The following is a 285,654-nucleotide window of genomic DNA, read 5'->3' on the forward strand; positions in this document are numbered from 1 at the left end:
CATGGTGTCCACTGGGTCTGACCTCAGCTCCCTTTTTCGTCGGCAAGTTGGATGAACACCTAGGTGTGTCCTGTAAGTCTTCAGTGGCCGAGCCAGGGCAGCTCAGGCTTTCTTGGGTTGGAATAAAGAGCAAAAGCCAACCGAACACTGTTCATCAGACTCGATGTCAGTCTCTGCAGCGAAGGTTTAGGTTTAGTGTGTAGGTAAGTCCTAGCTGACTTCTGTGGACTGTGGATCCAATGACAGCTTAGTTTTCAGAATTTCTGTAATGCTGTTCTAAATTGCTTTGCTCATGTGCCACCCAAAGACCAAGCTAAAGATTTCAGCAGTGTTCCACACTGCGATTCAGTTCTCAGGCCTGGTGCTGTATTCATTTTGGTCAGTTTCACATGCCGGTTGCTAGGGCATCTGTCCAGAACTTCCTATTTATATGTAAAGAATCCCTTTCTCCAGCTCCCTCTCTTCTGAAAGTCTCAGCTCTCTGGTTGGAGTTGGGAGGAGAAGGGATAGTCTTGGAATGGGGTGAGGGGACTGGAGGGGCAGGGCTGAGTCCAGGTTCCCCACTCGGTTTCCCGTGTCTGCTGATAATCACATTGTTGGTGCAGATTCAGGCTCCCCCCTTTCATCTAGTTAGATTTAAAGCATCTTAATGTAATCAGACTGCTTAGAGGACCAACCTTTACAGTGTAAGGGGACAAAGACATGGTGGTGGTACTGAGGTGTTGTCAGTGCTCCTGGGCTCTCCAGTGTTATCCTAGGGATCAAAAGCAAGTGCGACAAGCAGTGGCACATCACTCCTCTGCCCAGTGAGGGATGGTTGCAGGAGCCAGAGGAGACTGGAAGTAGCCAGCATGGGAGCTGTTTTAAACGTTCTGAGGGAAGCTTTAGGGCCGGATCCTCAGAGCTTCAGTCATCCTCTGGCCCCACTGCCTGCTCCACCCAGTGGTGAAAACAGACTCAGGTTCGTTCCATCGGCTCAGAAATGAGCAGCCCTCCTCCTGAGTGTGAGAGCTTCACCTGGGGGCGTCCTTGCGGCTCTCAGGATGGGGCTCAGTCATGCCACCCTGAGGTCACAGAGCAGATGCACCTTCTCTTGGACAGTGCTGAGTCCTGTGTGTCTCAGTGGATTTTAGTCTGGAAACGAGACCCGTCACCCTGGCCAAGGTCCATGCCTGGCACTGGCTGCTGCACGCCCTCTGCCGTGTAGATGACTTTTGCACATCTGGGCCAGTGGCTCCACCTGGAGCTCCTCACTTCTTGGTGTCAACGTGAGCATCTTCAGCTTCTAGACAGAAAATCTCCACTCCACTTTGTACAGCCTTGTCCCAGAGTCAGATGGAGCCCCAGTGCTGTCACCTGCTTGCAAAGGGCAGACCTTGTGGGCTGTTCAGAAGAGATCTCAGCAAGTGGGCTTGAAGTTTCAACAACACAATTAAAATTGTGTGGTCATGAGTTCTTCAGGATGAAAGCATGAATAATGACCACATGGCTGTTTGTCCTGGAAACTGTAGATGAGATTATGGATTGAGTAAATCATTTAGAACTCGTCTTTGAGGCTTTCTTCAGAACTGGTTTCCAGGCTCCCGGGACAATAGACCAAGCCAGCTTTCTTAGATTTTTTTTTTTCCTTAAGCAATTTACAGAGAACTGGGTGGTAGCAGTAAGAAAAACCAAATGTAAGAAAAACCAGAGAGAAATGGACTGTTCCAGCATGGGCCAACCAGCCAGCTGTTGGGACTCCGTCCTGGGGTGGGGGTGGGGGTGGGGTACTGGGCAAGCTGTTGAATAGGGCCCTTTCCAACTGAGTGTCTGTAGTTCTTGTGAAACCAAAATGTTGACTACCTGCCTCTTTGCCCACGTGCATTGACATGCTCAATTCCAAAGATGATGGTGCAGGCAACCTTTTCCATCATGAGCCAGGAGAAGGTTGAGGCCTGAGGGCGGCCTTTGCCTCCCCCCTTTGCCTCCATAGCCCCAGAGATGGCGCTTCCCCTGCTCCCCATCTGGTCAGACCCACAACTGCCCAGTGTACACTCATTGATGCTTATACCAAATAGGGCATGTGCGGCTGGCGGCTGGCAGGGACAGCCCCGGGCCTGCGTTGGAGTTGGCAGAGAGAAACGGCAATAAGCATTAGGCGGATGGCTGAAAGTGCTGTTTGGCTCAGAGGCCTTCAGTCCACTTTCACAGCTTTCCAAGTTCCTGATGAGGCTACAAAAGCTCCATCCACAGAGAAAGCCAATAATGTAAATAAATTCAAAACTGAGCTTCCAAGCGTGGTTTTTTAAGGGGGATGATGAATGTGAAGCCACCCACAGGATGCGGTAGAGTTGATTTTTTTCTGTGCTTTGTCATTTTACTCTGATAGGAACTTTTGTTACTTAACTCTGTGCATAACTTATTTAATGTACTGTATAAATGAACCAAAACTGTTAAATATGTATTTAGTTTGTTCTACTTCAAGTAGTCAATAAAAAGGCTATATTCCTTTTCTGACTCAAGCTGGAATGGGACTAGGAGGGAAGGTGATGCGTAGACTTGTGTAAGACATCCTGCCGGCAGGCTTCTGCGTCGCCTCTGCCTTGTTCCTCGATCTGCTAGGAGGTGGTTACGGCTGCTGGAACTCTGGGAAGCAAGTGCCAACAACACCCTACAGATGCTCCCAGCTCCGTGTTAGCTCTTCACCAATAAGTGAACCTTTAACGAGGAAAATAACCACAGAAAGTTTAAAGAATAGGGTAGTGGCTCTATAGGTCCTTTTTCTTTTCCAGTAACTTATTTCCTTAAACATTTTTTAACATACCTGGATTTGGGAATATTCATTTCCTTTCTACACGGATGTTAAATCATAAGTTCACTGTTGCCTTCATGTCTATTTGCTTACTAGTTGTATGATCTCATCAAGGCCGTGTTTTTGCTTGTCTGATTTGGCCACACTATGTGGCTCGCGGAGGATCCGAGTTCTCCTCCCCAGGATTGAACCCTGGTGCTCATCAGTGAGCATGGAGTCCTAACCCCTAGACTGCCAGAGAGTTCCCTCAAGGCCATGATTTTCCTTAACTCCTCACCTCCTGTTGGGCAGCTGGATTGCTTCAGGTTTTCCCTCACGTACTAAAGTGAACATCTTCCTAAGCATGATTTCCTTCTTTGGGGTAATTTTCCAGTGGGATTTCTGGAACTGGACATTTCTTGGGTCCTTGACTCTGTGTCCAGACTGCCTCCCCTGAAAGCCCACCAGCTTGCTGTGCCTCCAACAGGACCCACGTAGTACTTCGTGTGGCTCTGAGGTGGCCTGGCCAGCTGAGCCGTGGTGGTTGCTACAGGCACACCTGTACATGTGAGGCCTTGGGCTGTCCGGTTTCCTGGCCAGAGACCATTTCCCATGGGCCCGACTGGCCCCAGCCTCACTCCTGTCACCTAGATACCCATTTCTGGAAAGTAAGTAGCCCTAGAACCACTGAGCAGCCTTGCCCTGGAGGCTTGTTGGCACCATCAGCTTCACGGGCCCCGGAACGCAAAGGGAGAAGTTGGTTACTAGGTCTCAGTGTTGGGAAAAGGATCGCCGTGGCCCTAGAAGGCAAGATGGGGGCTTAACCATATGATCTTCCGTGCAGATGGTGCCAGCTGCCAGTCTTTCTCAGCAGCTGCCCAGCACTGCCCTCCACCACCCAGCGGATCTCAAGCCTGTTACTGTAAGTTAAAACTGCACTAGTAATTGAGTACAGTAGAGGAAAACTTGAGGGCAAAAGAAATTCCAAGAAGTCAAAGGTTTAAGGGACTGTACAAAATGAAGCAACGACCAGGACCTCTCCGTGAAGCCAGGGCAGTGGCTTTGGCCTCAGAAGGCAAGCAGGGGAAACCGACCAGAGCCTCTAATGTCTGCTCTCTCCTGGGGCTAAGATCAGATTCTCCTTACTCCAGAGGTCGAAGAATACCTGGACTGAGGAATTAAGATGATTCCAGGTTTGTATTTCCTGGGATCTAGCAGAAGCAAAAATGCAAATCCTCTAGAGAAAAATATTAAAACAGCAATCATATTATTACATATCAACCAAGTGTAAGTTGTCCCTGAACTAAAGTTCGTATCCAAGCAAATGAGCCGTTATGAGCAACAGCAGCACGACCAATAAACTGATTTAGCACTCACCCCAGGTGGTGCTCGTGGTAAAGAAACCACCTGCCAATGTAGGAGATGGAGACGTGGGTTTCATCCCTGGATCGGGAAGACCCCCTGGAGGAGGGCATGGCAACCCACTCCAGTATTCCTGCCTGGAGAATACCATGGACAGAGGAGCCTGGTGGGCTACAGCCTATGGGGTTGCAAAGAGTCGGACATGACTAAAGTGACTTAGCACACACGCACACAACTTGGTTTGACCCAGAGGTGCCCAGGAAAGGACAGCCACCCCAGCAGTGTCTGGACTCTCCAGACACTGTCCAGAGGCGATGTTCCAGGACGTCTGTGCTGAGGTCATTCGTCAAGCTTGTGAGGCCACCTGTTGAGATATAGGGTATCGAAGGTCACTATGCCACTGCTCTTTATTCTGCTGCATCTAAACAGAATAAATTGGAGTGAGTAGCAAAAGAATTGTTGAGATTGTCACGAATCTTGAAGGAATCTGAAAAGGCTGCTTCTGTTATGAATCATGTAAAGCGTTACATTAACGTAAAAAGCCTAAGTGACGCTACAGCAAAAAAGGTTTTCTGCCCTCTCAACCAGTTGGATCAACTTGCTTGCAGTAGAGACTGGCTTGAACAATCTTCCCTGGAGCCATCGCTACTGTGATGAGTCTCCCTCCACTGCAGAGAAGGAAGGACCGTGGACAGTTTGCACCGCAGCTCCTTTAGATGAAGCTACTCTTATGGAAGTAAAACCTGTCCTAGGGACTTCCCTAGCAGTCCAGTGTCAAGGAATCTACCTGCCAATGCAAGGGACATGGGTTCCATCCCTGGTTTGGGAAGATTCCTCACGCTTCGGTGGAACTAGGCACCTGGACCACAACTACTGAGCTGCAACCCCTGAAGCCTGCACACCACCCTATGCAGCAAGAGAAGCCGCCGCAGCGAGGAGCCTGCACACCACTAGAGTAGCCCCTGCTCGCTGCGAGAGAAAGCCCACGCACAGCAATGAAGACCCAACATAGCCTAAATTTAAAAAAAAAAAGAAGGAAAGGTCCTGAAGAGCTAAGTAAAGGCCAAGTATTGAAACTGGAAGTTAAGACTGATCCATCAATCGTCGGTGGAATGATTGGAGAAAAATATATCTGCAAAAATCAGCATTCAGAAGTTGAGCAAAGCACTGCAGATTTTCAAAGTGTCGGTTTTTCTGTCAGTGGAAATTTTTTTTTTTTTAATTCTTAATCTTGGAGAAACAATAAAGTGCTTCCTGAACAGAAAAAAAATTTTTTTATTTAGACCCCTGGGACTTCAGATATTATCAGATACAGAATATAAAATAACTATGGAACCTGAAGATACTGCTACTGCTAAGTCACTTCAGTCGTGTCCGACTTTGTGCGACCCCATAGATGGCAACCCACCAGGCTCCCCCGTCCCTGGGATTCTCCAGGCAGGAACGCTGGAGTGGGTTGCCATTTCCTTCTCCAATGCATGAAAGTGAAAAGTGAAAGTGAAGTCACTCAGTCGTGTCCAACCCTCAGCCACCCCATGGACTGCAGCCTACCAGGCTTCTCCGCCCATGGGATTTTCCAGGCAAGAGTACTGGAGTGGGGTGCCACTGCCTTCTCCGAACCTCAAGATAGTGCTGGAAAAAAATAGCAGAAAGTAAGAGACTGACTAGGTAGATTTGAAGATAGGGGAATACAATCACTGAAATAAATACTCTGCACTATTGAACAGCAGATTAGATGAATCAAAATGAGTGATGTACGGGTCCTTGACAGAGAGAGACAAGGAGATGGAAAAAAGAGTTGTTCCCCTTTTGGAAGGTAGGTTTCAAGGAAAGAGCCCTTCCAAATTTTACCAAGAGTGCAGTCAAGAACCCTACTGACTCAGTATAAAGGGAAATAACTGGCCTGAAACGATCCAGTCTCAGAATGAGCAGACATGCATTAATCTAAACCAACCTGCCCGTCTGTGCTTGTTCCTGATGCCGGAATTTCATGGTAGTGAGTTGGGTGTATCCCCTCCACATCCTCCCTCCCAAGACCGTTAGGGAACCAGCAACAAACCACCCCCACCTTCTCAGGAGCGGCTTCATTGCCTGGTGCCAGGCGCCCCCTTGTGGCTAGAGTCAGATCTGCTGCCTCCCTCCACAAGCCGGCTTCCTGTCCAGGAAGCTGATCCCTACGCCCTTCCCCTTCCCGTTCGCATCAGCCTTTTCTGAGGCTGCCTATCTGCCCCATGAATTCAGCTGACTTTCTCCGGGCACCGCCTAGCGAGTTCCAGAAATGATCAGGACTCGGCACCTTCACCTTCCAAGGACTGAGCTCTGAAAAACCCACATCAGATCCCCCCTCCACCTTGCAATATGCTTCCATGGATCTTCTTGCCTTCTCCTCTGCTATCCTGCAGCCCCAGGGCTTGGCCTTGCTCCCTGGTCAAAGCTGCCACTGTCCTCCAGCCCCAGCCTGGTTTCCGTTACCAGAGAGAGTGGGAGATTTTGCTCAGCTCAGCGATGAACACATTTGACAGCAAGCAGCTCTCAGTGCCAGGGAGCAGACCCAGCTGTGTGACTCACAGCAGGCACTTGCTTGCTGAGCTGCTGGTTCTTCCCGTGTAAATCGAGGAAGCTAATGGTGCCTTCACCACCAGGCTGTTGTGGGGTGAAATGTGATCAAATGGGAGTCACCCCCAGCTCTCAAAGCTCAAGTCAGTAAAGAATCTGCGATGCAGGAGACCTGGGTTCTATTCCTGGGTTGGAAAGATCCCTTGGAGAAGGAAATGGCAACCCACTCCAGCATTCGTGCCTGGAGAATTCCATGGACAGAGGAGTCCACCAGGCTAGAGTCCAAGGAGTCACAAGTTAGACACAACTTAGCCACTACACCACCACCACCCCCACCCAGCACAAGGCCTACCACCCAGGAAGCCCAGGCTGCCATCACAATCTGCTCTCTCTGCCAATATGTGACATCCTTGAGGATCCTTTGTCCCAGTATCCCTCCTGAAGGCTGATGTCTTCCTCAAGTAGTATTCATTTCAAGGATAACCTTTTTTGGCCACACCTCGAGGCATGCGAAGAGATCTTAGTTCCTTGACCAGGGATGGAACCTATGGCCCCTGCAGTGGAGGCACAAGTCCTAACCACTGGACAGCCAGGGAATTCCTTCTTGAAGGCCTTTTATTGTGAGCCATCCGAGTCTGTGTTAAGGGGACTTGGTGTGCATGTTTCTCTCTGAAAGCTGGAGGGGAGTGGAAGCCACCTAGACTGCTGCTGTCTCGCCAGCACCTGGCCTGGCCCCGAGCCAGGCCCCAGGTTTTGATGTGTGCAGGTGAGTCCCCAGCACAGGTGGGAGGAAGGTGAGGAGGCACGTGCAGGGAGTGGGTGAAAGGTGGGTGTGGCAGCTGGCAGGAGGAGCTGGGATCTCCCAGCTTCACTGCTCTGCCGGCTCTTGACCCAGGTGCTGTCACCAGCCTCGGACATTTCACCATCCCCAAAGCAGGGGCCGAGTGGTTGTTGAAATGAGCTGAAGAGCCAACGAGAGTGGGGCACTGAGGGCCAGGAGTGGAAAAGCAGGTCAGACTTGATGGCTTTGACCTGCTGCTAGAAGGCTAAGGAGGCAGTGGACGGGTAGGGGAGGGGGAGGGAACAAAGGCCTCGAGGGGAGTGGCCGAGGTTGCAGACAGCCCAGCTCAGCTGAAGTGTTGTAGGCTGCACATAATGGGCGTGGGTATTGATTGCTAAGAGCCTTGAATGCCAAGTCAAGATATCAGACTTGATGCTGAAAGCATTGAAAGGTCTTAGCCAGAAGGGTGTGGTCACCATGGCAATGTCTGAAAATGCCACCCCCCCCTCCACCCCTGTCTGAGGGAAACCCAGGGAAAAGCCTGCCACAGTTATCTCAACCAGAGATGAAGGTGGTCGAGACCTGGGGGGCCTAGAGGGAGGGCAGGATGGAAGTGAATGTGGCGTTTTGAGAGTTCAGTAGACACACGAGAAGGCCTGGGGCCCTCCATGCCCCTACAGCCCCAGCTCAGAACTTCATTCTCCCTGTAGCTGGAATTCCCAGCTCCTATCCAGCTCCACGCTTGCGCACAGCACTCCCATCTAGTGACGCCCAGCTCCCTGTTCCCTGAGAGACTGATCATTCGGAGTCCCCCAACCTGGTCTCCCTGCCCCCCTCCCATCCCTGCTACCCTGGTCTCCCTGCCCCCCTCCCATCCCTGCTACCCTGGTCTCCCTGCCCCCCTCCTATCCCTTGCACTCCACTTTCTCCTCCTGCTCCCTTTGTCTGGAACATTCTCCCTGCTGTCTACCCCTCACCTCCGTCTGGAGACCCGCAGTCATCTTTCACAGCTCTAACCCAACATCACCATTTCCAAGCGGCCTTCTCAGACCCTGCAGGACGCTCCCTACTCCAAACGTTCAGCCAGGGAGGAAGGATGCAACCCATCTTTTTTTTTTTTTTTTTTTAAATAAAAAAGGTGTTAACTTCAGAACTCCATCACAGGGTGAAGCAGGCACCCACTTGAGAGTTGTCAGCCTGAGCTGAAGAATTTCAGCATCCTGGTCCAAAGGCAATGAGAAGATTTTTAGTGTTTAGGGTTTGCTGTTGGTGCTGTTTTCGTGGAGGAAACAGAAGGAATCAGAACCAGGCAGCCAGCCAAATTACTTCCTCCTAGGCGGGCTTCTCTAACAAGATAGACCCTGACCCTCCTCCAGCCACCCAGACCTGAGTGACTCAGGTGCTGGCAGCACTTTCTAGGAACTGCCAGGAGTCCAGGAAGTGTGGTAGCCTGCTGGCCAGGGGCCCACAGAGACCCCTGTGCTGGTTCCTGGCCTGGGCAGCTAGGCCAGTGGGAGCAGCTGTCTGTCCCTGCAAGTCTGAACTCCTACAGGGATCCCCAGAGAGAAACCTCCCACCCTAGGGCATCTATCCTGAGCTGGCACCATCTGAACTGCCTTCCTGGCTGTGCCCCAGTGCCCAGCCATGACTGGCACCAGCAGGGCAGCCAGGTCCCTTGGTGAAGTGGCACTCAGCCCACTGGCCAGCCACCCCTAAAGCCTACCATAGCTTCTGCAAGATGCAGTGCTTTCGAGGCCCAGCCGCCTCCCTGCCTTGGCCTTGACCTCAGCTCACCTCTGGGCTCCCTTCCGTTCAGTGAGGCAAGCTCTCCCCGCTCTCAGAGCCTCAACTTGTACATTTCTTCTGCCTAAATGCTCCTGACCCCACACCCTCCAGACGAGGTCGAGGCCAGCCTGTGCTCTGGTGCGGCCACGTGCCTCCCTGCTAGAGCCCCTGACCTCGGTAGCCCTCTCCCACCCACCTTCATGTCAGTCACCTCCCTCCATGCCCCAAGTCCCTTCCCTCAGGACTGCTCGAAGGAGGTCCACATAGCTGGAGGACTGACTCATCCAGTATTCTCCTGGAACTGCCCTCTGGCGCCGTGAGGCAGCAGGGCTGGAGACAAGTCCAGCCGGGAAGGGTGGGGGAGGTTCTATCTGGGGACAGGTCTTCTCACAGGGGTCAGCCATGCTCTTTGGGCCTTGAGAGGGCTCTGTGGTCTGCCCCCACCTTCATACCACACCTTGCTGGTAAAGGAAGGGGGTGAAGCTAGAACCCCCAGGATTTTAGGGGGGTTATGGCAGGGCCCATGTCCACTCTCCTTTCCCAGGAAAGATTTCAGAACTAGGCTTTGTGGAGTGAGAAGGTCCTGAATTGAGGGAACCTGGACTGGCCATGATTAAGTTCCCACTATCCACAGGCACAGGGACCAGAGAGAGAGAATGGAAGCAATGCCAGAGGTGACCACTGCCTTTATTGCCTCTGGGCTGGGGTTCAGAGGTATCTGGGGGCAGCAGGTGACTCTGGGCCCAAATTATTGCTACCTAGCAAGGTCACCCTGGGGCTTCCCATAGTGCCCTGAGTATGGGTGGGAATAAGCATGCAAATAATATGCAAATAACATGCAAACCAATCCAGGATCCTCTGGAGGGCTCTGGTGCAGCCACAGGTGCTGAAAGCGTCAGGAGCCCGCCGGCCCAGGAAGTGGGTGGGGACCCCCAGGTCCTTTGCCCATACGGCAGACTGATCCAGCCCAGTCTTGGGGATCGAGGATGGGGGCAGGGTGGAGGATAGTTCCTGAGCATCAGCCCTGGCTCTGCTGCTGGCTGGGAAGAGCAGAAGCCTAGTCCCAAGACAGCAAGAAGAAAGCAGGCACCCACTAGGTAGCCAGATAGCCTCAGGCCACCTCAGAGAGGGAAGGGACCTGCCCTGGTCACACAGCAAGGCAGAGGCAGAGGGGACCAGAATCCAGGCTTCCTGAGGCCAGGGTATCTCAGAGGCCGAAGCTATAAGCAATAAAACACACTGTTAAAGAAAGAGGAAGCAAGCAGCCCAGTCTCTGATCCCTGGGCTGTGAGACTCCACCAGCTGGCTCCGGGAGGCTGAGAGCCAGGCCCCAGGTGCGGAGGTGGCAGCGTTCTGGTCTTGAGCTGAGTGGAGCTGACCAGTCCAGAAGCTCCAGGAGGAGGCAGGCAGGGCTCAGGGGTCCTTAGCTTGTGCAGATCAGGCTCAGTTATTATTCATAATCCACCAGGAGGCTGCGGGTCAGAGATTGGGAGTCAGAGGCCATCAGGTGCCCACTGCCCTTCCTCAGGGGTTGGTGGCCACTGCCCACCTGGGAAGAACACAGTGGTGAGGGTGTCTGGAGCCCGTAGATGGTCAATGAGGATGCGCTGGAAGGCCTTACTGCAGGCGGACTGCTGGTGCCTGGGAAGGGCCGCAGAGGGGACCAAGGCCGGAGCTGGTCCCCAGTGACCAGGACCACATGGTTAAAAGCGCCCCACTCCCGCCCGGTCCTGCTGCCTGGTTTCAGATCTTGGTCCTTCCTCGTAGTGGCTCTGAGCCTCAGTTTTCTCCTCCGTGAAATGGGGATGCAGTGTGCACTTCACTGATACCATGAGGATTACATGCAGTCACAACAAGGCACGTGGCATGGGGTGTGGCATGGTGGGAGCTGTGTGTATTCACTGAGCACCTACCTGGCACCGGGCACTGCGTTCAGTTCTTTACATGCCAGCTCGTAAGGGTGACAAGAGGAGGGACTTAGCATCACTCCCATTTTCAAAAGGAGGCCACTGGGGCTCAGAGGGGTTAGGTAACTCTCCTGACGTCACAGAGCCAGCAAATAGGAGAGGATTTGAACCCAGGCTTGGTTCACTCGAGGTCCCACAACAAACGTCAGACCAGTGCTCCTACCTTCTCCAGGAAGCCTCGTCCTGCCAGAACTCGTACAGGGTGAAGGAAGCCTTGTCCAGCATCTTCTGGGCAGACACACTGCAGGGCCAAAGAGACGGCCAGGCCAGGCCAGGCCTGGGCTGCCACCACCCCTGCCCACCTCACCAGGGGTGTCTAATGAGAGCCCTGGCCCAGGACACCCAGCCCAGCATTCCTCCCTGCCCATCCACCCCACACCTTGGCTGGCCACCACCCAGCTGAGGACTCACTGCAGGCAGTGGCTCTGGGACCCCGTGAAGTCCACGTAGCAGCACAAGGCATGGTGGAAGTCCTGCAGGGCTTCCTCTGCCACCTGCACCTGCCTCTGGGCCACAAGGATGTGCTGGCAAGAGAAGCAGCCTGGTCAGCTGGGGTAGGGCAGGGCAGCGGGTGAGGGCCTGCTGTAGCCTTCAGGAGGACCCTGCCCTTCTTGGCTTGCACCAGACCCAGCCAGCCCTGAGGTCGGGCTCCTGCCCCAGGCAGCCCCCAGCATTCCTGGCTCCATCCTCCTCCTGTTGCCAAGGTTACTGCCTCGCTCCAGCCACTGGCCGGCTCTCCTGCAGCACCGCACCACTTCCGACCGCCCCTTTCAGTTTCTGTCCACACTGCTCCACACACCCAGCTTTCAGAACTGTAAGCAAGGAACGCTGATGCCCATGGAGGGACAGAGGGCTTCAGAGTCACGAAGCGACGACCAGAACCCCGCACCTGCCCGCCAGGCCCGGGGAACAAAGGCTGGGCCAAGCCTGGAGAAGGGGGTGTATGTACAAGACAGAGGCCAGGGGTGGCTAGCCCCGTGAACCTCCTCACTTCACGGCCTCCTCCCGGCCCCACACCAGCTGCCTGCCCCTCTCCCAGACTCACCGAGCTGGGCCCCTTGGTCAGCTCCTCTTCATGCAGGGGTTCCAGCCGGGGCGCCTGTGAGGGATGCAGAGCGTGGGCCGGGTCCCCCATGTGAGCCTGCCTTGCGTGGGTTCCAGACAGTTCTCCCGGCACAGGGCGGTGGCCACACAGCACTCACCTTGCACTCCAGCTGGTCGATGAGCTCCTGGAGGCGGTTGATCTGGAGCCGCCACTGCATCTCAGCCTCGGAGCTCTGCCCTGGGGGTTGGGCACGGGCCCCTCAGGCTGGGGGCTTCTCGGGATGAATTGAGGGCGAGTGGAGGAGCAAATGCTGGGGTCCCGGGGGATGCCGTGCCCTCCCACCCCGCCACAGACACACCTGTGTTGGCGGAGCCAGGAGACCAGGTGGATGACCGACTGACGCTCCGCAGGGCCCTGCGCCCTGCCCGCCGGCTGCCTCGGGGCCGGCTCGGCACCTCCACCCTCTCTTCATCGGACCTGAGGGGAGTGGAGGGTCAGTCCACTTGTCCCAGACCCATGGGGCCAAGCACTGGGGCCCCAGAACAGGCCTGGCCCCAAGCTTCAGGACACCGAGGTCCAGCTGCAAAGCCAGCCACGCCTTCTCGCCCTCTCCTGACCTCCCTCCCTAAGAACAAGAATTTGGGCTCCGGGATGCCAGCACTGTGGAATGTGATGGGAGCTGAGGGGCTGACAACAAGGAGATAACGGCCATTCATGAACTGGACCCACAGGTCCAGGCGCAGGTGGCCGAGCGCCTCACATACCGTGGGCCGTGGGCCTGGGCCTCCAAAGTGTCTGACGCCCCCTCCAGCGAGCTCTGCAGGGCCTGGAGCTGGCTCACCGTCTCCCGCAGTAGGAAGCGTGTCACAAACTGGTCCACCTTGGAGGCCCGCTCATACTCCTGGGGAAGAGGGGGGCATGGTTGGCATTTCCTGGCTCCAAGTATGTATTTCTGAATGGGGAGCTATCCCCCTGCGCCCCACCACCTACCCATCAGAGCACCCGTGGCAGTGTAAAGAGCAGAGGGCCTGCAGACTTGGCATCAACAGGAGGACACAGAGTCTCCAGGGGGCAAGCAAACCCCACACCCCGTCCTTGTCTGGGCCCGGCCTCTCACTGGGAGGGATGAGGCCAACACCCAGAGAAGCATGTCCCATTCTCTGGGCCTCAAGACCCCTTCCCTGTTGGGGCCGCCACTTTCAGCCAGTAAGGCCCCAGGCGTAGCTAGACTGGGTGTGGGTAGGGGCTGGGGAAGGCAATTTTGACACGTGAGGAAAAACGGTGTGATATGGCCCCAGACTCACCAGCTGGCCCCACACTCACAATCTTGGCATTCATCCATTCATTCAATCACTTATCCACACACCCCACATTTACTGAGCACTTCTTACTAGAAGCTGTAGATAAAAGACAGCGGGTCACATACCCCAGCGCTGATCCCTGTCTACACTGCCGTTTCCCCCTAGCCTTTGCCAAGGTAGGCAGAGACAAGGAGGCCGAGCATTGCCAGGCCCTGCGCTGCCCACTCGGAATGCCCAGACTCCCCAGCTACCTTCATCTCCTCGTGCCTCCTCGCCTATAAAACAGGGTGGGAACAGCCGTCTCACTGACCTGCTGAGAGGCTCCAATGAGTTATTTCCTACACAGGGCTCAGCCTACTATCTGGTACATGAGTTCTCAATAAAGAACTGCTGTCACGGGACTTCCCTGGTGCTCCCAGGGCAGGGGCCCTGGGTTCAACCCCTGGTCAGTTGGGGAACTAAGATCCCACATGCCACACTGCCATTGTTTTTAGTCAAACATAATACTAACAAGGAACCTGGCCACTTGTACATCGAACAGTCACAGATTTCCTGAGGGTCTCCTCACCAACACCTCCCTCAGCCCCATATACACACTTGGTCCAGGGTGGGAGTCCCAGGGAGCTGAGGTGACCCCTCCCCAAGGGGCCCCAGAGGCAGTTTGTCTCCAGCCTGTGACCTGCCTCAGTTCAGCCATCAGACGGGCAGACAGACTGGCGGCTGGGACCTCTCATTCTCACACGGGTCAGTGGTTTGTCCAAGCCACTGGACTTCCTGGCCATTTTTTGAGCTTCCTGAAATCCGTCCAATAAATTCCCTTTCTAGTGCTTAAGGTGACTGATCAGTCTCTGTTGCTTACAAAGAACCTGGCTGACACCATTGCTTGCCAGGCCCTGTTTCCAAGCAGTTTCATTTAATCCTCATAGGAATTTACAGGAACCATCACTGACCCCATTTTGCATGTGAGAAGACTGAGGCCTACAGAAGTAGATTACCTTGGCCAAGGTCACACAAGTGTCAGAGTCAGAATACAAACTCAGGTCACAGAAATTCCTCTCTCCTCACCACGAAGCCTTTTCACACTGTTCACAGGGTTCTCAAAGTGAGAACACTAGAGCAGTTTGCCCTTCTCTTTTCCAGTGGACCATGTGTTGTCAGTTTTATTGAGTTACGCAAGCCCCTTTCCTTTGTCACGGCAAGGCTGTGATCCATGTGATCATTTTAGTTAGCTTTCTGTGATTGTGGTGTTCGTCCTAGAGGATGTGGGACTGTAGCTCTTGCTTATTCTGTCTGCCAGACATCCTGGAGTGTGAAGTCAAGTGGGCCTTAGGAAGCATTAGTACAAACAAAGCTTGTGGAGGTGATGGAATTCCAGCTGAGCTATTTCAAATCCTAAAAGATGATACTGTTAAAGAGCTGCTGCACTCAACATGCCAGCAAATTTGTAAAACTCGGCAGCGGCCACAGGACTAGAAAAGGCCCAGTTTTCATTCTAATCCCAAAGAAAAGCAAAGCCAAAGAATGTTCAAACTACCATACAACTGCATTCATTTCACATGCTAGCAAGGTAATGCTCAAAACCCTTCAAGCTAGGCTTCAACAGTAGATGAGCCAAGAACTTCCAGATGCTGAATTTGGAAAAGGCAGAGGAATAAGAGATCTAATTGCCAACATCCGTTGGGTCATAGAAAAACCAAGAGAATTCCAGAAAAATTTCTGCTTCATTGATTACACTAAAGCCTTTGACTGTATGGACCACAACAAACTGTGGAAAATTCTTAAAGAGATGGGAATCCAGACCACCTTACCTGTCTCTTGAGAAACCTGTATACAGGTCAAGAAGCAACAGTTCTAGACATGGAACAACAGACTGGTTCCAAACTGGAAAAGGAGTATGACAAGGCTCTATATTATCATCCTGCTTATTTAACTTATATACAGAATACATCATGTGAAATGCTGGACTGGATGACTCACAAGCTGGAATCAAGATTGCTGGGAGAAATATCAATAACCTCAGATATGCAGATTATACCAATCTAATGGCATAAAGTGAAGAACTAAAGAGCCTCTTGATGAGGGTGAAAGAGGAGTGTGAAAAACCTGGCTTAAAACAATCAAAAAACTAAGATCATGGCATCCAGTCCCATCACTTTGTGGCAAATAGAAGGGGAAACAGTGACAGATTTTATTTTCTTGGATTCCAAAATCACTGTGGACAGTGACTGGAGCCATGAAATTAAAAGATGCTTGCCCCTTGGAAGAAAAGCTATGACCAACACAGAGAGCACATTAAAAATGAGAGACATCACTTTGCCGACATAGGTCTGTATGTCAAAGCGATGTTTTTTTCCAATAGTCATGTATAGATATGAGTTGGACTATAAAGAAGGCTGAGCACCAAAGAACTGATGCTTAAAATTGTGGTGCTGGAGAAGACTCTTGAGAGTCCCTTGGACAGCAAGGAGATCAAACCAGTCAATCCTAAAGGAAATCAACCCTGAATATTCATCAGAATAACAGATGCTGAAGCTCCAATACTTTGGCCACCTGATATGAAGAACTTACTCATTGGAAAAGACCCTGATGCTGGGAAAGATTGAAGGCAGGAGGAGAAGGGGGCGACAGGGGATGAGATGGTTGGATGGCATCACTGACTCAGTGGACATGAGTTTGAGCAGGCTCGGGGAGATAGTGATGGACAGGGAGGCCTGGTGTGCTGCAGTCCGTGGAGCCACAAAGAGTCAGACACCACTGAGTGACTGAACACCACCATCGCTAAGCACCTTACAAGCCATCACCTCACTAATCTTTAGCCCAGTTTTACACTGAGAAACCAAAGCCGGAAGTCACAGACAGAGTAAATGGAGTCAAGATTCATCTGTGGGTTCTGGCAGCAGCAGCTCAGAGCCTGGAGCTGATGAGGTCAACCCATGAGGTCACAATGTGGTCCCTGGGACAGAGCCAGGGCAGGGGGCCCCCAGCCAGAGGGCAGGGCAGAGGCAGCATGGGCTGGGGTCCCCAGTGGTGACCAGCCCTGCCATGGGAAACAACAGTTCCCACAAGAGAACCAAAGTGCCCAAGCAGGCCCGCAAGGAGAAGCCACCTGACATGGACAAGGCCCGGCGCAAACGGCAGTTCTTCAACCACTTCAAGGGGAAGAAGCCCAGTGTGAGTCCAGGGAAGAAGGGGCAGCTGGGGTTTGGCGGACCTGGACAGGTGGGCAGGAGCGGATGCTGGGGGTCTAGGCCACGTAGGGAATGGAAGGGGTTGCGTGTGTGTGCTAAGCAGCTTCTGTTGTGTCCGACTGGTTGCAACCCCATGGACTGTAGCGCACTAGGCTCTTCTGACCATGGGATTTCTTCCTAACCCAGGAATGGAACCCACATCTGTCTCCTGCATTGGCAGGCGGGTTCTTTACCACTAGCGCCACCTGGGAGGCCCCTATGGAAGGCATTAGAGAACCCCTGTTGAGGCAGAGGGACTCAGGAATCCACGTGGGTGTGGATGGTATCCCAGAAACCAGGTATCCCAGAAACCAGGAGGTGGATGAGACTTGGGAGCCTAGGAGGGTGTGCAGGAGACGGCTCTCCCAACCTGGAACAGATGGGTGGAAGTCCTGGCACGGCGAATCAGCCCTAGCAGCTGCCACTGGGGCTATGGGCACAGGGAGCTCCCTTATCCCCGCTTTTCCATTCCCCAGCTTCAAAACGTGTTACTTTCCCCTCTCTTCAACTAGGCATGAGGACCTGGGCCGGGACCGGGGTGGGTGAAGGGTACCAGCATCAAGGCTGGAAGGGCAGACAGGGAAATCTCATAAACCTGATCCGAGTCAGGTCTCAGGAAGTCAGCCTGGGCTGGGTGAGGGTTTCCAGGCGGGGAGGCAGGGGTCTTGGGAGATGGAGAAGGGTGCCTGCCTCCCCCACCTCCCCCTACCCAGGCTGGGAGGACGGCGGGTACCCCGGGAACGAGAGAGGGCGGGCTTCTGGGAGGCAGGACCCGGTGGGTGAGGGTCCTCGGGAGGCAGGCGGGCGGAGCTCGTTCCCCTCACGCCCCTGCCCTACCCCCAGACCAAGATCGTGCTGCTCTTCCCCGTGGACAAGCGGCAGCAACGAGCCGAGGCGACGGCGGGGCCCGGGGCGCGGCCCGAGCGGGTGAGCGAGGCTGCGGCGGACACCCCCGCGGGGGCCCCGGCGGCGGCACCCATGTTGCGAGGAGCTGGCGACGGCGCTGAGCGGCGCGAGAGCGCGCGCGCGCGCGAGATGAAGAAGATCCTCGTCCTGCTGCTGCTGCTGGACGCGCGGCTGCAGGAGGAGGGACGCCGCGCGGCGCGCGGCCCCGGGGGCGGGGCCAAGGAGGCGCAGGGCTGGCAGCGGCTCTACACGCGCCTGCTGACCGAGAGCGAGACCGACTGTGAGGCCGAGGCCGCCGAGGAGCAGCCGCGCAAGCGGCGCCGTTGTCCCCGCCCGCGGCCCTGAGTGCCTGGCCGGACCCCCTGTACCCTGGTCTGGCCCAATAAAGAGCGCATAGCAACGCTGGCGTCTGTAGCCCAGTCTGAGGCGTTGGGGCGTGGAGACAGGGTTGGGGAAACTAAGGCCCAGAGCAAGACAGGAAAGAACAGGCGAATGGCCGTGGCCTGGGGCCCAAGCTGGTTTTGCCTGCTTCTTTCTTCTGACCCAAGTGTCAGAAACCCTGTGCCGCAATGGAGAGGGGGCACCCTACCACAGTGGAACGAGGGTTCGCCTCTCCCTGCGACACCTGGCCGGGGTCAGATCCAGCCACCAGGTCTGCAGATCCGACGGAAGAGAGCTTGGGCAAAGTCAGGCTTGGCCACGCTAGGAGAAGGAGAGACCTGCTTCCAGCAGAGGCCAGGCAAGTCCAAAAGTCTTCAGCACTCAACAAGTCTTTCCTAACTGAGGGAAAGTCCCAGGCAAAAAGCCACCACCGTGGGGAAGAACTGGGAGGGTCCACAGTCAGCATAGTTTGAGCCTTAGACTCACATCCTGGCTGTGTGAGCACCCAGGAGGAGAGACTGAGGTCCCTGGTCCTCTGACCCCTCAATCCTACCCCACTGTGCTTGATGACCCCCAAGGCAACTCAATCACCATCTCCCCACCTACCCCACCCCATTCTCTTCCCCACACTGCACCCAAAGAGGCTTCTTCCAAACCACTTAATAGGGCAGTCCACACTTCTGCTCATAAGCTCACACTGGCTCTCCACTGCCCGCAGAGAAACACCCAAACTTATTATTGGAATGTGCAGGCCCAGATCCCCAGCCCCAGTCCTCCCCTCTGGGGCTCCTTAGTGACTTCCAGTCTCACTCCTGCTCTGGCCATACTGCCACTTGTGGCCTTCGATTCAAGGTTCACCTCCCTAGTTCATCCACAAGAGGCCTGGCATGCTTTCTGTGGGCAGGACCCAGCTGCTTCTCACGCTCCTGGGTCCCAAACCCAGCGCCAGACCCTAGTCATTCTTGTCCCCTCCAGCCATGCCAAACCTGCAGCCTGCTTTCCGCTGGCAACCAATCTCAAAATGCCCCTTTGGGGAGAGGGGGCGCGATGCGGAGGGGTGAAGGTCCCAGCTCGCTAAAACCACAGGTACAACTCTTCCTGAAGGTACACTTTCGTCAGTGTCAACACCACATTGCCTGCATCAGGCTGGAGGTAGCACTACCCGTCACATCTCCCCCGCTGCTTTGTGAGAACTGACCCTTTCCTACCATCCACATGATTGCAATCAAAATAACCACCTTCTTCAATGTGGCCACATCTCCTGGCATAAGCAATTGGCCCAAGCCCAGTCCTATCAGTTCCTTCCCTGGGTCTGTAATTCAGGAACTGTTGTTCAGTCGCTCAGTTGTGTCCGACTCTTTGCAACCCCATAGACTGCAGCACTCCAGGCATCCCTGTCCTTCACTATCTCCTGGAGTTTGCTCAGACTCACGTCCATTGAGCCAAGGATGCCATCCAACCATCTCACCCTCTGTTGTCCCCTTCTCCTCCTCAGGAACTGGAGGAGACAATTTTTTCTACGGGAACATGCACAGACTGAAGCCAGTCTTGAGAAGAATATAAACACAATGCAGACCCCAATGCACCTTTTGGGTCCCCCAAAGCCTGGCAGCCAGACCCTGCTTCCCATCTTTCCTGAAGACCTGTTTCACTCTTGCCCTTAGTAGATATAAAACATACAAGGCTCTTGTGATAAAATTCGTATTTTAGCTTAAGCTCACCTGAACAGGTCTTCAACTTGCAACCATAATGGTCCTAAAGAGAAAAAAAGAGACTCTGCAGAGACATGACATGGCCTGTTTCCTGTGTTGGGGGATGACCGCCTTTGGGAGAAGTAACTGAGCCCAGGGTGAGATTCGGACTCACTCAGTACACAGTGAAGGCAGCCTCAGAATTGAGTCACAAACTCAGGCCCACATTTGTAAGCCTCTGAAGGTAGGATCCCTTTGTGGGCTACCTGGGCCCTAGAAAGCTAAGCTCACAGAGATCTTCAGGGTGGCTGGAGATCCATGATTCAGAGTTTTCTCTAGAGGAGAGAGGCTGCACGTTTGTCCAGAGCTCATCGAAGTGGTTTGAGGAAGTATTTAAATTGGTTGTGCTGGCCCCAGGTGGCTCAGTGGTAAAGTATCTGCCTGAGAACACTGGAGACGCAAGAGATGCAGGTTCGATCGCTGGGTTGGGAAGATCCCCTGGAGTAGGAAATGGCAACCCACTCCAGTATTCTTCCATGGAAAATTCCATGGACACAAGGGCTTGGTAGGCTTCAGTCCATGAGGTCGCAAAGAGCCGGACACGACTGAGCGACTGAATATAAACACTGAGCACAGCTGGGTGGCTGAGACCACATCCCTGGATGTCCAAATCATTACCACTGGCCCTGTCCCGGGAGACAGGCTGGGTCTGGGCGTTTTCATCTGGGTAGAGGCTATGGAAGCACAGCAGATGCTGAGAACTGAGGTCACAATGAGTCCAATCCAAGTTCTTTTCCTTGCTTCTTTGACCACCCCCTCCCACATCCACTAGGAACCACAGTACTTCGGTCATGCCCAGTTGAGAAGTGCCAGGAGACCGCTGGAGGCTCAAGGGTCGGGCTGGACTCCTAGGTTCCCAAGCGGAACAGATGTCTGGATAGTATTGCCACAAAGGCCTTTTATTCCCAGAGCTGCTCCTGGAGGCTTCTCAATCTCTTCAAGGATTTGGCCCGCCCCTCTCATCATCCATCTAAGCAAGAGCTTAGGGGGGCGGAGCCGCACCGCTGAGGCGGGTCCTCAGAGAGAGGGGCCTTGAGCCGGAAGAGGGGGAAGACAGCCCGAGGCCCAGCGAGAGCGGAACCTGACTCTCGAACCAGAGGCCAGGCCTCAGGCCCAGGGGCGGAGCCAAGTCAAGACCTCTTCTCAGGCCAGAAGAGTGGGACCTCGGGACCAGAGGGCGTGGCCCAAGAGCTGCGAGCTGAAAGGCGGGCCTCCATCGAGGCCAGATGAGAAGCGGTTCTCAGGCCGAGGGCGGGTCCGAGCCTTCGGGGGCCGAGGTTTTGACTGCAGGGCTTGCCGGCCTGAAGATGGCTTCGCTGTCCAATAGTCGCCGGGTCCGCCGGCTGTCCTCGTTGGGCCACGTCGCGGTGGTCGTGGACCAGGGTTCCGGCTTCACCAAGGCGGGCTTCGCGGGAGAGGAGCAGCCACGCCTGGTACTCAAGAGCTCCAGCCTGGTCCCCAGCTGGGACCGGCCCGTACTGCCCGGGGCGCCTGGCTGCGAGCTGGCGGGCGGCGTGGCGCGGGCACACCCCATCAAGCACGGCGTGGTGGTGGACTGGGAGGCGCTGGAGGGGTTGTGGGAGCGCCTGCTGGTGGGCGGCCTGCGGGTGTGCCCGGACGAGTGGCCGGTGCTCGTGAGCGACTCCCCGTCGGCGCCACCAGCGGGCCGCGAGAGGGTGGCCGAGCTGCTGTTCGAGGCCCTGGCAGTGCCCGCGTGCCACCTGGCCAGCACCGCCTTGTTGGCGCTCTGCTCCGTCGGCGCGTTCAGCGGGCTGGCCCTGGAGGCGGGTGCGGGCGTGTGCCATGCCACGCCCGTCTATGCGGGCCACTCGTGGCACAAGGCCACCTTCCGGCTGGATGTGGCTGGCAGCACCCTGTCGCGCTACCTGCGGGAGCTGCTGGTGGCAGCAGGGCCTGACCACCGTCTGCAGGCCCTGCCACACAAGATCATCACGCAGCTCAAGAAGCGCTGCTGCTACGTGTCGCTAGACTTTGGCGGTGACCTCTGTAACCCCGCCCGCCACCACCCAGTCAGCTTCTACTTAGGCGATGGGTGCACTGTCTGCCTTGGCAGCGAGCGCTTCTGCTGCCCAGAACCCCTCTTCCAGCCGGGTCTGCTAGGCCAGGCTGAGCCGGGACTGCCCATCCTGGCCTTCCGGGCACTGCAGAGGGTGCCCGCAACACTACGGACACGGCTGGCCAACACCGTGGTGCTGGCCGGTGGCTCCACGCTTTTCCCTGGCTTCCCTGAGCGCCTGGAGCTGGAGCTGGAGGCCCAATGCCGGCGGCATGGCTGTGGGATGCTGCAGCCGTGCCTGGTGGCCAAGCCTGGGCGCGGGACAGCGGTGTGGACGGGCGGCTCCATGGTAGCCTCGCTGCGCACCTTCCAGTCCCGCTGGATGACCCGGGCCATGTACCAGGAATGTGGCTCCAGGCTGGTGCACGAAGTGTTCCACTGAGTGCTGCTGGACTGGAAGGGGTGGCGCCACAAGGGGGCGCTGCAGAGGCAGACGCTCGGCAGGCTGAGTGCAGCTGTCAGAGGCATTGAGTGCCAGATAAAAACCTCAGTGATTACAGCTGGCAGAGTCGTGTGGTGATGGGTCACCTTCTACGCCTTTCTGGGCCAGGAGGGGGTGGTCAGGAACCCTGGGGCTCTTACTTTGAGCTGCAGTGTGAATTCCCGCTAACCAGTGCCAGTTCAGAGAATGCCACTAGAGCTGCCCACCCCCAGGCCCTGTTTCCATGGCAACAAGGAAGGTACTGCCCCTACTGGTGTCCAGGCCACAGATATGGAAGTCATCACAGCACACCAACCCCTCATCATGTAGCATTCAGATTCCCAACCTGTGCCAGGCCCCAAAGGTAACCCTTGGAAAAGCTACTCGACCCTATGTGAAAGCAACCAGAAGGGGAAGCCCTGTCCTCAGCTGATCATTAATTCACAGAGAGCCTCAGTTTCTCCTTCTGTAAAAATGAGGTCAGGCACAATTCCAAGCCTCCTCACTGCTCCCTCCTTGCCCCCTCACTCAGAGTTATGGGACAAAGAAAGTGGAGACATCTCTTACAAGGAACACAGAAAGGGAAGGGTAGCTTTCGGTGTTTTTAAAAATACCATCCAAGGGCCTGGAGCCCTGGCTGTGAGCACTGTTTATTCTGTGTGCACATGTCCATACTATAGACAAACATGGGTGCACACATGCCTGTCTACTCACGCATGTCCTCAGGCTGTCCCCCACCCCCCGCCACCAAGCTCTACACACCAGCATGGGCCTGTGGATGTGTGTGAGCCTGCCCTACCCCCAACCCATCCCTGCTGGAGCTGGGCTTGATACCCCACAACAATCAAGTCCGGTCAGTAATAAACGCAGCAGCAGCTCCACATATGAAGTGGCTATTGTGAGCCAGGCAGAGAGAGCAAGACAGACAAAACTCTGCCTTCATTCTCCTTTAATTGTCACAACGAACGACTGGAGGTAGGTTCTATTAATATGCCCAGTTTACAGATGAGGAAACTGAGACCCAGAAAGGTAAAGATGCACAGCCAGAAAGTGGAAACCAGGCCTCTAGCCCCACAGCCCTGAGTCCAATGATGGAGGCTCCCACAACACAGCAGACACCCCCGGCCCTCATCCTGCCACCCCCCTGCAACCATCAGCCCCTCCACTCACCAGCTTGGTGGTGTCCATGGCAGTGAGCACAGCACAGTTGAGCGACTCCAGCGCCGCCAGCACAGGCCGGTAGACGCCCAGGTGTTCAGAGAAGTAGTCTGAGGGCAGAGGAGATACTCAAAGGTTCCTGGGGTACATCCCCCCATTTACAACCTAGAATTCCCCAGCAGCCAACCAGGCCGTATGCTCTGAGCCCAGCCCAGCCTGCTCCATCAGAACACCAGCAACACCCACCTGCTCGGGAGACAAACACACCCATGGGCCTACTCACCGCACAGTTTCTCCGTCTCCAAATTGCTGCAGGGAAAAGAGAAGGCATCCTTCAGACCCTGCTGGTAAACTAAGACTGACTTTGAAGCCAGTGGTCCTTTCCTCTCTGTGCCCAGCTCAGCCTGACACGGAGGCAACTTCTGACTCTACCCCACGTTACGCTGCTCAGTGGACAGAGGTGGGGTACTACCAGCCCACCAGTGTCTAAGGGGGAACATTCAGTCCTGCTCTCAACCTCCAAGGGGATTTCAGGCTGGGGAAGACAGATGTGGACACAGGCCAGAGAGGAGTGGTTAGAGCTGGGAAGGAGAAGTCAGGTCTGTGGAAGCGCAGAAAAGGCATGGAGTACCTGTAGGTCAGGGAGGGCTTCCTGGAAGAGAGGCTCCCTAAGCTAGGCTTTGAAGGACAAGGAATTTGACTGGTGTTATCTGGTGGTGGTAAGGCAGCAGCAGTGCAGACAAAGGTCCGGCCCCAGCCTCAGAAAATGGGAGAGCATGGGAGCCTAGAATTTCTTTTAAGAAGAGGGGAGTAGGGGGAAGTAAGAGGGAAGGATAGCTGCACACACGTGTGCACCCACGTGAGGAAGCAGGAGAGGGCAAGCAAATTCGCACAAAGGCCTGAAGATGTGGGAGCACCTGCATCCATGGGTGGGAGCAGGCAGGGCCCAGCTGTCCCCAGGCATCCGCTGGTCGCTCAGCAGGAAGCGGGAGTGCTGGGGGGGCACCTGTGGGCTGAACCATAGGTGGTGACTCAGGCCTGGCTATTTTGGGGTCCCAGCTGGAAGCAGTGTGATGGGCAGGACTGGAGCCAGGGAAGGGGTAGGTAGGCGGGTAAAGCTGGCACTTAGCCCTGGCACTCCTTTCCCCGTGCTCCACCAATCCTCCATAAAGAACCCAAGCAAGCAGGGGACACAGAAGGGTAGGGACAACCTGGGCTCACATCTACGCGTGGCGTGTGCACCCCAACCCCCATACTCACTCAGCGGGATGCCCATCAACACCACTGAACAGCTCTCGCAGCTCCCCGGGGCTGAGAACCCCATCGGCAAAGTAATTCTGGAATTCTTCAAATGAGAGCTTCCCGTCATCTGGGGGTGGGGGTGGGCACAGGGAGCAGAGTCAGTATCTCTGAGCCCTGGCTGCACCCCTGCCACCCAATGGAGGCCCCCTGAAGGCTTCGCAGTATCTCATAACCACCCAGCCAAGTGAAATGGGATTCTGGGCTGGAAAGAAGGCCCGGCCGTTGGGGACCAAAGGGTTGGGGCCCCCAGAGGTGCCCACTTCAAGCAACAGGGCCCACTCTGCCGGCACCCAAGGGACAAGGCAGTGCACATGTGGCACTCGGCAGCAACTCAACGTTTGCCAAATGGAGAAATAAATGAACAACTGCCTGGGGCACAGTTAGATCATGGCAGGGCCTAGATGTCACTTGGAGGAACCAGGGCTGGGTCTCTGCCCACATGGCTCCCGGGTGGAGAGGACCTCCGTGCTCTGGACCCAGGCCCTTCACAGAGAAGCTGCAGGGAGTCAGATGAGATCTTCCTAAGAGCAGGGCCCCAGTAAGAAGCAGCAGACTGGCTCGAGAGGGAAAGACCTCCCCATCACAGAGGCTGCCTCCCCATCACAGAGGCTGCCTCCCCATCACAGAGGCTGAGATCGTAAGAGCACTGGCCAGAGGCACTGGGGATTTGGCCTGCAGGGTCTCTAAGCAGATGGAGTGGGAGAATGGAGCTGGGGAGTGCCTGAGCCTCCCTCCCTAGACGGAATGCTATGAGCCAAATGAGACCACGTGCCCTGATCAACTGGCTGAAACAAATTTGAGGAGACCCAGGGAGAAGAGGCAAGGGGTGGGGACCCAGTCCTCTCTCAAGGAGGCCAGGTGAAGGTGAGGTCAAAGCTGACGGGTGGTCTCAGCTCAAACCCTCCACTGGCCCATCAGGGCACCGTGGGCTGCTCTGAGTCATCTGTGGGCAGCAACCTGCCTGCAAGGTCCCCTGATGGCTCTTGCTTTAAGCTTTCCAGATTTTGCCAGGCCAGCATCTGAGACTGCCCAGGACTCAGGGCATCGGGGGAGCTGACTCCCTGGACCTAGCTCTGTCCCGCCCACACCTTCCCTGCATCCAGGTGGTTGGTAATATGGAAAGTTACTGAGCTCTCTAAGAATCTACGATAGAATCTCCCACGGCCCTGGCTCCGTGACCACACCCTTCCAAGCCCCTCACAGAGGAAGCCTAGAACCAGGCATCGCATAGACCCGGGTTGAAGGCCCAGCACCTCCAGCTGTACCTCTCTGGGCCTCGGCTCCTTTGTCTGTGAAACGGGGTGAGGACTTCAGCAGTGGTGAGGAAAACAGGAGATCATCTATAGAAGTACCCCTCACTGGGCCAAGACACTGCGTGAAAGTCAGCCCCCACCTCCAGCCTCTGGCTCAACCACATTTCCTCCACTCTCCCTCCTGCCAAACTGGATTCAAAACAAAAATTTCCTCCGAGAAGGACACCTGGGTTGATTCTTCTGATTCGGGTCCTCTCAAGATTTCTCTCTCAACTGTGCCCCAAACCCTCCCCGGAGCCTCTCTGATGCCCCTCAACCCCCAGCATGGGACTCAGGGGAAGCCACACTCACCATTCTTGTCTGCTCGGCGGAAAACCTAGAGGACAAAAGGGCAGGGGTGGGAGCTGGGAGGACAGAACCACCCCACCCCTACTCCACAGAGCCCCAGCTGGCAGGCCTGCCCCCTGCATCTCCCTTCCTCCTGCCCAGCTTGGTCCCACCCCCTGCCCAGCTCAGCCCTCCAGGGCCTTTTCCAACAAGGGGAAGAGCACACAGCAGGCCCCACGGCTTGCTCCCTTCTCCCGCAGGGCCTGGACTTGTGGGGGGTGCTCCAAGCTGGCTCTCCGCTTCTTCACCTCCCACACCCGCGAGTCAATCCTGAGTTCTTTCTAATACATCAGCCCTTGGAATGGTCCCAGCTTGAGGCAGGTGGGGAAACGGGCCAAGATGCGGCCAGATCCCAGGCACCCATCCCAGACCTGAACCCCAACTCTGCTGTGTGGCCAGGGTTCGTCCCAGACTCTGCCCACTCCAGGCTGTTTCTCAGTCAGCTTCTTGAGACCCTGCCATGCAGGCGGTGGGTCCTGTTTACTCAGTAACATACCGGGGACCAGCCCAGGGTTAACCCTTCCAGGGCTGGGTCTTCCTATGAGGCCAACTCAGTACGAGGGTCTTGGGCAGGCCCGTGTGGGTATGTGTGCGTTGTACGTGCAAGGGGAGTAAGAGGCACAGAAAGCAAGGGTGGACAGATGGTATTTATGGAGAAACAGACAGGAAAGACAACAGAGGTAGCAAAAGTGGAGTCCAGATGTGGTCCCTGTCTCCCCTATAGGGACCAGAGACTCCCTGGTCACCCAACACAACCCAGCAAAGAGGGCACCAGCAGGTCTGGCAAGGAGGGGCAGGCCAAAGCCTGGACAGAGAGCCCTGGTCTGCTCCAGATTCGGAGTGCCCCTCCCCTCGGGCTGCTTTCTCAGGGATGAATGTACTCCCTGGCCTGAAGCCTGACTCACAGAAGGCTGCCACTGGCTCACTAGGGGTCACAGAGCCACCCAGGGTGGCCTGGCCAGGACAGACAGACATACTGGGGGTGGGGGTGGGGGCTGAGAGAGAGGGAGGGGTTCTAAGCTGTGAACACTGAGGACATCAAGGGCCACACCCTAGTGCAGCCCTGCCTCCGTGTGCGAGCTGGAACACATCCCTAACCCTCCAGGCCTTGGTTTTCCCATCTGGGAAATGGAAGGGTCAGGTCCCTTCCAGCTGAGAGGGCTCTGGCCAAGGTGCTGAGTCACTAGGGACAGTGGGGAGGGGGCAGAACAACCTTTCCCACCCGAAAGGGACCTCTGGGAGTGGGGATGCAAGAGGAACAGGACAGGCTGTGCAGAGGGGTGAAAGGTGGGGAAGGGGTGCAGGTGAGTGACCCAGGCCAGGCCAGGGAGCTCCAGGTAGGTGCTCATAGGGGCTGCAGGGCCACCTGCCAGGCAAGGGGCGAATGTACAGACCACAGAGGGCGTGTGTGGGCAGCGCCGACCAACTCTGGGATCCCACAGCCCTTGGGCGGGATCTGAGGGGGTCCGGGGTCAGCACTAGGTCAGGAGTCGGGGGCGGGGGGCTGCTTCCTCTCCCAGGCCCCCTTGCCTGGTCAGTCCAGCCTGGGGCTGCCAGAAAGGGACACCGTGGCCGCTCCCGGGACCAAGAGTTGACAGCCCCCACCCGGCCAGACACATACATGGGGTGGTTTGGGGTCGGGGGGGGGGGCCGCGGGGGGCAGTGACACTGAACAAGGAGAGATAAGCAGAGAAAGAGTGAGAGGCAGAAGACGGGACACAAAGGCAGCGAGATAGAGATAAGGGAAACACACGGAAACAGAGAGCAAGAGAGAAATCGTGAGACCCAGAGGCCGAGGCAGAGCCCCCAACAAACCTGGAGGGAGACACATGGACGTGGGGAACGGAAAACCAGAATGAGCGAGGGCAAGGAGACAGTGAGGCTGTCCACAGAGACCGGGAGCGACCCCGCGGGAGAATGACCAACCCCAGGGCCACAGCGCCGGCACCCCCGGCCCGCTCCCCACTCACGTCCTGGAAGAGCGCGTGTCCGGCGGGCCCGGCGGCGGGCGCGGGCGCGGGGGGTCGCGGGGGCTCGGGCGCGGGCGGCCGGATCAGGCACACGGTGAGCAACCCCGCGCACGCCATGGTGCCGCCACCCGCTTGGCTCCGGCTCGGCTGCGGCTCCGGGCTCTGGACGCCGCCGCCGCCGCCGCCGCCGCGGACTTGGGGGGACGCGCAGGGGGGGCGCCCGCCCATCGGCGCCGGCGCGGAGGCTGAGGGCCCCGCCCCCCGCAGCTCCGCCCCCGCCGGGCGGGCCGCCGAGGGCCCCCTCCCCGCCCAGCCCCGGCCAGCGCCCGAGCTCGGCCCTCCGCCTGCCCGCCTCCAGGGCCTCAGCTTCCCCGTCTGGAAAAGGGGAGGAAACTCCAGCCGTTAGGGGCGCGCGACGCAGAACCGCAACACAATGCACCTCTGCGACTCCCCATTCTCCGGGGGTGGCGGCCACTGGGGAGAAGTCACTCAAGGGGTCATTCCCTCTTGGGGACCGGCTGAGCGAATGACGGTCGGTGTGGAATATTACACAGCCAGGAACAGGACGGGAAGGGGCTGCGCGTGCCCGCTGAGGGCGGATCCCCACATCTTTACAGGGTCCAGTGAACTGCGGAAGCACAGGCGCGCCACCTGGTGGGCAAAACCCGCAAGCACCTTCCCCTGTGAGTGTATCTTCTGCAAAATGGGAGTGAAGGGAAGACATGATTGTTGTGGGGACTGACAGCGAAGACTTAAAATAGGGGTTGGCTCAGAGAAAGCCCACCTAAGGGTATGCTAAATAGATCCGTGTGGACAGTCTGCCAGTCAGTCACCCTCCACTCTCAAGCTCAACTCAGACTTCCCTCCCCCACCATGGGGCCCCCTCTTCAATCTATCATCCCCCGCTGCAGCCAGAGGAAGCTTTTTAAAATATAAAAAGGGAGCATCACTCCTCTGACTCACCAGTTCTTTCCCCCTGAATAAAGCCCAAGACTGAATGTCTCTCCACTCTAGCCCTCAGCTCAGGGCTCCAGCCACCCTGGTTTCTCTCGGGTCCTGGGCCCATATTGCCTTCTCCTGGTTGGTGTATTCTTCCTCTTCCTTCTCAGTTAATTTCTACTATCCCACAGCCTTAGGTCAGGCACCACCTTTTCCAGGAAGCTCTCCCTGATTTTCTCATTTATTTGAGTTTCCTCCAGCAGATTCTGAGAGCTCCACAAAGGGAGGAACACATGTCCCCAGAACCTGACACAGAATCAGCTGGTTGTAATTATCTGCTGCCTGTTTACAAATGTCCAGAAACATCTGGACGGAGCATAGCCAACTGATCAGGGTGGCCTCTCTGTGGCTGGAAAAAGGAATTCACTGCTTACTTTACTCGACCAGTTTTTTAATTAGATTTAAAAAAGGTGATGAAACCGATCATTCTTGGGGCTGTGGGGCTCAAATAAAATGAAGCCAGGCAGGGACAGGGAAACGTAAAGTAGGGAATGGTCATCACACCAGCAACCTTGACCTCTCCCACCCACAGACCTGCTCCCAGTACAGAGTCCCCAAACAGGGCCCAAACACCATCAATATATTTATTAAAACCAAAGCAGAGGGAACAGAGCTGTTAGGAAGGCAAATCAAAGTGCAGATTGGAGGGTGGGGCAGAGCAAGAAGTAGGGTGGAGGGGGCACTTCAAACGCCACAGGAAGGGCCCCTGTGGTCTGGGCTGGGGGGGGAGGCCCTTCACCCCACCCCTCCCGCCCACCCTGTCAGTGAAGGTCCCCCACTCACCTCTCCCATCTCACATCCATCCTGGGGGCAGCTGGGGCCCTGCAGGGACCCCGTGGGGAAGGACCACCCCCTCAATCCACCCATGGCTGTCAGTCAGTCAGTCTGTGTCTCCCTCCCTCACTTTCCGAATAAATAAACCACTCAGGCCTCAGCTCCTTCGGAGTAGGGCAAAGAACAGCTCAAGGACCCCTGCCCTCACTCAGGGGGTAAGGGAGTTGCGGCACCAGTCCCACATCCCTCCTACCCTTTGCTGATGCCCCAAGCTTGCCAAAAAGGCCTTGATAAATAAATAACGCTCCATTAAAGCTTCAATCAGAAAAACCTTTAAGACGATAGAAGTGCTCTCGCTGTCCTGCCAACAAGCAGGCCAAGGCCTCGCCACCTGGCCTGGTCAGCACACAGGATTCTGGGGGCAGGTGGCCACCCTGGGCCTCGTGGGGCCCCTGGAGCAAGAAGACCAAAAGTGCAGTTAAGAGCCCCCACCACGCGCACACATGGACTCATGCACACACACGTGGACACACTGGGGCGTGTTTTCAGTGCACGCACAGATGTGTTCACCTTCATTCCCCGGGACATGCACACACACATGCTCACACACCACTCACCCCGTGGACACACACGTCGGGGCTTGGGTGCATGCACAAACACCACAAACAGAATTCTTCCCTTCCTGGCTTGCTCAGCCTCCTGGCAGGAGCCAGGCTCCAGAGCTAGAAGCCTCTGGAGGTAGGAGAGAGGGGCATAAATTAAATGTTTCCAATTAGGCTAGGACGGCCAGGGGCGGGGGGCTCCAGGGCTGCAGAGACGGGGTGGGCATCTCAGGAGGCCCTGGTCCCCCTGAGCCCCGTCAGAAATCCAGGGGAGTGAGGTCCCCAAAGTCACAGTCGAAGAGGTCTCTGATGCCCTCACCCTCCTCGAGGCCAAAGTGGTAGTCGAGGGCCTCGTGGGGGGGCGACAGGCTGATGAACTCCTCGGGGAGGAGGCCGGAGAAGTCCTCCTTCACGTGCTCCAGGAGTGAGTCGGCCGCCACGAGTGGGGACAGGCGGTCCTCGTCCACAGGGGCCCGCAGGCCACCCATCCGGGAAAGCAGAGGCTCTGGGGAGATGCAGGAGCATCACAGCCGGGGACACCCCGGCAGGGAGGGGCTGACACACCTGCCCACCCACCTGGGGGAGGGGCCGGGCCCACCCTGCCCACCCGGCCTTCACCAACCTTGCTCCAGGCTGAGCAGGGACTGACTGGGATCCGTGGCAGGGGATGAGGGAGGTGACGACGGTGGTGGTGGCACCGCGGTGGCAAGGTCAGCTGCCCTGTCCTCCTCCCCCGAAGCTGCCCCCTGGGACGGGGTCTTTCCAGGGCTGGTTCCGCCCACACTCTCCTCAGGGCACAGGAAAACGTCGATGGGGCCTTGTTTGCTCTTAAGGGAGATCTGAAAGTTCTGGGTGGAGGTAGCAGGCAGGGTAAACTGAGGCTCAGCTGGACTACCAGCCCAGCCCAGTCCATCCTGGTCCCGTCTAGACTCCCAGGTCTCACCTCCGAGGAGTCCACGGCTTGGAGCTGGGTCTCGGGGGGGGCCTTGATCACCATGACCATCTGCTCTGCAGGGTCTGCAATGCTACGAAGGTCCTGGCAGGTCACATAGGCCAGGGTTGGTGGAGTCAAGGACCACATGATCTTTGGCCTTTGGGGGCCACCCACCCAGACAGCTCAGAAGGCAGAGCCCACCCCTGCCTAGTCACTCCTGTCCTCTGCATCACCCACTCCAAGGCCTGGCACATGGTTGGGGGTCAAGCAGATCTCATGCCCTTGAGCCTGCTTCTACATCTACACAATGAGATCACTCTACCTATTGAATCTCAAGGTAATGACAGCTGCCTATAATTATTTCATAAAAATTACTTAAATCCAGGCATAGTCCTAAGAATTTATTCTGACCCATGACCTTGATGTCAATTAGTGTGTGTGTGTATGTGTGTGTGTGTGTGTGTGTGTTAAATTGCTCAGTCATGTCTGACTCTATGACCTCATGGACTATAGCCCACCAGGCTCCTCTGTCCATGGAATTCTCCAGGCAAGAATACTGGAATGGGTTGCCATTCTCTTTTCCAGGGAATCCTCCTGACCCAGGGATCAAACCCGGGTCTCCCACACTGCAGGCAGATTCTTTACCGTCTGAGCCGTTATCTCCAAAATGTATAAACATAACTTCAAAATAAAGTCTATTTTTGCAAATAAAAGCAACTCTAACCTTGAAGCTACAACCAGGTATTAAATCCCTGTATTAAATAAATGTTATCCCTGTGTTAAATAAATCAGTTATTACTGATACTAGCTTTTCTGGTTTTAATCCGAAAAGCTTTGAGGTAGGATTGTTTTTCCCCTTTTCCAGAGGAAGCTGAGACTCAGAAAGGTTAAGTAACTTGTCCAGTGTCACACTGGGAGTGAATGCTGAGCCAGGACCGTTCTGGTATCCAAAGCCAGAACTCTCTCCTGAATCTAGGGCCCAAGGTAAGGCCCTCCACTCCCACTTAGATGGGGCCCTGGTGACCCTCCAGGCAGTTCAAGGATATCGCTGGCTCTCAGCATCCTCGGAGAGCAGACGCAGCTGGGTGCTGCAGATGTGGAGCAGGTGATCCAGCTGCTGCTCGCTTTCCTGCAGCTGCTGGAGGTCCTGGGTCAATCCTTCAAGCCGCCCGCCGATCCCCACCGTTGCATGGTTGCCTCTGCCGGGAGGCAACAGGAGGGGTCAGCAGCTCCCAGGCCCTCTTCCCTGGAGCTGTGACCCTCAGCAACCAGTCTGCTGCTGCCCCCTGCCCCTCACAGCCCGGCTCTTCAGCCAGGCTTCCAAGGCAGACTGGCTGGGTTCAGAGTTGGGCCTGAATGTCTGTGAACACTGGCCCTTGTAGGGGGCTGGATAAGTACACGAGGGCAGACATGCCGTGGAACACTCTGTAGTTGTATAAAAAGACATGGATGCATTAGATGCAAAAATGGAAGCATTTGTAAGACATATCAAGTGAAAAGAAAATAAATAAATAAATCGATGTAGAATGGAATATTTACCCAAAACTGAAAACACAAATGTGTCAGAGTGGAGTAAGATGACCGGGGAAAGAGGCGAAAACGGGGGGAAAAAAAACTAAGAATTAACCAGAATAAAACAGCTGTGTTAGCCAAGCTCATCAACGGCAACAGAAGCCAGAACAGTGGTCACCTGGGTGGTATGAGGAAGGGACAGTGTCTGGGAAGGGGCACAGGGGACGTTTCTGGGCTGCTGGGAATGTTCCTTATCCTTATCCAGATGGTGGTTACCCAGGTGAAGAAATGGAAAGTTGCACTGAGCTAGATATGTAAGATTTGTGTTCTTTCCTGCATCCATCACCTCACGGAAGCCAGCTCTTCTCTCTAAACCTCGGTTTGCCCAGCTGTTAAGATGGGGAAGCGGGCAGCCGCAGCAGGTATGGCTCTCAGCTCCTCTGGCCCAGCCCACCCCAGGCCTCCGCCTACCCTCCTGTCCGGCTGGTACCTACAGCCACTGGATGTGGTTCTTGGACTTCTTGGCGATGAGCTGGATGCCCTCCAGGACGTTGGTGATGTCGTAGATGCGCCGTTTCTGCACCTTCAGCACTTCAGCCGCCCAGTTCAGGTCAACCACCCCGTCGGCCGAGCGGCTCAGTAACTCCAAGAAGCGTTTCGTGGTCAGGTTCAACGATGTTTCATAGCGTGACTTCTCCCCTGGGGACTTCACACCTGGAGGCCAGGCAGGACAAGGTCCCTGAGCACCAACCCCAGCCACACTGGGCTCCCTGGCAACGGCAGGGCAGCAGGATGGCAGGGTGGGGTGGGAGGGGGCAGATGGTTCCTTCCCTTTGGTGAAGGCCAAGCAGGGAAGCCCCATGACTGCTGCCTGCCAACCACAGCATTCCTCTTCCGGCTGGGGGAACTTCCCACCCCCTAGGGCTTGGGGAAGCCATGCCAGGCGGCCACTCCAGCTGCCCCTTGGGGCCCCCCGAGGCCTGGATCAGACCCAGGCCTGACAGACCAGAGCTTACTCTGCAAGCATGCCTGTCTGTCCACATCCCCTCAATGCGGGTCTGGCCAGGGGGCCTGCCTGAGCCCAAGCCCTGGGGCTACCTTTTCCTGGGTGGCGGCCTCTGCCCCGAGCTGGCCCGCTGCTCTCGGCCAGGTATTGATGGTCAGTTTCCAGGTTCAGCCTCCGCTTCACCTATGGCAAAAACAATGGGAGGATGCCCAGTAACCAGGAGAGTGGGGCCACAAGAGACCTGGCTGAGGACCGGGTGCTCCTGGGCCGCCCCCTGCTCGACCAGGATGCCCAAGAGTGTGAGTGAGGGGGCGTCCCAGGCAGCATGATCCTACCCCACAGGACAGAACACTCAACTGGAAGGCAGAAGTTCAAGCCCCAGTTCCGCTACTACCTCCCTGGGGGACCTGTGGTAGTCTGCAAATTTTTTTGCTTCTCCTCTTTTCAACAGATGGAGCCTAATGTTCCCTTAAGTACGGGCCCGATCTGGTAACCCACTTCTAATGAACAGAATGTGGTGGAAGTGACAGTATGTCACGTCTGAGACAGGGTCACACAGGTACTGTAGCTTCCTCCTCGCCCTTTATTTGATCTCTCCCTCGTGGCTGGAGCTAGCGGCCATGTCATGTAGGCACTCAGGTAGCCCTAAGGAGGCCCAAGTGGCAAGAAACTAAAGCCCTGCCCCCAACAGCAACACGGGCAGGCTTAGAAACAATCCTCCTGGTCATGCCTTCTGATGACTGCAGCCGGGCCAACATTTTGGCACTAACCCCAGAAGAGGTCCTCAGCCAGAAGCACCCAGCCAAGTCACCACTAAATTTCCCACCCTCAGAAACCATATAACAAATGTCTGATGTCTTAAGCCGTTGGGATACTGATCCCCTAAGTGGGTAACTACCTCTCTCTGGTTTCTGATTTGTCTGTGAATACGGCAGCACAATCATGGCCCCATTTTACAGGTAGGACAACCGAAGCCCAGAAAGACTCAAGGTGATACAGGCAGGAAGTGCCAGAGCCAGGATTCCCGCATGAGGATGGAGACTGCCCTGGGGATTTCACAGGCATCTCCCTCATATTCTGACCCAAACCAGCTATACCTGCCCCTCCGCCACCCACAGGGTTTCCTGAGCTAGAACCTGGTTCAGGCCCACCCACTGCCCTCATCGCATCTAGCTGCCAAAAATCCCATCACCACAGCCACTGGCACCTCCTATCTGGACTACCCAGCTGTCTTCCCACTTGTCTCCCTGCCTCCGTCTGTCCCCTCCACCTTAGTACCCTCATCTGCAACCACTTTTCCCACAGGAACTTCTGCTGAGCTTCTGAGTTTCTTCACAGACCTGCACCTCCAAGCCTTAGCCCATGCTGGTCCCTCCCTGGCTGGCCCTCGCCTCCCTCCCTCCCAGTTCACACCAATGCTTCCCCCTCCAGAGAGGCACCTTACTCATCACCTCAGTCTTTTCAATCAATCGCGCAATAGAAACTGAGCTTCATCTCCCTCAGGACGGCTGCAAACCCAACCCTTTCCCACATGGTCTCTCGCCACAAACTTCTGCAAGTGTGTTTGTCTCACCCAGAGGCCAGGGAGCCCCTCAGAGGCGGGCACTGAGTCTGAATAATCCCTGCACATAAGGTCTGGGCATCAGCACGTTTGCTGAATGAATCGCCCCACATGCTGCCGGACTCAGATACTCTCACATAGGCACTCGTGGATTTCCTCAGGCGTCTGCCAGTATCAGAGCTAATGCATGCTGAGTGCTTCCTGTGTCCTGAGCACTGCTAGGTAACTGCTTCACCTGCGTGTGATCACCGACAACCTCCAGCCGCCTTGCAGCAGGGGTTCTGATGACTTCCACTTCCTGAGGAGTCTGCACCTCGCAGAGGTCACACAGTGAGGTGGAGTCAGGATTCGAACCTTAGTGGGCTGGGCAGAGGCTCATCCGGAAGCCAGGCTCCCGCAAGCCAAACCACAATGTACCCGCTCTCCAGCCTCGCCCCAGAGCTCTGAACTCTTGCATGTTCCAGCCAACCGTATCCTTTGCCTCCTTCCTGTCCTCTCAAAAGGGTGCCCAAGCTGAAGGTGGATCCATGCCACACTCAGAGATGCAGGCACAGGGACCCAAAAAGCAGGGATGAAAGAAATCCGGATGACTCAAATACCTATCCATGGGAGAGGCCACAAAAACTGGTTCATCCAGCCCTTGGAATACCACACTGCTGTCAAGAAGGATGGGGGCAGGTTGATACAAAACTCCCAAAGACATATTGACAAGAAAAACACGGTTAAGAAGCAATGCGTAAAGGGATCAAAAAGCTCATGAAACCATTTTCTCTGCTCCAGTTTGTATTATTATAGAATCCATTTCAAGAGTAACCTTGGTGTCAGGGCGAGGACCATGAGGAATTGCTGCCTTGGATCTAAAGTGGGGATGATGTGCTATTGGAACACAGGAGGAGAAAAAAGAAAAAATGGATGGGGCTGGGGATCTTGTCCCCCTCAACTTTCGCATCTCTTCTATAGTGAATATGCATTATATCCAGTTTGTTTTTTAAGAGCCATGACAACAGGGGAGATGTGGACCGGAAGAGCCAGGAGGAATGGTTGAATTGCACAGAGCCTTGTAGGCAAGAGGTACTCAATGAATACTCACTTGTGCAGAAGCTGAGCCTGTAGCTTGTTTCAAGGACTGCCCCCAAACAAATGCTAGTGCAGAGGGTGAGTGGAGGCCACAGCTCAGATAGCCAGTGGCTACTCACAGGTACAATGTTAGGGGGTGTTGCACAGCAAAAGCTGGGCCCATGTTTCTGAACTACAGCAGCAAGGTGGTACCGGGCCCTACTCCTGCTCACGGCAGAAAACACGTACTAGCCCTTAAGTACTGTGACGGCAGAGGCTCTTTACGTGCCTGTGCCTAGAACCTCAGAGGCACTCACTAACAACTGCTGAATGAATGGAATGCTCAGACCCAGTGAGGCTGCCCCTGACACCCCGGGTGTGGAGCAGAGGGCAAGCTTCCTGATCCCAGTCCCTGGCTGTCCCTCTAAGCCTGAAGCTCCATTGCCCAAGGGCAGGACCTAGGCCTAAGCACCTGTCCATCAGCTAAATGGAGGCTACTCGATCAGGCTCCAAGCTGGTACCTGCAGGGACAGGTTGCTGGGGTACAGGAGACCAATCAGGGGACCCACCCTGTGCAGCTTCCCTCCCTCTCACTCATTTGGAGGAAGGGACCCTGGGCTTCCTTCAATCTCTATTAGTATCTCCAGGAAGTAAGGCATGCCAGCAGTTAACCACTCAGGAAATCTGGTCTGGTCCCACCACTCATGAGCTGACTCACCAGGGAAGGTTCTAACATCTCTAAGCCTCAGCTTCCCTATCTGTAAAACGGGAAAGTTGTTGACAGGGTTAAATGAGTTAATTGGGTATGGGTAAAGTGCTTGGCACATGGCCTAACTCACAAAACAGTCTCAAAACAATGGTGCCTCCTATTGTTATTATTAGCATCTCAGTGATTCCGGAAGGAAGGATGTACTGGGCAGGGGGCCAAAGGGGTCGGGGGAACCTTGTTGGGATGTCTCAGGGACCAGCTGCTACCCAGGCCTCCGTCAGCAGTTGGGCTTCCACCTCCTTGCCCTGGGCCCTGCCTCCCTGCCTCAACTTGCTCAGAGACCCCATCCTGCCTGCCCATCCATGCCCTAACTTTACCCACAGGCTGCACCAGTCAAACTGGTCTCCACGCCCTGTCCTGCAGCCCACAGGACCAAGCTCTAGGCCTCTGCCCCCTCCTTCTCCCCACCTCCTAATTCAGACACCACCTCTCTGGGCCCCCTAGTCTCAACTGTCTTTAGCCTCTTGCTGTGCAGGGAGCACTTTATCAAGGGATCTCCCTGGGGCATTTACTCTCTCCTGGCACTGGGGGCCTCCTCTCCAGCTCCCAGAGGCCTAGCCCACCCAGGACTTCCACTGGGGCCTGGGGGTCTGCCTGCCTGATTAATGAGGTTCCATGGCAACCAGGGCCTGGGAGGGTGGAGGGTGGCAGATGGAAGGACAGGCAGAGGGAGGGGATCAGCAGCTGGCCCAGTTACCCCCGCCCCTGCAGAGAAGGCCTCCCAGCCAGGCAGCCTGTCCCCAGAGGCCCGGAGGGCCAGGCCTGCACCTGGCAGTCCCAGAGGCAGGAAGGAGGGTCTCCTCAATGGCTCTTCTACAGACTGGTCCCAGAACACCCCACTTTGACCTCCCCAAGCAGCCATGCCCACCACCCAGCCACAAGTTCTGGTCTGAAGCCAGCAGGCCTCAGTTTAAATCCCACTTGCAGCCTTGTGACCAGGGGGCAAGCCACTTCCCCTCTCTGGGCACAGTTCAGATGGGCACAGTGACAACACCGAGCTCACAGCATGGATGTGAGTTTTAGCTGCCTTGAAGTCAGCCAAAGGCCTGGCATGCAGTCAGCGACAGCTGAATACACGTGGACCATTATTATCATTGAGTCTGCTCCGGCGAGGAAGCTGAGGCCCACAGCACAGAGCAGCAAACAAGGACTGGCCCGAGGTCACCCCGCACCCCAGGGCGGAGCCCCGAGGCCCAACCCAGGCTCGGCACCGCCCAGCCTGGGCGCCTCAGCCCACCCTCCCCCGCCCCCGCTGCCGCCGGGCCAAACATTGCGCCCCGCCCGGGTCTGCGCAGGGGTCCAAGGCAGCGCACTCAGCCCAGTGTCCCTGATGTCCGTACCGGCGGGCGGCCGAGCGCGGGGCGCGGCGCGCTGGGTGTGGGCCGGGGCGCCTGCGGCGTGGCGAAGAGCAGCAGGTCAGGGTCCCGGGGGCCGGCGGCCGGTGCGGCGGGGCCGGCGGGGGCCGGCGGGGCGCTGGCGTCCTGCGCGGTGGAGATGATGACGATCTGCGAGGAGTCGAGCAGCCGCAGCGCGCCGGCCCCGAGCAAGGCCTCCAGCGCCGGCGCGCAAGGGCCGCCCGCGGGGGCCCCGGCCACGGCCATGGCGCTCACGGCCCGCGCGGCCCGGGTGGCAGTCGGCGGCGGCGGCGCGGGCCCATGGCGGCAGGCCGAGGCGAGGGCTAGATCCCGCTCCGGATCCCGCTCCGCCCCCGGCCGCCGCTGCCTGCAAAGTCCGGGCCACTTTTACGCGCCAAATCCTTTTTGCCGCGAAAGAGCCACGAGCCGCCGAGCGCTACCACCATTGGCTGCCCGGACTGTGACGGAGGCGACGGCGACGTCACCCATTGGCTGCAGCGCGCCGGTCCGGCGGCGGAGGGCGGGACGGGGCGGCGGCGCGAGGCAGCACGACCAATCGGGGGTCGGGGCGCGCGCAGGCTTTGTCGGGGCGGTGCCAGGCGCGTTCGCACTCCCCGCCCTCAGAGGGGACGGCCCCTGTCCGAGGAGTGGTGGCCCCACCCCCTCTCCGACGCACCCCCATCTGGCCGATGCCTGTAAGTTGAGGACAGAATGTCCATTAAGCATATCTCAACGTCAGCAGACCCCACGTGACCCCGATAACTCTCACCTGTGGCCCCGACACCCTCGGCCAGATCTCTAGAAACTGCCCCTCCTCTCTTCTCGGTTCTCAGGCCCACCTCCAAGCTCCGGCCACTTCTCCCTCAACTTCCGTCACCAAAGCCGTTCACTTTCAAATCGTGTGCCCACCCTATTCCTCTCACCCAGAGCCCAAGCAGAAGGGAGCTGTCAGAAAACGGGGAGGGATATCTGGCCCAATACAGCTCTGGGCTTTTCTACAAGCCCTCCTATAGCTGGAAACTCCAGTACCCTATGCACAACTTCTGCGTGAACTGATTCACTCGTTCAACAAACGTTTTGAGAGCCGGCTCTAAGCCCCATTCTTGACTCCTGGCGCTAAGGAACTCAGTTTAGTGAAAAAGGGAAGAGAGAAACAGGTACAAGCATTTACAACATGATGTGGAATTTTCACTATTAATTCCATGTTAGATCTCACAAAGGGAGGAGGTGAGTATGCTGAGCATGAAAATGCATTTAATCCGGAGGCCCTGGGACCTCTCCATCAGCCATTTCTCATTGCTCAGATCAGCTGATTTGAGCAGTACTGTCCTCTCCTCTATGCCAGGCTCTGTGCCAGCACTGAGGGCAGAGATGCAAAAGGCTTGATGATTTCTATGAACTTGCCTGCCATCTGGTGGGGACTGACCCATCAGGGGAAAAAAAAAAAAACACTAAGACGCAATCAAGAATGAGATCCCTAGGCCCCATATAAATATCACTTCTTCCAGGGAACACTCAGGTATTGAAGTTACTCGCTTCCTCCATTGTCCACCCCCACCTCTGTTCCAGCACTGAGCGGGCACACTGGATCTCTTTATCTGTGTTACTTATCAGACTGGGAGCTACAGTAGGGCCTCTTCCCAGCACTGGCCTGGTCCACAGTAGATGCTGAGAAGGACTGTAAAAAGAAACAGGCTCACACTGGAGGCTACCTGGAATGTCCCAGGTCTCAGAATCACCTGGGTGCTTGTTAACTATGGGCCCACCCCATCCCTGCCAATTTAGAATCTAAGCGCCCAGGAGTCATTTTCACAAGCAAAACCCTACTCTCATGCCAGGTGATTTTTATGTATGTTCACATTGGAGAACAAGTCAGTGTACTTGTATAACCAAAATGTGTGGGGCAGCCTCAAATTACAGCACCTTGCAGGCACTTAATAGCCTCAGTTTCCTCATCTGTAAAATGGGCTCACTGCCATTCCCCCACCTCACCTTCCAGGGTTGCCATGTGGATGAAAAGTATAAGGGATCTGAAAGTGTTTCAAAAACTATTAAGATGGGGTGGTTTAGGAACACAACAGGAGTTTCCTAAGCAGTTTGTGAAATTACTCATCACAAATCCCAGACTATATGAGCACTAGAAGGGACCAGAGAGACTAAATAAGCTTCTTACAGTACAGAAGGGAAAACTGAAGCCTATTCAGGAGTGAACCAGCCAGTGACACAATCTGGCAGGCAATGGATTTCCAGCCCCAGGGTTGGCCTGTCCCCCTCCTCCCTCTCCAGTTCGAGAAGCTCCCACTAGAATGGTAGGTCTCATTCTAAATAGCCAAGCCAGATCCTGACAAGAGGGTAAGAGAAGCCAGCAGCATTCCCACTTCAGAGGGAATTTCCTTCCTTCACACATTCCCAAAGGGGCTCAACAACAGTAGCATTCATTCTGTGAAGCCCTTTCATTCCCAACAGTCATTCAGCAAACATTTATCAGGCACCTATTATATACCAAGCACTGTACTGGTTCCTGGTGAAGGAAGACAGATACCATTATTATTGTCCCGTTTAGGATGAGGAAACTGAGACCTAAAGGGCATGAGCTTACCTAGCCAATGAAAAAGCTTATTATTCAGACTTGACAAGACCAAAGCCTGGGGATTTTCAACGCCCTGCCCTCCCTAAATTATTCCAGTACACAATCTCCTAGGTCAAAGCAGGTACCCTCCTTCCCACAAGCTCTCCTGTCCTGTAGCAAAAAGGAGTGAAGAGCAGAATTTCCAGCGTGAACTCAGAGATAAGGTCCTTCTGCATCTATTAATACCCACTTGAAAGCAGCAAAGGCTTTCTAAGATAGAGCCTCTTAGCCCCAAGCCTGAGGTATCCTGATAAGCCTGTTCTCTACAGTTCTCGGGCTTCAAAATAAAAATCCACAATTACTGGGTAGCCATTTCCACTGATGATCTCCTTTCGACCTGATAAATAAGTGAAGCTCATTTATCTACATGGCACAGGAAGGAGGCTCAGAGAGGGGCACTCGCTGCTCAAGGTCACACAGCAGAATAGAAGTCTTCTACTGTAAAATCCAGGGCCTGCCCTTCAAGTACAAACCCCTCTGTAAATACCCCAGGGTCAGCCTCAGGGCTGTTAAGAGTACAATGTGTGGTTTTCAAAAGGTATTATGTGGATAGTGGCTTAATTAACAGGGGCTCACTGTCCATCTCCACCTTCCTTAAGTCCTAACTCAAGAGGCGTCCAAAGGGGTGGCAGCTCCTGGAGCCACTATCCTTTGCCTGAAGATCTCTTTCCAAGAGGCAGGCTGGTGGAGGAGTGATAGCGTGGGCTTCTAAATCAGGTGGATGTAAACAAGAATCCGAGTCTGTGACCTTGGACAAGTCACTTCACTTCCCCTGAGCCTCACTCATTCAATCCACTCCCCATTCTCCATTCAATATTTACTGAGCCCCTGCTATGCATCCAACATTGTGCCAGGTGCTTGGGGGACAGCTGAAAACAAAACACTCATCTCTGACTCCTGGAGCTCACCCTCCAATGGGAGAGTCAGATTTCTATGTATCTGCACAATATGCTCATTAAGAAGTTTGACAGGCAACACAAATAGTTCAAAGCTATTTATTCCGCATACACCAACTCCCCTAAACGTACATTCATAGCTTAAAAAAAAATCTCCAAACATGAACATCCCATTATTATAAGGAATACATAATTGGGAGAAATGATCCTGTGGGGACTTCATTTTATTAAGAGGCACAGAGACATCCATTGTTGAGTTCTGGCAGAAGGAGGTGGGGAGTTTTATGTCTGCAACATTACATTCATCTTGAATGATCCCTTGTCACTACGCTGAATGGTTTGACTGACGGTTTTCTGTCTCTGGAGACGTTCTGTCACGGTGCCAGTCCTGGCTGTGTCTGAACACAGGCCTCTCACCCATTCGGGAGGCTGTCTCACATAGGAGTAAGCCCTGGGAGTCGAGCAGACCCCCACTGTGTGGCTTGGCCAGATGGGTAAGTGATTTACCCCCCTGAGGAGCTCTGATTGCCTCCTTCGTAGAACAAGGGGCAAGGGTTCCTCAACAGAATGGGTGTCAGGGTTCAGTGAGAAAACAAGACAAGCAGAGTTTGCAAACTGGCCCGCAGGCCGGATTTAATTTGCTCAGGGTATTCTTCCCCTGAATTATGAATTTGTTTTTAAAACAAATTTTAAATTGGGACATGCTATAGAAAAACTTAAATATTTGGATTTTTAAAAAATTTTGGCCATGTTGCATGGTTTGCAGGATCTTAATTCCCTGACACCTGGAATCCTAACCATTCGATTACAAGGGAACGCCTAAATGTTCGGCTTAAAAAAAAAAGTAATATTTGGCAATGCCAGGTAGGCCATCAGGGAACTGAGCAAGTGCTGTCCCCCATTTAGCCAGAGCCTTGGCCCTCCAGGCAACCAGTGTCCCTGCCTGGCTTGCCTCATGTGATGACCTTACTTGCCCTGCCACTCAGTTTGCAATCCCTAAGGCCTGTGCCCGGCACTGAGTAAGCATCCAATAAATGTTGACTACTCTTAGTAACTACTAGAGCACCAGCACGGTCCTCTTTGTGGAAGACGTGGATGTGGAAGGGAAGGGAAGTGGGTGTTCATGGGGCTTAGTGCCAGCCAGCAGTTGCCTGACTATGTGGCCTTGGCTAAGTCTTCGGTCATCAGCCAGTCCAAATGTCCAGCCAGAGGGTCCAAGGTCAGTGGAAGTGGACAGGCCGCCAGTCCATAAGTGAGCCTCCCTTCCCTTGTACCCCCATTATTCCATGAGCTCAAGCTCTGGGGACCCCCTCTCCTCTCCAAGGCTCACCCAGTGCCTCTTCCTTTCCCTGTATCACTCCAGCCTCCGCAGTGGGATTATGCTTTTCCAAGCGGAGGGTAGAAAACCTGACACAGTGGCCATGCCTGCCCTGACCAGGGCTACAGTGAGGGGCTGGGGAGTCCTCAAAGCAGAAGGGCTCTGTTTTCTCACCTGTAAAATGGGGATGGAAATAATAATGATCACAGTGTTCACCTTACAGGCCTGTTGGGACATTAACTGAGTTATGAAAGTGCTTAGGGCAGTAGTTAGTGCGCAGAGAGCCCTCAGTAAATGTCAGCAGTTACTAAGAATGAAGGCTGAATTACGGGAGCAGCTTGCCTACATCTCCTCCTAATTTTTCCAAATGAGAAAAGAAAAAAACTTCTTGTTAGGCTGCAGAGCGAGTTTTCAAGCAGCAATCCATGCACCGCTTCCCAAATTTTATTAGGCTCAGAGACAAGGAGAAAAACACACTTGGACGGCGATGAAGTGTGTAGACAAGACAATCATATATTCCACTGATTCTCAGACCATTTTCTAAAAATCAATTAATTTTTTTTTGGCTGCACCAGGGGGCAGGTGGGAATCTTAGTTCCCTGACCAGGGATTGAACCCATGCTTCCTGCAGTGGAAGCACAGAGTCTTAACCACTGGACCGCCAGGGAAGTCCTCTCTCCAACTTTCTTTCTTCGTATTTAACAGCTCTGAAAGTGAGGTGCATCATACAATCAATGGCATGCCCGTTTTTAGTCAGCAGCTCTTCTCTTTCCTAGGGGCTCAAGATAAAACGTTGTGCCTCATTTTGGAGGGTGTCTTGGAAGTCGGAGATAAGGTGGCTGAAAAGCACGGGGCCCCGGGGCCTGCCCCCCCCAGAGGCCTCGTTGTTCTCATCACCTCCAGCCTCACCAGCACATTTGAGGCTGGCCACGGTGGAGCGAGTCGCTTTTCTCTCATTTTGCTCGTTTTCTTTCTGACACCTGCTGACCTGCATTTGGTCCTGGGGTTGACAGCACATGGCAAATGCGGTCAGGGAGGGGAGTAGCAAGAGCTCACGAAGAGAAGAGAAAGGCTTTTCATAATATATTAAGATATTCAGAAAGGAGGAGCCTGAGATATTCTCCCTCCCTCCTTCTCCTTTTTTTTTTTTTTTTTTTAACAACAAAAAAATCCCTGCTGGAAGCCAGAGTTATATATATGCCAAACAGGCCAGGAAACCCAGCAGGCCTCCTGGAGCTGGCAATGAACCGAAACAGGGGCATTGTGTCCAGGCCACTGGCTGGCTGAGGGGCATTGTTAGGGCCTGGCCCTGTCTGGGAAGAGGGGGGCGCAGAGGGCAGGGGGAGTGTGTTCCCATGACTCCCTGGTGAGTGACAACAATCAAGGCCAGCTGCGAAGCTCGCATGCCAGGGGCCCGTGGGCGGGTGGCTGGCCCCAGAGGGGCCGGAGGGCTGCAGGGGGCTGAAGAGGCGAGGGGGGCAGCAAGGTCCAGGTCTGTTTCTCAGCTGGGCGAGGGGTGGGGGGGTCATTTGCTATACCCGTCTCTCTCATCCCCACCTCCAAAAAGTCCTGGGCCACTGAGCCACTTTGCAAATGATACCCCAGATCTGCCCACTTCTCTCCACCCCGAGGCCCCACCCCGGGTCCAGGCTGCCATGGTCTCTCACTGGGACCCCTGCCTGGCCTCCTCACTGGATCTTGCTGCCAGCCTGGCTCTCTATGTTCTGTTCCCCACACATAGCTAGAAGGATCTTTCCAAAATGTAAATCACATCACAGCCATATCACTCTCCTGCTTAAACCTGCCAAAGGCTGCCTATCAAACTGAGAAGAAAACCTAAACCCCTCACTCTGGCCCACAAAGCCTGCCTGATGGGCCCAGCCAGCCTCTGGGACTCCATCTCCAACACTCCAGGAAGCCCCCACCTGCCACTCTGTCCCAGTCTCTAGGACCTCCTGCAGGCCCTGGAATGCTGTCAGCTGTTCCCTGCTTAGGGCCTGTGCACTTTGCAGCTCCCATGCCGGGAACACCCTTCCTCTACCTCTCAGCATGGCTTGATCCCAGAGCGAAGAACACCTCCTCAGAGAGGCCTTCCCTGGAAAACAGACCTTGCTGTTCTCTTCTGCACTGCCTTCCTGGCACCTACCACTCTGAACTGTATATTCCTTAGTCTTCCCTCCCTGGGTGGTAAACCCCAGGTGAGCAGGAACTGTTTTTTTCATTGCTAAACCCTAGCCTCCCATATCACCAGGTAACTAGTACCTAGCAAGAACTCAGCCAATATTGATTGTTGTTGTTCAGTTGCTAGTTGTATCCAAGTCTTTGTGACCCCATGGACTGGAGCATGCCAGGCTTCCCTGTCCTTCACTATCTCCCAGAGTTTGCTCAGATTCATGTCCATTGAGTCGGTGATGCTATCCAACCATCTCATCCTCTGTCATCCCCTTCTCCTCCTGCTTTCGATCTTTCCCAGCATCAGGATCTTTTCTAATGAGTCAGCTCTTCCCATCAGCCAAAGTACTGGAGCTTCAGCTTCAGCATCAGTCCTTCCAATGAATATTCAGAGTTGATTCCCTTTAGGATTGACTGGTTTGATCTCCTTGCAGTCTAAGGGAGTCTCAAGAGTCTTCACCAGCACTACAGTTCGAAAGCATCAATTCTTCAGCGCTCAGCTTTCTTTATGGTCCAGTTCTCACACCTGTACATGACTACTGGAAAAACCATAGCTTTGCCTATACGGACCATCGTCGGCAAAGTGACGTCTCTGCTTTTTAATACATTGTCTAGGTTTGTCACAGCTTTTCAACCACCCTCAAGCAGTTCTGAAACTGTGATGCATGAACCCAAGTTCCATGCACTTGGACAGGAAAAAAAATTACACCTATATTTTCACTAGTCTCTAACTGAAATGTAACATTTCCTTCCCATTTTAAATGTAGGCAACAATCCAGAGGCCAATTAGCAGCAACTTGGGACTTTATCACCAAATCACAGCTACTTCCTTATCACAGCTGCCCCAGGGATCCTAAGATACTGTTCATGCTTATGACACCTGTGACATCCTGGTAGTTTCGGACCTGCCACTCGATCTTTTTATCTGATGTGTTTAAAAAAGAACACACAGGGCTTCCCTGGTGCCCTGGACTCTTTCAGTAGTAAACAGGCCATCTGCCAGTGCAGGAGACACAAGTTGGATCCCTGACCTGGGAAGAGCCCACAGGCCTCAGAGCAACTGAGCTCCTGTGCCACATATATTGAGCCTGTGCTCTAGAGTTTGGGACCCGCAACTACTGAGCCCACGTGCTGCAACTACTGAAGCCCATGCACCCAGGGCCCATGCTCCGCAACAGGAGAAGCCACCGCAATGAGAAGCCTGCACGCCGCAGCTAGAGTAGCCCCCGCTTGCTGCAGCCAGAGAGAAGCCCGAGCAGCAATGAAGACCCAGCACAGCCATAAAAAATATTACTAAGTCACAAATACAAAAAATATTATTATTATTTCAATATTCAATATAATTGTCTTTTATAATTCTATTTATGGTTTAAAAAATAGCATTCTTAAAAAAAAAAAAAGCAGAATTCTTGAGAAGGGTCTAGAGGCTTCACCAGATGCCAAAAAGGTTCATGACACACATAAAAAAGACATCCTAAAAAGGAGTGTCCTGAAAGAGCTGATGTAGGGAGTTCCCTGGCAGTCCAGTGGTTAGGACTCTAAGCTTCCACTGCAGGGGGCCCAGGTTCAACTCCTTGTTGGGCAACTAAGATCCCACAAGCTGGGGAGCGTGGGCAAAAACAAAAAAGAGCTGATGAGGTATGACTTTGATCTCTCTCAGCTGACATCCAGCCCATGAGAGGATGAAGGGAGAGCTCAGCAAAGCAGGAGAGCAAGGCTTCCAACAGGAACCTCATGACCTGCATTTCACTGCTGCCTGGTCCTGTCTTGTTCATGAAATCATGAGTACACAGGCCTGCAACAGAAAGCAGGGAGCCCTCTCGAAAATCAGTACTCAGAGGGGAGCCCTGCTTTCCCTCTGTCCTCTAGCTGGGCCCCTGTGGCCTCCAGTCCCAAGAGTGAGTCCTGCAGGAGGCCTCTGGTTAAACTTAACACGCTCTCATCCAAAATGTGGGCCTTCCCCGTGGCTCAGTGGTAAAAACCCACCTGCAACACGGGAGCCACAGGTTCAACCCCTGGGTCAGGAAGATCCCCTGGGGGAGGGCATGGCAAACCACTCCAGTTTTCTTGCCTAGAGAATCCCATGGAGAGGGAAGCCTGGCGGGCTACAGCCCATAAGGTCACACGGAGTTGGACATGACTCAGCACGCACACACCCAAAATGCTTTTCAAGACTGAAAGAAGACCCTCTCTATCCCTACGGATCTGCAACAAGATAAGGGAAGGAAAAAAATTTTCTTTTTATAAATACCCTCATAGAAAGCAACCCACCTGCAGTCACAGATTGGTTCCAAGAGGTGGACATAGCATGGCGTGCTGGTTTAAGAGGGTGTCAGGTTTAAAGCCTGATTCTCACAAACCCAACACACACTCATGGGAGTGGGAGAAGCTAACAGTGTGGACAGAAATACCATCTCCAGGATCCTTTCTGGAGCCTGCTGTGAGGAAGGCAGCAGTCGTGAGAAGCCGAGGAGGCAGCCTCTTCAAGCCTGGGTTTGTGAATCATCACTCTCACATGGGTTCCCCAAACAACCTCTAATTTGGGAGAGGAGCAGCAGAAAGGCCCCAAATTCACTTCAACTTTGTCCTTCCCCTTTCAGTTGGAGTTCCGTGGGCATTCATGTTGGGCGTCATCTACGGCAAGACTCAGGACATTGAGGATGATTCATCTCCATGCTGATCTGCCTGAGATATTTGGGGACTTGGGGGTGGGGTTGAGGGGGACAGGAACTGGCTCAAAGAAAGGACTCCCTTTTTAAAAAAAAAATAATACTGACTTTTTTTGGCCACACCCCACAGCTTGCAGGATCTTACGTTTCTGACTAGGGACTGAACCTGTGCCCTTGGCAATGAAAGTGCCAAGCCCTAACTACTGGACCGCCCAGGAATTCCAGGACTCACTTTTATATCAGATTATTGATCAAAGAGAAACCAAACATGCAGAGAACAAGGAAGGAGTGTCCAAGAGTTCTTGAGATGACAGTGCAATGTAAAAGCTTCTTAGAGGACAGAGATGGGTGGTTGTGCAGAGAATTTCTCAGGAAGGGTGCACTAGAATGTATGGATGGGGGCGCCCCTGGCTGGGGCAGTGGTGGGTAGGTGGAGCTGAGGTTCAGGGGGAACTTGACTCTTCCTTATTATACACTTTTTGTACCCATTTACGTTTTGTGCTATTGTGTATGCATTATTGCTTTAAAATTTTTGTTTACAGCTTTGCAAGTCAGAGACCTCATAGGAAAGTAGCAGGTGCTTAATTGACACATGTTAAAACACTGCTATTTCAGGAACTAGCATTTATGGAGCGCCTACTGTGGGCCAAGGGCCTCTGGCAATCCCGGTTTTCCAGGTCTTCCAGACACAGAGGCTGGGCCAGGAGGGAGCTGAGTGGGAACTCCTCCCAGGAGCCGGGGCTCTAGTCCTGCATGAGGACCACACCGCCTCCCTCCCTGGAGTGAGCAGTTGGAGACACCAGATGCTTTGGCAGGATCCAGAGAGATGCCATCTGTGAGGGGAACCTATTCTTAGAGAGCAGAGACAGTGGGTAGGGTAGCCGGCCAACCCCCAGCAGCAGTGGGGGGACATCGGGAGGAATGGGGGGCGGGCAGCCAAGGCTTTTACCTTCAGCTGAGGGTTGGGGCAGGCCAGGTTGAAAGCAGAGTGTCCGTAGTCCTTGGGGCCAAGCTTCCTTTTACATTTGGATGATACATTGGAAACAGCAGCAGGCATTCATCGAGTGCTTACTTTATATGCTGTCGTATCATTTAATCCTCCATACCACCCGCCAAGGCATGTGCCATGAGAATGGCTGTTTAACAGATGACAAGACGGAGGCCCTGAATGGTTAAGTCACTTACAAGAAACCAGCGGGGCCAGAACTGAGCCCATACATTCTGGGTTCCAAAGCTGATAGCCTTAACCACCAAGCTCTGCTGCCCCTCAACTCGCTGCACCAGGGGCCAGTTTTAGTTTGGGTTCCCCCAAGAGCAGACCCCGAGATGAGGATGTCGAGGGCAAGCAGTTTCTGTGAGAAGTGGTCCCGGGAAGCAGTGGTAGGGGCACGAGGAAAGGAGACAAGGGAGGAGGTGTTATCACACAAGTGACCGCTGTGGGCGGCTGGAGCTCATTCCTGCTGGGTGCTCCGGGAACCAGCGTGGAGCAGGCACCTGGGAGTTATCCCACCCAGTGGCAATCGGAGGGCAGGAGTGGGGGTCGCCACCAGTCCCTGGTTGACAGCTGCTCCCAGGATGTAGTCATCTCCAGCACTGCAGGTCTGCCGCAGGCTGACAGAGCAGGTGCCGAGAGCAAGGGAGGAGCCCTCAGGCACAAAGACTCAGGGTAGCAGTATGGTGGCTGGTGTGCACTGAAGTGGTAAGTTAGACAGGATGTGGGTGGGGCACTCCAGCATCTGCTTTAAAACCCACTTGCTGGTGGCTACCCTCTACCCTCCCCACAACCTCAGGACCTCATTCAGCCTCCACAGAGTGAACTAAGGGAACTTCAAGACTACCTTCTCTAAGCTGGCAGTACAACATTGTGCCTGAGAATACACCGTTTAGACTCAGACCCAGTCCCCCCTTCATGACCTAACAGCTCTGTGACATAGCTTCCTCATTCGTCACAAAGGGTACTGGCTGGCCCCTGTCATTCCCTACCACCTTGTTACTCAAGCTCAGAACAGCAGCAGCCATCACCCAGGGGCCGTGAGAAACCCAGGCCCCACCCCAAACCCACTGAATCAAAATCTACATTTTAATAAGATCTCCAGTGACTCATGTGGATATTTCTACTAGTAATTTTCAAAATATAAAAAGAGATTGAAGTATGCCTACTCCAATTGATGGCCCATGGACCAAATCTCCTGGAGATGTTTGATTTGTTCAGCTTGGTGGTTTAAAAAAAAAAATTAGTTCTGGCACACACACGTCTCTAGTTCACCAGGTCCCCGTCCCTTCCAACTGCATAGCACCCAGAACATCATCATTTATGCCACTTCCCAGGTTCCTATAGGCATTTGAGTGTGCACCCCAATAACTCGCTAATTTTGCATAGCATAGTTTAACTTTCTAAATTTAAGGCACTGAAAAAAAAGGAGCTTTGAATCACACAGATCTGGTTTGGCTGTCACACTTGTTGTATTGCCTTTGGCAAGTTACTTCTCTGAGCCTCAGTTTCCACATCTGTGAAATGGAGATCAAGATATGTACCTGCAAGCTCATTGTATGGGTCACAAATAATAATGTGCAAAGGACCCAGGAAGGAGGAAGGAGGAGTTCACTAGGTGGATGTCATTAGTAGTTAAAGCAGCCACGTAGTTACACAAGTCCAATGTAGACACCAGGTATTACTATGATTATCCTCACTTTAGTAGAAACTGAGCCTCTGAGAAGAACCTTCCCCAAGGTTACACAGCAGTCCAGTAGGGACTCAAGCCCAGGTCCTCCAGCTCTGTATCTGCACTGTCCACTAGAATTTTCTGCAAGGATAGAATGTTCTAATCTGTGCTGTCCAATACAGCAGCCACTAGCCACATGTGGCTGCTGAGCACTTGAAATGTGACTAGTCCAAACTGAAAAATGCTGAAAGTGAAAAACACACACCTAATTCTGATGACTTAGTACAAGAAAAATAGAATGTAAAATATCTTATTAATTTCTATATTTAACACATTAAAATGATAACATTTGAGAAATATTGGATTCAAAGATATAATTAAGGTTAATCTCCTCTGCTTCTTTCTCTCCCCACATTTTTTTTTTTTTTTTTTTTGGCCATACCTCGTGGCATGTGGGATCTTAGCTCCCCAACCAGAGAGAGAATCCACATACTTGGCAGTGACAGCAGAGTCCTAACCACTGGACCACCAGGAATTCCCTCCACTTTTTAAAAACTGTGGCTGCTAAAAAAAGCTCAGTCACATATGTCTCACACTGTGTTTCTTTTGGACAGTGGAAACGCTGGAGCTTCTACAATAGAACACCCAAGGCAAGAAACTGAGTATTGTCTAAAAATGCATTTTTGCAACCCACTGCCCAAGGCAATGGCACTCCACTCCAGTACTCTTGCCTGGAAAATCCCATGGACAGAGGAGCCTGGTGGGCTGCAGTTCATGGGGTCGCTAAGAGTCGGACACGACTGAGCGACTTCACTTTCATTTTTCACTTTCATGCATTGGAGAAGGAAATGGCAACCCACTCCAGTGTTCTTGCCTAGAGAATCCCAGGGACGGGGGAGCCTGGTGGGCTGCCGTCTATGGGGTCGCACAGAGTCAGACATGACTGAAGCAACTTAGCAGCAGCAGCCCACCACCCAGAAGCCCTCTGTTACAGAATGGTCAGAGAACATACCCACCAGAAAGAGACTTCAGTGCCCTCGTCTGGGCTCGATGATCCCTGAGGCCCAGGGTGGGGTGTGACCTTCCCTGGTCTCTCAAGAGTCAGCAGCTGTCACCGTGCCCAAGGCTCCTCAGCCTGATTTGGTGGCTCGTTCTGCTATTCAAGAGTACCTAATGAGAACTGATAATCAGTGCTTCCATTTCGCCAAATGGAGCCCTGGGCTAATAAAAGTTAGAGTCTGAGACCCCAGATCTTGAAGAGGTAGGGTCCTCTGGGATGGTTAGCAGGTGGAGCCATAATCTTAAACCGCAGCTGGACACCTCCGTCACCCGACTGGGGTGCAGGAGCCTTCCTGAGCACCTGAGGGCCCTGTTACTTGGAGGGCTGGCTCTTGTTGTAGATAAGGAAGTCCGAGAGGTCGTGCCACACGTTGCTGTCCTCGTACAGGTAGGTCATGGACGACTGCAGTGAGGGGTGCAGGGTTGGCCGGTGGTACTCGAAGAGCCACAGTACCAGCCCCCACACCAGCCCCGTGAACCATGGAAATGGGTCCGACCTGGGTTCAGGGATGAAGCCCTTCTCCACACCCAGGCGGCACAGGGCAAACAGGATGCGGGATAGCAGGTACATGTTGATCTGTGGGAGGGAAGGACGGGGTTAGAAGTGGGCCCAGCCACTGGGAACCTTCCACCCACCCCACCCCACCCCATCCCTCCCCCATTTCCCCCCATTCTCCTCCCCGACCCCGCCCCATCCTGGAGTGCTGCCTGTGTACTGGATCAGGGTTTTGCAGAGTATGAGCAAGGTGATTTGAAGTGGTTTGCAGCAGGCATTTGAATATTACTATTTATGTCTTTTTTTGTTAGCAGTATCGCATGGCAAAAGGGATCTTAGTTCTTCAACCAGGGATTCAAACCATATCCCCTGCAATGAAAGCACCAAGTTTAAACCTCTGGACCGCCAGGGAAGTCCCACTATTTATGTCTTTTATTATTCTTTTTAATTAAAAATTTTGAAAAATGAATGTATTTACACAGCTCAAAACTAAAAGGTAGCTTGCTGACAAAAAACACAGTCCACAAATGAAAAAAAAATTAATAAACTGGATTTCATCAAAATGCAAAATTCTTCAGTTGTGAAAGTCCATGTGAAGAGGTTGAAAAGAAAAGCTACAGACTGAGAGAAAATATTTACAAACATATCTGACAAAGACTTGTGTCTGGAAAATATTTTTAGAAACTCTCAAAACACAACAGTGAAACAAAGAGGCAAGCCAGTTAGAAAATAGGCAAAAGACACAAACAGGTATTTCACTGAAGAGGTTACACAAAGAGAAAATAGACAATTTACATTCCCACATGTAAAAAGGTTCAGCTTCATTAGCCATTAAGGAAATGCAAATTAAAACCACAATGAGAGGGACTTCGCTGGCAGCCAGTGGTTAAGACTCTAATCATCCAATGCAGGGGGCCCAGGTTCCATCCCTGGTTGGGAAACTAGATCCTGCATGGCACAGCTAAGACCTGGTACAGTCAAATAAATAACTAACTTTTTAAAGACCACAATAAGCACTACACACCTATCAAAATGTCAAAAACCTGAAATGTAATAAACCACATGCCAGCTTGAAGGTGAAGAAACTGGACCACACATGTATTCCTGACAGGAGGGTAACATAGGACAACCACCCTGGAAAATACTTTGTCAGTCTCCTCTAAAACTAACCATATATGTACCGTCTGTATGTGCTCAGACCCTGAGTTGTGTCTGACCCTTTACAACCCTCTGAACTGCAGCCCGCCAGGCTCCTCTGTCCATGAGATTCTCCAGGCAAGAATACTAGAGTGGGTAGCCATTTCCTCCTCCAGGGGACCTTCCCAACCCAGGGATCAAACCCATGTCCCCTACATTGCAGGCAGATTATTTATCTCTGAGATATCAGGAAAACCCTTTATGTATCATATGACTAGGAACTGCGCTCCAGGTATTTATCACAGAAGTGGAAACTTATGTTCACCAAATACATATACAAGAAGGTTCTGAGCAGCTGCATGCCTAATAGGCAAAAGCTAGAAACAACCCAGATGTACTTCCATAGGTACATCCATACCATGCAACACTACTCAGCAGTGAAAAGGAATGAACAGCTGATACAATAACTTGGAAGAATTGCCAGGAAATTATGCTAAGTGAAAAAAGCCAATCCTCAAAGATTACATACTATAATGACTCCATTTATATTTTTTTAAATTGAAGTATAGTTGATTTACAATGTTGTGCTTCAGGTGTATAGCAAAGTGATTAAGCTATACACACACATATATGTATGTATATTCTTTTTCAGATTATAAAAAATTTTATATTATAAAATATAAAATATTGAAGATACTTCCCTAATTGTTGTTTATATATTTTATATATAGTAGTATGTGTTAATTCCAAACTCCTACTAATTTATGCCCCGTGCTTTGATAACCATAAATTTGTTTTCTATGTCTGTGAGTCTGTTTCTGTTTCATAAATAAGTTCATTTGTATCATCTTTTCTCGGAGAAGGCAATGGCACCCCACTCCAGTACTCTTGCCTGGAAAATCCCATGGGTGGAGGAGCCTGGAAGGCTGCAGTCCATGGGGTTGCTGAAGGTCAGACACAACTAAGCGACGTCACTTTGACTTTTCACTTTCATGCACTGGAGAAGGAAATGGCAACCCACTCCAGTGTTCTTGCCTGGAGAATCCCAGGGATGGGGGAGCCTGGTGGGCTGCCGTCTATGGGGTCGCACAGAATTCCACATGTGATATATTTGCCTTTTTCTGTCTGGTTTTACTTAGTATGATAATTTCTAGGTCCGTCCATGTTGCTGCAAATGGCATTATTTCATTCTTTTTTATGGTTGAATAATATTCGTGTGTTTATGGTTGAATAATATTCCAGTGTGTGTGTGTGTGTGTGTGTGTGTGTGTGTATACACTATATCATCTTTATCTGTTCATCTGTCAATGGTTGCTTCCATGCTTGTAAATAGTGCTGCTATGAACACTGGGGTATATGTATCTTTTTGAATTAAGAGTTTTCATCTTTTCCATATATATGCCCAGGACTGGGATTGCTGGATTGTATGATGACTCTAGTTTTAGTTTTTAAAGGGACCTTGATACTGTTCTCCGCAGTGACTGCACCAATTTACATCCCCACCAACAGTACATGAGTGTTCCGTTTTCTCCACACCCTCTCCAGCATTTGTTATTTGTAGACTTTTTGATGATGGCATTCTGACTGGTGTGAGGTGATATTTCACTATAGTTTTGATTTGCATTTCTCTAACAATTAGTGAAATTGACCATCTTTTCGTGTTCCTTTTCCTGTGCCTGTTGGCCATCTGTATGTCCATCATGTAACATTTTGAATGGAGGTCAGAGCAGCTGTTGCCAGGGGTGAGGGAAAGGAGGGAAGGGGGAAGGAAATGGGTATATCCAGGATTCCTAGAATTTGGAAGTTCATAGAAAAGTGAAATTCCTATATAAAAAAAAATGGAGAAAATTCCCAAAATACAAAATGCTCATATCCATAGACTCTACAACTCCATGTCTAGGAATTTACAGACAGACTAACACAAGTGCAGGAAGATGTCTGAACAAAGATGATACACTGAACTACAGTGTATGTGTGAGGTCAAACGCTAAAGAGCCCCTAAATGTCCATCCAAAGGAGACTGTGAAATCAAGGCTGGTCTATCCCATCAGCAGAGAGCTCTGCTCATGTTATAAACGAGGGACTGACAAGAGAAGCCTCCAAGACACACTGTTACATGAAAAAAAAAACGTACTATGATCTCGTTGGTGGAAAACTCCTGCTATGAACACTGATACAAGCACAGACAAGTTCTGAAAGGCTACACAAGACACAGTTAAAATGACGGTCTATATACACGTATAACTGATTCACTTTGCTGAATAGCAGAAACACAACACTGTAAATCAACTATACTCCAGTTGTGTGTGTGTGTGTGCGCGCGTGCGCGTGCACTCAGTCATGTCCGACTCTTTTTGACCCTATGGACTGTAGCCCTCCAGGCTCCTCTGTCCACGGGATCTTCAGGCAAGAATACTGGAGTGGGTTGCCATGCCATCCTCCTCCAGGGAATCTTCCTGACCCAGGGATCAAACCCACATCTCCTGCATCTTCCTGAATTGGCAGGCAGATTCTTTACCACTGAGCCACCTGGGAAACCCAATACTCCAATAAAAATTATTAAAAAAAAAAAAAGTGTTTCTGGACAGTGGCTGGACAGTTAGAGGGGGAGAGAGACTTTCTTTTCAATTTATTTTCTAATTTCATCATGATGTATCCTAAGCATCCAGAAGTGTGCCAGGCACACAAGGGGTGCTTAGTTTGCATTACTTAAAATGTGAAAATAAAAAAATTATTTTTATAATTTAAGAATATTTAAGAAATTTGAGGGAGGCAAATTGGAAAGACTGCCAACTTTTCATATAGCGCAAGAAGGATGCTAGAACAGCAGTAGCAGCAACAGTTAGCATTTTGTTTTATGATTATCTCATTAAAAAATGGAATTTTTAATGAAAAAGGGCAAGTTGCAGAATAAGAGATAATTCTTCGACTGTAGTAAGTTTCATTTTATGAAAATCTTACTCATCTTTTTTTCTTACTTCACTGCAGAGTAGTGTTTGGGGGCGTGATTTGTTTTATTTTTTTAAATCTTTGCCCCAGAGAGCTGCATGGAACTCCAGCAAGGTACCTGGTTAACAGAGAGGGAAGTTCAGGGGGAAGTGACCTTCCCAAGGTCACACAGGGATTGGTGAACTACACACCCTCAGACATAGCAGGGAGCCAAGAGCTCGTCTTCTTTGACTCCCATTCCCAACTCTATACCTGAATCCTGCCCCACCCCCTAGCCCTCTCCCAGCCCCTATTCCGGGAGGACCTTTACCTGGCTGTTGATGTTATTGTTGTTTCCAAACACCAGCAAGCCCCCGATGAAGGCAGACACGAATGAGTGTGCCTGGTAGGTCTCACCCTGGATGTGGGACTGCAGGGTGCAGAGTCCCTTGTAGAAGAACACAAACCTCGCCAGGTTCCAGGAGTGGGTGTATGTGGCCTGCAGGATGGCGCGCAGCTTCTCCCGGAGGCTGCATAGACACAGGGAGCCACCGTGAGTGCAGGCCCCGCCGCTCCGGGGGCATCCACCCACCTGGCACGCAAAACCAGCCCAGGCAAGGAGCCCACAGGCCAGCGCTCATTCAACCCCAGGCCTCTGCCCTCCATGCCCCTGCCCTCCATGCCCTGAGGGCTGCTCCCTCCCTGGATACAGGCTTTGACTTCACGCCATCTCCTCGAAGAGGTCTTCCCTGACTACCCCACCACCTTCTTCAAGAGGTCTTCCCTGACTACCCCACATGTAAGAATGCCCATTGTATTCTGTTCCCTTATCCAACTTTTCTTTTCCTTCAGAGCTCTATCACCATCTGACATTTACATGCTTGTTTATTATCTCCCCCCACTCCCACCCCATCCCAGTGGAAGCTACCAGACAGTGGTATCTACACCTCACTCATTCATCCTCAGTGCCCAGAGCATGGCCTGGCACACAGCAGATGCTCAATACATTTGTTTCTGGAGTGAACATGTGAAGGAATGAGCAAATGAGCGAGTACATACTATGTGCTGGATCTGAGGGTATGATTCTGAGAAAAAATAGATCTGCCTGCTGCCCTCACAAGGTTTATGATCTAGTGGAAGAGGGAATTATGAAATGAATAATCACAAAACAAAGGTCAAACTTTGACCCTGACAAGCAATGATGCCAGGATGTGAAGGATGAGGAGTCCATGAGGTCAAGAGGGGAGAGGAGGTGTACTGGGATCAACACGAGCAGAGGCCCTGAGGAGGGACAGAGAGTGGGGAGTAAAGGAACAAAGAGAGGTCATTAAGGCCTGAGCAGAAAATGTGTGAGGCAAAGGCTGTGAGGGATAGGTGGGACTATGGTAAGATGCATCTTAAAAAAAAAAATTCATTTATTTTTGGCTGGACTGGGTCTTCGTTGCTGCTCGAGGGCTTTATCTAGTTGCAGAGCCAGGGCTGCTCTCTAGTTGCAGTGGGTTCTCTTGTTGGGGAGCACGCACTCTAGGTGTGTGGGCTCAGTAGTTCCTGCACACAGACTTAGTTGCTCCAAGGCATGCGGAGTCTTCCCAGAGCAGGGACTGAACCCATGTCCCCCACATTGGCAGGCAAATTCTTAAAACACCGGGCCGCCAAGCAAGTCCTAAGCTTTGTCTTTATCTTGAGAGAAGTGAACCTTTAAGTAAGGCACGTGGTTTGACTTATCTTTTCACAACCACCAGGGGGCAGTGAGGAGAGCCAAGGAGAGGAACTGCGTGTGCTCTGGGAGACCAATTCAGGCCCAGCAACCGCATGCAGCCTCGAGGCCGGAGGAGGGCCTTGAAGTGTGTCAGCTGGGGCCTGGGAAGTCTGCCAGGCGAGGGGGGGACAGCTAGGAGTCAGCGAGGTCTCACCCCACAGGAACACGGGCCCACCACTGCCAGTTCTAAGGCAAGCTACATTTCCCACTTTCCAAGCGTAGGCACTAATACTGCCTTAATATGTTTATGGAATCTGAACACTTGTCACCTCTATGCCACCATCAAGGTCTGGGCCACCAAAGCTGCTCAGCTGGATTATTGCCACTGCCTCCTACTTTACACCTATTTCTCCCCTTGACCCCTAGCAGCAAACACTTCACTTCCTCACTATTAAATTTAAGTCAAATAGTAGCATGTCCCTATACAGATTCTTACAACAATTTCCTGTTCCATTTAGAGGAAATGCCAGAGGGGTGGGAGGAAGGTTCAAGAGGGAGGAGAGATATACATGTGTATATAACACACATATACACACACACACACATATATATAGTATATGCTCAATAAATCTAAGTATATATACATACATATATATATATTTATGGCTAATTAGCATTGTTGTGTGTCAGAAACCACCACAACATTGTAAAGCAATTATTTTCCAATTAAAAATTTAGAAAATTAAACAAAAAGAAGAGGAAAAGCCAAACTCTTCTCTTTGACCTAATCCTGAATAGGATGGGCCCCAGTTACCCCCATAATATTCCTGTTTGTTCTCTCCCCTGCAATGCCTCTGCTCCAGCCTCCTCAAACTCACCAGGTATGATCACCCCTCAGGGCCTTTGCACAGGCTGCTCCCTTGGTATGAAACACTCCTTCCCTTGTTACCCACGTGGCCAACTCTTCCATCTCCTTCAAGTCTCTACTTAAATGTCACTTTCTCAATGAGCCCTTCCCTATTTAGCTCTGCACCCTGCCCTTCCCCCAGCACTCTGTATCCCCTTTCCCTGCTCTACATTTTCTTTCCTACAGCCCATATAATATTCTAACATCCCACATACTTTTTAAATTTATTATGTTTATTTTCTGCTACGCCTTGCTAAAATGTCAGCTGTACGAGGGAAGGGATTATTCACTGCTGTATCCCCAGCACCTAAAGACAGTGTCTGGCACATATTAGATGCTCAATAAATATTTACTGAAGGAATGAATGAGTTTAATTAAAAATAATAATAATTTGGAGGACAAAAACTAAAACAAAAATAAATTTTAAAAGGAAAAATACATAAAGAAATCTTCACGATCTGCATTTGAGCAGCAGGCAGTCCGTGTATGATTCTTATAAACTCCAGGTGAAGCTAGATACATTAAAAACTAAAACACAAGGTGATTTCTGAGAAGCGCCTTGAGGGAAGTTATGGAAGATCAGAGAAAGGCCAAGAAGTTTGAACAAGGAAACAAAGTAGGTCATGGAGAGTTTTCCTGAGAAAGTGATCCTCAGAGAACTGGTGTGGGTTGCTAGGAAGGAATAAAGATGGGGTAGAAGAGGAAAGGGGATTCCCGGTGTGTGTGTGTGGGTACTGCATGAGAAATGTAAAGAGGTGGAACCACCTGTTGCACATGAATGAATGGCAGCGAGTCTTGGTGCCAAGAGCTCCCCAGGGTGGGCGTTGGAGAGAAGAGGGAATGTCCCTGAGGTCAGACTGCAGGGGGCCTTGAATGCCACACCTGGAAGCTGGCTTCTCTGGAGAACAGCAAGGAGCCAGGAGCTGGTGAATTTTCAAGATGGGATAACAGAATCAGACTTGTACTCTAGGAGATGGTGGTGTGGGCAGGTTGGACCCAACCTGGAGGCTACTGCACCAGTAGTCCTGGCACAATCTTGCCCAGTTTGAGGGGTGTGCAGAGGGGACAGGTACCTGCCACTCCGGAAAAGAAAGGTCATGACCAGAGCGTGAGGGGCCCGGATTTTGGCTCCATAGCTGTAGAAACAAAAGAAAATGGTTATTAAGGCACCACTGCACCACTGTTTCTTTCTGAGCTCTCTCTTTGACTCCCTGTGCCCCCTCCTCCCCCTCCCTAATCCTAATATCATTTTGGGAGGGAAGCTCCCGAGTCCAAGTGGGTCATACAAAGTAAATAGTATCTGGTACCAAAGCCTTGCCCTGTTTTGCTCTATGCTGCTGCTGCTGCTGCTAAGTCACTTCAGTTGTGTCCGATTCTGTGTGACCCCATAGACGGCAGCCCACCAGGCTCCCCCGTCCCTGGGATTCTCCAGGCAAGAACACTGGAGTGGGTTGCCATTTCCTTCTCCAATGCAGGAAAGTGAAAAATCAAAGTGAAGTCACTCAGTCGTGTCCAACTCTCAGCGACCCCATGGACTGCAGCCTACGAGGCTCCTCCATCCATGGGATTTTCCAGGTAAGAGTACTGGAGTGGGGTGCCATTGCCTTCTCCAGTTTTGCTCTATAAACTTGGGTAAATCACTGAATGTCTCTGAGTCTCCCTTCTCCCTTCAGTAAAAAGTATTGCCTGTTTCAGAGTTGTTTCTGGCAGTTAAGGACCTAGCCACATGTAAAAGTTCCTCATTCAACCAGTACTAATGTCGCTACCTGTCTTTTTTTTCTTTATTGGACTTGCCCTCGCTCCACCAAGTTCTCCAGCTGTCTGGCCCTGACCTTTCCAGGCTACGAGGTCTAACAATCTTTGACAGTCTCCCTCAGACAATGGTCATGAGCCCCATATTGCTGTCATATGAGTATCTGTGAGGCTTGTTCCCCCCCCGCCCCCAAAGTATTTATTTATGTCTGTATTCATTTTGGCTGCACTGGGTTGTAGTTGCGGCATGTGGAGTCTAGTTCCCAGACCAGGGGTCAAACCCGGGCCCGCTGCATTGGGAGCATGCAGTCTTAGCCACTGGACTGCTAGGCAGGTCCTTGTGAGGCTTGTCTGAAGCAGCAAAAGACTGGGAGCAAACCTGTGTCCATCCACAGGGGGCTACTAGGTAAACACATAACAGACCCATGGCAACCAGTGGAATACACAGAGCTGTACATGAACCAGGAAGCTCTAGGTATGCTGTAGGCTTGGTTAAAGCAAGGTGTGTAAACTTCTAAAAGGGTCTAACTTTTTATGCCTTTTGTGCATATGCTATCTAACTTTTTAAAAAATCAAATAAAAAGTGTGATCAACTGACAGCAGTGTTACTGTATGTGGTGGCCAGGCTGAACGGCTTATTTGCTCGCTGCCTAGCAGTGGGTGGGCAGGACCCTCCTCTGGCCCCCAGCAAGTTCTCTGCCCCGCCTTCTCCAAAGGCATGTCTTCTTACTCTGAATAAAGACACCGTTGGCCTCCTCCAGCTGGCCAAGGTGAATAGGACCCTGCCTTATACCTCAGACAGGAATGGAACAATGCCCCCAACTGCCTACATGTGCCTGGCCCCCTTCCCAAACTACTCAGACTCTGGTGGGAGCCAGTTACTGCCACTCACAAGATCTCTCTGTGTCCTGAAACATGGAATGCTCTGGATTAAAAAGGACTGAAAGGACATGACAGGGACTTCCCCAGCGGTCCAGTGATTAAGACTCTGTGCATCCACTGCAGGAGGTGAAGTTTCGACTCCTGGGTGGAGAACTAAGATCACGTGCCATGTGGTGTGGCAAAAACAAAACAAAACAAAATCGTCATGACCGAGGAAACTTCAGAGCAGCTCTGAACACAGACCTTCAGTCCTCTTCCATATAAAAGAGGAATTAAATAAATAAAGGACCATGACAGATGCAGTATGATATCCTGGGAGATCCTTATCTAGACTATCTTGCTATAGAGGACATTTAGGGGACAACTGGGACAATCTGTCTATTGACTAGACAGCAGTCAACATTACAGGATTATGATTAATTTCTTCTTTAATTAAAAAAATTTTATACACCTACATTTTTGTTCTTTTAAAAAAATTTTTTTTTAATTTATTTTTGGCTGTCCTGGGTCTTTGTTGCTGCGTGGGCTTCTCATTGCAGCGGCTTCTCCTGTTGCAGAGCATGGGCTCTGGGGCATGTGGGCTCAGTAGTTACATTTCCTGGCTGTAGGGCACAGGCTCAATGGTTGCGGCTCATGGGCTTAGTTACACCGCAACATGTGGGATCTTCCCGGACCAGGAATCGAACCTGTGTCTGCTGCATTGGCAGGTAGATTCGTTACCACTGAGCTATGAATTTTCCTCTCTGAGCCACGGTCTTCTCATCCAGAAAATGTGTACGATGGCAATTCCTCCTTTATACACTTATTCATTCAGTTAATATTTAAAAGCCTACTTATACTAAGGAACAAAACAGATAAAAATTTCTGTCCCCATGAAGCTCGTTTGCTAGTGAGAGACAGTAGAAAATGCGTGTAAGTGATGCATAACGGATGCGTAAGTGAATACTTAAGTGTCAGGTGGTGATAAGGACTGCAGAGGAAGTCAGTAGGAAAGGAGGTGAAGTTCAGAGATAGCCTCATTGAGGTGACAATCAGAAGCCTGAAGGTGAAGGAGTGAGCCAGGCAGACATCCATGCCACTATAACAATGATTACAGCACCCAACAGTTACATACATATCAGGCGCTATGCTGAGCATTTCACACATATTGACTCAATCCTCTCGACAGTATGATGAAAGTCAAAGTGTTCGTTGTTCAGTCTGTCCTCTGTCCATGGTATTATCCAGGCAACAATAATGAAGTGGGTTGCCATTTCCTTCTCCAGGGGATATTCCCAACCCAGGGATTGCACCTGGGTCTCCTGCATTGCAGGCAGATTCTTTACCTTCTGGGCCACCAGGAAAGCCTGACAGTAAGATATTGAGAGGGTAACAGGCAGGAAGGCCAGGGGTCTCCAAATGGAGGAAACAGACTACAAGTGTCAGACATTTTTTATCTCTCTCTTAAGCGGCTGCTGCTGCTGCTGCTAAGTCGCTTCAGTGCTATCTGACTCTGTGTGACCCCACAGACGACAGCCCACCAGGCTCCGCTGTCCCTGGGATTCTCCAGGCAAGAACACTGGAGTGGGTTGCCATTGCCTTCTCCAATGCATGAAAGTGAAAAGTGAAAGTGAGGTCGCTCAGTCATGTCCGCAACTCTTCACGACCCCATGGATTGTAGCCTACCAGGCTTTTCCATCCATGGGATTTTCCAGGCAAGAGTACCGGAGTGGGGTGCCATGGCCTTCTCCCTCTTAAGCGGCAGGAGGAAACAACAAGTGTTAGATTTTTTTCCCCTTCTCTATACAAATTTAAAAAGAGGTTTCTTTTAAAATTTTGTGTTGCCATGACAACACCTGGTTCCACCAGAACTTAACTTTTCTCAAACCTTGATCTAACCAATCCGGTTTTTCTTATGAAAATGTTTGTCTTAAGCTATATTAATGAACTATGTATTTACCCTGGACTCTCTCGTAGAAAGAAATAGCAACCCACTCCAGTGTTCTTGCCTGGAGAATCCCAGGGACAGAGGAGCCTGGTAGGCTACAATCCATGGGATCTCTAAGAGTCGGAGATGACTGAGCGACTTCACTTTCACTTTTCACTTTCATGCCTTGGAGAAGGAAATGGCAACCCACTCCAGTGTTCTTGCCTGGAGAATCCCAGGAATGGGGGAGCTACTGAAGTGACTCAGCAGCAGCAGCAGCTCTCTTCCTAGGTTCTGAGTCTTAGATGGAACCGACTTGACAAACCAGTATGTTCTACTCAAGCAAATGTTCTCTTAAGCTATGTTAATGAGACTGTATTTGGTTAGAAACCTCCCTTTCAAGATTCATGTCAATCATTTTATGGCCCGGGACAACTCACCTTGTGCCAATGTTATCTCAAAATGCATGTTGTGGGTGAGGGGCCTGGTGCCAGTCTCTGAGTTTTGAGACATTTCCTTTCTCTAATTAGCAGACTGCTAGTAGCTACATAACATCGAACTAAAGACTAGCAGGCGGGCACTCTTTCTGCTGATGTCTATGTCAGAAGCTTTCTCTAATTCTTTTATACTTTAATAAAACTTTATTACACAAAAGCTTAAGTGATCAAGCCTGTCACTGGCCCGGGACTGAATTCCTCTCCTCCTGAGGCCAAGAATCCTGGCGTCTTTCATGGCTCAGCAACAATCTTTCAATATAAGTACTATTATCAGCCCCATTTTATAAAAATTGAGGCTTAGAGAGCCTAAATGAGTTGTACAAGATCATGCAGGTAAGGGGCACCAGTACTCAAACTGAGGTGATCACATCCACACCACCATGTCATGCTACCAGTAAAATGTCAACTCCAAGAACGCGCAGATTTTTGTTCCCTTTGTTTTTTGATGCTTCCCCAGTTCTGGCACTGTAGGCTCTCAATAAATGATAGCATTTATGCATAAAGTTTAAAGGAAACTGAGTTCCCCTCCTGATGCCAGCCAGAGGAAATGACCTCCTGTTCTGCAGGTTTGATGGCCAAATTGTAATCAGTTTGCTTGGCAAATACTTGCAGCTTCAGTTACAATGGTCACACCTGCGGCTTATCAGAACTTAGCAGTAGAATCTTACAAAAGAAAGAGAAGCGGGATGAAAGAAAGTCCAGGGCAGCTTAATGGGCGGAGCATAGAGAGGCAGAGCCGCAGGCTTGCTAGAGGGCAGAGTCCAGTTTCCCACTGTGCAGATGGAGCCGCGGAAGCCAGATAGGCCCAAGGGCACACAGCAGCGGGAGGGGGAAAACGGGACCCAAATGAAAGGATACAGGGTCTGGCATGGGAAATAGTCAAGGCAATAGGACCAGGCTGCAAAGCACGGAGTACCTAGAAACAGCGTAGTTAGAGCCCCGGCTCAGAAGGCGCACGGAACCCAAAACCCAGCGCCCACTGCGCCAACAGTGGACACCAAGACCTAGAGACACACTAGGGCTGCTCAAGGGCGCACAACGCAGCGGCGCCGGTAGCAGAGCCCGCTTCTCCAACCCCACCAGACCGATCCTTCAGCCCCTGCCCCGCCCGAAGACCCCACTCACACTGCCCCGTTCCGGAAGCCCTTAAGCATGGCCAGTGCTGCGTGGTAGCGGCGCTTGCGCAATAGTGCGTTGACCGCAAAGAGCAGAGCCCTCAGCTGCGGTGGGGCGGCCATAATGGAGGCGTCGCTGGGGGTGGTGGGCACGGAGCAGGGCTCATCAGTTCAGTCGGACATGACTGACCGACTGAACTGATCTGAACAAGTAGGGCTGGAGCTGCCGGATGGTGCCGGACATTGCAGCCGCGTTTTTGAGCCCATAGGACGTGTCTGCTGTCACTCATACGAGCAGGGCCGATCACAGAGCTCACTTAACTCACCAGCGGAATGGGACGCAAGCACTCTCCCGAAGAGCGGTCTGATTGGAAGAGAGGGAAAGCTCGTAGCCAATTACAATGGGCTCCGTCCAATTCGACCGCAAAAGGTTAGAAACGTATTCCTGGATTTGTCCAATCAGAAAGCAATTTCCCTGGGACTTAGAAGAGGTGTTGTCACCTGTGAGGTTGGAAGTTTTTTGAAAGAGGAGCCGCCCTCGGGAGAGTAGGAATGGTGACACAGGGAGGAGCCAGGCCTTAACTCTACACAGGACGATTCTGATTGGTAAACATGGACTACCGATCTTCTCAGACCAGAAACCACTTGGCACCTTTACCTTTTTGGTTTCCATATGTTCTTAAAAACCAAACATTTTCTCATGGTCCGCAGAAGACTGTATGATCTGGCCCCTGTTTTCCTCTCTAATCTTACACCTCCACTCTCCCTTTGTCCCTCTCAGTCACTTCTCTTCAGCGAAACTAGCCGCCTGGCTGTTCCTTGACCTTGACACTCCTGCCTGAGCGCTTTTGCCTTTCGTAATCTCCCTGTTTCCTATACATCACCCCAAGTTCTTCCCATAGCTAACTCCTTCTCAACGTTCAGGCTTCAGCTCAAATGCCATCTCTTCAGAGAGGTCTTCCTAGATATCTCAGAACATTGAGGGGTGACATTTATGTATGATGTCACTGTGTGGATAATCACGATGGTGTGATCACTCATCTAGAGCCAGACATCCTGGAATGTGAAGTCAAGAGGGCCTTAGAAAGCATCACTACAAACAAAGCTAGTGGAGGTGATGGAATTCCAGTTGAGCTGTTTCAAATCCTGAAAGATGATGCTGTGAAGGTGCTGCACTCAATTTGCCAGCAAATTTGGAAAACTCAGCAGTGGCCACAGGACTGGAAAAGGTCAGTTTTCATTCCAATCCCAAAGAAAGGCAATGCCAAAGAATGCTCAAACTACTGCACAATTGCACTCATCTCACATGCTAGTAAAGTAATGGTCAAAATTCTCCAAGCCAGGCTTCAGCAATACGTGAACCATGAACTTCCTGATGTTCAAGCTGGTTTTAGAAAAGGCAGAGGAACCAGAGATCAAGTTACCAACATCCGCTGGATCATGGAAAAAGCAAGAGAGTTCCAGAAAAACATCTATTTCTGCTTTATTGACTATGCCAAAGCCTTTGACTGTGTGGATCACAATAAGCTGTGGAAAATTCTGAAAGAGATGCGAATACCAGACCACCTGACCTGCCTCTTGAGAAATCTGTATGCAGGCCAGGAAGCAACAGTTAGAACTGGACATGGAACAACAGACTGGTTCCAAATAGGAAAAGGAGTACGTCAAGGCTGTAAATTGTCACCCTGCTTATTTAACTTCTATGCAGAGTACATCATGAGAAACGCTGGACTGGAAGAAACACAAGCTGGAATCAAGATTGCCGGGAGAAGTATCAATAACCTCAGATATGCAGATGACACCACCCTTATGGCAGAAAGTGAAGAGGAACTAAAAAGCCTCTTGATGAAAGTGAAGGAGGAGAGTGAAAAAGTTGGCTTAAAGCTCAACATTCAGGAAACGAAGATCATGGCATCTGGTCCCATCACTTCATGGGAAATAGATGGGGAAACAGTAGAAACAGTGTCAGACTTTATTTTTTTGGGCTCCAAAATCACTGCAGATGGTGACTGCAGCCATGAAATTAAAAGATGCTTACTCCTTGGAAGAAAAGTTATGACCAACCTAGATGGCATATTCAAAAGCAGAGACATTACTTTGCCGACTAAGGTCCGTCTAGTCAAGGCTATGGTTTTTCCAGTGGTCATGTATGGATGTGAGAGTTGGACTGTGAAGAAGGCTGAGCGCCGAAGAATTGATGCTTTTGAACTGTGGTGTTGGAGAAGACTCTTGAGAGTCCCTTGGACTGCAAGGAGATCCAACTAGTCCATTCTGAAGGAGATCAACCCTGGGATTTCTTTGGAAGGAATGATGCTAAAGCTGAAACTCCAGTACTTTGGACACCTCATGAGAAGAGTTGACTCATTGGAAAAGACTCTGATGCTGGAAGGGATTGGGGGCAGGAGGAGAAGGGGACGACAGAGGATGAGATGGCTGGATGGCATCACTGACTCGATGGGCATGAATCTGAGTGAACTCCGGGAGTGAGCTGGTGATGGACAGGGAGGCCTGGTGTGCTGCGATTCATGGGGTTGCAAAGAGTCGGACACGATTGAGCGACTGAACTGAACTGAACTCACTGTGTTGAGATGTCATTGGATAGCAGTTACACACGGAGTAGTAGCTGTGACTTGTGAGGGTTTCCCCTGGTATATGGACCATCTAGTATTTATCTGTGACGTTATTGCCTAGGTCAGTGTCAGAAGATGATGTCAGAGATCAGTGAGAAGGAACTATGCTGGCCCTATTTTACTATTGGGGTTTCTCCTGTGGGTCAGCAATAAAGAATCCGCCTGTAAAGCAGGAGACACAGGCAATGCAGTTTTGATCAGGGAATGGCAACCCATTCCAGTAATCTTGCTGGAAAAATCCCATGGACAGAGGAGCCTGGCAGGCTACAGTACACAGGGATGCAAAGAGTCAGACATGACTGAGCATGCATGTATGTATATTTTATCACTATGACTGGAGTTTCTTTTTGGATGAGGGGGGGATGATGGGCTAATTTATTCAATTAATTTTCCCTCTGAAAATAGCAACATTGGATAAAATATTAAAAAATATGCTCTGAGAAACACCAAATCTTAAAATCCTGGGGGAACTCCTAGGCCAATTATTACGTGAAAGCTGGTAACCAGATATTTAACAGGAAGATTGGAATATTGGAGCACCAAAGCTATTATGACTTGAGGGTTTTTGCCAGTGTTGAACCTGTGGATTTCAGTTCTCTAGCCACATAGGGCAAGAGGGACAAAAATAAAAGTCCAGGGCCTATCCAAAATGGGGAGCCTAACAGAAGAATCTCCTCACATTAGGCTTAAGGGTTTCACCCTTGTGTTTAATGTGATATGAACCTGCTGCACATCCTACACCACTGACCCAAAGGGAGTTAAGAAAAGTTTCCCTTGATAGTGAGCAGAACAGGTTTAATTTTTAATATTAATTATTTTCATTTATTTTGGCTGTGCCAGGCTTACTTGCAGCACACAGGATCGTCAGTCTTCATTGCAGCATGTGGAATCTTTTAGTGACTTGCAGGATCTTTAGCAATTGCAGCATGCAAACTCTTTAGTTGTGGCGTGTGGGAACTAGTTCCCCAAAGACTGGTCCCCCTACAAGAGGAGTGCAGAGTCTTAGCCACCAGAACACCAGAGAAGTCCCTGAGCAGAACAGTTGAAAGAAAAGGAGCAGGGAATATTTTAAAAACCCTTCTTTCGAGAGTTGAAAACATTGATGTGTACTTTTGTGTCCCAAGGAATAGAGTCTGGTAGCCCAAGAATTCTCAAGCCATGAACTGGGAACCCAGTTTGAAGTGATAACTGGATTGCCCCTAATTATCACTGGAAGTGATTGGTAATGCCCCCAAACCTTGGACGAAAGTAAATGGGAAGTCTTTCTGAAGAGGGCACATTTATCTTTCCCTTCAGGGAACCACCACAAATAATTTTTCAAGGTGACACCAGCCCACAGTCAGAGATAACCAGGAACCCAAGACTTCATGAAGAAAAAACAAATACAACATATGGGAGGAACAGATCAACACAGACTTCAGGTATTATAATTCACAGACAGGTTTTAAAAACTTTTCCACACAAGACTTAAAGTTAGATAATAGCTACAGGAAGCAGATAATTAATTTTTTTAAAAAACATAGAAAATTTGGAAAGGAACCAAACAGGACTTCTAGAAATATCACCTGCTACTCCCATGAAGAATCAGCCACTGATCTCTGACACATGGCCTGGCAACAGGAGATGCTATTTGATTGGCAAACTGGTCCAGCAAATAGACCTTTCTCGCAGAGACTAGTAAGTTTCTGCCATCAGGGAGCCTGGGGTAAAGAGTTGCCATATGAGGACACTTAATCATTGCCTGGTGACATTTTTTTGGTACATAACTCTGAGTTCATCAGGGTTTGATCTATTTCTTCACCTTTGCCCTGTGAAATTGAACTTATTTATTTAGTGAGCACCTACAGGTTATTTGCTGTATGTCAGGAGTTATTTCCTAAGAGCTTTATTAACCAATTCATTCTCATCTAATTATTGGAACTGAAACAGAGAAGCAAAGTAACTTGCTTAAAATGATTTAGCTAATAAATGATTGGAATCCAGCCCCTTATGCCATTTTTTTTATCTTACCTGCTGTATTAGTTTGCTAACAAAATACCAAGAACTGGGTGACTTCAACAAGAGACATTTATTTTCTCACAAATTTGGAGGCTGCAAGTCCAGGATCAAGGTGTCTTTAGATTTCCTTTCTTTTGAGGCCTCTTTCCTTGACTGAATTCAGTATGCCAGCAAATTTGGAAAACTCAGCAGTGGCCACAGGACTGGAAAAGGTCAGTTTTCATTCCAATCTCAAAGAAAGGCAATGCCAAAGAATGTTCAAACTACTGCACAATTGCACTCATCTCACACGATAGCAAAGTAACGCTCAAAATTCCTGTTGAAGCCAGGGTTCAACAGTATGTGAACCATGCACTTCCAGATGTTCAAGCTGGATTTAGAAAAGGCAGAGGAATCAGAAATCAAATTGCCAACATCCATTGGTTCATCAAAAAAGCAAGAGAATTCCAGAAAAATATCTACTTCTGCTTTATTGATTATGCCAAAGCTTTTAACTGTGTGGATCACAACAAACTGGAAAATTCTTCAAGAGATGGGAATACCAGACCACCTTACTCTTGAAAAATCTGTATGCAGGTCAAGAAGCAACAGTTAGAACCGGACACAGAACAACAGACTGGTTCCAAATTGGGAAAGGAGTACATCAAAGCTGTATATTGTCACCCTGCTTATTTAACTTCTATGCAGAGTACATCATGCGAAATGCTGGGCTGGATGAAGCACAAGCTGGAATCAAGATTGCCAGGAGAAATATCAATAACCTCAGATATGCAGATGACACCATCGTTATGGCAGAAAGCGAAGAAGAGCTAAAGAGCCTCTTGATGAAAGTGAAAGAGGAGAGTGAAAAACCTGGCTTAAAATGCAACATCCAAAAGACTAGGATCATGGCATCCAGTCCCATCATTTCATGGCAAACAGATGGGGAAACAATGGAAACAGTGAGAGACTTTATTTGGGGGCTCCCAAATGACTGCAGATGGTGACTGCCACCATGAAATTAAAAGACACTTGCTCCTTGGAAGAAAAGCTATGACAACCTAGACAGCATATTAAAAAGCATAGACATTACATTGCTGACAAAGGTCTGTCTAGTCAAAGCTATGGTTTTTCCAGTAGTCATGTATGCATGTGAGAGTTGGACTATAAAGAGAGCTGACTGAGCACAGAAGAATTGATGCTTTTGAAGTGTGGTGTTGGAGAAGACTCTTGAGAGTCCCTGGGACTTCAAGGAGATCAAAGCAGTCAATCCTAAAGGAAATCAGTCCTGAATATTCACTGGAAGGACTGATGCTGAAGCTGAAACTCCAATACTTAGGCCATCTTTTCCAACCGACTCATTGGAAAAGACCCTGATGCTGGGAAAGATTGAAGGCAGGAGAAGAAGGCAGTGACAGAGGATGAGATAGTTGGATGACATTGCCAACTTGATGGACATGAGCTTGAGCAAGCTTCAGGAGTTGGTGATGCACAGGGAAGCCTGGCGTGCTGCAGTCCATGAGATTGCAAAGAGTTGGACTGAGCGACTGAACTGAACTTACAGAGGGTTGCCTTCTTACTGTTGTCACTTAGTCTTTGTATGCTGAGACACACAAAACTCCTCTTCTTTTAAGGACATCAGTCATATTGGATTAGGGTTCACCTAAATGACCTGTGCATGCTTAGTCGCTAAGTTATGTTCTCACTTAACCTTAATTACCTCTTCAAAAGCCCTATTTTCAAACAGACTATGTAGTAGGGATGAAGATATCAACATTTGAATTGGGATGGGGAAACAGTTCATGCTGTAACAACCACTATGCTTAGCTGTCTCTTAGTTATACCAGGAAACCTAACATGATGTCAGTATCAAGCTTTGCTTTGTGTGTCCTTAGTTCCTTCCCCTTAAGTCTGGGAGTCTGGTTTAAGCTGCTCGTGATTTCTCCCCTCACTGTGGAGAAGTTATCTTTTCTGGGGTGGCTGGTGCACTTAATGTGGAAGGGAATACTGGACATTTCCCAGACTTTTCCTCCTCCCTGCTTGGCTCCCTCCCTGGAATAGCTATGTTACATAGCTCAGGAGTCTCTGAACTGTGACCGGATTCAGTTCAGTGGTAACCTGCTGGCCCTAAGGGAAGGTGACATAGGATTGATAGATTTCGGTGGAAGAAGAGATGGAGGTGAGTGAGAAGTTTGAAGCAGGGGGAAGCCTGACTGGAGAGCCTGCTGGAAGTAGGGTTCTATATCCATGAACACTCATTCAGTTGTTCCATCAGTCAAGTAGTCAGTCAACAAGCATTTCCCAGGTTGCCTCTGTCCCAAGCTTTGATGTTTGCCTCCATCCACCTGGAAGGATGAAGCATTCTGCTCAGAGGGCTCCCTGTTGAGGAGATACAGAAAAGGGGAACTTCCAGTGGCTGAAGAATATCACACGATGGGGTAGGGGTAGAGAACAGCACTTTAGTAAGAGAGAACTGCATGTGCAAAGGCCTGAAGAGCACATAAAAATGTGTATATGCACCTAGATGTATCAAAACAGTCCTTCCTTGACTTGCAGTGGGGTGGTTGTTGTTAAGTCACTCTGTCATGTCCAACTCTTTGCCACCTCATGGACTACAGCACACCAGGTTTTCCTGTCCTTCACCATCTCCCAGAGTTTGCTCAAACTCATGTCCGTTGTGTTGGTGATGCCATCCAACCGTCTCATCTTCTGTCATCCCCTCTCCTCCTGCCTTCAGTGTTTACAGCCTCGGGATCTTTTCCAGTGGGTTGGCTCTACAATGGGGTTATGTCCAGATAAACCCACTGATGGTGAAAAAATCATTAAGTTGAAAATACACCTAACGTAATGAATAGGTAGGCATAGCCTACCTTAAACATTCTCAGAACACTTATATGGAATGTTTGTAAGTATATTGACTGTTCAGCCTTTTGACTGCACAGTTGACTGGGACCTGTGGCTTGCTACTGCTGCCCAGCATCGTAACAGATTGCTAGCTTGGGAAAAGATCAAAATTCAAAGCTTTTCTACTGAAAACATATCACTTTCACACCATTATAAAGTTGAAAAATCATAAACTGAACCACTGCAGGTCAGGGACTGTCTGTACATGAGAAATATCTAAGGTCTATATTAGAGGAATCATTTAATCCATCACCATACCCTCTGAATTAAAACCCAAAACCTCTGAAACAGTGTCTGATTCAGAGTAAGGGATGAATAAAGATGTAATAATAGACATCATTACTGAAAAGGAGGGGGAAAATACTTAGAGAATTTCCTGGAGGACATTTGATGAAGAACAGCTCAGTATCCTATATGAAGACCAGAGCTCTTCATGGTTATATTTCTGCAAAACCAATGATGTACTATGTAAAGGAAAAGCAGTAACCAATGTAAAAAAAGTATCATAAATTATTTTCTCTTTCTACTCAAGAAACTTCAATCAAAGCCCACATCTCTATACTTAATGTGAATATATCTGGATGTTAGGCCTTTAGCAGTTGCAAAGTTTTCACAAGTAACCTAATATAATTCTAAGACACATCATTTTGACTTATAATTGAATTAGTGAGAGCATTACAGCCAGAGAAATAAATTATAGTGTGTCCCTTAAAAAAAAAAAAACCCACAACCTCACAGCGACCCTGTCCATCTCGTCAACCTCATCCTCCTGTATCCATGTATCATTTATCATCCTCATTTCCCCCTTTATAGTCCTTGCCTTCCTTTCATTTTGGCCTCACTGCCTTTGCACTTGCGCAAGATGCTAAAGTTACTAAGCTCTGCCTTTTTGTTCCCTTTTCTCCATCTGACTCCATCTCATTTCTCAGGTTCACCTCCCCAGGGAGGCCTTCCCTGACCACTCTGTCTAAAGTTGCTTCTCCTCATCCCAGGAAAAAAAATATTTTTTTTCTGGGAGACAGACAGACATGTCTCTGTCTCTCTGTTTTTTCCTTGCTTATAGCCCATCTCACCTGCTGGACTGGACTACGACTCCATGAAGGCAAGGATTTTGGTCTTTTCGTTTATGGTTGTGTCCCTAGCATCTAGAACAGTGTCTAGTCTACAATAGGTCCTCAATGCTATTTTTTTTTTTTTTTTTGGCCTTGTGGCATGTGGGATTCCTAGACCAGGAATCGAACCCAAGCCCCCTGCATTGGAAGCATGGAGTTTCAACCACTGGACCACCAGGGAAGTCCCTCAATACATATTTTTAAGCTAATTACATGAATGTGAATGTATTAACTCATTACTTGAATAATTTAAAAAAGAAAAAACAAACAGTTATATTGAGAAACTCGTTGAGGAGAGATGATAAGGATCTGTGGCCATTGGATCAAGGGGAATGTTAAAAGAAGATGGGGAGAAGGGAAGCCTGGCTTACTTTTGCCAGAGAGGCAATGAGAACAGGGGTTTAGGGTTTAAGGTGGCCCTGGGTCTCTAAGGTTCCCAGGAAAAGAGGAGGGGCAGGAAGTCTCTGTGGGGACAGTTGCTCAGAGCCAGTTGTGCAAGGAGGAAATAGGATGGGGAAGGGTGCTAGTGGTGGTGGGTGGGGAGCAGCGTTCAGAACGGGATGAGAAGTGCATGGTAGACATGGACCTTTAGACAGAGGGTCTTTGAGGTAATTTATCAGGAGCAGTGAAACAATGTCCTATGACAGTGGCGCTTTGAACAGATTGTATATTTTTAATTTTAGGAGTTATATATTTAGTGATGAAGGTGAGAGAGAAGCGTGAAAAAGCTGCCTTAAAACTCAACATTCATAAAACTAAGATCATGGCATCCAGTCCCATCACCGTGCATGGTGACAGCAGCCATGAAATTAAAAGACGCTTGCTCCTTGGAAGGAAAGCTATGACAAACCCAGACAGCATATTAAAAAGCAGAGACTACTTCGCTGACAAAGGTCCATCTGGTCAAAGCTTTGGTTTTTCCAGTAGTCATGTATAGATGTGAGAGTTGGAACATAAAGAAGGCTGAGCACTGAAGAACTAATGCTATCGAACTGTGGCCTTGGAGAAGACTCTTGAGAGTCCCTTGAACTGCAAGGAGATCAAACCAATCCTAAAGGAGATCAACCCTGAATATTCACTGGAAGGATTGATAGTGAAGCTGAAGCTTCTATACTTTGGCCACCCGACGTGAAGAGCTGACACATTGGAAAAGACCCTGAACCTGGGAAAGACTGAGGGCAGGAGAAGAAGGGGGTGACAGAGGATGAGATGGTTGGATGGCATCACTGACTTAATGGACATGAGTTGAGCAAACTCCAAGAGATGGTGAAGGACAGGGAAGTCTGGCATGCTGCAGTCCATGGGGTCACAAAGAATCAGACATGACTTAGCGACAACAACAATATTTAGTGAATATAAGAAAATGAAAACTGTGATTTTTGTGATGATTGCTTTGGATGAGGCTAACAGGTATTTAAGAAAAAAACAAGGAGAATGTTTAGAGTCAAATCTATGGTATTCCACTTGTAGGAACATATGACTATGTTCATGGGAGAGATCGTTTTTTAAATTAATTTTTGGCTACTCTGGGGCTTCGTTGCTTTGTGCGGGCTTTCTGCAGTTGCAGTGAACGGGGATTACTCTCTACTTGCCCCGCGAGGGCTTCTCATTGTGGTGTCTTGTTGCGCAGCACAGGCTCTAGAGGAGGGGGCTCAATAGCTGTGGCTCACAGGCTCCAGAGCACAGGCTCAGCAGTTGTGGCGTAGGGTCTTAGTTGCTCCTTGGTATGTAGAATCTTCCTAAACCAGGGACTGAACCTGTGTTCCCCTCATTGGCAGGTGGATTCTTAACCTCTAGACCACCAGGGAAATCCCATGGGAGAGAGATCATGATTCTTGGCCACCTCCATGGTTCCCCTCTCCCTCCCAAGCACACCCCATCTCTTCCTTGTGACCCAAGTGTACATCTTTGAAACATCACACCTTGTAATTAAATAATCTTTTAAAAGATTTAACGTCTGTTTGCACCCCCTCCACCAACTTCAAGGGAAAGAACCACTGTATTCCCAGAGCTATTATAGAACTTCAGTTCAGTTCAGTTCAGTTGCTCAGTCGTGTCTAACTCTTTGCCACCCCATGGACTGCAGCACGCCAGGCCTCCCTGTCCATCACCAACTCCTGGAGTTTACCCAAACTATGTCCATTGAGTTGGTGATGGCATCCAACCATCTCATCCTCTGTCGTCCCCTTCTTCTCCTGCCTTCAATCTTTCCCAGCATCAGTCTTTTCCAATGAGTCAGTTCTTTGCATCAGGTGGCCAAAGTATTCGAGAACTTGTTACATAGTAAGTCTCCAAGAAGGGGCTGATGGAACATAAAGGAAGATGAGAGAGAGGTCTGTGTGCGATGGGGGATCCAAAGGAGGCAGGAGGATCCTTGGGAGACCAGGATGGGTTTCCTGTGAGGTTGGGCTGGGAGGGTTGCTGAGGTGGGTATTGGGGGGTTTATATAACAAAAATGGAGTCCTCCAGAGGCAGGGATGGAGGCCCATGTGAAAAGGAAATGGAGGTTCCCAAAAAGTGGAAGCGGGGGGTTATTCATCAGCCAAGGGGAATCTCTGAGATGATGGGGGATTAAGACCAGGCAGAGAGGAGATTCATGTGGGGAGAGGCCAGTGGCTTCCAATACGTAGAGATGGTGGTTAGTGTGGGAGGGGGAATGAGAAGTCTACGACAAGGGAAGGGACTCCATGTTGCACAGCTGGGCAGTAGTCCTGTATTAGGTGGAGATGGGAGTCCTTGCAACCAAGTTGGGTGGTCCAGATGGGATAAGAATAGGGGTTGGTGTTGCAAAGGTGGGGATACCGTGTACTACGGAAGTGTTCGGTCCATGTTGCAGAGTTGTGAGGTGGCACGCGGTGGGACAGAGGTCTGTGTCACGAGAGCTGGGAGTCAGTCCGGTGGGGGGGACGACGGGGTGCAGAAAACAAGGTTTGGTGGTGCCTCTCTGCGCCAGAGATGGGATTGGGGGGATCAAGTGAGGCCGGGATAGGAGTCCATGTGCACCGCTGACAGGGTCATCAAGGCGGGGCTGGGAGAGTCCTGGAATCCTGGAGGTCCCATGGGTCATTCCCGGCTTTCGGGGGTGGTGAGGGGGCTCGGCGGCGGCTCCCGGGCGCCCCCTGGCGGATCCGATCCCGCCGCCGCCGCTCCCACAATGCTTGCGTAGCCCGGCTTCGGGCTTCAGCAGCAGCGGCAGCTCCAAAATGGCGCAGACGATCTTCGAGGCCCTGGAGGGTGAGCGGCGGCGGGGCCGGGGGAGGCGGCTGTTCCGCGTTGTGCCCCCTCCCGCCGCGAACCCGCCGCGCCGGGCTCAGGGCGCGTGGCGGCCGCGGGGCGGAGGGCATCGGGACCGGAACAGCCGCGGAGCGGGAGGGGCACGGACGGGAACAGCCGCGGGAGCCGAGGCCCGGCGGGGGTGGGGGACCGAGGGGCCTGAACAGCTGCGGAGTTGAGGCTCAGTGGTGGTGGGGGGCGTCTCGGGAATGGAACAGCCGCGGGAGCCGGGGCCCGGCGGAGTGGGGGGCCCACGGGACAAGAACAGCGGGAGAGGGAAGGCCCCGGCGGGGGCGAGCACCGAGACCGGAACAGCCGGGGAGGGCTGGCGCCGCGGGGAGGGGCGTCCCGGACCGGAACAGCCGCAGCCGCCAGGGCCCCGGGCGGGCGCGCGAGCTGGGCGCGGGGAGCAGTGTCCTGGAGGGAACAGCCGGGGGTGGGGTGCAGCCAGGCTTGGAACTGCGGGGTGAGCTAGGCTGCCCCGCGGATGCGAGGCTTGGGAAGAGCTGCACCCAGTGGGAAAATGGTGGGGATTTTCCAGGCAAGAATACTGGAGTGCGTTACTAATACCCTTCTCCAGGGGATCTACCCCACCCAGGGATCTAATCTGGGTTGTCCACATTGTGGGCAGATTCTTTACCCACTGAGCCATTAGGGAAGCCCCTGAAGAGCTTGCGTTGAGCACCAGCTGTGTGCTTTGTGCTTTGGCATAGTGTCTCTAATTAGGACAGGAAAGGATTGATGCCACCCAAAAGCAGCAAACAAACACTGGGTGCCTACTTTGTGTACTTTTTTGGGGTGCATGGTCTTAAAAACCCAGATCAAGAAAGGATGGATGCCAACGGTGTGGTTGACCGGGCTACCGAGTTCCCAGATCCAAACCAGCAAACACTGGGCACCTGCTGGTTATCCTGTGCTCTGTCAGATCCTAGCACGTGAATGGCCCTCAGGCTCTGGGAATTGTGAGCTTTGGAGCCAAGCAAAGGCAGAGGTCTCAGACCGTAAAGAATCCACTTGCAATGCGGGAGACCTGGGTTCCGACCCTAGGCTGGGAAGATCCCCTGGAGGAAAACATGGCAACGCACTCCGATATTCTTGCTTGGAGACTCCCCATGGACAGAGGAGCCTTGGCGGGCTACCGTCCATGGGGTCGCAAAGAATCAGACACGACTGGGCGACTCCACACAGCACCAAGGTAAAGGACCTCCATGTGCACTTGCTGGGAGCTGGAAAGGATGTCTTGGGGAACTCAGAGCCGGGCAGAGTTGATGCAGGAGCGATACAGATCCAAGAATGCTCTTAGAGGAATGAGATGAGCACACACATAATCAAGAGTGCAAACTGAAAGTAGGCTGGATTCGTGGTGTGTGGCTGAGGCTTTGAGTCCTACAATTCCTCAGGAAGTCTCGGTCGCGTGTCTTTTAACTTTCGGAGGATCAGAATTCTTTCCTAGAAACCTCCCTAAAGGTTCAGTTTTAGGAATACTCATTGGTGAGGGACCCAGAAATTATATAATTATAGAAAAGGTAATCAGTAAAAGAGGACAACCTCAGCTGGCCTTCAGTGCTGTGATGGGAGGGCCAAGTCAGTGGATGAGAGGCCAGTAGGATGAGGTGAGGTCTACTTCCTCTCTAGGTTCAGGGACTCCCTCAGTGTTTGAATTTTCACTGCAAGAATGTGTGTATTTTTGTGTGTTTTTTAAAAAATAATTTTGCTTTTGCTTTTGTTATTACTTTATCTTTGCGCTGGGTCTTTGTTGCTGCACAGGCTTTCTCCCGTTGCAGCAAGCAGGGGCTACTCGAGCTGTGGGGCCCATGCTTCTCATGGCCGTGGCTGCTCCTGTTGCAGAGCACAGGCTCTAGGGTGTTCAGGCTTCAGTAGTTAGTTGCAGCTCTAGGGCTCAGTGGCTGTGGCTTACCAACTTAGCTGCTCCAGAGCATGTGGAATCTTCCCGGACCAGGGGTTGAACCTGTGTCCCCTGCACTGGCAGGTGGATTCTTAACTGCTTGGACCACCAGGGAAGTCCTGTTTGTGTCTGTGTACTGAGTAATGAAGAAAGGAAAGGAAAAATCAGTTCCTTGGACTGTGTGATTATGCTGGGGTTGGAGAAGGGCAGCAGAACTGTGGGGATCCAGGGGTGACCCAGGCAGTGGGAACTGCATTTCCAAAAAGCCTTGGGGTAAGAGAGGTCTGGGGTTCACAGAAGTTCATGTGAGCAGCTAAAGATGATGTTTGTGAACTTTATCTTGGCATCCGTGTGGAGCTAAGAAGGAGTTTTCAGCAGGGGGGCTGCACAAGCTAATGTATGTTTTATAAAGTTCACCCTGGCTGCCCTGAGAACAGACAGGAGGGGCCAGAGTGGCAGCAGGGAGCTGAGACCACTGCGGCCGTCCTGCTGAGAACTAATGGTGGCCTGGGCCCCGAGGACAGCTCGGGGGATGGAGAGAAAGTGGATCTGAGAGATCTTTGGGAGACAGACTAGGCTAGACTTCCTGAAGGGCTAGAAATCAAGGTGGGAAGGGAGATAGGTTAAGGAAAGAATCAGGGGTTGTCCCAGGGGCTTTGACAGAGTGGGCAGTGGCACCCTGTTCTTACTGATGAGAATTACTAGGAGAGGAACAGTCTTAGGGGTGAGGAACCACACATTTAGTTTGAGTTTTAGATTTGTTGTTCTTCAGTTGCTAAGTTGTGTTGGAGCTTCAGCATCAGTCCTTCCAATGAATATTCAAGGTTGATTTCCTTTTGGATTGACTCATTTGATCTCCTTGCTATCCAAGGGACTCTCAAGAGTCTTCTCCAGTACCACAGTTCGAAAACATGAGTTACAGAGGCATAGATAGGCAGCATTTTTATCAAGCACTTTATTTTTTTTTTAGTACACTTTTAGGTTTACACAGTTGAGAGGAAGATGCAGAGACTTCCTTTGATCTTACACATTCATAACCTCCCCTTTAATCAACATAACTCAGCAGAGTGGTACAGTTGTTACCAAGAGTGACCCTGCACTGATGCATCATAAGCACTCAGAAGTCCATCATTTCTCTTTTTTAAAAAAAATGATTTACTTGTTTTTGGTTCTGCTGGGTCTTCATTGCTGCACGCGGGCTTTCTCTAGTTGCGGCAAGTGGGGGCTGCTCTTTGTTGTGGTGCACAGGCTTCTTATCGTGTTGGCATCTCTTTTGTGTGTGTGTGTGTGTGTGTGTGTGTGTTGGCATCTCTTTTTGCCAGCGCAGGCTCTAGGCTCTCAGGCTTCAGTCGCTGTGGCTCGTGGCCTCTAGAGCTCCGACTCAGTAGTTGTGGCCCACAGGCTTAGTTTCCCCATGGCGTGTGGGATCTTCCCGGACCAGGAGTTGAACCCGTGTCTCCTACATTGGCAAGCAGGTTCTTATCCACTGGACCACCAGGGAAGTCCCCATCATTTATCTTAAGTTTCATTCTTCGTGTTGTACATTCTACTGCACAACTGTATAATGACATATATCTACCATTATTGTATTAGCATATAGAATACTTTCACTGCAGTAAGAATTCTCTGTGTTCTGCCTGTTCATCCGTTCCCCACCCCCGCCCCGCCCCCGGCAACCACTGATCTGTTTATTGTCTCCACAGTTTTGATAGGCAGTATTTTTCATTTATTTGATTTTGGCTACACGGATCTTCATTGCAATGTGTGGGCTTCTCTAGTTGCGGCCTGTGGGATTTTAATTCCCCAACCAGGGACTGAACCCACATCCCCTGCATTGGGCGGGGGATTCTTAACCTCTGGTCCACCAGAGAAGTCCCAGGCAGTATTTTTTTTAATTAAACTTTTTATTTTGAAATCTTTTTGGTTCTGTAGCTTCATGTGCAGATGTAGAAATAATACCGGGAGATTCTGTTTATCTTGTCACCTAGTTTCCCTCAGTGTAACATCCTGTAAAGCTACCCTATAATATTACAACCAGTGGCTCTACAGAACCATCCTTCCACTGCAAGATGTTGCTCTTTTTATAGCCACATCCACCTCTTCCCCTGCTCCCTATCCCCCATGTCTGGCACCCTGATCTGTTGTTCTCTGTTCTCCATGTCTTTCTTTTTTAAATTGGGGGGAAATTGCTTTACAATGTTGTGTTGGTTTCTGCCATGTGACAACACAAATCAGCCATGATTATACATATATCTCCGTTTCTAAAATACTATCATTTCAAGGATGTCATGTAATTAAAATCATAAAGTATATAACCTCTGAGAATGGCTTTTTTTACATATTGTAATTCCCTGGGATTCATTCAAGTTGTTGCTTACATCAGTAGTTTGGCCCTTTTTATTACCGAGCGGTGCTCTGTGGTGTGGATGAACTGCAGTTTGTTTAACTATTCACCCACTGAAGGACATCTGACTTGTTTCCAGTTTTTTACTGTTATGAATAAAACCGCTATAAACATTCAGGTACAGGTTTGCACACAAATGCTGATGTGCAATTTTGCATCATGATAGAAGATTTACTGAACCTCATTCTGGGGAGGATGGACCCCAGAATGGTTTGATACTCAAGATAATAGGGAGAACTAGATGAGGGTGAGTGAGGATTCTCAGGGAGAGTGGAAGAGTGAGAGGCGAGAGAGAGCCAGACAGAAGGAACCCTTCAAAACAGAAATATTTAGGAGACAGACAGGAGAAGAAAGTGAAGGAGGCAGGGAAGTAGCAAGTGGAAAGATGGGAGAAGACCCAGGAAGCTGGCGCCCTGGAGCCTTAGAAGAGGGTGTTTCAAGAAGAAATGTCCAGCGCTGCCGGCTTCTCTTTGGTGATTCTGGTGGAATGATGGGGGCTTAAGCCCCCTGGAGTGGGTGGAGGAGGACTGCGAAGTGGCCAGAGGAGACAGAGGATGTAGACAACTCTCACTGGATGCTTGATGTTGAAGGGAAGAAAGATGAGGACATGGGTTCAAAGGAGGGTATCTAGAGAGACCTGAATGTGTGTAGCTGCTGGTGAGAAGGAGAGGTTGTGGGCACAGTGTGAGAGGGGCCAGCTGGTGAAGAGTGGCTTCTGCAGGAGCTGGAGAGGATGGAGAGAAGGCTGGCCTCAGGAGATGCACAGCCCATACCGTCGCAGGGAGAAGTATGGATTCAGCCTGACCGCAGGATCAAATGCTTTTCAGTGAGGGGCTGGGGTAGGTGTCCAGGTCAGAGCTGAGAGGTTGACTGTGAGGACGGAGAGAAAGAGGCAGCCCTCTGGGTTATTTGGGAGGGAGGTAGTGTGCCTTGGGGGCCACTTAGGTGTGAGGGGGCCTGTCCTCCAGCTGGTTCCACGGCTGGACAGTGTACTACTGAGAATCGCAACAGTGACAGCTGATTGGAAAATGTAAACGTAGTCAACTTCTCAAGAACTGCCGCCAACCCCTGACCCAAACCCAGATTGCACTGTTTATTGAGGATCTGAAAAAATAAGCTCACAGGAGAAAAAACAGGAGAAACCCAACCACAAACAGGTTTGTGGCATTTGTTGGGTGTGGTTGGGGAAGACTCAGTAACATGATTTCCAGAGGGGTCATTGCCCTTTGGATTAGACTCATCCACGAGTAAGAGAGAAGCCCAACCTAGCAGTGGCTTAAACAGGCTAGAAGTTTATTTCTGTCACGTGGGAGTCCAGAAAAAGGCACCCTACAGTGTGACAGTGGCCGTGTTCTACCAGGTCCCCAGAGGCCCAGGATCTAGCCAGTTTTTTGCCCTGCAGTGCCTAGGGCCTGGCCCTTGTCCTCATGATCTGGGATGGCAGCTGGACTTCCCACCATCATCTTCTTGTTCTAGGAAGCAGGGTGGAGGATCGGACAAAGAAGGAGATCTCATACTGGGTAGTTTTTAAGAAAACTTCCCCAAAACTCCTATTGGCCAGAACTTAGACATTCGCTAGCTGCAAGAGTGGAGAAGGCAATGGCACCCCACTCCAGTATTCTTGCCTGGAAAATCCCATGGACGGAGGAGCCTGGTAGGCTGCAGTCCATGGGGTCGCAAAGAGTCGGACACCACTGAGCGACTTCACTTTCACTTTTCACTTTCATGCATTGGAGAAGGAAATGGCAACCCACTCCAGTATTCTTGCCTAGAGAATCCCAGGGATGGGGGAGCCTGGTGGGCTGCCGTCTGTGGGGTCGCACAGAGTCGGACACGACTGAAGCGACTTAGCAGCAGCTGCCTGCTGCAAAAGTGGCTGGGAAATGTAATCTTTCTTTTGGGGCCATGTTTCTAGCCCCAAATCTTGGGTTATATTACAGTAGAAGCAGGAGAGAATGTATATCAGGGCATGGCCAACCACTTTTGCCATCAGGGCCTTGCAGTGGGTCTGGCTTTTAAGGGTGAAGTCACAGCAGGATGCTGAGTTCACCTTCCAAAAAGACTGCTTTTCTTTCTTCAGGAATGGACAATCAGACTGTCTTGGCCGTCCAGTCATTGTTGGATGGCCAAGGAGCAGTTCCTGATCCAACAGGCCAGAGTGTCAGTGCACCCCCTGCCATCCAGCCACTGGGTGAGTATCTGCTTAGGTTCATCAGCAGGAAGGGTAAGGGGCTTCCTGTGAAAAACAGGTGGGGCTGATGGGGGGGGGTGTGGGAGTGAACTGCCCACTGTGGTCCCCAGGTTGTCCTCCGGTGTCTGAACTGTGTCCCCTTCCTCCCAGCCTGGATCTTCAGGCTCAGACCTTTCTCTGCTTAGCTCTGAGGCCACTGGTCCTCAGTCCCTTAGTAAGTGTGGGGATCATGACAGAGAATGACTAGGAGCCCTGATGTTTGTGCCTTTGACCCAAAGTAGTTCCTCAGCCTCCTCTCTATGAGACTAAACATGAGTCTCTCCAATTTACAACTCAGGCTCTTGAGACAAGAAGAGGGCTTTCTTTAGAGCCCTGTGTGAGTCTGTGTTCATCTATTCATGCTACAAAGATTTTTGAGTACTTGGGAACCATGCTGGGGACAGAGAGATAGGCACCTAGTTTGGATCCTTGCTCCTGAAGTTTGGCTCTGTGACCTTGGGCAAATGAATTAACCTCTCTGTGCCTCAGTTTCCACGTATGTACAATGAGGACGATAGTCCACCTCATAGTAATCTTGTGAGGGTACTTGGGATTTGGTTTTAGCTGTGGTAAATAAGAAGTGCAAGTTTCTTGTAATTTGTACACGATTAAAGTTTCCCTGTGGTATGAAGTCCCAGTGACTCAGACCCCTTCTTCTGTATGGCTCTGCCGCTCTCAGCTTGGGGTCCAAGATGGCTGCTCCAACCTCCCACTTTCATTTCCACACTCCAGCCAATAGGAAGGGAGGAAAGAAGGAAGTGGAAGTCATACCCCTTCGTTTCAAGAGAAAATTGTATAGACAGAATACTTTTCTCTTATCCTATTGGTCAGAGTTTAGTCACATGACATGTCTAGCTGTAAAGAAGTCTGGGAGATACGTTCTTTAACTAGACGGCCATGTTTCTCACTAAAGTTTATATTGTTTAAGAAGGAAGAGTGAATATTGAAAACTTTGGCACACTACATAGCCTGTGGTGGGCCTTCAGTTATGGGTGGTGGCAGCTGTAGCTAATCTTTGATTTAGTTTTACATGCATTCAACAGACATCCACTGAAGGCTTCCTATGTGCCCAGAAAATACTGTAGTTATGGTGATAAATAAGAATATTTCCTTTCCTTACAAAATATGTTGGTGATGGGGAAAATGTGATGAGAGGCTTGCTTAGAGGAAGGAACTGGGAACATTGCTTTAGGAGGACTTCCTGGAGGAGGTGACATCTAGGCTGAGCCTTGCAGAATGAGTCATTCTGGAAGAGGCAGCTTGGCAGGGGGAGCAGGGGATGCAGAGGCACCCAGGAGTGTGGTCATGCAGCCCATTTGGGGACTGGTAAATAAATAAATTCAGGCAGGATAAAGATTCTGACTGTCCCAACCTTGAAGCAAAGCCACCTTACTATTTCCTGATTTCTGATTTTTGTGATACCTGTGTGAACCTGGCTGGATATTCCCAAAGGTACTGATGTGATTTGAAAGCTCATAGGAAGCACAGAGTTGATTCTTGACCCTCAAGCACTGAGTGATGGAATGCCATTAGTGTGCCTTTCTCATGGTCCAGCCATGGGCCTTCCATTTCTCACTGATGCCCTCTCCTTTTTTATTGCTCTTTTCCCGTTATTTCTCTCCTTCTGCTACTCTGCGGGCGTGACCCTTAGATGATGAGGATGTCTTTCTCTGCGGAAAGTGTAAGAAACAGTTCAACTCGCTTCCAGCATTTATGACCCACAAGAGGGAACAGTGCCAAGGGAGTGCCCTGCCCCTGGCCACAGTCTCACTGGCCACCAACAGCATCTACACACCTTCGGCAGCACCCTCAGCCGTCCAGCAGGCCCCGCCTCCTCCCAATCGCCAGGTATTCATTCATTCGTTTCGTTCATTCAGCTATTCAAGTCTTTTTTGAGCGCCCGCTGTGTGTCATGCTCTGTGTGGGCACCAGGGGTGCAGGAGTGGACAAACAGACCAGGTCACTGCTGTCGTGGCTAAAGGTAAGATAGGCACCACCCAAAAGACGTGTTGAGATGGACTTCTCCCAGGACCAGTGCAGAGGGGGGATACCAGGACAGGGCTGGGAGGTTTTGCCTTTTTGTATGTGATGCTCAATGGGATGAGGTCTGAGAAAAGGTGACATTTGTGCAGAGACCTTGGGAGGTGAGAAATAGTCACGCAGCTCCTTGGGGAAAGAGTATGCTGGGGGCAGATCAGCAATTGCAAAGGCCCTGAGGCAGGAGTGTGCTGGGTTTATTCCAGGAACAACAAGGAGGTGAGAGTGGCTGGAGCTGAGTGAGTGAGGAGGAGGGTAAGAAGTGATAAGGTCAGAGAGGCAATAGGGAGACCCTGGCAAATCATGTGGCGTTTACTTTGCTTGAGATCAGAGCCATGGGAGGGTTTTGGGCAGGAGAGGGATATGGTCTGATTTATGGAGAAGGAAATGGCAACCCCCTCCAGTATTCTTGCCTGGAGAATCCCATGGACAGAGGAACCTGGCAGACTACAGTCCCTGGGGTCACAAAGAGTCGGACACGACTGAGCAACTAACAACAGCAGCAACAAATACTTCAATTAGATCACTGCAGCTGCTGTAGAGACCAGATTTTTTGTTGTTGTTCAGGAAATAACTTTTTATTTTATACTGGAGTCCAGTTGATTAACAACATTGTGTTACTTTCAATACAGCAAAGTGATTGAGTTTTACATATACATTTATCTATTCTTTTTCCAATTCTTTCCCCATTTAGGTTGTAACATAGTACTGAGCAGAGTTCCCTGTGCTACAGGATAGGTCCTTGTTGGTTATCCATTTTAAATATAGCAGTGTGTATGTGTCAATCCCAAACTCCTTAACTGTCCTTTCCCCAACCCTTACCCCAGCAGATTTTGATGAGAGTCAGGAGAAAAGTCCAGAGACCCATTAGGAGACTACTGTATAAATCCAGCAGTGGGTGGTGGTGGGTCGCTTGACCAGGATAGTAGCAGTGGAGTAGAGAGAAGGGATGAGACTTTAGAAATATTTTGAAAGTGGAATTGGCCGAGGCAGTGGCTGGATTGGATGTAGGGTGTGAGATTAAGAGGAGGCAAGTGTGCCCAGAGTTGGAGTTGCCATTAACTGAAGTGGGGAGAACACGGAGGAGATTTGGAGTTCAGCTGCTCATGTTGGATTTGAGATGCCCACTGGACCTTTAAGTAGAGGCGATGAAAATGCAGACAGATAGACAAGTCTAGAGGTCAGGTAACCACGCTGGGGGTATCTGGAGAAGCTTCCAGAGTCCTCAGTCAGGAACACAGTTCTAGAGCAAAGACACCGTGGATGGGAGCTCAGAGGGATTAAAGAATCCCCATAAAGGGGGCTGGGCTTGTCCCAGGATGCCAAGTCAAGGGGTTAGATTTCCCTTTGACTTCCTCTTATCTCTTTCTTCCTCTAAAATGAGGAGTCTCCAACTTCTGGGATCTAATGCCTGATGATCTGATTAATAATAATAGAAATAAAGTGCACAATAAATTTAAGGCTCTTGAATCATCCGAAACCACCCCCCTGCTCTGTAACTAGTCTGTGGAAAAATTGTCTTCTATGAAACTGGTCCCTAGTGCCAAAAAGGTTGGGGACTGCTGCTCTAAAACATTAATCTTCCCCTGGGGTTGTATACACATAATTCCTGCCATCAGGATAAACATGTCCACCCCCAGATCCCTAGGACACTGTGCACTGAAACTTTTCAAGTTACCACAGACGTTTCCTAACACAGAACATAGTCATTTTTCTCACTTCTTGATTATGAGTTTCGTATAGTAGAAGATGGTCCTTCTCTCCTGACTCCCTTTTTATTTTCAATAGGAGAGAGGGAAATTCTTCCAGTCCTGGGCATAGTAGAAGATGGTCCTTCTCTCCTGACTCCCTTTTTATTTTCAATAGGAGAGAGGGAAATTCTTCCAGTCCTGGGCAAGGAGAAAACCTTAGCACACAATCAGTTGGTTAGGGGCAAACCCAAATCCCTCTGCCTAAGTGAGCTGGATGGACATGGAAGTGATTTCCCATTTTTTTGTCCCAGGCTAATGCATGTGACATTGTAAAAATACGTGTCACTGCCTTTCGTGGCAGCGACATGGGGTGCATCCCTAACCTGCCCAGGCTGTCCTTGCTTGGTTGAGGGCAAGGACTTCTGTTGGAATCGGGGGCTCATTTGCTGCTGTCCCCAGGGGTCCTATAGACAGGTGACTTAAGAAGATGCCAGAAAAGGCAACAAGTAAACAAAACACCCTTTGCATTTACAACGGGAAAGTCACTGCATGTTTGACACCGTCTTGTAAGGTCTGCCATGCATCTTTGCTGTTAACCTGAGAGCGTATTATTATATTTTCACATCCTTACTGAAGTACCCACAGGAGTTACATAGTGGTATTTTTTGGATTTTTAAAGATGAGGATATATAAGGTACATATTATTATAAAATTTAATTTTTCATGCAGTACCTCTTACTTGCCATCTATAGTATTCTAGCCATGACTGTATTACATGTTTTTAAATCTAGCCTCCTATTGATCGACATCGAGGTTATTTCCAGTTTTTCACTATTAGAAAAAAGGCTGTGCAGAGTGCTCTTTTTTTTATGGTCTCCTTGTGGACAGGTGTGAGTGTTTCTCTAGGCCAGAAGTCAGGAAAGATTGTTGCTGGATTATAGGTTATAGGCATTGTGGGAAGGTGTAACTTACTCTCCTCGTTTGATAGATTAGGAAATGCAGGTTGAGAGAGGTGGTGTGACTTTCCCAGGGTCGTGTGACAGGGCGCAGTAGCAGAGGTGGAGATGTGGGACTCCAGACCCAGATCTTTTCTACCATGCCGTCTGCTTCCTTCCAGAACGTCAGAGATGTTCTTTCCGTCTTTCTCTCACTGTCCAGATCTCCACGTACATCACAGTGCCCCCATCCCCGCTGATCCAGACCCTGGTGCAGGGGAACATCTTGGTAAGCGACGACGTGCTCATGTCCGCCATGTCAGCCTTCACGTCCCTGGACCAGCCCATGCCCCAAGGCCCCCCACCTGTGCAGGTAAGGAGGTGGCCAGTTTCTTATAGGATCTTGATTTTTGGTCTGCAAGTTGATTCCTGCAGATTCAGAATCTTGTAGAAAGAAGGGGGCTTGACCCCAGCTCTTTTTCAAGCTAAGGAGGACTGTCTGCTCTCCCTTGGCCAGCCCTCCTGTGGATGGGGAAGCTGATGTGTTCAGCTGGGACCCACAGCATGACTTTGGGGTTTCATAGCCATAGTCCAGTTCTTTCTCATACTTTTATTCTTTTTTAAAGAATTACTGTATTTTTTTAAATTTTGTCTGTGTTGGGCCTTTCTTGTTGTGCGCACAGGCTCTTCTCTGGCCTTGGAGACTGGGGGCTACTCTTCAGTCGTGGCGTACAGGCTTCTCATTGCAGTGGCTTCTCTTGACGCAGAGCACAGGCTCCAGGGTGAGCGGGTTTCAGCAGATGCGGCTCGAGGACTCAGAAGTCAGGGTTCCTGGGCTCTAGAGCGCAGGCTCAACAATTGTGGCACATGGGTTTAGTTGCTAAGCAGTATGTAAGATCTCCCTGGATAGGGGATCAAACCCGTGTCCCCTGCGTTAGCAGGTGGATTCTTTACCACTGAGCTACTAGGGAAGCCCTTCTATTTTTATTCTTTTCGAAGTGTTCCATGTCCATTAAAAAAACACTAGAAAGTACACAAAAGAGAAGTTTTTTTTTTATTTAATTATTCTTAATATCGAAAGAGACAGGGCAACCGACTGAATTTGCAATTCTTGGTTGGATTCTAGATAGGGTGTGGGGGTTTGGGGTGAGGGAGGCCTTAAAGGCCTTATTGGGACACTTAGGGAGATTAGAATATGGAGGAATTTAAATATTGTAGCTAATAGTATTACATCTGTTCAATTTTCTGTGTCTTCATCCAATTGTTACATAGGAGGATGTCCTTGTTCTTAGGAGGTGCATCTGAGTAATTTTAAGGAATCAAGTGTCATATTTTTAGCTTACTTTCAAGGGGCTTAACAAAATGCAGGTATATATGTGTGTATATGTACACACACACGTGCACTGCAGATGCGGCAAGATGGTAACAACTGGTGAATTAAATGATGTAGAAAGAGCATTCATTGTATTCTGTTTGCAACCTTTTTGTAGGTTTGAAATTCTACAGAATAAAAATTGGAAAGTCAAACAAGCACTCTTAACTCCCTCCACCGAGAGAAAACACTACCAAAATTATGGTGTCTGGATTTCCTGACCTTCGAATGCAAATAGAAATAGCTTTTTATATAAATATGTTTAAAACATACACATCTATATAAATGGATCTTATACGCGCTGTTCTGGAACTTGCTTTCCTTACTTTGTGCACTCAGTCGTATCTGACTCTTTGTGATCCCATGGACTGTAGCCCGCCAGGCACCTCTGTCCATGGAATTTTTCCAGGCAAGAATACTGGAGCCCGTTGCCATTTTCTACTCCAGGGGGTCTTCCTGGCCCAGTGATTGAACCTGAGTCTCTTCTATGTCTTGCATTAGCAGGCGGATTCTTTACCACTGCACCACCTGGGAAGCCCTTTCTTACTTTGCCTTTTGTTTAACATCATTTCCTATCTATGCCTACAACCCTACATCAGTATTTACTGAAGTGTTCCTCGGAACAGTGGCTCCTTGGGATTTTCCAGTAGAAAAAGGATCATTGGTCCAAGCAGCCTGAGGTGGAAGCATTGTACTTCTTCCCTTGCTCTGTCCCTGGGTTTTTCCTTCAGTAAATACTTCAGAAATACTTTTGATTTTGTCAACCCTGATTTTTCCCCCTACATATTTGACCGTGGAGCCCAAGGAACAGCAATTAAGAGAAGCACCCTTTATTGAATACTGATCAGCACCATCACTGTAACAGCCACAAAGGATTCTGTTCCATTCCAGGTGGATGGACCATCCTCTGTTTAGCCAAACTTCCAATGGGAGGACATGTAGTCGTTGCCAGTGTTTGCTATTATAAAAATGACAAGTAACATCTGTGTATGGTTATCTTTGCCTACCTGGTTGATTTTTTTTGTAGAATCAATTGCTAGAAGTCAGTGGCTGTGTTTCAAGGATCCATAGCCACCCACACATTTCGTGACTCTCTAGAAAGACTCCCAGGACTCAGGATGCTTGTGCTCTTGGCTGGTTTAAAGTAGAAGGATACACAGCAGGACCAGCAAGGAGGAAAAACCCAGCAACTGGAGTCTGCAGGAAATCAGCCTTCTTCCAAGTCTCCAGCTTTCTTTGCCTCAGGAAAGTGGGGAGAGGCTGCTCAGGGGGGCACACGGCATTCTCCAGCATTCAAGAATGCCCAGAGTTTCTGCCAGGAAAGAACACCATTGACTCTAAGGCCAGGGCTTCTGTTGAGGATGTCATGTAGGCTTCCAGCCACACAGCGCAATTCCAGATACCTAGGTGGGAAGGAGTTGTTCACCATAAATCACATTGTTGTGCAAACTGTCTAGGTAGTTGGTACACTAGGGCCAGTGCCCCAGGTGGGCAAAATAGCCTCATCACCATAGGGAACCTGCAGGACTTCCCTACAGTCCAGTGATTAAGACTCCGAGCTTCCAAGGCAGGGGGCATGGGTTTAATCCCTGGTCCAGATGACACACAGTGCAGCCAAAACAAACAGAAAACCAGGGAACCTTCTTCAAGGCAGGTTCTCAGATGCCAGTTCAGAGCCAGTCCTACAAGCAAGCCCTTCTAAAGACAGCAACATTAGGACCGCTCTATGAGCTCATTTCTGCACAAGCTGGGCCATTTCTGCTGACCTTCATAGAGAAAAAGGGCAGCAATACCAGACTGATGGCTCCTTGGAATTCTCCCATGATTTGGTTTCCATGCCTGCTCTCTGCCTTTTTCTCTCTTCTTCCCACATGACTGGCTAAGGCAAGTATCCTTCCCTGCTGATAAATCAGACAGTTGGTCTCAAGAGGCTATGACAATTTAATTTTCTCTTGTGATTTCAGAGTAACCTGAATATGCATCCTGCACCAAACTACCTGGCCCAGCCTCCACCTCCTCCTCCGCCCCCTCCACCGCTGCCCCCGCCCCCTCCCCCCCCAACCCCCACCACCCCCACCCCAGAGCCTGGGCCCCCCTGGGCGTCCCAACCCTGGCGGGAATGGCGTGGTGGAGGTGTACAGTGCCACGGCACCCCTCACTGGGAGTGGAACGGTAGAGATCCAAGCACTGGGAATGCAGCCCTACCCACCCCTGGAGGTGAGCAGAAGCTGGGGCTTGGGGTGAAGGGGGAAAAGCTGGTCATAGTCGTCATGGGTAACCTGAGCCTTTTCTGATGCCAGACATACTGTGGAGCCTTTTCTGATGCCAGACATACTGTGGGGGTAAAACCAGCTCAAGCTATCATACGTGTAAAAGTAAAATGCACCCCATGAGAAGGTGGAATGAAGCAGGGGCTGTAGCAGAAATACAAGCTGCCCTCAGAGAGTACTCAGAACAGTCAAGAAAATGCTTGCCTTAGGGGAAAGGATTCCAAAATTATATATGTGAGTGTCTCATATGTTGTAACAAGCTAAGTGTATCAGTTAGCTGTGACTGTGTAAGAAATACAGTATTTGGGGAAAGATGTTTATTGTTCTCACGTCTGTGGTGGTCAGCTTGGCAACTGCTGATCTTGGCCGGGTGCTCCCACATGTCTGGAGGTTGGCTGACTGGCTGCTGCTCTAGAGTGGCCTAGGGTGGAATAATCAGGTGCAGTGACCCAGCTCTCCTCCACACATCTTTCCTTCTCAAGCAGGCTCCCCAGGCATGGTCTCACCGCCGTGGTGGACGTGCAGTAATGCAAGCGGAAATGCTCAAGACTTCTTGAGGCTTAGGCTTGTAAGCGACACAGGGTCACTTCTGCTGTTGAAAGCAGGTCACAAGGCCAGCTTAGGTTGAAGGAGTACGGAAATAGATGCCACCTCTCTATGGGAAAAACTGCAAGTCACACTGGAAAGGGCCTGGGTACCAGAAGAAGTAAAGAATCGAGGCCATTCAGTCAGCGTACAGGCATACCTTGCTTCATTGCCCTTTGCCAATATTGTGTTTTTTGTCGAGCAAGGCTATCCGTGCCATTTTTCCAACAGCACTTGTTCCCTTTGTGTCTCTGTGTCAAAAGTTTGGTAATCTTTACAGCATTTCAATCTTTATCATTGTCATTGTATCTGTCATGATGATCTGTGATTTTTGATGTTATTAGTATTACTTGCTAAAGGCTCAGGTGTGGTTGGCATTTTTTTTTAGCAATAAAGTCAAAAAAGTTTTCTTTAATTAAGATGTATACATTTTTTAGGGTGTAATGCTATTGCATACTTAACAGATTACAGGATAGAGTAAATGTAACTTTTTTTTGTAAACAACTTTTTTTCATAAACATAACTTTTATATGCACTGGAAAATAAAAAAAACTCTTGTGTGACTTGCCTTATTGTGATGTTTGCTTTATTGCAGTGGTCTGTAACTGAACCCACAATACCTTCAAGGTGTGCCTGTGCCATATGTACCATATTAAATTCTGGCTGAAGAGTTTCGAACTACAGGCAGTGTACCCTCAAGGCACTGAGACTTCAGAACCATGCCAGGCACAAGTGCTAGGGGGCATGGTTATGACAGAAGGAGCCTGCCTGCACTTGAGGTCACATTATCTCAGACTCACTCTAGAATCCAGCCATACAGACATTCTATGCTAGGTAGTCTCTCTGGAAAGAGAACTAGACTGGAAGAAAATTCCACCACCAGCCATGTAATGTTATACCCCGCAGGGGGATTTTCCCTGCCCTGGGAGAATAAAGCAAGGACTTGGGTGAATTTTTAAAAAATTAATACATGTGTATGTATGGCCGAGTCCCTTTGCTGTTCACCTGAAACTCTCACAACGTTGTTTGTTGATCAGCTAATACCCAAATGCAAAATAAAATTGAGTCACCAATTGATCAGTAAAAATGACTTGTACATTTTGTATTTAAATAAATAAATATTATTTAAATTGTCAAAAATAATTTAGCTAGTGAGATGCTGAGAGGATGATGGTGCCCTCATAGACAGAGGGGCCAGCATAGGAATAGCCACTGTTATTTATTTTTCATGTAGACAAAGAGTGCTCTCTGAAAACAGCCTGAATCATCTTTGATTTTGCATCCTTGGCACCTAGCAGAGACCTTGCCTGTGGGACACCCATAGTTGGTATCTGAAATAGGGTGCTTTGTCCTGTTTCAGAGAAGAGGCTCTAGAATGGGAACTCCCCTTGTAGAACTGTGAGGATAATGAGAGCTAACCCAGTGGCAGCCATATCATTGCTCAGGAATGACCTGGATGATGGGTGAATTCATTCACTGTGACAAATATTGAGTGCTGTATTGGTCAGGAAAATTGAAACCACTCTAGGTATTTCTAACAGAGGGATTTAATATAGGAAGTTAAATCTGTAGGGCTGATGGAAGGGCTGGAGGAGTTAAAGTCAGGGTTGGCAAGAACCACTCGTTTTCAGGGTCACTGTTGTGGCTTGGCCCTTGTAACCAGGAGACTGTACTTGGTGAGAAAACTGTAGGATTCTGTGGCTGAGGTTTCAGCTGCCCTGCCATCCTTGGGGCTGGTAATCAGGAGGGGAATGTAGGGTTCAGTTTGCCACTCCAAAACTTATGACTGCTAACCTGCCTGTCTCCCAGAATGGCTGCCAAGGAGAACAATTTCTTCCTCCCTTCCGCCTTCAGATCTCATGTAGATGCTTCTCATGGGCAGAACTTAATTTGTGTTCAGAACTGTGCTGGCAGGGGTACTTGAGAATGTGGTTTCAAGCTTGCCAACTCTGGATTTCAGGGGAGAGCATGGGCGGGTGTAGGAAGGTGCCAAGGGCCGACAGGCAAGACCTGGCAGAAGCACCTAGTGGTGCTGTGTTAGATGCCTGAGACCTCCCTAATTGAATTCATTCATTCAGCAAATGTTTATTGAGTGCCCACTCTGTGCCAGGCATTGCTCTAGGCCTGGGAATAGAGGAAGAAACAAAAGCAAAGCAGAAGTCCCTGCCTGCATGAAACTAGGCAGATAATAGGGTAAGTAAGTAAAATGCATAATTTATTAGATAATGATGCATCTAAGGAGGAAAATGAAACAGAGGAGAGGAAGTGGAATTTTGGTTAGGGCAGCCCAGGAAGACCAATGAATGATAGGTAGATGATGGAATAAATGAATTATTTACAATACCCCAGCGTCATGATGTGAGCTTAGTGGTCACTGAGTTTGGGTGGCTCAGAATTCCTTTGGTAATTTCTTGTGGCTTCAGGGTTGATTCCTAGTCAAGGGATGCCTGCTGGTGTGACATCAGGCAGAGTTGGCTAAAAAGTGGAGTTGCTGGTGAGGGCATAGACTCTTCTGACTTCCTAGTTCTTCTGTGCAAGAAGTCTACTACTAACAACAATAATAATGGCCATCACAACAGCTGATGTTGATTGGGTACTTACTGCTTGCCAGGCCCTCTTCTAAGCTCTATCCTCATACAGGGTTGCTATAATTGGCCCCATTTTACAGATGCAGAAACTGAAACAGAAGTTAAAAGACTCGCCCAAGGTCACTTAAATGATAAGCGGCAGAATCAGAATTTGAACCCAAGCAGCCTGGTTCCAAAGCTGCTTCTAGCCTGCTGGCTTCATGGAGTTCTATTCAAAGGGGTCTTGGGAGTGACTGGGGGGACTGAGTGAGGGGGAGGAGTTAGGGTGGTGATGTAGCTGTGGGTGGCTGAGATCAGCCAGGGCCACAGTGAAGGTCCCACCACCTGGGGCAGCTCTTCCCCTCCCTTCCCAGGGCACTCTCCCTGACTCTGCTGTCCTTGTAGGTGCCAAACCAGTGTGTGGAGGCTCCAGTATACCCCACACCCCAGGTGTACAGTCCCGGCAAACAAGGGTTCAAACCAAAAGGACCAAACCCTGCTGCCCCTATGACCAGCGCCACCGGGGGCACAGTGGCCACCTTTGACTCCCCACCATCACTGAAGACCCGACGGACCAAAGGTTCCAGTGGACTCCCAGAAGGTGGGCACACAGCCTGTCATGGCATCTCTCCTCAGCACGGAGGTACCTGTCCACAGGCTGCGTGGTTCCAGTCTTCCCTTTTGTGATAGTTAGGATTAAGTTTGGTTGCATGTAGTGGAAAATCCAAAAGAGGAGTGACTCCAGAATGGTAGAATTTTGTTGGTCTGTGCAAAACAAGTCCAGAGACAGGCAATCTGGAGTTTGTATGCCTATATAATCACCAGACACCCACATTTCTTCTATCTTTCTGCTCCATCATTCTTAGAACATGACTTTTGTTCTTGGGTGCCTCATTGTGTAAGATGGCTGCTGAAGCTCCAGTCATCAAATTTCATATTCCAAGCATCTGGAAGAAGGATAAAAGAAGCATCCCCCAGCTCCCAGAAGTTCTAGGCATGATGCTTTTGCTTACATTCCATTGGTTACTAAGTCACATGACCATATCTATCTCCAAAGGAAGCTGGGAAATGTCTCTCTTAGCCAGGAACATTGATGCTACCATTATGTAGGGGATTTGTGAAGAAAGAAAAAGGGAAGAGTGAGTATTAGGTAGGCAAGCAGCGATGTCTGCCACCCTGTTAGAGATGCTAGGTATATGGTTGGGGACCATGTCAGAAAGTAGTGGTAGTAGAGAAAGGCAGAAGAATTGAGAGTTTGCAGGGGCTTCCAGCCCCTTCTTTCCTTTCAGAAATGTGTTGAGCATCTGTGTGCCAGGCTTGGTGTCAGAACTGGAAATCTAGCATCTTGGATCATGATTTCCTTACCCTTAGTTACTCACAGTTTAATGGGAGAGACAGGGAATAAATAAATATTTATGGGTCACTCTAGAAAGCAAATTAACAGAGTGCTGTGATTGAGAATACTGGATAGAGACTGGAAAATGCTGCTGCCTATCTGTCTGGGGGTGAGAAGGAACAGTCTCGTGACTGTCTGAGGGACAAGCATTTTAGGCAAGGTGGAACAGCAGGTGCAAAGGCCCTGAGGTGGGACCATGTTTGAGGTCTTTTGAGGTTAGCCAGGAGTTCACTTCAACTAGATTGTAAGAATAATAGGATTGGTAGGAAGTAGAGGATGCAGAGCCCCATAGGCCATGGCAGAGAGGGTGGATTTTATCCTCCGGCAGAAGGGAGTCTTTGAGGGGTTTGCCCTGCTTTCCCAGCCAGAGCATGTCCTGGAATTTCTTCTCCCAGGCCCTATGAGAGACTTACCTGTGCTTCTTCCCCATCCTGTCCAAGATGTAGACCTCCTAGGATCTGGGCTGTCTGGCCCTGGGTCTAGGGGTCGAGTGGCTGGAAGCTGCTCTTGCTGCCTACAGTTGTGTTGCCAGCCTCACCATCCCCTTCCTTGTCTTTTTCTGTGTGTGTCTTTTTTTATTTTTCATCAGCTGCAGGGAAGCCAAAGGCTCAGAAACTCAAGTGCTCATATTGTGACAAGTCATTCACCAAAAACTTTGACCTGCAGCAGCACATCCGAAGGTAACCAGGCGTGTTGGGGCAGGTGGCCCCTGGGCAGCCCTGGCGGGGAGGTGGGATGGGGAATCCACCGCCGAAGCAGTGCTCCTTTCCCCGCCCCCTTCGCCTGGTGGTGACCAAGGGCCCCACTGGTCTGTCATGGTTCTCAGGCCTTCCGTCCAGCTCAGGGTGATGTTGCCCTTTTCTTCCTCAGTGGGAAGGATCTGTGGAGCCTGCCTGCCGTGATAAGGAGGGTCCAAGGTGGGAATGGAGGAGCCGGAATTGACTTGAATGGCTAGGGGAAGGGCTTTGTCGGTGGGAGGCGTGCCTCAGCCCTCACTTCTGTAGAAAGGCCTGACCTCGGGGTTAGCGATGCTCTATGAATGGGCCTCTGCAGGTTCTCTGCTTGCTCAGTACTAACCATGACACCGCTTGTCCCAAGAACATGCAAGGAGCCCCTCTGGGCCTCAGGTTTTCCATTGTGAAGTGGAGGGGTGGTCTCGTTCAATGTTTCTCATAGAGTGGAACACTGGGACATAAGATGATTTTAGGTGGTTTGTGGATGTGGGTATTGAAAATATCTGAAAGATATAGTGAGAAAAATTTTTTCAATTTCTTTGAGTCAGAGGAGAAAGCCTCAGTTAGGTGTGGTCTGTCTGTAACACCTCGCACAGTTTTGCTCATCTTTTATAACAGAGAGAAAGAGAAGGAAGGGAGGGAGGGAGAGTGCCCAAAATTCCAGCCATGGCAGGCAATAGCTTCTCTGTGGACCAGGGTCTACCAGCCTATTGAGATGTCTTAGATCACATCATTCCTTCTTGGGGGGCTGCCCTGTGCCTAGGAGAATGCTCAGCAGTATCCCTGACCTCTAACCACGAGATGCCAATAGCCCCTCCTCACTCCTCAGCTGTGACATCCCAAAATGGCTCCAAACATTTCCAGATGTCCCAGGAGGGAAAATCGATCTGTGTTGAAAACCACTGGTCTACAACCAGTGCTTGTCAGTAGAGCTTTCTGCAAAGACGGAGAGACCCCAATAGGCTGTGTCCACAGGGCAGTGGACATATGGCTGCTGAGTACTTGAAATGTGACTGGTATGACTGAGAAACTGAGTTTTGGTAACTTTATTTATTTATTTTTGGCCATGCTGGGTTTTTGTTGCTGTGCAGGTGCCCTGGCTTCTCCTTGCAGTGATTTCTCTTGTTGCAGAGCACGGGCTTTCTAGGGCATTCGGGCTTCAGTAGTTGCAGCTCCCGAGCTCGAGAGCACGGGCTCAATAGCTGTGGCACCCGGGCTTAGTTGTTCTGCAGCATGTGGGATCCTCCTAGATCGGGGATCAAACCCGTGTCTCTTGCACTGGCAGGCAGTTCTTTACTACCGAGCCACCAGGGAAGCCTCAGAAACTGAGTTTTTAACTTGATTTTATTTTAATGAGTTTAAATTTAAATAGTCCCATATGGTTTATGTCTGCCATAAGGATGATGCGTCTATAGATCTTAATAAGATTGTTTTATGAATAATTGCATTTTTTGTTACTTGTGTTTATGACAAGTGGTTTTACATATATAATAACAACAGGAAGCTTCATTTTAATTATTTTCAGTTCTTAAAAAGTGCATTGATTTGAAGGAAAGTTTTAAATAGTTGTACAAGTGCTGTGCTGTGACGGCTAGGACGTTTTCTCCTACAAATAACAGAAAATTCTCCACTTAAACAGTTGTTGTTCAGTCTCTCAGATGTGTCCAACTCTTTGCAACCCCATGGACTGCAGCACGCCAGGCTTCCCTGTCCTTCACCATCTCCCAGAGTTTGCTCAAACTCATGTCCACTGAGTCAGTGATGCCATCCAGCCATCTCATCTTCTATCATCCCCTTCTCCTCCTGCCTTCAGTCTTTCCCAGCATCAAGGTCTTTTCGCATCAGGTGGCCAAAGTACTGGAGATTCAGCTTCAGCATCAGTCCTTCCAATGAATATTCAGAGTTGATTTCCTTTAGGATTGACTGGTTTGGTCTCCTTGCTGTCCAAGGGACTCTCAAGAATCTTCTGTAGCACCACAGTTCGAAAGCACCAATTCTTTGAAACTGTTTTATCTCACAGCTTAAGATGGCCACAGAGAAGGTCTGCTCCAGGGCTGGTTGATTCAGCCACTCAGTCTTGTCACTAGGAGCCCGGGGTGTGTCTGTGCTTGCCTGCCTCAGTAAGAGGGCTCGTCCTCACAGTCTCAGGATGGTGGCCCACAGCCTCCAGGTGCTCTGCCCAGGGCTTCCTGGTGGTTCTAAGCTCCTGGACTGAGGTCACAGTCCCTACACGTGGGTGCTGACAAGCCTTGTTTTCTGCAGCCACACTGGTGAGAAGCCCTTCCAGTGCATTGCATGTGGCCGCGCCTTTGCCCAGAAGTCTAACGTCAAGAAACACATGCAAACCCACAAGGTGTGGCCTCCAGGACGCAGCGGTGGCACCGTCTCTCGCAACTCTGTGACGGTACAGGTCATGGCTTTGAACCCCAGCAGACAGGAGGATGAGGATAACACAGGTGGGTAGAAGTGACCACTGTACTGGGCAGCGTCTGGCTGGAGCATCCCTGTGCAGCCCTGGGGGTGAGCAGAGCCAGCCACAGACAGCTCACGGAGGGGGTGTTCTGTGCAAGCAACATATGCCCCCTTTTCTCTGGCCTGCCAGTGGGAACTGGCCCTACCGTGTTGAGCCATTCTGTGCATGCCTTCTGAATTCTTGTGAGCTCTAGAGAAGAACCCATTTCTTTCAAAACTCTTGTAATGCCTAGCACCTAGGGTTCAACCATTGAGCAAACATTTATGGAGGCTTACTGTGTGCCAGGGGTCTTCCCAGGTGGCTCAATGGTCAAGAATCTGCCTGCCAAGCAGGGGACTCAGGTTCGATCCCTGAGTTGGGAAGATCCCCTGGAGAAGGAAATGGGAACCCACTCCAGTATTCTTGCCTGAGAAATCCCATGAACAGAGGAGCCTGGTGGGCTATAGTCTGTGGGATCACAAAGAGTTGGATGCGTCTTAGCGACTAAACAGCACCACCATTGTGTGCCAAGCCCCTGGGCCTACAAACTTGAGGTCAGAGGCCCCTGTCCTCAGGGAGAGTGAGGGAGGAACAGCTAAACACATGATTGTACAAGGAGCTGGGCGGCATCGTGAATTCAGCTGGGAGTGGCGGTCAGGGTCGTTAACAACCTCAGAGCTGTCTAGAGTGTCTGAGGGGAAGGCCTGCAAGGGGAGACTTGAGGCAGTGGCTCTTCATCCATCAGAATGTAAGTGTTCAGTAGTTTGGCCCCTGGAATGGCTGTGTCCCTGCACAGAAGCTGAGCATGAGTGCAGGGCCTCGGTACCACGTCCCACACTGAGCCCATGGTTGGTGGCAGGTGAATGCAGCAGAGCGCAGGGGAGGGGTCCCAGGAGTCCTTCCCGGGTGACATGGCCCTCTGCCCTGACCCTTCCTCTGCCTTTCTCAGTGACTTTCCTCCCTGGCTTTTTCTACAGGGTTGGGCCAGACCCTGTCGAGCGCCCCACAGCCCCAGGCCTTGCCCACAGCCGGCGAGGGAGAGGGGGACAAGCTGGAGGCCAAGCAGGTGGTCCTCATCGATAGCTCCTACCTGTGCCAGTTCTGCCCCAGCAAGTTCAGTACCTACTTCCAGCTCAAGTCCCACATGACCCAGCACAAGAATGAGCAGGTAGGTAAGGGGGCGGGAGCAGGGGAGGGGCACAACCACTCGAGTCATGAGCCTTGGCTGATGCTGGGGTCTTGAACATGGCCTAGAAAGGGACAGGAGTGGGCCTCGGTTGCTCTGAGCTGCCATGTGACCATGATGGGCTAAGCTTCCCCCTCCATTCTCCCTGGGTGGTGCCAGCTTTTTGGGCCATTACGGTGCTTGCCTGAGCGAGGAAGTCCACCTCTCAAGGGTCATATAATGAAGGAATCAGACACAGGAAGAATTCTTACCACTTTGAGAAGATCTAGTGTGTAAAAACCCGCCTATGGGGATTTGAGACTACAGCCTTTTTTTTTTTCAATTGAAGTGTGACTTACATGCCATAAAATTCACCCGTTTTAAAGTGTACGCTTCAGTAGTTTTTAATCTATTCATAATGTTATACAGCCATCACCCCTGTATTTCTAGAACTTTTTTTTTTTGCAGAACTTTTTTATCACCCCAGAAACTTTATACACATTAGCTTTCACTCGCCCCTACTCCCAGACTCAGGCAACCACTAACCCATTTTCTGTCTCTATTGATTTGCCTATTCTGGACATTTGATATTGGAATCATCTAGTATGTGGCCTTTTGAGATAATATTTGCATTCATGTTGTAACATGTATCAGTACTTTATTCCTTTTTATTTTTGGATAATATTTCATTGTATGAATATAGCACATTTTGTGGAGAAGGCAATGGCAACCCACTCGGGTACTCTTGCCTGGAAAATCCCATGGACGGAGGAGCCTGGTGGGCTGCAGTCCATGGGGTCGCTAGGAGTTGGACACAACTGAGCAACTTCACTTTCACACATTGGAGAAGGAAATGGCAACCCACTCCAGTGTTATTGCCTGGAGAATCCCAGGGACAGGGGAGCCTGGTGGGCTGCCGTCTAGGGGGTCACACAGAGTCAGATATGACTGAAGCAACTTAGCAGCAGCAGCACATTTTGAATATCCTTTTATCAGTTGATAGACATTTAGGTTCTTTCTATTTTTTAGCTGTTATGAATAATACTTTAGTGATCATTGTGTACAAGTTTTTGTATGAACATGTGTTTTCAGTTCTCTTGGGTATGAACCTAAGAGTGGAATTACTAGGTTATATGGTAACTCTATTCAAAGTAATTTTTGTTAGTTATTTTTTCTCCCTATTAAAGTATCATATACCCAATATAGAATTGGGAAATTCAGAAAAGTCTGAAAAATATATAGATTCACATTTACTATTTATTATATGCTAAGTACCCTGCTAGAGGGCTTCCCTGGTGGCTCAACAGTACAGAATCTGCCTGCAATGCAGGAGATGCTGGTTGGATTCCTGGGTCAGGAAGATCCCTGGAAAAGGAAATGGCAACCCACTGTGGTCTTCTTGCCTGGGAAATCCCAGGACAAGAGGAGCCTGGTGGGCTATAGTCTATGGGGTGGCAGAGTCAGACGCAACTTAGGACTGAGTAACAACCCTACTAAGGTTCCTCACATTCAGTACTTTACTTACTTCTCATAGCAACCTTAGAGATAGGCATTTTCAGTGTATCCAGATGAAGAAACCGAGGCTCAATCCATCCAGAGTCACACTGCCAGTAATAACTGAGGCAGGATTCAAAGCCAGTTCGTTTGACTCCAAACCCCTTGTCATAACCAGCTTACAGTATGTCCTCCCAGGAATCCGGCACTCAATGCAGTATGTTTTGTAGATTTCCTTTCCTTCCTTCCTTTTTTTGACTATGCCACATGGCTTGTGTGTTGTTAATTCTCTGACCAGGGATCAAACTCGTGCCCCTTGCAGTGGAAGCATACAGTCCCATCACTGAACCCCCAGAGAAATCCCAACGGCGGCATTCTTTAAATCCCCTATTATTGGACATTTAGGCTATTTCCTGAGTTTTGCTATTATAAACAAAACCATGATGAATATTGTTGTAATCAAATCTTTGTCCACATCTCTTGACTTTTTCCTTATTATAGATTCTTAGCAGAGAGATTGATGGAGTTAAGTTAGACTATCCTTGGGGGGGAAAATCACCAAAAACTTTTATTCAAACTGGCTTAAACAATTAGGAAGTTTGTTATCTCACATAATAAGAAAACCCAAGATGGGGCAACTCAGGCCTGAGACAGTCAGTTGACTCAACCCTGCATCAAGGGCCCTGTGTCTTTCTAACTCTTGTCTCCACAGGGCATGGCCCTGTCCTCTGCTGGTGGTTCACCTGTGGTCCTGTGATGGTGGCCACTTTTTCTAGGCAGAAGACCAGACACAGTATTATCCATGAACATAAAGGGGTTATAATATCTTCTGTATCTTCTTTAAGAGCAAGGAAACCTTGCCCAGAAGCCTTCTGTAGCCTTCTCATTGGTCAGAGCCCATGCACCTGCTCTGTCATTTAGAAATGCATTGTTAGGCTGCAAATAATAGATAACTGGCTCACTGGTTAGGATTTTTTCTCTCTCACATCATAAGAGGTCCATAAGTAGGTAGTATTGGGTTTATCTAGTAGGATTCTCCTGGCTTTCTGCTCTGCTATCTTTAGCATGTGGCTTTCATCCTCAAGGCTGCAGAATGGCTGTCACACCTTCAGTCATCACAGCTGTATTCCAATTAGGATAAATGAAAAAAACAGAGGGAACTTCTCCTAGGAAGCTTTTGCCTTTGTGTCCAGGGAGTGATGCCCTCCCTAAAGATTACTGCCTACATACCATTGGCAAGAAATGGTCGCATGACTGACACTCAATGTAAGGGAGCCAGAGGATCAAGTGTTTTAACTGGGCATCTTGCCACTCTGAGCAAATCAGGGTTCACTTTGTTAGGAAGAAGAAGCCTTCTTCCTTCTTTGTTAGGAAGAAGGGTTGGAATTGTATAGGCAACCCTGAGTGTGTCATGCAACTGTGACTGTTTCATAACCCTATGAGGAAGAGTGTGTGCATGCATTTGTGCTAAGTCACCTCAGTCATGTCCAACTCTTTGCGACCCTGTGGACTGTAGCCTGCCAGGCTCCGTGTCCATGGGATTCTCCAGGCAAGAATATTGGAGCGGGTTGCAATGCCCTCCTCCAAGGGGATCTTCCTAACCCAAGGATCAAACCCTCATCTCTTACAGCTCCTGCTTTGGCAGACGGGTTCTTTACCACTAGTACCACCTGGGAAGCCCCATAGGGAGTGTGTACTACTTATTAATGTATACCTTTTAAAATGTTAAAAGCATATCTTTCATACAAATAACAGCGAACTTGAATCAGGATTTTGCTTAATTCATTAATGGGGGAACTGGAAAAATGACAAAGCCGGTCAAAAGATGGTACGGAACACTAATACCTATATCTCTGTGTAACTGTGTCAGTAAAAAAAAGGAATCCTGAAATAAGATTACTAAGTTAGATACAAATCTGGTTTATGTCCTTCAGGGCAATAAAACCTCTGGAGTTTTTAAAAAAAACCCTCTGGATTTATCTTTTCTACATGACAAAAATAATTTACATTGGATCAGTTTTCTACAAGTTAACATTTAACTTTAGAGAGTCTAGGTTCTGATCAGTAATAAACAGTCAAAACAAGTGACATCACCCAGAGAGTGAGATGACCCTTAGCAGCTTAGCTGTCTTCACCTAACTGCTTGCCAGACAGCACTTCTCCAAGTGAGGTCCCCAGCCCAGTAGCTTCAGCATCACCTGCGTGCTTGGCAGGAATGCACGTGTTCAGGCCACCCAGACCTGCTGCGTCAGATTCCCTGGAAGTGGCCAGTCTGCTACTGTGATGCAGGCTCAAGTTGGAGAGCCACCATTCTCGCATAACATTGAAAGGATGGGATGCCATCTTTTCACATCTTTTCAAGATGTTATCATTCCAAGTTTTGGATAATTTTTTAAAAATATACCCAGTACATATAGTACAAGAGGGTTCCCTTTTCTCCACACCTTTTCCAGAATTTATTGTTTGTATGTTTTTTTGGTGATAGCCATTCTGACCAGTGTGAAGTGGTACTTCATTGTGGTTTTAATTTGTGTTTCTTGGAATCTAGAAAAATGGTGCAGATGAACTTATTTGCAGGGTGGAATATAGACGCAAACGTAGAGAACAGGCTTGTAGACACAACAGGGGAAGAGGAGGGTAGGACAGATGGAGAGGGCAGCACTGACATTTAGACGCTGCCGTGTGTGAAATCGACAGCTAGTGGGAAGCTGCTGTGTGGCACAGGGAGCTCAGCTCGGTGCTCTGTGATGACTTAGGGTATGGCATGGGGGTGGGGTGGGAGGGAGGCTTCAGAGGGAGGGAGCACGTGGATATATACATGTTGACTTAAAAAGAAATGCACAATGTGAGAGTTAAGTTTTATTAGAGGCAAAATGAGGGCAGTCTGGGAGGCAGCACCTCACATAGCTTTTGAGAAACTGCTCCAAAAGGCAGGGAGGGAAAGGTCAGTATATATGAGATTTTGGTGAAGAGAGAGTACATGCAATCAAGCACATATTTTTCCCGGAAGATTTCCGCTAGGCTTGTGAAGCTTTTGCTAGTCACGAGGAACAGTCATCACCATGAAGGATTTTAGTGCTTTTTTAGATATAGGGAGATACAAGAATTAGGCTCATAAAATCAGCTCCTAAAAATACCTGAAGACCTGTCGTACTAGTTTTTCCTCGAGCACAGAGTGCCTCATTTCTGCTTTCCACCCTGAACTCCTTTCAGGGGGTGGGTCAGCTGTAGCAGCACGTGATTTAATCCTTGTAGAGGTAGATGGCAAGGGCCCATGGCAAGTGGCAATTTGTGGTTGACATACATATAGCCGATTCACATTGTCGTACAGCAGAAATGAACACAGCGTTGTAGCAATTATGCTCCAGTTAAACAATAAATAAATTAAAAAAAAATATGTATGGCAGAAGCCAACACAATATTGTAATTATCCTTCAATTAAAAATAAATGAATGAAGAAAAAATAATAATAAACCCAGGGCTCCTGCAGCAGGGGAGCAGGGGAACAGCAGTTGGGTCTTCTGTGAGCAGTGTTGGAGGTGGACACCACAGGGCAGGGGACCGCAGTGGAGGCGGCTCTCCAGCCTGCCCTCACCTGCCCTACCTCTTACCCCAAGGTGTACAAATGTGTGGTCAAGAGCTGTGCACAGACCTTCCCGAAGCTGGACGCATTCCTAGAGCACATCAAGAGCCACCAGGAGGAGCTGAGCTACCGCTGCCACCTCTGTGGCAAGGACTTCCCCTCGCTGTACGACCTGGGCGTGCATCAGTACTCACACAGCCTCCTGCCACAGCACAGCCCCAAGAAGGACAGTGCCGTCTACAAGTACGTGATCCCCCTTCCCCCTCCCCATAGGAAGCCCGGGGGTCCATTCCCTCGGTGGTTCCAACTGCTCAGGTCCAGTGGGACATCTCAAAGGGGAATCTGAGGCTTCAGGGTCCAGCCTGGGGGAGTGGGTTGTGTGCCTTGGCACTGAGCGGGGGGAAAATGTGGCCCCTCCTTGTATCATTCTTCAGCTTGGCAGACATGCAACCTTAAAAAGAAAAAGTCTTAAAAAGAGAAGCCAATTTTTCCTTGTTCATAGTGGAAAAAAGATTTGTTTTTCCCTAAAGTAAAATATTATGAAAATAGTATTTTGTCTGATAATCTACACAATTTAGATTACACTTAGAATGGTACACTGATTTTTTTTTTTGGCTGCACTTGGTCTTGGTTGCCGAGCACAGGCTTTCTCTAGTTGTGGCAAGTGGGGGCTACTCGCTAGTTGCGTTGTTCGAGCTTCTCATTGTGGTGGTTTTTCTTGTTGCAGAGCGTGGGCTCTGGGGTGCGGGCTTCAATAGTTGTGGCCCATGGGCCTAGTTGTCCCATGGCATATGGGAGCTTCCTGGACCAAGAATTGAACCTGAGTCCCTGCATTCATCGGCAGATGGATTCTTAACCACAAGACCATCAGGGAAATCCTACATCGATTCTTAAGTGAAAAAATGCACAAATGTGTATTTGAAAGCAAAAATCATAAAAATAAGATTGGTATGTTTTATAATCTATAGAATTTAGGTTAAAGTTGGAGCTATATGCTGATTCTTAGAGTGGGACAAGGAATGAATTAAATGTGTATTTTATTGGGGGTAATTTTTCTGACAACCCTTTACATGGCTGTAGTCTTCTGTTTCAGTCATAAAGAAGGTCTCTTTAGCAGAAATGATGAAGGGCTCCCTCCGTTTTGCCATATGCTTTTAGTCCTTAGAACTTCCAATCATTCTCTTTGGATCCATTGATCTTGTAATTGTCCTTGTCATTCTTGTTGGAGCTACTGAGCCTGTGTTCATCCTTGTAGAATCTCCCTTCCTCGAGAGCTTTCTGGCTCCTCCTCCAGAATCCCATTTGCTGATGGTATTGTTTAGCATCACTTCCATGATTTGGAGGAACCCCTCACTGTTGCTCTCCATTCATTTTGCTGTGCATTAGCCTTATGTCATTTGCGAGCAGCTGCCTCACAAAACCTAGCACATGGGGATAGGTATTAGTGGGGAAAAAAAATAGGAGTTTTTGTCCAGGGACGACTTCTAGTTCATTAGTGAATATTTTCATGTTAGAATAATTTTGCTTCTCCGTGCAGACTTGTATCTGCAGGGAGTTGGCTGATGACCTCTGTTAATGCACACCCCCAACCCTGGCCCACCTCTAGCTCCTGGGTGAGGCTTCTGGGGTTCAGAAATAAGTAAACAGACTTTGAGTCTAGAATGCATGGACTGCTTAGGGAGACAGGAGTGTATGTATTCTTACTGTATGCTGTGATAAAATGCTGTCATAGACATATATACCCACGGTAAGAGGTAGGGCAAGGGACAGTATCCCAGGAGCAATGATATCTGAACTGAGTTTTGAAGGATGAATAGGAGTTTGCCAGGTAGACAGTGGATGGCCGGGAGTACCTTCCTAACAGGAGGAACAGCAACTGTAAAGATAGGAAATAAAATAGCAAGTGGTTTAGAATGCCTATTCTGTAGAATGGAAGTGGGAGGAGATGTTTAGATGGGGCCTGGGAGAAAAAGTGGGGGCCAGGGCCTGAGGATCTTGTAGAAATCACAGGAGCTTTAAGAAGCTGGCAGGGGGACTGGGCTCAAGAAATGGGGTAGAGGGCATCTGACCCTGGGGGAGATTGGGAAATGGGGCCCCAGAGGCAGGAAAGCCAGGTGAACTCTGACCAGCTAAGGGGTGATTTCTGGATAATGATGAGTAATTCCCATTTGTAGAGAGCATTTGCTTTTGCCCTTCCAGTCTATGGAATTTCAAGTCCCTGTAGCTGTGTGGCTCTCTGGAGTGAGATGCCAAGTAAAAAGAAGTGAGTACCTGCAAGGTGCCTTGGCCTGACTTAGGGACATTGAGCCCTGCCTTCCTGGGATGTAGGTGGTATCAGTCAGTTCAGGTGGCTATAACAAAATATTAGAGTCACGTGAGAGAGAGAGGGTGCCTTTCTCTCTGGTCTTTTGTTTTCTTTCTTTCCTTCTTTAGCTGCATTGGGTCCTGGTTGTGGCACTCAGAATCTTGTTGCAGCTTGAGGGTTCTTCGTCGTGCCGTGGAGGCTTCTCTCTAGTAGTGGTGTGGGCTTCTCTCTGGTTGTGACATGCGGGCTCCAGAGCACGTGGGCTCGGTAGTTGCAGTGCATGGGCTTAGTTGCCCCTCAGCATGTGGGATCTTAGTTCCCTGACCAGGGATTGAACCCACATTCCCTCTGAAAGGCAGATTCTTAACCACTGGACCACCAAGGAAGTCCCTGCTCTTTTCCTATAGGGGCACTAATCTCATCTGGAGGCTCCCACTCTCATGATCTCACCTAGACCTAAGCACCTCTCAGAGGCTCCATCTGCAAATACCATTACATTGGGGATCAGGACTTCACCATATGGATTTTGGAGGAACCTAGTTCAGCTCATAGCTGTGGTATTCTCCCCATTGCAAAGATGAGGACACTGAGGCTCAGAGAGGAGACGTTAGCATTCCATTATACATGAATAGGCTGTAATTTATTTAACATGTCCCGTACTACAGGTTAATTGGGTCATTTCTAGTTTATCATTATTATAAACAACATTACAGGGAACAACTTTGCACCTATAGCTTTGCTCATTTGTAAATAAGTTCCTAGAAGTAATTTTGCAGGTCAGAGATCAAAGAAGGGTTTACAAAAGATTAATTACTACCTGAAAAAATAAATTTATGTGCATACAATGCAGTATTTTAAAACTACAGAAGCACATAGAATGAAAAGGAATTCCCTATCCATCCTGACCCACTTCCGCATCCCACAGGCAATTGCTTTCAAGAAGTGTTTTTTTTAAACTTACTTTGAGGGACCTTCCCTGGTGTTCCAGTGGCTCAAAGCCCGAGCTCCCAATGCAGGGGCTCCAATCCTTGGTGAGGGAACTAGATCCAATATGCCATAACTAGAGATCCCGCATGCTGCAACTAAGGACCCATTGCAGCCAAATAAATAAATAATATTTTTTAAAAAACCTTACTTTGACATAATCTCAGACTTCTAAAAAAGTTATACGAATAGTACAAAGAATTCCCATACATATCCTTCACCCACATTTCCCAGGTATTACAATACTAACCACACTGGCTGTGTCATATTCTGAGCTTTTTGAGAATAATTTGCAGACACCATGCTCCTTTACCTTTTCTCTTTTGTGTGTATTTTCTAAAAACAAGGATAACCTCTTCCATAAAAGCATAGTGTAGTTATCAAAATCAGGAAGTTAAATCAATACAATTCTGTTACCGCATTTATAGACCTTATGCAGAAATTTCCAGTGGTTCCAATAGCATCTTTTATAGATGAAGAAAAAACTTTTGTCTGGTCCCAGGGTCCAATCCAGGATCACACATTGCATTTGGTTGTCCTTGTCTCTTCAGTCCCCTTTTTGCTGAAACAGCTCTTTCTGTCTTTGTCTTTCATGACCTTAGTATTTTGAGTAGAAGCCAGGTATTTTGTAGAATGCGCTCAGTTTGGATTTGTCTGATTTGACCTCAGGGTTGGTCCAGGATCGACACTTTTGGCAGGAGCATCACGAAGCGACGTTGTGTCTTTCTCAGCACATTATATCAGGAGACACATGACATGGGTTTTCCCTATTGCTGGGCATGTTACCTTGCATGATTTAGTTAGGGTGGCATTGCTGGCAGGGAGTTTTCATTTTAATGGTCTTGCGAAACTGCCTCCCCTGCAAACCTGTGCCTCCTGCCACCAGAGCCTGAGCCATTCCCATCTTTCTCCCACCAGCTCACAAAGTCTCTGCCCTCTGGTAGCACGGCTCCCACCCCACCCGCTCCTTCTTTCTTGCCATCAGTAGGCATTTAGCTTGTGGTTTTCAGGGTGTGGCCCTAGGGGGAGTCCCCTGGGCCCACCACAGGTGCAGCCTGCCTGTGGGTTTCCCACCATGGCCCTGGTGTACAGATGGCAGGGCCCACAGTTCTGTTTTTAGCATGAATTGCCCACCTGCCTCTAGCTTTCCTCATTGGTACTGCCTTGTAAATGGGCCCAATTGCTGGCCAGTGTTTTCATGGTGGGAAGACAGTGGGGTCTTTTCTTTAGTGTGGCTGTGGCCTGAAACTGCTGTTTTGCGGGTATTTTAACCAGTGATGGTGGAGGAGGGGTGTGGCTGGTTACCTCCAGCCCCGTGCATGCTCTCTCACCTCTCTGCTCCTCCCCATTTAGGTGTGTCAAATGTGTCAACAAGTACTCCACACCTGAGGCGCTGGAGCATCACCTGCAGACTGCCACACACAACTTCCCCTGCCCGCACTGCCAAAAGGTGAGGACCCCTGCCCTTTCTAGCGAGACAAAAGTAGGGGGCAAGAGGTGATGGAGCGAAGACCCCACTGTCTCCTCCTCTCCTGCCTGCCTCATCACATGCAGGCCGAGCTTGGGGCTGTCTCTGCAGACAGCACTTCTTGAGGAGTGAGAGCTCTATTTTGCCAGTCTTACCAATTGGTCACCTACCCTGGCTGGCCCGGGGTTGCTACTGGGGCTAGGCGGGCCAGCCAGGCTGTGGAGTGAGGACTCTCTTGGGCCCAGGCCCAGCATGCAAACAGCAGCCTCCAACTTCCTGACGTCTTATTATCCTGGTTATTACCAGTTCGTTTTTAACAGTGGATCTGGAATCTGTCACTAAAGCCTGGCCCTTCACACCCATCAAAAATCCAGTCAGGGTTCCATTTTTCACTTTTCCCCAAAACATTATTTTTGTAAAGTTTGTTTGAATCAGGTCCATATATTGTGATTGATTCTATTAATCTACAGATTCCACCAGCAATGCTTTTTTTTTTTTTTCTTTTAATGTGTTTGTTGAAGAAGCTGGGCCTTTGGTCCTGTGGAGTTTCCTGAAGTCTGGATTTTGCTGATTGCACCCCCTGGTGTGTCTAACTGGTTTCTTTGTTCTTCTCATTTTCTTACCACCTTACATGGCAGATTTCCTAGGACAGACAGTTCTGGTTTCACTTCGGCCTCATTGTAGATGTTTCTAAATTTTACAGCCTAATTTGGGGATTTGGAATTTGTGGTCCGAATAAAAGGTATCATGAATTAGCAAGAACCCTGTGCCAGATGTGGTTCTGAGCATTCTATCTGAAACTGACTTATTTAACCCTAGGAGGCTGGCATACTATTTTACAGACAGGGAAACTAAGGCATTGAAAGATCATCCAGCTAGGAGATAATGGAGTGAGTAAGTAATTAGGTCTGTGTCCTTGACCACGTATCTGTATCAGATGAATGAAAAAATGAATGAGTGCCCTTCCTATACCTGGGGAGGAAGGAGAATTTGGCTTCTGTGTTTTCTGGCTTTTTATTACCTTTCCATTTATTTCTTCGGTTACGTGTTCATTTCTTCATTCATTCCCCTGCTTGTCAGTCATTTAACTCAGGCCCTGTGCTGGGAAATGAGAGCTCCTCTCTGCCCTCTGGGAGATCTCATGTGAGCAAAGGGCTGTTATTCAAATAGGTTAGATGCTAACTTTAAAAGTGTGGGTGGACTTTCAAGGCATTGAATGTGTGGCCTTGAGAAGTCACGGAGAGCTTCATGGAAGCAGTGACCTGAGTTGGGTCTTAAAGGATGAGTAGAAGTTTGTCCTGCTAAGAGAAAAAGTCTCTCTGGGTAGAAACAACAGCCTGGGCAGAAGCTCAGAGCCAGCCTGTCTTGACTGGTCTTATGGGTGAGTAGTGGGAGCCATGAGCTTCTAATGACTGAGCCGGGCACTGTGAGCCTTGACCCCTAGTGGGGAGAAAGAATGGTGTTTCCATAAGAGCTGGTAATGAGGGGCCCCTTGAGTTCGTAATGTGGTGTGGGTGGTGAGTCAGACCTGACGCCGACTCCTTTGTCCTGCCAGGTATTTCCTTGTGAACGGTACCTGCGGCGTCATCTGCCCACCCACGGCAGCGGGGGCAGGTTCAAGTGCCAGGTGTGTAAGAAGTTCTTCCGGCGGGAGCACTACCTCAAGCTGCATGCTCACATCCACTCAGGTGGGTACACCCCCCCCACAACTTCTGCTCAGTCCCCAACTCTCTCCCCTAGACACCCTCTCAGCTCCCCTTTCCGTCCCCCTCTGGCCTTCCTTCCCAGCTCCTTCAGCCTGTTTCCTCAGCATCCTCCTGCCCACCCCCTTCCTCCTCTTCATCCCTGACCCCATCTCCTTCCTGGCCCCCTACCCATCTGCCATCTCAGGGGAGCAAGAGGTTCCCACCAACACTGTAGTAGAGACGAGCCTCTGGAGGCTGGTGGACGGACTCCTGGCTCTGTCTCTAGGAATCATCCCCTTGAGACCATTCTGAGCCCCGGAGACTGGGCCCACTGTTCTCGATACAGAATTCCTTCCCACACCTTAACCTTTTTAATGGCTGCAGACCGTTCCATTATAATCAGAATTACCTCAGTCATTGGATTGGCATATTTCAAAAGTACTTATTCATCTTAGAGAGGAGGACAGAGAGGAAATAATGGCAGGAAATAAAACAGCCCAATCATAGACCTTTTCCAAAGGGCAGGTTGTGACCCCCGACCCCTGTCAGATGAGAGCTGCTCTCCATGCCCCACCCCCACCAGCCCCACCTGTGGAATCTGCAGCAGATGATTTGGTGTGACTCAAGTGGGCTTCGGGCCATACTGCTGAGCTATGGAATCTTAGTTCCCCCAAACATTAAGTGTACACCATGAACCTCAGTTTTCTCATTGAGGACTTACCTTATGGTTTGTTGTAAGAATTCAATCAGATAAGATGTATTGCCCCCTCCTGTGGGCTTCCCTTGTGACTCAGCTAGTAAAGAATCCACCTGCAATGCAGGAGACCTGAGTTCGATCTCTGGGTTGGGAAGATCCCCTGGAGAGGGGAAAGGGCTACCCACTCCAATATTCTGGCCTGGAGAAGTCCATGGGGTCACAAAGAGTTGGACATGACTGAGCGACTTTCACTTTCATTTTTTACTTTCCCCCTTCCCGTATGGTGGACCCCATTTCAGTAAACGTCACGACTGTCCACCTGATCACCCGTGCCTCAGGCTCATCCTTGACTCTCTTCCTCTCCTGCCCCACAGCCAGTCCATTGGCAAGGGCTGCCGGTTCTGCTTTCTCAGCATCACTCGTACTTGGCCACTTCCCATTTCCTGTACCAGCCTCCTTCCTGCCTGAGCCCACACCGCCCTCAGTCTGCTCTCCTCCGCAGTCAGATCCTGGCCCTCCTCCGCTCGGCCCCGCTGTGGCTTCTCATTCAGCTCAGAGTAGAAACCTTGGCTTTCAGGCCCTCCCTGTCAGGCCTGGCTGCCTTGCCCACTTCCTCTTCTGCCTCATGTTCCCTTCCCTGCTCCTTGCACTTTGTTCCTGAGACACACCCAGCACCCTGCCTCTCCTCCTGGACTCACTGCCAGTGTCTGCCAGGCTCACCCCTTCACCACCTCAGGGCTCACCTCAGGTGTTGCCTCATTGGAGAGGCCTTTCCTGCCCCTCCTAACTGAAGCAGCCCCCTCGTCTCCTTGGCAAAGCAAAGTCCTGAGGAAGGAGAGAGAGGTCTTCCCCAGGCCACCTCTCTGAAGGAGTTGCTGCTGTCTGGTGGGGACCCCTGTGCCCCAAATTCAGACTCCCTCTCAGGGTACCCTGGGCCTCCCCAACGGGGTTTCCTCCTGCAGGTGAGAAGCCCTACAAATGCTCAGTGTGTGAGTCCGCATTCAACCGCAAGGACAAACTGAAGAGACACATGTTGATCCATGAGCCATTCAAGAAATACAAATGCCCCTTCTCGTGAGTAGAGACGACCCTGGGTAGGAGGGGCAGCTTTACCAGCTGTGGGGTGGAAGAGGGCCGGGGCTGAGGGCGTAAGGCCCACTCGCCTTTTGTCCTGTCCCGGGTCCTGCCTGGCTGCCTCACTTCCCACCCTGCTTCCTTGCCCAGCCCCCAGGGTAGATGAGGACTAGCAGAGTGGCCAAGAGGAGAGTCCTGGGCTTAGCACACTCCCCTGACCAGTATTTTGGGTTCTAGGACACACACGGGCTGCAGTAAGGAGTTCAATCGGCCAGACAAGCTGAAGGCTCATATCCTCTCTCACTCCGGTAAGTTGCTTCTGCACCTGCTGGGAAAGTCTGGTTCAGCTCGAGCCTCTGGGCAGGACCCTGGAAAGAACAGGCATGTCTCATGAGACTTAGTATCCCTGCCTGACACCTTCTAGCCAGCAGACTCTTGCTCCCAGGAGCCCTCCCCCCTACATTTGGGTCCTCAGGGTGCACAGAGGTGAGTCAGCCACAACCTCCAGGTGGAGAAGGAAGCTGACTCAGGAGATGACTGTATCAGAGAAGCACCCACTGTGATAGAGATGGGGTCATATGGGAGGGAGATCCGATTCTGAGTGGGTCCAAGATAAGGCCCGGAGAAGGCAATGGCACCCCACTCCAGTACTCTTGCCTGGAAAATCCCATGGATGGAGGAGCCTGGTGGGCTGCAGTCTATGGGGTCACTAACAGTCAGATACGACTGGCGACTCCACTTTCACTTTTCACTTTCATGCATTGTAGAAGGAAATGGCACCCCACTCCAGTGTTCTTGCCTGGAGAATCCCAGGGACGGTGGAGCCTGGTGGGCTGCTGTCTATGGGGTCGCACTGAAGCGACTTAGCAGCAAGATAAGGCCAGAGGGGTTCCTTGGTCCCCTTAGCAGAGAAGGACAGCTGGGATGTGGAGTAGGGGTCTGCACATCACTCCTCAGTTTCCAAGGGGCTCCACGGAGCTCCCCCCAAGATTGCTGCTTCCCTGGAGCAGCTTGGCTGGCTTCCCACATCCAGGTACCATTTGGTCTGGAACACGATTTCTCAGTGTCAGCACTATTGATATTTTGGATAAATCTTTGTCATGGATATCTGCCCTGGGCACTGTAGATTGTTTAGCAGCATTTCTGCCTCCAGGGGACAAGCCAAGAAATCCCTGGGTAGTAAAGTCACCCCTGATGAACAGCCACTGGTTTCCAGAAAGGATCTAGTTTGAAATCTGGGAGAGTAGATTGGGGACTTGAAGACTAAGAGCCTAGGTTGGATTCTTGGCATTACCACTGTCCTGCTGGGTGACCTCAGGCAAGTTTCTGCCCCCTCTCTGAGCCGGCATTCCAGGGAAACTGAGGGGGCCATGGCACAAGCTGTGTGTGGGATGGAGTTGACTTCACAGTGGACATGGAGGCACCAGTGATTCACCCAGTGAGTGATAACTGAGAATCTACCACATGTCAGGCACTGGGGGTGCCATGAGGGAGTCAGGCAGAGCCCCACCCCACTCTCCTGGGAAGCTTAGCATTTAGTGGCAGAGATAAAAAATGAACAGCAAACAAATAAGTATACTACACTAAAGTATGCTGAGTTCAAAGATGGAAATAAGCAGAATGAGAGGGCAGAGAATAAAAGAGAAGTGGGTGTCAGGGAGGACTTCTCGGAGGAGGTGACAGAAAAGCTGAGTCTGAGAGATGAAAAGAGCCGGGAAATGGCTTCCAGGGTGAGGGAGCAGCAGGGGTGAAGCCTTGGGGCAGGGAAGAGACTGGGGAGTGCTTGAGATGAGGAACAGTGGGCAGGGGGCCTAGAGCTCAGAGAGCAAGTGAGAGGAGGGGAAGGGGCTGAGAGGAGAAGGGGGTGGTCAGCCACACGCAGCTCCGTGGGAAACTTGGGGAATCACTGGAGGGTCTGGAGCGGGGAGTGTCATGGAGGAGTTTTACCAAGACCTCTCTAGAAGCCCTGTGGGGAGTGGTGTGAGGGGGCCAGGGTGAGGCAGGCCAGCCAGAGAGGGGAGATGATGGCCACCTGGCAAAGTTAGCCACGGTGTGGAGGCTGAGCTTGCTGTTCCAGGCAGAGGGAAAGAGCGCATGGAGAGGCCCAGAGGCAGGAGGCTAGCACAGGAGAAGTGGCTGGGGGAAGGCGGGAGATGAAACTAGTGGGAGCAGGGCCCAGGTCACACCCCTGCTCACAGGGCAAGCTGAGGAACTGGGTTTTACTCCCAAGTGCCAAGGCAGCCGTGTAGGGTGAAGGGTCTGGGCGCCTCTCACGGCCTTCCCTTCTCTCCGCAGGCATGAAGCTCCACAAATGCGCCCTGTGCAGCAAGTCCTTCAGCCGCCGCGCCCACCTCGCCGAGCACCAGCGTGCCCACACAGGCAACTACAAGTTCCGCTGTGCTGGCTGTGCCAAGGGCTTTTCCCGCCACAAATACCTCAAGGACCACCGCTGCCGCCTCGGCCCCCAAAAGGACAAGGACCTGCAAGCCCGGCGGCCCCCCCGGAGGCGGGCAGCCCCCCGCAGCAGCAGCGGCGGTGGGCACAAGGTGGTGACCCCCCTGCCTGGCCCGCTCGGGCTGGAGGAGCTGAAGGACACAGGGGCCGGGCCCGTGCCTGAGGCCGCCCCAGGCAAGCCGCCCTTCTCAGAGCCAGAGGCCGTGCTGTCCATCGTAGTCGGGGGCACGGTGGGGGGCGAACCTGAGCTGGTAGTGCCTGGGCATGCCGAGGGCCTGGGCTCCAACCTGGCGCTGGCGGAGCTGCAGGCAGGGGCTGAGGGCTCATGTGCCATGCTCGCTGTGCCTGTCTACATCCAGGCCTCGGAGTGATGGGCCCATGGTGTTTGCTCCCGCGTCCTGCCTGCTGCTCATCTTTAGGTCCAGAGCCCCTGGGAGCACACCAGAGAGCCTTCCCCGTGGAAGTGAGCCATTGGTCAAAATCCATTTGGAACGTCATCTGTAAACCCTGGCCCGAGGCCGCCTTGCTGTGTTCCCTGTCCTGCTGGGAAGCCCTGCACCATTCTGGGAACCGAGGCAGCTGAGCCTGAGCGGCCCAGGGTCTGGCTGGTCCAGGCTGGTGGTCGGGCTGCCTAAGAGGGAAGACAGGGCCGCCCCATCCACCCTTCCTCTAGGCTGCCAGGGGGCAGCCTCTAACTAAGCTGCTGAGGCCTGAGATGGTTAGAGCCCTTATCTGTTGAACCTTTTCACGTGCAGTTCCTCCCAGCATCCCCAGATGACTGTAATGTAGGCATGTAGAAGGCACTCGAGTGTCATAGTTGGAGTGGAGCTATCAGCCAGATCTGGCTTCAGATCCAAGCACTGACACTTACTTGCTGTGTGACCTTGGGTAAGTCACTTCCCCTCTCTGAGCCCCGCATTCTGTATCTGTACAGTGGGGCTTATGACAGTACTACCTCATAGGGCTGTCATCAGGATCCAGTATGATGAAGTGTGCAAAGAATTTGGCATAGTGCTCAGCACTGAACAAGTGCTCAATAAATGTTTTTTGTATCAAAAATGACTCAGGCCCTACCTTTGGCAGTTTCTTTCTTAGCCCCTAGGTGGCAGCAGTGCCCCCTCCAAAGCACGTGGGGGCTGAGGGGTCCCTTGGCTCCTCACTCACAACTATCCTGCCCCAATAGCCACAGAGAGGTTTGATGCATACAGAACAGTTATTTTAGATCATGACCCATGGAAACCCCCTGAAGAAGCGGTTTATAACTCACTTTTGAAAATGCAGAATCCTGGGTTTTAGCCTAAAACCCTCTGCGATCAGAAACTCTAACCAGAGCCAGAGGACCATCTCTAAAGGGCCACAGATACTCTCGCACCCAGCATTCCCTTCACTGTCTCCAGCTAGTCCAGAGGGAAAGCACACCAGGCTTCCTGGGAGGCAGGGAGGAGAAAAGGGGCCTTGACCAGTGCTTTCTTATCTTCACCACCACCTTGCTAGACCACATTGCCTCAGGTGCAGGAGAGGCCTCTGAGGCTCGAAATGGGACAGGACGGGATTCGAGAGGACTGTTGGGCGCAATCTAATCACGGAGTTTCCCTGAAGAGGACATCCCTCAGACATCTGTGTGTGGGCCTGTGGCTGGAGTTCAGAGCAAGGCTGACTTCCCCACATCCTCAGGAGAGGGTGTGATGTGGTGGGAGGGATGAGTGAGGCAGCCTTGCACAGCAGAGGGGGTGAGGGCAGTAAGTGTACCTGGCCCAGCCGTCAGAAGGGCCAGGGGAGGGACTGGTGGGGGCAGGAAGTCTCAGAGGAGGAAGTAGCCTTTGACAGAGTGTTTGATGTATGGGTAGATAGAAGAAGGCATGCCAGACAGAGCAGGGCATGAGCAAAGACCTTGAGGTGTGACAGTGATTGAGGCCTGGGGCTGGTGTGTGGTCCAGGGTGACAGAGATTTGGGGGAAATGGGTCAATCATGATAATCACTAATTGCTTCAAACTTCCATTTGATGGAAGCTGTGTTGTAACCCTTCTGTGTCACATAAGTTCAGCCCCATCAGGTGAGAATCGTCACTTTCCTTAGTTCACAGATGAGGAAACAGAGGCCCAAAGAGGCAGAGTTTCCTGCCCAAACACACACAGGAAGTCAGAGTTGGGTTTCAAGCTGGGGGACCTGCTTCCGTGTACGCTTAGCCACTCTGCTCTACTGAAATATGGGTCAATGTCAAATCAGAGAGAGCCTTGGATGTTGGCTTAAGGAATTTTATTCTCTACAATGAATATATTCTCTGTAATGAAAGCATCATGGGTGACATTGAACATTTTTTAAAAATTGTAACAGTTATAGTAAAAAAATGTGAACAATCACATTTCCATCTTAATACAACTTTAAATTATACTTCTCTTTTTTTTCCTGTCAATGTACACATGCGTGCACTTATCAATAATCATGAGGGCTAAAGGTGACTAGGCACTCACGTCATGCCTGGTGTGTCCTAAGCACTTTAAGGTGAGTGCTACTTTTAATCACATTTTATAGCTAGGATGAGGCAAGGTTAAGCAGCCCCAAGTCACACAGCAGTAAGTGGCAGAGCCAGGCCCCCAAAGTGAAGTGAAGTTGCTCTGTTGTGTCTGACTCTTTGCGACCCATGGACTGTAGCCCGCCAAGCTCCTCCATCCATGGGATTCTCTAGGCACGAATACTGGAGTTGCCATTTCCTTCTCCAGGGGATCTTCCCGACCCAGGGATCGAACCCAGGTCTCCCACTTGCAGGCAGATGCTTTAAACTCTGCGCCACCAGGGAAGCCCACACAGCAGTAAGTGGCAGAGCCAGGCCCCCAGACAATGGCCATATTAAGATCAGGTCTAATACTTAGAAGATGTGGAGTTGGACTGCGGGTGAGGAGGCTGGGGCAATATTGGGGTTCTCGTAGCTAAATCTGTCCTAGGTTGGCATATGGGAAACTGAGGCCCAGAGAGGGGAAGGCCCACGGTCAAGGGTCATTCAATGTTGATGACAGAGCTTCTGTAGGACAGGGTGTAGTAGAAAGAGGAACTAACCTGGGCATCCAGGGTTGTCAAATCCAGATTGTGGCATCAGGCAGATCTGGGTTTGAATCCTGGCGCTGCCTCTTCCCAGCTGTGCAACTGGCAAGTTACTTCACCTCTCTGAACCTTGGACTCCTCATATGTCAAATGGGAAGAATGATATTAATAGCACCTACCCAATGAGATTGTTGTTGCAACTCAGAGAATTGAGATCACAAATTGGCAGCCTACAGGTTGATAGACTTTGACTTTCACTGTGTTTGGAAAAAATGAGCCAGCCTTTAAAAGTTATGAAATTCGAGACCTACAGTCATGAAAAGTAAGAGGCATTCCCTCTGTGTCAGGAACAAGACCATGATGCCTGCTGTCATGACTTCAACATTATGTAGGAGGCCTAGCCAACAGCAAGACAAATATATAAAAATTTACTGCATTCATGTACTCCAGAAGTGATTAGAAAATATAAAGTTGGGAGATTTCACATAAAATTCCAAGTTTCTGAGTTCTTTTGAAAAATGGGAGGATTCCCCTGCAACCCACTGGTTAGGACTCTGCACTTTCACTGCTGAGGGTGTGGGTTCAATCCCTGGTTGGGGAACTAAGAGCCCTCAAGCCACAAAGCACAGCCAAAAAAAAAGAAAAGAAAAATGGGGTATCTGGCACTAGGAGGCAGCAGTCAAGAGGAGCTCACCCTTTCAGGTGAGCACTTAGGTTACATGTATCTCAAAAGTGGAAAAGCAAGATGGCCAGGCAGGGCCACATGATTTTTCATGTTCCTGGCCCACTTTACTCATTCATCTTATTTATAGTCTCTGGGTATATGACTTTGAACTTCCCTGGTGACTCAGATGTAAAGAATCTGCCTGCAATGCTGGAGACCTAGATTTGATCCCTGGGTTGGAAAGATCCCCTGGAGAAGGGAATGGCAACCGACTCCAGTATTCTTGCCTGGAGAATTCCATGGACAGAGGAGCCTTGCGGGCTACAGTCCATGATGTCACAGAAAGTTGACACGACTAAGCACACACACATACGACTTTGGGGAACCCTGGAAATCTTTCTTCCTCTTCCAGTTTTCTGCCTCTAACCCAGAGCTACCCTCAATTTCTCTATCAATAAACATGGGGAGTTCAGTCATGGCTTTACTGACTGGTTACTAAGCGCCACGCCCTGTGCTCTGTACCTTATTTACAGGTTACTGGAGTCCTTAAGACACCCCTTGGAAGCAAGCTGTCCTATCATATCCATTTTACAGGTGGGAAAACCAAGCCTCAGAGAGGTATAGCAGCTTGCCCAAGGACTCACTGCTGGAATGTGTAGAGCTGGGCCTCCAGTCCAGGACTGATAGACTCCAGAGCCCCAGTCTGAGGATTTCTGAAGGTCTTGCCAGCTCTGATGAGATGATTATTTTTAGAACCACTTCTCTGAGGCTCCAATCAGAGCTTGGCCACACTATCCTCTCCAGGCCACCAGCCTATCCTGAATGGATGACTGTATCATCAACCTTCTCTCTGGCATCATCTGCTTTCTCTCTTTCCCCACCATGATCCCCACCAGTTTGACCACAAGAGCCCAAGTGATCTTTCTAGAGCCTGATCAGATTATGGTGCTTTCCTGTTGAAAACCCTCCAATGGCTTCCAATCCCACCCAGAATGGACTCTAAGGTTTTCCCTGTAGATTTCCAGGCTCTACATGATGCAGGCCTTGTCTCCCACCACTCTTCTTTCACTCCACTCCAGCCACACCTGCCCTCTAGCTGTTCCTCTCTCATATAAACTAGTTTTGTTGCAGGAAGGGGGATCCCCTTCCAGGGCCCAAAACTGGGCTCTTGTCTAACACTCGGAAATGAATTGTCCGAGGAGACACATGTGCTGACAAAGCGAGAGATTTTATTGGGAAAGGACTCCCGGGTGGAGAGCAGTAGGGTAAGGGAACCCAGGAGAATAGCTTTGCCACTTGCAGTCTCGGGTTTTATGATGATGGGATTAGTTTCCAGGTTGTCTTTAACCAATCATTCTGACTCAGGGTCCTTCCTGGTGGTGCACGCCTTGTTCAGCCTAGATGGATGCCAGAGAGAAGGATTCTGGGAGGTGGTCAGACATGCGTCTCCTTTCAATCTTTCCTGAACTCTCCGGTTCAGTTCAGTTCAGTTCAGTCGCTCAGTCGTGTCCAACTCTTTGCAACCCCATGAATCACAGCCCACCAGGCCTCCCTGTCCATCACCAACTCCCAGAGTCTACTCAAACCCATGTTCATTGAGTTGGTGATGCCATTCAGCCATCTCATCCTCTGTTGTCCCCTTCTCCTCCTGCCCCCAATCCCTCCCAGCATCAGGGTCTTTTCCAATGAGTCAACTCTTCACATGAGGTGGCCAAAGTATTGGAGTTTCAGCTTTAGCATCAGTCCTTCCAATGAACACCGAGGACTGATTTCATTTTGGATGGACTGGCTGGATCTCCTTGGAGTCCAAGGGACTCTCAAGAGTCTTCTCCAACACCACAGTTCGAAAGCGTCAATTCTTCGGTGCTCAGCTTTCTTCATAGTCCAACTCTCACATCCATACATGACCACAGGAAAAACCATAGCCTTGACTAGACAGACCTTTGTTGGCAAAGTAATGTCTCTGCTTTTTAATATGCTATTTAGGTTGGTCATAACTTTCCTTCCAAGGAGTAAGCGTCTTTTAATTTCATGGCTGCAATCACCATCTGCAGTGATTTTGGAGACCAAAAAATAATAAAGTCTGACACTGTTTCCACTGTTCCCCCATCTATTTGCCATGAAGTGATGGGACCAGATGCCATGATCTTCGTTTTCTGAATGTTGAGCTTTAAGCCAACTTTTTCACTCTCTTCTTTCACTTTCATCAAAAGGCTTTTTAGTTCCTCTTCACTTTCTGCCATAAGGGTGGTGTCATCTGCATATCTGAGGCTATTGATATTTCTCCTAGCAATCTTGATTTCAGCTTGTGCTTCTTCCAGTCCAGTGTTTCTCATGATGTACTCTGCATATGAGTTAAATAAGCAGAGTGACAACTCTCCGATTGGTGGTGGCTTATTAGTTCCGTGTTCCTTACCAGGACCTCCTGTCATAAAACAACTCATGTAAATGGTTACTATGGTGCCTGTCGAGGGTGGGTGGTTTCAGTCAGTGTGCTTCCCCTAAGAGTTTCTGCCTCGGGGCCTTTGCACTTACCCTCTTTCTAGAATGCTCTTTCCCCAGATTTTCCTATAGGTGGCTCCTTCCCTCTATTCACTATTGTCCAAAAGTCTGCAGAGAGGTCTTCCCTGGCCAATGTTTAAAATAAACCCCACCCACTCCCATTATTCTCTAGTCTCTTACCCTGCTTCATTTTTATTCATCTTTGACATTATATTAGACATTTCTTTATTGTCTGTTCCCCTCATTAGAAGCCCACAAGTTCAAGGACTTTTGTCTGTTTTGTTCACTGGTATATCTACAGTGCCCAGAACTTCCCTGGAATTGCTCGATCAATATTTGTTGAGATAATCTGAGAAAACAAGGTCCCCTCCACAATCCCCTCCTCCCACCTCACAGAGGCCAAGTTTCCCCAGTAAGTTTCCCCAGTAAGAATCCTCCATGTAGGCTGAGAGAGAGCTGGGAGGTAATGTCTGATATGAAGGGCTCTTTCCTTTGTCTTAAAAGGCAGCTGAGAATATCTGGGACAAATGAAAAGGCGGTGGCTTGGAAGTCTCAGCTGACAGAGCAGGTATCCTGCCTGGCCCAGGAGAACCGGTTGGACCCATTTTGTCACCCCTGGGGAGGAGGGAGAGACAGAGGCAGTGGCAGATACCCCCAGTCCCCAGGGTTGCCAGCATGTGCCCTGCGGGTTCTCAGGACCTGGAGGGGGTTGGTGTCACGGAGTTTAACAATTCTGCATCAGGGTTGGGGGTGACTCCCTCGACTGGCCAAGGGTGGCTGGCGTATGGTTCGTCACAGAAGCTGAGGCAGGAGGTCAAGGCCCAACTTCACTGTGTTGGATTACAGAGAGTGAACTGAAGCCCGGAGAGGGGAAGGGTCTTCTCAGGCTCACTGAGTTCAGATTCAGCTCTCCTGACCTGAAGGATCATAGTGACTCTGGCGAACCTGAGGTTCTTTGTTGGGAAAGAATTCAGAGACAAGCAGAGAAGTTAAGAAAGTAAGTGAAAGTTTATTTAAGCAAAGATATATTCTCAGAGGCAGAGGGGGCAGACAGGTGAAGAACTGCTGCCCTAGGCCTCTTTGGCAATCTGGTTAGGAGGGGCCTACAAGTAAAGGGGTGGAATATTCACTGGGGAAGGAGGAGTTTGGGAGTCGGCTTCCCTGACTTTCATGGTTGGTGATGCCATCCAACCATCTCATACTCTGTGACCTCCTTCTCATCCTGCCTTCAGTCTTTCCCAGCATTAGGGTCTTTTCTAATGAGTTGGCTGTTCACAGCAGGTGGCCAAAGTATTGGAGCTTCAGCTTCAGCACCAGTCCTTCCAATTCAGGACTGATTTCCTTCAGGATTGACTGGTTTGATCTCCTTGCAGTCCAAGGGACTCTCAAGAGTCTTCTTCAGCACCACAATTCAAAGGCATCAAGTCTTCGGTGCTCCATCCTCTTTATGGTCCAACTCTCACATCCATACATGACTACTGGGAAAAACATAACTTTGACCAGACGGATCTTTGTCAGCAAAGTGATGTCTCTGCTTTTTAATACACTGTCTAGGTTCGTCATAGCTTTTCTGCTAAGGAGCAATAATCTTTTAATTTCATGGCTGCAGTCACTATCTGCATGTATGTCACCATACAGGGTTACAAATTGTTTTTTTTTCTTGTGCTGAAGATATTTTCAAAAAGCAATCCCAGACCCCCTCCCCGCCAAAAAAAAAAAGAAAATCCCTGACCTGAATCTGACTCCCTCACGTTGTTATTCATGGGCACCTAGTCCGCGTGAACCACCTGAAACCATGCTGGTGGCTCACTGTAGAGGCTGCTTGACTCCCACTCTGAACTGAGGAATGTACCCTTGAACTTTAAAACAGATTCTCTTTGGGAAGGAGAGCCACAGGGCAAGCTGCTTGGCAGAGTGGCTGCCAGGGCGTCGTTCGGGGAGACGACCCTGGTCTCCCGAGAACCGCCACTGGTCATGGGACGTTTGGGAGCTTCAGGAGCACTGAGGGCCAGCACAGGTCTCCCTCGTGAACAGGCATCCAGAACATGGGACTACAAGGTGGGCTCCCAGGCTGAACGCAGAGACCCTCAGGAAGACAGTGTCACCAGCACGAGGCATGGGAATGGGTGTCCCTCTGGTCTGTGAGATCCAGGGGGTTTTGCAACAGACACACAATGTCACAGTAGGTCAGAGGTTCCAATAAAGGAGCCCAGAGAGGGGCATGGAAGGAAGATGGCTCTATCTCTGGTGGCCATCTTGAAAAGGCCAAGTGTAGGTTTTGAAGCAAAACGGAAGGTCTGTGTCCCCCATCAGAATGATGCCTACAAGGTACCAAATATATGGCAGGGTGTCTCTAACCACACAACCTTGGGTGATTTCTACTTTGGTGGTTCTCAGTTTTCTCAACTGTAACATGGAGATGGTATAGTAATGCTTCTTTCATGGGGCTTTGGTGGATAGAGACGAGATTTTTGACTGCAAGATATTTTGTAAACAAATCAAAACTTTCTATGCTTCTATTGTTGTTTTTACTTGGGACATTTTTTAAACTTCAATGTAATATGTTTAGTTAAGTGTATAAAGTATGCAAAGGACACTGATCTTATGTATAAAAATATATATTTGTATACACCCATGTGAACACCACTGAATCTGGATATAGAACCTGTCAGCACACCCACCATGGTAATTTTGCCTGGTATATACTATCCCAGGAAGTAACTACTATTCTGACTTCTGTCACCATTGATTATGCATGCTTTGCCTGTTTTTCTACTTTGTGTAAATGGAATCACACGGGCTTGTGTGTCTAATTTCTTTCAGTTAGCATAATATATGCAAGCTATTCAAGTTATTGCAAGTCATGGTAGCCCATTCTTTTCACATAGTTTTTAATGAGCTAATACTGAGGTAGGAGGTAGATGGGCCCCTGGGCTGGACAGTTGGTGTTTGTTAAGCGGAGTTAAATTCAAAGTTTGTTCTCACCCAGAGACACTCCAAGGACAAAGCTAGTGTCAGAAGCTGAGCTTTGCTAAAGTAGAGATAGCGTGCCCACTCCTGAGGTCAAAGAAGACTTCCCTATCTGCACGTGCGCAAGAAGGCTTTCTGGGGGTTGAAAAGGGAGGCAATCCCACCCATAATAAATGTGGGCATGTGCCCAAAGTGTTTTGAGGTAGGATACAGCTTAGAGAAAATTTGCATATGCATCTAGGGGAGGGTACGTCGACCAGTTAGGTGTGAAGAAAGAAACAAGATAATCGGCCAAATGTAGAGAAAGACCTTGGAGCACTGTCTTATATAAGTGCCTTGAATATTTATTTATTTGGCTGTGCCGGGTCTTCACTGTGGCATGCCATGATCTTTAGTTACGGCATGCGTACTATTAGTTGTGGCAATGTGGGATCTAGTTCCCTGATCAGGGATCCAACCTGTGCTCCCTGCATTGGGAGCACAGAATTTAGCCACTGGACCACTAGGGACCTTCCCTATATGAGTGATTTAAATGACCTTTTTACTGCGCTCCCCGTTCCGGACACCTGTATGCTTCACTGGGTGTGTGTACCTGCCTAGCTTCTGACTTACCATGCTCCTCCTCTTTGGAGAGGAGGCCCATATTCTTTCTCTCTGGGTACATATTTCTGCCTTGCTTCTGTCTTAAACAAACTGTTTCTCTGGGCGCTCTCCTACATGTTATGCTATGTCTCTAATAATAAACTTTCCTATTTTCAGTTTTTTGCCTCCTTGAAATATTCTTGCTTTCAAGCTTGGTAAAGAGTCAGGGCCCTTTGCTTCTGGCCTCTAGCCCCTGGTGGTCTAATGGATAGGATTCCTGGGTTTTCACCCAGGTTACCCAGTTCAATTTCTGGGCAGGGAACTAAGATCTCTCTTCAGGACTGCTCACTGCTCTCCCTCTGAGATCAATAACAGTCGGCCTCAGTTTGAAAAAGCTATGCATTTGCCTAAGAGACCAGAGACCAGGAAAAATGAAGACTAGGGAAGCCCAGTATTGCCCTGAGAATCCCTACCAAGGCAGCTGAATCCTCAGTCATGATGGCAGCTACCTCGCCCATATGTCACCACCTCCCATCTCACACACACTAGGCAGACATCATGAATTGATCTCAGCATATTTTTACAAAATGTCCTGATGCAGACTCAGACTTCTTCTCAACCCAATAATCTGAGTGACCCACACCAACTGATTGTGGTTGGTATTAAAGATTAAGTATTCTGCTATCATATCCCCAAGATGTTTTTCTGGGCTCCCAGAGTTATGACATGAGGGGCTCTGATAGCATCCATGGTTTTCCCCACAGCAATATGAGACTGGTGGTGGTGAGGTCTACAGAGTCTGGTCATTCAAATATTCTTTGGGTCATGGCTCAAACCCAGCAAGTGTTTGTTACCTGTGTGTCTGGTTGCAGCATGACTTAGCTAAGAGGGGAGAGGCTGATTGCTTAGATATGGAGGGGTTGTTCTACCCATTAGATGATTTGATGGAAACCTCCTTGTTTCTGTTTCTTATTTTGATAAAAATATTGTCGTTGTTGTTTAGTCGCTCAATAGTGTCTGACTCTTTTGTGACCTGACGGACTGTAGCCCACTAGGCTCCTCTGTCCCTGGGGTTTCCCAGGCAAGAATACTCGAGTGCGTTGCCATTTCCTTCTGCAGGGGATCTTCCAGACCCACGGATCAAACCCAAGTCACCTGCATTGCTGGCAGATTCTTTATGACTGGCAAAGCTTGTTAAAATACTGCAATGTATCAATTACAAAACAAACTCAAGTCTGGCTTATGTTTCACAATTTATGTTGCTGAGAATTCTTGACAATTCTAGCATGTCTCTTACATTTGAAAAAGTGTTTCCAACCTAGAAAGCTGGGTGAGATGGACTCTTTCATCCGCTGGAAATAGTTACCTGTAGATGCAGGCTGGGGTTGTGGCAGATTACAGCAACAAAACATCAAGGATCACATTCAAAGCTTGTTTTTGTCTATATGCAGATAATAGTCTGGGGAGGAGACAAGATTCATATATGTGAAATAATAGAGGAGAAGTTCCATTAAGCTCTCATTTATCTGAAACTCTGTTCCTAGGCAACAGAGTCCAGGAAGTGATAAAAAAAAAAAAAGAAGAAGAAGTTAAGTTTTTCTTCATAAGTAAGCACTTCAGCTCCTCATTCAGAACAGGTTTACTCAGAACTGGTTTACTAATGAAAAAGACTGGAAGCAACAAACTAGATTGGTGGGCTTGAGGGAAATATTGGCTACTAGACTCACTGCTAATAGACAGAGAAGTGATTCTTGACAGCAAAAGACAAAGGAAAATAATGATATGTGAACCCATAACCAGTTGGCCTTTGTAATGAACAGGCAAAAAAATAAAATAAAAACAACCCTCAATACTTCTGCTACTTTTGAAAGTTTTGAGTCTTCTCCTGGTTTAATTGCTATTGTGCATAATAATGACCTAGAATAAAATACACATTTCTGAGCACCTACTGTGCTAGGCCTATAACTCCCTATCTTACACAAGCTCAGAGGTGGTCCTGTTGTTATCTCCAGTTAACAGTTTCGGAAAGGGACACACACAGAGGAAGGGAGGTAACGTGTCCGAGTAAGTATTCAAGGAGGGTTCTGAACCTTTGCAGTCCAGCTTTGCTGTTAGCCTCTGCTAGGTTTCAAAGAATCAGTTAGGTGAATAAAGCATAGAAAGGCATTGCAGGTAGAGGAACAGCATATGTGAAGACATGGCTAGTAAGTTAAGCTAGTCAGTCACTCAGTTTCTGAGTCTTGGTTGTTGCTGTTCAGTTGCTAAGTTGTACCCAAATTTTTGCGAACCCCTTGGACCGTAGCCCCCCAGGATCCTCTGTCCATGGGATTCTCCAGGCAAGAATGCTGGAGTAGGCTGCCATTTCCTCCTCCAGGGGATCTTCTCTAACTAGTGATCAGCCTGTGTCTCTTGTTTAGCAGGTGGATTCTTTACTACTGAGCCACCAGGGAAACCTGAGTCTTGCTGCTGCTGCTGCTGCTGCTGCTGCTGCTGCTGCGTCACTTCAGTTGTGTCCAACTCTGTGTGACCCCATAGACGGCAGCCCACCAGGTTCCACCATCCCTGGGATTCTTCAGGCAAGAACACTGGAGTGGGTTGCCATTTCCTTCTCCAATGCATGAAAGTGAAAAGTGAAAGTTAAGTTGCTCAGTCGAGTCCGACTCTTCCCCACCCCATGGACCGCAGCCTACCAGGCTCCTCCGTCCATGGGATTTTCCAGGCAAGAGTACTGGAGTGGGGTGCCATCGCTGTTACCTACAAAATAGTAAGTCCTAAAGGAGATCACTCCTAGGTGTTCATTGGAGGGACTGATGTTGAAGCTGAAACCCCAATACTTTGGCCACCTGATGCGGAGCTGACTCATTTGAAAAGACCCTGATGCTGGGAAAGATTGAGGGCAGGAGAAGGGGACGACAGAGGATGAGATGGTTGGATGGCATGACCGACACAATGGACATGGGTTTGGGTGGCCTCCGGGAGTTGGTGATGGACAGGGAGGCCTGGCGTGCTGCGGTTCATGGTGTCACAAAGCGTCGGACACGACTAAGCTACTGAACTGAACTGAACTGAACTGAAAATAGTAAGAGTATTATTTCACACAAGCTTATGATAAGTAAATGTGATAATGCAAGTAAAGCACTTCACAATGTTTGGATCACAGAAACTGCATAACGTTAATTACTGTTTTATAAAATATTCTTACTTCTCTTCCTGTTTTTCCACCCCCGCCCCGACAAAACTAGTTCCAAGGAGACTACATTTCCCAGCATGCCACCCCGCCCTTTGATCCTAGCTAGACCAAAAAGACGCGCCGCCGAGTGTCTTCAGCCGGAAGACTATAGCCTCCCGGCATGCAGCGCGCCTCCTTCCATTAGCTTTGAAGCACGGCCGGCGCGTTGCCTACCGGGAGTTGTAGTCAGCGGCGTGTTTCCCTGACGCCTGCCGGGCCGGGCGTGGGGGCCTGTGGGAGGTGGCGCGGCCGGGCCCAGCTGCGGGGCGGAGGTGAGGAGAGGCCTGCGACGGCAGGGAGCGGCGGGGAGAGGAGCGGGCGCGCGAGCCGAGCCGAGCCGGAGCGGACGGCGTAGGCCGGCGCGGCTAGCAGCAACCATGTCGGTGTTCGGGAAGCTGTTCGGGGCTGGAGGGGGTAAGGCCGGCAAGGGCGGCCCGACCCCCCAGGAGGCCATCCAGAGGCTTCGGGACACGGAGGAGATGCTAAGTAAGAAGCAGGAATTCCTGGAGAAGAAGATCGAGCAGGAGCTGACGGCTGCCAAGAAGCACGGCACTAAAAACAAGCGCGGTGAGTCGGCCGGGCCCCCTCAGACTCCCTTGGCCGGACTCCACCTTCGTCAGACTTGCTCCAGTGTTTGCTCGGGACCTGAAACTCTTTCTTACCTTGTCAGACTCCCTTCCTTGCCTGTCTGGGTCCGGGACCCCTCCCCATCCGACTGCCTTCAGTGTCTCCCGGAGCCTTGGACCCCTGCATCGTCACACTGTCATCCCAGCCCTCTCGTCTCAGGCTCTCCGCTCTCTGCCAGGCCCCTTCAGACCCTAATGTCACAGCACTTCTCCCTCTTCTTCCGCCTTCACTCTGTTCTTTCTCTTCCGCCTTTTCCTCCTCCCTCTTGCCTGCCCTCACCGCCCCCCCCGCCCCCCGCCCCCCCCCCGATACTGCCGTCGCCTCCTTGGCTCATTTCAGCCCTCCATCCCAACACTTGTGTCCTTCCTGGTCCCACCCCTGCCCTCTCCCGATTCCTCTCTGAAGTCCATGAGCTGTCCCTGGCCTCTTCCCATCTCCTGTTTCAGAATTCTCCTTGAGAAGCCTCGATGGAGAGGAAAGGGAACTAGGGGAGAGGAAACTCCCTGGTTCCAGCTCTGTTCACTTGCTGAGTGAACTTGAGCAAGTTACTATTCTTCTTGAGCCTCGTTTCCCCCATCCATCAGCCAGGGTTTGTCCTCTGTAGGCCTAAAGTGCCTTCCAGCTCTTGTGATTCACTTCTTGTTGCTTTATCAGAGTTTCACGTAGCGCAAGCCTTCACCCGGTGACTCACCGCTTCGCGATCCCTGTGTACCAGAAATAAGGATTCCTTGCCTCCATTGGCCCTGACTCCTCCCCCAGTCCCCACTACTGTGGTTCTGGGCGGGGCTGTTGAACTCTGAGGCACTTTACTTACTGTTGTGTGGCTTTCTGGGCAAGTGGTTTGTATTCCTCTTAAGTTAGGTGAATGTAAAAATGCTTTAATAACTATAAAGCAATTTAGAAATATTTGATTTTTCTCGTTGTTATGGCAATAGGAGGGTGAACCGTAGCATGACAACCCTTCCCCTGAGAAGCGGGAAAGGTGAGAGGGGTTTAGGAGCTTGACAAACAAGTATTTAACTGAGAAATCTGCAAGTCACTAGCTGTGTGACCTTGAGCTAGTGAATTTACCTCTGAAAGGAAGATCGTGGATTTACAGTGCCCAGAATATAGTAGGGGTTAATTCGATGTTTTCATCATTCTAACAAAGGAGCAGAATAACCCACCCTGAGGATGCTCCTTTGCTGATGATAGTCAACAGATACTCTGGAAATTCTTTTGGGGGGCTTACTACATTCATGGTATTCAGAGGGTGAACAAAACACAGCTTCCACCCTCATGAGGGAGAAGACAGGAATATAGATGAAGAAAATATTGTCTAGTGATGGAAAGTGCTAAAAAAAACAAACCAAAATGGGTTGGGAGTGATGGGGTAGGAAGGGGTGCCACTTTAGATAAGGTGGTCAGGGAAGTCCTCTTGAAAAAGGTCAAGTTTGAACTGAACCTTGAGAAGTTGTTAGTTCTGTAGAAATCTAGGGGAGAATCCTTCCAGGCAAGCAGACAGCAGTGGAAAAGGCCCAGAGATTGGCCTCTTTTAAGAAACAGAAGACCTCTGTTTATGGAATACAGTGACTGAAGAGGAGAGTGGTGTAATGCAAGTGGGTGTGGAGTGGACTTTGAACTTCCTGGTGAAGAGTTTAGATTTTATTCCAAGTGGATGAAAAACTGTTGGAGGATAATTTTGGCTGTCCTGATCATTCACATTGTTTTAAAAACACATTGGGCCTCTCTTTGGAAAACAGACCTGTGGGGGTGAGAATGGGAATGGGGGGTGCGAATGGGAGAGGGGAGACGGGTGAGGACCGAGGCAGCTGGGCATTTGCGGCTTGGACTCCAGTTGTAGTTCCGGAGCTGGAAAGCAGGGTTAGATTTTGCTGTCTTTAGCATTTTTCTTTCATGACTCTCCCTCAATCAGGATCCTCTGTTGTTCACAGAGGTAGTGAGAGTCGGTGTTTTGACCAGTCTGCATTTGGGGAGGGCTTTGCCCATTGCTGGGCGGAGGAGGGCATCAGTTTACATCATCTCCCATCTGAGAGGGCAGGTCTCCTGTGGTCTTTTGGTCTGGAGCTAGTTTTGTTTCTGCAGTTCTAGAGGTGATTGAATTGTCAGAGAGATTGCCAACCAACTATGAGACTACCAGGCTCAGCTAGCTGTGAGAACATTTTGGAAAGCAGTCTGTTTTCTTGAGTTTACCTGAGAGGTATCCCCTTCTTTTTAGTGTCCTCCAGGGGAAAAGTTGTATTTGCTTATAGGGACAGTGCTATGAGGTGTTCACACCACAACGTATCATTTAGTCACTGATTGACTCGAACTGTGCTGGGACTTGGAAGAGATGAAAATACACTCTGCCTGCCCTCCTTTTGGATGTGTGTGTGTGTGTTTTTAGTTTGTGTGTAAGAGGATGAGGAGGAGAGAGGAGGAAGAGTGGGAAGGGAAGGAGGAAAGAACACCAGTCAGTGCTGAGATATGAGTGTGTGTGTTTACATGGGGCTCAGGCTGCCGAGAAGAAGACTCTTGTCTGGAGGGCAAAGGGCAAAAGCAGCTTGGCTGAGGAGGGAGATGTGAAGTGGTCAGCAAGGGTATTGGGGAGCCCCAAGTGACAGCATCCCCTGGTGGAAGTCTGTTGGGCAGGAGAGCGGGTGGGTAACCCTAGGGAGTGACCTGTAGCCTTGAGACTTTGACCTGGAGATGGTGAGGAGCATTGGCTATCTTAAAGCAGAAGAGATCAGTCAGCTTGGATTTCTGAAAGCACTGCAGCAGTTTCAATGAAGGAGTGTCAGCTGACCAGGAAGGGACTGGGGGCAGGAGTCCAGTAAAGGGTCAGGGTGGAATCTCATGGACAGTGCGTTTGAGCTAGCTTCGTCATGAACCGTGTCTTGGGCAGGTCACTCTCTACCTCAGATTCCTCTTAGCAGTAGGGATACTAGTATCTACCTTATCAGATTAACTTATGATATGCATGTAAAGCTCTTAGTAGAATGCCTGGCATACAGTGACCAATCAACGGTGGCCATTATCATTATTACAAAGAGACTCCAGGTGGGAACAAAGGGCCTAGAGAAGCATGGAAGACTTGACAGGAAGTAATAGACATCAGAGGCTTTTCTGAAAGAGAATCAGAAGGCTGGTGGTTGATCACAACTGTGGGCACGATGAGGGAGCGGGAGGAGTTGAAGGTGATTCCTAAGTTGACAGCTCAGACAGTGCGTGGATAGCGAAGCCACTAATCAAGTTTGGAAACACAGAGGTGGGGCAGGACTTCATAACTGTGAGTCTTTTGACGTTTGTGAAACTCCTTTTTTCTCATGATATTTCCTTGAGACTGAGCCCCATGAGACAGGATATGTTAGTCATGTTCATTACTGTGTCCACTGGACTTTGCACGGTGCTTGCATGTAGTATTTATGCTCAGTAAGTATCTGTTAAACGCATGCAAACAGTCTTGAGGGTATGTTCTGTCATTCCTATTGTCTGGAGAGGAAACCGAGGCTGGAGAGAGGAGGTAACTCGACTCAGAGACCAGGTCTTCCGGTGGCCATGGGCATCTTGTGTTCTGTTTACTCCCGTGCTGGCTGCAGGCCTCATCATGACCTTTGTCATCGCTTAGCTCATTAAACACCCACCTGTGCAAGGTGTGGTGCTGAATCGGGGAAAAGAAGTGAGACAGGGCTAGGTCCTGCCCTGTGAAGTGTGTAACCAAATGTGGATGTTATTTTTGTGATATACATATTAGAAAGATGACAACTGGTTCTTTGAAACAAACCTCTGCAGTTCAAGTCAATTATTTGCATCAGGCAAGTATGTTCCAATAAATGGTTTTAGTTAGGGGCCTAGAACAAAGTTTGGATTACATATTTTTTTTCCCAAATTTCTTTTCGTTTTCTTTAGTTATATATTCATTCTTAGGCATGTGGCAGGCTCTTAAACTGTGTCTTAGGTCCCATGCTTAACACGAGGAGCTTAGTACTTGGAATATAGAGAAAACAGATACATCCAAGGCACTTAAATATTGTCATTTTTCCTTTTCTATCAAGTGGAAATAGTATTCATCGTACATGACTATGGTGTGGATTAGCTAAGATAATATAAGAAAGAGTGTGGCACACTGTAAATATTGAGTAGGTAAACTATCCTTTACTGATAAAGTTGTTATTGATCAAAACTTTTTAAAAATTTTATTTTTAATTGGAGGATAATTGCTTTACAATGTTGTGTTGGTTTCTGCCATACATCAATCTGAATCAGCCATAGGTACACATATGTCCTCTCCTTCCTGAACCTCCCTCCCATCTCCCACCCCATCCAACCCCTTGAGCAAACTTCTTGGGTTCAGTTGTCAAGTGCAAAAGTTCTTTCTCTGAGAACTGGATGGGAACCAGAGTTGCGGTGTAGGTGAACTGACAAAAATCTCCCCAGCTTAGGTCTTTTTTGGGATCTTTCTAAACAGTGCCTGGTTGGTTTTCTCCTTAAGAAAGATGATCATATAGCAAACATTGTTTTCTTCTTAAGGCATTGTAACTAGTTATGAAATAAGCTACCCTATGTGGCTCAGATTTCTCTGTTTTCCCATTTTAATAAAAATGAAAGCTGACTGTTGAAATATTTTTAGTTTAACAAGAGACTTACATGAGATTGAGAAATACAGGTTGGATACCTCCCCCTACACTGGTACATTTCTCTTGGATTTATGGATGCAAATCAGTTCATTTTTAGGTTCATTTGGGTTCAGTTGAAAATGTCTGATGGAGGCAGATAGGCCAGACGCTCATGGGAAATAAATCTTCATTAAGTCCTGTTCATTGCTGGAGCCAAGGTGGCTTTCTCATGTTTAATGAAGTTGCTCTAAAATGTTAGCATGTGGGAAGACATCTTCATAAGTTAAATTTATAGTGATCGTGGCTTTTTGGTCCTCTGTAATCAAGATGTCAGGTTGAAAAGGACAGCGTCTTAATGGTACATGTGCCAGCAGGAGCGCCTGTCCCAGAGGCCCAGGGACGGAAAACCTGAAACCCACCCAGGGAACTGAGCAATGGCGATTGCCCCTGGTGCTGCTTAAGTTTCTTGCTTAAAGAGATGGTTGGCCAGATTGGCTTTGGTTTATTTCTTAAGACAGATGGAGTGTCAGAGAGGCCTTATGTGTTGGCTCTCCAAACATGCTAGCGCCTTTGATTCAAGTTACAAAAAAAAAAATTTTTTTTTTCCCTATTGGGTGGGAAGATTAAACATTTTTAAAGTGCCTGCCAGTGGGTTTCTAGTGTGATTTGAAATTCAAGATAGATTTTGTTTAGAAGTTTAGCTAAACGTGAGGACCTTTGAGCTGGAGTATTTTGCTCAAGGAAGTTCTGAGTTGTTCTGAGTTGGGTTTGAGTGTAGAGAGCTAGGTTCTGGAGAAGAGCTTGTGAAGATGTGTTTGAACCATGTACTTCTGGGGCAGAAAGCCAGGGCCTGATGTTTACAGTGGTCCAGAGTCCTGAGATGGAGTTCTAGCCTGCTGGGAGGAGACTGGGGTTCTTGGGGCCTTGAGAGATTCCTTTGCATAGGAAAAGTTTGTGAAAACTTGATCCTCTTACCCAGAGTTGTTTTGTACTCTGCCACTGTCTTTAAAAAAAGCGAGAAAGAGGAAATCCAAAAATTGACAACCTTATATTGGTCACTTTGAGGATTTGTTGCTTAGTCTCCCAAGTCGTGTCCGACTCTTCTGTAACCCCGTGGATTTTCCAGGCAAGGATACTGGAGTGGGTTGCCATTTCCTTTCCTCCTTTGAGGATGGATGGTTATAATTAGAAGGAAAATTTGAGCATAGCAACAGGAAACAACAAGAGGCCTAGCTGCATATAGTACTGGGCTGTTTTTAAGCTGTCTGGCTCAAGTCAGCAGACGTTTGTTGAGTTCCTTTTAGGAGGAAAGTAGCCCGAAGGTGTAGGTAGAAGATTTCCAAACTGAGTGCCAGTTCACCAGTCACCAGCAATACCTTGGCAGTTATCCTCTCTGAGTCTGTTTCCCCATCTATAAACACAGAGTAAGAACAATACTTCTTAGGGTTCTTGTGAGGCTGTAGAATGAAGCGACACGTGTGAAGTGCCTAGCAGAGTGCCCAGCACAGAGGCGGCGCGTACGTTCCCTTGGGTTCCCAGTACAGTTTCAGGCACACTAAGAGGTGGAAAGATGGATGAGACGCTACAAGGGCACACAGTTAGTGAAGATGACACGCACACGTACGAGTAACTGATAAAAGGCAAACCATGTACAAATGAAGTGTTAGAGAAAAATCCAGCAGGAAGAGATGAATTCATTTCTGAGGGTTGGCAGGTTCATCTCACACAGCCATGCATCCAGTACCCAGATTCCCTTCGCAGTGTTCCTGCTGAGCGATTAGCCTCTGATTGAACCTCTCTGCCGACAGGATTTGTATTAGGTGCCTTGTCCTCTCACGTTACTGTGTAGTCTGCCTTTGGACGGCTCTGACTATAAATCCACCTTTCTTACTTGAAACTGAGGTCCGTCTTCCTGTAGTGCCGACCTCCGGTACAGGCTGGGGTGGTGGCTCCGCAGGGAAGCAGCTTGGGCTGGTGGAAAGAATGTGGGATCTGGAGTTAGAAGGTTTAGGGGCGAATGCCACCCCTGACACTAGACAATGGTGAACTGTTTGCTTCAGCTGGAAAAACAGGTGGTGAATTCTGCCTCGGAAAACAGGTCTAATCCCCCTTTGGGAAGATAGATCAAGGCAGATGGGGCTTAAGTCTCAACTTGCACCTCTCTTGGACAGATCTTCTGTGTTCCATTGACTGTTCCTGGCCTGGTGTTTTTCTTCTTTCCTTGTTACCCTGCTGTAGGTGGGCTCCTGTTCATCAGTGTCGCTCTTAAGGTGTGAAGTGGGCAGAGCTGACCACTCTATAAATGTGCCAGCTGAGGTCTGAGCACTGCAGCCCAGAACACGCACTGGCTGTTTGTTAGGAATTAATTTAGTTCTGTGTGCTGTATGGCCCTGATAATTTCCGTATCACTGAGAATTTTTCTTGTTGTTGTTTTTTTTTTACACTCGATTGATTACACTTTCCCGTGGCCTTTCATTAGTGAAGGAGCAAGCATCTAGGAGCCCCTAAAATTTGTTCCAGGTGGCACAGTGGTAAAGAATCCCAAGAGACACTGGTTTGCTCTCTGGGTCAGAAAGATCTGCTGGAGGAGGAGATGGAACCCATGCCAGTATTCTTTTTTCTTTTTTTTTTTTTAATATTTATTGTTTTTATTTATTTGGCTGCACTGGGTCTTAGTTGCAGCATCGGAATCTTCCATGTTCATTGCAGCATGCAGGATCTTTAGTTGTGGCATGTGAACTCTTAGTTGCAGCATATGGGATCTAGATTCCCCACCAGGGATCGAACCAGGGCCACCTGCGTTAGGAGTACAGCGTCTTAGCCCCTGAACTGCCAGGGAAGTCCCCTCCAGTATTCTTGCCTGGGAAACTCCATGGAGAGAGGAGCTTGGTGGGCTATGGTCCATGGGTTCGCAAAGAGTAGGACACAACTGAACATGTGAGACACACACACAGAGTTTGTTTGATCCTTCTTAAGGAGCCTTAGCTGAAGGATTGAATGATTTAAGTTCTTAACACGAGCATCTGGCTGGCTTGATTCTCCCATAGCTTCTATTTCTAGCTTTCCCTCCTCCCTCTACGTTACATGGCAGAGCTGGTGGGAGGGCTAACTTGAGGGATGCAGGAAAGCTATATGTCTTCATGGTCTTGGATGTTTAGCTCAGGAGGATATGGTCTAGTAAAAAAAGCTCTAAGTTTGGGATCGGGCGACCTGAATTCACATTCCACCTCTGCTTGCTGGTAAAAGTCTCCTCCTGTCTCTGACCATCAGCTTCTTCAGCTGCAAACACAGGATACAATATTTACTATACAACTTTGCTTCTCATGAAGAGAATAAACAGGTGGTTGCTGGAGGAGGACAGGAGTGTGTGGATGTGAATGACATAGGTGAGCAAGATGAAGAGGTACAGACTTTCAGTTATAAAAGTAAATGAGTTAGACTTCCCCGGTGGTCCAGAGTTAGGAACCCCCCTGCCAATGCAGGGGACACGGGTTTGATCCCTGGCCTGGGAAGGTTCCACGTGCCACAGGACAGCCAGGCCTGTGCCACCACTACTGAGCCCACACGCGGCAATGACTGAAGCCTGCACTCCTAGAGCCCGTGCTCCACAACAAGAGAAGCCACCGCCACGGGAAGCCTGCCCAGCACGGCTAGAGAAAGCCCGAGCACAGCGTCAAAGGCCCAGTGCAGCCCAAAATAAAACAATGTTAAAAAAAAGTCAGAGGACATGTGCACAGCATGGGGAATTTAGTCAGTAATATTGTAATAACTTTGTATAGTGACAGATGATAGCTCGGCTTATCAGGGTGCTTGTTTTGTATAGAAATGTTGAATCACTGTGTGGGCACCTGAAACTAACAGAGTACTGTAGGTCAATTATACTTCAGTTAAAACAAAAGACACCAGTGTTGTAAATTGACTTCAGTTTTTAAAAAATTGAAAACAACAGCAGTAACAGCAGAACTTTGCTGCTGGAAGTGTGGTCTGTGGGAACACTGTGAAATTGTTAGACATGCGGACGCCCAGTGAAGCTGAACCTGCACTTTTGTGAAATCTTCAGGTGGCTTGTATGCACGTAAAAGAGACGCCTCTCTATAGTTACATAGCTTTCCCTCTTCCTTCTTGCTTACGTTGCTTCTTGATTACGTGAGAATGCTGGGCGTTTTTCACATGTCCATGCCAGTATTCTTTCTTTTCCTAGATACTCAGGAATTCTGTGTACCTGGCTAATTTGCTCACTCGTTTTGCGGCTTAATGATTGAACTCTTATCCAGCTCAGCCTATCCCAGCTACCTTCAGAGTTCTGATGAGGCCACAGAATAGTTGGAGATTTCAGTGAAAGGCTGCCTTCCTTCCCTTGAAAAAGAACTGGAACACGTGTCCTGCTGATGGGGTAGCAGCCTTCTTCATGAAAGAAGCCTGCCATCTAGATAACTGACATGCATTCAGTAAAGCGGTCGGTCATGAAGGCCCACTGACTGGCAGGCGCCAGCAACCCCGGCTGGTGTTGCTCATAAGTTAGAGGTAGTTGCTAATACGTTGACGGTAGTTCCCTTCCTCAGTGAGCATCACTGCCTGGTGGGAGGACCAGGGGGTAAAGAAAGAACTTCCTTTTGCCCAGTGAGCTTGTGTAGAGCACCAGAAGGACCCCAGGTGCAGAGATAACTCCACCTGGAGTGGGCTAGGAAGTGAGTTTTTTAAAGTCATATTTTTTTTCCACCAGAAATCTTTTTTCAGTGAGTTCTGATTTCTTGGTTCAGTGGCTTTATGAGTGTTTCCTGTTCTGTTCATCTGGCACTGATACTGTTCTGGTCCACCAGTTTTCTGCATCAGGAGGAACAGATGTTCTCCGAGTGCCTGTTCTGTGTTGGGAGCTGTCTGAGATGCCGTGTGGATTTCCAGGCAGTGAAAAAGACACAGCTTGGACCAGTGGATCCTACCATTGGACAGATCTGTGGCTTTCTCAGAGAAAGAAGTTATCACAACTAAATAGCGCGTACGTTTTCTGACTGGAGTCTTAGAACCATCCTAGGTAAAGTATCTCTTTCAGGAGTTTTTGGATAAAGTAAAGCTAGAAAAATCCAAGGAGTTTCTCAGCTAGGCAAGAGGGAGTGAGGTGGGATGATGAAACAGGGAATTCCACCATTAAACTTGCCCTATTTGATTCTGTAAAATGACATCTTTTGTGGATTTTAAGGTGTTAGTGAGTTTTTGAGCAGGGATTCCTGATTGGGTTTAAAATCCAGCAAAAAGCTTTGTCATCTCTTTTTCACCCTCAAAATAAAACAACAACAACAACATATTAAAAAATACAACACAACAAAACAGAAAGCCCCAGCATCAAGCATCAGGTTGCTTAGGAGTCTGGGCCTGGAGCTTGGCACAACCTGCTGAAGTCAGTTTTCTCCCATTGAACAATCAGGACGGTTGAGTTTGCTCAGTGCCAGGAGGCTCTGTGGTCCCAAAGCAGGAGTTCAGGCCTTCACCCAGTCAGGGTTTCCAGCTGAAATGTGGGGCCCTGCCTTACAGTCCTGCTCCCGGGAGGCCCAACTCCTGGTGAAGGGATAAACCCTGGACAGCAGTAATTAAAGTCCAAAATTGGCCATGGGTGCCACCCAGGAGGACACCCTGAATGCAGCTCAGTGGAGATTTGAGTTTGGGAAATTGGCCTCAGTTTAGGATTGGGGATGGCAATGTGATCTTTTGCATTAGGCTGGTGACTCAGACGGTAAAGAGTCCTCCTGCAATGTGGGAGACCTGGGTTTGATCCCTGGGTTGGGCAGATACCCTGGAGAAGGGAACGGTTACCCACTCCAGTATTCTGGGCTAGAGAATTCCATTTACTGTATAGTCCAGGGGGTCAAAAAGAGCTGGACATGACTGAGCGACCTGCGCTATACAGGAGTAGGTCGCTGCGAGGTGGGGCAGGGTGAGATGGGGGTTGGGTGTAAGCCTTTCGTTTTTGGTGTATGCCGCCACCTCAGCTCTAGTTGCGGCGGGGAGGACTTTTGCCTTCATCGGGCTTTTTGAGGAGAGTGTGTTTGAGGAGGGGTTTGAAGTGGGCTTAGAGACTGTGCACTGCTTCGGGACTCTGCTGTTGAGGCCCCGGATCTTTTCTGTCTTCATTCTGCACAGGTGAGACATTTGCGCTTTGTTTTTTGTTTCAGATGGTCCATTTTATTTTTTAAAATTTGTTTTTATTTATTTACTGATTGTACCACATGGCAGGCATGTGGATCTTAGTTCCCTGAACAGGGATCAAATCTGTATCCCTTGCATTGGCAGTGTGGAGTCTTAACTGGACTGCCAGGGAAGTTCTGAGATAGTCCATTTTGAAAGAAGGTTGCTAGAAACTTCTGTTTCATTCATGTACCCATTTGATAAATATATGTGAACTTGAGCTGTGTGCCAGATACTGTCCTAGTTTACTGGGTAAGTGCAGATGGAGTCAGGTCATTGCCAGTGAGGTGCTCACAATCTAGCCAGAGTGACAGACGAGTAAACAGATGTAGTCAAGGTACAGTGTGATCTGTTCTAGAAGCACATTTAGATTTCACGGTACAGGATATGCTGTGAGGGAGTCAAAACAGCTCTGTGTGTGTGTGTTACTTGAATCTGTGTTTTATTAAATAGTTATTTTGGAGAGTAGTAGAATGTTAAAGCAAGTAGGGAATTCAAAACGTATGAGTGCTTGAAACTTTGAATTAATAGGAAAAGTTTTGAGAAAGGAAAACCAGGAGCATAGTAATATAATGTGCCATGTGCTCAGTCGTGTCCGGCTCTTTGTGACCCCAGGGACTGTAGCCCACTAGGCTCTGTCCATGGGATTTTCCAGGCAAGAGCGCTGGAGTGGGTTGCCATTTCCTCTTCCAGGGGATCTTTCTGACCCAGGGACTGAACCCGTATCTCCTGTGGCTCCTGCATTGCAGGTGGATTCTTTACCCACTGAGCCATCAGGGAAGCCCTATGGTAATATATGTAGTACTTTGAAAACATACCTTATTTGAATCAGAAGCCCCTTTGGTGGGGAGGTAAGAATGGATAAATGTTTAACTTGGTTGGGTGATAAAAATAATTAGCTTTAGAATATTGAAGTGTAGCTTATTCTTACTTCTATAAAAAGAAATAGTAACTAATAAACCTGAGGAATAGCTTCTTTACTGTCTGCTAAAGCAGGAGCTGTAAGTTCTTTGTAATCTGTGTAGATTTGATAGTTGTAAAAGCAAACAGACTTGTACACATGAGTAGCCTGGCTGCTGCTCTCTGCAGAGGCTTGCAGAGGAGTTGCCACTCAGATGAAGCCATCTGAAAGGCTCCCCATTTGGGTGAGGAGTTTGATTAGCTCTGTGTCCCCAGAGTTCATGAGACTAGTTTCTTAATTTTCTGTTAGCTGGATCAGTCGCTTTCACCTCTCCAGAGCATTTTCTCCTTTTAGAATCTTGCTCAAGGGTAGTCAGTGGTTGTAGATTGCTTGGCAGGTCTGGAGTTAAAAGATTTAGGTGTTGAGTTGTAGTGGATGCTGAGCCCTGTGTGGCCATGTCCCAGGGGGGAGTTGGTATCAACCTGGCATTCAGCTTGTTGCTCTTAGGAGTCAGGGCTGCAGGGCTTGCGGCTACGACAACCCCCCCACCCCACCCCACCCCTTTCTTTTGGCCACATCATCGGCATGTGGGATCTTAGTTCTCAACCAGGGATCCAGACTATGTCCACTGCAGTGGAAGCGTGGCGTTCTAACCACTGGATCACCAGGGAAATCCCTGACCACTCTTCTTATGTTTAGATTTTAGAGGTAATTTCAGAGGTATAAAGGACAAAGAACACTATAAAAACACCTTAAGTTATTTTCATCATTCTAAAAAAATTTTTTGAAGCAAAAAATTATTTTTTCAGGGGAAAAATCTTCAGAAAATGAAAATATTCCCCCCATCTTTGGGAAATGGCATGGACTCTACAAACTTGATCACATTTGACCTTTTCAACAACGTTGTATATGAAGTGGTATTACCTTCCCACTTTTAGAGATGAGAAAGCCAAGGTTCAGATTACTTGAATCACTGGGCTGACCCAGGAAGCTTGGGCATCCTGAGATGGGCTGCATCACGGTGGGCTCTGGTATCTTTGGTGTTCCATAGGACCAGGACTCTATAACCTTGAGTGCTTATAACATACCAGTGGATAAAGTCTTGTCATTGGAAAGTAATTTTTACAATATTCCCTCTAGAGTATGAGCACCTGTTACTCTGCAGGAGAGTGCTTCGCATTTGTGCTGGGTCTGTGGCTTCCAAAACCCTTTCCACATCCATGATCTTATTTTGAAACCCAGAGAAAGTTCTATAAGGCAGGTGGGACAAAGTGATGTTAATCCATTTTGCAGAGAGAGAAACTGAAAGCTCAAAGCAATTAAGTGGTTTCCCTAGGGCCTGAGCCAAGGCTAGCCTTCCTGAGGCCCCAGGTCTCTCCTGCCCCATCCTGCACCATCCTGACTCCCTCTCATTTACGCTCAGTCTTGAAAGGCTGAGTGTCAGTAATGGGCTGGGTCAGATTGAGGAGGAGCAAGGCTGTGGGTTCTTAGAGTGACTGAATCATCTTAACACAGTGGGACTAGTGCCAGAGAGAAGATGGACAGGAGATTGTTCTTACGTGTCTGGAATGGTTTGAGAGCTTTTCTTATTCACTGTATTCATTCATTCCCAGTCTGCTACATCAGCATTGTGCACTTCCCAGCCTGGTTCCATTCTTCTACACCAGTAAGCTCCTTCTCTCAGTGGCCTCTAGAGCAGTGTTTCTCTGCCTCAGCACTGTGGACATTTTGGGTTGGATGGGGAGTGGTCCTGTGCATTGCAGCCTGGTTAGCAGCACCCTTGGCTTCTGCTCACTAGATGTCCACAGCACACCCCCACCCCAAACTGGCCACCAAAAATGTCTGCAAACACTGCTGAGTGTCCTAGGAGACAAAAGCTCCTGGAGTTGAGGACCACTATTCTAGGACTGGTGAAGCCACACAGGTACAGCTCTAAAGCTTCAGAGGTTGGCCTAAGGGGGAGGGATCTTAAGGAGCAGAGCCGGGAACACCTGTTAGAGTGTTTTTTAATTTTTAAATTTATTTTGTTGAAGTATAGTTGATTTACAGTGTTTATTAGCTTCTGCTATACAACAAAGTGATTGATACCTATATACATTCCTTTTCATATTCCTTTCCATTATGCTTTATCACAGGGTGCTGAATGAAGGGAGGGCTTCCCAGGTGTCTCAGTGGGTAAAGAATCTGCCTTCAATGAAGGAGCCACAGGAGACACGGGCGGCTTCAGTTCTCTGGTTGGGAACATCCCCTGGAGAAGGAAATGCCAACCCACTCCAAGAGTCTTGCCTAGAAAATCCCATGGATAGAGGAGCATGGTGGGCTACAGTCCGTGGGGTCACAAAGAGTTGGTTTGTGATAGTTGATTTACAGTGTTTATTAGTTTCTGTGGTACAAAGTGATTGATACATTTATACATACATTCTTTTTTATACTCTTTTCCATTATGTCCATATGTTTTTTGGAACTAGGTAAGGGTCCTCCAACCTGAAAAGACCGAGGGTCTCTGGGGTGATGAAAGAGTGCTATACAGTAGGATCTTGTTTATGCATCCTGTATGCAATAGTTTGCATCCACTAATTCCAAACTCCCAGCCCTTCCCTCCCCTCCCCCCCACCGTTTTGGCAACTATAAGTCTGTTCCCTAGGTCTGCAAGTCTTTTTTTGTCTCATAGGTAAGTTCATCTGTGTCATGTTTTAGATCCCACATATGAGTGATACTGCGTGGTGTTTGTCTTCGTCCTGCTTCCTTTAGTATGATAACGTCTAGGTCCATCCATGTTGCTGTCTGTGTGTATATACCACATCTTTACCGTTCATCTGTTGATGGACCTTTAGGTTGCATCCTTGTCTTGGCTGTTGTAAATAGTGCTGCGTGAACACAGGGGTGCATGTGTCTTTTTGGATTATAGTTTTGTCTGGATATATACCCAGGAGTGGGATTCTTGGATCATATGGCCCCTCTATTTTTAGTTTTTCGAGAAACAACCGAACTGTTTGCATTAGTGGCTGCACCATTTACATTCCCACCAACAGTGTAGAAGGCGTTCCTTTTCTCCACATTCTCTCCAGCATTTGTTATTTGTAGGTGTGTGTGTCTGTGTAGATTTTTAATGATGGTCATTCTGACCAGTGTGAGGTGGTACCTTATTGTAGTTTTCGTTTGCCTTTCCTGTTAGATTATCTTTGTTGTTGTTCTGCTGAGGAAACCAAGGTTTGGAGATAGCTCAGGGCCTCCTGGCTCTGCTTTCTGGGAGTGTAGTTAGTATCAGGATCTGGACCTGAATCCTTCCCCACCAGGACTCTTTCATCACCCCAGAGACCCTCGGTCTTTTCAGGTTGGAGGACCCTTACCTAGTTCCAAAAAATATTTGGTACGGTCGTGTGGTAATAGTTGTGCTTTTAGTACCCGTTAATTAAGAAGGTACATTATTCCCTTCAACCAGTGTTTATTGAATACCGACTATTTTGTGTCTCTGTCCTAGGAGTGTGTCTGAGATGAATGGTGGAAGGTGGCGAGGTGGTGGTGGTTTTAGTTATTGTGTGATGTATCCATCACTCAGTGTGCAGAGAGTGCTGGGTCGGTGCATTCAGAGAGCAGCGGAGTGATAACTGTCCCCGTGGGCCCACACCCCTAGCCCGGGAACCAGTTGACGCGTTATACTATGCGATTTGAGAGAACAGCAGGCCTCAAACTCCAGGCTGTTCTTGAAACCATGAATTGATAGCCACACTCGAGATGGAAATCTCTACACTCTGTGGAAATAAAAAGCCAGCAGGCTACCCAGTGTCCTCAGGGCAGCCCTCTCAACAGCTCTACACTGGGGCATTTGTGATACAAGAAGAGGCATTTGGCTGGAAACAAGCTTTAAGTTCTTAGCATTAGTTGGTCAATGGGGCGTGGGCCTAAGGGGAGTTGAAAATAATGACCTTGTACTTGAAAATGTGTGTTTCCAAAGCCTCTCATCTCAGACACTCAGCTTCTCTGACAAGAACTATTGCTCTTATTTCAGAGATAAGAGGCAGAGAGGCCAGGCCACACAAATGGTCCCTACTCCCAAGTTTAGGAGCTGGCACTCTAGTTGGCATCCCAGGATGTAGCTGATGTTTCTGTCAGATGATGATGGAAAAGGGTGGTTAGATTAAGTTCCACCCAATTTGGCCAACATTTTGAGTGTTCTGTGAAAGACTCCATGTGAAGGGACTGTACAGGACCCAGCTGAACGGGGCACAGATGAAGGGATTGGGTACAGGGAGGGGATTAGGGTCATTCTAGGCAGGGGGGATTGTGGGAGCCAAGGTCCTATGCCTTGTGTACATAGCAGGGGTGGGAGGATTATGGGGTATGGGTAGGGGTGGGAGTGGCCCCGGGTGGAGTAAGAGTTGGAAAGGTAAGCTGTGGCTTCCCTGAGGAGGCCCTGGATGCTAAGCTGAGGAATCTGTGTTATTGATTTTAGTGGGGCACATGCCTGAGAGACACATTCTATCTGGAGAGCAGTTTTGTGGGGCCTAGCAGTCCGTGGGGAGAAGGCAATGGCACCCCACTCCAGTACTCTTGCCTGGAAAATCCCATGGATGGAGGAGCCTGGTAGGCTGCAGTCCATGGGGTCGCTGAGAGTTGGACACGACTGAGCAACTTCACTTTCACTTTTCACTTTGATGCATTGGAGAGGGAAATGGCAACCCACTCCAGTGTTCTTGCCTGGAGAATCCCAGGGACGGTGGAGCCTGGTGGGCTGCCGTCTATGGGGTCACACAGAGTCGGACATGACTGAAGCGACTTAGCAGCAGCAGCAGCAGTCCGTGGGGTTGCAAAGAGTCGGACACGACTGAACAACTGAACTGAGAGCTGAGCGGCCATGTTTCTCCAGCACCTGGTGAGGTTTCCCACTGGTAGACTTTCTACCCATTATTACTTGAGAGAATGAGGCGGGTAGAGGGGCTGTTGCCTTACAACAGGGGACACATGACTCACCACCCTTTTTCTCCATTACTTCTTCCTGGTTCCCCTTCTGCTTTTTCCGAAGCCCAGCACACCCTAGGCAGCTGGATAGAGGCAGAACAGCAACTTTTTTTTCCACTCTGAGAGAATCTCAGGTTACATGCCGAAGGTAAGCAGGCTCATAAATATTTCCTGCCTAAACTAGCTCAACCCAGCCTCCTTTATTTAATCAGGTCGTTTGCTGCTTCATATAGTGCATTTCACCCCAGCTGCCTGGCTGGCTCACTCAGTTAGTTGTGATCTTTGCTATTATTTAATCGTCTCTTTATATTTATCTTTGAGCCAAAAGAGAGCTGGTGACTCCCTTGGCTGATGACAAGGGCCTCTGTTCACGAGGCCGTATACTTCAAGTTCGGCCTGGACTCTTCTCTCCTAGTCACAAAAATCTGAGAACTAACTCTTTTTTCCCCCCTTTTGTTTGCTGAGGTCCTGGACTCCTGTTAGTTTTCCTGTTCCCTGGGTGCTGCCTCCATGCAGGATGGTCGAACTGAGCCTTAGGACTTACAGCAGCCTGGTTCTAGTTTTGACTCTGTCAGCTGGTATCTTTGGGCGAGTGCCTGCCCAACTCTGGGCCTTTGTTTTCTCAACAATAAAACGAGAAGGACGGATTAAATGAATGCTAAGGTTCCTTCCTGCTCTAACATTCTCTGAGTCAACAAGTGCCATATTACAGCAATCCTCCAGAGAACCAGATGTTGTTCCAAGCAGTTTTGCTGTGTAAAAAGATGGAGTAGCTCAGCATTCATTTCACGTGTTAACAGCGTGTGTTCGTCCCTGCTCATTGTAAAAGTTGGGGAAGCTATAGACTATTTTGTAAAAGGTCATTTTCCATTTCAGTTCTCTGGTTCAGAGGCCAGAGCTGCATAATGGCATTTAGCTGCTCCCCTGAGGCTCCATCCAGGCAACAGCACAGACGCTGGAGGACATCTCTCCTCATCTGGATCAGTAGCCTGCCTCTGACTAGACTGCCAGCTTTTTGGCAAATCAGACCCACAGGTTTCTGCTGGGGCTCGAGCAGGTTCAAGCTTGGCTGGACAAAAAACTCGGCTCCCCTGCAGTAGGACTTGACTTCCTCACTGACCCAGCTTTGAGGCCATGGAATGTAGGGGACTTATCTCCTGTGTGAGGGGAGTGGAGAAAAGAACCAGCTACCAAGACTGGCCTGACTTGACTCACTTAAATTAAATCTGCTCTTGAGGATTACAGTTGTAGATGATGCTGGGGGTCTTGGGAAGAGCCATGGCCTTCTCTGCAAAGGCGTTCTGCGCTTAGTGTAAATCTGCTACCACCACAAGCAGCTACATCTCTTAGGAATATGGAAGACATTTACTTACCTGGTTCTAAATTAAGGCCTTCAAAACCTCAAGTTTCTACTAGTGCCCATTAAAAGAGTTCGCTCCCTTATATTAACTTCCACACAACATTCCTGTCTCCTAAACAGCTCTGGAGGATCACACAACTTTAGAACTCTTCTGTCTTGTATACAGAGGGATGTCCCAGGCCCAGAGAGTTTGGTGACCAATTGAAAGTGACATTACTCATGAAAGCCAACCTGGGACTGGAATCCACAGCTCCTGTCTCCTCGTTTCAGTGAGTTGTGCCTCACTACTTCTCAACAAATGCTGTGGTGGCATGTTCCCAGCCCTGCCAGAATGATCTTGAAAATAAAATTGCCGTGCAAGAAAGCCCGCTAACAGGCGTGGTGGAGCAGACAGCTGCTATTTTGAAGGGTTTTTTTTCTTTTGAGTTATAACTGGCTATTGGTGGTTTTGTGGGCTGCCTGGAGGATCCAGACCTCAGGGTCTTGTTGCTACATTCCTGACGCTCTGTGTAACCCAGCTGTCTTTCTCTGCCTCTCAGGATCCTCCTGTGCAAGGGATCTGAACAGTCCCTACCTCTGGCCCATTTTGCAGGACTCCGGAGGACTAGGAAGTCTATAAAGAGACCTAGGAAAGAGTTGGCATATAAATAGCAATTTTTGGTGCTGCTTGATTTTTTTTTCTTTTTATTGAGATATAATTTATTTATGGTGAAGTGACAGGTCTGAAGTGGACTGCTTAGTGAATTTTTACAAATGTATGTACCCATGTAACCACCACCCCAGATCAAGATATTGAATACTTCAGCACTCCAGCAGCCTTGCTTTCTTAGGATCCCAGGACCTGAGAAGAGAGTGGTGTTTGTTTACTTTCAGGAATCTCGGAGGCCATTCTGTCTGCGTTCTGTTGCTCACTCAGCGTCTGTTTTCCTAAACACCTAGTGGTGCAGGGCTCTGTGCTGGGAGTATAGAAAGCAGTAAGTGTTGTCCTGTCTCGGCTCACAACCCATCAGGGATGATAGAATCCAAGGGACAAAGAGAAAGGCTGTGAGAGACAGCGTGGAGGAGGGAGGCTGACGCTTGCTGGGAGGGGAGAGGATGCATGTATTCTGTAGATGCAGATTTTTACCCGCTTCCCTTACTATCTAGGAAAGGGGCCAGATTATAGACTTTCAGCCTCTTCTCAGCCAGTTGTTTACATTCTCAGGCCATGCTGGGAACTTGGAGAGGTGCAGGCCCAGATAAAACCTCCGTCTGTGGGGTTTGCTCAGCTTTTCCTTCTCTGCTGAGAAGCAGGAGAGAGTTCAGCAGTGTGGAAGAAAGCAAAACCAAGAGGGACCCCCACCCCTGCCCCCTGACTTCTTTGGCCCTAGGCTCTTTAGGAGCTGACTTCCCTTCTCTCTTCAGTTTTAAGACTCGTAAGGCCACAAGTCTAACGTGAGTTAATGTTGATTTTGACCTGAATTTCTCTGCCCACTTTGGCTTAATAGTTAAAACAAACATTTTCTGTCTCTTAAACAGACTTTTCTGATCTTTTTTCATGTGTGAACAACAAGTTTTTGTTCTGTTTTGATTATTAATAAAGGCATATGGCTCTGGTTGACAGGAGGGCAGAAGGTCATTCCAAAGTAGACACAAGGTGATTCTTTTCTTTAAAGAGTTCCTGAAGCAGTGAAGACCAACACCTGAGACACGGTCATCATGACGAGATAACACGTTACGACCTCTGCATGTGACAGGACTGTATCTTGGACCATGTGTAGCCAGGGAAGGAGGGGCGGAAGCCTTAGTCTGACTGATAGTTGTTCAGGTTCTGATGAATTACTGTGTCTTGGAAATATAAGAGACTTGGATCAGGGGTCCCCAGCCTCCAGGCCGTGGATCTGGTACCTGCCTGAGGTCTGTTAGGAACTAGGCTGCACAGCGGGAGGAGAGCAAGCAAACGAAGCTCCATCTGTATATACAGCCACTCCCCATCGCTTGCATTACCGCCTAAGCTCTGCCTCTGGTCAGATCAGTGTCGTGGGCATTGGATTCTCATCGAAGCACAAACCCTACTGTACTTGAATCATCCCAAAACCACCCCACCCTACTGGCCATGGGGAAATTGCCTTCCATGAAACCAGTTCCTGGTGCCAAAAAGGTTAGGAACCTTTGACTTAGATCATCTTTGTCTTTTCCGCACCCTCATTTGAAAGACGGAGAAACTAAGACTTTGATTTGACTAGAGCCGGAACTAGAGCCGAGTGTCATATCTGGTGGCATATGAAGATGTTCTCGAGGAGTGAGTGTTCAGCAGGGCTTTAAAGAAAGCTTGGCTGAAAGAGGGTGGCGGTGATGCAGTGCACAGAGTGGCAGGAGCATGGGGTGGTTCCCCACATTTGCAGTCAGAGAACCAAAGTGCCGAGGCCGATGGGAAGTAAGAGTGGAGAGGCAGCCAGCCATCTCTGGGGAGGCCCAGGAGCCCACAGCAAGGGGGCTTGGGGCTGTGGTGGTCGTGATTAAGGATATTAATTGGCTGGAGAATCTTTAGTGTTTCTCCTTATCTTTTTGTTTTCTGGTTGACTACTTGGGGACACTTGAGGTACATACTGCTTTCCTTGACAGGAAGCTTGCTTTCTGACATTGCTTTCTGTGCATTCTTTTCTAAATAATCAGACTATAATCTAGAACTGTTGTACATTTTTCAGGGAATAGAGATGATCTGCAGGTTCTGCTAATTCTGTGCACTTTAGAGTAGATACTCCAGTTTTATTATTCTCAGTCACATGTATGGTTACAGGCTACAGTGTTCAAGAGAGAAGTGAAGTCGCTCAGTCTCTTTGCGACCCCATGGACTGTAGCCTACCAGGCTCCTCTGTCCATGGGATTTTCCAGGCAATAGTACTGGAGTAGATTGCCATTTCCTTCTCCAGGGGATCTTCCCGACCCAGGGATCAAACCTGGGTCTCCTGTATTTAAACAGACACTTTACCGTCTGAGCCACTCAAGAGAGAAGACCAGATAGCAAACCCATGAACCTATCTGGGTTTTTTTTTTTTGGTGGTAAATTATACGTAACATAAAATTTACCATGTAGACCATTTTCAGGTGTACTGATTTGTGGCATTAAGTACATTCACTTTGCTGCAGCAGGTCTGTTTTTACTTTTCAAATTTTTGGTGGGCCAGGATTAACCATTCAGCAGAAAGGTACTCTAACTTGATGTCTGCCATTAAGAGAAGCTCTCTGAGTGTCTGTGTCCTTATCTATAAAATGGAAGGAATAATGATAGTAATAAGAACTTTGGAGTCAGACAAACTGGGTTTCAATTCAGGCTTCATTACTGTCTTTTTTTTTTTTAATACGTCTATTTGTGTATTTTTGGCTCTGCTGGGTCTTCACTGCTGTGCAGGCTTTTCTCTGTTTTCAGAGAGTGGGGGCGGCTCTCTACCTGCAGTACTCGGCTTTTCATTGCGGTGGCTTCTCTTGCAGATCACTAGCTCTAAGGCTCATAGACTTGAGTAGATGCAGCCTGTGGGCTCATAGTTGTGACGCGGGGGCCCAGTTGCTCTGTGGCATGTGGGATCCTCCTGGAACGGGGATCGAGTCTGTGTCCCCTGCATTGACAGGTGTACTCAACCCTTGGACCACCAAGGAAGCCTTCAGGTTCCGTTACTTTCTAATTGCAATCTTGGGGAAATTACTTAGCTTTCTGAGTCTCTTGTTTCCACTCTGTCCATTTTGAAGAGGAAAGGAAGGAAGATTTACTGAACATCCACTATAAAGTATCATGCTACACAAGTATCTTGTATGTGCTGCCTTGGTGCCCAGTGAGATGCTGATGTTATTATTCTCATTTGACACATACGGACTGTGAATCTCAGAGAGGTTAAGTGACTTGCCTAAGGTCACCTGCTTAATCAGTCTTAGGAAGAGCCTTTTAGAAGTGACTGTCATGGTACTTTCTGAAATGGGATTTTTTTTCCTCATACAGATTCTGATTCAGTTCATTTTTGCTGAGTCTGTCTCAGGTGATAGGCATGGTTGGTTCATGCCAGGATTATTTCGTTGTCTTATTATCATTTTATAAATGAGGAAATGAAGGCTCACCTAGGGTTACCCAGACTGTAAATGATAGAGCCATGCCTGACTCCTACCTCGAGCCCATGGGCCACATCTACTGAAGTCTATGCACTCTAGAGCCTTTGCTCTACAAAAGAAGCCACTACAATGAAAAGCTGGAGTACTGCAAGTAGAGAATAGCCCCCGACTCTCTGAAAAGTCCGCACAGCAATGAGGACCAGGCACAGCCAAAAATAAATAAATAAGTATGTCTTTAAAAAAAAGAGCAAGAGAGAAAGTAATGAAGCCTGTACCTCAGGATGGCCTGATTGTGGCCCAGTTGTTTCAAGCAGTTGTTGATAAAAGTGAATTTCATTCCAGCGTTAGAAATTGGCTAGTCCCAAGAAGTTAATTGCAATGAGATTTGACTTGAGTCACAAAATAATAAACGGTATTGGAGTGGGGCTGGGGATAAGGAAGAGGCCTTCTCAGCCATTATTAGCATGTCTGTTCAGAAGCTTTGCAAAGAACAGAAATAGAGAAGCTATCATTCTTGGTCTTATATTCTCAGGAGGTTGGAACTAGAGACAGATTCCTTCTTTCCTCTCTCCCTGACCTTGGGAGGTAAGCCTGCGGGGGTCTGGCAAGGATAAAATTCTTATTAGAGCTTGCTCCCAAAGTTTTCAAGATCTCAGGTTGTTGTTGGGGGTTTTAGGGCTTCCCTTTTGACTCAGCTGGTAAAGAATCCACCTGCAGTGCGGGAGACCTGGGTTCGATCCCCAGTTGGGCAAATCCCCTGGAGAAGGGAAAGGCTACCCACTCCAGTGTTCTCGGCTGGAGAATTCCATGGACTCTATAGTCCATGGGGTCACAATGAGTTGGACGTGACTGAGTGACTTTCACTTCACTTCACTTATTCCTTTGAGGTAGTTCTCAATTTTTTTTAAGCAACATCATTCAAATTAACTCTTATGGAGAAGCAATGATGGCAGGTCCTTGGGCAGTTTAAATCCTGGCTTGGTAGAAAATGTTTGGTTGTTTGACAAGCTTCTAAAACATTTTCCTTAAGCCCAGGGGTCCTAGAAAACCACTGACAGGCAGAGTAACTGCCCAGACTGTAGGCATTGCTTCCTCGTCATTCATTCAAATGACACGAGGGCTCGAATACCTCACCTATGCCAGGGACTGTGCCCAGGAGGTTCACTGGGCTGTCTAGGGGCATGCCAGCTATAGCACAGTGTTAGGGCTTTTGAGCAGCCTTCAGCAAGAGTCTGTGCAGGAGCATGCAGGGGAAGGGTCGTAGCCTGGCTGGGGCAAGGGCACGAGGGCAGTGGTGGTTGGGTGATAAAGAAACTGGTGCCTGGGGGCTTCCCTGTTGGCTCAGTGGTGAGGAATCCGCCTGCCAACGCAGGAGACATGGGTTTGATCCCTGGTCCGGGAAGATCCCACATGCCACAGAGCAGCTAAGCGCATGCGCCACAACTACTGAGCCTGCGCCCTAGAGCCCGGGAGCCGCAACTGCTGGAGCCCATGCGCCCTAAAGCCCGTGCTCTGCAACAAGAGCAGCCGCCGCAATGAGAAGCCTGCGCGCCGCAGCTAGAGAGGAGCTCCTGCTCACTGCGACCGAAGGAAAGCCCACAGAGCAATGAAGACCCAGTGCAGCCAAAAATAAAAAAATTAATTAATTTTTTTTTAAAAAGAAGCTGCTGCTGCCTGGACAGTCCTGTAAGACCAGTGGAGGATAGCCAGATGATGCATGAGAAGAGCAGCTGGGGAGAACTGGAAGCCTAAGGAGGCTGCAGAGAATGAAAGTCAGTATCATGTTTTCTTGGCAGGGGAGTAAAATGTTACAGTCTGTGTTTGGAAAGACCACTGGTGACAGGTGATGAAGGGACCAGTGGGGGGCGTGGCCTGGCAACCCCTAATCCCACAGGGTCCTGCCCAGGACACAGTACTCTTGCTCTTGGGCCTTCATTGCTCCAGCTACTGGGGACGGGGGTGGGGGTGAGGGCCTTCCCTAGGTGTGCTGAGGAGCTAGGAGCTGCGGCTTAGGCCGATGATCTGTGTGTGGGCAGAGGGGCTTTCTGAACCCCTAAGGAGGGAGAAGCTGAAGTTGTCTTCTGTGTTCTGGCCTTGATTCAGGTTGGCTAGAATTGGGAGGGGTGGCAAGTGACTATGGGAGAGGAGGTGGGGATTGCTGACCAGCTAACTTCTTAGTTAGGGAGAGTGAGTTAGAAATAAGAGGCAGGAGACAGGTCTTTAATCAAAGTCCAGCCATATCCCTGTGACCCAGGTGGCTGGCAGGGTGCATGTAGGGGAAGAAGTGGCCCTGTCTTCTTGAGATGCACTTAACTCCACTTCCCTTTTGCCCTGAGATCCTCAGAATCTTCACTGTATGTTTCTCCCCACCGTAGGACAGGATCTGTGATTGAAAGAAAAGAGAAGAGGGAGGTTTTCATCCTGGAAAGTAAAGTGAAAGTGAAGTCGCTCAGTCGTGTCCGACTCTTTGCGACCCCATGGACAGCAGCCTACCAGGCTCCGCCGTCCATGGAATTTTCCAGGCAAGAATACTGGAGTGGGCTGACCTTATATCATCCAAACAGAACACTTAGAGAGTGGAAGGGGATGCCATTAATATTTACTCTGGTACAACAGATATAAACTGGGACTGTCCCAGGAAAGCCAGAAACTTATGATAATCTAGTTCTCTGTCTCTCTCTCACACACACACAGACACACACATGTTCCTGAGGGCAGAGGAGAGCTAGAAGAAAATGTCAGTTCTGTAGTTATCTTTATGGAGGCAATAAGATCTGTGCAGAGGCTATTGCAGTGGTAAAGGCATGGAGGAAATTCAGGGCAGCAGGGCTGGGAGATGAAATAGTAAGGAAGCTGACCTACGGAACTTGGTGGACCAGGGGTTCTGCTTTGGGAATGTCTGTCTCTTTTTGCTCTAGCTCCCTCATATTTAACTCTTTGGGAGTCATGGGTTCTTTAAAAAATATAGTAAGTGCCTCAGAAAACTGCACATACAATATACATGGGAAATTTTGCATGTTGTGTTAGGGATTCTGGAATCCAGGTTGAGAATCCCTGCTCCAGCTTCTCTCCCCTTGCTTTTTTTCTGTTCTACTTCATTTCTTGAATGGGCCAGTCGGTTTTTAGTTGCTGGTGAGGGGGAACTTGTTGAGTCATGACTGTAGGGAAGGGCAGGATGGACCTGGTCTCTTTCTGCTGATTATTGATTTACTGACTGATTTTCTGTGAATCTGGGCCATGGCTGAAGGCTGCTCTGGCTTATCTCTTTGGATCCTGGGTGTAAAAGAATCTATACCTGCATTCTTCCCTTGTTTCTCTCCTTTGGAATCTCTTAGCAGATTTTTGGAGAAGGAATCTGATTGGCTGCTTGGGTCATGTGCTCATGACTAGATCAATCTCTGTTTTGGAGGCCAGGGCTGTTCTGCAGCCCAGCTTGCATCACAAACCTACTCCACGCCTATGGCCGGGGAGGCAGGGTCTGTTTGCAAAGGTTTGGAGTTTGAGGGGTTTGGTCTTTAGGAAAATAACCACACCTGCACTTTTCTTGCCATCCCTGGTAGAGCTCACTGCTGGTCCTCATCCATTTTTTCCCCAGCCCCAGTAGGGCTTGTGGAGGACTGAAAACCTGGGTTCTGGTCCTAGGCCTGCCCCTGCACCAGGCTTGGGTTCAGTAGTACTTACTCTGTGCCTAAATATCCCTTGGCCTTAGTTTCCTCCTCTGTGCAAGCAAGGTTGGATTTATTCCCCAAGAATGTGTTTGTCCAGCCATCAGTCCCTCACTGAGCACCTATTGTGTACCAACAATACTGAGGTGAAGAGAGACAGTCCCTCCTCCCAGGAGGTCACATTCTAGTTGAATAACAGGCAGTATGAGGGACTTCCTTGGTAGTTCAGAGGTTGAGAATCTGCCCTCCAATGCAGGGGACTTGGGGTCGATCCCTGCTTGGAGAACTAAGATCCCACAGGCCTCAGGGCGACTAAGCCTGGGTACCACAACTAGAGAAGGCCCGCATGTCACAAGGAAGAGCCTGCATGCCACAATGAAGACCCAGTGCAAAAAAAAAAAAGACCCAGTGCAGCTCCCCCCCCCCCCCCCAAAAAAAATTACAGGGAACATAAAAATGGAGATATTTTCATAGGGTTCCAGGACTCTGAGATTCTGTGCCCCTGAGATTGTCTTTTTCCAGAAAGGCATCAGCTTCCTGTGGCTCCCCTTGCCCTCCATCCCTTGCTGCCATTTGGGTAAGAAAGGTGGTTTGTCTTTATAACCCTCTCATGTGCCTCTGATTCTAAAAGGAGAAAAAGCTGGTTTGGTGTTCTCTCTTGCTTGGGAGAAACGCTGAAAAGTGATTTTCTGTTGGCATTCCCTCCCTCCCTACACAGCCCCCTCACTTCCCCACTAAAGCCCCCAGCCCTCTGTTGTCATCTCAGTTGCCAGGGTGTCATCATGCTTGCTCCAGCAGAAGGGGCTCTTGTTGGCATGGGTTCAACTGGAAGCAGAGGAAGAAAAGCCAGCTGGAAAAGAAACATTTCATTCTAGTCTGGGAAAGGAAACCAAGGGCAGGCTCTGCTTCCCCTCTGTCCCAGCCAGGAACCTGGTCCACCTGAGTAAGCCCACCTGGACCTGGGAGGTACTGGGAGGAGCTCCACGGTGAGTGCCTTCACGCCACTGACTGGACCAGACCACAGAGGCACTGCTGGGCATCATGAAGTTGTTCTTAGTAAGTGTCTACTAATTTAAATATGACAGCCTTTCCACATCTGCGGGTGAGAGGGAACTGGCCATTTTATTTAAGTTACTTCTTTTTGTTTATTTTGATTAGACAGTCATGTAAATGGTACGTAGTTTTTAAAGTGCATCCTCTGCTTCAGCCATGCAGTGCCCCTCCATGAGGCAACCGATTAAAAAAAAGCCCAGAAATAGTCTGGGCAAATTACAAGCATATACCTGTATTTATAATTTTCCTGACACATGTGCACAAATGGTAGCAATTCAGGTTACCTTGGAATCCTGTGCTCTTTACAATTTTGTAAGAAATAACTTAGATTTGACCCACCCAGGAGTCCCTGAACTTTTTTCTTTTCATCATAAGGATTTAGAGAATGTTATTCAAATTTCAGGTGCTAATTTGAATTTAAATTCATATCTCCACAGAAAGGCTTACTGAGAATGATCCTTCCCTTCCTGCCTCATCTTCTCTTCCCTGAGTCACTAGATTCCCCGAGAAATGGTATCTGAGTCACCTGGTTGCCCCTGCCAGGAGCCTGAAAGTTGTTCCTGACTCCTTCTCCAAGTCCTTCCCCTGTACATTCAAACAAGTGATATAGGCCCATGGAGTCTTCCTTCCTGTCATCTCTCAGGTTCATGCTCTCCTAGTCAGTCCCTCAGCTGTGGCCTTAGTTCAGGCCCTGAAATCCAAACCCTCTACATTATTATAGTGGGTTGCTAGTCCTTTTTCCCCCAGCAGCCAGGGCTGGTCTCTCTGAAATGCAAATCTGATCACGTTTCCTGGTCTGCTTTGAATCTTTCAATGGCTTTCCTCTAACTCTGGATAAAGTCCAGCAATTCCTTAATAAGACATAAAGCCTGTTCTTGAGTTTCTCTCTTGGGTATTTCTCTTCCTCCCTCATTCTCTCCAGCCCTCCCTTCCTCTTGCCTGGCTGGGATATGTCTCTCTTGGCTATCTCTTATCATTCTTTAAGATTCAATAACTCCAAAGGTTGGGTTCTCCTCCCTGGGGCTCCCACAGTGGTTATTTCTTGTCATATCACATTGTCCATCTGTCTGTTGGTTTGTGACTGCCCTCAGCCTCGGGGCGATACCATTTTTGTCCCTGCTTTCAGAGCAAAGCGTCGTTTACAAAGAGTAATTCCTGGCATAGTAGAAGGAGCGTAGATTTGGGTTGTACAAGGTATTTGTCATTCTGAGCTGTCAAAATTATTGGCATGAATTTGTTCATATTCCCTTCTTTTCCTTTTAATATCTGGGGAATCTGTAGTGATGTTACATCTGTCACTCCTGATGTTGGTAACTTTTTTTTCCCTAGTCAGTCTGGCTAGAAGTTCAGTTTTATTCATCTCAAAGAGCCAAGTTTTTTTTCATTGATATATAGTGTTTCTCATTTATTTAATTTTTAATTGAGATGTAACTGGCATATAACGTTGCATTAGTTTTAGGTGTATAGCATACTGATTGGTGTGTATATATAATCACCATAAGTGGTGACCCAATAAATAATCACTATACCAAGTCTTCCCAGGGTGGAGCTAGTGGTAACGAACCTGCCTGTCAGTGCAGGAGACCTAAGACAGGTGGGTTTGATCCCTGAGTTGGGAAGATCCCCTGGAGACAGTCACGATAACCCACTCCAGCATTCTTGCCTGGAGAATCCCGTGGACAGAGAAGCCTGGTGGGCTACAGTCCATAGGGTCGCAAAGAGTCCGACATGACTAAGCGACAGCACTGCTGCTGCTGCTGCTAAGTCGCTTTAGTCGTGTCCGACTCTGTGCGACCCCATGGACTGCAGCCCACCAGGCTCCGCCGTCCAGTTAGCACATATGCAGCAAATACTAGTCTAGATAACATCTGTTTTCTATTTTAGTGATTTTCACTCTCTTTTTTCTACTTTCTGTGGATTTTCACATGTTCCTTGGTTTCTGATTTCTTAAAGTTGAAGATGAGGTAGCTGATTGGAGGTCTTTCGTCTTTTCTAACATAGGCATTTAGTGCTATAAAATTTCCCCTAAGTACTGCTTTCATGGCATCCCATGAGTCTTGATATGTTGTGTTTTCATTTTCATTCAGTTCAAAATACTTGGTAATTTCTTGTTTTATTTCTTTTTTGACCCATGGGTTATTTAGCAATAGTTATTTAGTTTCCAGTCCCAAAGAAAGGCAGTGCCAAGAGACTGTTCAAACCACCGTACAGCTGCACCCATTTCATATGCTAGCAAGGTTGTGCTCAAAATTCTTCAAGCTAGGCTTCAACAGTATGTGAACTGAGAACTTCCAGATGTATAAGGTGGATTTAGAAAAGGCAGAGGAACCAGAGATCAAATTGCCAACATCCATTTGATCATAGAAAAAGCAAGAGAATTCCAGAAAAGTATCTATTTCTGCTTCATTGACTACACTAACGCCTTAGTCTGTGAGGATCACAACAAACTGGAAAATTCTTCAAGAGATGGGAATACCAGGCCACCTTACCTGCCTCCTGAGAAACTTGTACACAGGTCAAGAAGCAGCAGTTAGAACTGGACATAGAACAACAAACTGGTTCAAGATTGGGAAAGGAAGTACATCAAGGCTGTATATTGTCACCCTGCTTATTTAACTTATATGCAGAGTACATCATGTGATGAGCTGGATGAATCCCAAGCTGAAATCAAGATTGCTGGGTGATGGGGAGGGAGATGGGAGAGAGATTCAAGATGGAGGGGATATATGTACACCTATGGCTGATTCATGTTGACGTTTAACAGAAAACAACAAAATTCTGTAAAGCATTTATCCTTCAATTAAAAAACAAATAGATTTAATTAAAAAAAAAGATTGCTGGGAGGAATATCTATAACCTCAGATATGCAGATGACACCACCCTTATGGCAGAAAGCAAAGAGGAACTAGAGCCTCTTGATGAAAATGAAAAAGGAGAGTGAAAAGGCTGGCTTAAAACTCAATATTTGAAACACTAAGATCATGGCAACCGGTCCCATCACTTCATGGCAAATAGATGGGAAAACATGGAAACAGTGACAGACTTTATTTTCTTGGGCTCCAGAATCACTGCAGATGGTTACTGCAGCCATGAAATTAAAAGACACTTAACTCCTTGGAAGAAAGCTATGACCCACCTAGACAGCATATGAAAAAGCATAGACATTACTTTGCCAACAAAGGTCCATCTAGTCAAAGCTCTGTTTTTTCCAGTAGTCATGTATGGATGTGAGAGTTGGATTATAAAGAAAGCTGAGCACCGAAGAATTGATGCTTTTGAACTGTGGTTTTGGAGAAGACTCTTGAGAGTCCCTGGGACTGCAAGGAGATCCAACCAGTCCATCCTACAGGAAGTTAATCCTGAACATTCATTGGAAGGACTGATCCTGAAACTGAAACTCCAGTACTTTGGCCACCTGATTTGAAGAACTGACTCATTTGCAAAGACCCTGATGCCAGGAAAGATTAAAGGCAGGAGGAGAAGGGAATGATAGAGGATGAAATGGTTAGATGGTGTCACCAACTTGATGGACATGAATTTGAGCAAGCTGCATGAGTTGGTGATGGACAGGGAAGCCTGGTGTGCTGCAGTCCATGGAATCGTATAGAGTCGGACACAACTGAGCAACCGAACTGACTGACATTTTCAAGATCGCATAGGGTCAATCAGAAAAAAACCTGGATTTGTTTCTACCAGTTACCAGAAATCTTAGTATACAGGCTCATATATTGTTAGAGCTGAAGGAAGACCTTAGGAGGGAACCGATCCATTCTTCTCATATCCTTGATGAGGAGTCTGAGGCTCTAAAAAAGGAAGGTCCTTGGTAAGTGACGTAACTTGGTCTTGGCAGAGTTAAATCACAGGACCCGGGTTGCAGTTCTGCCTAATTAGGAGTTTTCCTAGCAGAAGTTGAAGGGGCATGGTCCAAGAGCAGGGCACCTGGCTTGGGTTCTTCCTTTCCTGTTACCTCTAACCACGTGACCTTGAGCAATTTTGAACCTTTGCGACTTCCGTTGCCTTTCTTCAAATTTTGCGTGGTCAGTCACTCAGTTGTGTCCGACTCTTTGTGATCCCATGAACTGAAGCCCTCCAGCCTCCTCTGTCAATGGGATTCTCCAGGCAAGAATACTGGAGCCAGTTGCCCTCCTCTGGGGGGATCTTCCTGACTCAGGGATTAAATCCACGTCTCCTATATCTCCTGCACTGGCAGCTGGATTCGTTACCACTGGTGCCACCTGGCCGAAGGCAACAGATTGTCCTCCAGAACTAAGATGTTACGGTGTGGTCAGGTTTAAGGTGGTGCGTCGTGGTGGATTCTGAGGTCAGTATGTGCCCCTTCTAAAAGGACGGCTACTACTTGGCTCCACTCGATTGTTGCCAGACAGCAGTGTGGGCTGTGTTGCCAGATAATCTACATTTTCAAAGGAAGCCAGAAATCGGGACTTTTGTGTGAAATGTGCATTCAAATCAGATTTACGCATTAAGACATGGTACAACTAAGACAAATCTGTGGGCTGTATGTGTGTGCAATTTTAGTCTCTGATAATTGTTTAAAGGAAGTTCTGTGACCTGGTGCCATACAGGAAAGAGTCTGGCCTTAAATCCCAGAACATAGGTTATCTGACTGTGGCCCTCAGTAACCAAGGGCAGATCACTTTCCTTCCTGGGATCCTAGGGCCTCAGCCTGGCCTTGAGTTCCCTTATCACAAAGAAGTAATTCCTAGATGCCTGCTGTTTGTGGGAAGTGAAACATCTCTTCTTCCTTCCCGAGTTGAACCCAGCTTAAGCAGAACCAGGGGAAGCCATCATCTGCCCTTTCGGGAACAAGAGGACAGAGCCACACAGGCCTTTGCACTATTCCCCTGGGTGAGCCCGAGTCCCCTTGGCCATTTCCTTTTCCTCCTAGGGCCCTGGCTGCTCAGACTGGCCCACTCTGGAATAATCTGCTGTTAACTGTGGTTCTCTGTCACTTCCTTATATAGTCACAGGGAGGTCCTAGGCTCATTGTCCCTTAAACAAGCCCCAGACCCCTTGGGTTTTGTGTGTGTGTGTCTGTGTGTGTGTGTGTGTGTATGTTTCTTCAGCCATGCCATGTGGCATGTGGGATCTTAGTTCCCCAACCAGGGATTGACCTCAGCCAGGGATTACAGTGGAAGCACAGAGTCTTAATGACTGCCAGACAAGTCCTGGACCCTTTGATTTTAAAGTTCTAGGCATTCCAATGGGGATTAGTTAACATGGACAAAAAAAGTGAGCAAGTGACAGGAATTTGAGAAGCCTTTCCAAGTTCTTATAGCTGTGGCCTCTGGGTCTTCTAGAAAAAGAGGGAAGGTCAGTTTAGGTCTTGGAAAAGATCTGGAGGCCATTACAGAGTGAGAAGACAGAGGGCTCAGCCCACTGGCCTCAGAAGAAATGACCGGGCATTTTGGAGTGCCCCCTGCTCCCTTTATCTCAGTGCTGTTATGGCCTCAGAGATGCAGATTCCACCCTTGAGAACCTTGTGGTCTAGCAAAGAGACAGGGCAGGCACAAGGAGAGAAGGCGTTTATTCTTTAACTACAAACTCCCTGACTATGTAGAACTGTCATCCTAAATGCAGAGGGGCCGACTAAATGGTTGTGTTTTATCACGTGTACGTCTAGCCAATTTAAAATCCACTAGAAAATTTTTTTTCTTTTTTATTTTAGTCAGAGGCGTTTACTGCCTGCTTGCATGGATTACCAATTAGTCGAGAGTTTCTGGGCAGACTGAGCTGCCCCTTGGTGCCAGACTGCTGGCTTGGAGCCTCAGTTGGGAGAGGAGGCACAGAGGCGCTCAGATCCCCAGACTCAGGCAGGAACAGGCCAGCTGGAGCAGGGTCGACTTTCCTCCGTGGAGTAAAAACATGCCCTCTGCAGATAGGCTGCCTGGCTCTGACCCCATGCTTGCCACTGCTTAACTATAACTCTAGCAGGCGATAAACCCTTTGAGCCTCAATTCCTGATCCTGAGATGGGACACTGCTGTACCTACCACATAGCGTAAGTTTTTTGCGGGGAGGCCAGTCAACACATAAAGCATAAGCCATGGTGCCTGGCAGCCAAGAAACCTCTCAGAAGTGTTAGCTGCTGTTACGTCTCTCTCTCCACTGGGCCACAGCTGTATGCTCTTTCTCAAAGAGACATGCTGGGCTGGGGGAAGGACACGAAGATATAGAGCTCCTCAGAGAATTCAGGACACAGGCAAGGAGAGAGGGGAGCCGATGAGGAAAAAATGGGCAAGATGGAGAGAATGCTCACATTTGTCAAGCATTTCCTTTTCTTTTTTTAAAAAATGCTTATTTGTTTGCACCAGATCTTAGTTACAGCACGGGGGATATTCCGCCTTTCTTGCGCCGCACTAACTCGTAATTGTTGCACGTGGGATCTAGTTCCCTGACCAGGGATTGAATCCAGACCCCTGTGTGGGGAGCGAGGAGTCTTAGCCACGGGACCACCAGGGAAGTCCCTCGAGTAGTTTCAGAGGGATTCATCTTTCTTACCTGTCCTTCGGGTAGCCATATTGCTCCTGTTTATTACTGTTTGATGAAGAGGTGAAATAAGTTACCCGCGGCCAGGATTCTGACACCAAGCCCTGTGCTCTTTCCTCTGTGCCTCGGTGCTGGTACGAGTCAGCCAAGGTTGTTGATGTTTGTGTTGGCTGCATCATCAAGGTGGCTTGAAACTGTTTTATTTCCCAAGCTGTTTTTGGGGCGGAGGGCAGGGAGTCATAATGGTATTGATTCTTTTTCTACTGAGATAGGCTCTGAGAAGTCCTGCAGTTAGTAATACCAGCGACCAACATGGACTAAACATGTACACGTCTGGCCCAGTGCCAGGAGCTTCACAAATGTGTTTTCATCCTCACAGTAACCGTGAGGTGAGTTTATTATTATCTGAGGATTAATGAGGTTAAGTGATTTGCTTAGGGTTTACTTGATAGTGGAGCTGAAACTCACAGCTGGACTACTGGGACTCCCTTAGTGACCATTGTAATTTGATGTGACCTTGCATTTCCTGGGCTTATATGAGCTTGTCTTATCTTGCCTTCGCCTTCCTTTTACAGAACATACATCCTGTGTGTTGTTTAAATGATTTTGGAGCCGTTCGTCATTCTGTTAGATTGTTAATTGAGGGGGGGCTTATTTCTCTCAGCTTCATCCATGTTAACAGATAAGGGGCTTTTTCCTTTCTCTCTCGCGTTTTCCCTCATGAGGAGTGCTGTACTCCCTGTGTGTTTGCTGATGAAGTCAGCAGGGTTTCGGATTCCGCTTTCCTGGTCATACACAAGCACTTACTTTACCCTCGCTAAATGGAGTGCGTTAGCTCCAGGCCACGGAGAGCAAATTAGGGGAACTGGGAGATAGATCACAGAGAAGGAGGCAGCTCTGAAAAATGCCGTCTGCACCTCCAGCCTGAACGCTCCAGCTGTGGGGGGTAAACACGGCCTGTCAGGGACCGTGTTCCAAGGCTGTGGCGGGATGAGGCCCTCTGCTTCTGCAGGTGAGCCTGGGACGCTGAGTAACGGTGAGCACAAGTCCGACTGTCTAGGCTTAAAGCTGCTTTTTGGTTTGGAAGCCCTTTCTGTAGGTTCCTGCCACCTTTATACAAAATAGAGAACTGAGAGCCCAGCCCACCCCTGCCTTCTGAAGCTGCGGGCACCTGTTCTAGGGAATGTCCTCTGGAAAAACAGCACCTCTTTTCCATTCGTTTTTCTTTTTCTTCCATCTGGGGACTTAGGAAAGCATATTGGGTAGCTTCCTGGTTCTTTTATGCATTAGTGTGAGCTTTTAATGGAGTTTGCAAAAGAGAGAGTTTGAGATTGGCTGAAAGAGCATTAGGAGACTGTTTTCCTAATGGCAAGTGAACTGCTGGTTTATTTATAATTACTTACCTTGGAGATAACAGAGTTGAGGTGGTATAAAGAGCCCTGGGCTGCAGACCTGGGTTCTAGTCCTGATTCTTCCTCTAACTCACTGTGGGGTCCTGGCAGGCTATGTCACCTGTTCTGGGCATTGTTTTTTCTCAGTTTCTAATGAAATAGATTGGACTTTAGGGTCTCTGAGAGTCCTTCAGCCCCCCTCAGCCTTTGATGCTAAGATTGTAACTCTTACTTGGTCAGGATTTGGTGGACATCCAGTGCCATGGATATGTACAAATAACCATCCCTCCAGGAGGATGGTTTCTTTGACATTGGTGATCTTGTAGTTTTGACTTGGGTCTTTTCTTGCCCTCATACACAGGGCAGATGACAGGTAACCCCAGCAAAGCAGCTAGTGGCTTGAGGGCCGGGTGTGCTTCTCTTGGCTGAGGGTACCTTGAACATATGAGGTTTACTTATGGCCAAAAAGAGCAGGGAGTGAGCATCTGACTAATTGCTGGAGGTGGGCAAGGCAGGGTGTCTGCAGCTTCACCAACTCGCTGCCCACCAGTAGCCCTGCCATGACTGAGCTGCTGAGGGTTCTTCAGAATTCTCACTTAGCATTATGTGTGTAGCTAACGTTTTATGTTTGTGTTTTCTATGCACTTCCTGCTGAGAGTGGGCAAGGACCAGCCCTCTCCTCCTCTCCCAGCTCCTGGACCTTCTGCTGCATGAATTCAGTTGTAGAATCTTAAGTCTTTGAAAGGACTCTAAACATCATCATTCATTCAGTGAGAGGATGTCACCGCACCCTCCCTCTCCCCAATGCCTGAATCTCTGTGTACTAATCTCAGTCATTAGTATACAGTTATGACATCTTAGCATCTGTTGAGATACTAGGGGCTAATGGCCCCTGTTCTGAATGCCCCCAGATCAGGGCAGACAGACTTTCCCTCCTTGGCAGCTCTTCAAAGAGAAGTTGTGTCTGCCTTTGTCGAGGAGAAAGGAGCATCCCATCTGGTAGTTGTGTTGAACTGATGTGTTCTTTGAAAGTGATTTCTGTCCAGTCACTAACAGATACCTTGCAGAAGGACTTTCTTGTCCTGGGTGAATGCCTTTTCCACTGATCTGTGCTTCTTTGGGTATCTCTTCTGTATTTTTTCTTCAAATAGCTGTCTTTAGAGTGTCTAATGAAGCAACTGTCTGGAGACCAATGTTTATTTCAACATGGTTGGAGTTGTTTTTGCTTCAGCTTTCAGAGCCAATAAAGCTGGTTATTAGATTCTGTAATTGCTGCTGTAATTACTCTCTTGGAACCAGCAAAGGCATAATTAAATATGGAGATTCCAAGGACTATTTTTTTCCAGCTAAAAGCATCCTTTTAAACTTCTGTTGGCCTGGGTTAGATTTCAGTCATTAAAGCATCGTGTTTATGAATGACATGGGGTGGGGGTTCTTTGGCAGAAAAGGGGTCTATTTGGACACCTCTTCTTTGAATATTTGGTTTGGATGTTAACCTTAACAACTCCCCGTACTTGTTTTTATCCTTTTTTCCCCTTTTACCCCAGTTTTATTGAGATATAATTGACATATAACATTGTTATTTTTAGGTGCACAACCTAATGGTTTAATATATGTGTATATTGTGAAATAATTATCAAAATATACTTAGTTACCGTGTATTACCTCACATGATTACATTTTTTAAAACCTCATAATGAGAACTCAGTACTTGTTTTTTTAACTCAGGAATTTGGAGAAGTATAAGTAAGGCAAGACATATGTAAAACATTGAGTCTGACCCTTTATGCTTTTGCTCTATAGAAGCAAATTTTTGTGGTCAGCAATAAGCTTGGAGTGGAGAATGTTTACTTGAAGTGGAACGGTGTGCAGGAAGTATGGCATGTTACTCATTTATTTTGCCCTGAGTTATACTTCATCACTGTACCGCACGTTTAGACATGGGGTAGATGGTGAAGGAGGGCTGGGTCAAGTGCTGTGAATATTTATGTTTACACATAGTCTTGCAGCCCAAAGACTGGCCCCATGTCTCATTTCAAGGTTACTCTGCTGGTGAACCATGTATGGAGGGGGAAATTAATCACATACCCTTTCTTTTTAGGGTTCTCAACTAGTTGAGAAATGGAACAGGAGTTAGGTTAGGGTAAAAAAATGCACTGTCTCTGCCAGAAACCATTTTGGAGATTTCTGTGCAAAGAGGCGAAGAGATCCTGTGAACCCTGCAGGTTTGAGGGGGAGCCCTAGAGGCTTCCAGCTCAGAACCTTTTCCTCCTTTCAGGCACACCTCTTGGCAAGGACAGAGGGGAAGGGCAGGCACTTGCCAAAGTTCCTGTTTCATGGGTCAGGACAAACGCAGGGAAAGAATCCTGCCAGATGACTGTTTTAGCCACTGTTTCAATGAGATGTTATCTTTTCTCTGTTCAATCAGAGGTTCACAGGAGATAAAATACGGGTGTACCCCATATGAGGAACCCTGCAGAGAATATATGAAGAACTTAAAATAGATGAAATTGGAGATTCAGTTTAATATAATTAAGCAGTGTGTACCAGGCATTATGCTGGATGATGGCTTGTAAAGATGCATAATACAAACATTATTTCATTCGTGGGGGTCTCTGGCTTACCCCCCTGATATGTTTGGGTATTTGCTTCCAGATAATTTATTGCCTAGGAGATTTTAGCAGTGGGGTGCAGATCAGAGAAATGGAAGACTGGCTTGCAAGGAGTCCCTGCCAATTGAAAATGTATTAGAGAAAAAGGTAAAGCAGTTCTAAATATGCTGTGATGTTAACAGGGAAAGAATAAATTTGGTTTTAGGAGAATGGCATTGTAACATGTATACTATCATGTAAGAATCGAATCGTCAGTCTGTGTCCGACGCAGGATACAGCATGCTTGGGGCTGGTGCACGGTGATGACCCAGAGAGATGTTATGGGGAGGGAGGTGGGAGGGGGGTTCATGTTTGGGAACGCATGTACACCCGTGGTGGATTCATGTCAATGTATGGCAAAACCAATACAGTATTGTAAAGTAAAATAAAGTAAAAAAATAAATAAATAAAATAAAATAAATAAATAAAATTAACAAAAAATCAGAACACAGCTGACTGTAAAATCACGGCTCCTACTGTACTCAGGACACTGAGAAGCAGGGCAGATGTCATCTCGCTCTTTGTTCTTAAGAACTGTCCCTGTGTCACTTACCATCGTCCGGAGGCTGTGTGGGAAGCAGGGACCTGGGGGTTCACACAGGCCAGTAGTTGAGCCCTCTGCTCCTCTCATACCAGCTGGCTGACGTGGTTGAGCCACTCCACCTTTCTGATCTGTCTGATCTGTGCCCCAGGACTTTGCGGGAGGATTAAATGAGGAAGCGGATGGTATTACACAGCAGGCACTCAGAACACCTGTTAAATCTCAGCTGATGAACAAGTTCTAGGCTGGGCTATGCGAGGGTAGTGAGGGCGGCTGAGGAGGGCCTGGGAAGGGGGCGCGTGTGGAGTGTTGACCTGAGAAGGTTCGAGAATCGCTTGTTGATTGGGGTGTGTCTGAATCAGTTTCAGCACCGGGGAGTCAGGAGGAAGCAACGCCAGGCCCTGACTGCTTGTACAACAGGACTCGCCTAGGGTATCGTCCCTGTGCCTCGATGGTCAGTGGCAAAGGGATCCGAACTTGGGGCTGGGGCTTCCAGAACCTGGTTCAAGGCGAGCATCCAAGTCCATTGCCGGCCTTGTTAAACCACACAGAGGCTTTGTCCTGCGGGCAGAGGGAGCGGTTGAGGGTTCTTAAGCAAAGGAATGACATGACTGGGTTTGTGTTCCCTCTTCTGTGATCCTCCAGTTCCTTTGACACTCCCTACTAGACTGGACTGTGCCTCCGTGGCAAGATCCTGCCTGGTTTGTTCAGTGGGGGGCATAGCAGTTAGCGTGGGAGCCCATGACTGTGGAGTTCCATACCTGGCTTAATCTACTCTCTGCCGACTACCACCTGGTAACCTGAATTACCTCTCTGAACCGGTCTACTCCTCTGATAAACAGTGGTCATTTCTACTTTAAAGGGTTGCTGTTGTGAGGTAATTACTTGGCAGGCATGGCTTAGTACTAGCAGAAGGTGCAGGTGCTCAGTAAAGGGTCTTGGGGACGCCTAGATGTGACTGCAGGTTGAATTTCTTGATGTCATAGGCCGTTCTGACCATTCACACCAGGATCAGAGAAGTAACAAGTGGAATGGCTTTTCAGCTTTTAATGAGGCACATTTCATTGTTCTTTGGATTTTTTGCAGTGTTTCTTTAGCCTGCTTTATCCTTTGGCTGGAGGAATTTTCCTGGGGGGTTTGTCTGCTGCTTTTGGAAGAACTGTGGACTTAAGGATTGCTTACATGCAAGCCAAGGCCCTTTTCCCTTGGCAGATGGTTTTCAGGGGGCAGTCCTAGGCTCACAGGGCACTTTAGTGGAAGGAGTACAGGACCAATTCAGGTGACATGTGGAGAAACCACGGCCCTGTTGGGGAGGAGATTGGCCGTGGCCAACAGCCTGCAGGGGGTGGCTCTGGTGCAGAGCTTGGGGACACAGTGGGCACAAGTGCATGAGTGTGTATGTGTCTACATATATATGTGAGGCTAGTGCTGTTCAGGCCAAGGCAGGCGCCAGGCAGCTTCCCTGACCCGTCATTCCTTCTGCTTGAGTCTGTGCAGAGCCTCCTTCCTGAGCTTTATGCTTAGCTGATACTTTTCAGTGTAAAGAGGGAAACTAAAATAGTAAGGAGAGGGAAACTTGGGCTTTGAGTAGGGAGATGTGGTTTGGCCCTTGCTCTGTTACCAGTTCACCTTGATCAAAGTGCTCACCCTGACTGGATCTTAAAACAAGGTGATTGCTGCAGCCTTAACACGCTGGGAGGCCAAGAGAGGTGGTGGCATTGATTTGACCCAGTGGTCAGACTCTAGATGAGGCCCTGACAGGGAATTCTGTCTTTATTTCAGTTGCTCAGTCCTTTCTATGATAGAGAATGCTGTAGTTACCATCTTCAGGCATGGGGCCTTTGCTCTTATTGAATACATTTCCAGAAGGAAATTACTGGGTCGGAGGGCAGGAACAACATTATGGCTGTTGCTATGTGTTGCCATGTTACTTTTCAGAAGCACTATAACAATTTACAGTGTGGGCTGTGTGTGAGATAGCATTTTAACCCCAAATGATCCAGTATTTGCTATAGTCATTATTTAGTATTTTGTAATTTAGTTGACATAAAATGATACTTTAAAGCTGCTTTGTAATAATTAGAGGGTTTTTGGGGGTGCCCACTATGTTAAATGTTGTGCTAAGTGTTTGCATATATGTTATCTCATTCATATCAACCTATCAGGGAGGCTCAGCAGCTCACTGAGGCTGAGAGCTGGGGTTTCAACCTAAGGCAGTTTGACTTCAAAGCAGTCTCTTGTTTGGGGTGCCTTCCATGCTTTGATTTATGCGTGTGGTTACCAGAGAGTGTGAACTTTGGCTTAGTGCCTGACTGCATTTTGAAGAATGTGAATTTTGTATAGTTTTCTCAGAATATTGAATATGCTGTTTGTGGAGAAGAGAGTATTAGCTCTCTGTTGTAGTGAAAGCAGAAACTGAAGTGCATCCATCCCAATTAGGAAGACGACTCAGTGAACTCTAGGACGCTACCCTGTGTCCGGGCTCTCTGAAACCGTGTTTTCTTCCCCTCATGCAGCGGCACTCCAGGCCCTGAAGCGCAAGAAGAGATATGAAAAGCAGCTGGCGCAGATCGACGGCACGCTGTCAACAATCGAGTTCCAGCGAGAGGCCCTGGAGAATGCCAACACCAACACCGAGGTGCTCAAGAACATGGGCTATGCCGCCAAGGCCATGAAGGCGGCCCACGACAACATGTATGTGGCGCCCGCTGGTGGAGGGGGGCACACGTGAAAGGGCGGTGCTGGCCGTGCAAGCCTCAGCCCCAGACCCCTTGACTCATCCATTCAGGCACCCAAGTTTGTTCTGATTTTCATCTTTTCTGGAACTCCTCTGAAATGGATTATGGTGCCCTGCTGCCCCCAGAAGCAGATCTCATGGAATGAAACTGTTTTCTGAGTAATTCAGGGTTATTGGAATGAATGTAGAGTTTTAAGCTGGAAAGCTTTGGCTTCTTAGAAGGTTCTCTTACCCAGGCCTCTGATCATCTAGGTGGAGAAGTTTGTCCCAGGGAGGGGAGGTGACTTGCCCTGGGTTATGGGGGATCTTGGATAGAACTGGGATTAGAATCAGTTCCCGTGACTTTCTCCTGAAGCTGTCAGGGGCCCTGAAAGGTGTGGTACATTTGAGGGCTTTAGCTCTTTCTCTTCCTGGGTCTGTTTTTGATGGAATTTTCCCTCCCCATCACTCTTGGGCTTTGGCTCTCATATTGACAAGTGTTCTTGACCTCCGCCTTCCTTCCTTTATGTGGCTACTTCTCACATTCTGTGGCTGAAGAAACCAGATAACTGAGCTGTTACATTTGTAATTAAAGGCCAGGTTAACATTAAGCCCCAAATGAGGACTTCTCCCAAACAGAACAGAATTCTGCGTTTGTTTTAGTGCTTGAGCTTGGCATCATATATGTGGGGGTGCTGGGAGCCCCTTTTTGCTTCCTTTTGGGTCCTCAGCCATGCTCTAAAACAGGGGTTGGCAGAATGTGGCCTGTGGGCCCCAGGCAAGTCCCCTGCTGCCAATTTCTGTAAATAAAATTTTACTGAAACACAGTTGTGTCCCTTAATACATACCATCTGTGGCTGCTTTTGTGGCACACAGCAGGCTTGAATTTTTGCAACCGAGATCGTGTGGCCCACCGATTCTAAAACATTTATTACTCTTTGGCCCTTTATGGGAAAAGCTTGCTGATCCCTGCCCTAAAAGTGTGGGATTGCAGGAAAAGTAGCCTTCAGATGACTGAGCTACTGTCTGAGGGGATGTTCATCAGACTGAGCTTCCTGAGTGAGGTGCGTGTCCCCTTCATGGCTGTGTTCTCCACAGCACCTCTTAGTGAATACCGTGCTTGGAGATACACGTGTGTATGTGATACTGACTGACTGTAAGTCTGTTGGCGTTAGTGACAGCGCATAGGGAATAACCTGCATTGTTTGCCCTTCCTTTGGGGCCTCGTGCAGGAGCCATAGTAGATTTGTGTAGATGGGAAGGGCTGGTCACGTTGCATGGTTCTGTTGTAGGATTTGTGATTTTACCTATCACTGTGCAGAGTTGCCCTTGAACTTGAAGAGCTATTGATCCAGGAGTTCCCAAGTCCCACGGTCTCATCTAATGTGTTTACCAGCTTGCATAAGAGACTCTCACGATGGCATCTAACTTTGCCAGCTTTATTTCCTCGGGGTGTTAGACTGCGTGATGTCTAAGGATGCTTTTGTCCTCTTGATTCTGTGATTCTCTAGTTTAAAAGAGGGGGAAGAAGACAAAGACAAAAAAGGAATTCGGCAAGACTTCCCTGGTGGTCCAATGGTTAAGACTCCGTGCTTCCACTGCAGGGGGCTTGGGTTCGATACCTGGTCAGGGAACTAAGATTCCACATGCCACTCAGCACAGCACCCCCCCCCCCCCCAAAAAAAATGGAATTCCTCAGAATGAGTGATTGTGGGGCTGGGGCCGGGCAGCAGATCCTTGTTTCTGCCTCACAGACCCTCTGTACATAGACTAACACAACGCTTGTTTCATTTAAAGGGACATCGATAAAGTTGATGAGTTAATGCAGGACATTGCTGACCAGCAGGAACTTGCAGAAGAGATTTCAACAGCTATTTCAAAACCTGTAGGGTTTGGAGAAGAGTTTGATGAGGTGAGTGGCTTTGTGCTGACCACACCAGCTTCTCAGCTGGTGCCCGGGCTGCCTCTGATGTGCACTTGAGTCCTCTCCAGCAGGGGGTATGTGGTGTGGAAATCACCAGGTCTCCTCCCTCCAGAAACCTGAACGTAGACACAAGGTGTGGCGTGCACCCTCCCGAATTCTGGGTTTTGAGAGATGCTTTCAGTTTTGGGGGAGCGAAGGTGGAGTAAAGGAACCTTTGTCAGGACATCTCAGCAGACTTCAGGTCAATACTGGTTTCAGCAAGCAGTGACACTGCACCTTTCCGTGGTGGGCCCCTGAGCTCAGAGCAGGGGCAGCCGAGGTCACCATGCCCTGAGGAATTTATGGGGTTCGCCCTCAGACAGCTCTGCTGGGAGATAAAGGTGAAACCAAGGAAGGAATGTTTGCATCTGATCCCTGAAGGATTCATCTGGAACTTGGTCACCTACCAATTTCTGCCATAGCAATTGGAACCTTGAAGCTCTTCAGTTCAGTTCAGTTCAGTCGCTCAGTCGTGTCCGACTCTTTACGACCCCATGAATTGCAGCACACCAGGCCTCCCTGTCCATCACCAACTCCCGGAGGTCACTCAGACTCAAGTCCATCGAGTCCGTGATGCCATCCAGCCATCTCATCCTCGGTCGTCCCCTTCTCCTCCTGCCCTCAGTCCCTCCCAGCATCAGGGTCTTTTCCAGTGAGTCAACGCTTTGCATGAGGTGACCAAAGTACTGGAGCTTCAGCTTTAGCATCATTTCTTCCAAAGAAATCCCAGGGTTGATCTCCTGCAGAATGGACTGGTTGGATCTCCTTGCAGTCCAAGGGAATCTCAAGAGTCTTCTCCAACAACACAGTTCAAACGCATCAATTCTTCGGCGCTCAGCCTTCTTCACAGTCTAACTCTCACATCCATACATGACCACAGGAAAAACCATAGCCTTGACTAGACGGACCTTAGTCGGCAAAGTAATGTCTCTGCTGTTGAATATACTATCTAGGTTGGTTATAACTTTTCTTCCAAGGAGTAAGCGTCTTTTAATTTCATGGCTGCAGTCACCATCTGCAGTGATTTTGGAGCCCAAAAAATAAAGTCTAACACTGTTTCCACTGTTTCCCCATCTATTTCCCATGAAGTGATGGGACCAGATGCCATGATCTTGGTTTTCTGAATGTTGAAGCTCTTAGGTTTTTAAAATACAGTTACAGGCTCTGTACCTCATTCTGCTTTAGATTTGAGTCCACTGAAGGTCAGGGCCTCTCCACTGAACCTAATTCTTTGTGCTGATTGCTGCCATATAGCTGATAAAGCAGCCTGTAGCTCTTACCTTTGGCTCCCAGCACCAGGGTTTCCATGTTTTCAGACTGGAGTTCGATGGACTAGTCAAGTTCATTTCAATTCAGCAGACATTCCTGAACATTCACTCAGTGCACCCAGTTCTGAGAGAGAGAGAGAAATGAAAACATACGATCCCTTTTGTCAAGATGCTCCCTGCCTGGTGCAGGGACCCCACGTAGACGTCAGTAATTGCTCGATAGTGTGCTCCGTTCACCAGTGGGAGTGTGTTCAGGATGAGTCACAGAGTGTGCACTTGGAGTCCATCTGCCCTGACCTCAGAAGGGATGTGTGGCCCCTGAGCCGTCGGGTAGGAGGCACCCCAGGAGGGGCTGGGGTTCCTCAGGGTGTTGCTCTCATTTTTGTTTGCTTTTCCCAGGATGAGCTCATGGCAGAATTAGAAGAACTAGAACAGGAGGAACTAGACAAGAATTTGCTGGAAATCAGTGGACCGGAAACAGTTCCTCTACCGAATGTTCCCTCTATATCCCTACCGTCAAAACCCGGTGAGTGCTTCTTATCCACGGTCATGACACAGCCACTACCCGTGGGGTCGGTGATCCTGGGGTCGGCTGGCTTGTGTGGGTCCTGAGTGGCCCAGAGTTGAGAGCCAGGTGGCATCTGTTGTGACAGCCCTGAAGACAGTGCCACCCGCTCTTCCCTTGTCTCCTAACCTTGGCGCTGTTGACACAGCCAAACCATTCTTTTAGTGGGGACTGGGAGGGGCCCTGTGCTGTGCCCTCTGGATGGTGAGCAGCACCCATGGCCTCTGCCCTCTAGATGTCAGTGGCATCCGCCTCCCCAGGTTTTGACAACCAAACATGTCACCGGATTTTCCAAGATGTCTGGGGGCTGTGGGGGTGGGGGAGGGGAGACATCTCATCCAGTTGAGAACCACTATTCTAGAATTGCTGTCCCTGTTGTCACCAAACAAGGTGAGAGTTTACGTCCAGGACAGCTCTTTCTTCCCGTCTGGTATCTTGTGCAGTGCACAGCTGGGGCTTATAGGTAGCCGAAACAGCTTTGGGTTTTTTAGAGACCTCGTTCTATAAAACCTTCATTTCCTTCTTTGAGCCCCTCCTCCCCCGTTATTTTACCTTTGGGTAGAAGTATTCCACCCAGAACTTCTAGGAAAGGTGAAGCAGCTTGATTTGGCATGGAGAGAGAACCCAGGGAGCAGGGTGTGACCAAGCTCTGTCCTCTCATCCCCCCATAGGTCAAGGGGAAGTGGCGCCTCTGGTTAAGTCAGCTGCCAGGGGTGGGGTGCAGGTCTGAAAGCTGTCCAGCCAACTGCCTGTGGTGGAGAGGCGGCTTAGGCCCTTGAGGTGGAGAGGAGTGGCTTAGACTAGAGCTCTTCTGGGTTCTTCCCACTCTTCCCCACGTTAGATGCTCTGGCCAGAGGCCATGCGTGGATCCTGATGGACTCAGTGTTGAATCCTCCCTATTTCGTCTCGCTCTGGCGTTGGGAAGGGGAGGTGCTGGAGAAGCTCTGCCTGGTTATCTGGAGTTCTGCGTTGCAGCTTTTAGGCACAGAGAGGCAGTCTGCTGATAGCCTGGAGATGCGGCGGGCTGCACGGGCAGGGCCGTTTTGTAGACACGGGGTAGCGCAGCCCTGGCATCCAGCCAGAATGTGTGGAGAACGCAGCGACCAGCCTTCTTAAACAGCCTTTTCTGTCCTCATACAGCCAAGAAGAAGGAAGAGGAAGACGACGACATGAAGGAATTAGAGACCTGGGCTGGAACCATTTAACCAGTCCAGTGCGGGCTGGGCCCAGACAGACTCTGGTGGCCTGCGTGGCGGGCAGGCACGTGTGTGTGCGGGGCAGGCCGGACGTGGTGCAGGCAGGTTCCATCGCTCTCAAATCTCCCTCCAAAGCAGTAGGGCTGCATCACTGCTCACTCCGCATAGCATGGTCTGCACCCAGCGGGACAGGTTGGGGGGAGGGGGTGGGGAGGGGTGGGTGGGAGGTGCCTGCTGTTTATAATGTTGAATTTCTGTAAAATAAACTGTATTTGCAAATCCAACATTGAGCTTCTGGACTACGCTAACTCCACTGCTGAACCTCAATGGCAAGGGTCGACCGTTTGCAGTCAAAATGACCTGAAAATGTAGCCTCTGTCCTTTTAAGTCAGCTGACTTGTCGCACATCTCTTTGTAAGACGTGTATGGTACTGGCAGAAGAGTCGTTTTTTAAAAGCCATAGGCTTTTCCTTGTCCTTAGCTGTAATAATGCATCTATTTTGGTTTCCTCGAGAGCTGTATTTCTGTCCATCACCTGTGTACTGGCCCCTGTGTTCCCCACTCTGGGCCACTCCTCACTCCCACTCCCCTGGTCTTTCTGGAGTTTGTGACACTGATTTGAAATGGATGGTGTTCTCTTGAGAGTGTGTGAGATTGAGTTAAATTCCAGCTATACATTTTTCTAACATAGCTCTAAGGTCCTTGTTGCTGTTTGTGATAACTGATAGATAACCCATTGGAAACGTGCATACATTTATATTCAGATGAAATTATGGTTTGCACTGTCTATTAAATATCTCGATTAATTTTCATACTTTGCCTTTGTGTTTAATCAATCTATCATTGGCTTTGGGAGGTGACCTTTTCCAGGCCAGTGTGGTGTCCAGGGGAGTCTGGAAACATGGAAGACCCAAGCATGATGTGTATCAACAATCAACCAAGAGCAGAGTGTGTCTTACTGGAAACATGTTTAGGTTCCAGAAGCCCTCACCTTGTTTGGGGAACCCCTGGGCACAGTTCAGGAGTAGCTGGTGCTTGTGGGGCTCCAGTCTTCTCTAGTTCTTCTCTGTCAGCGTCCACGGGCAGTGCCCGCAGAACCACAGACCCTCCACCTGTTCGAAGCATTGGTGTGCCCACTGATGAGGCCCATCTGTCTATTGAAGGAAATAGCCTTTCCTGTGGGGTGGAAGATGTAGGGCAATGACCGAGAATTGAGGGCACAGATGCTTGTCTCGGGTCCGCTGTGACCTGCCCTGTGATTTTGGCCCGGCCTCTTCCACTGTCTCTGGTTTTCTGTAGTCTTACACTGTCTTAAGAATCTGATGAAGGGTTTGCCTGATGGCTCAGTGATAAAGAATCCACCTGCCAGTGCGGGAAACACGGGTTCGATCTTCGGTCCGGGGAAATCCCACATGCTGCGGAGCAGCTAAGCCCGTGCACCCCAACTATTGAGTCTGTGCTCTGGAGCCTGGGCTCCGCAACGAGGGAAGCCACCGCAGTGAGAAGTCTGCACACCGCAGCTAGAGAGTAGCCCCCCGCTCGCCCCAGCTAGAGGAAAGCCCATGCAGCAATGAAGACCCAGCCCAGCCAAAAATCAATCAATCGAAAAAGAACCTGGTAAACACTGGACCCCCTCCTTCAAAAAAGTTGACCTATGCACATTAATCCTTTATTCTGCGTGCAAATTGGCAGAATTGAGGATCCCCTTCCAGTGCCCATCCCTACACCTTTTGAGACTGAAACCAACCTGATAAACCAGGTCCTACGTATAGCACAGGGGTCTCTGCATAGCATATGCTGTATAGCACGTGCAGTGTACGTACATATGGGATATACCGGGTGGCACAGTATCCTGGGGTAAACTATAATGGAAAAGAATAAAGAAATGTATATATATGTGTGAATGAGTCACTTTACAGCAGAAATTTACACAACATTGTAAATCAACTATACTTAAATTAAAAAATTAAACAGTCATAAAAAACACCCAACCTGAGTTCACAGTTAAACATGCTGTTGCTCACTGGGTGCCCTGTGGCAAGCTGCCCACCTGCCCTGAATGTCATTTTCCCGCCTGTGAAACAGCCAGGCCGGACCAAATCATTTCAGATGTCCCGTCTGCAAAGCTATTCCTGCCCTGCTCCTCCACCCAAGCTGCCACACTTGGAATCGGGACTTCACCGTGGTGGCTTGAGGATTTATGGCTCGAGTGGATGTTGCCTACGGTGTTCTCAGAAGTTCTTTCCACCTTAAGAAGAATCTAATGGCAGTGATTGCTGCCAGATGCCCCCTTCTCAGCCTGCAGCTGGTGTTCGGCAGGCATCATCTGATGTGGGAAATGCACAGTGGACATTACACTTTTCTCATCAGCTGCTTCAGGGGCATCTCACCCTGGGATTTGGAGAGGGGAGCTGGCAGACCCAAGCATCCAGCTCCGGCAGGCCCGAAGCTAATTCCTGGGCAGTGTCTGGGGCCCCTGTGAGAAACTTATTCCTACTTATTCCTACTTGATGTGGGCTTTGTGCCAGGCCTGTAGGATGCTGTGTTCAGTAATGCCCAGTCCCCTTCCTGTTCTCTGGATGTTCTCAGGATGGAGAGAGAAGTGACTGTGTCAGGATTCCTTGGCTATAAACTACAGAAGATTTCAACTGGTACAAACAGTAAAGACATTGACTTAACCATTCAAAATTTACTCAACAAATATTTATTGAGTGCACAGTTACTTTAAAACTATAGAAATTTATTCTCTTACAGTTCAAGAGGTCATAAGTACAAAATCGAGGTATCAGCAGGGCCACACTCCAGAGGCCTAGTAGGGAGGACCCTTCCTCGCCCCTTCTATCCTCAGGGAGCTCCTAGTAGGGAGGACCCTTCCTCGCCCCTTCTATCCTCAGGGAGCTCCTAGCATTCCTTGGCTTGTAGCTCCATCACTTCAGTCTCTACCTCCATCTTCACATGACCTTCTTCCCTGTCTGTGTGTCCTTTTCTGTCACTTATAAAGACACCTCTCATTATGTGTTAGGGTACCTAATTCAATGTGATCTCATCTTGATCCTTAATTACATCTGCAACGACCCCCATTTCCAAGCAAAGTGACATTGTAGAGTTGTTCCAGGTGGACATTAGTTTGGGGGACACTATTCAGTGCACGATGGTGCCTCACACAGCTGTGAGGTCAAGGCCTGCAAAGCACCCATCAGGGCTTTGGCAGCTCTGTGAGGTGGAAAGCGGTGGGAAGAACAGGTTATTATGAGCCCCATTTGCTAAAAGTGAAAACTATGGCTTAGAGAAGCTTCTGGTTCCATGCTAATAAGCGACAGAAGCAGCTAATGAGTTTCTTGTCCTATGAAGGCCATTTACCCAACATCTGTATTTTGGGCAGCCTTGTGCCAGCTCTCACAAGGCTCTTGGTGAGGAAATTAGGCCATTGCCATCCTCCTCCTCATCATTATTGCTACCACAGGCTGGATAATCCATACAGTGAAACCAGTTAAGAAGGAGACAAGACTTTGGCAGTCCAGTGGTTAAGACACCACCTTCCAATGCAGGGGGCATGGGTTCAATCCCTAGTCAGGGAACTAAGGTCCCATGTGCCCTGGGATGTGGTCAGAATTTTTAGAAAAGGAGGCATCCGACCGAGGAGGGCTTGTGGGAAGAAGTGCTCTCTCAACCAAGATTGAGGGGTGCTAAGGACGCAGCAAGGGAAAAGTTGTGAAAGACTTGGAACTAGGAGGATAATTTTCAACAGCACATGCAAAGGCCTGGAGGCCATCTTGGGCTTGCTCGTGGGTCTGAGCGGGACAATGACACAGAATCAATAGACCTTTGATAAGTATTTATTCAATGAATGACAGATAAGGAAACTGAGGTGCCAAGGTACGTCAATTCCCATAGTAAGTACAGGCTGAGCTTGAGTCCCTGTCTCCCCAACCAGATCTCTTCCCGTCTGCCCTGGGTACCCACCTTGCAGAAAGAGCTTCCCTCCTTCCTGCTAAGCTGCATTCTGACCTTACCTAGTAAACAGAGGAAGCAGATGGAGCTGGGAGAGACACATAAATCTTTGGGTCCTGCAGCCCAGGCTCTGCACCAAGCCCAGGCTAGATTTCTGTGAGGCTCTGGCTAACCTGGGCCCAAATTCCCACAGGGCAATGTAGGCCACAGCAGGAGAAAGCAGCGGTGTGTACTCTTGCTCACAGTGATGTTACTTGCCTGGACTTTGGTTTTCAACAAGAACAGTCTCAAAAGAATGGCAAACATTAAGCGAACATTTACTAAGATCAGGCGCTTAATCTGCCTTCATCTCATCTCATTTAATTCACACAAGAACTGTTTCAGGGGTGAACCACTCACTGCCCTATTTTACAGCTGAGAAAACAGGTTCAGAGGGATAAAGTGACTGGGGGCCCAGGTCACTGAGCTGGTGAGCAGCAGAGCCATGAGAATCCAGCCCCAAGCCCTTCCCTGCTGTGGTGGTGGGGGAGGGCTAGGTTCACAGACTCCTGTCTCCCTTAGAAGGTGCCAGCTCTGAATGTGATCAAGTGCTGAGGCCCAAAGAGGAGGCCAACTCTCTTGGAAATCCTGCTGAGAGTAGAAAGGCCACAGGCAACAGGATCTGGAATCATCCAGCTGACCTGGAATGGAGCTGTGGGTCAGAGTCATACAGTAGAGTTGGGCTCCTCACTCCTTCCCCAATGGGCTTTTTTAAAATTAATTTTTATTGGAGTATATTTGCTTTACAATGTTGTATTAGTTTCTACTGTCCAGCAAAGTGAATCAGCTGTACGAATACACATATCCCTTCTTTTTTGAGTGGATTTCCTTCCCACGTAGGTCACCACAGAGCAGTAGTAGAGTTCTTTGAGCTACAAAGTAGGTTCCCACAGGGGCTTTGAAGATGGGACTCCTTTGGGGCTGGTTTCCCCTTCCCATGCAAAGGCCTGACCTTTTTTCCCCAAACCATCTCACGGGTACTACCTTGGTTTCCTTCTCTCCCTCCTCTGCTTGGGCAGCACATGGGGGTCACTTGGTTCCCTCGCAGAAAGCGTGGACAAAGACACTATGGTATACACTATGGCAGTTCTGCTTACCTATTGCTTCACATAAACCACCCTGAAACTTAGTTGTGAAATGCAACTATTTCCTTATGCTCACAGATTCTGTGTTCAGAAACTCAGAAAGGAACCAGAGGGTATGACTTCTCTCTGTTCCGTGGTAATTAGCGCCTCCCCTCCCAAGCCCCAGAAGGCTGGTGACGTCAGCAGTTGGAACATATGGAGACCTCTTCAGTTGCATGGTATGTGTGGCTATGGGTGTGGGTTGTGGGCTGGGACCTCCCCTGGGGGCTCAGCAAGAACACATGGCTTCTCCATGTGGCTCGAGCCTCCTCACAGCATGCAGGCCTTGGTGTTGTCCAAGGTCAGGGCTCTAAAATTGATGGTCCCAGCCAGTATTGTTGATGGTGTATTTATCACCTTTATGACCTAGCCTTAGAAGTCATGTGAAGTCACGCTGCTGTGTTTTACTGGTTATATGAGTTGCAGACTCATCCAGTTTCAAGGGGAGGGGAATTGGACTCCACCTCCTGATGAGGGCAGGATTAGTTCTAATAGAGCACTGGATGTGGGGAAGGATAAATTGGGAGATTGGGACTGACATATACACACTAGAGAAGGAAATGGCAAGCCACTTCACTATTCTTGCCTTGAGAAGCCCATGAACAGTATTAAAAGGCAAAATGATAGGATACCGAAAGAGGAACTCCCCAGGTCATTAGGTGCCCAATATGCTACTGGAAATCAGTGGAGAAATAACTCCAGAAAGAATGAAGGGATGGAGCCAAAGCAAAAACAATACCCAGCTGTGGATGTGGCTGGTGATAGAAGCAAGATCCGATGCTGTAAAGAGCAATATTGCATAGGAACCTGGAATGTCAGGTCCATGAATCAAGGCAAATTGGAAGTGGTCAAACAGGAGATGGCAAGGGTGAACGTCGACATTCTAGGAATCAGCAAACTAAAATGGACTGGAATGGGTGAATTTAACTCAGATAACCATTATATGTACTATTGCGGGCAGGAATTCCTCAGAAGAAATGGAATAGCCATCATGGTCAACAAGAGAGTCCGAAATGCAGTACTTGGATGCAATCTCAAAAACGACAGAATGATCTCTGTTCGTCTCCAAGGCAAACCATTCAATATCACAGTTATCCAAGTCTATGCCCCAACCAGAAATGCTGAAGAAACTGAAGTTGAACGGTTTTATGAAGACCTACAAGACCTTTTAGAACTAACACCCCAAAAAGATGTCCTTTTCATTATAAGGGACTGGAATGCAAAAGTAGGAAGCCAAGAAACACCTGGAGTAACAGGCAAATTTGGCCTTGGAATGTGGAATGAAGCAGGGCAAAGACTAATAGAGTTTTGCCAAGAAAACGCACTGGTCATAGCAAACACCCTCTTCCAACAACACAAGAGAAGACTCTACACATGGACATCACCAGATGGTCAACACCGAAATCAGATTGATTATATTCTTTGCAGCCAAAGATGGAGAAGCTCTATACAGTCAACAAAAACAAGACCAGGAGCTGACTGAGGCTCAGATCATGAACTCCTTATTGCCAAATTCAGACTTAAATTGAAAAAAGTAGGGAAAACCGCTAGACCGTTCAGGTATGACCTAAATCAAACCCCTTATGATTATACAGTGGAAGTGAGAAATAGATTTAAGGACCTAGATCTGATAGACAGAGTGCCTGATGAACTATGGAATGAGGTTCGTGACACTGTACAGAAGACAGGGATCAAGACCATCCCCATGGAAAAGAAATGCAAAAAAGCAAAATGGCTGTCTGGGGAGGCCTTACAAATAGCTGTGAAAAGAAGAGAGGCGAAAAGCAAAGGAGAAAAGGAAAGATATAAGCATCCGAATGCAGAGTTTCAAAGAATAGCAAGAAGAGATTAGAAAGCCTTCTTCAGCGATCAATGCAAAGAAATAGAGGAAAACAACAGAATGGCAAACACTAAAGATCTCTTCAAGAAAATTAGAGATACCAAGGGAACATTTCATGCAAAGATGGGCTCGATAAGGGACAGAAATGGTCTGGACCTAACAGAAGCAGAAGATATTAAGAAGAGGTGGCAAGAATACACGGAAGAACTGTACAAAAAAGATCTTCATGACCCAGATAATCATGATGATGTGATCACTAATCTAGAGCCAGACATCTTGGAATGTGAAGTCAAGTGGGCCTTAGAAAGCATCACTATGAACAAAGCTAGTGGAAGTAATGGAATTCCAGTTGAGCTGTTTCAAATCCTGAAAGATGACGCTGTGAAAGTGCCGCACTCAACATGCCAGCAAGTTTGGAAAACTCAGCAGTGGCCACAGGACTGGAAAAGGTCAGTTTTCATTCCAATTCCAAAGAAAGGCAACGCCAAAGAATGCTCAAACTACTGCACAATTGCACTCATCTCACATTCTAGTCAAGTCATGCTCAAAATTCTCCAAGCCAGGCTTCAGCAATACGTGAACCATGAACTCCCTGTGTTCAAGCTGGTTTTAGAAAAGGCAGAGGAACCAGAGAGCAAATTGCCAATATCCACTGGATCATGAAAAAAGCAAGAGAGTTCCAGAAAAACATCTATTTCTGCTTTATTGACTATGCCAAAGCCTTTGACTGTGTGGATCACAATAAACTGTGGAAAATTCTGAAAGAGATGGGAATACCAGACCACCTGACCTGCCTCTTGAGAAATCTGTATGCAGGTCAGGAAGCAACAGTTAGAACTGGACATGGAACAACAGACTGGTTCCAAATAGGAAAAAGAGTGCTTTAAGGCTGTATATTGTCACCCTGCTTATTTAACTTCTATGCAGAGTACATCATGAGAAACGCTGGACTGGAAGAAACACAAGCTGGAATCAAGATTGCCAGGAGAAATATCAATAACCTCAGATATGCAGATGACACCACCTTTATGGCAGAAGTGAAGAGGAACTAAAAAGCCTCTTGATGAAAGTGAAAGAGCAGAGTGAAAAAGTTGGCTTAAAGCTCAACATTCAGAAAACGAAGATCATGGCATCCGGTCCCATCACTTCATGGGAAATAGATGGGGAAACAGTGGAAACAATGTCAGACGTTATCTTTTTGGGCTCCAAAATCACTGCACATGCTGACTGCAGCCATGAAATTAAAAGGTGCTTACTCCTTGGAAGAAAAGTTATGACCAACCTAGATAGTATATTCAAAAGCAGAGACATTACTTTGCCGACTAAGGTCTGCCTAGTCAAGGCTATGGTTTTTCCAGTGGTCATGTATGGATGTGAGAGTTGGACTGTGAACAAGGCTGAGCGCCGAAGAACTGATGCGTTTGAACTGTGTTGTTGGAGAAGACTCTTGAGAGTCCCTTGGACTGCAAGGAGATCCAACCAGTCCATTCTGCAGGAGATCAACCCTGGGATTTCTTTGGAAGAAATGATGCTAAAGCTGAAGCTCCAGTACTTTGGCCACCTCATGCGAAGAGTTGACTCACTGGAAAAGACTCTGATGCTGGGAGGGACTGGGGGCAGGAGGAGAAGGGGACGACCGAGGATGAGATGGCTGGATGGCATCACGGACTCGATGGCCGTGAGTCTGAGTGAACTCCGGGAGATGGTGACGGACAGGGAGGCCTGGCGTACTGCGATTCATGGGGTCGCAAGGAGTTGGACACGACTGAGCGACTGCACTGAACTGATAGACACTTTCATGCATTGGAGAAGGAAATGGCAACCCACTCCAGTATTCTTGCCTGGAGGATTCCAGTGACAGCGGAGCCTGTTAGGTTGCGGTCTATGGGGTCGCTGAAGCGACTTAGCAGCAGCAGCATAGACATATAGTGGGCTTCACCATTGGCTAAGCAGGTAAGGAATCCACCCGCAAGGCAGGAGACACAGGAGACACAGGTTTGATCCCTGGGTCGGGAATATCCCCTGGAGGAGGACATGGCAATCCACTCCAGTAATCTTGCTTGGAAAATCCTATGCACAGAGGAGCTTGGCGGGTTACAGTCCATGGGGTCTCAAAGAGTTGGATATGACTGAGCGACTAACACTCACTCACTCATAGACATAAAGTAGACATATGCACATTACTATATAAAATAGATAACAAATAAGGACCTACTGAATAGCACAGGGAACTCTACTCAATACTCCCTAATGACCTATATGGGAAAAGAATCTAATAAAAAAAGAGTGGATATATGTGTGTGTATAACTGATTCACTTTGCCATACACCTGAAACTAATACAACACTGCAAATCAACTGGACTCCAATAAAAATGTTTTAAAAAGAAAAGAAAAAAGAGCATGGGGGACAGGCGATATCATTTGGGCCATATTTGGGAGGCACAATCTGCCGTGAGAGCTGACAGAGGATGCTTAGTATGTGCCAGGTATCGAATTAACTCATCCGGTCTCTGATACACCATCCAGAGAAATTTTTTGAATCCATGCCACATCTATATCTGAACCTGTATCTCTACCATCTGTATATCTATATATACACACTCACAGAGTGTATATTGTGTACATAATACATACACAACCGCTTGAAGTTTTAAAATGCCGGGATAAGAATATAATCAGCAATTCTAATCTATTCTTCTTGTGTTCAAAAGGAGGCAAAAGATTTACCTCTGAAATCTGTTCCCCTTTCCTCCCCTCCACGTGGTCCAGGACACCACTGAATCTCATCTGGGCTACTTCAGCAGTTACCTCTCTGAGGTCATTGCCACCACCATGATGGACCCTTACCCACCCTCTCTTCATAGTAGCCAGAGCCAGCATGATCATAGGTCGTTGCCACCACCATGATAGACCCTTACCCACCCTCTCTTCATAGTAGCCAGAGCCAGCGTGATCATTCTAAAAAGCTGTCACTCTTCCATGGCTTGCTGCACGGAATACAGCAAGCTCCCATGGCTTATAATATTTGGCTTCCCAGGTGACTCAGCGGTAAAGAATTTGCCTGTGAGGCAGGAGATGCAGAAGACGGGGGTTTGCTCTCTGGGTTGGGAAGGTGCCTTAGAGGGGGAAATGGCAACCCACTCCAGTATTCTTGCCCAGAAAATTCCATGGACAGAGAAGCCTGGCTGGCCACATGCAGTCCATGGGGTCGCAAAGAGTCGGACACCACTGAAGCAACGGAGCACACACACGGCTTCCACTGGCTTCCGTACAGTCACCGCGTCCACATCCAAGATGTGCTCCGGCAGGCCACCGCTGGCTTTCCCAGCTTCCCGGAGGCTCATTCCCTCGCAGTGTTTCCCACGCTGGTGTAGGCAGAACGTCTGCATCAGAATCTCTGATTCTGACTGAATATGCATGGATCAGGATTTCTTGGAGTTCTGGATTTTTCATTTTAAACATGTCTCCAAATGTTTCTCTTTTCATGAAAAGTTTGAAAATTCCACCAAGCCTTTGAAATAATCTCTTCTAACAGACTGGTTCCAAATAGGAAAAGGAGTATGTCAAGGCTGTATATTGTCACCCTGCTTATTTAACTTCTATGCAGAGTACATCATGAGAAACGCTGGACTGGAAGAAACACAAGTTGGAATCAAGATTGCCGGGAGAAATATCACTAACCTCAGATATGCAGATGACACCACCCTTACGGCAGAAAGTGAAGAGGAGCTAAAAAGCCTCTTGATGAAAGTGAAAGAGGAGAGTGAAAAAGTTGGCTTAAAGCTCAACATTCAGAAAACGAAGATCATGGCATCTGGTCCCATCACTTCATGGGAAATAGATGGGGAAACAGTAGAAACAGTGTCAGACTTAATTTTTTTGGGCTCCAAAGTCATTGCAGATGCTGACTGCAGCCATGAAATTAAAAGACACTTACTCCTTGGAAGAAAAGTTATGACCAACCTAGATAGTATATTCAAAAGCAGAGACATTACTTTGCCGACTAAGGTCCGTCTAGTCAAGGCTATGGTTTTTCCAGTGGTCATGTATGGATGTGAGAGTTGGACTGTGAACAAGGCTGAGTGCCGAAGAACTGATGCGTTTGAACTGTGTTGTTGGAGAAGACTCTTGAGGGTCCCTTGGACTGCAAGGAGATCCAACCAGTCCAGTCTGAAGGAGATCAACCCTGGGATTTCTTTGGAAGGAATGATGCTAAAGCTGAAGCTCCAGTAGTTTGGTCACCTCATGCGAAGAGCTGACTCATTGGGAAAGACTCTGATGCTGGGAGGGACTGGGGGCAGGAGGAGAAGGGGACGACCGAGGATGAGATGGCTGGATGGCATCACGGACTCGATGGCCGTGAGTCTGAGTGAACTCCGGGAGATGGTGATGGACAGGGAGGCCTGGCGTGCTGCGATTCATGGGGTCGTAGAGTCGGACAAGACTGAGCGACTGAACTGAACTGAACTGAACTGAACCCTCACCCCCATGCTGCAGATGAGGAAACTGAGTCCTAGAAAGAATGACTTTCCCATGGCCTCAGCATTCATGTTCCGGGAACTGAAGGGTTAACTCAAGTCGGACTTCAGGGCAAATGTCCACGGAGCATCTCCAGGGGGCGTTTTCCAAGCTTCTCATCAGCGTGTGTTGGTTCCACCGGACACTTGATGGGAAACGCGGTCCACCGCTCCATCCTGCAGGCGGGGTGACGCTGTGGACCAGGGCGGGAGCCCTGGCCCCAGGTGTGAGGAGCCGACGCCGCAGGGCACCCGGGTGCCTGAAGGTGGCGCCATTTCCCCGGAAGTGAGGCCCCGCGCTGCGCTGGAACCTCGGGGCGGGGAGCTGGGGGGCGGTGTGGGCTCTTCAGGAGGATCTGCGCTCCAGAAGGGAAAGGCGAGAGGAGGCGAGGTGGGGAAGATGGGCTGGGAATGGGCTTAGAATTCCCACCCCCAGCCGTCCCAACTTGCCTGCTTCCTGGGGTCTGATGAGACAGACGCGGGGGCGGAGACAGGGGGTTTGGGGCGGGATGAGATTGATGTATGTGTGGAGGTCCTGGCTCCTGCCAGAGTGGGGATGAGAGGTAAGGCTGTAACAGAATGGAGGGAAGCCAGCCAGGAGGTGGGGCCATTATAGCCACAACATTCGTAATATAATAGTCATTATCTACTGAGCGCCAGGGGCCGGGCGGTCGAGGAGAGGGGGGCTGGTGTGCGCTGCTCCCGCGTGGTCTAGGAGGGCTCTGTATTGGTCCCGTCTTCGCCCCGGGAGTCTCGCCAAGTGGGCAACCTTGTGGGTGATGTCTCCCCCATGGGCTCAGCCTCCACGTGGGACGGTGGGGTTGGGTCCCAGGCCCAGAACTTCTGTTTTTGACCCTAAGCGGGACGCCCCCACAGTCCCACTCCGCAAATCCGGTTTTCTCTAGCCCTCCCTCCTATGAAGCGGGTGGACCCACTGTGGTGGGCCCCAGCCTTCCTGCGCTGGCCCTGCAGCCTCTGGGGGCTTTGGCGTCACCTAGAAACTATATTTTTAGCACACTACCCAAGTGTGGCCTTGGACACACTCTGGCACATGTTGATGAATAAATGTCTTTGAAAAAATAAGACTGACTTGTAATGTTAGCTGATTTCCGTGGTGTAAGTACTCCCACCAAGGCCAATTTCAGGCTACTAACAAGACAACAAAATTCCTCAAAGTTGGCTCTCAGAGATGGTACAAGCTCTATTACAGCCACCGGTGCAAAAAGGTTTATGACTTTGAGTGTTTAAGAAAGATCCTTTCTCTGCTTTTGTCGGCCCTCTATGTAATTTATAGGGGCCAGGGCAACATGAACACACAGGGCCCCTTCTTCAAAAATTATTAGCAATTTCAAGACAGTGACAAGTATTAAACCAAGTGGGGGGCCCTTCTGGATGAAGGCCCTGTGTGGTTGCACAGTTTGCACACCCATGAACTTGCCTTGGCTCTGATTCAGGCCACCCTCATTCCTTGCTTGTCATGGCCTCCTCACTGGTTTCCCTGTCTTCCTGATCCCCTATAAACCATTCTCCGCTCAGCTGCCAGGGGTACTTCTTGATATCTAGGCCAGGTGTTGTAGCTCCCCTGCCTGCCTTTTATCCTTAACAGCAGAGAGGCCCTTCTGCCTGGCTTGCTCTCCCATCCCTGACTCCCCAGCTCCATATTCTCATAGCTCCACGCATAGCCCTGTCTCATTCTCATCACCTTAGAGGCACTCCATTTCCTTGTCGGATGTCTTTCTCCTGGCCCTAAATTCCATGACAGCAGAGGCTATTGTATTCCTGTGCTCAGGACCCATGTGTGCCTGCACTTAGTAGGTGCTCAGTACTTGCTAGCTGAAGAAATGAATTATTTGAGGAAAAGGATAATTTCATCAAATTATCCGTGGACATTTGCTTTCATCAAAACAGCCTGCAAGGAGGACCAGAGCCCTGACCTTGGACCCTATATGATCAAGTCTCTGCAGAACAATGATAATTCAATGGATCTGGTTTGGTGACAATGTTGTCACTTCCCTTTTCTTCCTGCATTTAACCTTAGCCAACCCTTCATGGTTAACATTAAGGTTTGTTTATATTGGCCAGACTCTGAACTCTTAGCTGTCACATTGGTTATAAATCTAGATGATGTTCCCAGGAAGAGAGAGAGGAAGTCACTGAGGCTGCCTCTTCTGAGCGCCTACTGCACACTGCCAGGAAAGATGGGCTGGTGTCAGTGGGGGGAGCCTGCCTTCTCCCTGTCCCTGGCCATGCAGACCCTCCTTGGCCACCTCTCAGCTCTCAGCACAGAGGCTGGGCTGTCATGAGCAGAGGACTGGGTGTCCTCTGAAGAGGATGCTCATGGTGAGCACAGGCTCACAGCCACAGCCCCATCTGTCAGGGGACCAGCCTGCCTTGGCCTACTATGCTGTCATCCTGGCCACACTGGCCATAAAGTGACCTTCCGTGGCCAGAGGCTATGTGCTCCCTCTCAGTGGCTTCTAAGCTCACCCTAACACCAGCCAGCACTTATTGAGTAGTCAGTGTACTGCTTAGGGCTTCGTGAGTTTTTTTTCAGCCATTATTCATTCATTTTGTTTTGTTTTATATTATTTATTGGAGTGCTTTGGGGGGTTTTATTTCCATCAGTCCCCTCAGTAACCCTAGGAGTGGCTGTTATTATGTCCCCCATTTCACAGATGAGAAGATGGAGTCTCAGAGGTAGGGAGTGACTTGGCCAAGGTCACACAGTGGGTGAATCAAACAATCTACCCACTCTGACCCAGGCTGCTGAGCCACAGACCAGCCCTTTATCACCTTCCTCTCCGCATGTATCATCTGTGGTCTCTTGTAAGACATTGGATTTAGGGCCCACTTGGGTAATCTCGGATATCATCTTAAGGTCCTTCATTTAATTACACCAGCAAAGACCTTTTTCCCAAAGAAGGTCACATTCACAGGCTCTGGGGATTTGGATGTTGGTATATCTTTGGGGGAATCACCCTGCACCCCACTATGGGGGTCATCACAGTCAGCACACCTCACAGACGCCTTGCCAGGAACACAAACATGGAGAGAAGAGGGTGTCTCTGATGGCAGTGCTGCTTGCAGCAAGCTCAATAAATGTGAACCCAAAGAAAACTCGAGACGCAGGGAGGAAAAAAGCCATAGGGAGAGCCTTTCCCTTCAGCCTTGTCTCGGCAGGGGTCAAGCTCGCCTTCCTGAGCCAGGCTGGAGGTGCACCCGCAGCTCCAAGGCCTGTCTCCTGGCTGAGCCCCAGGCAGGGTGGGGCATCTCTGCACCCCATTCTGGCAGAGCACTACCCAGAAACATATTTTACCCGTAAACGGGCCAATTAAGAAGGCAAATGTTTTCAAACAGGAGGATTTATTGGCATAGAATGCGCCATCCCTCCAAGTGGGAGGAGTGGGTGTGCGTGCGGAGCCATCTGGAGGGGAGTTGTTTATCATATTTATTTAGTTACGAGTTGGTGGTTTGGAACTGGCAGGGCTTCATTAGGTGTGAGCATGGATCCCCGGGAGGGAGCCCAGAGCTGGGCGGCTGTGGGAATGTACGTGGGCCCGCATCTGTGCAGACGCTATGTCTTTGTGCCTGAGGAGGTGTGTCCGCATACCTATGTGTGTGTTTGCATTCCCGCTTGTGTGTGCGTACTTCTTCATCACATTCTCCTTTGTGTGTGTGCATATGTGTCTCTTTGCCCTTGGACATCGGGTATCTTTTTTTGGTGGGATCCAACATTCCCCTGTTAACGGTTGTTCAGCAGCAAGTTGTAATTTTGGAGTTCTCGCAGGAGAAGATGAGTGCATGTCCTTCTACTCCGCCATCTTGGAGGTCCAAGGGCAAAGGACGCTGCTGCTGCTGCTAAGTCACTTCAGTCATGTCCGACTCTATGCGACCCCATAGACGGCAGCCCGCTAGGCTCCTCTGTCCCTGGGATTCTCCAGGCAAGAATACTGGAGTGGGTTGCCATTTCCTTCTCCAGTGCATGAAAGTGAAAAGTGAAAGTGAAGTCGCTCAGTCGTGCCCAACTCTTAGCAACCCCATGGACTGCAGCCTACCAGGCTCCTCCATCCATGGGATTTTCCAGGCAAGAGTACTGGAGTGGGGTGCCACTGAGCTCCAGTAAAATGGTAGAGGGTGGTGAAATCGCATTTAGAGTCAAACCCCATACCTACCAGAGATGCTCAGAGGGCTCAAACAAATCTTGTGTGCAAAAGGACCCAGAGACCCCGAAAAGACTGAGCCAGAACTGTGTTTGAGTGTCTCCTGTGGAGGCACGGGTCTATAATGGCCTGCTGCAGGGGCAGGGGCTCTGGGTACAGTAGACCGGGCTATGGCATAAGCCCTCTTGGAGGAGGTCGCCATTAACCCCATCATAGAGCACCAGAACTTGCACAGGACTGGGGAAACAGACTCTTGGAGGACACAAACAAAGCCTTGTGCACACCAGGACCCAGGAGAAAGGAGCAGTGACCCCACAAGAGACTGACCAAGACCTGCCTGTGAGTGTCCAGGGGTCTCTGACAGAGCTGCAGGTCGGCAGCAGCCTGCTGCAGGGTTGGAAGCACTGAGTGCAGAAATGCCTTCATGGGACCTTTTGAAGGAGGTCGCCATTATCTTCACTACTTCCATCATAGTTTGACCTCAGGTCAAACAACAAGGAGGGAACATAGCCCCACTGATCAACAGAAAATTGGATTAAAGATTTACTGAGCATATCCCCCCATTTCCCCCCTCAGTCAGTCTCTCCCACCCAGAAGCTTCAACAAGCCTTTTATCCTTCTCCATCAGAGGGCAGACAGAATGAAAATCACAATCACAGAAAACTAACCAATCTGATCACATGGACCACAGCCTTGTCTAACTCAACGAAACTATGAGCCATGCTGTTAATGCCACCCAAGATGATGGGTCATGGTGCAGAGTTCTGACAAAACTTGGTCCACCGGAGAAGGGAATGGCAAACCATTTCAGTATTCTTGCCTTGAGAACCCCATGAAAGCATGAAAAGGCAAAAAGACAGGACACTGAAAGATGAACTCACCAGGTCGGTAGGTGCCCAATATGCTACTGGAGATCAGTGGAGAAATAACTCCAGAAAGAATGAAGAGATGGAGGCAAAGAGAAAACAACACCCAGTTGTGGATGTGACTGGTGATGGAAGTAGTCCGATGCTGTAAAGAGCAATATTGCATAGGAACCTGGAATGCATCGGAACCTGGAATGAACCAAGGCAAATTGGAAGTGATCAAACAGGAGATGGCAAGAGTGAACATTGACATTCTAGGAATCAGCAAACTAAAATGGACTGGAATGGGGGAATTTAACTCAGATAACCATTATATCTACTACTGTGGGCAGGAATCTAACCCTAACCCTAACCCTTAGAAGAAATGGAGTAGCCATCATGGTCAACAAGAGTCCGAAATGCAGTACTTGGATGCAATCTCAGAAACGACAGAATGATCTCTGTTCATTTCCAAGGCAAACCATTCAATATCACAGTAATCCAAGTCTATGCCCCAACCAGTAATGCTGAAGAAGCTGAAGTTGAACGATGCTATGAAGACCTACAAGACCTTCTAGAACTAACTCCCAAAAAAGATGTCCTTTTCATTATAGGGGACTGGAATGCAAAAGTAGGAAGTCAAGAGATACTTGAAGTAACATGCAAATTTGGCCTTGGAGTACAAAACGAAGCAGGGCAAAGGCTAACAGAGTTTTGTCAAGAGAATGCACTGATGATAACAAATAACCTCTTCCAACAACAAAAGAAGAGACTCTACACATGGACATCACCAGATGGTCAATACCGAAATCAGATTGATTAAACTGCTAGACCATTCAGGTATGACCTAAATCAAATCCCTTATGATTATACAGTGGAAGTGAGTAATAGATTTAAGGACCTAGATCTGATAGATAGAGTGCCTGATGAACTATGGAATGAGGTTCGTGACATTGTACAGGAGACAGGGATCAAGACCATCCCCACGGAAAAGAAATGCAAAAAAGCAAAATGGCTGTCTGGGGAGGCCTTACAAATAGCTGTGAAAAGAAGAGAGGCGAAAAGCAAAGGAGAAAAGGAAAGATATAAGCATCCGAATGCAGAGTTTCAAAGAATAGCTAGAAGAGATTAGAAAGCCTTCTTCAGCGATCAGTGCAAAGAAATAGAAGAAAACAACAGAATGGCAAACACTAGAGATCTCTTCAAGAAAATCAGAGATACCGAGGGAACATTTCATGCAAAGATGGGCTCGATAAAGGACAGAAATGGTCTGGACCTAACAGAAGCAGAAGATATTAAGAAGAGGTGGCAAGAATACACGGAAGAACTGTACAAAAAAGATCTTCATGACCCAGATAATCATGATGATGTGATCACTAATCTAGAGCCAGACATCTTGGAATGTGAAGTCAAGTGGGCCTTAGAAAGCATCACCACAAACAAAGCTAGTGGAGGTGATGGAATTCCAGTTGAGCTGTTTCAAATCCTGAAAGATGACGCCGTGAAAGTGCTGCACTCAATATGCCAGCAAGTTTGGAAAACTCAGCAGTGGCCAGAGGACTGGAAAAGTTCAGTTTTCATTCCAATTCCAAAGAAAGGCAATGCAAAACAATGCTCAAACTACTGCACAATTGCACTCATCTCACATTCTAGTCAAGTCATGCTCAAAATTCTCCAAGCCAGGCTTCAGCAATACATGAACCGTGAACTCCCTGTGTTCAAGCTGGTTTTAGAAAAGGCAGAGGAACCAGAGAGCAAATTACCAACATCCGCTGGATCATGGAAAAAGCAAGAGAGTTCCAGAAAAACATCTATTTCTGCTTTATTGACTATGCCAAAGCCTTTGACTGTGTGGATCACAATAAACTGTGGAAAATTCTGAAAGAGATGGGAATACCAGACCACCTGACCTGCCTCTTGAGAAATCTGTATGCAGGTCAGGAAGCAACAGTTAGAACTGGACATGGAACAACAGACTGGTTCCAAATAGTAAAAGGAGTGCTTTAAGGCTGTAAATTGTCACCCTGCTTATTTAACTTCTATGCAGAGTACATCATGAGAAACGCTGGACTGGAAGAAACACAAGCTGGAATCAAGATTGCCAGGAGAAATATCAATAACCTCAGATATGCAGATGACACCACCCTTATGGCAGAAAGTGAAGAGGAACTAAAAAGCCTCTTGATGAAAGTGAAAGAGGAGAGTGAAAAAGTTGGCTTAAAGCTCAACATTCAGAAAACGAAGATCGTGGCATCTGGTCCCATCACTTCATGGGAAATAGATGGGGAAACAGTAGAAACAGTGTCAGACTTAATTTTTTTGGGCTCCAAAGTCATTGCAGATGCTGACTGCAGCCATGAAATTAAAAGACGCTTACTCCTTGGAAGAAAAGTTATGACCAACCTAGATAGTATATTAAAAAGCAGAGACATTACTTTGCCGACTAAGGTCTGCCTAGTCAAGGCTATGGTTTTTCCAGTGGTCATGTATGGATGTGAGAGTTGGACTGTGAAGAAGGCTGAGTGCCAAAGAATTGATGCGTTTGAACTGTGTTGTTGGAGAAGACTCTTGAGGGTCCCTTGGACTGCAAGGAGATCCAACCAGTCCATTCTGAAGGAGATCACCCTGGGATTTCTTTGGAAGGAATGATGCTAAAGCTGAAGCTCCAGTACTTTGGCCACCTCATGTGAAGAGTTGACTCACTGGAAAAGACTCTGATGCTGGGAGGGACTGGGGGCAGGAGGAGAAGGGGACGACCGAGGATGAGATGGCTGGATGGCATCACGGACTCGATGGCCATGAGTCTGAGTGAACTCCGGGAGATGGTGATGGACAGGGAGGCCTGGCGTGCTGCGATTCATGGGGTCGCAAAGAGTCGGAAACAACTGAGCAACTGAACTAACTATATTCTTTGCAGCCAACAATGGAGAAGCTCTATACAGTCAGCAAAAACAAGACTGGGAGCTGACTGTTGCTCGTATCATGAACTCCTTACTGCCAAATTCAGACTTAAGTTGAAGAAAGTAGGAAAAACCACTTGACCATTCAGGTAAGACCTAAATCAAATCCCTTATGATTATACAGTGGAAGTGACCAATAGATTCCAGGGATTAGATCTGGTAGACAAAGTGTCTGAGGAACTATGGATGGAGGTTCATGACTTTGTATAGGAGGGAGTGATCAAGACCACCCCCAAGAAAGAGAAATGCAAAAAGGCAAAATGGTCATCTGAGGAGGCCTTACAAATAGCTGAGAAAAGAAGAGAAGCGAAAGGCAAAGGAGAAAAGGAAAGGCATACCTATTTAAATGCAGAGTTCCACAGAATAGCGGAAGTGAAAGCGAAGTCGCTCAGTCATGTCCGACTCTTTGCAACCCCATGGACCTCTGTCCATGGGATTTTCCAGGCAAGAGTACTGGAGTGGGGTGCACGGAGAGATAAAAAGCCTTCCTCAGTGATCAATGCAAAGAAATAGAGGAAAACAACAGAATGGGAAAGACTAGAGATCTCTTTAAGAAAATTAGAGATACCAAGGGAACATTTCATGCAAGATGGCCATAATAAAGGACAGAAATTAATGTACCTAACAGAAGGAGAAGACACTAAGAAGAGGTGGCTAGAATACACAGAACTATACAAAAAAAGATCTTCATGACCCAGATAATCATGATGGTGTGTTCATTCACCTAGAGCCAGACATCCTGGAGTCCGAAGTCAAGTGTGCCTTAGGAAGCATCACTATGAACAAAACTAGTGGGTGCTGGAATTCCAGTTGAGCTATTTCAAGTCCCAAAAGATGATGCTGTTAAAGCGCTGCACTCAGTATGCCAGCAAATTTGGAAAACTCAGCAGTGGCCACAGGACTGGAAAAGGTCAGTTTTCATTCCAATCCCAAAGAAGAATGTTCAAACTACTGCACAATTGCACTCATCTCACGCGCTAGTAAAGTAATGCTCAAAATTTTCCAAGCCAAGCTTCAACAGCACGTGAACCCAGAACCTCTGGATGTTCAAGCTGGATTTTAAAAAGGCAGAGAAACCAGAGATCAAATTGCCTATATCCATCTGCTGGATCATGGAAAAAGAAAGAGAGTTCCAGAAAAACAGCTACTTCTGTTTTATTGACTATGCCCAAACCTTTGACTGTGTGGATCACAATAAACTGTGGAAAATTCTTCAAGAAATGGGAATACCAGACACCTAACCTGCCTCCTGAGAAATCTGTATGCAGGTCAAGAAGCAACAGTTAGGACTGGACATGGAACAACAGATTGGTTCCAAATAGGGAAAGGAGTATGTCAAGGCTGTATATTGTCACCCTGCTTAGTTAATTTATATGTAGAGTACATCACGTGAAATGCCAGGCTGGATGAAGTACAAGCTGGAATCAAGATTGCCAGGAGAAATATCAATAACCTCAGATATGCAGATGACACCACCCTTATGGCAGAAAGTGAAGAAGAACTAAAGAGCCTCTTGATGACCATGAAAGAGGAGAGTGAAAAAGTTGACTTAAAGCTCAACATTCAGAAAACAAAGATCACGGCATCTAGTCGTCATCCATCACTTCATGGCAAATACACGGGGAAACAATGGAAACAGTGGCTGACTTTATTTTGGGGGGCTCCAAAATCATTGTAGATGGTGACTGTAGCCATTAAACTATAAAACACTTGCTTCTTGGAAGAAAGTTATGACCAACCTAGAGAGCATATTAAAAAGCAGAGACATTACTTTGCCAACAAAGGTCCAAATAGTCAAAGCTATGATTTTTCCAGTAGTCATGTATAAATGTAAGAGTTGGACTATAAAGAAAGCTGAGCACTGAAGAACTGATGCTTTTGAACTGTGGTATTGGAGAAGACTTTTGAGAGTCCCTTGGACTGCAAGGAGATCCAACCAGTCCATCCTAAAGGAAATCAGTTCTGAATATTCATTGGAAGGACTGATGCTGAAGCTGAAACTCCAGTACTTTGGTCACCTGATTCAAAGAACTAACTTTTTTGAAAAGGCCCTGATGCTGGGAGAGATTGAAGGTGGGAGGAGGAGAAGGGCAGACAGAGGATGAGATGGTTGGATGGCATCACTGACTTGATGGTCATGTGTTTGAGTAATTTCCGCGTGTTTGTGATGGACAGGGAAGCCTGGTGTGCTGCAGTCCATGGGGTCACAAAGAGTCAGACACAACTGAGCAACTAACCGAACATGTGTTTCTGTGTGTGCAGAGGCAGGTGTACTGGGAGTGTAAATGGCCTGCGTGCTTGCTCTTGTGTATGTGTGTGTATACATGTGCCTATGTGCACGTGGGCGTGTGCACTCATTTTTACGTGTGGATGCATGTGTGGCCTTGTGTGCACAAACTCTCTTCACAAACGAGTCATGCCTGTCTAACTCAGCTTCCGTCAGCACTAGCTATTGCTGATCACTCTCTCCTTAAAAGTCTATTTGCTGATGATGCCCCCTGTCGCCCTCCCTGTCTGATTGCTCTCTCCCTGTGTCCCTCTTCTCTTTTCCCTCTAGGCCACGGATTGCTAGCAAGACTTGTGGATGAGAGAAGAGCGTCTGGCCTGGCTCAGGCTTTTGACACAGACTCATTCTGCATATTAAAGGCAAAGGAATTGGCTTGGTGTCTGCAAAGATATGTGCGCTCCCGTTTTACTTGAAACACTGAACTTCAACCCTCTGAGACTATCCTTTATGATAAAAGTATGGGATGTTGAAGTCATTGCAAGTGCAATAACTGACAGCAGAACTACTTAGCCTCGGAGTCTATGAGACAATAGCGAAGGGTGGGGACTGCGGTGAATGGAAGAGCATGTATTCTGTCTTAACTACTTAGTTCTGAGTTACTCCTTTTCTTTTAACATTTATTTCTATTAATCTGGCTGCGCCAGGTCTTAGTTGTTGCACATGGGATCTTTTGCCGCATACAGGGTAATTTCAGTTGCAGTATGTAGGATCTTGCGGTATGTCTTAGTTGTGACGTGTGGGATCTAGTTCTCTGATCAGGGATCGAACCCGGGCCCCCTGCATTGGGAGAGCAGAGTCTTAGCCACTGGAAAACCAGGGAAGTCCTGTTAGCTATCCAGCTTCTTAGCTATGTTGTTGTGTAGTCACTAAGTCCTGTCTTAGACCACGCAGACTATAGCCTACCATGCTTCTCTGTCCATGGGATTTCCCAGGCAAGAATACTCGAGTGGGTTGCCATTTCCTTCTTTAGGGAGATCTTCTCAACCCAGGGATCAAACCTGTGTCTCCTGCATTGGCAGGCAGATTCTTTACCACTGAACCACCAGGGAAGCCCAACTTCTCAGCTGCTTCTCAGCAGTGGTTGCCCTCAGGGGGGTTCTAGCCCGTGTGGCCAAATCTTCTGATTTTCCAAGAGAAGACAAATGTTTGTGTTTTAACTGAGCATGCCTTGATTTTTAAACATGGACTCATATTTTAAACACAGTGCAGGTCAAACTGAACTAGGTGAGCCCTGCTGCTCTGTGGCTTCAGGGATCATTGCCAAGCTGACAATCAACAGCTATGCCTCTAAGTTGGGCCCAGGCCACATGTAGGCCAGACCCTCTCCTCCTGGGCTCTTGTTTTTTGATTGCCAAGAGCTGAGTGTGTCCACGGTGCATTGCTGCATTATTCCCCAGGGCTGCCTTGGGTCCCTGAGTCAGGCAGCCCCACCATCAGCTCTGTAGACATAAGTCTGGACATCATCCTTGGGTCCTCTCCTCCCCTCAGCCTCCTAGGGTATCCAGTCCAATCAGCCATCCAGTCCTGCTATCTATGCCTCCGTGAGTTTCTCTAACTCCCTCATCTCTTGCCTTGAGGACTCTGACAGCCACTCCAGAGTCTCCCAGCTTCTGGCTCCTGCGTCCCAGTCCCTGCCCCACCCAGCAAGGTCCATGAAACTCTGTCATCTGTTCCCACCCACAACTCTAGCCTCATCCTTTTCCTCTCACTGTCGGTACTTTAAACCTTAGCAATACCAAACTGCTTTTCTTTTTATACACTGCCTCTTGCCTTTGCACGTACTGTTTCCTCTGGGTGATTCCTTTCCAGGGCCCTCCTCTTCTAGCTAACTCCTCTTCCACCTTTGAGACCCCACAGGAAGTGCCCTTTGCAAGAGTGTGATAATAAATCTCACCTCCCAGAGTTGTTCTCAAGAGTCCATGAGGTCGTGCCTTGCACAAGACCTGGCACACAGGAAATGCTCCAGTTTTGTTTGCCTGTTTGGTTTTTGTGGTTTGTTTTGTTTGTGTTTTGTGGGGGTTTTTGGCTATGTGTTGGGTCTTTGTTGTGGCGTACAGGCTTTCTCTAATTGTGGCAAACAGGTGCTTCTCTCATTGTGGAGCACAGGCTCCAGAGTACTTGGACTCAGTAGTTGTGGCACATGGGCTTAGTTGCCCCAAGGCATGTGGGATCTTAACTCCCCAACCAGGGATTGAATCTGAGTCCCCTGCCTTTGAAGGTGAATTCTTAACCATGGGACCACCAGGGAAGTCCCAGGAAGTGACCAGCTGACATGAGTGCCTCCCTCTGTCTGCCTGCATGGGGTGCCACTCCCTGTGGGAGGGGGACTATGGGATCTCCTGGGACTGGAGACATTGGGCAGCTTGGCCCCAGGACTGATGAGCTCCGTGCCTTTTCCAGGCTTGGACCCCATATGACATCAGTCACAGAATTTCACCAGCACATGGATCTTTTCAATCAGCCTTCTCCCATTAAATGGGCATTTTAATACTTTCATTGGACACACATTAGTCACGGAGAATTCTGACTTTTATCGTCTGTGTTTTAGAGTGTGGCGTTCTGGGCTGTAAAGATAATCTCAGCTCTCATAAGAGATGGTTTCTTGGGTGCTAAAGGCGGGGGGAGCATGGAACAGCGTGATTGGAACTCTAAGTGTCTAAAGTGACTGTCGAAAGTCCCCAGAGCCTCAATTCAATCAACCGCTGCAAACGGGAACTCAACAACAAGTATTAAAAAGACAGGAGATGATGAAAATGAGAAAAGAGAAATATTCAAGAGGGAATTGAATTCTGAAGTCATTTGATGGAAGTTTTTAAAATGAACAATAACAGCCCCCAACGTGCGTCTTTCTCACCCGGCTGAAGGGGAGAAGGGTTTGCTTTCTGGGATCCTGCAAGACACTTTGAATGCTTTGCTCCCCTCACTCTCTCCTTCCTTTCCCTCTTTCACAAATGTTTCCTGAGCATCTACTATGTGCCAGGCACCACATTAGGCACTGAGGGTATAACAGCTGAGGGTTAGGCTGGTGTTGCCCCTGCTCTTGCTGTGTTTATGACCCTCCCCTGCTGATAGTTGCTGGAGTTGTTGCCAGTTTTTTATAATTGCCGGCAGTGGCGCAGTGAATGCTTTTGCACATGCGCCGGTATGAGGCATGGAACAGGGTTTCCTGTTGGCCTAACAATGATGACTGAGACCAACATGCGTGCTAAGTTGTTTCAGTCATGTCAGCTCTTTGCAACTCTAAGGATGATAGCCTGCTAGGCTCCTCTGTCCATGGGATTCTCCAGGCAAGAATACTGGAGTGGGTTGCTGAGCCTTCCTCTAGGGGATCTTCCTGACCCAGGGATTGAACCTGGGTCTCCTACATTGCAGGCAGATTCTTTCCCATCTGAGCCACTAGGGAAGCCCAACTGAGACTATAGCTACACACAAAGGCAGCAAGTCTCATACATCCTCAAGAGTGCAGTTAAGGGACCTCCCTGGTGGTCTAGTGGTTGACTCCATGGTTCCAATGTAGGGTTCGATCCCTGGTCAGGGAACTAGGTCCCACATGCTGCAACTAAGAGTTCACGGGCCACAGCTAAGACCTGGCGCAACCAAATAAATAAATTTTAAGAAAGAGTGCACTTAGGGGCTTCCCTAGTGGTCCAGCGGCTAAGACTCCGAGCTTCCAGCGCAAAGGGTGCAGGTTTGATCTCTGGTCGGGAAACTAAGATCCCACATGCCTCATGGCATGGCCAATAATAATAATAAATAAAGAGTGCAGTTTAAAATAAATAAAAAAGAAAAGAATAACAATAACAACAACAAAAAAATTGCAGTTAAAATTGGGGCCAAAGATAACCTTCAGGGCTTATAAAAGATAGTCCAGCAAGTTCTGTTATCCTGACTCTCCACCCCGCCAGCCCCTACCACCTTCTCCATAAGCACAAAATTAGCGAGAGACAGAGAAGAGAATTATTGGATTGTAAATTGTCAGCCCTGGGGATGGGGGGTTCGCAGGTTCTCTCTGTGGGAGGGGCGAGGGGATCTCTAACGGAGCACTTGCAGAGAGGGGGCCCATCAGAAGGTCAGGCAGGCACCCTGTGCCACGTTAGAGGGTGTGGATGGCTTCTGCCTAGACATTCACCTGGCTTCTCCACTCTGGACAAGATACAGGCAGGTAGGGAAGGGCTGTACAGAGGAGTCTGTGGCCAGACTGCAGACCCTGAGTGGGTGGCTGGAGCTGTCTGCTTGGACAAGGACTCAAGGGGCATTGGGAGGTCTGGGAGGGGCTGCCAGGGAGCTGAGGGGCAGAAAGGGCCAAAGCCACATCCCATGTCAGTCCCCCTGAGGCCTGCAGGCCTGCCCCCACCCAGGGATCAGCACCTGGCTGGGGACCATCTTTGCACTCATTCTTCCTCTTCCTCTTCCTGGCACTCTGACCCCGGAAGCTGTCTCTGTTGGCTCTCTCCCTTCCCCCATACCCACCAGGCTGGAACCCCCAGGGGTCTCAGCACCAGCTCCTCTGGCCTGTCCCTGCTTGGGATGTGTGTGTCTCTGGCTGACAGCGCAGCCTTTGTTGACTTGTTTACCCCTTATACTCAGCTGCAGCCCAGTGCTGGGCACAGGGCTGGTAAACCGTAAGCGCTCACTGTGTGCTTGTGGGCGGCACCTTTTTGGAGGAGCATCGAGTCAGGGGAGCTGCGGGCTCAGGTCTCTTGGTCTGGAGGATGCACGTCCTCTGCCTGCCTCTTTATTATCCCTTCTCTCCTCTTTATGCCCAACCCCAACCTGGCTTTTACTTTACAACCAAATAAATAAATCTTTGTCCCCAGAGAGTGCTTTCCTCTTGGCAGTGCTCCGAAGACCTGGAAACACTCCCAGCCCAAGTTACAGCAAACGAGCCACTGGAGAGGATCTCTTAAGGCCCCCAGGACTTTTTGGAGGCTGTGCTCTCTGCCCATCATGCTGTCCCTTCCTCCTCTGCTGGCTGAACACCTCCTCTTCTTCTAGGCCTGACTCAAAGCTCACCTCTCTCAGGAAGCCTTCCTTGATTTCTTTGGCTATGTTAGGTGGGATTTTTTGTTTTTTTAATAATTTTATTTCTTTATTTTTGACTGTGCTTGGCCTTTGTTGCTGTTTGGACTTTAGTTGTGGCAAGCAGGGGCTACTCTCCAGTTGCAGTGTGCAGGCTTCTCGCTGTCGTGGCTTCTCTTGTGGAGCACAGGCTCTAGGCATGCGGCCTTCAGTAGCTGAGGCACGTGGGCTCAGTGGTTGCGGTTGCCAGGCTCTAGAGCACAGGTTTAGTTGTTGTGGCACATGGGCTTAGTTGCTCCAGGGCCTATGAGATCTTCCCTGATCAGGGAACGAACCTGTGTCTCCTTCACTGGCAGGCGGATTCTTTACCTCTGAGCTACCAGGGAAGCCCTGTGTTATGTCCAGGCTTGGAGTCATGAGTGAGGGGTCTGGAGAGACCCAGGATCTCGGGGTCTGGAGAGACCCAGGATCTCGGGGTCTGAGACTGTTGATGTTGGTGTTCAAGTAGATATTGTCCTGGGGTCCTCGGAGCCAGTGAAATTGTTTCAGCGGCAGGAGGGAAGGCAGATCAGATGTTGTGTCTAGAAAGCTCACTCCAGCTGGGCAACAGCCAGGGAGGGGATGAGCCATGATGGAGCCTGAGCTCGGGTTGGGGCAGCAGACCTAGAGAGCCGGGGACAGACTCCAGCAAGGTTCCAGGAGTAGAATTGATGGGGTTGGAATTGTCGGAGTAGAAGGGGAAGTCAGGACAGCCCCCAGGACCCGGGCTCTTGCAGCTAGGGTTGGGCGTGGACAATGGGGGCAGATGTGCCCCCTGTGTGGGAGGCAGACAGAACCCCCAGGAGAGTGGCTTTGCCCCAGGGTTACTGCTCCTCTGATAAATTAATCATCAACATTACTGAAAATAGAAATATTTATTTTTAAGATAAACATATTTGAAATTTTAAAATTTGGATTAAGAAACATTTCAAATTAAGAACAAGGACACGATATAGCAGTCAGTTATGCGTAGTTTTTTCCCAAATATATTTAAATGAAAACAAACCAAAAGCCTTCTCTGTGCTTCTCCTACCACCTCCATCCCACTCCCCAGAGAATAACCGGCATTTGCTCCAAATGGGATTTTCAGTTGTTTGCTGTGGCGTGGGTGATATAAACCCTCCCTTCCCCACCTCGTGGAGGTCCCACTGCTCTCAGTGATGTTTTAAAGTAAACGCTTTTGTGGAGGGCTTCCCTGGGACTCTGCACTCCCACTACAGAGCATGGGTTCAATTCCTCATGCTGCCTGGCATGGCCAAATGAACAAACAAAAAACACACTTGTGGAAAAAGAAGAGGAGCCTGGGCCTGTGCACTGGAAGTTCACCTGGGTGGGGTACGGGGGTTTGGATCCCAGAGCCAGAGAAGATGAAGCAGCCTGACATCTAGATTACACAGCCGCCCTGGGGGCCATGTACTGTTGTTCCCATTGTACGGAGGTGGAGACCGAGGCTCAGAGCGGTGAGTTGCCTAAGGCCATGAAGCTAAAAAGTGTCTGATCTGGGATTCAAAGCTGGCACTGCCTGGCTCCAGAGCCCAGGTTCTTACCCATATTTGTAGGTGAAGACAAAGACCAAGTTTGTTTTACATCGGGTGAATCCAAAGGGATCCCAGAGTTCTTGTGCCCATTTTACAGGTGGAGAGACTGAGGCCTTGAGAGCAGTCACCCAGCAAGTCCACAGCAGAAAGGAGAGTAGAAGTCAGGTCTGTTGCCCCCGAGTCTGATATGCTCACCACCAGCTATCACTTGGCAGAAGTGGCACAGAGGAAGTGGCTGGTAGGCAGGAAAGATGCCAGTTTGACAGGGCCAGGGTTCGAATGTTGTGCAATGAGGGTTTCGGAACCTTCCCATTGGTCCTGTCACTGCCCCTTCCCCTGTCCCACATCCGCCCCATACACACCCCGCCATCACAGCAAGGCCCCACATCACCCACTTGGTCCTCTGTGAACCCACAGCTCCTCCTGAGAGCTGGTGGCCAAACCCGTGTTTTGCTGCAAGTTAGGGAGTGAGCTCTTCAATGAAGAATCATGTCCTTCATCTTGTCCCCTGCATTTTACACCACCATGTAAAATTTTCCATTAATTCCTCAGAATAAAATGTAGTGGCTGTTAATTTTTGATGCCAGCTGAATGCTTTTTTATGCCTGAAACTATTTTCCACCATTAGGGAAGTGTAATAAAAAGTTTTCTTTCTCTCTTTGATTTTATTTTTTAATTAGGCCGGAGGGTTTTCCTGGCTCTGCTGGCAGAGCTGTGGCCAGCAGCTGGGAACCTAGGAAGTAGCAGAGAAAGGACACAAATCCTCACTCTTCCAACGCCATCCTTGCAGCCAGGCCCTGCCTCCCTGAAAACCCCAATCAGAGTAAATCCCCAGTCTTCATTGTTTTTCAGAAAGGATGTTTGTGAGAGGTAACATGGAGCAGTAAGGAGCTTCTGTTCTCTGCTTTCTTTTTTTTTTAATGTGGACCATTTTTAGTCTTTGTTGAATTTGTTACACTGTTGCTTTCGTTTTATATTTTGTTTTTTTGACCAAGAGGCCTGTGGGATCTTAGCTTTCTGACCAGGGAGCAAACCTGTACCCTCCTGCAGATGGAAGGCTAAGTCTTAACCACTGGACCAGCAGGGAAGTTCCTGTTCTCTGCTTCTTTAAATTTTCTTCTTCAGAGCTTCCTTCCAGATTAATCAAGTTTTCTTTATTTAGCTGTTTTCGCCTACTTGTCTGGAAGTTGTTTATGTACATATGTATTATTTTTATTGTTTCAGGTATCCTTTATAGCATAAGTCATCCCACAGTCAGTCAGTTCAGTCGCTCAGTCGTGTCCGACTCTTTGCGACCCCATGAATCGCAGCATGCCAGGCCTCCCTGTCCATCACCATCTCCCGGAGTTCACTCAGACTCATGTCCATCGAGTCCGTGATGCCATCCAGCCATCTCATCCTCTGTCGTCCCTTTCTCCTCCTGCCCTCAATCCCTCCCAGGAGAAGAGTCTTTTCCAATAAGTCAACTCTTCGCATGAGGTGACCAAAGTACTGGAGTGTCAGCTTCAGCATCATTCCCTCCAAAGAAATCCCAGGGCTGATCTCCTTTAGAATGGACTGGTTGGATCTCCTTGCAGTCCAAGGGACTCTCAAGAGTCTTCTCCAACACTACAGTTCAAAAGCATCAATTCTTCGGCACTCAGCTTTCTTCATAGTCCAACTCTCACATCCATACATGACCACTGGAAAAGCCATAGCTTTGACTAGGCGGACTTTTGTTGGCAAAGTAGTGTCTCCGCTTTTCAACATGCTATCTAGGTTGGTCATCCCACGTGAGTGGGTTAAAACAACAATTTCTTATCAATTCTTCTGCTTCAGGTGACTGAGGTATTGAGACAACAAAAGGTCTCTCCAAAAAATTCTCTCTCACCCTAACATGACTGGCAATTGTGTTTACTGCTGGCTGGGAGTTTGATTGAAGCTGTTGGCTGAGGGAATTGCTTCTTCTTTGCTAGTCTTTTTCACATTGAATTTCTTTACAGCTTGTGGGATCTTAGGTCCCTGGTCAGGGATCAAACCTGGGCCCATAGAAGTGAAAGTGCCAAGTCCTAACTGCTGGACCACCAGGGAATTCCCTTATCTTATCTTTTATTTTCCATATCTCTTTATTTTGTGTGTGTGTTTTATTCTGGGCAGTAGCCTCAGAGTACCTAGATCTTCTAGGTAAAAGCTGTGCCCAGGCTACTGTCAAACTCATCTATGAAGTTTATTTTAATTTCAGTTTATCTTAGATGACTTTTTTCCTTCCACGGCTCAGGGTAGGAAATTTGTTTCTAGGCTGTTCAGTTTAGTCGCTCGTCTCTGACTCTTTGCGACCCCGTGGACCGTAGTACGCCAGGCTTCCCTGTTCATCACCAACTCCCGGAGCTTACTCAAACTCATGTCCATTGAGTCAATGATGCCATCGAACCATCATCCTCTGTCGTCCCCTTCTCCTCCTGCCTTCGATCATTCCCAGCATCAGGGTCTTTTCAAATGAGTCAGTTCTTTGCATCAGGTGTCCAAAGTATTGGAGCTTCAGCTTCAGCATCAGTCCTTCCAACTAATATTCAGGACTGATTTCCTCTAGGAGAAGACAGTGGCACCCCACTCTAGTACTCTTGTCTGGGAAATCCCATGGATGGAGGAGCCTGATAGGCTGCAGTCCATGGGGTCACTAAGAGTCGGGCACAACTCAATGACTTCACTTTCATGAATTGGAGAAGGAAATGGCAACCCACTCCAGTGTTCTTGCACTTAGCAGCAGGACTGGTTGGATCTCCTTGCAGTCCAAGGGATTCTCTCTGACACCACAGTTCATGCAGGGCTATTGGGCAGTTTTTATCCAGTCATCATGCAAGGAAGAAATTTAATTTCCAACTTCTACTTTATATGGGAAGCTTGGTTCCAGCTCCTAGACTTTCACAGAGTCTAGAGCTTCATCTTCCATCCTTACAGAGGTGGAAACCTTAAAACCCTAAAACCCTAATGCTTTCCAATTGGAAGTCCAGATATGGCAGCCCTGGTCTTGTGTGGTCTTCGGGTCCATGAAGCTGCTGGAACTCATTCACTTCTTTTAAAAAATAATTAACTTTGTTTCTGCCTGCCTTGAGTCTTCGTTGCTGTGCTTGAGCTTTCTCTAGCCGCAGTGAACCGGGGCTACTGTTCGCTGTGGTGTGAGGGGTTTCTCATTGTGGTGGTTTCTCTAGTGGAGCACAGGCTCTGGGAACTCAAGCCAGTAGTTGTGGCTCGTGGGTTTAGTTGCTCTGAGACGTATGGGATCTTCCCAGACCAGGGATCAAACTCATGTCCCCTGATGGGCAGGTAGATTCTCAACCACTGGACCACTAGGGTAGGCCCTCGTTCACCTTAGATTTTCCCACTCCATCACCTCAGAGGATGGTGTTTACCCCTCTTGTCATCCAGGCATCCATCTTCGAAATGCCCCCGTGGATTCTCACCTCACTGTCCAGAACTGGGTCACGTGGTGACCTCTACTTGCAAGGGGAGCTGAAGGAGTAAGTACTGTTCCTTCCCACCATGCAACAATCGTGGTTCTCTTAGGAAGGTGATAGAGCGAATGGGTATGGAGTGGCTAACTTGTAACGTCTGCCACACAGAATGTTATCCTCATTTAGGTGAGAGAGGTGTGGTGATGTTCACAGTCCAGATTAACTGTTATGGGCCTTTTGTCTTCCTCTGAGTCCTCCCCTCTCTCACCCTGCTCTGACTCAGAGATCCTGGTCTGGATCTTGGCTGCTGGGTTTTCCCTGGCCACAGTGTACTGACTGTGCATGACGGATGGCCAAGCAGCCTCATTAAACACAGGTTTGATTTTTTTTTTTTTTCCCAAAGCCCACAGGAGCAGCAGGGGCTGGGGATCTGGGTGCAGGGGAGCTGAACCAGACCCCATCTGTCCTGTTCCCTCCCTCTCCCAGCTCTTGCTCAGACAGGCACTTGTCACATGGCAAGAGGGCAGCTTCAGTCACTTCATCTCTCAATGAGGGGGTCGCACAGGGGATGAGTAATGCTGGCCACTGGAGAGAGAGTGGGTGTTTATCGGGGGCCAGCACAGCTGTGGGGAGCTCAGGGTTTGACATTCACATCTCTTCTGAGAGGGAAGGAGCTGGCTGACACCTTCCTGCCCCACAGGGGAGGCCTCCTTAACTTCGCCTTTTGGTTTTTCTACCACGTGTTCCTCCCCGCCCAATCCATTCCTCTCTGATTGTCCCTCTCTGCTTGGACTCCCTTGCCTGCCCTGGATCTCTGCCCTGGATCAGTGGCCATGCACTGATCTTCCAGCTCTGGTCTTTTTTTTTCTTTTTCTGGCTGTGCTGAGTCATCACTGTGGTGTGTAGGCTCTTCCCAGCTGCTTGCAGGCTCTCTTTAGCTGCAGTGAGCAGGGGTTGCTCTCTGTTGTGGTGCACAGGGTTCTCACTGCGGTGCTTCTCTCATTGTGGAGCATAGGCTCGAGGGTGTGAGGGCTTCAGCAGTTGTGGCTCGCAGGCTCTAGAGCAAGGGGGCTCAGTCATTGTTTGGCACAGGCCCCATTGCCCCGTGGTGTGGAGAATCTTAGTTCCTGGACTAGGGATTGACATGTCCCCTGCATTGCAAGGTGGATTCTCAACCACTGGACCACCAGGGAAGTCCCCTAGCTCTCTGTCAACCACCATCTACGCTGACCCTTCCAAGTCTGGTCGGATCACACTCATTTCCTTCTCTTTTTAAACATCCTTCTATGGCTCCCAGAAGAGTTATGACCAATCTAGATAGCATATTAAAAAGCAGAGACATTACTTTGCCAACAAAGATCTGTCTAGTCAAGGCTATGGTTTTTCCAGTAGTCATGTATGGACGTGAGAGTTGGACTGCTGAGCGCCGAAGAATTGGTGCTTTTGAACTGTGGTGTCGGAGAAGACTCTTAAGAGTCCCTTGAACTGCAAGGAGATCCAACCAGTCCATCCTAAAGGAAATCAGTCCTGAAGGGAGGACTGATGTTGAAGCTGAAACTCCAGTACTTTGGCCACCTGATGCGAAGAGCTGCCTCATTTGAAAAGACCCTGATGCTGGGAAAGATTGAAGGTAGAAGAAGGGGACAACAGAGGATGAGATGGTTGGATGGCATCAATGACTCAATGGGCATGAGTTTGAGTAAACTCCAGGAGTTGGTGATGAACAGGGAAGCCTGGCATGCTGCAGTCCATGGGCTCACAGAGTCAGATACAACTGAGCAACTGAAATGAACTGAACTGATGGCTCCCTACTGCCTGCATAAAAAACAGTAAACTCAGCCCTGCTGGCCTCAGCTCTTGTTCCTCATCCTCTGTACTCTTGCTTTGTTTGCTATTCGACTTTTTGGAAAGGGTTATTGTGATGTTATGAAATATATCTTTAGTCTTTATCCTGCTCCTGGCACAGAGCTCCTTGGTCTTTACACTATTCCTGGCACAGAGCTCCTAAAACTCTTGAAATTTTCTAAGTGATAAACTCAATGAAAGTGTCTTTTGCTGTTTTTAACAAGCCCTTTTCAACCACACCTGAGTTTATTACATTAATGAGGTGACTTGGAAAGTCGCATAGGATGAGCTGGTCACAGAAAGGCCAAGTGATTAGAGGGTTGGAACTTTCAGCTCCACCCCACCGACCTCTGGGAAGTGGATGGAGTCAGAAGTTAAGCTCTCTGAAAACTCTTGAACAGGATTTGATGATCTTCCAGGCTGGTGAGTGCATTCATATACCTGGAGGAAGGTCAGCTCCATAGGGACAGAAGCTCCTATGCTCAGCACCCTTCTGGACCTCGCTCTGTGTACGTCTTCGTTTTGACTCTTCATCTGCATCCCTTCTAGTATCTTTTATAATAAGCTGGCAAATACAAGTAAATGTTTGAGCCAATTTCTCCAGCAGATTAATGGAGCCTGAAGAGGGAGTCATGGGACCCTCCATTTTACCACCAGCTGGACAGAAGCACAGGTGACAACCTGAACCTGAGACCAGTGACTAGCGTGGGGGCAGTTTGTGTGACTGAGCTCTTAACCTGTGGGGTCTGATGCCATCTCTAGGCAGATAGGATCAGAGTAGAGCTAAATTGTAGGACACTGGCCAGTGCCCACTGAGAACTGGAGAATGGTTAGGTGATACTGGTAAAACACTCCAGAGACATACAACTACAGATCTCACAAATCAAATTAAAAAGGGCACAGTGAAAAAAATTCTCCCTCCCACACCTCTAACTACCCAGCTGTCATCACCCACTGTGTTGTTCTGTTTCTTGTGTCTCTTTCCAGAGTTTCTTCATGTAAATGTAAAAAACATTTGGTTTTTTTACATTTTTACGTATGACTACCAAATAAGTAGTCATATTTGTCTATCCCCCCCACACACCCTTTTACATAAACGGGAGCTTTGGGCAATGCATCCTCGTCACAGACCCAGTGGCCCTGCAGGAGACTGAGAACGCCTTGAGCAAGGCCAGCACTTTGGGCTCCCAGGGACATGGCCATACTGGATGAGGAGTCCATGCTACCCCACTGTGACTGCATCTCAATTAATTGCATTTCCCCAACCAGGGACTGAACCTGGGCCATGGCAGTGAAAGCCCATAATCCTAACCATTAGGCCACCGGAGAACTCCCTCTCTCACATCTGAAAGATATTTTTCTTGGGCATAGTATTTGGGGGGGTTCATGGGTTTATTGTTTTTTCTTTCAGCTTTTTAAAGATGCCACTCCACTCCAAACTTAAAAAAATGAAAGTTTCTTCAGCACTTTATTTTTATTTTTTTTTCCTTTCTGATCCTTTATTTATTTATTTAAGCACTTTAAAGATACCTGTTCTGGGGCTTCCCTGGTGGTCCAATGGTTAAGAATCCACCTTCCAATGCTGGGGATGTGGGACTCTTGCCTGGAAAATCCCATGGACGGAGGAGCCTGGTAGGCTGCAGTCCATGGGGTCGCTAAGAGTCGGGCACGACTGAGCAACTTCACTTTCACTTTTCATGCATTGGAGAAGGAAATGGCAACCCACTCCAGTATTCTTGCCTGGAGAATCCCAGGGACAGAGAAGCCTAGTGGGCTGCCGTCTATGGGGTCGCACAGAGTCAGACACGATTGAAGCGACGCAGCAGCAGCAGCAGCAGCAGCAAGGAACTAAGATCCTGCATGCCAAAGGAAATGGAGCATGTGTGCCAAAACTAAGACCTGAAGCTGCCAACAATAAATAAATAAAGATACCTGGTCTGCATCGTTTCTGACAAGAAGTCTGCTGCAATTCTTATTTTTATTCCTCTGATTGTGAGGTACCTTTTTTCCTTTGGCTGCCTTCAAGATGTCAAGATTTTCTCTTTATTTTGGCTTTCATCAGCTTGAATATGCTGTGTTCAGGGCTGTGTGTTTTTTGTTTGTTTACTTTCTTCCCCCTTCCTTCCTTCCTTTTTAGTTTTGTTTATTGTGCTCTGAACTTCTTGGATCTGTGGTTGGGTGTCCATCGTTAATTTTGGAAGATTCTCCACCATTTACCTCTTCAAATATTTCTTCTGTCCCATTCTTTCTCTTCTCTTACTGGGATTCAGAGTATATGCATGTTATATTGTTCCATATTCCATAATATTATCCCACGGCTTTTGGATATCCTGCTTTAGTTTTTTTCCCAACTCTTTTCTTTTGGTGTTTTATTTTTTTATAATTAAATATCTTTATTTTTAATTGAAGAATAATTGCTTTACAATTTTGTATTGGTTTCTGCCAAAAGTCAGCATGAATCAGCCACAGGTGTACCTATCTATGTCCCCTCCCTCTTGAACCTCCCTCCCACCTCCCATCCCTGTTGTGTTTTAATTTGGGTAATTCCTACTAGCCTGTCTTCAAGTCCACTGATTCTTTCCTTTCTATATTAAATCTACTAATGTGCCCATTGAAGATAATTTCTGTTACTGTGCCTTTTACTTGGAGCATTTCCGTTGATATTTTTGTTATAGTTTCTGCCTCTCTGTGGAAATTTCCTGGCCATGCATACTGCCTACATTTTCCACTGGAGACTTGAACGTAGTAATCATAGTTATTTAATCATAATTGTTTATCCTTGTGTAATTAGTTCCAATATCTGTGTGGTATCTAAGTCTGATGGTTGACTATTTCATCTCTTGACTGTAGGTTATTTTCTCTTGCTTCCTGTGTCTTCTAATTTTTTGCTGTAAGTTAGACATTATATGCGGTACAGTAAAGGTCGAAGGAAGTAGTATTCACGCCTGGAGATGATCGTGCTTTTTTTTTTGGCCAAGTTTTTAACATAGAGGGTTCGAGCTATGTGGGCAGTAGTTGAGCGGGGTTTAGGTTTTGTTGGCGACCACAGTTCTCATCAGTGCACTACAGGCTTCCCATTCCTCTAACATTAGGATGGGAGCTGGGTTGCTGGATGGTGTTTTCCTCGATGATCTCGCTCTACCCTCAGATTTAGACTTTGCTCATCGTCCTGCAGACGGTGGCTGCAGCCGTGAAATTAAAAGACGCTTGCTCCTTGGAAGGAAACCTTGGAATGACAAATGTAGACAGTGTATTAGAAAACAGAGACATCGCTTTGCTAACAAAGGTCCGTCTAGTCAAGGCTATAGTTTTTCCAGTGGTCACGTATGGATGTGAGAGTTGGACCATAAGGAAGGCTGAGTGCCGAAGAATTAATGCTTTTAAACTGTGGTGTTGGAGAAGACTCTTGAGAGTCCCTTGGACTTCAAGGAGAGAAAACCAGTCAACTCCAAAGGATATCAACCCTGAATATTCATTGGAAGGACTGATGCTGAAGCTGAAGCTCCAATACTTTGGCCACTTGATGCAAAGACCCAGCTCATTGGAAAAGACCCCGATGATGGAAAAGATTGAAGGCAAAAGGAGAAGGAAGCAGCAGAGGATGAGATGAGTCAGTAAGATAGCATCACTGACTCATTGACATGAATTTGAGCAAACTCTGGGAGATACTGGAGGACAGAGGAGCCTGGTGTGCTGCAGTCCATGGGGTTGCGGAGAGTCCAGTGTGACTTAGGGACTGATCAACAACAAGTTTATGTTGCCTCCTTGGGCTATATCATTCTTTTAAAGGTCGTGCCCTGTCCCCCTCACTCCTGTTTCAGGACCCAATCCTGGTTCCCACAGCATGGTAGCGAAGAAGTCCCAGAAACGAGGAGAGCTGTTGGTGTAATTCCGTGTGAAATCTCAAGGCCTGAGAACTGAGGGGGTGGCTGATGGTCTGAGTCCCAACATGTCTGAATACCTAAGAACCAAGAGTGGTGATGTGTGAGGACAGGTCTCAGTTCCAGCAGAGAAATTTACCCTTCCTCCCCCTTTTTGTTTTATCCAGGCCCTCAACAGATTGGGTGATGCCCCCCCACTTTGGGAAGGGCTGTCTGCTCTACTCAGTTTACCAATTCAAATGCTAACCACTTCCAGAAACACTCTGATAGACGCACCCAGAAACAGTGTTTTTATTTTATTTTAATTAATTTCTTTATCTTGGCCCTATCAGGTGTCTTGTGGGACCCAACCAGGAATTGAACTCTGGTTCAGGGTTTGAATCCTCTCCCTCATCAGTGAAAGCAGAGCCCCAACCACTGGACTGCCAGAGAATCCCCAAGAATATTTTTTTTCTTTTCTTTTCTTTTTTTTTTTTGGCCACTTAATGTGGCTTTTGGGATCTTAGTTTCCTGACCATGAATCTAACCCATGCCCTCTGCAACGGAAATGTGGAGTCCTAGTCACTGAACCTCCAGGGAGTTCCCCAGAAGCTGTTTTTATCAGTTATCTGGGCATCCCCTAGTCCAATAAAGTGAAAGTCACTCAGTCATGTTCGACTCTTTGTGACCCCATGGACTATGCAGTCCATGGAATTCTCCAGGCTAGAATACCGGAGTGGGTAGCCTTTCCCTTCTCCAGGGGATCTTCCCAGGGATCAAACCCAGGTCTCTTGCATTGCAAGCAGATTCTTTATTGACTGAGCCACAAGGGGAGCCCAAGAATACTGGAGTGGGTAGCCTATCCCTTCTCCAGGGGCTCTTCCAGACCCAGGGATCTACCTGGGGTCTCCTGCAGGAGGATTCCTTACCAACTGAGCTAGAAGGGAAGCCCCAGTCCAATAAAGCTGACACATAAAACTCACTGTCATAGCCAGTCTTGACTGGGCTTCTGTTGATTTTTCTGGGTGATAAATGTACTGTTACCCGAAAAACTGGTTTGCTTCTTGGTGGCTGCTGAGCCAAAAGATACAATTAAGGCAAAGAGTGAAAGAAGGAAGGAAGGAGTTATTACTTGCAGCAAGTAAGGATAACATAGGGGATCTTTCTCAGAGCTGTGTCTCCCTGAACAGCAAAATTGGGGAAGTTTTAAGCTAAGCATACATGCATATTCATGAACAAGCTTGATCAGAAGAGAATTCATCACAGAATTGGAGCCAAGGTCAACAGAGTCCAAGCTTTAGTTGATTGAAGTCACTGAGGGTCAATATCATCATTCCATCCTCCACCTGGCTGGAGGGCCTTTGTTCCTGCAGAACTCAAAGACTGTATCAGATTGTTATGTTTATCCCAAGAGGAGGAACTGTTTTGTGCTGAGCTATTGATTCGTGACAGTTTTCTGTTTGTTCCTGCATTCCCTTACTTCCCTTAAGATCAGTAATTACTGAGACCTGTTCAAGGGCAAGCATTGTGGCCAGGCTTAGATTACAAAATGGTTTAAATGGCCAAAAAAAAGTGGGGGAGGGGCTTCTGTTACGCCAAGAAAGCCATACCTGGAATTTCCCTAGTGGTCCAGTGATTAAGAATCCACCTTCCAATGCAGGAGGTGCAGGTTCGATCCCTGGTCAGGGAACTTATCCCACGGGCCAAGGAACAACTAAGCCTGTGCCACACAACTAGAGAAGCCCCTGTGTGCCGCCAAGACCCAGCACAGCCAAAGTCAAAAACAAAAAAAACAACAACAAAAAACCCCATGCTTACTTCTCTTTCTCTGGGGACCCCCTACCCTATCTGCTTACATTACTGGCTATGGCTAAGGGGGAATGTGAGGTCCTAAGGAAGGGGGTGAGGGGTGGTGCCAGCTAAACTGTAGTGTGCTGTGCCTATTGCTGGGACCTTCTCCTTCTTATGGGCCTCCCTGGTGGCTCAGATGGTAAAGAGTCTGCCTGCAATATGGGAGACCTGAGTTCAATCCCTGGGGCAGGAATATCCCTTGGAGGAAGAAATGGTAACCCATTCCAGTATCCTTGTCTGGAAAGTCCCATGGACAGAGGAGCCTGGTGGGCTACAGTCCACAGGGTCACCAAGCGTCTTATATGACTGAACGACTTAACACACACACTTCTGCTTACGGAGCCCAGAGACAGAGCCATATTCACCCTGTCCCTGAGGCCTGGGCTTCAGATGAACAAACCCGCTGCACATGGGGAAGTTGAAGCAGGACAAAGTCATGCTGCTTACCCTAAAAATACCTGCTACTGAAACCTGCTCAGTAAGGTTAAGAGCCCACACTCAAGGCCCCTCCCCTCGCCAGAAGAGACTCCAGGATGGAAAGCCTAAAGCACCTGGGCATCCCAGGTCATTCCTGCTCCCAGGCTGGAAGGACCCTGACCCTTCAAGTCTCCCGATCTGAGCAAAAGCCTCTCCTTGGCCACCTTGCCCTGCTGACTGAGATACTACCACTGCCACTCACACTTGCCCACCTTCTCAGGTTGGAGACATTCCTCATCTGTTCCAATCCTCTTTCAGATACTTGAATCTCTTCTATGACACCACTGATAAGGAATCATCCAGTCTCTGCTTGAACGCCCCAGCCATGGGGTGCTCCCTTGCTCCTGGGACAGCTTGCTCCACCAGAGGACAACTCTGTCCCTCTGGGGTTCCTCCTAACAATCAGCTGTCATCTGTCTCTCTGAGGTCCCCTCCCAGCTTCTCCCCCCATCCCACCACATCAGTCCTTGGTCTGCTCCCGGGAATCATCCAGAAGTGATCTGCTCCTCCCACAAGGATAAATTTGTTCCTTATATAGAACAAGGTAGCTGTCATTTCTTTTTTTTAATTCCCTTTTAAAAATATGCCTTTTTTAAAAAAGTAGAAAAGTAATCCATATACATTATGGAAGGTTTTGGAAATGTATAGCAAAGTAGAAAGAAGACAAGAATTACCTATAATTTCTCTTCCTAGAAACAACCGCTATTAACTTTTTTACTTCTGTCTTTCCTATTTATTTTTTCCCCATAATTGAGTGCACAGTGAATATATAATATTCCCACACTATTAAAAAAGCTCCTTGCAAACATGATTTTTACTTGTAATGATTATGTAATACACCATTGTCTAAGAAATGTATTGATCATTCCCAATTAGACATTTGGGTTGTTTTACATTTTTTACCATTGCATCACAATGCTGTGATTAAAACAAACCTTGTGTGTAAAGTGTTTTTTGCTGTATTTCAAATTATTTCCTTAGACTCACATCCTAGAAGTGTAACTACTGGGTCCAAGGGTTGTAAAAATTTTAGAGATAATAGTTCCTATTTTTGAAAACATTAAATTTTTTGATGAAATGATAAATGCAGATTGATAAATATATTGACCTCAACATGTCAGACTGATAGCCAAGCTATAGTAATGTATGCAGTGTCTATTTATAATTTTTTTTTTCTTTTGGCTGCACTGATTATGGGATCTTAGTTGCCCGACCAGGTATCAAACTCCCAGTCTTTGACAGTGAAAGCATGGAGTCCTAACCACTGGACTGCCTCCTTTTATAAACTTTTGCATTTGTTTTCAATTATTTTACAAAGAGCCCATACCATAACATCACTTATTACTAGTCACATAATAGCTGGAGAGAACCCAAGGGTAGCACCTAGGACTGAGGTGTCCCATGAAGAACAGAGGGGAAGGTCAAAAAATCTATACGAGCAATTCACTTTTTAAAAATCAATTTTTACTCACGCTAACATTGTATGAGAACGTCCATTATATGTACCCTTTCCAACATTGTGTTATTTATTTTTTTAATATAAATTTATTTATTTTAATTGGAGGCTAATTATTTTACAATATTGTATTGGTTTTCCCACACATCAACATGAATCCGCCACGGTGTACATGTGTTCCCCATCCTGAACCCCCCTCCCACCTCCCTCCCCTTATGTGTTATTTATTTAAAATATTTGCTAACTTGATGGGTAAAAACGATTATTACATTTTTTATTTTCTTCAAATTTCTTATGTTTTAGTAGGACTGAACATTTTAAATCTAATATTTATTGGTCATGCTTTCTTGATGGCTCATTGGTAAAGAATCTGCCTGCAATGCAGTGCAGGAGACACAGGAGATTCGGGTGCAATTCCTGGGTTGGGAAGATCCCTTGGAGGAGGAAATGACAACCCACTCTAGTATTCTTGCCTGCAGAAGCCTATGGACAGAGAGGCCTGGTGGGGTACAGTCCATGGGGTTACAAAGAGTCAGACAAGATGGAGCACGCACACACTATTTACTGGTCATTTATATTTTTTCTTGTATCCACTGTGAATGCTCTTTGTCCACGTATCTGTTGGAGTCTTGGTGTTTTACTTGTGATTTGTAAGAACTCTCCCTAATTACCAAGGATGTTTCTGCCACCAACATCCCAATCTGTTGTTTGCCTATATGTTTCACTTGAGAGTTGTTTCAGTGAAGGTGGTTTTTCATGAATCAAATCTATCAGTCTTTACTTTTGATCCCCCCCTCCACTGCTTTCGAATTTAAGATGTCTTTCCCCATTTGATGAATATCCATTTCTATTTTCTCCTAGGTTTTAGATGTTTGATTGTGGATTAATTGTATCCTACCTGGAATTTTCTTTTTGTATATTTTTTGAGGAGAGGATCTAAGTGGATCATTAAAAATTTTTTCCAAATGGTAAGCCAATTAATCACACACAGATGGTTTGAAGTATCTGTGCCAGCTTCATTACCCATGCGACAAGTTCCAGTGATTTCTTGTGTCTCTGAAGGTGTGGGGACCAGCACAGGAACAAATAATTTCTGAAAAACAGAAGGAAAACCCAAGCCAGATGCTTTTCAAGCCTTCTTCTAGGAACCCAGAGAAGGAGATTTATTGTCGTCCCCATGTTACAAATGAAAAGCTGAGGCTCAGAGAGGTAAAGGAACTGGCCTAAGGTGGCACAGCGAATCCGATCCAGGATTCCAACCCAGATTGTCTGGCTACTATTCCAGAGCTATCCTCTCAGGCTTGATATTTTCTAGCAAGCGATTATTGGGAGCAAATATCTCGTGGGTGCTGCACAGTTAGCAGAGTGGACACTGTTAGTGACCCACAAAATGCCCTCAGGTCTGATTTGCCCATTTCTGCACACCCATCCCTAACTTCTGGGGGCTTTCTTCTGACAGGAGTCTCTTTTTTTCTTTCTTTCTTTTTTTTTTGGCTGTGCCACTGCAAGACATGAGGGATCTTAGTTCCCCAATCAGGGATCGAACCCGTGCCCTCTACAATGGAAGCACGGAGTCTTAACCTCTGGATCTCCAGGGAAGTCAAGACTTTCTTCAGCTGATTGCCCTTGGGCTACTAGAGCCATTCACCTGCAGGGATCTAGAAGTGTCTGGGGGTTTTTCCTCTGGGTGGCCCTTGGCCTTCGACCACCTGATGCAGGAGTGTGAAAGCCCAGCTCCCATGCCTCCAGGTGCAAACCCTGAGGTGTAACTCACATTCCTCGGCTCCTGTGAGATTAGGCTGATGCTGAGACTCCCCTGAAATCCCACTCTTGCTTGCCATTTTCTCCCCCCTTCTCCCTTTCACATCACCTATCCAGCTCCTATAGCAGCATTTCCTTAACGAGCTACTTGCAGGAAATCCTTGTCTTTGGAGCTGTTTCTAAGACAGTCCTCTATGAAGGGGTCAGTGGCTGTAGCAACATTTAACATCCAGAAGCAAAGTAGGGTGTGAGTGTCTGATTCTTTCTTCAGCTCAAGCTTTGGGGAGCCTAGATTCCCCGCCCCACCCCCTACTCTTGGATGGATGCCCTAATTTAATACGGCTTCAACTTTTCAGATAGTCTTTATGTTCAATAGGAAAGTATAACCCAGTGTATTGAGTATTTACTTTTTACATTTAAAAATTATGTTAGGGCTTCCCTGGTGGCTCAGTGGTAAAGAATCTGCCTGCCAGTGCAGGAGACATGGGTTCAATCCCTGATCCAGGAAGATCCCATGTGCTACAGAGCAAATGAGCCTGTGTACTGCAACTATTGAGCCTGTACTCTAGAGCCGGGGAGCAGCTGAACCCATGTGCCGCAACTACTAGATAGAGCCTGTGCTCCGCAACAAGAGAAATCACTGCAGTGAGACGCCTGTGCGCCACACCTGGAGGGTAGTGCCCTCTCGCTGCAACTAGAGGAAAGCCCTTGCAGCAACAAAGGCCCGACACAGCCAAAAATAATAAATGAATAAAACTAAAAATTATGTTAAAACTTACATAAAGTAAGACTCACTCTTTTTTGGTATATAATTCTTCAGTTCAGTTCAGTCGCTCAGTTGTGTCCAACTCTTTGCGACCCCATGAATCTCAGCACGCCAGGCCTCCCTGTCCATCACCAACTCCCGGAGTTCACTCAGACTCACATCCATCGAGTCTGTGATGCCATCCTTAAAACTGATTTATTTGCTTGTTTGTGTTTTAAAACTTTACACAGACTTTTAAAATTTATTTTTAATTTTTATTTTATTTATTTAAAAATTTTTTGGCTGCACAATGTGACATGTAGAATCTTAGTTCCTTGATAAGGGTTTGAACCTGTACCCCCTGTATTGGAAGCACAGTCTTAACCATTGGACCACCAGGGAAGACCCTCTTAGAATTTTTTAAAGTATATATAATTGGCAACTACTACCACAGTCAAGATACAGAACAGTTCCATTATGCTCCCTCAATTCTCTCAGCTGCCCCCTTGTAGTCAAATTCTCCTCCTCCCCGAAACCCCTGACAACCAACCACTGTTTTTCATCACCAGAGTATATTTGCCTTTTCCAGAATGTCTTATAAATAGGATCACACAATAGGTTATTTGTGTCTTTTCTTTCACTTAACACAGTACATTTGAGATTCATCCAGGTTGTTTCAGGCATGAATTGCTTGTTGCTTCTTAGTGCTGAGTCTATCGTGTGGCTACTACAGTTTGTTTATCCGTTCCTCAGCTGAGGACATTTAGGTATTTAGGTTGCCTCTAGTTTTTTCATGATTGTAAATAAAGCTAATAGAAACATTTGCATACGGGTCTTTGCTTTAATGTAGGCTTTCATTTCATTTGGGTGGATACCAAAGAGAGGGATTTCTGGGTAGCCTGATAAGTGTATATTTTTGTCAGAAATGGTCCAAGTGTTTTCCAGAGAGTCTCCACCACTTTACATTGCTGTCAGCAATGTGTGTGAGCTCCTATTGCTCGAAATCCTCACCAACTTGGTAGTATCAGGGTTTGTTTTTTGTTTTCCAATTCTGCTAGGTGTGTGACCTCAATTTTTAAAATAAGGTCATGTCATTCCTCTACTTAAACCCTCCAGTGGCTCATATCACACCTGGAATAAAACCCAAACCCTTCCTTGGCCTCCAGGACACTTCTTGACCAGCTCCTGACTGGCCCTCTGGCCCCTTCTTCCATTGCCCTCTCTCTCCAGCCATTCTGGGCCCCTCCGTGCTTTTCCTGAGACTTCCCATGACGCCCCCACCTCAGGGCCCTCACTTTTGCTGGAATGCTCTTCTGAAGTGTTCTTTCCTCAGATTTTCATGGGCAGCCTCCTTGCTGACATTCTGGTCTCAGATTTAAGCCCCCTCTAGTCTTTGCACCCATTGTTGCTCACACCTTACTCCCACCTTCAAATAACTCTCCATGTTATCTGGTTTTATTTTCTTCATGTCTCTCGTTGTTATGTGGAATTAACTGAAACTATCATTTAAATTCTTTCTCTTCTCTCATTCTCTCTTTTAAAAGTTTGTCTTAATTGATGCATGATATGCACATGGAAAAACACACACATCTCAAGTGTACAGCTCAATGAATTTTTACAAATGTTATACAAATAACCCCTTCCCGTATCAGGACACAGCTTATTCCCAACGCTCTAGATAGTTCCTTCTGCCTCTTCTCCCTAATGGTAACCACTATTCTAATTTCTATCTGATTTATCATAGATAAGTTTTGCCTGCTTTTGGACTTCATGTTAATGGATTCAGATGGTTGGCACTCTTTGTGTCCAAATTCTTTCATTCATCTCTGTGAGATTCATCCATGTTTTTGTACATGGATGCACACAATGGCAGTTTGCTGTTTTTTATTGTTATGAAGTATTCCATTATGGGCTTCCCTTGTGGCTCAGCTGGTAAAGAATCTGCCTGCAATGCAGGAGAACTGGTTTCAGCCCCTGGGTTGGGAAGATCCCCTGGAGAAGGGAAAGGCTACCCACTCCAGTATGCTGGCCTGGAGAATTCAATGGACTATATATTCCATGGGGTAGCAAAGAGTCAGACACAACTGAGCGATGTTCACTGTTACTTTTCTTTTTCTACTCCATTATGTACGTAGACCACATTTTATTTACCCATTCTGCCGATGGCAGATCTGACGGTTGTTCCTGCTTTGGAACTGCTGAGTAACAAGATCTGCTATGAAAATTTTTATGCATATCTTTAGGGAGATGTGCATTCGTGTCTCTTGGGTTATGCCTGGGAGTGGAATTGCTAGATCATAAACTAAGAATATGCTTATCAGCTATTTACTCTTTTACTTGTTTGTATTATTTTTTTCCCGTTAGATTCTAAGTTCTGTGAAGGTAGGAAACAGCCTGTTTTATTCACCATTGTATTCCCAGCATGTAGCACAGTGCTTGGCACATTGTAGGTGCTTAATAAAAATCTGTTGAATAAATGAAAGAACAAACCTAAGCTACTGTCAGCTCAAAGTAAATAATGGTTGGACTTCCCTGGTGGGCCAGTGGTTGGGAGTTCACCTGCCAATGCAGGGGACGTGGGTTTGATCCCTGGTTCAGGGAATTTTCCACATGCCAAGGGACAACTAAGCCCAAGTATCACAACCACTGAAACCTGTGGGCTCTAGAGCCTGTGCTCTGCAACAAAAGAAGACACGGCAATGAGAAGCATGTGCCCTGCAACTAGAGAGAAGCCCCTCTCGCTGCAACTAGAGAAAGCCTGTCCACTGCAACGAAGACCCTGAATAGCCAAAAATAAGTAAATAATAAATTTAAAAAAAATTTTTAAGTAAGTTACGGTGGAGCTAGGACTAGATCCAAATGCTCCTGACTTCCACCATCTGCAAGCTGAAATTCGGAAGCCCAGCTGACTTGGAAAGAGACAGAGCTGCAGGTGTTGGGTTGATTTCAGCATCCCGTTATTCTTTGAAGAAAAAGTGGCTCCTTCTCCCCGTCTTGGCCTGCATTGTCATGGCTTGAAATATTCTTTTGATTATGAGAACATTTTCCATTAAGTGTGCTTCTCCAGCTCCGCCCCCCCCCCTCAAGTATTTATGAGCTCATAACTCCAGGATGTCACAATCAGTGTTGCAAAACTGTATCTGAATGTAATGAAATAATTCGGTGAGAAACACGGCAAGGAGACAGTTGGAATTTTCTCTTGCCTTACAAACCATCCCCAGGGGATGGGTGTATATAAATCAGCTCCTCCCTTAATTAAGTAAAACATTTTAAGGAAAAAAAAAACCAAAATAATTACCACTTCATGGCACCACCCCAACCGATTACCTAAACGGTTCACGTTCCATAAACCTCGCCTGAGTTTAGAGCTAATTATCGTTCTTTAGGTTTGCTTATACTTCTCAATATTTCAAAGATCTGTATTAAAAGTGGGTGGTGAGGGATAGTTTTCTCTGCCACTTTCAAGATGTAAGTTGTCATATGAATCAGGAAGTAAGCCTTTTTGGTTTTTTTAAAGCTGAAAACACAGCATATGTAGAATGTAGAGCATCCAAATGGTCAAATAGAAATGACCTTGGGGTATTGCTGGGGTGATTCGGAGAAGCCCATGGGGTACAGAATGTGTGGAGTCTTAGCCTGGGTCAGTCCCTCACTTGCTGTGTAAGCTTGAGCAGGACGGGATGTTTCTGGTCTCTTATCTGGGCCAGCTGAGCATCTTCCATCCAACCAACCGCCTCCTTTGCCTCCTGATATGTGGTCCCAATAGGAGAGGAGAATTCTATTATCTCTGAGCTGTTGTGCAGCTTGACCTGATGTCCTTTCTAACCCTCCTGCCTGCTCTGGTCTCACCATTGCCGACTGGGACTGACCCATTATTGTCTTTGATCCAGAAAGGTCCCCGTGGCCAGAGCATCTGTTGACTAACGCTTCACCTATTCCCATCCTAAGTGACCCTTGGACTTCTTGGTGGTCCAGTGGCTTGGGCTCCATGCTTCTACTGCAGGAGGTGTGGATTTGGTCCGTAGATGGGGAACTGGGATCCCACACACTGTGTGGTATGACCAGAAAAAAAAGTGACCCTGAGTCATCCTGGCCTCCAGCATCTGGCTACCTTCTGATTGGTCCTGTTGCCTGATGGAGCAGGCTGCCCAGGCCTGGTCGTGGCTTCTTAGGCATTTGTGTGTGGGAGTGAGGTTCTCAATGGCATCAGATACAGTTGGTCCTGGGTAGCAATGAGCCTTGCTCTAACTGCAGAGCCACGTGCCAGCTCCTTGGGGACAGAAAGTCAATCCCTAACCTTCCTTTACTTCTGCTACTTCTCTCATATGCGTGGCTGTGTACACTGTAGGCCCTCAGTCAGTACTGATTCACCATCTGAACTTCAGTGAAAGACATGGATTACCAGGAAGAAACAACAATCTAACTCTTCAAAACATTTGTATTAAGGTTTGAGTTATACACTGTAAAGTGCATACATTATAAATGTATAACCCAATGAATCTTTACTTTGTGTCCATCCCCTTAATCCCCATCTAGGTCAAGATAGGATATTTCCAGCCCCTCAGAAGTTTCCCTCTTAGTCAATACCCCTCAAAGACAACCATTATCCTGACTTTTATCACCACAGGTTAATTTTGTTCTTGAATTTCATATAAATGCAATCACCTCGTATCTAGTTTTTTTCTGTCTGGTCTCTTTCACTCATCTGCTTTTTCTATGAGATTTATCCTGTGTACATATAGAAGTGTTTCTGAGCTCTTCTTTAGGTTAAAAATGGTGAAAAGTGGTTAGTGATTACTGGTTGTTGGTATTTAGTTTGATAGTATGCTGTCCTTTCAAAAAATAACCAAATGCCAGGATATTTGGGGATCTAATACTAACATGATAGTGTGCACTCCCACTCCCTTAAGAAAAAGTGGAATAATTTCATTCTTGAGTGTTTGAGTGGACTTTCCGGGAGGCTCAAGAAGTAAGAATCCCCTGCAAATACAGGAGTTGTAGGTTCGATCCTTGGGTTGGAAAGATCCCCTGGAAGAGGAAATGGCACCTCTCTAGTATTCTTGCCTGGAAAATCCCATGACAGAGCCTGCTCCATGGGGTCGCAAAGAGCCGGACAGGACTTAGCAACTGAGCACGCCCGCACAGTGTTTGAGTACATTCAAGTTCCAAATCGAGGAGGGACGAGTTTAGTTGGAGGTATCTGAGCACACTGGTCCCTTCTTGAGAACCTTCCAAGGCATCTCCTTGTTGCTTTAATTCTCATTTCCTGGGTTACTAGAGAGGTTGAGTATCTTTCTCTTAGGATTATTTGTATTCCCTTACATCCTGTAAGAACTCGGTCGCACACTGGGGGTGGAGGTGGTGGCTAGTCTTCAGGGAAGGAGTCTTCTGAAGGTTTACAGAGCTGAGAGCGGGCATTCGTCTTGCACCCACCGCAGCATTCCCCTGTCCTCCTCACCCTTGAAGGGGACCAGCTTTTCCTACCTTTTTGTGGTGGGAGGGCTGGTAAGATCTGAGCCATCTCTGGATTTCTAAAATTACAACGCATATCTTGTCACCATTACTAGATCCCTCCAATTCTTCCTCTAGAACGTCTCTGGAATCCAAGCCCTGGGCCAAACCTGAGACTAGGCTACTCTCATCTTATGCCTGGACGTCTGTACCACTGCCGCCCTGGTCTCACTAATGCCACTTGCTGCTCACCATACCATTCTAGAATCACCCAACACCGATCGTTTGTTCTGAATCACAGACCAAATTAGGTCACCATCCTTAAAACCCTCCAAGGTATGCCTGAGTAAAGAAAATGCAGTATATACATACAATGGGATATTGTTCAGCCTTCAAAAGGAAGAAATACCTGTCACACGAGAGAATACAGATAAAGCTTGAGTGAAATAAGCCAGTCACAAAAGTAATAGGGACAGAATGAAGGGACAAAATAGGTGATTAAATAGTTAATCTGACTAGGGGATTGTAAGTAAAAAAATACATACATACATATATATATATATATATATATATATATATGGGAGACCCCTGTAAGTTAACGATTACTCAAGAAAGCAGGTTTTCTTAACCACAAAACCCAAGCAGGTTTGCTTAGCAACAGAGCCATGCAACTGAAGCAAGGGACATGACCCGCAGCAATAAAACAATGGTGGCATGAGCCCCACATCCTGCCCAGTGAACTCAGTAAATCAATGATCCCTAAGACGTGCTCCCTGCACACATAGAAAACAATATTTTGTGGACGTAGCTTGGCCACGCAGAGGCAAGAAAACTCCCCTGCTCAATCTGGAGGAGAAACTCATGATGAAAATGAAGGAGGAAACAGAACAGGCTCTATCTTGAAAGCAGGACTCCCTCTTGGGCCGGACTGTGGGCTTTGAGCTATATGCCCAGTATCTATGGAAACAACATACCAACTGGAAAACCAGGCCCCTGGAAGGAAGAGCCCCAGAGAATCATAATCATACATTCTGTTATGCTTATTGGGGTATGACGATAGGCCTATTGATAATTGTCCAGTGTTAACTACCTAGGCTTAAGGCATATGATCGTGGGTTAACTTTGACTGTATCTTTCTTTTTGCTTTGTTCAGACTAGTTTTAGGGAACCTTATACACTTAAGGTATATCCTTCAAGACCCAACTCAAATGTATCCCCTTCTGTGAAAGCTTCTCATTCCCTCTCCAAAAGAATGATGCTCAGAGGGTGTGCCCAGACACTTTTAACATCACCACCAGCAACCCCTGAGCTACTATTAAACAAGTGCTTAATGTGTGCTGAGCACTGGGCCAAAAAACCTCTATGCATCAGTGTCTCAGCTAATCTTTTGATAACCCTCTATCATCCCCATTTTACAGATGAGGAAATTGAGGCTCAGAGAGGAAAAGTATCATGCCCAAGATTGTTAAGTTGTGGCACTGAGACTTATACCTTCCTAATTCCAGAGGAACACTTTTAGTCACTCAAATCCTCTTCCCGTATACAACCAAATTACTGCATTGTCAATATATTGTTTATTTTCCGCTTCCCCTGTTAGGGGAGGGTTGTGCCTTTGTTGTCATCCTGCCTCTGCTGCACCATGTGTGGCCCAGGGCCTGGCACAGAGCTGGAGTTTTCGTGGGTGTTTCGTCACACACCCTCCAGTAAGTCAGTGTTGATGCTAGTTCCCCCAATTCCACCACTTCTATTTCCCCTCCAGAAATTGGCAGATCGGCAATGGCAAAAGAAACATCCCCACCAATCAATAAATAATAATGTTGGAGAATTTAAAATAAGAATCTGGATTATTAAAGTTACAAATCTTTGGTCTTTATACCTTTAATAAAACATACATCTATTAATAATGGATACTGATTCTGGCCTGCTTATGCTGAAAAGGGGAAAAAAACGACCAGTCGAAAGATGCTAATATTTTTTCTCCTTACCCGGCTTGGCTGCCAAGTGCTTCCCTGACAAATTGCTCATCATTTAAAAAGGTTTAAAATTTTTAACAGCACGAAAGGGAAATTGAAGATGGGATGCTCAGCCCTGTGGACCCTTCGTGAGAGATCACTCCTCTTGGAGACATCTCTCTCGTGGGCTGTGCTGGACCCGTCTCTGCTGGCTTCTAGCTTAGTCCTCTGGCTGCGGCTTCTCAGGCTCACTGTTTTTCTTCAACCTCCTCCCTGAGTCCCTTCCTTTCCTCCTCCGTTCTTCCTCTTCGTCTCCCCTCCCTTCCCCTCTTCATTTATTGTTTTTAGTTGGCTGGGTCTCCATTGCTGTGCTCTGGCTCTCTCTAGTTGCAGTGAGTGGGGGCCACTCTTCATTGCGGTGCATGGGCTTCCCATTGCGATGGCTTCTCTTATTTCGGAGCACAGGCTCAAGGTGTGTGAGTTCAGTCAGGATCAGAGGTTGTAGCATGTGGGCTTAGTTGCTCCTTGGCATGTGAGATCTTTCTGGCCCAGGGGTCAAACCCATGTACCCTGCATCGACAGGTGGATCAACCACTGGACCACCAGGGAAGCCCCCCGTCCCCTCTTCTCTCTGAACACCCTTATCCTGAGTGACCTCACCGCTCCTGAGATAAGTAGTCATCATCTCTGCACTAAGGTGTATCAATCGGATACTGGTTGTCAATCGATACTGGTGTGTCAGTTGAGAAGTTGCTCAATAGGAGAGAAAGTCAAAGAGGAAACAAGGGGTCTGACCATGATGGTCCTTTGTAAAGACTGTGGAGGCCATGGGTGTACTTTGGCTTTTACTCTACGCATAATGGTGCCATAGCAGGAGCAGAGGAAGGCGTGATAGGACCTATGGCTTGAAAGAAATATCTCTGGAGGTTGTGACTGAAATAGACTGGAAGGTGATAGGGCAGAAGCAGGAAATCCATTCAGAAGACTATTGTCATAATCCAGGCAAGAGATGATGACAGTTTGGGATAGAGTAGAAGCAGAAAGGAGGTGAGAAGTGATTGGGTACAGGATATATTTCACTTTATTATTATTCTTTCTTCTTTTTTGGGCTGCATTGCACAGCTTTTGGGATCCTAGTTCCCTGACCAGGGATTGAACCTGGGCCTTCAGCAGTGGAAGTGCTGAGTCCCAACCACTGGACCACCAGGCAGTTCCCCAGGATATATTTTAAAGGTGGAGATGGTAGGATTTGCTTATGGATTGGAGGGGGGTATGAAAAAAGAGAAAGAATCAAGGATGTCCCCAAGGTTTTTGTCTTGAGCAACTAAAAGGTATGAGTTTTCATTTCCTGAGACAAGAAAGATTGTGGGTAGAGCAGGCTTGGGGAGAACAGATTTAATCTCAAATGTGTTTAGTTTGAGAAGCCTGTTGGATATAATGTTATGGATTGAATTGTGTCCCCTTAAAATCCATATGTTGAGGCCTTAACCCCCCAGTGTGACAGTACTGGAGTTAGGATTGCTAAGGAGGCAATTAAGGTTAAATGAGACAGAAAAGATGGGACCCTAATCTGATAGTCTGCTGTTGTTATAGGAAGAAACACCCAGAGATCTCTCTCTCTAGGTACACAGAGATGAAAGGCCATGTGGGGACATAGTGAGTGACTATCAACAACCAGGAAGAGAGGCCTCACCAGAAACCAACCCTGCAGACACCTTGGTCTTGGACTTTCAGCATCCAGAACTGTAAGAAAATAAATGTCTGTTGTTTTAGCCACGCACCCTGTGGCATCTTGTTATGGCAGCCTGAGCTGACTAATATGGATGTCTAAAAAGAGACGTGGGGGGACTTCCCTGGTAGTTCAGTAGTTAAGAATCTTCCTGCCAGTGCAGGGAGCATGGGTTTGATCTCTGGTCGGGGAAGATCCCACACGCTGCACCGTGCAGTCAAAAAGGAGAGAGAGATGAAATTGGCGTTGGACATATGAGCCCAAGATCGGGGAGGCTACAGATACAAATCTGTCTGGGATACAGACAAAAATGGGGGCATCATCATCAGAGAGATGGTATTTAAAGTCATGAGGTGATATGAGATTGCCAGTGGAGGTAATGTGACGGAGATGAACATGACAAGGGAGCAGACCCTATAACCTTCCTCCGCTTAAAGGTTGAGGAGATGAGAAGGAATCAGTGAAAGAAGACTGAGCAGTGGCCAGTGGTACAGGAGAAAAATCAAGAAAATAAAATGTCCTGGAAGCCAAACGAGGAAAGGATGTTAAGGAGAAGATAGTGGTCATCTATGTGCAGTGATGCTAATGGGATAAATAAGGTGAGAACTGAGGACTGATCACTTGATTTAGCAACATGGAGGTCACTGGTGACGTTGACAAAAGCATTTGATTAGCTTTGAGAGCCTTGGAGGTGAAAACAAAAAAGAGACTCAATATACTCAGTAATTCTCATTATCTTCCAGGAGGAAATCTACTGGTTGTTTAAGACACCCCGTCTTTTTGTCTTGGGAATTCTTAATGTGAGCTCTTACAAAGAAGGCATTGGGTAAACAATGAATCTTGTCAACAGCAATGGAAGGTATTTTCTTCTTTTCCTTCTGGCAGTTTAGCCCATAAACAAGTGGCAACCTTATGTATCCATTCCAGTCCAATTATGAAGGGGCTCAGAGTGAAATGTGTATAGAGAAACTTCACAGGTCAACACGCCAAGGGGGCGTTGGGAAAAGAGTGACTAACTCTGCCTCGGGACTTGGGAAAGAGGAGATGCCCTTGAGGTGGGCTTTGAGAAGATAAACAAAAATTCTCAAAGGGAAAAAGAGGACAAATGACTTTTTTATGCACAGGAAACAGCAGGTACTAACTCTAGCATGTACTTTCACTATAAAATGATTTCTCTTTTTTCTCTGCCTTTATGATTTTGTTTCTCTCCCTCTCTTTCTCACACCCCTGTATTCACAAACACCACATGTGACTGCACATAGACGACCGCTCTCATCTCCTTAAAATCCCTTCCTCGTTTGGCTTCCAGGACATTTTATTTTCTTGGTTTTTCTCCTATTTCACTGGCCACTGCTCAGTCTTCTTGCACTGATTCCTTCTTATCTCCCCAAGCTTTAAACAGAGGAAGGTCAAGTAGTAGTGTTGTTTGCAAATGACAGAAAACTCACCTCAAAATGGCTTAAACTAATAAAGGAAACTTTTTGGTTCATGTGATTGAAAACTCCAAGGGTAAATTTAAGATGTCACTGAACTCAGGGGCCCAGACGACTGGTACTCACGCTTGGTCTCTCTCCATCATTGGCTCAGCCTTGCTCCGTGCTGGAGCATGCACACTGAGCATGCTGCCAAAGGGCTGCCTGCAATCCTGGGCCTAAGGAATCGAAGGGAGAGTCTCTCTCTCTGTTGTGTCTCATTGGCTCTGATGGTGTCAGGTGACCATCCCTGAACAAATCACTGTGGTCAAGGGACTAAGATGCTCTGATTACTATAGCTGAGACACAAGCCCATCGTAGCACCAAGCAATCAATTCTGACCACAGCACAGGGACTGAGAACCAGGAGGGAGAGCTCTCCTAAAGGGAAAACTTGTTGCCAAAGGAGGCTGAGTGGATCTTTAGCCATGAAAGCTTTGTACGTCCACTTCCAAGGAGTGGTATGCTAGGGGTCTCCCTATGGTGGAAGAGTTGGGCCTTGACCTAAGAATTCTTGAGGGTTGAATAGCCCTCAGAGCACTGGAGCTGCAAGAGGATGGAGCTTTTGAGAGGGAGCAGAAAGGGAGCATCTGAGAAATGCAGCTGGTCCAGGGCTTAGAGGTCATCATCTAGGCAGGTGACTGTAGAAGACCAGAGAGGGTGAGGAACTCGTCTGAGGCCACAGCAAACTGAAGCAGCATTGGGATTCAAAGCCAGCTGATGTTAAGGCTGGAACCAGGCTTGGTCTGTGTGTCTGGCAGCTGTCACATTCATTAGCTCCCTGACATCTCCTTGTTTCCTTGTGTATTTTTACAAGGTTGTTAATTACCAGCCATAAAGCTCAGCAAACATTTTGATCGGCTTTAAGAGCTCATGAAAACAACATTACATTTTAAGGCATGGTTTCCTAATTAATCTAATTAACTGTCAGCCTCGCATCCTGCTGGTTTCCAGACAAGGCGAGCTGCGCCTCTTAGCTTCTGATTCGGCCCGGGTGGACAGGGCTGCAGGCTTTCACAGTCACAATCTCCATGCCAGGTAACTAGCCAACCTGTGATCTGAGGTTTGGGTTGTCCGAGGCAGTGTCTAGATGCTCAGCCTTGTTTTGATTTATTTTCCCCAATGATCTGTTTCTAGGACAAAGACGCAGTAGTTTGAAGATGACCCAGATTAAATCAAGTATGTGGATGACTGGCCACATCAGCCTAGCGCCATTCCAGAAGGCCAAGGCACATTTGGTGCCTTCTCCAATGATGTTCCCTTTCTCATTCACAGTCCTTGCTATGCAATCCTGCTCCCCCTAATGGCTAGATGGACTCAGATGGACACCTGACCCAGGGATGGTTCAGTCCTTTCTGACCCATCAGACAGTTCAGTAGCTCAGTCATGTCTGACTCTCTGCTACCCCATGGACTGCAGCACACCAAGCTTCCCTGCCCTTCACCAATTCCCAGAGCTTGCTCCAACTCACGTCCATCAAGCTGGTGATGCCCTGGACATGGCCTGGCTCAAAAAGATGAGCTGGGTCAACCAGAGGCAACTCGGCTGGGCCAACTGGGGATGGAGAAACAGATCCTTGGAAGGGTATATTACTTTACTACAGCTGCCATAACAAAGTACCACAGACCGGGTAGTTCAACAAACAGAAATGTACTTCTCAAGATTCTGGTGGCTAAAAGTCTAAGATCAAGGTGCTAGCAGGGTTGGTTCCTCCTGAGGTTTTAGCTCCTTGGTTTGCAGATGGTTGCCTCCTCACTGCTTCCTCACATGGTCTTTTCTCTGTGTGTGAGCATCCCTGGAGTCTCTCTGCGTGTCCAATTTCATCTTCTAGTAAGGATGACAATCAGATTGGATTAGGGCTCACCCTAAAAGCCTCATTTTAACTTAATCACCTCTTTAAAGACCATTTCTTCCAATAGTGTCTTTTGGAGGTACTGGCGGTTAGGCTGCAACATACCAATTGTGGGAAGACATCATTAAGCCCATAACAAAGGGGGAAGAACAGACTTTCCTGGCAGCCCAGTGGTTAAGACTTCTGCTTCCACTTCAGGGGACACAGGTTTGATCCCTCATCAGGGAAGATCCTGTGTGCTGTGGCCAAAAAAAAAAAAAAAAAAAGCAAAGGGCAAGAACTAGTGATGAAAACTCACACAGCATCTGGGCTGGGGTGAGGAGGCAGCCATGGCCAGTGCACCACCCGTAACTGTGAGGCCCTCTGCTGGACACTCTGAACACTGTTTACTAAAAACACCTGGGACCTGCCACCTTCCACCTGAGGACTTTTATCTTCCACTTTCTGCTGGGGGCACAGTCACCTGCACACAAGGAAAGCTAGAGTGTTAGAGGGTTAGCGGTGGCACAGCGTTAAAGAATCTGCCTGCTCTGCACGACACACAAGAGATGTGGATTCAATCTCTGGGTTGGTAAGATCCCCTGGAGTAGGAAATGGCAACCCACTCTAGTATTCTTGCCTGGAAAATCCCATGGACAGAGCCTGGTGGGCTACAGTCCATGGGGTCACAAAAGAGTCGGACAAAACTTTGCGACTAAACAGCAAAGAGGGTTAATACCCGGGGAGCAGCCCTCCCTCCACCAAAGACTGATGGAAGTCCCAGGGAGGGGGAATGAGTATCCCAGCTCTCTAACCCATTGGGTGGGATAACTCTGTGTGTGTGTGTGTATGTGTATACGCTCAGTTGTGTCCAACCCTTTGCAACCCCATAGACTGTAGCCTGCCAGGCTCCTCCGTCCATAGAATTTTCCAGGCAAGAATGCTGGAGTGGGTTGACATTTCCTACTCCAGGGCATCTTCCTGACCCAGAGATCGAACCCATGTATCTTGCATCTCTTGTGTTGGCAGACAGATTCTTTACCACTAGCGCCATCTAGGAAGCCCCTGTCCTGGGATAACTCTGACCCATGTTCTACACTGTCTCTGGAGCTCTTTGAAAGGATCAGTGGTAACTGGCACCATTCCTTTCCTTGGCCTGTCCCTCTCACTGATCAGTATTTTCAGGGATCAACTCCTAAATAAACTACCTGCATTTGAATCTGTGTCTCCAGGTCTGCTTCTGAGGGAACCGAAACAAAGTTAGGTGGCATGCAGACTTAATGTGGGAAAAGAAGCAGAAGAAGCTGGGGAGACAGAAAGATTGAATCCTAAGAGAGGGAAAGGGTTCCTGTGCTTTATAGGCTCTAGTTCCATCCCTGGGAGCGCTGTCCTGCATTTCTTGCCCATAGCTCTCCAAGTTGCTGTTGCTCATTTGCTAAGTCATGTCCAACACTTTGCGACCTCATAAACTGCAGCACACCAGACTTCCCTGTCCTTCACTGCCTCCCAGAGTTTGCTCAAACTCATGTCTATTGAGTCGGTGATGTCATCCAACCACCTCATCCTCTTGTGGCCCCTTCTCCTCTTGCCCTCAATCTTTCCCAGCATCAGAATCTTTTCCTCTTCACACCAGGTGGTCAAAGTATTGGAGCTTCAGTTTCAGCATCAGTCCTTCCAATAAATATTCAGGGTTGATTTCCTTTAGATTTGACTGGTTTGATCTCCTTACTCTCCTTGTAAATTAGGATGTTGGGTGTTCTGGAACGCAAAATGATTTAGCCATTTCCCTATCCAGATGCAGCAGATTCTCTTGACCTCTTCCAGAAACTTCCCTCTGAAATGTGCAGTAATATGGTGAATTGATATCTATTGCTCCTGGGAAAGGTGTCACAGGGTATGTTCTGTGGCTTCATCAACATGCCCCTCCAAGTAGACCCTTGATTTTCAGAGCTGAAGCTGAGGATGAATTGGGCAAGCTTGCATGTGAGCCAGAAGCTACATGGAGGGTCAGGAATCAAGACTCCTGTACCCTTTCCTTCTGAGATAAAACATGATCACAACTTTTCTGGTTGACTAGGATAAGTCTGGTTGAAACTCCTGAAAGAAATGACATAAAGAGACATAGAGAAAATGGTCATAACTGTGAAGGGAGTCTGCACTGGTGACTTGTCTTCAACACGAGCACTTTTTCTAGCACAGTTAAAAGCTGATGTTAGGGAGGTGCTTAGTTTTTGATCTTTAAAATGAAAAGACCAGTTCCCATATTTTCCCCTTGGCTTAGGACCTGCCTTTAGAAATCCACTGGCCTTCTCCCTGGTGGTTCAGATGGCAAAGAATCTGCCTGCAATGCTGGAGACCCAGGTTCCATCCCTGGGTTGGGAAGATCCCCTGGAGGAAGGAATGGCAACCCAACATTGGGTATTGGCGGGTTGCCTGGAGAGTCCCATGGACTGAGGAACCTGGTGGGCTACAGTCCACGGGGTCTCAAAGAGTCGGACATGACTGAATGACTGATACTTTTCACTTCACTTTCGTAGAAATTCATTAGACTTCTCAGCATTTGGTGGGATGAGTATGTGGGGTTTATACTACATTGCATGCAGAGGGAGAGAGAGAGGAATAGAAGCTAGTAGGGGTAGGATCTGGAACCTGAAAGAAGTGGGTGGGAGCAGTTGTCTTCTGTGCTCGAGGGGTTCTCAATATAGAGCCACAAAGGAAGTGTGCCCCAGGCAATGAGGGAAGTCTCAAAAGCAGGATCTGGCCCTTGGGTCAGGGAGAGCGTAATAGATACAGTGACTCTGATGGTGAATGGGATCATTGCCATTACATCTCCTGTTTATAGGTGAGGAAACTTCACAGCTCTCAGCAGGGTGTAGTATCAGGTCCAAAGAGTAACATCAGACCCTGAAAAATATGATTCAATGGGCAGAAAGTAGTATGACAGACAGAATGGGCAATGGAGTCCTATTTGGAGCAGGATGAGCTGTTTAGGACCAAACCTGTGAACACTTTGAGGATGTCAGAAGCCAACTTGGAAGTGGGGTACCTCTGAGAAAGGGCTAGTTCTGGTGGCCTGAGGCTAACAGGACCGAGCAGGATTGTCCTCCAAAGTGGCTTCCATTCTTCACCATCTAGTACGCCCTGGCCTCTACCCACCTTGACACTCCCTAGATGGATTTATTTCCTTTATTTTTTATATCAGTAAAAAGTATTTTTATTGAAAAAGTACAAATGCAAAGAAATGAACAGAGGAAAATTTAGTCTTGCAACTTTTACTCTATTTTTTCTTTTTGCTCTTCTATTCTGACCTTGCTATTTCATCTCAGTCATTTAACCTGAGACTTTGGTTCAGCTATTTTTTTAACTGCAAAAATAGTCTGAATCTCTGCCTATTAAATCCTTGAAATCAGAATTATATGAAAGAGTAAAAATATTTGTTGAGAAGTTATTTTTCAGATGTAATAGTAAGACTTTTTAATTCCTTGGTCAATTTTTTTAAGATAGCAGAGTGAAGAAAAATCTAGTTTATCCACTTTTGCTTTTAATTCACTGAAGTTATTTCCATCAAAATCAATGATTTTTATGCAAATGACACTTTCATTCATATCTTATCATATTGACTATAGATGCTCTAGTATTTTAAGTGTTGTTATTTTTACCATCAACTTTCTTGAATCATTATGTATTTCAAAAAGTTTTTTCCCAGTTTTCTGAGACATAATTCATGTAAGGCACTGTATAATTTTAAGGTGTAGAGCATAATGATTTAATTAACATATATTGTGAAATGATTGCCACAACAAGTTTAGTTCACATTAATTATCTCATGTAGATTTTTTAATGGAAAAGATAAACAAAAGATTTTCGTGTGGTGAAAGCTCTAAGGATTTACGTTCCTCCCCAGGTGTATTTAAATTGATACCCTCAAAACTGCAAAACCAGGCCGGATTCTCCCTCCCTTCTGTCCACTCACCTTCAAAAATTTAATGAGCTTGTCTAGGTTAAAGTGTTTTATTCAAGCCCAATGCCAGCACTATCACTAAGGAAGTAAATCCTGAACTAATAGAAGTTGAGTGTAATGTAAAATAACAATTAATCTCTGTTGCAGAGAGTAAGAAAAATTAACAAACCGCTGGTCAAATATTTATTAGCAGGAGAGACGGGACAGATATCTTTATTCTATGACTGAGGTCAACTGAAACTTTAGGAAGTATCTGGTCCTTACATCATGGAGGAGTTGGGCTCAGAAATGATGTTGGGGTGGGGTGGGGGGCTAGGGATGGTTAGTGGACCAGAGCCATCCTTGGGAAGGGTGAGTCCTGTGACAGGTCAGAATGGGGGGACCTAAGTCCCCAAATGCTGCTTCTCCCCTCCCCCAACTAAAATCAGATTGTGGATGTTGATTCTGACATGACAGACACCAGCTCACCTCTGACACATGTAAGGAGAACCCCCTCCACCATCCAGGGCCTGGTCCTGAACCTCAGCCTTGACCCTCCTACTGTTGCCATGCCTCTATATTCCCTTCAACTGCACACACACACACACACACACACACCCCTGCCTTTTAATGGCCTTGGCAGTTCTTGACCACTCTAGATTTTTCCCTACAAACATTGGTCCTCTCCCAGGCATCACAGATCATCCGTCCTCTCCCATCAGTCTCCTACCTAAGATCTAGATAAAGTGACTATAAACTCTGGCACCCGGAAGAAGAGGGCCAGAATTTCTTTCCAAAAGTGAGACAAAAGACAGCCGCCAACAAAGCCTCCCAGCCTTGGACATGGGCGCTGTTCTTCCTGTAAAGAGGCGGTGCTGGGCCTCCTTCCTGGAATCTGGGCTGGCCTTGTAACTTGGCTTTGACTTCCTGCTCTGTCAATTTCCGGCCTAGCCCTTAAGGGACCTGACAACTTCTGTTCTCTTGGAGCACTGAGCCACTGAGAAAGAAGGCCAACTAACCTACTGAAGAGTGAGGCCCAGCCACTGCAGCTGCCATCTTGAATGTTCCAGCCCCAGCAGAATTCATGAGTGACCCCAGCAAACATGCCGTGGAAGAATTGCCCAGGTGTGTCTGGCCATCTTTTGAAATCATAAGAAACAGTAAATTGTTTTAAGCCAGAGAGGTGTGCAGTGGCTTGTGAAATAGTGATAGATATTTGAGACACTAATCTTTCTAGGACTTAAGTCTGCCTTCCACCTGCCATTTTGGATGTTGCAAAAACTACCTTGTCAACTTCAGGACCCCCGTAGACACACATGTTGGACACCCTGATGCCAGCCACTTGCCAGTGCTGTCCTGTTGCCCTGCCCATCAAACTCTAAGCCCAAGTTCATTGGTTATTCATTAAAGACTGATTGTACCTAAAGCTTGAATTAAGCCCCGTTTGGCCCCGGAGAATTCAGACATACTCCCAGGCTTCAAAGAGTTCACAGGTCAAAGGGGAGAAAGACAGGAAGATAACAAGCTAAAATTCAGGGTGCACGTATTGAAATAGCAGCAGGACATAGCTCCATGAGAGTAGGGGAGGTGGGGTGTGGGGGGATAGTCATGTTCACGTAGACTTCACAGGGATGCATTTTTAAAGGTAGCTTGCAAAATCAGTGTCAGAATTTGGTTCCAATCTTCTCATTTTTTAAATTAGGGAATGTGAGATGTATTTTTCAGGAAAAAAATTACCCTATGAAATAAACTATCAGTAATAATTCACTAATTTGTCTGTGTGTGTGACACAAACATGCATTTGTTTTATTTACAAAACACTCTGGTTTCCTAAAACAATACAAACAGCATATTCATCAGCAGGAAGCTGACCATGGGCAAGGGGCGCCCAGGCCACTGAGGGAACCCTGGGCACCCACCTGTACCAGCAGGTGGCCACCCAGGGAAACACTTTCTTTTGTTGCCATCAGCAAGGCCAGAAAAAAAAAGGACTTATTTTCTATAAAGGAAATAGCCAGGATGAGAAATATCAGGACATGGGCTCCCCAGCTCTCAATGGATAAACGAACAGAACTTCCATTTTTGCAAAATCATCACTGTTAGGGGGCGGGGAGTGGGGTCCTATTCTGGGGTGCTGAGCGGGTGCTGAGCCGCTGGCTGGGTCTCAGGGTTCGGTGGGCTGCTCCCTCCGGCTCTGTGAGCTCCTCGCGGCAGCACCACACTGGTCGATGGACACAGAGGGGCTTCCTCACAGCGCCATCAACATTCTATTTACAGCCCTGAGTGGATTCTCCAGGCACATGAAAACTGTGCAGTATTTCATGGTCGGAAAGAATCAAAGGATTTCCAAATCGAACGTTTCCCAGACTCAGGCATTTGGGAGCTATTTTCACATTTGGTGTGTGTGTGTATCACCACGACTAATTTACTTAGTATTTTACTTTAAGTCAACTCATATTTTATAAACCTAAAAACTTTTATTATAAAAGATTACTGAATATACCACTAAAAATGAAAACCAAAAATACTTGTGATAAACACATAACTATTAAAAATAAAACACAGTTACTTTTTGTCCTTCCTAAAATGATCTTGTTTACCACCATTGATATGTTTCCTGTACTTGGGGAAACAGTTATAAATATTAAAATTGGGAATTCCTTGGCAGTCCAGTGCTTAAGACTCTGTGTTTCCACTATAGGGGGTACGAGTTTGATCCTTGGTCTGGAAACTAAGATCCTGCAAGACACAGCACAGCCAAAAAAAAAACCTAAAAAAATTCAACTTGGGTGTGATTCAGAGGGGTTTGTTATGAATATCAAAAGATGCTCCCCTCACTTTTATAGCTATTATCACTAGGAAATTCCTCAGGTTTTAGGAACTTTGTGCCAGAAATAGGAATGAAGACCAAATATATATTTCTTATTATAAATCACAATGTCACAGTTAGTGACAGAAAAAGAGAGCCCAGAGAGGGGATGTCCCTTCCCCACATAACCCTACTCTCGAAAATAACTGACATAAAGAGGACAGGGTTGCTTTTCTATTTGGAGCAACTTGGAAGCCTCAAGAGTAAACACAGATGGGCAAGGCCTAGCTGAACAGTCTCTGGATGGAGAATGCTCCTGACCTCTGCAATATCTCTTCCAGAACAAGAAGCCAGGGAAGCCCAAGTTCCCTGTCTGATCAGATTCACAGGAAACCGGAGGAGCCAGTTTCGAGGTTTTTCAGGTGCTGGGAGAAAACATGTTATTTTATAAGGAGTCTGCGCTTATGTTCTCTACAGACAGATGTTAAGAGTTCTTCCTTGAAAGAGAATTGCTCTTCTGCTTGGGAAAGTATTTCAAGAGACCTATTGATTATACAAAGAACTCCTGCTGAGAGTCCAGCCTTGTTGTTCTGTTGTTCGTGATTAAGCAACAGGGATTTGCACTTTTATCTAAGTATGGTCTTTTGTATTTGCCTCTTATCTTTCCCTTATCATCAACCTTTATTTAGCACTATTTTAACAGATTTTTGTAGTCATGTACAAAGGGGAGATGGGGAAGAGATAACTTGGCAACAGACCAGAGTGAACAGAGTCGAGCACCCAGTAAGATGTCCCCAGGTGGGGAACTAATGCTTGGCTTAAACATATTGTTCATTCTGCGATGACATCTCTTTTTCTTTGTTTTGGTAAAAAACAAGACAACAGGGAATTCCCTGGTGGCCCAGTGGTTAGGACTCCACACTTCCACTGCAAGGGACACAGGTTTGATCCCTGGTCAGGGAACTAAGACCCTGCAAGCTGCAAGGCACAGCCTGAAAAAAACCCAAAGAAACAAAAACAAACAAAAAAAAACAAATAATAAAGGACACAAATGGAGTCGCTTATGCTAAGCCCCAAGTATCTGAGGGTTAAAACAAGAGTTAACTTAGAGTTTTGACTCTCCTAGGAATGAAGTATTTGAACTGAGTCAATTAAGAATCACCTGATCAGCACTAGTTAGGTAATCTGCCTGATAGATGCCTGCCATCCTGTAAACCACAGTGACCTTGCCATAATCAACGCATTGTTTGTGTCATATAATTTTGTTTCTTTTAAAATTATTTATTTATTTTTGGCTATGCTGGGTCTTTGTTGCTATGCTCAGGCTTTCTCTAGGTGCAGAAAGTGGGGGCTGCTCTTCGTTGCTGTGATTGGGCTTCTCACTGCAGTGGCTTCTCTTTAGAGCATGGGCTTAGTTGTTCCCAGATCAGGGATTGAACCTGTATCCCCTACATCAGGGCATGGCAACCCACTCCAGTATTTTTGCCTGGAGAATCCCACGGACAGAGGAGTCTGGCGGGCTACAGTCCACAGGGTCGCTAAGAGCTGGACACAGCTGAAGCAAATGAGCACGCACGTACGCATCCCTGCATCAGCAGGCAGATTCTTCACCATTGAGCCACCAGGAAAGCCCCAGCCTCTTATAACTGTCTTGTTCCTGCTCACTTCTGCCTATAAAATTCTTTCATTTTGTACAGCTCCTCGGAGTTCCTTTCTGTTAGACTGGATGCTGCCCGATTCATGAACCATGAAAGAAAGCCAATAAGACCTTTAAAATTTACTCAGTTCAATTTTGATTTTTCAAACAGTTCCCAAATCTTCAGTATCAGTTGTTACCCCCGCAAAAAAGTTGAACTGTGGCTCCCCTAGAAAGACATGTTCACTTTCTAATCCACAACCCCTCTGCATGTGACCTAGTGGGAAAAAAGTTTTCGCAGGTATAATTAAGGATTTTGCGTGAGATTATCCTGGATCCTTGGGGCGAGACTTAAATCCAATGATTAGTATCTTTATCAGAAACAGAGACAACATAGGGGAGAAGGCTAGAAGATGGAGATGGAGGAAGAGATTGGAGTGATGTGGCCACAAGCCAAGAAGACCTGGGGCCACCAGAAGCCAGAAGAGATAAGGAAGGATGCTCCCCTACAGGCTTTAGGAGGAGTAAGGTCCTGATGACACCTTGGTTTTGGACTTCTGGCCTCTGGGCCTGTGACTGAATAAATTTCTGTTGTTTTAAGGCACCAAGTTGATGGTGATTTTTCTATGGCAACCCTAGGGAAGAAATAGTCTCCAACAGCCTTGCATTGGTAGAGCTTTGGAAATTAAGGAGCTTTGGAAAGGCACAGGACATGAATGAGAAAGATGTTTTACTGAAGATTTCATGGAAGACAGAGAAGAGAGTTGCCTCTTATATCACAGAACAAGCACTAATGAGAATTCCTGGTGTCTACCCTCCCACACTGCACCTGTAACTTTCCTTCTCTTCCTCAATAATTCTCTGAATTTCAAGAGAATCTCCCCATTTTCAACCTATTCAGCCTCTTCTCAGCTGAATGTAAGTGCCATAGTTATCTGACTAGAGATTATCTTTGCCGCCTCACAGGAGCCCTTGTGAGTCTCATTTTTTGAGTTGTTTTCTGTCCCTTATAATCAACAGTCTTTCTTAACACATGAAGTATGAAAGGATCCGGGGAGGAAGGAGAATAGAAAGAGAATGGTCTCTACTGACAATCCCCAGTCTTGGGTTGGGCTCCTTGGGAGGCATCTCTTTGAGCTTCTCTCTGTCTCCATACTCCCCACCCCTTACCCAGGAGCTCTATCTAGAAACTAACGAGGTATAAACAAATGTGAAATACACAGCATAAACCGGAGTGTTTCCTGTTATTTAACACTTTTGGAATGGAATGAAATAGTGGATGAAGTGAGGTGTAAACGGGCCCTGGGATGCAGGGGGCTGCCCTCCATCTCAGGTGATCTGAAATCTATTGGAAAGGAGTGGAGTGATGCCATGCAATCTGGGAGTAATTACTCTAGGAGCACCTTAACAGGCAATGCACTGTGGCCTCTCAGATTTCCAATTTGTCTCCACCCAGTACCCGGCCCTTAGCAGGGGCTCGGTGAATGGGAACGTGTCAAGCTGAACTGTGAATCTGGTTTCTCAGCTACCTCCCACTCAGTACTGCTCTGAGACCCAGGCAGGCCCTGCTCCAGGCTCACACCTCAGGGGCCCTGCACTTTGGAGGGCCTTTCTCAAAGGAAGCCTCATTTTGGGTCTGAGACCAAATGGAGCTGGCAGTAACATTCAGGCCTGATGCTGTAAGCCCAGATCTGGTTGTGTGTTTTGTTTTGTTTCGTTTTAAACCTTAACCATTTTTTAATTGTTGCTTTTTTATTATTTATTTGTTTCTGATGTGTTGGATCTTCGTTGCTGCGCTGCCTGAGCTTTCTCTGGTTGTGGTGAGCAGGGGCTGCTCTCTAGTTGTAATTGTATGGGCCTCTCATTGCCATGATTTCTCTTGTTGTGGAGCACAGGCTTTAGGGCACACGGATTTCAGTAGTTGTGGCGCACAGCTTAGTTGCTCCGTGGTATGTGGGGTCTGCCTAGACCAGGGATTGAATCCATGTCCCCTGCACTGGCAGGTGGATTCTTTTTGACTATACCACCAGGGAAGTCCCAGACCCGGTTCTATATTAAGTCCTGGTTGCCAGAAATATACCTGAACATTTTCTAAGAATTCCTCTGGGGGCTAGGACTGGCCAGGGTGGGTAGTGCCATCTGTTTGGGGCTCTCTGAGCCTGAACTGGGGTCCATGTGGGTTCCTGTTCCTACTTCTCTCATTTGAAAGTGGTCTCTAACCCTCTCCCCGATGTGTGGAGTTGACTGGATGATCTGAAGAGCTCCAGGATCGTGCTTGTGGGGTAGTCCTGTGACCTTGCAGTGGGATCTGCTTCAGGAGGCTGTCACAGGAGCAGAAAACCAGCCTCTGGCTGGTGTGGCATTACTTTTGTGGTAGTGCTTGAGACTGAGTTACTAGAATGATGCTCACACACAGATTTTGAGCGACTAACAGCAGACACAGGAGGGATTTGGAGCTCTGGTCTATTAATGGCCTACCTCTGACCCTTGGGCTTCATCCATATACTTGGGCCTGGGGTGGCCCTCGCCTATCTGTGTTCAGATCATAGTGCCACCTCCAGTCTGCACTGCCCATGGCTGCTGGGTGGCAACAGGTGTTCTTTCCCTGTGTGCTTTCTGCTGCTGGCCTCGACCCCTCTGCAGGGCTTGGTTCAGGTGTCCGTCCTCTAGAGTTGGCTGTGTCTACTCATTGTTCTGCTGCGCCCACAAGCCTATCAGTGTTCTTTCTTGCTTCTGAGTGATAAAGCAAGTTCTGCTCTTCTGGCCTTAAGCTATGCTAGATGAATACTGGATATGAACACTGGAATATGCTGTATGAATACTCCACTAATACTGGAGTGGGTCGCCTTTCCCTTCTCCAGAGGCTCTTCCCAACCCAGGTCTCCTGCATTGTGGGTGGATTCTTTACCAGCTGAGCCACAAGGGAAGCCCAAGAATACTGGAGTGGGTAGCCTATCCCTTCTCCAGTGGATCTTCCTAACCCAGGAATCGAACCAGGGTCTCCTGCATTGCAGGTGGATTTAAACCATTCTTGCTCCAATGGCTCCTCACCTATGCTCCCCACTGGTCGGGGGTATGGTAGGCAGGAATGAGGTCAGCATTCAAACAGATTCCATTTTAGGAATGCAGTGATGGGGGCCCAAAGTGTTCAAGAGAAGACATGGTTAGAAGATGTGTGTGTGTGTTAGTCGCTTAGTTGTGTCTGACTCTTTGTGACCACATGGGTTATAGCCTGCCAGGCTCCTCTGTCCATAACATTCTCCAGGCAAGAATACTGGACTGGGTAGCCATTCCCTTCTCCAGGGAATCTTCCTGACCCAGGGATGGAACCCGGGTCTTCCACATTGCAGGCAGATTCCTTACCATCTGAGGCAGCAAGGAACCTCATGTGATTCTATATTTACATTAAAAATTCCAATGATAAACTTAACATGATCAGAAAATGAATGATCATTCACAGGTTCTCCATACTCTGGGTAACACCTCTCTCAGTTCAGTTTAATTGCTCAGTCGTGTCTGACTCTTTGCAGTCCCATGGACTGCAGCACGCCAGGCCTCCCTGTCCATCACCAACTCCAGGAGTTTACTCAAACTCATGTCCATTGAATCAGTGATGCCATCCAACCATCTCATCTTCTGTCCTCCCCTTCTCCTCCTGCCTTCAATCTTTCCCAGCATCAGGGTCTTTTCCAATGAGTCTGTTCTTCACATCAGGTGGCCAGAGTATTGGAGCTTCAGCTTCAGCATCAGTCCTTCCAAGGAATAGTCAGGACTGATTTCCTTTAGGATGGACTGGTTGGATCTCCTTGCAGTCCAAGGAACTCTCAAGAGTCTTCTCTAACATGACACTTCAAAAGCATCAATTCTTCGGTGCTCAGCTTTCTTTATAGACCTCTTTCAGTGGTCATCATCAAGGAAGCATGACCTTTGGGGGTCAACGGAAGCCAGTATTCACTGGCAGCCCAATAGATGGTGCAGCCTCATGACTCATGGTGTAGGCAGCATTAAATAAGTGGTCTTAGAGAAAGGCAGAGGCAGATGTATATTGTTTCAATATAAACAGAGTGTGAGAAACATGGCATTGTAAACAATAAAGTGTTACTGCCTTTTTCTTGGAGTGGGAGATAGAACATTAGCCCAGAACAGCACATTAGACCATAAAGTACAGGAAGTGATGGGTACCACAAGGAATCTTCATGTGTGCTGATTGAGCAATAAACACATAAGCACTTCTTCTGTACCCATTACTCTAAATCTTCTCAATAAATCCTTATACCTCACATGCGCCCAGGAATTCTATAATTCTAATCAAATTGTTTACATAGGTAGTGCGTGCATGCTAAGTCACTTCAGTCGTGTCCAACTATTTGCGACTCTATGGACCATAGCCCTCCAGGCTCCTCTGTCCATAGGATTCTCCAGGCAAGAATCCTGGAGTAGGTTGCTCTGCCCTCCTCCAGGGGATCTTACCAACTCAAGGCCTGTCTCTTGTGTCTCCTGCATTGGCAGGCGGATTCTCTACCAGTAGCACCACCTACAAAGCCCTCATATAGGTAAGGGGCTCCCCAAAACATATTGATCAAGGGCCTATGCACCCTAAGGACAGCCCTGTTCCCACTTCCAGATACAGTGTCTTCCTGGAGCTCACAGATGGACCCCACATCCATTCATCCTTCTTCTAGTATTCAGACCCCAGTTTCCTCAGAGAGAACATTCTGTCCCATAGTCCACAAGGAATCTGATGAAATTGAAATCAACCTCCATTTTGGGGGTGAAACTCCTCACTCCTCACATTTTCTCCCATCCCATAGCCTGCTCAGCTTTTTCAGTGTATAACCCTACTCACTGAGCTCTAGGGTCTCAGTTCAAGTCATGTGCCTGAGAGTTTTTAAACTGGAATCATCAGAATGACACTTTGCCAGCTTGTGGCACAAATATGACTACTTAATAATTTTTTTTTTTACTCATTCGAGTCCTCATGTGCTATCCATATTTATAAAAGTGAAACAGTCACTCAATCGTGTCCAACTCTTTGTGACCCCGTGGACTATACAGTCCATGGAATTCTCCAGGCCAGAATACTGGAGTGGGTTGTTTTTCCCTTTTCCAGGGGATCTTCCCAACCCAGGGGTAGAACCCAGGTCTCCCACATTGCAGGTGGATTCTTTACGAGCTGAGCCACAAGGGAAGGCCATATTTATAAAAGGGCCAAAATCTTCCATTTTTAGGCCTCCCCTGATGCCTAGATTTTCAAAGCCTAGGGGACAATTTGGTCTTAAGGCTTCAGTAGAGTTCCAATGCCATCTGTTAAAGGAACTAGAAAGAAGTCTGATCCATTGTTCCTCACTACCACATGGAGTGTCTGTTGAAGAATGAGTCTGTGTAGTCCCCTGGGTGCTTGTCCATAGCTGATGAATAGCTTTGCTGAGTTCCTGCACAGTCACAGTAGCACCCCCTTTGGGCTCCTTCATAGCATTTTCTCACATTTTATCTTATTATTATTTTAAAAATATTTATCTGTTTGGCTGCACTAGGTCTTAGTCCCATCTTCGTTGCAGCTTGTGGGATCTAGCTTCCTGACCAGGGATCAAACCCAAGTTCCTGCAGCGGGTGTGCAGAGTCTTAGCCACTGGACGGCCAGGGAAATCCCCATTTTATCACATTTTAATTACATATGTGTTTGTATACTTACTCATGTCTGACTCCCCCATGGAACGTACATTCCATGGGTGCAGTTTCCATATCTTCTTTATTCATCAATACTGTATTTAGAGCAGAAGAGCGACTTAATAAATATAGCTTAAATCCATGTGAGAATGAAGAAATGTATGCACACATGCATGAGTAAATGAAATAAGTTTCTGAAGCAATGGAAGGATAAGACAGAGAAAAGTTTTCCAGAGACAGAATCTGGACCCACCACTTGAGAGATGAATGGCAAACGCTTGGCACATATGCTTCCACTCTCCACCCTTTGTCCATGGAGTCAGTAATCAATCACGCCTTCTTCCTTTCCTACTGAAGCTAAAGACAATGTCTGAATCCTCAGTACAGTAGTCTAGCTAGCTCCCAAGGAAGACAAAAATAATACTTTAAAATTTTTATTTTTGGATTTTTAAATTTTTTTGGCTGTGTTGAGTCTTCATTGCTGTGTGTGTGTTTTTCTCTTGTTGTGGCAAGTGGGCTTCAGTGTTGCAGTGGCTTCCCTTGTTGCAGAGCATGGGTCGTAGGCACACGGGCTTCAGTAGTTGGGGCCCACTGGCTTAGTTGCTCCTCAGGGATCTTCCCAGACCAGGGATCAAACTGGTCTCCCCTGCATTGCAAGGCAGATTCTTAAGCACTGGATCACTAGGGAAGCTCCCCAAATAAACTTTCTGCCATGCTTTTCCTATGATAATAGGATACAAGAGAAAGTTCTCATGCTGGCAGTTTAAAAAATATATCCCTAAGATTCTTTGCTTCTCCTGCTAGTGAATGATGGGATCTATGTCCCCTTCCCTTTTGTCTGGGCTCTGTGAATGCTTAACCACTGAATATGGTAGAAATGATGTTGTACCAATTTCTAGGCACAGGCCTTAAGAAACTGGCAGGCTCCACTTCTGTCTCTTGGAAATCTCTTTCTTGAAACCCTGCTGCCATGCTGTGGGGAAGCCCAAGCAGCTTTGAGAAGAGTTGTATCTGGAGAAGAGCAAGAAACCAGCACCAACTTGCCAATCACACAGGTGAGCCATCTTGGAAACGGACCCACTAGCCTTAGTAGAGCTGTCCTCCTGTAGAGGATTGCTTAGCCTGTGACCACCTGGCCTCTCTGGGAGCTCATGCCGACACCTTGGATGTTTCCTGATAGACTGTGGCTTTTAAAAGTTGGGAATTAGACATGGGTTTATTTCAGGCTGGTCTCCAAGCCCTTTCATTCCCGTGGCTGTATTTGTGAACACCTGAGCACAGAACTTAGCAGAAGTTAGCAGAGGTTGTTTATTAGTTGGGAAAGCTGTGTGCCATGTCCAATTCACAGCTTCCCCGTCATGCCCTGTCACTCTTTGTGGATGCTAGACTCCAGACTTGGGGGAAATGTCTCTGAAGCCTCTGTTAAGTGCTTCTGTAACATGTTTAGATGGCATTTAGCTGCTTGGATGAGCCAGTGACTGCCTCATTAATCTGACAAACTCTTGGAAAAAACTTGCTTCCTTCCCTCCTCCTGGCATTAGGCACCAGCAGCCTCCTCACCTTGAAGGTACTTTGAATTTTAGGAGGCTAAGGGAGTTTGCTTTGGAGCTAGACAGTAGTTGTGGTTCTTGGGCTTCTCTTGTGTCGGGGGCTTAGTTTCCCTAAGGCATGTGGAATCTTAGTTCCCTACAGGTCTTAGGACCTGCATCCCCCACATAGGCAGGCAGATTCTTTTATTATTTTATACTTTTGATATTTCTTTATTTGGCTGTATTGGGGTCTTAGTTGCAGCATAGCATTCTGGATCTCTGCTGTGTCAAGCGAGATTTTTCCTTGCCACACACCAGGCTCTGTAACTGTGGTATTCGGACTTGGTAGTTCCAGAATGTGGATGTCGTCACCCTGCATGTAGGATCTTGCTCCCCAACCAGGGTTTGAACCCACATCCCCGACATTGGAAGGAGTATTCTTAACCACTTAACCACCAGAGAAGTCCTGTCAACCCAGTGGTTTTTAAACTGTGCCTGATGGAAGTTCAAGGTCTGCCTTAGATAGCAAGGGGAGGCTTTATTCTGTGAGGCTTTGCTGTACCCATCCCCGCTTCAACGGGAGCAGTTTCACTGATGTCTCTTTTACAACTTATCCTTCTCTCTCATGAGATTTGCTTCATGGAAAGGGTTCTGTAGCAAAAACATTGTAAGGAAAGAAACTACAATGAAATAAAAGGGGAAAAAAAAGGGACAATCAGATGAGGTATCTGACTGCTATCACACAGCTCTCCCTCACCCTCACAGAATCCCGTGATGCTAATGTGTTGTTAGCCCTTGTTTCGCTGCTGCTTCCAGGGACTTTGTTCTCCATGGCTTCCCCAGTGTCTGGCCAGAGGAAATCCTCTACAAATGTGGAAAAAAGAAAGCATGTCAGAATTTCCACTCGCCTGGCTGACCCAGGAAACCTGCTTGGTAGCGACTTGGAAGAAGGGTTCTGTCCATGGAGTATGGGCTGGTTTCTGCCCCTGGAAGCCTTGCCATATCAAAAGAATAAAGGTCCATTTCTGGTTCATTGTATTTACCTAAAAGGGAAAATATGCTCTGCCTCTGGAAAATCCTTAATTGCAGCCTTATAAAGGGCCTCCACATGCAGAAAAGGGGGGGAATTAATTGGCCTTCCAGGGAGCAGCTGAACTGAGGTCTGGTAATTGAATTTCACGATGGATGCCTCCCTCTGGGTGGCCTGTGTGTGATCTGGAATAGATATTTGAAGTTTTTCTCAAATAGGAGCTTTGAGTTCCACAAGATTTACATTTTTCGGTGCATATTATTCATTTACACTTTCATCTCGGACAAGAGGAAGAGAAACTTATATCATCTTACAAATTCTAAAATGATAGAAGGACAAAGGGGTAGGAGAAACTGACTTTATCTTGAGATGCATTTGGCACATCCTTTGCAAAGATTGAAGAGCCAGTTCAGGGAATAAATTATTACTCAGATGCAGGCTGCCTAAGAGTGAAGCTGCAGACCCAGCCAGGAGGTACTAGAGCTTGGGGACCTTGTTCCAAAAAGAGATGAAATCAGGAGAGGCGAGGAACACATCAGGTCATGAGGATAATTGATACCTTGAACTTGTAGATATATACTGACATGCCCCACAGAAGATTTACCTAGCACAGTGACCTGGTGTGGATTTAATTTGTGTGTTTTCTGTCAACAAAACATTTACCAGCAAATCACTGTGTCCTTGGGAAGGAGAAAAAAGTAATCCCCTAAACACTGTCATTGCCAGATGAGTGTCAGAACTTTTGGGTTTCTAAAGTCTTTCTGGAAATGTAAAATACATTTCTAGAAATGTATAGAGTAAGTAGAAACATAATATAAGCCACAAATGCAAGCCATATATATAATTAAAAATTTTCTAGGGAATTCCTTGGTGGTCCAGTGGTTAGGACTCCATTACTCCATTGCAGGGAGCATGGGTTCGGTTCTTGGTGGAGGAACTAAGATCCTGCAAGCTGTGTGGTGTGGCCAAAACAAAACAAACAATAAATGTCTAGTAACCACATTGAAAAAAACACAAAGGAATAGGTGATATTAATTTAATAATGTTTTATTTGACCTTATATAAAAACATAATTTCAACATGTTATCAATATAATATTATTAAATGTACAATGTGATATATGTCATAAAAACAATTTACATTTAAAATATTTTATTTGTTTTTATTTACTATTTTAATTCAAATACAGTTGATTTACAGTATTGTTTAGTTTCAGGTGTATAGCATAGTGATTCAGTTTTTTTTGCAGATTATATTTCATTGCAGGTTATTGATTATACAGTGAATCCTTGTTGCTTATCTATTTTATATACATTAGTTTGTGTCTGTTAAACTCATACCCTTAATTTTCCCCTCCTCTATCTGTTATTTTTCATTTGTATGATTTCTTATTTTGTACTGTCTTTGAATCCAATGTGTATTTTAGCTAATGTGTGCATGCTTACTCACTTCAGTTCAGTTCAGTTCAGTCACTCAGCCGTATCCAACTCTTTGCGACCCCATGAATCGCAGCACGCCAGGCCTCCCTGTCCATCACCAACTCCCGGAGTTCACTCAGACTCACGTCCATCGAGTCAGTGATGCCATCCAGCCATCTCATCCTATGTTGTCCCCTTCTTCTCCTGCCCCCAATCCCTCCCAGCATCAGAGTCTTTTCCAATGAGTCAACTCTTTGCGTGAGGTGGCCAAAGTACTGGAGTTTCAGCTTTAGCATCAATCCTTCCAAAGAAATCCCAGGGCTGATCTCCTTACTCATTTAGTTGTGTCCAATTCTTTGTAACCCCATGACCTGTAGCCTGCCAGGCTTCTCCGTCCATGAAATTTTCCCGGCAAGAACACTGGAATGGGTTGCCATTTCCTACTCCAGGGGGATCTTCCTGATCAAACTCACACCTCTTGTGTCTTGGTAGGGGGATTCTTTACCACTGTGCCACCCCAACCGGGGAGCTATTTTAACTTATAGTACATCTCAGTTCACACTAGATACATCTCAAGTGCTCAATAGCCCCATGTAGCAAGTGGCTACAAATTGGACAGTACAGATATAGTTCTTCCTAAAGGCAATGAATCCAAGGAGTGGGGTGAACAGTTTCTGATTCAGGAGTTACAAAGGAAACTGAAGAACCTTCTAGTTAAGAAAGGATATTGAAATGTCCTAATAGTTTATCCTTTCTTTATACTTAAGCATATGGGCAAGAAATAATAAAAGCAGGAAAAAAAGGCCAAACTACAACCTGGCAAACTAAACAAAACCAATAACTGTTAAAGAGTTGAATTGTGACTCACAAAATTCATATGTTGAAGGTCTAACCCCTAGGACTTCAGAATGTGACCTTATTTGGAGATAGGGTCTTTGCAGAGGTAATCAAGATAAAACGAAGCAACTAGGGTAGCCCAAACCACTAATGATGGACATCCTTATATTGGGTTGGCCAAAGAGTTGGTTCAGATTTTTCTGAATCATTGTGTGGAAAAACATGAACAAACTTTATGGGCAATCCAATAAATAAGGGAAATTTGATACAGAGACAAGCATAGAGGGAAGACCAGATGAAGAGACGGAGGTAGAAGACAGCCAGGAGAGAGGCCTGGAACAAATGGTGAGGGGACAACCAACCAGCCATGTGCAAAAGAATGAAGTTAGATCCTATCTCACATCAGGTACAAAAATTAACTCAAAATGTATCAAGGGCTTCCCTGGTGGCTCAGCTGGTAAAGAATCCACCTGCAATGCAGGAGACCTGGGTTCAATCCCTGAGTTGGGAAGATCCCCTGGAGAAGGGAAAGGCTATCCACTCCAGTATTCTGGCCTGGAGAATTCTGTGGACTGTATAGTTCATGGGGTCGCAAAGAATCAGACATGACTGAGCAACTTTCACCTAATCACTTATATCTATCATTATAATATCATACAGAGTAGTTTCAGTATCCTAAAAAAAAAAAATGTATCAAGCAGTGTATTATTATCTAAACATAAGAGCTAATAAGTATAAAACTCCTAGAAAGCAAACAGGTGAAAATCTTCTTAACTTTAATTTCAGCAGTAGTTTCTATACAAAACATCAAAAGCACAAACAAGAAAAGGAAAAGTAGATAACTTGGACTTAGTTCAAATATTAAAACTTTTGTGCGACAACAGGGAAAAAACAACCTACAGAATGGAAGAAAATATTCATAAATCATACATCTGTTGAGTCTAATAGCCAGAATATATAAAGAATTCTTGTTGTTGTTGTTTAGTCACTGAGTTGTCTCCAATTCTTTGCTACCCCATGGGCTGTAGCCCGCCAGGCTCCTCTGTGCTTGGGATTCTCCAGGCAAGAATAGTGGAGTGGGTTGCCATTTCCTTCTCCAAAGGATCTTCCTGACCCAGGGATCAAACCTCCATCTTCTGCCTTGGCAGGCAGATTCTTTACTGCTGAGCCACCAGGGAAGCCCAACAACAGCAAAGAATTCTTATAACTCAGCAATTTTAAAAGCCTAATTAAAAAGCAGACAAAGTATTTGAATAGACATTTCTCCAAAGAAGAAATACAAATTGCTAAGAAGCATGTGAAAAGCTGCTCAACACCATTAGCTATTAGGAGACACAAAGCAAAACCACAATGAGAACCTACTTCATGCTTACTAGAAGGGCTATAAAAGAAAGGGGAAAATGTTGGGGTGAATGGGGAGAAATTGGAACCCTCATTAGCAAAGTGAAGAGTATTTTTTCACCGCTCATGTAATTTATACAATAGGACCAGCTTACCACTGGTCTTATTGTCAGGGTAACAATTAATACATGTAACCAGATGTACCCTTGGGTTTCTCACTGTGAGTGATCTCAGTAAGATGGAGTCACATTCCAGGCCCACGGTCTATATACATCCACGAAGCACTCTTCAAGAATCCGGCACTCCAGGGGTCCACAGGCTCAGTAACATCCGCCTCCGGGGACTGGTTCTGGCACAGATCTGTAACCCAGATGTGAAACTCACCCACAGATAAATAAACTACCCAAATCACAAAAAGCATTCGTGGGTAAAATTAAATTTCTTTCTCAGTTGATAAAATTTTAAAATACAGAACAGAGGAGAGAGTAATCTAACAAATACCCATGTCCTCCAACTGTCAGAATTTAATGCTATTATTTTATAGTTTTTGCCCCTGATTTTATAAATCTAGTAAGGTTAAAAGTGAAATCTCCCATGTATATTTTCCTCCCCAGAAGAATTCACCATCAGGAATCTGGTGTCTGTCCTTCCAAATGGTTTTCATATTTTCACTGCATATACTGTATTCATAAATGCTTGTAACACTATTTAGTGTAATTTTAAGATGTACAAAAATGGTATCATATTTTATTTTCTGCAACTTGCTTTTTCATGCAATCATGTATTTTTTGATCTGTCTTTGATGATATATATAGCTAGATATAAATAAATGTGTAGTTCATCCGTGGAATTTTCCAGGCAAGAGTACTGGAGTAGGTTGCCATTTCCTTCTCCAGGGGATCTTCCCAACCCAGGGATTGAACCTGGCTCTCCTGGATTGCAGGCAGATGCTTTACCATCTGAGCCACCAGGGAAGCCTCCATAATAACTTATATAGTGTTTTATCATATGAATATTTACAAATTTATCTATCTAAAGCTCTACTTGTAGACAATCAAGGCTTTTCCAAATTTCCTCTATTACAGACAATGCAACATTCTTGTACACATTTCCTGGTGCACATGCACAAGGATTTCTCTATAAAAATCTAAGAGTGGAGGGACTTCCCTGGCAGTCCAGTGGTTAAGACTCTAAGCTCCCAAAGCAGGATCTATGTGTTCAATTCCTGGTCAGGGAACTAGGATCCCACATACTGCATGGGGCAGCCAAAAAGTGAAAAAAAAAATCTAGATGTGGAATTGCTCGTCAAAGAGCATGTGCAATTTGGACTGCACTAGGTAAATACTCGGAGAAGGCAATGGCAACCCACTCTAGTACTCTTGCCTGGAAAATTCCATGGGCGGAGGAGCCTGGTAGGCTGCAGTCCAAGGGGTCGCTGAGAGTCGGACAGGACTGAGAGACTTCACTTTCATGCATTGGAGAAGGAAATGGCAACCCACTCCAGTGTTCTTGCCTGGAGAATCCCAGGGACGGCGGAGCCTGGTGGGCTGCCGTCTGTGGGATCGCAGAGTCGGACACAACTGAAGCGACTTAGCAGCAGCAACAGATAAATACTACCAATTGCTTTCCAAAGTAGCTTTCTTGGTTTTCCACCAGCAGAGTGGAAGAATTCCTGTTTTGTATAAGCCTTTTCTGAAGATCAGATGGGTTGCAAATAAACAGAGAAGTGATTACATCAATGAAATACAAAGAAATTCAAAATAACTATTAGGTTCATCTGTGCTTAAATGTCCTTCTGCCATCTCATCTCCATGCATACAGACCCATGCCCATTAGAGGATCCCACCTACTGCTTCACCCCATATTATTCCCAGTCACATACCACCGTGCAAACAACTCTCTCCTCCTTACCTACTTTTTTTGCCTCCACCCCTAGTCTCATCTCTCTACCCGCTTCACTGGGGCAAAAAATAAATTCCTTCCATTTTCTCATGGAAACTTGCTCAATCATCTCTTGTGTCACTTGGGGCCTGATGCTCTTGCCCCAGTTTTACTTTCTATCTTTTTAAGATGGTTTCTCAAATACAGTTCCCTCCTGTAGCCATTAGGAATTGCTACAAAACTACCCAAAATTTAACTGACTTAAAACAACATTATTGATTACCTCATGGTTCTCTGGGTCAACAGTTTGGGTTAGGCTCAGCTAGGCAGTGTGTCTAGTCTTGGCTAAGTTCATTCATACATTGTGGTCAGCTAGCTGGCTTTGCTTCAGGAAGATGGTTGGCTGTTAGCTGAGGAATAGCTGCAATTTGGTCACATGTCTTAGCTAGCACAAGCAAGTTAGCTTGTGTTTATTCTTTTTTAATATACTTTTATTTATTTACTTATTTTTGGCTGTGCTGAGTCTTCATTGTTGCACTTGGGCTTTCTCTAGTTGTGGCAAGCGGGGACTACTCATAGTTGTGGTACACAGGCTTCTCATTGCCGCGGCTTGTCTTCCGTTGCAAAGCATGGGCTCTAGAGCACAGGCTCAATAGTTGTGGTCTATGGGCTTAGTTGCCCCCTGGCTGTGGGATCCTCCCAGACCAGGGATCGAACCTGTGTCTCCAGCATTGGCAGGCAGATTCTCTACCGCTGAGCCACAAGGGAAGCCCAGGCTTATTCTTATGGTAGTGGCAGGCTCCAAGAATGAGAGCAGAAGCAGGCAAGGCTTCTGGAGGGCCCAGCTCAGAACTGGTACAGCATAACTTCGGCTTCATTCTATTGACAAAAACAAGTTACGAGGCCAGTCTAGATTCAAGGAGGGGAGAAACAGACCCTATCTCTTGAATGGAGAAGCTGCAAAATCACATTCCAATCAGCGTGGACACGGGTGTGTTTGTGTGTGTGCGTGGAGGATTGCAGGTTGAGTTCTCTGGGAAGTAAACTCCAAGATGGAGATTAGCATGCAGGAAATTATTTGGGGAGTGCTCTGTGGAAGAAAAAGGAAAGAATAGGAGGAAGAAGTCAAACCACGACATCAGAACAAAACCCTCTGATTCCATGGCGGACTCTAAGGCTGGCTAAGATGGTAAAGAATCCGCCTGCAATGCAAGACACTCAGGTTCCATCCTAGAGGGACAATCTCCTGGAGGAGGGAATGGTTATCCACTCCAGTATTCTTGCCTGGAGAACTCCATGGACAGAGGAACCTGGCAGACTACAGTCTATGGGGTCACAAGAGTTGGACATGAGTGAGCGACTAACTATTTTGCACTAAAGCTGGGATAAATCTTCAAGGGGATCAGGTCCCTTCACCCTCAAGTGGGTCAATCATTGTATGCAGGCTGCCTCAAAAAGACAGCTGCCAAGGAAATTCTCAAAGGCGGCTCACAGCTAAGGGTCACCTGCCAACAGTACTTGCAGTAGCTGGTGGAACAAGTCCTTCATTCTTCAAGACTGTTGGGCTGTCTGTGTGGAATATCAAAGTTCACAACACGGCCACATCTCCCCAAGAATTGTGGTGCTAATTTTTTTTAATAATATGACTGTCGCTTGTTATTGTGTACATTAAACATTTGTAATCATGTATTTACTGTGTTGCCTTAACTGTGCCCAGATTTTATATGATCACAGTGCTAAACATCACTTCTTCGAGCTCAGTCTTCATAGTGTCATTGCTCACTTGTCTAGGTCATCCACTCAAAACTTTAAAGAATAAGGAGAAATTTGAATTTTGCCACCAGAAACGTAGACAAGAACAATTTAAAACCACGTTGGCAATGGAATCACTAAAATGTAATTAAGGTAGAGATGGGATGTTGTTCTTTGCAGGAACAGGAGAGAGAGGCTAAAATCTGGATCACAGAGAAACGAGCACTTGAAGAGAAGGTGGGAAGCCAGGATGGGAATTTGCTGGAGGATCAAGTTATGAGAGGAAGATGGGAATGTGTAGGCACTAAAGGATAAAGAAACAGCTCCAACCAGGCAGCTATTGAGATCTGGGCAGACATTTTATAACTTAGAAAGACCAGTGGCTCCATGTGGAAAAATTCCAGGGGAGTCACCAACTCAGGATTTAGGGAGTAGCATAGAGAATTGTTTCCACCTGCAGCAAAGGAGAATCCCTGTGACCACACAGAAAAGACTCTGCATTTTGGAAACAATAGGCACTGACTTTGGGGACCTCCCTAGCGGTCCAGTGGTTAAGAATTCGCTTTCCAATGCAGGTGGTATGGGTTAATCCCTGATCAGAGACCTAAGACTCCACATTCTGCTGCTGTTGCTGCTGCTAAGTCGCTTCAGTCGTGTCCAACTCTGTGCGACCCCATGGACAGCAGCCCACCAGGCTCCCTCGTCCCTGGGATTCTCCAGGCAAGAACACTGGGGTGGGTTGCCATTTCCTTCTCCAATGCATGAAAGTGAAAGTGAAGTTGCTCAGTCGTGTCTGATTCTGTGCGACCCCATGGACGGCAGCCCACCAGGCTCCTCTGTCCATGGGACCTTCCAGGCAAGAGTACTGGAGTGGGCTGCCATTGCCTTCTCCAAGATTCCACATACTATGGGGCAATGAAGACCATGTGCTACAACTAGAGAATCCATAACTACTGAGCCCATGTGCTGTAGAGCCCATGCTCCACGACAAGAGAAGTCAGTGAGCCACGACTAGAGAAAGCCTGCATGCCACAATGAAGACCCAGCACCACCAAAATAGAAAGAAAGAAAAAAGGGAAGGAAGGAAAGAAAGAAAGTCTTCTTACACAGTTGTCCCTTTTGGCTGCTCAGATTCAGAGACCCATATGTATGTCTGGAGAATTTCCCACCATGATGAATCTTAGTGGGAAGTAGAGCTCCCTTCCTGATGTAGAATGCGGAAGTGCTAGCTACTTGCTTTCCCAGTCTCCTCTGCAGCTAGTGTTTGGCATTTAGAGGGACACACTAGACTTGGTTTGAGGAGCCAGAGACACGAAGACACAGAAGCAATGGAGAAGCCCAATCTGGTGTTAGTGGCCATAGAGGCAGCAATATTCAGCCTCTGGGGCAGCCCAGGCAGGAGGGCCGGTGGCTGTGCCTAGCATCAGGTGTGAAGTTTTAGCAGGGTTAAAGGGGAGGCTGAAGGGTCTGACATTCTGTGGTTGGGTCATCAGGGTCCTTACCAGACTAGCCCTGTGCTTCTGCCACCCTGATGGCCATTCTTGTTCTCCAGCCTTCCCAGCAATACTGAAAACTCTCCAGTGTCTATTTCACTGATTCCTCTTTTGCTGAAATCTACCAGTTTGTTTCTGTTGCTTGCATATATGAATTCCAACTGGTGGAAGTTTCCTTGTGTGGAGTGCATCCAAACTTCACAAGGAACCAGAAAACAGCCAGGGTCCACAGCGGCCATTCTCTGCCTCCCACTCTGATATCTGTTTCTTCCACTTTGTCTGCACACCGTGTCCTTCTCCGTCTCTTTGTCTTAATTCATGAGAAGCTAGCTGTAATCTATTGGTTGGGAAGCACCCACTCTGACGCCAGAATGCTTGGATTTGAATCCCAGATATATTGCTTTCTAACTAGGAGGCTTTGGTCAAGTTACTGCACCTCTTTCCTCTTCTGTACAGGGAAGATCCTCTGGAGTAAGAAATGGTAACCCACTCTAGTATTCTTGCTTGGACAATTCCATGGACAAAGAAGTCTGGAGGGCTACAGTCTGCACAGCCAAAGAGCCGGACACGACAGAGAGACTGAAAACACACACAGTGATCATAGTAGGGGTCTTCTTGTTTTGAGGACTAAATAAGAGAATATATGTAGAGCCCTCCCTAAACTACTTGGCTCATAATAGTTGTCAATAATTGTTGCTATTGTTATCTTCACCAGCAGCATTATTATCATTATCATGATTCGAAGGCCTTATGGTGACTAATTCGGAGAAGGCAATGGCACCCCACTCCAGTACTCTTGCCTGGGAAAACCCATGGACAGAGGAGCCTGGTGGGCTGCAGTCCATGGGGTCGCCAAGAGTCGGACACAACTGAGCTACTTCACTTTCACTTTTCACTTTCATGCATTGGAGAAGGAAATGGCAACCCACTCCAGTGTTCTTGCCTGGAGAATCCCAGGGACAGGGGAGCCTGGTGGGCTGCCGTCTATGGGGTCGCATAGAGTCGGACACGACTGAAGTGACTTAGTAGTAGTAGTAGTAGTAGTAGTAGTAGTAGTAGTATGGTGACTAATTAGAGCATATGTTGTAAACTCCAAAGCCCAAAGGAGCCAGGCAGGCAACAGGAATAAGTGGCATGGATGTGTAGTAACACACTGGGGCAAAGTGAGGACTATGGAATATGGAAGAGCATGTGTCCATCTAGAGGGAATTGCCACTTCTTACAAGCAGCCATTTATTGCTCCATGGAATGTGAACCCAGTGATGCCAAACTTCCACTATTTCATGAGAAGCCAGAGATCCAGATTTTTATTGGAAATGATGTTTCTAATATTAAAAAACAAAAACATTATGCATGCTATGTCGCTTCAGTTGTGTCCAACTCCTTGTGACCCCATAGACTATAGCCCACCAGGATCCTCCATCCATGGGGATTCTCCAAGCAAGAATACTGGAGTGGGTTGCCATGCCCTCCTCCAGGGGATCTTCCTGACCCAGGGATCGAACCCAAGTCTCTTATGCCCCCTGCATTTGCATGCGGGTTCTTTACCACTGGCACTACCTGGAAAGCACAGGACAAAAACACTATACAGGAAAAATAAAACCACCCCAGGGTCACTATGGGCTGTTGATGCCAGTGTGTGTTCTAAATACGAATCTCTGGACTCAGTTGAAATTCTCAGGAAGAGAATCTGGTTGGGTTGGGTTTAGTCCACTGACTCCATCAACTATGGCCATGGTCCACTGCTTACCCAGTAGGAAATATGTTGAGAACTCTCTGAGAAGCAGGTGTGGGCAAGCATGTGGTGATGAGTACATTTCAGAGAAGAGAAGCAAGGACTGAGGATGTTCCCTAAGAGCTGCTTCTCTGTGGATGACAGAGACACTGAAGGCAAATGTATCAGAAATGTGATAAACCCCAGTGACTGCAAATAAGTTTGGTAGACTGCAAATAAGATGGTAGCTTATTTATCTTATGTAAAAGTGTGTCTGAACGAAGCAGAATAAGGCTGGTAGAAAGGCTCATATACAGCCACATGATTCCAGATTCCTTCCACCTTTCCATACCTCCATCTCAGCTTGTAGGCTTTCATTTTGAAGCTTGTTACCTCATGGCTGCAAGATGGCTGCAGCTGTGACCATCATGACTGTGTTCCAGGCAGAGAGAAAAGGGGTCACGAAGTGAGGGACAGCCCTTATGTAAGGATTTCCCACAAATGCCCAGCATATTTCTTCTTCCGTCTCGTTAGTTCTTGGCCATAACTAACTCATATACCCATATCTAGCCACAAAGATATGAAGGTGAATATTTTTAGCTTGATACATTGCAGCCCCAAACAATATCAGGGTTCTGTTCATTGGAAACAAGGAGAAAATAGACCTCCAGTAGGCAATCATCAACCTCTGCCACCTCCTCAGAACAGGTGCTATGGACCAGACCTTGGCTGAGCACTGGACACAACAGGCTGATTGCCACAGCCTGCGAGGCAGAAAGCTACAAAAGTGGTTGTGAAACACAGAACAGCTGGGCTGGTTCCAAAGTATGAAAATCAGCCTCTGGTTCCTCATAGCTCCTCCAGGCCTCCCATCCTTCCTGACCCCTCCTTGGCCCTCCTGCTGTCGGTGTGGCCCTGCCAGGGCCCAGGCATGGTGGGAAGAATGTGTGATTAACACCAGTAGCAGTTTCAGGAGGCACCCAAGAGACATTCCAGAGAGAAATATGTAACTGGCGCATCTGGTTTATAATGTATATTAATCCCTGACATGTAATTTGAGTAATATATGTAAAGCAAAAAGTCCAAGTGCTGATTTAGGAGCCTTGTTATTACCCTGTCAGCAGAATTCATGTTCTATTTGCACAGTGCTCTGGGTCCAGCATCTCATCGAGGGCAGCAGGAAGGAGAAGGCTTTCTGATGGATGCCAGCTGATGGCAGAGGCCCCCCGCTGATGGGGCTGGGGCATCAGTCAAGTGCTTGGAGCCCATAGGAAGGTTGGCAGGAGCTCTTCTTGGCAAGGAGGACTGTGGAACTAGACCAAGTTACAGTAGGAACTCGGGGCAGATCCATCCCCACCCCTCAAAAAGGAAGAAGCCTAGAAAACTGAGGGGTTTGCGGGTTCAAAACCAGCTCTGCCACTACCTCATCATGTGAATTTTCATAAGTGGCTTCAGCTGTTTGAGCCTCAATTTCCCCCTTTGCAAATGGAAATCATAATGGCACTTATTTAATAGGATTGTTGTGAGATTTAAATAAAAACAAAAAATGACAATAAACCAACCAAGTACTGAGCTAATGCTCTGGGCCAGTTAATATTGTGGGCCAGTAATATTCCAAGTGTATTACATGTAGGATCTTGTTGAATCCTCACAGCAACCTCACGAGGTAGATACTATTATGACTTCCAATTTACAGTTGAAGAAAATGAAGCTCAGAGAGGTGAAACAACTTGCTCAAGGCCACACAGCTAGTAGGATTCAAACCCAGGCAGTCTGGCTCCTAAGCACGCCCTTCAAGATGCTTTAACACAGTGCTCTGTTTTGTGTGAAGCACGAAGTAAAGGGTGATTCTTGAGAGTTCTGTGGTAGTCCAAGTGGTTAGGACTTGGCACTTTCACTGCCGTGGCCATGGGTTCAATCCCTGGCCAAGGAAGTAAGATCCTGCAAGCTGTGTGGCCAAGGGAAAAAAATAGAAAAGAAAAGTAGGGGGAGTGTAATTCTCTAGACTGACCCTCTGTAGATCTTCCTATGATGATGGAAATATTTTCTAATTCTGTGGTGTTGGATACAGTGGCTACTAGCCACAGACAGCTGTTGAGCATTTGAAATGTGGCTAGCTTGATTAAAGATCTGAATTTTAATTGATTTAATTTTAATTAGTTTAAATTTACTCATTTGTGGCTAGTGGCTACTGTGTGGGACATGCGGTTCTAGGCTCCCCCCCCTACTCTCAGTCCTGCTGGAGGGGTTTAACCCTTTACATCTGTTAGAAGCACAGGGAGATTAGTGGCTTGCTAGATAGGGGTCGAATCATAGGCTTGATTGGAGCCTATGAGCCGAACAAGGAGGTGACAGTTCAGTCCTTTCCAGTGCCAATTAGAACATGCTCTGGGCATCGCCTTTCAGAATGCTGCTCCTTTAAGAGAATGGGGGCTCAAAGGAGTTCCCTGGAAGTCCAGTGGTTAGCAATGCGTGCTTCCACTGCAGGGTTCACAGGTTTGATCCCTGGTTTGGGAACTAAGATCCCGCATGTCTGGTGGCACAGCTGAAAAAAAAAAGAGAGAGAGAGAAAATGGGGGCTCAAGATCCCAAGCCTTTCCAAGAACCCTTAGCTGTAAGCTCCAGGGTCCTAGACACTGCCTCAGTCAGTAAGATTATTTGCAGACCTGGTCCCTACCCTCCTGGAATTGACAGTCTAGCAGGGGAGAAGGTTATTAAGCAAATGACCACTCAATTAATTATTTAAAAACAATTAATTAAACTCACACTTGAGTGTATGCCAATGTCACAAGGGATAAAATGGCAGTTAGTCAACAAAGAGCAATTGCGTATGGGATTTTAGGAGATGGATGGGTCAGAAAAGCTTCCAAGGGCAGAGAACCTTGAATTTGGTCTTAAGGAGTTAGAGATTGTAAGGATGATGTATACCGGAAGGGCATTCCAGGCAAAAGGAACAGGGTGGGCAAAGGCACAGAGGTGTGACAGTACTTCCAGTATTCAGATAAAAAGAACATCATGAGTCAAGGGGTGGCAAGAGAGGATGAGCCTGGGAAGATCAGCTGGGAATCACATTGTGAAATGTCTTCAGTGTCATGCTGGGCTGCTGTTCCTAATCCGGTGGGTGAAAAACCTTTCTAAGCGGGGGCCAACAGATTTGTTTTAAAAGGCAGGTTATGGGACTTCCCTGGTGGTCCAGTGGTTAAGACTCCGAGCTTCTAGAGCTTCCAATGCAGAGAGTGTAGGTGCAATCCCTGGTCGGGGAAATAAAATCTCACACGCCATGCTGTGCAGCCAAAAAATTAAAAAAAAAAAAAAAAAGTTAAAAAAAAAAAAGCCTGTAGGGACTTCCCTGGAGATCTAGCATATAAGAATCTGCCTGTCAATGCAGGGGATATGGGTTTGATCCCTAGTCCAGGAAGATCACACATACCATGTGGAAACTAAGCCTGTGTGCCACAATTACTGAGCCCAAGTGCTGCAGCTACTGAAGCCTTCACAGCCCGGAGCCCATGCTCTGCAACAGGAGAAACCACTATAAATAAGAAGCCCGCGGACCACAACGAAGACCCAGCACAACCAAAAATAGATAAATAAATTAAATTAAAAAAAGAAAAACCCATAAAAGGCAGATTATGCTGCTTTGAAGAGTGTGCTATTGAAGAACTCTTCTATTCTCTAGCCAGGTGAAGTCTTTCTGGCTTTTTCAAGTCTCCCCGTGGTCCCTCTAAATCTACTCTCCATACGGCAGCTGGAAGAATCTTTTTTTGTTGTTTGTTTTTCTTGGTTTTCACATGGCTCAAAAGCTGAAAAGGCCAACATTATCAAAATGGATATACTTCTCCTACCTGCTCCCTTCCACGTCCACCTCTCCCTACCCTCGGGGATTCCTCAGGGAATCACTTGAATTAGTTTTGTATGTATCCTCCCAGATTTCTCTATGCAAGCAAACACTCTCTTCTGATCCTTTTTTTCTTTTGCTTAACAAGGAGCTCTTATTACAACAGTAAAGAAAACTTTTCCATTCTCTCTCTCGTTTAACACAAAACATTCATAGATTCACATGCAAATATAAGAAATCATACCGAAAGATTCCATGTACCATTTATCCAGTTTCCCCAAATGGTAACATCTTGCAAAACTGTGGTGTGAAACCACCACCAGCATATGGACACTGACGCAGTCAGTGTGCAGAACAGTTCCATCTCCACAAGGATCTTGTGTGTTGCCCTTTACAACCACACCACTTCCCCCTCCTCGTCTTTCCTTGCTCCTGCCAACCATTATTCTGTTTCACACATCTATAATTTTGTCATCTGAAGAATGGTGTACAAATAGAATCATACAGTATGTAACCTTTTCGGGCTGACCTTTTAACTCAGCCTAATTCCCAGAGGTTCATCCCGGCTGTTGCGTTCATCAACAGTCTTTTCCTTCGCTGACTAGTATGCTGTGACATGGACACACCACAGCTTCTCTTTTTTTGACTATTCACCCACTGAAAGACGTCTGGGCTGTTTCCAGTGTTTGGGGCTCTTCCAAACAGTTTGGATTGTATGATAATTGTATATTTAGTTTTGTAAGCAACTACCAAAATAATTTCAGAGTAGTTGTACCATTTTACATTTCTACCAACAACGTTGATCTGATTTCTCTGCACCCTAACCAGAATTTGCCATTGTCACTTTTCTTTTTTTTTTGTCTTTATTTTTTCGGTTTTTATTTTTGGCTCTGCTGGGTCTTCATCACTATGCGTGGGCTTTCTCTAGCTGCAGTGAGTAGGGACTACTTTCTAGTCTCAGCGTGCGGACTTGTCATTGCAGTGGCTTTTCTTATAGTGGAGCACAGGCTCTAGGCGCATGGACTTCAGTAGCTGTGGGCTCAGTGGTTGTGACCCGTGGGCTTAGTTGCACTCCAGCATGTGGAATCTTCCCAGACCAAGGAACCTGCACCATTGGCTGGCAGATTCTTACCCACTGGACCACCCAGGGAAGTCCACTGTTTTTCATTTTAGCTGTTCTGATAGGCATGTCTTATTGCAGTTTTGACTTACAATTCCCCGTGGCTAATGATGTTGAACATCTTTCATGGACTTTTTTGCCGTCTGTTTATCTTCTTCGGTGAAATGTCTATTCATGTCTTTTGCCCATTTCCTAATTGGATTTTTTTTCACTGTTGAGTATTGAAATTCTTATGTATTCTGCATAGTTCCTTGTCAGATATGTGAATTGCAACAATTTTCTCCCAGTCTGTAGTTTGTGCCTTCATCCTCTTAAGGTCTTTCCCAGAGCGAGTTTTTAATAAGTCCAATTTATCTACTTTACATTTTGTGGATCATGCTGTTAGCGCCACATCTAAGATCTCTTTGCTTTGCTCTAGACTCCTGTATTTGGTAGGGCTGTCACAACAAAGTATCACAGACTGAGTGGTTTAAACAATAGAAATTTATTCACAATTCCGGAGGCTAAAGGTATGAGATCAAGGTGTTGGTAGGATTCATTTCTTTTGAGGATTCTCTCCTTGGCTCATAGGTGGCCTTCTTGTGTCTTCACGTATGTAAGCCTGTGTCCTAATATCCTCTTTTTGTAAGGACTTCAGTTGTATCGAATTAGCACTCATCTTAATGACCTCTCCTAGCGGTTGCTCTTGAAGCCCTGAGCCACTGTGCAAGATCCTTGACTACCCTGAATCTGCCACTCTGTAAGGAAGCCCAAGCAATGTAGAGGAGCTATGTTAGGTGCTGTGGTCAAGAGTCCTTACTGATTCCAGCCTTTAAATAATCCCAGCCTAACTTAAACATACTTTTAGCCTTGCCTAACCCCGGTGCTAGGAAAGATTGAAGGCAAAAGAAGAGGGTGGCAGAGGATGAGATAGTTATATAACATCACTGAGTCAATGGACATAAATTTTAGCATACTCCAGAAGATAGTGAAGGACAGGGAAGCCTGGTGTGCTGTAGTGCATGGAGTCACAAAGAGTCAGACACTAATTAATGACTGAACAACAACTTATATTTCTGTTAATCTATTTTTCGGAGAAGGCAATGGCACCCCACTCCAGTACTTTTGCCTGGAAAATCCCATGGACGGAGGAGCCTGGTAGGCTGCAGTCCATGGGGTCGTGAAGAGTCGGGCACGACTGAGCGACTTCACTTTGACTTTTCACTTTCATGCATTGGAGAAGGAAATGGCAACCCACTCCAGTGTTCTTGCCTGGAGAATCCCAGAGACAGTGGGCCCCCGTCTATGGGGTCGCACAGAGTCGGACACGACTGAAGCGACTTAGCAGCAATCTATTTTTTTGTTTAAATATGTCTTTCAAGAGGAATACTTCAAAGTGTTTTCTTATGCATATTATAAACAAGTGCTTCTGAAATTTAAAATCATGCTCTTTCACATATCATCTAAAATCATCTCGTGACCCACAAGGGTACATCCCACCTTCTGGAAATCATTGCTCTAAGCTTTTCTGCTGATTACAATGGTCCCTTCTAACATTTACATTTGAGAATTTATGAAGTTCTCTTTTCCAAGTTGGTGCTGAAAAGTTGCCCTGGGTGGGAGGGATCCTGCTCTCTGAAGGAGTTCACAAACTTGATTCCTGTGTAGAGCTTTGGGACAATTAACGTTCATGAGAGATGACTCAAGTCAGGAGCCGTGAAGGGTCTGCGAATTTACCCTGCCTACAAGCGGTGAAGCTAGACTGCTTCCTAGGTGCTGGGACTGCTGTACTTACAGGGAAAGTGTAGCCAGACAGTCAGGCTTACTCTGATTCCCCATGTCTCCGAAGACCCAAGGAAGTGATACAGGTGGGCCTGCACACACAGATAAGTTCTGTTACAGGGAGACTACTGAGCTTGGAGAATCTACCACTTTTATCTTCAACAGTAATGAGTCAACTCTTTGTCTGGGGAAGATATTATTTCACTCTATAAGGTTGCTTCCTACAAACACAATCCTGAGAAATGGCCTGGGTAGAGGGCAATCAGCACCTTGCATTCTTCGCGTATCCAGCAATATGCATGGAGGCATAGGGCCAATGGTGCGTTGCCTCTCCCAACAAACCACATGCATGGATATGCTGGCTTCAAACTCCATGACCTGGGTCAGATAGGCGAAATTGTGCTGTGAGGTCCCAGGGCTAAAACTCCATCATTTTCTCCCCAACTCCTGATTCCACTTCCACCAGTAATAATAAAAGGTAAAAGGGTCACTCATGTCAGGAGTTTAACTTTTGTGAGTAAAAAACCCAAAAGTTGCCAGTCTTCATTAGTTTTCCATTTCAAGGGAAATCACACTAATGCGTTATATCCATTAGCTATTGCACTGGTAATACCACAAAACTGTCAACCTCAGACTCTAGGCGTGATGTAACAGCATTTGGTTTGGGGTTATAAGTTTCTTGGTGGGTGACTCTGCTCCATGTTTTCCTCATTCTCCTCCTTGAACCAGTGGGCTAACCAGAACAGGATTTTCTCCTGATGATGGCTGAATTGTAAGAGAGGGTGTCCAGCTACACAAGTACACCTCAAACACTTTGGCCACAGAAAGTCTCATGGCCAAGCCCAAAGCCAAAGGGCAAGGAAGTATACTCCATCCATGGAGGTAGAGGGGAAGGGAAGAGATACTCCTGAAAACAAGCTAATCTTTCCATTTATCAAAAGCCCATGGTTTCTCTTCTCAGCATTTTTTACTCATACAAGACCTCAAGCCCTCTTTACAAAGCCTCCTCCATATTTTCCCTTCAATCCCAAAGTATTAAAGAACAATTAAGCCTCAGATGATGACTCTTCACACAATGAACTCCTCCCCTTGCTCCAAGAACAGGGCTTTAGAAAAACTTACACTCATTTTTCTCAATTAACTAACATTTCTTCCCAAGAATAAAAAAGAAATAAAACATGGATCCCAAGTTCATTTTTCTAAGCTCCCTCTTCTTCCCACCAGGCTGAGGCCTACTCTTGGATTGACAAATAACCCCAGTGCTTTATGTTCCAGCTTTTACATGTACATGAGGCCTTCTGTTTGAGAAGAGATACGAATTGTGCCATTCCTCATATAGAATGGATCTGTTCTAGCTTTTATGGTTATATAAGGTTATAAAAGGTAATAAATTAATTTAGAAATGATTCAGGAAAGAGAGAGAGAGTAAGAGTCAGAATAATAGCTTAAGTGTATATTTTCTTTGCTGCCTTATAGAGTGAGAGAGAATACACTGAGGGGCTGGGCATTACAAGGAGGTTAAATAATAAGTACCTGACTCAAGGACTTCCCTGGAGGTTCTGTGGTTAAGAATATGCCTTCCAATGCAGGGGATACAGGTTCGATCCCTCTTTGAGGAACTAAGATCCTGCATGCCACAGGGCAACTAAGCTCAGCCGTCACAGCTAGAACATGCTGCAATAAACAGCCTGCACACTGAAACAAAGACCCAACACGACCTCCCCGCCCCCCAGAAAAAAACAGCTAGAGACAAAAAATGACTGTCATTAGAGAAAATGGATATAGATAAAGAGAAAGAAAACAGTTGAAAAAAAAGAAGTACCTGACTCAAGAGTGTTGTGTTGTAACTATCTTTTCCTCAAGGCTCTTTTTCCCCTTTATTCGTGGTGTGTGTTTATGTGTGTGTGTATGAAAATAATTAAGCAGGGGTATATATATTCCTAGAAGTCCCCAGAAGGTATTTCCTATGCGCAGTCTCTCTGTGGCTCTTCCTTTCTTGTCCCAGCTCCTACTTGTGAACATCTGTTGCCTGGAGGCCTTTTGAAGGCTTCTTCTCTTTGCTATCACTGAGAATATCTGTGTTAGTCAAAGACTCTTTGTTTGAAGCGATAGAAACTCAACTCTAACTACTTTGAGCATGAAAAGGGGATGTATTGGCTCACGTAACCAAACCATGGACAGTACAGAATGGAGATGACCCCAGCAAGGACTGGATTTAGACATGCAAACACTGTCAGGCTTTTCTCTCTCTCTTCTCTTCTGCTCTTTGCTTGCTGGAGTCATTCCTGCCTCTCACAGATGGTCTTTCTCTACTTGGAGGGGAATGTGGCCTCTGGCAATTCCAGCATCATAGCCTTCCAGCTTTAGTACCTCCTGGAGTATAGAGAACATCTATTTCTCAGCTCTGATAGGAAAAATTCCAGATATCACTAACTGGCCTGGCTTGAGTCAATAATCATGGCTCTATTTCCAGAATAAAGATGGGGAGCACTAGGAGGGCCATGGGGAAAATCATTAGGAACCATGAAACCACTTTAAGTCATGTGAATTATTGTGCTCCTTTGTTGTTTAACCACTAAGTTGGAGAAGGCAATGGCACCCCACTCCAGTACTCTTGCCTGGAAAATCCCATGGACGGAGGAGCCTGGTAGGCTGCAGTCCATGGGGTCGCTGAGAGTTGGACACAACTCTGACTTCACTTTCACTTTTCACTTTCATGCATTGGAGAAGGAAATGGCAACCCACTCCAGTGTTCTTGCCTGGAGAATCCCAGGGGCGGCGGAGCCTGGTGGGCTGCCATCTGTCTATGGGGTTGCACAGAGTCGGACACGACTGAAGCGACTTAGCAGTAGCAGCAGAAATCACTAAGTTGTTATTGTTTAGTAGCTAAGTCACGTCTGACTTTGCAGCCCCATGGACTGTAACCCGCCAGGCCCCTATGTCCATGGGATTTTCCAGGCAAGAATACTGGATGGGTTGCCATTTCCTTCTCCAGGGGATCTCCCCGACTCAGGGATTGAACCCATGTCTCCTGCATTGGCAGGCGGATTCTTTATCACTGAACTATCAGGAAAGCCCTTTATGCTCCTTATGAGAAATATAAAATTTGTCCCAAACCTTTTCTCCACTTTGCTGGAGAAAAGTGGATGTCCATCCATACAATGGCTGGAGGTGGGGCCACCTGACAAAACCTCCCACATAGATGTCCTGTGACCCTACCATAAAGTAACATACTATTCCAGGAGGCAGCTCCCTTTCACAGCTCTTTGGAAGCCCTCTGAATTTTGTCTCTGTGGGTCAGTGGATGAGTCAGATTCAATTCCTCCAGAGTAGCTGGCTTGCGATGTGACACTACCCAGCAGTTGCCCACCTCTTTGGAGTAGTGTTGCTGGGAAACATGATCGCCCATTACCCATGGACTCCTGGAAGGGCTGGTGACCAGTCAGTTTCACTGCAATTTTGACTCCATTTAAAGCGTGGGGCATCCTCCTTTGACATGCCTTGGTCTTACAAGCCTCCAGACTTGAAAGCCTTGAGTTCTAGAACTGGCTGTGCCATGCCACTGATCAGTTTCCTTCTGTCAGCTTCTTGCCTTTCCAAGCTCTCCCCAAACATATCTGCACTCACTTCTGTGCTCAGAAGCCTTAGTGAGCAATGCAGGATTTTCTGAAGATTAGCTCTGTGTCAAAAAATTGTCACCTAAGGGTACATTTACTTATTTTAAATTAGACTAAAGTGTTTTCAACCCTGAATATTCATTGGAAGGACTGATGCTGAAGCTGAAGCTCCAAACCTTGGCCACCTGATGCGAAGAGCTGACTCACTGGAAAAGACACTGATACTGGGAAAGATTGAAGGCAGAAGGAGAAGGGGACGACAGAGGATGAGATAGTTGGACTCAATGGACATGAGTTTAAGCAAACTCTGGGAGATAGTGAAGGACAGGGAAGCCTGGTGTGCTGCAATCCATGATGTCACAAAGAGCTGGACATGACTTGGCGACCGAACAAGAACAACAAAATGTTTAAGATATGCATACATCATATGTTATGATTATCACTAGACCACTAGAGAAGTCCCTGAACTAATATTTTTAATGCACTGATCAAATATTTCTCTTGATAACATGAGATAAAAGAGCTTCTATCATATTTGTTTATTATCTATCATCTCCCAATACATATATAATGAATATGACATTTAAAAAAATATTAAATGGACGATGTCTCAGGGTCCCCTCAGATGCAGATCCTGGGTCCAGATTTGAGACCAATTAGTTTATTTGGTGGGGGGTAGGGGATGATCCCAGGAAGTGCTGATAGTAGAGTGTGGAGTGAGACAGTGAAGGAAAGGCTGCCAATAAAATCATGTGTGGTCAAATAATTACCACTGAGGCAACTGGAGCTTAATTGCACTGGGGAACTCTGGGAGGCAGTTAAGAACACCCCTCAGAGTTATTCTATACAATGGGTGAAGATGCTGGCTGGTCTTTGGTTGAAGAGTATTTTTGTGGGCATTACATCACCAGTACTACTGCCTTGTCCAGCACATGTACCAAGCGTGCTCCAGTGGCCAGGTCCTTTGGATTATAGCTGCACTAATTATCCTTGGAGCATGGCTGGAGTGCTGAGATATGGCTAGGGCTCTGCCAGGTGGCTGCAGTTGGATTTTCCTTCCCCTAAACCAAGATATCCTAGGGTTTTCCACCCTACTGCTGAATCAATGAGGGGTGTGAAGGGTGGTTCGCATAGGTCCATGTGCTGTCGTGTGACCTCTTAGGTCACAGTCCAAGGACAGCACAAGGATACATATGTGTGGACTGGTCAAAACCTATACACTGTCTTGAATAAAGGAAAGGGTAGAGGCACAGAAAGTGGAAACTTTTACTCAAAAAATACTAAGTACTAACTCATCTGAGACTTTTAAACTGGAAGACTAAATTAATGATCAGTTTCGTATTTTGTCTTATTAATAAATAGATGAGGCACAAGGGAAAAAAACCTGTCACATAAAAAATAAAGAACCTATACTTTTTTTGTGCCTGTGAGTTGTAGAGGGTAGATTTCCATCCTCCCACAAATACCATCTCCATGAGGACAGCGCCTTTCATCTGCTTTGGTTGTGCTCATATTCATAGCTCGTAGCACTGTGCCTGGCACATAAAAGATGCTGAACAAATATTTGTTGAATGAACATGTGTTCTATATTTTCCTATGAGTGGCCCCCTTCCCTGCAAAGATTCAAGCCATTTAGTTTCAGTTAGTTTATTGCAGCTTCACCTGGAGCCGGGCAGGAGTGCTGGGTGTTTTCTCTCGGACAATTAAGGACTTTAGTAAAGAGCCAGGGAGTGAGGGGCTGCACTATGTGCCCCCCACAAGCCCAGCTGGATTCACAGAGGGTGGTGAGGCTGTCAGAGCACTGGCTGGTAACTGATGGCAGGCATGTGTCCCTTCAATTCAATGTTCTCTTGATGAATATAAGTAATGGTTAGGTTGCCCTTCACTGCTGATATGTTTCTATCTCTAAGGCTTATTGCAATCAGGGATGAACATTGCTCCTCAAACCACTTATGTCCCCACTGTGGTGGAGTAGAGTGGGATTCCTGGCCCATCACTGCCCTCTTTTAGTTGGACAACTTGGGTGAGTTGTGTTTCCTCTCTGAGCCTCAGATTCTTCATCTGGATAAGGCAGCAGCCTTGAGGATAACTCTAGGCTTTTCTCTCCTCAAAGTCTTGCCTCACAGTGGAAACACATGTGACTCTTCAACATGGCAGTCCACACACTTCTTCACCCACAGGGATTCCCTTCATGATATGGGTCTTGAGTTAGCCAGTCCTGGGTCCAAATCCTGGGTTCAGTTTCACCACCTCTTTTTGGCTGTAGGACTACTTTATTTAACTTTTTTTTTTTAAGATTTTTTAATGTGGACTTTTTTTTTTAAGTCTTCATTGAGTTTGTTACAACATGGCTTCTGTTTACTGTTTTGTTTTTTTTTTTTGGCCACGGGGCACATGGGATCTTAGCTCCTAGACCAGGGATTGAACCTCCACTCCCTGCGCTGGAAGGCAAAGTCTTAACCACTGGACCGCCAGGGAAGTCCCTTGGCTGTACGGCTTTACATAAGTCACTACACGTCTATGAGCTACACACATTTTTTCTTCGTTTAAAAAACTATTTATTTGGCTGCCTTGGTTGCAGCACGTGGGATCTTTGTTGCATCATGCAGGACCTTCTCTTACAGTGCCTGGACTCTCTAGATGAGGCACATGGGCTCATAGTTTCAGCTCATAAACTTAGTTATTCCTTGGCATGTGGAATCTTAGTTACCCGACCAGGTATCAAAATTGCATCCTCTGCATTCCTGCTGCTGCTGCTGCTGCTGCTGCAAAGTCGCTTCAGTCGTGTCTGACTCTGTGCAACCCCATAGACGGCAGCCCACCAGGCTCCGCCGCCCCGGGATTCTCCAGGTAAGAACACTGGAGTGGGTTGCCACTTCCTTCTCCAATGCATGAGAGTGAAAAGTGAAAGTGAAGTCTCTCAGTTGTGTCCGACTCTTCTTGACCCCTAAGACTGCAGCCTACCAGGCTCTTCTGTCCATGGCATTTTCCAGGCAAGAGTACTGGAGTGGGTTGCCATTGCCTGCATTACTAGGCAGATTCTTAAGCCCTGGACTACCAGAGAAGAGCCTCTTGATGAAAAAAAGTGAAAGAGGAGGGTGAAAAAGTTGGCTTACAGCTCAACATTCAGAAAACGGAGATCATGGCATCTGGTCCCATCAATTCATGGGAAATAGATGGGGAAACAGTGGAAACAGTGAGAGACTTTATTTTTCTGGGCTCCAAAATCACTGCAGATGGTGATTGCAGCCATGAAATTAAAAGACACTTACTCCTTGGAAGAAAAGCTATGACCAACCTAGACAGCATATTAAAAAGCAGAGATATTACTTTGTCAACAAAGGTCTGTCTAGTCAAGGCTATGGTTTTTCCAGTGGTCATGTATGGATGTGAGAGTTGGACTATAAAGAAAGCTGAGTGCCGAAGAATTGATGCTTTTTAACTGTGGTGTTGGAGAAGACTCTTGAGAGTCCCTTGGACTGCAAGGAGATCCAACCAGTCCATCCTAAAGGAGATCAGTCCTGGGTGTTCATTGGAAGGACTGATGCTAAAGCTGAAACTCCAATACTTTGACCACCTGATGGGAAGAGCTGACCCATTTGAAAAGACCCTGATGCTGGGAGGGATTGGGGGCAGGAGGAGAAGGGGACGACAGAGGATGAGATGGTTGGATGGCATCACCGACTCAATGGACATGGGTTTGGGTGGACTCTGGGAGTTAGTGATGGTTAGAGAGGCCTGGCGTGCTGCGGTTCATGGGGTCACAAAGAGTTGGACATGACTGACCAAGTGAACTGAACTGAACCAGAGAAGTTCCTGTAGTCTGTTTTTTTTTTTTTTTTAATTAAACACACATACACATGCCAGACACAGTCCCAAGACTGCAGAGTTCAAGTCCTGAATCTAGAGCTTGCTAGGTATATGACCTTGCAAATCGTTTAACCTCTCTGAATCTGTTTCCTCATCTTTTCAGTGGGAATAAAAGTGTTTTTGTCCAGGGTTGCTGTAAGAAGTAAGTGAGTTAAGATATCTGAAACACTTAGAACTGTGCTAGCAACAAAGCGAGCAAGGATAAATGTTTGCTGTTATGGCTGCCCATCTTGTTGAAACTTTACAACCCACTCTGGGAAGAAGTTTGACTTCCTCCACTTCTAAACTAAGGGTGATAACACCCACAGCACAACTACCCACTCATGGTTATGATTACGGAAAGTAACACAGGCAAAAATAACAATAGCTAATATTTATTGAGTATTACATATATTATATTGTATGAGTCAGAAATGTGCTTGACAGCAAGTAGCACAGATGAAAATTAACAGTGGCACATACTTTTTATGGAATTTTATTCATCTCACATAAGATCTGGAGGAATCCAGGCTCTTTCTGCTTTAACATTGTTATCAAGTTAATTTCTGTTCCCCAGATTTCAAGAAGGCTGTTGTCCCTCTGTCCATCACATCTGTGTTCCAGGCAGAACATGAAGGTAAGTGCAAAAGGCTGAAGAAGATCAGCTGAGTTTGTCTCTTTAAAAAAAAAAAAAGAAGAAGAACTTTTCTGGTGTGTAACATCAAGAGAATTGCATATTATTGACCAGAACTCTATCACCTGCCAGAGACTGGCAGGCTCTGGTAAGGGAGGCGTTGGGAGGGAAGATGTGCAATGATTTGCTCCCTACTTAAAGGCCATATTTTAAAGAGGCCAGCCTGTCTATTGTTTTATTAAAAAAAAAACCAAAACTTAATTTGGGGATTTCCCTGGTGGTCCGGTGACTAAGACTAAGGTCCCACATGCCACAACTAAGACTCAGCACAGCCAAATAAATATTTTTTAAAAACCTAATTTGGAGACCAAGTAGTAAGGTAGAGAGGAGAGACAAGGCTCTGAAGGCTGAGCCAGTGAGAAAGGAGACGCACACAACCTTGTAGTGACCTTCGAGAGCTTCCTCCATAACCTAGAGCTGTCAGGAGCAGGTGTTCCAAACCTGTCGTCTACCATCATGGGAGTCTTCTCATTCTGTCATGGGTACTTCCTTCCCTTCCAGCTAGCATGTCTCAAAGCTGGTGGTCTCACACCAGTGTGAGTGTGACCTGAGCTCAGCAGGGCAGTGGGCTGGAGCAATCTGGAGCAGGGGAAATACAGCAAGGTTCAGGGAGAGGCAGAGACAGTCACAGCCTGCCAACTCTTCTTCTTTCTCTTCCTAACAAAAGGATTTCCTGTGTTCCCTTCCAAAGGGAATTTGCTCCGGATAGAGAAGATATGGAATCATGTCTTCCAAGAGACCAACCTCAGGGATGATTCTCTTCCCTTTGGGAAGAAGGGCTCTTGTTTTTCATCTTTTTTGTCATCAATAACAATCATTAGAAGACATTACCATTTCTTGAGGAACTTCTATGTGTTGGGGACAATATATACATTATTTCTAGTCTTCCCAGCAAGTGTCAAGGTAAATATAACTTATGCCCATTTTATAGAGGTGCAATTTGGGATTTAGCTTCAGGAGCTTGTTCAGTAAGAGACAAGTTTGGGGCTGGAACTGAGTCCTGATTATTCGATTTCTGGCTCTGATGTCAGCAATGACTGAATACTTGGGAGGTCCAGCCTCCTAAGATTTGCCAGCAGGTACATCCAAAATGAGAAACGGCTTCTCTTCAGGTCTCAGACACCCATATGGGCAAGGATTAAATTTATACAGTTTTAACCTGTACTAGAGTAGAAATCAAGGTAAGAGGGTTCCAGCCCTAGTTTGGCAACTTTCCTCCTTTCAGTGTATGTGATGTGTGCATTCCCTTCTCTAGGCCTAATGTCCTATCTGTAAAATGGACTAGTGGGACTAAATGTCTCCAAAGGTCAGTTCAGTCCAACCTAACCTGACAACATTCACTGAGGGTTCTTGTTTGTGCTGGAAGGATGCAAAAGTGGACAAGACAGGCCTCCATTCCCTAGCCAAGCAGAACGCATGCTTTAATAGTTATAAATAAAGGCCAACGAATCTTGGAGAGTGAATCATTTCATTTATGCTTAGCAAGCGGCAAGGGTGTCTGGCAAAGGAGATAAGATAGGCTTCTTGGAGGAGAGAAATTCTTCTTCCCTTCTCTGACCATATGGTTCCAACGGGCATGCTATCTCGTTATTCACGCCACCTCCCTATTCACGATAATTGGTTAAAGAGTAGGCACCTGGCTCAAGGTGGGCCAGTCACAGTACCTGGCCCTGCACCCATGCTGCTGCTGCTGCTGCTTCAGTCGTGTCCGACTCTGTGCGACCCCATAGACAGCAGCCCACCAGGCTCCCCCGTCCCTGGGGTTCTCCAGGCAAGAACACTGGAGTGGGTTGCCATTTCCTTCTCCAATGCAGGAAAGTGAAGAGAAAGTGAAGTCTCTCAATCATCTCTGACTCTCAGCGACCCCATGGACTGCAGCCCACCGGGCTCCTCCATCCATAGGATTCTCTAGGCAAGAGTACTGGAGTGGGGTGCCGCTGCCTTCTCCGCCTGCACCCATAGATAACTAGTAAAGGGATGAGCACCCATTCATGTTGGACCAATCCAAGTCCTTCCCTTAAGGAAGGCTTAAAATCCTGTCAAGAGCAGAAACAGAAAGCTTTGGTCTCACTAGTGGAGCAGCTGAGAGTTCTGAGGGCTGAGAGCTGCTGCAGCCAACTGTCCAGCTTTGAGGAGGAAAGCTTACACACAGACAAGGACTGAGGAGAGAGTCCTAGTAACATCCAAGTCCCTGATCCCATCATTTCAATTCTCTGAGCTTGGTTGTCCAGCCTTCCCATCAGTTCTGGGAGCTCCCTGACACGCTCTCGATAAATTCCTTTTCTCTTTCTGTTAGCCTGAGAACTGAGAACCCTGGCTATATCCTGGGGCTCTGGGGCAATGCTAGTGGGGCTACTCCTCACCTGAGAGGGTTCATTCTCCAGCAGGTGGACCAGAAGGAGAGTGTCATTCCAGTTGAGAAGTGCGTTAGCCTGGGAAGCAGGAATCCCTCTCCGTTACTGAATCTTAGGCAAATCATTGTACCTTTCTGAACTTCAGTTTTCTTATTTGTGAAATGGACCTGGCATAGAATGGGCATGTGTGTGCTAAGTCATTTGTCATGTCTGATGCTGTGCAACGCTATGGACTGCATCCTGCCAGGTTCCTCTGTCCATGGGATTCTCCAGGCAAGGATACTGGAGTAGGTTGCCATGCCCTCCTGCAGGGGATCTTTCTGACCCAGGGCTCAAACCCATGCCTCTTACGTCTCCTGCATTGGCAAGTTCTTCACCACTAGCACCATCTGGCATAGAATGATGATTCTCAAAGTTGGTTCTGCAACACCCTGTGGAGCGACCACTGTTTAAGGAGGATAGTTGGTGATGGGGTGGGGAAGCCTAGAAAGCAGCACTCTGGGTTCCCTGCCCAAACTTCAAACAAAGCCAACTCCTCTCTCTCATCCATTTATGCATTGCGTTTCTATGAAAGGTCTGGCTTAACAGAGGGCTCTGTAGCTTAACAGGTTTAAAGACCCCTGGATAAGATGTCTTTGGAGATCTTTCCTGTTCTAATAGTTTGTGAATTTATGAGTTATAGGAGAAAGAATAACTTTCACATTGATGATAAAAGCATTCTGGGTATTTTGCTCTATGTCAGGCACTGAATGCTAAGTGCTCTACATACATTTATCTTGTTAAAAAAAATCAGTATAGCAACCCTATGGTGTGGGGAATTATAAAAAATTATTTATTTACTTGGCTGCACTGGGTCTTAATTGCAGCATGCGGTATCTTGTTCCTTGATCAGGCATTGAACCCAGCCCCTCTGCATTGGGAGCTCAGAGCCTTAGCCACTGGACCAACAGGGAAGTCCAGGATGTAGGGAATTAATTATCCTCATTTTGCAGATAAGAACCTGGGACTTATTGGTGCAGCCATTATGAAAAACAGTATGGAGGTTCCTCAAAAAACTAAAAACAGGGTTGCCACATGATCCAGCAATCTCACTCCTGGGCATATATCCAGAGGAAACTACAATTTGAAAAGATACATGCACCCCTGTGTTCATAGTAGCACTATTCACAAGAGCCAAGACCTGGAAAGAAACTTAAATGTCCATTAACAGATAGATGGATATAGAAGATGTGAGATTTTATATATATTAAAAAGTAAAGGCATCACTTTGCTGACAAAGGTCTGTCTAGACAAAATTATGGTTTTCCAGTAGTTATGTATGGATGTGAGTTTGGGACGCAGAGAAGGCTGAGTGCCGAAGAACTGATACCTTTGAATTGTGATGCTGGAGAAGGTTCTTGAGAGTTCCTTGGACAGCAAACAGATCAAACCAGTCAATCTTAAAGGAAATCAATCCTGAATATTCATTGGAAGGACTGATGCTGAAGCTGAAGCTCCAATACTTTGGCCACCTGATGTGAAGCAGCAACTCACTGGAGAAGACCCTGATTCTGGGCAAGACTGAAGGCAAAAGGAGAAGAGGGTAGCAGAGGATGGGATGGTTAGACAGCATCACAGACTCAATGGACATGAATCTGAGCTAACTCTGGTACATAGTGAAGGACAGGGAAGCCTGGTGTGCTGCAGTCCATGAGGTCACAAAGAGTCAGACATGCTTTAGTGACTGAACATATATATATGTGAAGGAATATTCCTCAGCCATAAAAAGGAATGAAATAATGCCATTTGCAGCGATATAGGTGGACCTGGAGATTATCATACTAAGTGAAGTAAGTCATAAAGAGAAAGACAAGTACCATATGATATCGTTTATATGTAGAATCTAAAATATGAAACAAATGAACATACTTACAAAACAGAAACAGACTCACAAACGTAAAGAACAGACTTGTGGTTGCCAATGGGGGTCGGGTCGGGGAGGGAAAGATTGGGAACTTGGGAACAGCAGATGCAAACTATTACATATAGGATGGATAAACAAGGTCCTACAGTATAGCGCAGGGAACTCTTTTCAATATTCTGTGATAAACCACAATGAAAAATAGTATGAAAAAGAATATATGTATGTATAATTGAATCTCTTTGCTGTACAGCAGAAATTAACACAACATTGTAAATCAACTATACTTAAACTTAAACACAATTAAATTAGAGGGGAAAAAAAGAACCTGGGACTTGAAAGGTATAGTAATTTCCTTGAGAGCACACAGTATTGTTAAGTAGTGAACAGGGGGTTGGATCCAAGCTGATTAGAAGGCATGATCTGGCAGCCCACAGGCCAAATTCAGCTGGTCTTTCGGCCAGCACCATGCTTTTTTTCTTTTTAAAATTTGAATTAGTTTCCAGCATTTAAAAACGAAAAGATTTTGTGTAAAAATTTGAATTTAGAGCTTATTTTTCTCCTCACACCTGGCAACTGCCCACACTGGGAGCTTATACTCCCACATGAGTTGTAGGTACCTCCTTTAGAAGGGGCATGAACTCCAGGCTTGCTACAGAACCCATGACTCCCTGTTATTTTAAACCTGACCACTTTACTTATTTATGGTACTTGCCTGGCCCTGTAGGTATCTGATCTGGCAACCCCTGTTCTACACACAAGCCTGTGTCTGCCTTAATTTCTTCCTTCTTACATCCCTCCATCACCATCTGTTCCTTCTCCAGGTCCTGCTGACTCTCCTCATCACCTCTCTGTCATCTGCTCCCTCCTCTTCATTTGCCTGCTTTCCTCATCTGCCTTTGTCTTTGCCTCCCACGAAGGCAGAGTCCCTCTATACTTCCCTCTCCTTGAATCCATCTTCCTAATTCAGATCTGGGTAGCTCTACCAATGTCATTGTCAAATCTCTGAAAAAGGATTCACCCATTCCGGGTGAGCTCAGAGGGCAGAAATTAATTTCCAATGGTGGAGACAGGAGGTCATTGACAGCATGAGTTGGGGCTCAGATTGCCCTGGGTTCAAATCTTTGTTTCTTCACCTACCATCTGTGAGACATCGGCCTGCCACATTTATTCATCTGTGAGATGGGGACAAAAACAGAACCTAGAGTCAAATCAGATTGCTTTCAAAAGTTCTTCCAACCTTGACACTTCATCGTTTTAAAGCAACTTCTGCTCAGGATCTTTCAATTATTTCCACCGCCTACAAAGTTGAGTGGAGAAATGTGTTCCTCCAAATAATAGTTCTACCTTACTCCTTTTTAAAATTTATTTATTTGGCTGCACCAGGTCTTAGTTGCGGCCTATGGAATCTTTAGTTGTGGCATGCGGGATCTAGCTCCCCGACCAGGCAGTGAACCCGGGCCCCCTGCATTGGGAGCTCATAGTCTCAGCCACTGGACCACCAGGGAAATCTAACTCAGTTTATACCTTGTGGTGCAGAAACCTCAAGCTCTTACATTCCTGCCTTCATACTTGCTATTCCCTCTGTCTGGAATACCTTCCAGCATTCTGTAAACAAATACTTCATAAAAATGTGAGACATTAATACCTCTACCTGTTGAACCCTACTCATTTGCTTCTGTTAGGAAATCTTTTTCTGTTTAAAAGTTTTAAAAAAATTCCTACTCAAATTATTCAAACTCTAAAGATACACTGGTGCACAGAAAAGTCTAGAGGTAGGTCAAGCTTCAGGTATGTCTTTATCACTCGGGCTCATTTTTTCCAGCAATATTTTCTCCGTCTTGCCCTCTTCTGTGTGATGGGTTTTGTTCTTTATTTGGCTTCTCTCATGGTGGCTGTGATGGTTAATTTTTTTAAAAACTTAAAAAAAAAAAAATCTTTACTGAATTTGTTATAATATTGCTTCTGTTTTTTGGATGCAAGACACAGTGGGGTCTTATTGGTTCCCTGGCCAGGGATCAAACCCACATCTTCTATATTGGAAGGTGATGTCTTAACCACTGGACCACCAGGGAAGTCCCTGTGATGGTTAATTTTATGTGTTAACTTGATGGGCTAAATTATGCCCAGATAGCTGGTAAAACATTTCTGGGTGTAACTGTGAGGGAGTTTCTGGAAGAGATTAGCATTTGAATTGGTAGTCTAAGTAAAGAAGGGCAATGTGGGTGGGCATCTTACAATCTGTTGAAGCCTGAATAGAACAGAAAGACGGAAGGATGAATTCGCTCCTCTGCTTGAGCTGAGACATCCATTTCCTCTTGCCCAGGACACTGGACATTGGTGCTCCAGGCTCTTGGGCTTCTGGACTTTGACTGAATCATACAATTGACTTTCCTTGTTCTCTAGCTTACAGATAGCAGATCATGGGACTTCTCAAGCCCACATAACTGCGAACCAATTCCTGTAATAAATCTCTTCTATATATCTCAACATATCCTATTGGTTCTGTTTCTTTGCAGAACCCTAATACAGTGGCTAAGAAAATATTCTGCCACAACTCTAGGCACCACACTGTTCAGAAGGCAAAAGGATATCTCATCTTCATGCTTCACCTTTATTAGACCAATAGTGGTAGATCTTTAATAATCAGAAGGTAGGCAGTATAGTGACTCAGTGTGAAGGTTCTAAAGTTGGACTCCACCACTTATTAACTGTGTGACCTTGGGAAAGTTAACCTCTTCGCCAGTTTCTGTACAATAGGGATTATAATAGTAACTACCTCATAGGAAGGACTGATGGTGAAGCTGAAACTCCAATACTTTGGCCACCTGATGTGAAGAACCAACTCTTTGGAAAAGCCCCTGATGCTGGGAAAGATTAAAGGTGGGAGAAGGGGCCGACAGAGGATGAGATGGTTGGATGGCATCACTGACGCAATGGACATGAGTTTGAGTAGGCTCTGGGAGGTGGTAATGGACAGGGAAGCCTGATGTGCTGCAGTCCATGGGGTTGCAAAGAGCTGAGTTGAGCGACTGAACTGAACTGAACATAGGGCTGTTGTGGGAACAAGCTTGAAAAGCACTTAGCAGATTGCCTGGCAACTAGTAAATGCTCCATGTTAGCTAGTGTTGCCAGTATATTTCCTCAGAAACATCTCCCTTTATACGCTAATCTTCAGGAATTCTTCTAGATGACGCAGAGTACTCCTAGCATTTCTTTGTTGAATTCATAACCATGCATTCAACTAATATTAAATGAGGACCTACTGTTTTAGGTTCTGCGGAATGAACAAAACAGACAAAATCCTTGTGGAGATCACACTACAGTGAAAGGTTAAGGGGGTGGGAGAGACAATAAATGTAATATTTCATGTTGTGATAACTGCTACAGAGAAAAATTCACTAAGAAAGGGTGTGAGGAAGTGCAGTGGAGTAGAGTGCTGCTATTTTAAATGTGGGTCATTTCCTCGGGCTTCCCTAAGGAAGTGACATTTGAGCAGCGACCTGAAGGAGGAGCCAGCCATGCCAGTATCTGGGAAGAGAGCATTTGAGGCAGACACAAGAGCCAGTGCAAAGGCCCTAAGGTTAGCAGTGTGTTTGGCATGGCCAGAGAACAGGATGGAGGCCAGTGTGGCTGGAGTGAGTGAGATGAGGTGAGAGGAATACCATAGGGGATAAGGACTGAAGAGTAGGAGGAGGCAGATCACACAGGACTTTATAGGCCATTATCATAATCCTCAGTGCCAGCAGGATGCCAGGAGGGAAGATGATGTCACCAGCACAGAGAAGTTTTATAATTGAGGCCGTGAACACAAAGTGATGAGTGCTTCAACCTTCCTGGTGGGGGCTGGTCAGAGAAGACCTCTCAGAGGAGGTCATCCATGAGTTGAGTGTTGAACAGCAGACATCTAGGCAGAAAGGAAAGAGCAATTCAAGTAGAGAATGAGCTATATCAGAGAGAGCTAAGAGTCTGTGGTCTAGTCAAACAAACATGGTAAGGCTAGTACACAGAGAGGGAGGTGAGGCACCAGGGGGCAGCCAGAAACAGAGCAGAGACTGGCAGGGACCAGGTTTATTAATTGGTTTTTGATTGACTCATTCATTCCCTCAAGTGTTTTTTGAACACTGGGTTTATGCACTAGATCTAGTGACACAGTGATATACACAACAGTCTGATTCCTGACCTCACGGAACTTACCTTCCAGTGCAGAACATGGGCAAAAACATGTAAACTGATCAATAAACGACAAGACTAAGAAATGCCACGAAAGACATGAACAAGAGGCCTAGTTTGGCAAAACAGAGAACATCTTTAAGGTGACTGTTCAGGGAAGATCTTTCTGAGGTTTTTTTTCCAAACTCTTTTTTTGGGGGGGCTGTGCTGGGTCTTAGTCGCTGTGGGACTTAGTTCCCTGACTAGGGATCAAACTCAAGTCCCTTGCATCGGGAGCACAGAGTCTTAGCCATTGGACCAACAGAGAACTCCCAGGAGGTGATATTTAAGCAGAGACTTGAGGCATAAGAAGCAACCAGAAGTTAGAAGGGATGGGGTAAGAACACTCTTGGCCTTGGGCTCAGTTGTCACCATCTCTCTAATTTGATTTCTCTTCCTTTTGAAGCAAGATACAGAGGTCATTAAACAACACAAGTGTAGCTTTAACTGCTGGTCTGGCAGAATCAGGCAGGGTTCATTTCAACCTCTGCTCTGTGCTCAGGAATCCAGTCTCTTAGGCAGGTTCTGGGAGAAGTGATGTGAAAAATCAGTTCAGTCGCTCAGTTGTGTCCAATGCTTTGCAACCCCAGGGACTGCAGCACGCCAGGCTTCCCTGTCCATCAACAATTCCCAGAGCCTACTCAAACTCATATCTATCCCATCGGTGATGCCATCCAACCATCTCATCCTCTGTTGTCTCCTCCTCCTGCCTTCAGTCTTTCCCAGCATCAGGGTCTTTTCCAATGAGTGGGCTCTTTGCATCAGGTGGCCAAAGTATTGGAGCTTCAGCATCAGTCCTTCCAATTAATATTCAGGACTGATTTCCTTTAGAATGGACTGTTAGATCTCCTTGCAGTCCAAGAAGACTCTCAAGGGTCGTCTCCAACACCACAGTTCAAAAGCATCAATTCTTCAGCACTCAGCTTTCTTTATAGTCCAACTCTCACATCCATACATGACTACTGGAAAAACCATAGCTTTGACTAGACAGACCTTTGTTGGTAAAGTAATATCCCTTTTAATGTGATGTCTAGGTTGTCATAGCTTTTCTTTCAAAGAGCAAGTGTTTTTTAACTTCATGGCTGCAGTCACCATCTGCAGTGATTTTGGAGCCCCCCCAAATAAAGTCTCTCACTGGGATGTGAAAAATAGAATCACAGAATCATGAGTCGGACGATGCATGGAGAATCTTATCTTCCCAGCCTTCAGGGAAGTCTACAGCTGAAGGGCTTACGGTCCTCGCGTGCTCCGGGAAGCCACCCGGCTGCTCCGTGGAGGTTGCACCATTGATTTAGGTGAGTTTTCGACAGGAGAAATATTCAGGAGGCAGGACAAACATCCAGATCGAGATCCAGTTATAACACTTCCTGCACCCTGGAAAGGTTAAGTTACTCGAATTTAACATTTTTTTCCAGGTGGAAGTGGCACCTCCTCCCGCCCCTCACGGCGGCGTCTCCGCCCAGTCCCAACAGCGTGGACCCTGGCCCTGTCCGCTCACCAGGCTCCCTTGAAAGCGAAAGGACCTGGCGTTCCTTCCTACTTCATCTCTTCCGCATCCTCCCGGCACCGCCCCACCGGCAACTTGTTTGGGCTCCTTTTCCAGGCTCCGCCCACCTCCAGCCCTACTTTCCTCCTCCTAACGCCCCCTCCCACCCCGCCCACCGCCCTCCTTCCGGCTCCTCCTCAAGTGGCTACTTTCGGGTTCCCTCCTCCTGGTTCGGCTTCCGGGCCCGCCTCCTTCTGTCCCGCTCAATCTCTCCTCCCTTTTAGGCTTCTCTTCAGCCCCCGCCTCCAACACCATCCCCTAAGGGCCCCTACTTCCCCAAGCTCGCCCGGGCCTCCCTCCACTCTTAACCCCTCCTCTGGGTAGGCCCCGCCCCGCCCACTCCTCCTCTTTTTCCTGCTCGCCCTTCCCGGGTCTGCGAGGCCTCCACTGCCTTCCATACTTGTCTCGCGCGCCTCTCTTCTCGGCCTTAGCACCCTCTCGGCCCGGCCCCGCCCCGCCGTACGCTCTGTACTGGTGTAAGAGAGCGTCTCTTCCCGCCCTAGCCCCGCCTCCTCAGGCTCCCACCTCCGGCCTTCCTCCCTGTTAGGCCCCGCCCCGACCCCTCCTTTCTCTTCTCCCCGCCGAAGCTCTGGACTTTTCCAAGGCTAGGTTGAGGGGGTGGGAAGAGCAGCTGCGTCTCGGGAGCCAGGCTGTTAGGGCGGGGCTGCGGACGCCGCGCGAGCGTCGCCGGGCTCTTTTCTGGAGACCGAGCCGAGGGCAAGGGGTGGCTGGGCCCTGGCCGGAGCGGCGAGCCGGGGCGAGCTGAGAGAAGCCGCTCCGGGCACCCCCACCACCGCGCGCCTCAGTGGTCCGGGCCAAGGGAAGGACTCGCGGCTGCTGGGCTCGCACCGCTGTCAGTGCGGCGGGGTGCGCGAGCAGCGCGGGCGCAGGGCGGGCTGAGCTGAGAGAAGCCGAGGGGGCGACGGGGGCGACTCCCGCGCTCGTACTCAGCTCCTCACGCTGCGGCCGGGGCCGCCTTCTTCCTCCCTCCCTCGCTCCCTCCCTTCCGCCCCCGAGTGCGGCGGCACCGCCTCCTTCCGCGCCGCGCGGCTTCCTCCAGACCTCTCAGCGCGGGTGAGTGGGGGCCGCGAGCAGGGGCGTCTCCTTCAAGGTGCGGGGAGGGGGTGCTCCTGGTTCCTTTTTGGTCACCCACCTCTTCGCGCTGGCCCCTGCCTATTTTTAGAAACTCTTTTTTCGGCCCTTCTGGGAGTCTCGGGAGCCGGAGTAACTCCCAGCCCCCTTCTCTCGCACCTTC

General features: G+C 47.9%; 6 protein-coding genes, 1 non-coding gene and 1 pseudogene across 9 annotated transcripts; 4 read left to right on the plus strand and 4 right to left on the minus strand.

Annotated features, from left to right (window-relative positions):
• Positions 1 to 3,614: 3,614 nt before the first annotated feature.
• Positions 3,615 to 6,377, plus strand: LOC128058083 (ATP synthase subunit O, mitochondrial-like; annotated as a pseudogene).
• A 3,603-nt stretch (positions 6,378 to 9,980) lies between these two features.
• NECAB3 (N-terminal EF-hand calcium binding protein 3) lies at positions 9,981 to 28,517 on the minus strand. The gene is made up of 13 exons (XM_052651005.1): positions 28,401 to 28,517; positions 26,395 to 26,419; positions 24,749 to 24,857; positions 23,772 to 23,797; positions 23,501 to 23,598; positions 13,031 to 13,167; positions 12,625 to 12,743; positions 12,424 to 12,503; positions 12,267 to 12,320; positions 11,633 to 11,745; positions 11,385 to 11,462; positions 10,804 to 10,895; positions 9,981 to 10,726 (listed from the first exon to the last, which is right to left on the minus strand). Exons 1-13 carry the CDS (start codon positions 28,515 to 28,517, stop codon positions 10,698 to 10,700), a joined length of 1,077 nt encoding a protein of 358 aa, XP_052506965.1. The 3' UTR covers positions 9,981 to 10,697.
• On the plus strand, positions 21,059 to 22,291 carry ACTL10 (actin like 10). Its single transcript, XM_052651004.1, has one exon. The coding sequence runs from the start codon at positions 21,059 to 21,061 to the stop codon at positions 22,289 to 22,291; it is 1,233 nt and encodes a 410-aa protein (XP_052506964.1).
• A 2,415-nt stretch (positions 28,518 to 30,932) lies between the features above and the next one.
• E2F1 (E2F transcription factor 1) lies at positions 30,933 to 39,229 on the minus strand. The gene is made up of 7 exons (XM_052650847.1): positions 38,954 to 39,229; positions 34,320 to 34,410; positions 33,716 to 33,935; positions 32,756 to 32,908; positions 31,719 to 31,833; positions 31,398 to 31,623; positions 30,933 to 31,280 (listed from the first exon to the last, which is right to left on the minus strand). The coding sequence occupies exons 1-7, from the start codon at positions 39,212 to 39,214 to the stop codon at positions 31,033 to 31,035; spliced, it is 1,314 nt and encodes a 437-aa protein (XP_052506807.1). The 5' UTR covers positions 39,215 to 39,229; the 3' UTR covers positions 30,933 to 31,032.
• Positions 39,230 to 42,627: 3,398 nt separating this feature from the next.
• Positions 42,628 to 65,893, minus strand: PXMP4 (peroxisomal membrane protein 4). 3 transcript variants are annotated; one of them, XR_008200463.1, is made up of 5 exons: positions 65,704 to 65,893; positions 60,615 to 60,677; positions 57,267 to 57,465; positions 52,332 to 52,951; positions 42,628 to 43,985 (listed from the first exon to the last, which is right to left on the minus strand). XR_008200463.1 is itself a non-coding variant. In XM_052650848.1 (4 exons), the coding sequence occupies exons 1-4, from the start codon at positions 65,814 to 65,816 to the stop codon at positions 52,688 to 52,690; spliced, it is 639 nt and encodes a 212-aa protein (XP_052506808.1). In that variant the 5' UTR covers positions 65,817 to 65,893; the 3' UTR covers positions 51,386 to 52,687. The 3 variants fall into 3 exon arrangements, 1 of the variants encoding a protein (XP_052506808.1); XR_008200462.1 differs by having other exon boundaries at positions 52,328 to 52,951; XM_052650848.1 differs by lacking the exon at positions 42,628 to 43,985 and having other exon boundaries at positions 51,386 to 52,951.
• Positions 65,894 to 77,495: 11,602 nt separating this feature from the next.
• ZNF341 (zinc finger protein 341) lies at positions 77,496 to 118,068 on the plus strand. Its single transcript, XM_052650973.1, is given in 16 exon segments — positions 77,496 to 77,550; positions 83,980 to 84,090; positions 85,781 to 85,977; positions 89,016 to 89,165; positions 92,129 to 92,215; positions 92,217 to 92,381; positions 95,992 to 96,187; positions 97,572 to 97,662; positions 99,979 to 100,172; positions 101,146 to 101,336; positions 106,445 to 106,653; positions 111,053 to 111,149; positions 112,723 to 112,855; positions 114,512 to 114,623; positions 114,861 to 114,931; positions 116,919 to 118,068. Coding segments are annotated over 16 exon segments (2,565 nt in total). The 5' UTR covers positions 77,496 to 77,519; the 3' UTR covers positions 117,449 to 118,068.
• A 12,228-nt stretch (positions 118,069 to 130,296) lies between these two features.
• Positions 130,297 to 176,476, plus strand: CHMP4B (charged multivesicular body protein 4B). Its single transcript, XM_052650706.1, has 5 exons — positions 130,297 to 130,631; positions 171,090 to 171,267; positions 173,087 to 173,201; positions 174,920 to 175,046; positions 176,226 to 176,476. Exons 1-5 carry the CDS (start codon positions 130,442 to 130,444, stop codon positions 176,288 to 176,290), a joined length of 675 nt encoding a protein of 224 aa, XP_052506666.1. The 5' UTR covers positions 130,297 to 130,441; the 3' UTR covers positions 176,291 to 176,476.
• Positions 176,477 to 228,567: 52,091 nt separating this feature from the next.
• Positions 228,568 to 228,640, minus strand: TRNAG-UCC (transfer RNA glycine (anticodon UCC)). Its single transcript has one exon. It is a non-coding gene; the product is annotated as a tRNA-Gly (tRNA).
• Between the last annotated feature and the right edge of the window lie 57,014 nt (positions 228,641 to 285,654).

Source organism: Budorcas taxicolor, chromosome 13 (genome assembly GCF_023091745.1).
Source record: "Budorcas taxicolor isolate Tak-1 chromosome 13, Takin1.1, whole genome shotgun sequence".
NCBI lineage: Eukaryota > Metazoa > Chordata > Mammalia > Artiodactyla > Bovidae > Budorcas > Budorcas taxicolor.

Bases quoted from the DNA above. Each gene is read 5' to 3' on its own strand.
- E2F1 (XM_052650847.1), bottom strand. From the start codon at position 39,214: ATGGCCGTGGCCGGGGCCCCCGCGGGCGGCCCTTGCGCGCCGGCGCTG. The intron at 32,909-33,715 runs GTAGGTACCAGC...GCCTCCCGGCAG, and splicing joins AAGAACCACATCCAGTGGCT to AGGCAACCATGCAACGGTGG. The intron at 31,624-31,718 runs GTGAGACCTGGG...ACCTCCACCCAG, and splicing joins AAGCCGTGGACTCCTCGGAG to AACTTTCAGATCTCCCTTAA.
- CHMP4B (XM_052650706.1), top strand. From the start codon at position 130,442: ATGTCGGTGTTCGGGAAGCTGTTCGGGGCTGGAGGGGGTAAGGCCGGC. The intron at 171,268-173,086 runs GTATGTGGCGCC...TTTCATTTAAAG, and splicing joins AAGGCGGCCCACGACAACAT to GGACATCGATAAAGTTGATG. The intron at 173,202-174,919 runs GTGAGTGGCTTT...TGCTTTTCCCAG, and splicing joins TTGGAGAAGAGTTTGATGAG to GATGAGCTCATGGCAGAATT.
- PXMP4 (XM_052650848.1), bottom strand. From the start codon at position 65,816: ATGGCCGCCCCACCGCAGCTGAGGGCTCTGCTCTTTGCGGTCAACGCA. The intron at 60,678-65,703 runs GTGAGTGGGGTC...TTGTTTCTACAG, and splicing joins GGCTTCCGGAACGGGGCAGT to CTATGGAGCCAAAATCCGGG. The intron at 52,952-57,266 runs GTAAAGGTCCTC...TCCCTCCCACAG, and splicing joins ACAATAACATCAACAGCCAG to ATCAACATGTACCTGCTATC.
- NECAB3 (XM_052651005.1), bottom strand. From the start codon at position 28,517: ATGGCGTGCGCGGGGTTGCTCACCGTGTGCCTGATCCGGCCGCCCGCG. The intron at 23,798-24,748 runs GTGAGTATGGGG...TTTTCCCTGCAG, and splicing joins GTTGATGGGCATCCCGCTGA to CAATTTGGAGACGGAGAAAC. The intron at 12,744-13,030 runs GTATGTGAGGCG...CACTCCCCTCAG, and splicing joins GCCCAGGCCCACGGCCCACG to GTCCGATGAAGAGAGGGTGG.
- ACTL10 (XM_052651004.1), top strand. From the start codon at position 21,059: ATGAGAAGCGGTTCTCAGGCCGAGGGCGGGTCCGAGCCTTCGGGGGCC.